A 288,358-nucleotide genomic window follows, 5' to 3' on the forward strand; every position below is an offset into this window, starting at 1 on the left:
GAGTCATTGCGCAATAATTTCATTTTGAGACCAATCAGAGTGAATTAGCCACATACTGTGGTGGAAGACACTGCTGGCATAACAGGGAGCAGCTAACCCAGGCTGTTTTCTCCACCGACATGCTTCTGGTATGTGAATGGGCACCATCACCTATTTCTGTTTCTATCAAGAAGGACTCATCATATGATGCTTTGAATCTGCTGAAACCATTGCTGTACCAGACTGGAAGAGATTCCTGGGTCACCACATCCAGTCTCCAGCTGCCTTAGGCAATCCCAGCATATTTTCAGCCTTTAATAAATTGTATCTCAGAATTAGGCTTCCTGCCCTCTTGCCTATTCTTTACTTGAGAAATAAGGAAATAAATACTGGCTGAGGGAACTTTAAGTGGTGGAGAGTCACTTTTTGATTAGAATTCAGCACAGCTGTGATCTCAGTGTCACCAGTTACTTGCAGTGACCCCGATGCATGTAATTTACAGCAATAAATGAGATATAACAGCAGGTATGTGTGGACTGGAAATAGAAATCAAATCTGAAATGAGAAAGGTATGATGGCTTTGGTGTATTTTATGCTTAAATAATGCTTATAATTGTCTTTTTAGAATCATACAGACAAATAAATAAGAATAATGTAAGAGACTAGCTATGTAGCATTCAATTTTGCTTGTTTAAGGAAAAGACATTACAATGAGAAGTATATTTGTGCTGATGATAGCTTGTTTGCTTCAGTATTTGATGTTTGCCCTCCTCTTCTTTGTTCTTTTTCAAACACAAACACACCTAAGCTTAGAATATGGTATTTGTAGGTATATTTTTACCTTTGGGTAGGCGGAAGTCATCATTTTTACACTTGATTGGTTCCAATTCATTATTATTTTCTTCATAACTTATTGGGTGATTTGCATGCAGTCATCTGGCACCAAAGCGCAAAGGAGACATTCAGAAAAGCTTAATTATGCACATCATTTTTGACACCACCCCCCCTTCAATTTTCCTCCAACTCATTTGTAAATGAATGATGACATGTCAGAGTCACAAGGCAGGGCACCCAGTACATGTGCCTTTCTGCATTTTACTTTAAAATCTTGGTGGAGAGGAAAAGACATGCAGTTGCACAGTAGAACTAGGAACCACAGAGCCAGTTCGCACCCAGTCATGTTGCTCCTGTAACTCCAATCAGCAAGAAAAACCTTGGCAACAGCCAACGAAGGCAACAGCCTTCAGTCATCGCAGAGTTTCCAAGGTTAAATATAAGCCCTCAATCCAATGCTCCTCATTGACCTCCCAGCGCAATGTGGTTTTCTAGCGGCTGCTGCTATTCTTCTAGAAAGACAGAGACCTCCTGCAGATAGTGATGGCCACAAATGGGTGCCTGAAGCCCTGACGTGTGGCTCTACTAGTTTTTTCCCTAACACGCTGTTGATAAACAAACACAGTTAATGAACCTGTTCCATCAGCAGAAGGGCTCTGTTGTGGGGCTAGGTTCCGCCACTTCTCTTAAAGGCTTTAAGATGCTCTGATTGCAATATAGGCAATAATTTTTCAGCTTAGCAAACTACAAGCCTGCTACATGTCAGAGCATTGTACTTTGGCGTTTCAGATGCCTATGTTGATGTACAGTGGAATTCAATCTTATTTAATGCTTGAAAGCAGTTGATAAGGCACAGTGATGTTAGTGGATGTCAAGAGTACACAGTGCACTCGGTGATGGAGTAACTAGCGTTTCGAGGAGAACTTCCATTTAAGCCACTCACTCCGTGTGCTTCAGTGCAATGATTCAGTTAGTTAAATCACCGGGTAAGAGCGTTTATAAATACTGTAGGGGAAAAAAAAAAAGCTGTCAGAGTTGATGGCTCAGGATACAACCCCGGCAGCTCAGCTCTCACACTGCAGCGCAGTCCTGTGCTCTTCTTGTGCCACCTACTGACCAGTTCCTCCTAACTTTCAAGTCATCGTTTCCCTAAACGGAACATTTTTCAGTTTATTTCAAAACGCAAATACTTGCTGTTGGATTTTGCCCAAGCAATTAATAGCTAGTGAATACAGTCAGTCTTCATGCCTTCATAATAAGCTCTACTTTAGAGCTGAACCACCCTATTCTGCACTAGTTGGCTCAGTACAAGACGGATGGGATGGGATGGGATGGGATGAGATGGGAAGGGACGGGATGGGAAGGGATGGGATGAGATGGGATGGGATGGAATGGTATGTGTTGTCCAGCATGTCAGATCTGACAGTGCTTTCTGTCATTAAATATGTAATTCCCTGCTGAAATCATAATGATTTCACAGATGTTCAAAAGCAGAAGCTACCTGGAGAGTTTGCTTTCTGTCCATAGGTGCTTTTCCTGACACGGCTGAGCTACGGCAAGGGGCTGACCTCTCATTCCCTTGTCAGGGAGAGGTACTGAAATGCAGGCTGCAGGTCCTCACCCCCTGGGTGTGCTGACGAAGTGCTTTTCTTTTGGCTTTCCAACCCCCAGAAATCAAGAACTGCCCCTCACAACTAAGAAAATACTTTCAACTTTGTTATCAAAAGTCAAGACAATCACTTGGATGTGTGTTCCCTAGCTGGGACATTCCTGAAGTGCTTACAGGGTGGAAAACACGTACCTATTTTAGCTGTAAAGCTATGTGCTTGCACCTACCTTGGGTAGATAAACCACAGATTGGCCTAACACTGTGAGTTGCTCCGCCAGCTGGTGAAATGGTGGCTTTAACAATTGTTGGTAGGCTGGATATTGCTATTGCTCTGCAAATGTTTCTGATAGCCGCTGTGGCAGTTAACCTTCTGACGGGTTCGAGTTAAAAAGAGTTATTCTAGCCCCCATCCAAGAACCGACTGAAACCTGCAAAGAGTGGTATATGGCTGTGACAAGCCTGGGATTGATGGTCTTTGATGATTGTGGCATCAATAAATAATTTCTCCAGAATAACAGCATCAGTGGAGTATCCAGGCTGCTGTTAGAACAGGTAGTCCTTCCAGAGCTTTTTGTAAGGAAAAGGGGGATCGGAAAGGCACTTTTTTCTACACATGGCCTTCAACTATCACTTTGCTCTGGGGCCAAAGCAGCCTTGGCCAGGCCAGGGCTGGAGAAGTTGCTTCCAGCTGCAGTTTCTACCTCCCACTCATGCTCTCCTCCAGCTGCACATTTCACTGGGGCCACAACCTCACTGTGTATTTTTAAAAATATGTGGAAAATAAACTTTCTTCGTTGCTAAACGGGCAACTTTTTATTCAGTAGAAAGGTAAAAATTGGAAGATGGGATGATAGGCTTCTTCACCCTAGTTTAAAGCATGGTGCAAATTTAATGTACTCTTTAAAAAAGATGACAAAGGGGTCATGCGTAAATTTTGTGTTTGGGGACACAATATTTTCTTTTTAATTATTTAAAGTTCAGTATATGATCTTAATTTTTTTTTTTCTTTGCATTTTACTTATTGGCCTGTGGTCAATTTCATCTAAAATTAACTGGATTAATCATTCCAGAAATCTCAACTGGATAATCATGTATTTACTAAATATTTTTAGAAACAATTTCAGAGATTGGCAAGCATTTGGATTATGCTACCAATAAACTTGGCACACCATTGTACAGGAAGAAGGGTTTTTTTTAGGTAACTATAATAGCTTCCTTGTTCTATGCTCAACTATCCTACAGGACCTGCCACAAAGCATCAAGCATTTAAGATTTAGAAATAACCCAATGCTTTCCACTTGCATACATAGATTTGAGTCAGAAACACTGCAGGAAGCTCACCTCTGACAAAAAAGCTTTCAGAATAGATTGCTTGCTGGGAATAACAGCAGGAGAGATAGCAGTCATACCTCTTGCAATATTTATCTTAGCATTTTCCCATCAAACATTGAAAATACAGCTGTACCACTTATGGGTCAATAAATAAATATTGTACTCAAGGCACAATTCTGGTGTTTCCTTAATCTTTTCCTAAACTTCCTTGTTTTCACTTGCAGACAGCTACCTGGTCCAGTAAAGCCAGCTCATTAAGCCACGCTTTCAGGCGTGAGAGCTAAACCAACTGCTAAACCCTTTCAGATGCATAAACTCAGGGTGGGTAGGATTGTGTTTCTGCAAAAGATGATGCCTAAAATGGGAGCTGCTGTGAGAGTGGAGCTCATACGAAAGCTCCCAGCATGACTTTACTGTAGTCTTCCTCCTTGAAAAGGTGCACCCAAACAAAATACCAAAAAGTATGCAGCAGATTCGTGACTGTTAAGAACCTTTGGAACACTTTATTACAATTATATTGTACCTATGTTTTAATTAGATAAGTAGGTTTCACTATAAAAGCCTCTTAATCAAGAATAAGTATGCTTTTTAAGTGATATCCATTCTGAAATTTACTGAGCTGCTTTCTGTTTTTTCCTTTGAAGCCTGCTCCCTTACTTACTCATTTAAAGTGTCATTTCTGATAGCCCTTTTAATCATCTTTTCTATCAATTTCATCTCCTATATCCTGGTTTTAGCTCTACTCAGTATTCTCCTAAATATTTTTTCTCTTCTTAATCTTTTTAAATATGCATCAATTGTTAACACATCGCTGTTTTCCATAGCCCTGACTATATTTTTATTACCCTGCATCTTTCTCTTTGAAGTTACTTTTTGGCAATTGTGACTTCAGCACCAAACACAGCACTCAGGGAGCTTCCCAAGGACTATGTGGGCCAGGACTTTATGTCCTTCTTTTCTATAGTTATGCTTTTGCAAGCACTGTGGTATATAGTCCCATATCACAAAGGAAGCTCACACCCTGTTTGTTTTTCAGTCTTCACAATTGACTTTCTGTAAGTAAATTTATTTCTTAGGATTCTGATTTCATATTTATATAAAAGTGATTATTGCTATGCTTCAATAATTTTTAATAATATCCTATAGAATAAGGAATGGTTAGGTTTCTCATATAACTATAACATATCTGGTTACCTTAAACCAGAAAAAGAGGTAGCACTTAGACTACTAATAAGATTTTTAAAGATGAGTTATTATTGACCTTCCACTACCCCTTAAGATAAAATATCTCTTTTAATAATCCTGTCACAAGGTGCGGCTCACCTCTTGGAACAGATGTAAACAAAGAATCCACAGCTATTGCAGCTAATATTACATGGAGTCCCAGCGCATTCATTTGCCTTCATGATTTCTGACTTAGTAAAGCTGACAGAGACCCCAATGACATGACTCAAAGCCAAAGAAAAGTGTAAACCTACATTCTGACCTATTGTGTTCTCAAACTGAGGTTGCACAAGAGATCTGGTAGGAGAGAAATAGGTTCAAATCGCTCTACAGTCTGATGCAAAATTTCCCTTCCTCTTGCTCATGACTCAGATGCTTTTACTCACTGACTGCCTTAGAAAAGCATGCCTAATGAAACATTTCTGGGCATTGTTTCTCCCCCCTTCTGAAACAAATGACTGTATAAAAAGAATCTTTTAGGCTTATTGCCGGGACTATTGCAGAGAATCAAAGACTTTAACCCAGTACACCGCTGTAAAGGCACATCAGTGGTCATCCAGAAAATATAAAAAAATCATTAAGTCTGCAAAGTCATGTTTCAAAAATAGTTTGCCTCAATCCCACAGGCACATTCATTTTCTCCTGAAATTCTGAAACTTCCAGGCTTCAAAAGCTGAAACTTGAAAATTACATCCCAAATATTTGTAATAAAACTACAAAAGGAGGCATCCTGCATCTCCAGTGGAGCGGTAGCATTTACATCACGATGTAAATAAACTGTGAGTTAGGCCTGAGCTTCTCTTCAAAGTGAAGACCCTGATCATGACCTTATTGAAAGCTTTCTGCTCTGAGGCTTGCTTTGATGTGTCACACAGCTTGCTGGGATAACTATAACTCAGAGAATGATAGAAAAACTGAGGTTGGAAGGGGCTTCTGGAGGTCACCTGGTCCGACTCCATACTCGAATCAGGGTCAGCTTCAGAATCAAATGAGGTTTCCCAGGGCCCTCTCCAGCTGAGCTTTGAAAGGTTTCCAAGGATTAAGCTAAGAAAGCAGTGCCAAGTACCTAAGGTCCTCTACCTGCATTAAATAAAGACAGGACCCCAGATTTTGAGTCCTGAAAACTAACAATTCCTGGTTCTTGTCCTAGACCCATTTTCTGAAATGCTAGGGCTCCTGCCCTCCAGGTTTGGCCATAACCAAAACTGTACCCAAACCCCACGTCAGTACATTTTCCCTGGGCGGGTCATGAAGAGGTGTCTCATCCTTCGTCCTACTTTTGGAGCATAACCACAGGTGACTCCTCTCCTACGGTGCACGGTGGCAGAGCCTCGAGTGCCTTCTGCTGCTGCCAGCTACTTCGGCGCTGAATCAATCCATCTGACACCCTCTGGACAGACGGACAGAAATACGGCTGCGCGTGCAAGCCCCACAACTTTATATTGACATGGGATTCAGTGTATGTGAAAGCATGACCCCTCTCACACAGCATTGGACACAGCCAGTTCGTTACAGCTGAATAGCTCAGTGCTGGAATTAGCCTTTATCAGAGGCTCCAAAATGTTAAATGGCTCCTGAGCAAAGATAGCTCCAGCCAGGAGGACTGACTTGGTTGATGCGATAGGTGAGTGGAGAAAGAGCTGTCGTCACCTAACAGAGAGAAAATAAAGAGAACGACATGCAAAGTAACGCACACAAGACCTGCAAACAGAGTTATTGCTGCTACTGACCCCAAACATGGTTGGTATATCTTGGGAGAACGTGTGATGTCCAGGAGGGCTCCTGCACGAGCTAAATGTTCACACAAAGCACGTTCTCCCAAACCGGGAAGTTCAGAACAGGCATTGCTCTTTGCTTAGGAAAGAGGTTTGGACGGGTCTTTCAGCTTTTAAGTTCATAAAGGTTCACACACAAGTGATCTTAAAGCCCATATAGCAACAGAGCTGGGAAATCTGTATCACTCTGACTTCATTTGTTGTACAGGTTAAAGCGTCTTTGGCATTGTCACTGTGGGCAGATGGTCATTTGCATCATTATTACCCATGAAAAAGTCAGTGATATTTTTTTTTTTCCCCTGGGCTTCTTCAGGACATGACTGTCGTACTTTGGGAGAAGTTGTGCACTCTGCACAAGCAAAACAGACTGGCCTTGAGTCAGGCAACACTTTCATTGCCAGCCTCTGAACTAGCTCAGTGAACTCTTCAAGAGCAGGAAGATGCTCTGCATTTTCTTCCTCACTATCCTTTTTTCTTGGGAAAAGCTTTCAGTCAAAATCCAAAGAAGTTAGACATACCCTCTCTGGCATCTCTGCTCAAAATTCACCTTTCCCATGCTGATGTACAGATCATTCTCATCTGACATGACCTAAACTCAGTGGATGAGCAGGAATGTCTGGTTTTTTCCCCCTTTCACTCTATTGTCTTGTCTCCCCAGCTCACATCCCTGACTTTAATCTGTTTTGCCTAGCTGACACTTTTTGTCCACTCTGTAGACTCTGAGGATGTGAGGCGATGTCTAACTACCCTTTGAGTATTTTGTTAGTACAAACCCCAGCACACTCTGTTCCTAGGAGCTAGTGCAATTTAAACAATAAAAATAAATCTCCACATAGCAGGAAATGCTGGGTTGGAGTGAGGGGTGTTTCAAGCCCCTTACACTTTCACTTCCTTGAGCTAAAAAGATTTTCAGAGTCCTGTTTTTTGCTAATACAACAATTAAGAAACCAGAGATTTTAAGAGACTGTTGAAGTTTATATGTAAGTTTTATGGCAGAAGCAGAAACAACACCCTGAAGCAGCCAAAACTCATCCTGTCCCCGGATTGTGGTGGCCTTTTCACACATTTCTTCTGCTCCCTAGGCTGAGGTTTGTCCTGAAATGGTCTGATGAGGGGTTGGGGACCCACGGCTAACAGTCTCAGCAATTTCCACTGCGAGATCGTACTATTCGTGCTCGCCCAGGTCTTGCAAATGCTTCCAGTGGAGAAAAATTATTCCTCAAATTCCGGCAAAGGACTGGGAGTGAAGTCTCCCAGTGAGATGAGCCTTGAGCTATCTTCTCCTTAAAGGATAGGCTGGCTGGAGCAGAAAACCCCTATCTGGCTGCTAGAGGAGCAAAGCATCCAAAGGTATTTTCTCTCCCTGGAAGACAGGAAGTTTAATCATTCTTAACCATATAAAAACATAAGAGAAAGAGCACAAACCATACTTATGCTGGTATTTCTGTGGCTCTTTAAAGAGCTAAATAAATGACAGTTGAAGAAAACTTTGTCCTATAGGGAATGGACAGATGATTCAAAATCAAATAGGCTTATTTTTTCTTTAGCACTTTCTGGCCACAAGGTGTCAATCCTTACTCACAAGAAGAAACTAATGGCTGATTTATTCTCAAGCAGAGCTGCCGCAAAGTTTATGGCTCTTCCAGGAGCAATGGCAGTTAGGGAAATAGAAAATGAAAAGCCAGTAAATGCAAAGGACGAGCATAAACCTCAACTGCAAAGTGTTCTCCTTCCATCTTGTAAGGAGATTCCATACACGCTGCACCTGCATAGCTAATGGATTAAATGAAAACTCAATTCCATCATTATTTTTCTGCAATATTTCAGTTTTGATAAGATATATTAAAAAGTTGTACTTTCCTCAACATGTTTCTATTTAAGGAAGATGTGAAAAAGGTCAGCAAAAAAGAGGAAACTCTAGAGACACATCCAGGAACACTAAACGCTTCTGAATAACAAGTGACAGAAGAAAAAAAAAGTGAGAAAAAAGAAAAGGGAAAGCTAGGCTTTCACAAAGCTCAGCACTATTTAAATGTCTGATAAATAGCCAGATTTTTCAACAGTGCTTTAATAATGAAATACTTTCTTGCCAACTGATGCTGTATAAACAGCATTTTTGCTTTCAGAAAACCTAACAGAGTAGTAATAATCCAGCTGAAATATAGTAAAGACATTTTTCCCTTTTACCACAGCTAATGGACATTGAATTCCCTCTGGGTTCCCCGGGTGAACTTCATTTGCTCCGAATGGCAGTTCTGCATTCAAGTACTCACTCCCAGTGCTAGCGGGAGAGAATAGCGCTGATTTGCAGAGGAGGAAAAATACAAATTACACTGCACGTGTAATTTAGTGGCATTCTGAACTGTGTTTTTCAGTGCGGCTGTATTTTTTTCCCTGTGAGCAAGATCCTGTGTGAATGTGCATGAATTGATGCTCCGTGATGTCATATTGGGGAGGGAGGGAGGCATTTTGGTCTCCCTTTAGGGATTTTTTCTAGATTTGGAAAAAGCTGGAAAGGGGAGAAAACTCCTTCTGCCCAGTCCACAGCAAAATAATTTCTTAGTGCATCCACACTCTGAAAATTGACAAAGACAGTGTGTTTTTACCCGGGTAGGTATCTCCTGACCTTAGTCAGTTAGTCCTTAGTGCTTCTCGTGCCTCTCAGCACCCCTCAGCAGCACGCCCAGCCCCAGCTCTGCTAACTTCATTGCAGTGGGTTCCCCCATGTGACTGTACCAGAGCCACCAGATCCAGCAAGCTGTCACCGATAGCGTCAACTGATGGCCACACGGTCACGCAGGTACAGCCTGGGGTCTGGAGCTTGTCGGCAGGACCCTTGATTGCTAACGATGATGCCTAAGATGGAAGAAAGCCAGCTCGACTGCTGGAGACTTGACTGAGTTGGCAGCTCAAGAAAACACTTTCTCTTTCAAACCAAGCCTATTTCACGTGGAAATAATCGTTAGCCAGTAAAGATTGCAAGCTCTGTGAAGGGTCTCTGGGGAGAGCAGAGCTGCACTTCAGCAAGGGAATTAGTAAAAACTAGGTGGGTCTTCCAAGGGAATGAGAAGCAAATGATAGTTTAATGCCCTTGGAAAAAGGCAAGGAGGATCCTAAGTCTGGTGAAGCAGGGAGTTGCTTCAGGAGAGATTGCTTTGTGTAAACGTTACAGGGAACTCAAAAGACTTCACTGGGCAGCTTCCACCCCCTGCCATTTCCCTCTGCCCCTCTCTGGCCGCAGCATCCATGCTTGGGGGGATGAGCATCTCCTGCTGCCTCGCAGCTCAGCAGCTTTGGCACATACTGCATCTAATGCTTTGGTGCATGCATTAAATATATTGGCATGTATTGCATCTCCCTGAGCTAACTGGGGTACGTTGTGCGCTAGCGCCTGGGCTGGTCTCCTTTCTGTGTGCAGTGAGGACGTCTGGCACGTTTTCCCCAACACAGAGGCAAAGGTTTTGTGGCTGAATATCCTTGTTTTGGAAATATGGCATCACAGGGACCTAATTCCTTTGCTGAGAAAGGAAATGAGTCGATCGGGTGTGTGCAACTGGGAAGACTGAGGAGGAGTGAAGTCTCTGTGTTTGCGGCATTTTTTCCCCTCTTTTTGTTGAATCACGGCTAAATAAATAAATCAAACAATCCAGGACAGCCATGGGACAGAATCTGAAGAGTACTCAGGAGCACGTAAAGCATAAATAAGCTCTACCAAAGGTCTAATTGTATCTGTGTTCACCCTCAGATGCTGACACACACATTTTGCTGCTTATTAAAGAACACTAATTTCAGATGCCACCTGATCTAAAACTGGAAGTAGGTACGGCTACTCCCAGGGCAGCAGCAATAAACTAAAGGTTCACAGAGCTCCTAGCTTGCTGGGAAACGTGCCCACAACCCTGCTCTTGGAAAGGGGCAGCCAGTCCGATTTGTGTCAGGCTGTTCCTGCTCAGCCAAGGGCAGGAGGTGCCCGAACCCCCCCCCCCCGGAGAGCCCCCCGCCTGCTCCCTGGGGTGGGATGAAGCCGCGATAGCAATTGTGGCTGCTCTGTTTGCAGCTGGGGTAGAAGCAAGCTGGATGTCCTCAACATTTTCAAAATATTGGGCTTTTTCTGATGTGCATCTCTTCCCCCAAACAAACAGGTTTCTCTTCTCCAAATCCTGTCCTTGGGGTGTCCTGCTATCGCTGCTGCAGAGCCCAGGAGTCCTGCTGGTTTCCCTGCCAGGGCCCTGACTGCTGAGGTGGATGCTGAATTCGCTGTTCAACTTCTATTTTCACCCCAAACCACAGTTTGCCACCTCTGCTTCCTCCCAGCCCTATCTGCAAATATTGCAGCATGTGTACTGTACTGTATACTTACTGTCTGAGATATTTTGGGTTTGAGTTATTGCAAGTTTTACCCTTCGTATTTAAACGTGGTGCAGTTGAAAGAGAGGTAGGAAAAACCCAGGACCATCTGTCTGCTTGCAGCACGAGGAGCGGCACTGCCAGCTTCATGCTGCCCCGAATTGAGCTGGTCAGCCCGGCTCTGCTCCAACGCCTGGGCGCTTTGGTGGGACCAGCGAAGCCCCTCGCTCTCTACACGACCCCTCTGTCTGCTGCCAGGCATATTTAAGGTCATATTTGTAATCTGCCTGCACACCCATCAGAAACACAGCTGTGCTGACCGAACAATTTAATGCAAGTTGTCTGACAAAGATTTTAGGCTTCTGTTAGGCTGAATGTAAATGAGCGTGTGTAACACTGACCAAGGTTTCCTGTTATGAAGCTACCTGGGGATAAGGGAACTCACTTGTCTACCCAGACAAGCTCATCTGTACAGAAAACTGAATAAAGCCATGCCCTATATGCAGAAACAGTGCAGGTACCTATTTTTTCCTATTGAGGTACATAATATGTTATAATTTTTTACTGGCCACGTGATGGTGTATCAAGTCAGTGTGAACACCTTGTGGAAGTTACAGAGGTGACCTTTACTATTTGCATCAAATTAGGTAGGTCTTGTCTCTGCTAGGATTTGGGTGGTAACGTGTAAAACCTTTTGCACTTCAGAAAAGCCTACAGCAACGTTTAGCTATCACTTTTTTAAAGCCAGCAAAACGATGCCAGGAGCCTCTGTGTGCACACTGAAACAAAGAGGCTTTCTTAAGAGTATGCAAAAAAAAAAGCAAGTGATCAACCAGGCAAGGCCAGTGGTAGACCACGGTCCTCTCTAGGAAAGACTCTTGGCTGCCTGCGTGCGTCCCTTGGTATCTCACAGCAAACCCTCTTTTCCCCTGTGTGCCAGCTGAGGCAACGGCCTAGGTATTTGACACTGGAGAGCGATGGAATTTTCCAAAGCACAAAATTTAATGGGTTGTTACAAAACAAAAATCGTTTTTGACCTCTTGCTGAAGAATGGAGAGCTAATGCTTTCTATCAGCAGAGAGCTGTTAACGCGTTGAAAAGACGATGCTGACTCCTTGATGGCGGCGCAAATGAATTAGAATGAGGGAAGGAAAATTGTCATCTTGTACTGAGCACCTCATAATTTTGCTGTCAGTTGAAGAGCTAAGATTACTGCCAGCAGCAGATAATACACAGTGAAAGGAGCCAAAAGCATCAAGTTGCAGGAAAAAAAAAAAAGACGAGCACGTGTGCAGTGGGGCAGGGAAGGAAGAAAGGGTAATAAAAACCTGTTCTGAACAGTAAATTAACCACTTAGGGGCAGATTGAAGACCGCTAAATGCTACTGGATCCTTTCTGTTAAAATGAAGATGAAAAAAATTAAATACAATCTCATCCCTGACACTGCTTTGTTTTACTGCACATAATCATAATAAACTGATATATTTGTGCTTTGAGAAATTGTGTTACAGAAAATGACAGCCAAGGTTGACGACTGGGGAAAATGCTTCCAAAAATCTCTAATCAAATTCATGAGTAGATTTTGAGTCCACCAAGGGAGTAACCATTTCATAATTGTTTTCAGAGATCATTTTGAGCACTTGAACTTGATGAGAACTGGCGCTCATATGCTAAAAGCAAACTTCAGGCTGATTGTGAAAAACGCTGTTCTTGTTGTGCTAGTTTATTATGTAAATCATCCAGAGAGGGAACAGAAATAATACCATTTGACCTATATCGCTGACTGAAAAGCGCAGCTTGCAAATTGTGAACGTTACAGGCAGCCATACAGTTCATTATTTGCCATCTTTATGTCCCGGCCTAAATAATGCAGTCTTGTTTCTGCTCCCTTAGCTGGGAGGCACCTGTAACTGAGATCCAAATGTGAGCTGGAGATTAGAAACTGCAAATAGTTATTCATAAAATTGTGCTTTGCAGATCGCTGATTATTTTCTGAAGAAGTATGTGGGTAATTCTTTTCCAATAACAAATACATTCGGTAAGTGTGTGGTCTTTTCAATGGTGATTTGAGATTAGAGAAATGGAAGAGCGGTCTAAAGCATTCACAGCAAGTTAAAAGATCAGTTGTGATTTTTCTGCAGCATCTGCTCTTTATGAGTATGACCTCAATATCGTGGTATACTGACCTTTTTTTCACTTGGATCTTCTCACCTGGTTTACAGTACAGCCCTGCAAAGAGCTGTAACCGCCCGGTGTTGTGGGTTAACCCCGGCACGCAGCTCAGCCCCACACAGCTGCTTGCTCACTCCCCCCATGGGATGGGGGAGAGAATAGGAGGGGCAAAAGTGAGAACACTTGTGGGTTGAGATAAATACAGTTTAATAAGTAAAGAAAGGAAGGAAACAAACAACAAAAACCAACCAAAAAAGAAAAAACCAAACCCAAGAAAAACAAGCGGTGCAAAATCCCTCCATTGCTCTCCACCAGCTGACCGATGCCTGGCCAGTCCCCGAGCAGCAGCGGTCCCTGGAATCTCCCCCCCAGGTTTTATTGCTTAGCACAACCTCGTATGGTACGGAATGTCCCTTTGGTCGTTGGGATCGACTGCCCCAGCTCTGTCCCCTCCGAACCTCTTGCCCACCCCCAGCCCACTCGCTGGTGGGGCAGCATAAGAAGCAGACAAGGCCTTGACGATGTGTAAGGGCTGCTCGCAACAGCTAACACATCCCTGTGTTATTATGAACACGGTTTTCATCAAAACCCCAAAACATAGCAGCATACAGGCTGCTGTGAAGAAAATTAACTCTGTCCCAGCCAAAACCAGTACACGCAGTCAAGTGACTACGAAATGTGGCAATAGGGTGAGCAGAAACATCTTAGGCTGTTTTTGCTGATGGCATACCATGGAACTGCAAGGCAGGCTTTCCTTCGGCGACCTCCTCATATTTGTGGCTTATCTCAGGAATTTTACAAGTGTTTTTCCTTCTACAGTTCTCAAAGTGCTCCTTTGGCACTGCTGGCTTGAGGTCATTGCCTCTGCAGCAAAACGCCCAGTGATTTCATTGTGTTGGAGAGCACTCTGAGCACCCTTCACCATGCAGGAGAGGAGAGGAGAGACAGAGCATGCTTAGGCTAAGGCTTTACTTCAGAAATAAACTGTGCCAGGAACCATACTCAGCCCCTGGAAAGCAAACATCCGCACTAAAAAGCCGTTCCCTGGTGTCAGCCTGCCAAGTGCCACCTAGCAAACAACTCTCCATCACTGCATGGTGACTGAGGTGCTCCACGAACCCCTTTGAAGGCTAAGGGGGCTCATTAGAACAGATACAAGCCACCACATGCTCATCATCCTCAACACCCAGCAACTCACTGGGCTATTCAGTTTAGTAATAGAAATACAGGCATTCTCTTCACGTACGTGGTGTGGTGGTGTTTCTCCTGCTTTTTTTAAATCCACTGACGTGAATTTTACCTCTCCTTTGCTGGGGAGCAGAACACCTAACTGGATTGTGAAGAGAGGCTGGTCGGTTGTTGGTGGGCTTCCCTGTGGTACCCTGAGGGCCATGATGAATGGCAAGCACTGGTCCTTGCCCCTTCAGTAAACCAGAACCTCCCACCACATTTGGTTCAGTGGTGGCATTTGCCCCCAGATACCAGCCACTTTAGGAATTAGAAACAGGGCTTGGAATTAACAGCCTAAAGATACTATTTTTCAGTAAGACTGAGTATAAATGGCCATCCATGGAGGCAAATCTGCTCAGAGGAACATATGCATGTACATGAATGAGAGGAGGTTGTGTGTGTTGGTGATAATCCTATTGCATAGGATTTTTTTTTTCAGATTTGAAAAGAGATGATTTGAACCTGAAAAGTAGCACTTTTTAAAATAATTTGCTCCAAATCATTGGTGACATATATGCATCCAGAAAAACTGGTGTGACCTCAACTTTGCTGTGTTAGTCAACCCTTACATTAACATCCTGTTATGGCCAGCCCCGGAAATGGCAATCTCATTTTGCCAGTAAATTCCTACTACATTGCAATATCACATCTGATGCTGTTTTACATTAGGGACATGCAGCTAGGATGTTCTTGTTGTTTGCTCACGTTGCTTTCCCCGCTTGCTAATTCCTCTATATGTTATTTGTAAAACTTTCATAAATTGTTCAGGCATGACTGATGTTCCTTTATTTTACAAAACATCTAGGACAACTCTGGACACTACAGAAATGGCAAGGACATCCTCCTGAAGGATCTCATCCTCACATGGAACTCTCTTGAAACCAGAGGCAACTGTGGATTTCACAAGGTGGGTGCAAGCCTAAGTACAAAAAAGTGAGTCCCCCAAAATAGTACTGAACCAAGCCTAACAGTACCCCGATCTGTGAAAAAAAGACCAACACGTTGTTGATCTTGAAAACCATTCAGCCAAAGCTCTGTAACTGTTGTATCAACTTAAATAGGCGCAGGCTCTCTGACTGTATTATGCACGAGAAAGCTTGTGCTGAGGGAGCAGAAGTACCATACAAAATATTACTGCTACAGATCATATCAGAGTTCACATCTTCTGTGTGAAAGGAGGAGACTCCTGCAGTTATATGTTCTAGCCATATCCCAGTCTTTTCCTAAAGGTGGCTGAAATTCAAAAGGCTGGTAGCAAAATGTAGCTAGAAAGCTATTTGGTATTTAAAATTCACCTGTAATTGCTGCCAGTCTTCTCTTTATTCACCACATATTCATCTTGTTCTGCTCCCAAGGCAGTGTAGTCCAAGACAACCTTTCCTCTACACTTCTTATCCTCTCTTCCCTGTCTCTTGGGCTGGAGGGTTATGTTTCTCGCCATTTAGGCTTAGCACGCTCTCTTAAAGGTTCTTGTTGACACACCACATGGTCAATGACCTCCCCAGAATGTGCTGCTTCTGAGAAACCTTTCTGAGATCTAAAGAACATGCTTTTTTGCAGCAGAGGTTGCTAGGTTGAATGAAAGGTATTGGTATTGATGGAAGGACTGTTGGTAGTTTCTGGCTTGGAAGGAGTAAGAATACTAAAGGCTGAGAGAGAAGCTCAAACTTTTAAAAAGGAGAGAACCACATTCAGTTTGAAATTTAGGTCAGAACTACTCCAGATTTATTTTTGTACAGGTTCATTTCATCAGCTTCAGTGGCCACGAAGAAAATCTGTCTTCTTTTTCGGTTATTTCAGACAGTACAAATAACGTCTATGGAGGATGTTTCACTCCCTCGATTCCAGGGGATAGTCAGTCTCACATGGCTGACGGAAACCCAATCAAGGCATGTCGTTTGATTAAGTTGGAGTCAATGGTAAGAAAAAGAGGCTTGCTGAGACATCGGACATAGTGAAAGCCTCTAGTGGAGGAGAAATGGGGTTTCACAGACCCTAAAAATTGTGCAGCTTGACTTAGTGACAGGTGAGCCGAGGAGCTGCAACACTCACATACCTGTTTCAAATGCTTTAAAATGTTACATTTCCATTCAGTATCTTGCTAAGTGTATTCCACATGTCGCTAGTAATGCCTGGTACAGAACAGAGAAAACTAGGACACCAGTTTAGGCTGCGTGTTTAGGAATTGTTCGCTTTTGCTCTCTATTCCACATCTGGAGTCATAAAAATTATAACAGTGTCTAACTAAATGTGATGGGATATGCAGAGGATTATGCTTTCACATGAGAGCTAAGTAGCAGAAGCAGATGAGCTCTTAAGAAACAATGATCCTGGTTTTATGCAAATCTGCCTGCTAAAACGAATGAGGGAAGAGGAATATGGAAATAGATGATATAATAATACAGTACAGTAACCAGAATTATTCTGAATAGATTTCTCTTATTAAGATTTTCATGAGGCATCAGCTGCAATTTGTAATTCTCTTCTTAACACTACCATCAAAGTATGCCTTATCAAAATATACATCTTTGCTGCTGCATTTATATTCACCCTATTTAAAATCGAGACAAAATACTTTTTTTTGTGTGTGTGTGCAGGGTACCGAAATAATCGTAAGAGCATACAGCAACCCAGAGTAAAGGGTTTGAAAAGACACAGAGAACAACAGACTACTTACAAGTGTCCCATTTCCTTTGCCAAACTAGCGATTGATGGAGGACATGCATTTTTCCCTATCAATTTTGTCTCAACTGCTGAAATCCAAAGCAGGCATCCAATCATCCAGCAATATAAGACAAATCTATTATTGTGCAATTAGCTAGCTACTTGTTTTCTGCTCTTTTTCTAATTAGTGTTTCATGTCAAAACACCCCTAAGTCCTGGAACATCTACAGGTTTCTGAACAGATGTGATCAATGTGAGGGTCCCAAATATCGCATTTAACGGTATCACCACATATAGACAATGAACACAAAGATATTTACTGGGTAAAAATTATAACAAACAAACAAAAAACTGGAGAGATTCCAAACCTGGAAGTTTTAGCCTGAGTGGAAATAAAGCTGGCATGGATCAGTAGACTTCATGAACTTCTGAGCTCAGGCATTATTGGAAGTATGTGTGTTAATTGTGCTTCACAGACCTTGATAGAGTGGCAGATTAGCTGCCTCTTGGTCTTTAAAACACCCATAATAATTGCAGTGATTGAAAAGAAACACTTCCTTAAATGATACCGCTCTTGGGAATGCCTGACAGTCTAGTATTGTGGTATATGGGACAGTATGGCTCCATTTTGTCTGTTTGTCTGCATTCAACCAGGGCAGTAAACAGTTATCTATGGGGTTGCAAAGGCATAGCTGGAGAAGAATTCACCCCTTTGAATTTATTCTTAGAAATGTGGCTGGCAAGGCTGGGTCATTTATCTCTAAAGCTGTCTTTCATGAGCAGTTCTGTCTTTCATGAGACATTCTGAGCTTTTGCTGTATGCCGCAAGGCAGCTTTGCAAATCAGATTGGATCATCTGATTCCTCCCACCACGATGCTGCTCTGCAGCAGGATGACTCCAGGGTGTGACTTGAATGTCCGTCTGACACCTGCTGTTGGCAACTGAAATCTTTCCACTCGCTTCAGCAGGAGTAGGATCGTGCTACTGATCACATCATAACATCGATGACATCATACTATTGCTTCTCAGGAAAAAAAGACTGAGATTCTTCAGTGCTAAAGCCGTAATCCAAGTGGCAGAGAAGTTGGCAGGACACGCAGCAGTTGAGACTACGAATACCCTACGTTATGATGGTGCACGTGACTTGGCACCAACTCATATTGACACCTGCCTTATCTGCAGGAGAAGACAGGATTTAGGCTGAGAAGGAGGACAAGGGCAACAGACAAGCTGGAAAACAGGAATACGTTATACCGTATGTCAGTACAAGGTGTGAGGTGACATGATAATACAGACCTGCGAGAGGTGGAGTCAGAAGTTTCTCAAAAGTTACTTTGTGCAATTAATGGTTAATCTGATGCATGAAGGCTGCAGTTTTGAGGACATTTCCCCCCCCCCCCCATCTCTTTCTGTGTCAAATGTCTCCCTGATCAATGTCTTCTGAAGCTCCTAGTTCTCCCCTGCTCTGTCACTGTGGGTTAAATATAAGCTGTGGATGCTGCAACGTTCCCTGCAGCCATCTAACTCACACATGATCCAGCCCACTACTCTCATCAGTATTTCTGTCATGCCAGAAACTACAAGAACTTGAACAATCTTTAGAGAAAAAATATCTCCAACAAAACCACACAGATCCCATCCCTGTGGCAGGCAAATGGGTTACCCTTTGAATGACTTTTAAAACGACTTCATAGATCTTCTGCTCTGGCAGAAGACAATGTAACCTCTTTCCATTCTCCACGTGCCTGCTGCACGTGTGATATGCGATGCCGCACTACTACTGGAGCGTGATCCTAGCTAGGACACCCAGGTTGTGATCATTTGTACCAATGCAGGTAACGTGAGGTTAGGAGGCCCTGCTAACACAGCAAAGACTGCTCGGGAGCAGCTCAGGGCATGACCTGCACCTGAGAGTTATGGAAATGCCACTGAGATCAGGCAGGAAACCCAGCTGAGTCTGCCCCAGTTGTCCCAGTTTAAATTGGGTATCTCTGTTCTCCTCGGCTCTGCCGATGTGCCTCTATCAGTGGGCGAGGAGGGATAAAAGATGATTAAAATTCAATTACTGAAATGACAAAAATCCCCTTTCTGACCTCCTTCACTGATTCAGGTTACAGTACAGTCTCACGATTTCTCACGCTGGCACAACGTGGAAAGTGGTAAACAGCCGCAAGCGGGTGTGGATGACTTGCTGTAGGGGGCTGAACTTCTTCAAGTCTCCTTGCCACCGGGGAAGATGTCTGTGACAACTGCATCCCTGCTGAACTGACTAGTGGAGAGTAAGGGTCACCAGGAAAGGACAAAAATCACACCTCCTTACAAAGCCAGCAAAGTCTTCACGGTACGGCTTTGCCTGTAAACTGTGGAGAAGAGTCTCCGTCCGGGAGGCTCTGGGAGTTGACTGTTTGAGATCCCTGGGAAGGTGGTCCAGTCCTCTCTGTGCTGGGAGGTGAACCCTTGGGATTGGAAACATCCTTTTCTTCCCAGGCCAGACTGATGTTGTGATAGCGCCAATATCTAGGCATTGCTGTAGTTCGAGGAGCAGGAAGCAGCAGCCTTCCTGGGCAATCATGTTCTGCCTCCTGTCCAGGGAATAAGGAATGGGAAATTATGCATTTTGGTGATTGAACCTGGCTTTGGGAGCACTAATCCACCTGGGTTTAGTCTGTACCTCCCCTACCTTGAACCAGGTCCAGTCTCCTAGGAGCCAAAGCAGGAATTATACAGCAGCCTTGGCAGTGCTACTTCATTAGCCTATAGTGCTAGTGATTAAAAACCAAAACAAAACAAAACAGCCCTTCCTGCTGCCATCGTTCTTTTTTTTTTTCCTTTACACATCCTGGGCTCGCCGGGCTGGCCAGCTCGTGTGGTAGGAAGCTGCGAAGGAGGAGGTGCTAGCAGCATCCCAGCAGAATGCTGCAGGCAGGCAGGCAGGCCTGGAAGGAACACATCATTTTTGCAGCTGATGCATGCTGAGAGGCCTGCGGTTGTCTGGCAGCAGCCAAGGAAGCAAGGTCCATGCTTCAAATACTGTTTCAGACAGAAAAGAGGCAGTGGCTTAGTGCGGCTTGAGAAACTGTCATGCTTTGTGTATAAGCGGTCATAGATCCAAAATGTACATGTTTTGCAGAGCGGGTGAGTAGTGATGGAAGAGAAGGTGTCTTTCTGGAAGTTTTAGCTGAACACAGGGCATTACACTCAGTGCAGAAGTAACTGCATGAAATCACACAGCCTCTTATGCAGACATAATGATCTGATTTTTCCCTCCTGGGTATTAGAAAAGATGTGAACTTCTCAATTCTTTTTTCATTTCCTGTCAAAAGATGCCCGTGTTTCTTGTGGAAGTAAGCTTGTGTGTATACAGCAAGCAAGAAACACAGTTTTCTGCTGAGCTGCGAGGAAAGATTGGCAGGAAGGCAAGGAAGAGGTCAGCAGGTATTCTGCATACCTCAGAAAAGGATGCAGATACAGTGAGGAAGAGGGAGCAGAAGACAGTCAATGGAAAAGGAATACAGTGCATTCTATATATATACACAGACATATCCAGGTAAGATTTGATTGACATTGCTATATATTAAAAGCACACAGCTTCTTTACTCTACTCTTTTACTAGTATATTCACTTTTTGTTTATTTTCTTTAAAGGACAACCTTATTTGTTACATGTAAACAGCAAACTGGAAAGAGAGCGAATTGTAGCCATTTCTGTAGTAACCCTGTCTGTATTTCTGTATTGGTAAAACCATCACTGACATTATTTAGAGAGCTGGTTGGTGCCATGGGGTATCATTATAAAATTGCTTGACGGGTCCCACCAATTTCAAACTGCTACTCATGTTTCTTCTGAAGACCAAGGTATGCAGTAGGCCCCGAGACACAGAGCGCAGCAGTATGGTACTGCACCAGCAAAACAACTCTTCTTGGATTTATGCTGTTGCTCTCACTGAACGCATTTCAGGTTTTTTAATTAGACAAAAATGACTTTGATCTCCCAGATCCGTCACTCACTTGTAGAGTACTTGAGATGTGAGGTTTATGCAGTAATCCACCCCTTTAGGATGGAGGGCGACCAATCACAGTCCTGCTGCAGTGAAAATGATCCTTTCATTGAAACTAGGCATCGCTACCAGAAGCAAGCCGAAGGATTTCCAGAGCTGCCGAGCCTCCTCCTTCGCTCTCCTCCAATAAGCCTCTTTCTGTCTTTATTTTTACAGGCGCAATTAGGCAGCTCACGTGCTGCGTTTCTATAATGTGGCTGTTACGCACGACAAAAATTCTCAGCAGTAAAGTGCAACAAGCAAAACGCTGCGATTTGTGGATTTTTCTTGGGTCCTGGGAAAGAAGGCACGTTCGGTGCCCTTCAACCTAGCACAAGCTCAGAGACGTGCCTCTCCTCGCACGAGGAGTTTGCTAAGCAATCTCCAGCGAGGGCGTTATCTCAGAACAGGTGCTGAAGCGGCTGCCTTCCCTATGGAGATAAGGTGGGGGAGTGAGGGAGAGGCAGATGAGTTCTGGATCGAAGGTTACCCTCTTCCAGGGCTTGAAGCGATCCAGCCTGGGCAATCCCTTTCCCAGGCGGCGAGGACTGACGTGACGATGACAACCACCCCCTTCGCACCACACACCTTTTCTAACGACACGAACCCAGAGGAGAGAGAATTCCCGCGGTGCAAAAGCCTGAAGGTGCATCTGCGAAGGGCAGCAGTGTCTGTCGAGGAGGGCCGGTGCTGCTACCAGAGACCTCGCCGGCGGCCGAGGCCTGCGGGGGCCGGGGCCGGGGCCGGGGCCGGGGCCGGGCCAGCCGCGCCGCTCGCGGCCGCCGGCAGATGGCCCCCGCCGCCGCCGCCCTCCCGGGCCCGCCGCAGCGCCGGGGGCTGATCGGGCGAAGGAGGGGCCGGCCTCCCCGCGCTCAATTTCCCAGCCCGCTGCCCTCCTCCTCCTCCTCCTCCCTCTCCGTCTCCGCGGCGGGGCGGGCGCGATGGCTTCCTGAGGGCGATGCTCCCGGCCGACGCCGCCACCTCCTCCTCCTCCTCTGCCGCCGGGTGCTCGGTGGGCGCGGGCGGGCGGGCGGCTCTCGCGAGGTGAGGAGGCCGGGCCGGGGTGAGGGCGCCGGCCCTCCCGGGGCGGGGGCAGCAGCAGCCGCCGCCGCCTCCTCGTCCTCCTCGTCCTCCTCCTCCCGCCCGCGCCTGAGCCGCCGGTGCCGGGCGGGGGGAGCCGGGCGGCGCGGAGGGGCCGGCCGTGTGAGGAGGGGGAAGGAGGGATCCGGCGCGGGGGCCGCCGTCAGCCCCGGCCCCCAGCGCCTGACGGCTGCCTGCGGGCCGTTCCTCCCCTGGAAATGCCGCTCCTGGCCGCGCCGGCTGCCGGGGGCGTCATGTAAGCGCGGAGGGAGCGGGCTCCGCCGGGCGGGGAGAAGCCCCCTTCCCTCCGTCCGCCCTCCCCGCCGCACACCCGCACCACAGAGAGGCGGCACGGCCGGCCCTCCTCCCCCGCCCCGCTGGTTGCATGCCCGCCTCGCCTGGCGGAGGGACGGCGCGCCGCTGAAGCAGCCCCGCCGCCGGGCACCCCCGGGCGCCGGGCAGCGCCACCATGGCCGAGGAGAGCTCCGACGTCCCCAAAGAGTTGATCGGTAAGGGACGGGGTACGGCAGCGGCGTTGGGGGGGGGGGGGGGGTGTCCCGGGGGAAGGTGTTGCGGGGGCGGGGGGCAAGTTTAGAGGCTGCCGGGCGCGACCCCGGGCTGCGGCGCTGCCTGTGGAGGGGGGAGCGGAGGGAACACCCGGAGGGGACCGCGGCGACGAGGGGCCGGGGGGGGGTGTCTGTGGAGCCGGGGGGAGCTCCGTGGGGGCCGGCTGGGGGAGCCGAGGGGGCTCGGCGGGGTGTCGGGGAGACTCTTGAGGGGGCGGTGACGCCGCGCCGCCGGCGCTTGGCCCCGCTGCTGCGGGCGGGGAACGGGCGGGCGGGGGCTGCGGGCCTGGGGCGGCGGGCGCGGGCAGGGGCTGTACCCGTCTCACCGTCCCCGGGCAGCCCGGGGCTCCTCCGCGGTCGTGTCCCCCCCGCCCCGGTCCCGGCCCCGGCCCCGCGGCGGGCGGTGACAGGCGGCCCCGGCCCGGCGCCCGCTGTGCCAGCCGTCCGGAGGGGTCTGCCGGCGGGCAGGGCCGGGGGGTGGGGGGGGATTTTTCGGGGGCCTGCGGGGGCTGGCGGACCCGCGGTGAAACTGCCCCGGGACACCCGCACCGCCGCCCGGCCGGGGCAGGTCCTCCGAGCGGCTCAGCCGTGACGGCGCGGGCTGAGGTCCCGAGCTGCGGCTCAGGTCGTTATTTATTATTTCCCCCCCCCGGGCTTTGCGTAGTTTAAGACTCATTTTCCTATGTACGTACGAGGGAGCGAGGGTATTTGTAATTAAAGTTTTATGGCCGCATGCAGGCAAGCCCCCGTGTTGCGTGGTATACGCTTAGGAAATCGTAGGTGATGGTAAGGACCCTGAAGATGCTGCCATCGGTATTGGGGAGCTGTCGATAAATGGATCATTAAGGCGGTGCGTTGGTAACCCGTGTCATTTGGGGGTAACAGGTCTGATGCTCTAGGCCTGGTCCTCAGCCACCTTGCTCAGGCCAGACTTCCTTTGGTTTTACTTGCAGTTTTGCCTGTTGAAGAGAGGTCTAAGGATCTCGCCGACATTAGAATAATTTAAAGTGTTGCCTTAACGACAGATGGAAATAGAAATTTGTCAGGCAACAAGGTACATGTTGCGTTAAATACAGAGCTTCAAACCTTACTTAGTTCATTTACACTGTTGCATTTCCTTCAATTTCGTCAGTCAGTGCTATCGGTGGTAACTGCTTTTAGCATTCATAAAATATTGGTAAAAATCTGGATGGATGGTTGCAGCTGTCACAGAATTTTCTTCTGTATAGACAAAATAGCTCTTTTGCAGTCCCTTTAGTGTGCAAACCATGTGGTTTGCTTTAGTCTATATCTTACTACTAAGAAGTGATCGGCTGGGAAGTGTGCTAGGAGTAGCAACGGTCAAAGCCATAAACTTTTTTCTTTTTTAAAATGGCCAGGCATGCTTGAGGTGCTCTAATACATGGTACTTCTTACTCACTGTGGATCTGCGCTGTACTCTGTGTCGTAGATGAGGTGTCGTGCATATTACGGGGAAGAACAAAGTGAGCATCTTCACACATCCCCTCCTCTGGTGGCTTTGGGCAATTTTAAGAATTACCCCCGAGTCTTGGTGCCCTGCACCCACCCAACTTGCCTTGTCAAGGGCTCTTCTGAGACGTGTGGATCTGTTTGTGTAGATTGGTTTGATTTCTGGCAGTGTTTTGGCGTTTGTTAAAATTTAACCTTTTAAATGGCTTTTTGTGGTAACCCTGTGTTTTGAGAATAGGATGAAAGGATGTGCCTTAATCCTTAGTGATTGGAGCGTGGAGATTAAACTGGGGGTAGGAGTGTTTGAGCTGTGGTTTTTGTTCTGTTACTCACTTCCTGTGTGACCTTTGTTGGGTCTCATAGGTCATAGTCTTCAAAAAACCCTCTCTTGCTGTTGGCTTACCTGGGTCCGCTCCACGAGGCGCGGGTGTCTGAAGTCGCCAGCATTAGAGGTGGATGAGCGCTTTAAAATATGAGCCTTAACATTACGTTTCCATCTCCGAGTCCGAAAAACTACTTCGCGAGTCCACTTGCTACCCAATGTGTAAGGAAGTGTCCTGAGTCACATGGGGAATATATGAAATCTGTATCTTACCTCTTTGAAGAAGCGTTTCTAAGCCCTTTCTGGAAGATGGAGCCTTGGAGGGAGCTGGCATCCCGACGCTCTGCGGAGGAGTCTTGGGTCCCAAGCCCTTTCTCTCCCTAAGTCTTGTTGAAGTAAGAGCGCTGGAGCTGAGGGCTTGCAGTCGCGCCCACTGCTGCCGTGTGGGACCCGTGGGACAGCAAAGGGAAGCGGGTCTCGCCACGCTGGCGCCTCGGGAGGAAATCCCTTGCTAGATGTGGGCACTCGGCGTTGCTTGTGGGAGAGGAGAAACCAAAAGGCAGAGGCTGTGGGTGGAGGTAAAGTAGCAGAGACAGCAGCAATACCTTTCCTTCTGCGAGGTGGTAGGACTTTATGAAAAAGACTGTGTGGTCAGCTTGCTTCTGGATTCCCAAGCAGGGATAGAAAGACCAGAATTAGGCATTACGGCATGGAGAGGAAGCCTTGGGAAGACAGTTCCGATCAGGAGGACGGGGCTGAACTTTCCCCCAGGCTTTGCTTACCTGACTTGCAGCCTGGCTCCTGACCAAGCGGTTGCCCGGGAAGCTGGCCGCGCTGGCCGTCTGCCACGGGGCTGCCGCGGCTTGGGGCAGGCTTCTCGCCGGGCAAGCCACTGCTACCGAGGATCTTTTGTTTCCTGATAGGAAAATTAAAATTCCTGGGGAAAACATGCCGATTCTGCAGAAAGAGCTCTTTCTGGTGGAGAGTTGCTCCGACCAGGCGCGTTTCTGACTCGCGCACCCTCCTGCCCTGCAGGCAGAACGCTGTGGCCTGGGCTAAACGTCCAGGCTTGATAAATGGTGTGTTGTTTGCACTAATGCATTCTGACTACCGGATGAAAATTGTGCAGAAAAGTGCTATACAGAGCACTATAATTAAAAGCTTTAGGAAGAGCCCCTTACCTTCAATTTTAGCCTTTAAACTTGAGTGTGCATGAGGGCAAAGTGTGTGTGTCTGGGGAGGGCGGAGACTTACCTTTTACAGATGCCAGTTGTAGTGCTGGAAATATGCTAATGTGTTTAAAAGATTTCTTTCTTGTTCCTTTTCTGTGGGGGCTAGGGAGTGAAACTTACGGAAGGTGCCAAATTGGCTCTTCTAGATAAACTCCTCTGTTATCTCCCAATTACATCAGTGTCAGTAGTTGTGTAAGCTTTCTGACAGTTCCCTGTGTATACGTTCCCTTCAGGCTAGGGTGCAAACGTTTAGGGGAAAGGCTGGTTCATTTGGTACTTGGCAGAGACCGTGTAGACATGTGTATGCACATACGTATTAAAACATGGCAATTAATGTAACTTTGTGTTGGCACTGTGAGGTGGCTACGTTGTCGTTGGGACTTGGACTGAGACCAGTGTTGCCTTCCATAGCATCCGCTGCATGGCTGTCAGGTGTTAGTATCTGGAAGTCTGCTTGGTTTGCTTTGCAACTTAAATGCGCAGGGTGCAAAATGTGCAAATGTTTGCTTTTCCATTATCTGACCCATACAGCCTCCTTGATATTGACGACAGCGGGCTAAAATTTTTGCAATGCAAGAAGCTAATTTGCTTCAGCAAGCTTTTCAGCTACAATTAATAGCAAGTGAGGAATTTGTTGTATTTTCCCAGAGTAGAGCTAAGCAGTGCTGGGGCTTGTCTTGGGAATGCTTTTGATGTGTAAGTAGTGCTGGAAAGAAATAGCAAATTATGTTTAGAATCCTGGTGTATGAAATTGATAATTTATGTCTACTATGATAGGATTATTGTGTAGATTACATACTTACAAAAGTTGTACTTGTGTTAGGTTGTGTTTAGTACTGGTGCATGTGCATGAGACTTACATGAGTGCAAGCGGTTGAACAGCACAGCTCTGAGTCTTCCTGAAAACTTGACAGTGGTGTCTGTTTCCTTCTCATGTTGACACTGAAGGTATTTAATTAAGGTATTTTCTTTTATTTCAGAAAGTGTCAGGGATGTTATTGGAAGGAAAATCAAAATTTCGGTCAAGAAGAAAGTAAAGCTGGAAACCAAGGGAGATAAAGTGGATAACAAAATATTGGTAAGTACGATAGAATGACTCTGATTACATACGTGAAGGAAGAGCCAGTATCTTTTGAGAAGGCATTCATTCTCCTCTGGAAGGATTCTTTGAACTTTGTGGGTGCCGTAAGATACACGTATCACTTGTTTTCCTACTTTCTTGCTAGCCTGCACAGCAAGTTGATGTGCAGGCGTGCACATGTACACACGTGTTTATCACTGCGTTATTCTTCAGACTTTACGGTATTGTGTTGCGGACTGATGCTAAACCAAGCTATTATCAGAACCTGTTCTAAAATAATTTGCTGCCTTTGCTGGTTAGGTTTCCAGTTTAAATCCGTAGGAATTTTGAGTGGACAAGAAATGCAAAATGAAGCATGTAGAATTACTTACCTTTTTTTGGATTCTTCTGAAGCTGTTATGCAGTGAAGAGTAACAGTAAAACTGTTGTGCTTTTTGAACTCAAATAACTATTTGTACTTCTTAGTATTCTCTGTTAAGTCATACATCTGCATTTTAAAAGAAATGCTTAATGTGTGGGATCCTCCATTGTCATTCCTAAAACTGTAGTGGAGGAAAGTGTCAAATTAATCTTACTTAAGTATGCTTTCCTGTTTTCTCAAGAATAGTTTTGCTGGCCTCTCTTGATAAGAAGGCGGCTGTGGTAATGAGCTGGCATGCTTGTGTACTATCTTGAATACTTGGATATTCGAAAAGAGATGGAACTGTATTTCTTTGTTCTTTTGATGCATCTCTATCAGGAGAACTAGAGTCACAAACACAAATAAGTACAGTGCTGCTGTAGTATTTTGCAAGATATTTGGTGCTTTGTGTCAGTAAAAATGCTGTTGCATTTTTGAAAGTTTCATTGCCAAAACTGTTGTAGAGATTTTGGGTACATTCCCCATGCAGATATTCTATTTTGTCTTTAAAAACCGCAACTTATTAATCAGTTCTGAATTATCTTCATAAAGTACATGTTGCTTATCCCTGGGCAGTAAGACTGTGTATAATGGTCTACTTTTCAGTGAGAGCAGCTGCTTAAGGAATTTGAAATATTTTCTGCATAATATCTACCCATGTTATATGTAGCTCCTGGGTTTACAGCTTCTGTTTCTGTACTGGAAATAGGTTGAGTATGTGAATGTTGATTGATCGTCTCTATTTATTTGAAAGCCATGTTTATAGGGAAGTCTGACAGTTTCACTGAAGCAGTAACACTTGATTGACTTTTTGACTTACAAAGAATCATTACTCTTATCAATAGTGAAATACATTGTGCAAATACTGAAATACTTTTCCAATTTGATGGGACCAAAAGTATGTCAAGCTTTGAATTGTCAGTGAAGTTTCTGAGGGATGTACTACTAGGCAGTAAAATGCCTAAATGTGATGACTCAGATGTTTTTCTCTCTTTAATCTCCTAAACTCTCAGGTGGGGGGCGTTAACCTTTTATGTCTGAAGAGGTACTGAAAGGGAGGGAACCTGTTTAAGGGGTTCACAAGGTATTCAGCGCTTCTTGTGTGTGTGCATGTTGTCTTCAGTGCACAGGGTAAGTCTTTCAAGGGGATGAATTGCTGAAGGGAGTGTTGTCTGGTAGAGCCATTTGTTCTTTGATGCAAAAATGCCGGGAACTTATATTGGAAAAAAAAAAAAAAGAGAATGTTTTCATGGTTAGAGAAATTCACTGTTGACTGCTGGTGTTGGATTTTGTGTTTTCTTCCGCCACAGAAAACTGCCCTGTGTGAAGCTGTACAAATCACCAATGGCAGTTTTTTACAATGTTTCTCTAACTGCATGTGTGTATCTTTACCTGAGGTCTTTTTGCAGAAGTGCTGAATGTTGTCTGCTCTGGCAGAGGCCAGTGGAGACTGTGGTTCCTTTTGAGGATGCAGAGTTCTCTGAAATGCAGAGTGCTCTGAAAAAAAAAAAAAAAAAATTACACCAGTGACACCTTAAGTTGGGTACCTCAAATTAGTGGAGACTTTCTAGCCTTACTGTGTCTACACAGTCTCACTTCTTACCTGTGAAGTAAAGGACATACACCCTCCTCTCCTCAAAAGAGTGATGCTGAAAATAAATAACCTTGCTTCAGAAATATGTAGGTGCTTAATACTAAATGCCACAGGAAAGCTGCCAACAAAATTAACAATCTTTGTATTCCAAGCTGGGACTTAACAGTATTCAGAAAATAATGCACATGGCCGCATTCTGACCAGGGCGGGTAAAACTGAATGCTGAATTGCTATGCCTTGGGTGAGCATGTCAAACTGAATGCTGAATGAAGTGTTGGCGGCAAAAGCAATTCAGTAATTAAAGACTATATCCTTAAGTGTATGCACCAGAGGCCTCAAATGTGATTGCGTGGGCAACCTTCGTGCCAGCCCTCCTCTACTCCTGAGAGTTTAGTTTTGAAATGTTAATCTGCTGAGCATGGTCTCTTGAGCTCACGTGTGGCAATGAATTGTTTTGTGATTTTGGTTTAAATTTTTAGTCGTTGGGTATTTACAGGCAAACTAGGTAGCATGCATTGGGTCCAGCACTTAGTAAGGAGAAAATACCAGTTGCTTTCAGTCTAGCTAACCCCAGAGCCATGGTGGAATGTGCTCAAGGTTTTAGAGAAGGTTGATCGTAGAGGTTGGCACTGAGCCCTGGCACCCACACCTGTGTGTTAATTAAATGATCTCTCATCCTTCCTTCCTAGGAAAATCCAGCAAAATCAGTACCACTTCGAGAAAGGGAGATTATTTAAAAATGACTGCACTTGGCAGGTAACTATAAAAACAGTTGACCTCTGGCCCTGTTGTTCACAGTGTATTCAAGGTGCAGAGTACTCGAATATGGATGTAACCATCGACTGAAGTCACTCTGCTATAGGAAATTCCTCTGATAATTAAGATGGAAATTGGAATCTGAGATGAAAGAAAAAACAGTGCAAAAACCCTGGTGTTGCTTGAAATAAGGTCCCGATGTTAAACTGGTGAAATTGGTGGATAAAGTCCATGATTGCCTTAAGGTGCTTTAGGATCTCAGCTTTGGGTGCCAAAGTTTTGCTCAGGCCGGGGCCCAGTGCCGGAGCTCCAGAGCAATATGGGGAGCCCTGGTCAAGGCTTCTCCCAGCTTTTTGGGTCACATACCTGTGCCATGTCGGGTGCAGGCAGCCAAACTCTGGCAGAGCCCTTGGGCAGGCAGCCCTAGCTGGCTCCACATGGCCTTCTGCCAGAGGCAGAGTGCTGCTGCAGGAGCAGACCCCACTTTGTTTGGCTTCAGCGTGGTTCTCGCAGCAATAGTCTTACTGCGTTAAAATAGATAAAGACATCACTGTTTTGTAATCGGTCGAGGATTGCTTTGGTTTTGTGGGTTTGTTTTGTTTAAACCTGGTTTCTTATGAGGACAAGGCTTAAGACATCATGCCGAGTGGCTGCTGTGTTCCTCCTCTAGCTGACAATTTCTGACCTTCTCTCAAGTTTCAGCCCAAGCTGATGGGTATGTCGAGGTCTCAGTTGTAATGATAATAGAGTCGGTTTTGGGGGGAGGGAGGAAAGGCAGTCAGAAAAAGAAGAGAAACTTTACACCTACTCCCTCCCCTGAGGGCCCTACCTTTTGGCACCATAAGGGATCAGGCAGAATGCCCTCACCATGAGAAAGATTTCAGTGTTTTGTCTTGTTTTTTTTAACTCAGAGGCCTCAGTGATTATCAGATTATCACCTGCGGACAAACCCCGGTAGGAGACAGGGCTTCTTAGTTTCCGTGTTTGTGGTGCTGCTTTTTTCCCCTCAAAATAGCCAAGGTATCTGTACAGCATTTTGCTGAATATTTCCCGTTGCTGTTTCTTCCTATCAGATTTATTGTAATTAGTAGCAATCATTGAGAAATTGAAATTGTAAGATAAAGGCAATATGTTAAATACATCTGACCAACTCCTTATACAATACTGATGTTTTCAGGAGCCGTTCATGACAGGCCAGATTTCAGGATTCTTCTTTTTGTTTTTTTACTACTAATAAAAGAGAATACTCCTAGTCTAGTTGCATTTGAGATTAGTTTTCCCTTCCAAAATAATATTATTTTAGACATTAAAGATGAGGAAATATTGCAAATGACTGTGTTCTCTATATGGCTGGTCTGGGTTTTTTTTGCTTTGTTGTTGTCTTTTTTTTTTTTTTTTTTTTTTTTTTTCTTGTGTGGTTTTCTTTAAATGTTTTCCTAACCTTAAGGCCATAGAATAGTGTCCTGTGATGTAGTGACCAACAGCACTTTATTAGGAAATCCCATTGAGGAATCTCTGTTACGCTGCTGCCCCAGCTCATTTATGTTCTCTTTGTTAAAGTATCACAATGCTGCTTTGGCAGGTGGCTCTCCTTAAAATGTACTGTATGCCCAACATGGATTCACTGGGAGTAGTTTGTAGGTGCTTGTCGCTTTCTTTGGGACATATGTTTCCATGGGCTTTTAAAACAAAATTTTCAGTTGACTCCTGTCAAATAGGTTTCTATTTGTTCTGTCTACATGGTCTGAGATTTCTGAGGTTCTGCTTCTAAAGACTCACTTACAAAGACTGAAATTCTATTTAAAGAAATCTATCTGTATTTACTTTTAAAGGAGCGATTATGGCCATCTTGTGCACTGTCCATGTGGCTTCTGAATACTGCTTCAACAACCTGGCTGACTGTACTGAAGCAGCTGAGAAAAGCTTCTATGAGCTGCTGTGCCTGTTCAGCTATAAGGGTGGCAGTCTCCGGGTGGAGGCAGTAATATTTTGCACTGCCAAAACTATTTTGGGATTGAAAGCTCTGGCGCTTGTTTTCCATTGCTCATCTTTTGTCTCGATCCATCCATGATATTCTGTTCAAATAGAGATGAATTTTTCTATCTGCCTAGGTGCAAATGTCTTGCCTTAAAAAATACACGCTTGTATTAAATCACTAAGAGCATGAAGCTCACAGGGTTGTCCAAGGTTAGTTTTACATAAAATGTGTGCAATCTCGCACATTATATCATGACAGCTGGCGTGTGATAATGATGTTATATATGGACATTCTTTTAAAATAACGGTGTTTCCTCTTCCCTGCCCAGAACATTGACTGTTATGACATATATCTTAAGTGTGTGTTTATGAAGATGAAAGGAAGTAGGTGTTGGTACATCCCTCATGTCAGGAAATCTAAATGGAGTAATCAAAAAAAAATTATATATGAAAATGTATTTTAATACATTTACAGGGCGCTTCTTAGAAAACAATTGAATTGTGGCCAATAAGATTGCTACAGAAAACTGAAATAATAAGAGTACAGCTGGAAAGAGAATTTATTAATCCAGTCATGCAGTTGTATATAGTCCCAAAACAGGAACTGTTTAAAAAAAAAAAATTTATGTGCAAGTTTTACTGAAATCTACGTTTACATTAAACACTGATCTCTATAAGGTTGCTTTTAACTGGTGGGAAGATTTACAAACTTTGCATTCTGGTGCTGTGATTGTGCATGCGAATGTTGAAATCCTCTTTGTTGAGATGTTTCCACTTCTAGGAGGGGAAACTGGCCATCCATGGAATTAACCAGGCTGAGAGGAATGCTTCCCTCTTCTTTGGGTTGGTGGGGTTGGGAATTAGGTTTTTTTCTTCAATTTCCTCTTCAAATTCCTACTTCCAGTTTTTCTTTTCCTCTTCCCCTTCCTTATTTCCCACACTCAAAGCATCAGTTGCAGACGGAACCTTGTCTTGTGTTTAAATTGGTGTTGACACACTTTTTAGCATAATAATAATAATACAAATAAACTCTGAGGCTCCTTTCCCTCAGGTTTGTCTGCATTAAGGGCAAGATCTAATCTGCTTGCTTAATTAAATTGGCCTTTGACCAAACTGAAACAGTCCTCTCTTTCCCTGGCTACCCAGGCAAAATGTAGATTTTCTACAGTCCTGGCACTTTTGTGTCCTTTTGAGTGCAGCTCTGCCCAGAGCTATATGTTTTCTTGACACTCGGTTGAAGCATAGAAGATTTCTTGCACGTTGAGAATATAGTGTATTCTTTGCATGCTTTGGGAGCATGGTATAACCATTACATCAGAAGAGCAGCTTGCTTGCTCTCCCTTTCTTTGCTTTTGGGCAACTGGTACACGTAGGGAAAGGTAAGAAAAGGTAACGAAAGGTAAGAAAAGGTAGCTCGTCTTTCCGTGCCCTGAAAGTACCTGCCTTTGTTCTGTTTCGTACTTTGCATGTGCACACCCACCTGCGGGCCCATATATCCTTATCTGTGTTCTGGAAGGAGGAAGTGTAAACATTACCTCACTCTTAGTGGCTTCTGGTTTTCTGTTCGCAGCTCTAACAGCTATCAGGAAAAAAGGAGTGATGGGAGGCAGGAGTCCACTATGGCTCTGAATTGTTCATGGGATCTTTCCTTCTGTCAGTTTTTCATAACCCAATTAAAAATCTTTTTTTTAAACTGTCACACTCTTCTTTTGCTGAATATATAATGTACCAAAGTGGTTTGCTAATGTACTTTTGTTTCTAGAGGGCCTGACTCCCTGCCACCATTATTTGTGAATGGAGGTTTCCTAAGCAAAGATTTGCATTGAAATCTGTGCATAAAAGTGGCAGAAGACTGACTAGTACATATAATTTCCCCAAAGTTGGAAATAAAAAATAGAAAATGAGCATTAGGGTCAACTTTGTGTCTCAGTCACTCTTCTCCACTGACGCCTTTTTTTTTTTCCGAGGAAGAGAAGGCTTGGAAGGGAACAGAATATGTGTTATTTGGTAGACAATATAAATGCAAAAACCTTGTCCATGTTTGTTTTTTTTCTTTTCTTTTTTTCTCTCACAGCTTGTTTTGTCTGCCTGAAGACACTTATTCTAAGAAAAGACTTCTCACATGGGGAATGTGGTTCACTTCACTGTAGGTGATGTGGAGGAGGACACAGTAAGCTTGAGAAAGGCTGCAAGGGCTGCTAATTGAAAAGTTCGTGCAGCGTACTGTGAAAAATGCTTCTTGTTGCTCAGAGCCCCTCTCCAACCATTGTTGTGGTGGAAAAATTGGTGAACGTCACTGATTTGTCTGATTCTTAAAATACTTAATTTGGATCACCTACGATTCTGCTTCATTTTTTTTCTCGTGGTGGTGGTAATTTAGTTCTGTGTAAAGTAATTACAGGCGCAGGATTTAAAATTATTCTTTAAATATAACTACCACTAACTGTGCTTCGTACTGCTACCAGAGTCCCCAAGCTGATTTCTGCCCTTGTTCCTGTCTAATCTCTCCCTGTTTCTGGAACACCCACTCTGTGGCAACTCACGAGTGATATCTTTTTGTTAATTATAGCTTCCCTAATTTGATCATTTAAGATGACAAACTATTATGATGAAAATTGAATTACAAGAGCCAGAGTCTGATAACCCAACACTCCTGAAACAGACCCAACCAAATTAATTGGCCTGCTGGGTGAGGGAAGAGCTACCCTGGCTTAGGGAGTCGGCATAGCAGAATAAGGTCCAAATAGCTGCGGGATGCGATTTTAACATTAGCAAACAGAAACAAGTTTCTGCTGGTTGGTACGAAGTTGGGAGAAGAAGTCGCATCGCTGGTGGTGAGCGTGGGAGAGGTGGTTGCCTGGCCCCATGGGGACCAGGACAGTGGCTTCTGGGAGAGCGATGGATAGGAGGTGGGGTTTTAGCAAAGGGGAAGGCTTCCCTGCCTCAGTCGAACAGTATTTGCTCATTGTTATATTACTGTCACTCTTCAGGGGGCTTCGCAAGTGAATCCTGGCAGCACTTGCCCCTCTGAACACATACAAATGAAAAGGGGCCATGTGTCCTGGTGAGGCTAATGCAAAGGTGTCTGCAGGATAGAAACTGGGCAGGTTATATTTCTGGATCTTCTTTGCAAAGTGACCTTTATAAAAAAAATAAAAAATAATTGTGGGCTGGGCTTGTGGATACTGGACGTTGTGCAGCTTATTCCCTTGGCTGTATCCCTGCGTGCAGTAGAAGGTCTGTGTGACAGGAGGATGGGCTTCAGAAAGTGTGTACGTGGAGATGGAATACAGAAGGGGAGAGGCTGGGTCTATTTTCCCCTTAGGATTTCTGTCCTGCATTGCTTTTTTAAGTGGTGTTTGTCTGTGCTTTTTAGATAGCTCGATAACTAGATTTAATTTTTTTCTCCCTTTCTGCAGTTAAAGTGGCAGTTAGCAGCGTGAGGTGGGCAGCGGTGTGGTTGGGATGTCGGGAAGCAGTCTAATAGCCGGGGCTTAGGAGGCTGAGGTCACTCGGAGCAAGCCATTTCCATTTCGTGCTCCTGAGTGCTTGAAAGATGCTTGCCGGAGGCATGTCTTTATGGAATAAGCACTTCAGGTACATGTCTCTCTTCTCTGAGCGCGTCCTCAGTTCTCCGATGGAACAGCAATCCTTCCCTTGTACCTAAAACTTTGACAAACCACTGCTTTTGTAGAGCTTCGTGAAATTTTGAGGATTTGAGCTAAGTTATGCATATCTACTTATTCTTGGGGCCTGGGAGGAAAACAAGAAGGTGACATAGCTGCTGCAGAGCAGTTTCTACTCAGATCTGATTAGGGGAAGTGAATGGCTGTTAACCCTGATCTGAATTGGGAGACAGGGCACTGCTGTGTTTGTTCAGGGTCGACCGTTGAATGAAAAGGCTTCTCCCTCTCTGCCTTCAAGGCCATTAGCAAGACCGAAACTATTCATACAAAACTATTGATAAAGGGGAAGCCTTTCAGAGTCTGATCTCTTAACAAACACTTGAGCCTGGTGCTTAAGAACGATACCTCTTACAGCCCTGCATCTGAGCTTCTACTCCAATTTAGAGCTTGAGGAGCCTTAGGTCAGGAGCAGTGAAGGTAGGTCAGTACAGATGCTTGGATTTTTAGTGCAGCAGGCTTTAGCTGATGATCTTCTCTTCTGGTGTTTACAATGTTTCCAGTAAATATCTGAAGAAATGCTAGCTTTGTTAGGTACTAATGCATTGGTGAGTGTAATTTCTGCCATCTTGGTAAGTTTATTCATATCTCAAATCTAAAATATGTATTTTATGTTGTTATTATTTTAAGAAGTGTAACATGAAAAATGGATTTTACATGTAACGAGCAGTTTTCTTGACTGTGGTACTGTTCACATCTGCACCTTGGAAGTCTCAGAAAAGCACAGTGTTTGGGCTTTGGGCTTTCTGTTCTCTCATCTCAAGAAGATGCTGAAATGCCTGCATTTTTTGTGAAGCATGTTGGTGTATGCTGTGTACAATTGTTGCATACCTGCATACACTATGGGTATCTTTATGCTCCCTTTCCTACCTTTCCATCTCCCTCTTTGCTGTCCTTCCAACTTCTCTGCTTCAGCAAGTCTCTGGAAACCTCCTTGCGTGTAGATTACTGTCAGGACTTGGGTTTGCTTTTTAGTCTACCCCTTCTTACACTAGTGTCCCCATTTTCCCAACAAATGTATGTTTTGTTTCAGTTGTAAACTGTTGCTGGTTTTTTGCCTGCACTGAATACTACTAAAAATGGTAAGATGTGCAGGTCTCAACTCTTAAAAGTTGCACATTCAAATTGGGAAGATTTTAGGTGGTTGCAGGATTAATGCCAACGCTGAAAACACATTGCCTTTTTGCCCTCTCATTATTAAACTGTGATCTTTGTCAGCTGGCAAAGATTTCTTAAACTTAGTAAATGCTTATTGTAAGCCTTGGAAATATATTTTTCCCTGTTAAATATTTTGAAAACATGTAGCAAAAAATACAAAACCTAAAGATGAGTTAGTTTCATGTGATATTTCCAGTGTAATGCTATCCTTTTAAAGTATTTCCGGTAACACCATTAGATGGATCTGCTGTTGTTTGTATGTGCGTGAAATTGTATGAAATTAAAATCCTGCAGGTTTTTGTATGGTATTAATTTATCACAATGTAGCCTTAATGCAATTTTAGTAGGTCTTTGTTCAGCCTGAGTGGTTAAGTCCGCCCCAAATACATTATTCTTCTATTTTATTTTTTCTATTTTTTCTGTTTTATTTTTCTATTTTTATCTCCATTGTTTATTTTAGAATATTCCTTATGTTGTTTTTGCTTTATGGAGGGTCTGTTTACTGTCACCATAAAGAAAATATTGCAGACAATTGTTTGAAATCAAGGCTGGCCGTAAAGGACGTATGCATAATTGAAGGCAACATTGGCAAGTCAGCTTCTCGGGCTCCCCTTTCACCTCTCTAACTGCTCCAGTTTTCCACACTGCTCTCTGGGACGTGATTCGTGATTCGTATGGTGCTGATGATGCCTCTCCTTTCAGCCAGGAGCAGCATTAACCTTGTGTGGAAGGGGTTAGTGAATTGTGCTTGACAGAGAGCACTAGGGACCTCCTTTCCTCTGCCTTCCCAGGTGCTGCCTGCTCGGGAGCCAGAGCTGCCGGGTGCTAACGCTCTCTGCCTCTGAGTAAATGCAGTGTAGTGTCGGGGTAGCTTAGATCCTAACGAGAGGAGGAATGCTATCATGCTTGTACCTTGAGATGTGCTGCAAGGAAAGCTTTGCTGCGGAGTAGCCTGTGTGTTGCGAGTTCACAGCGTGGCTGTTCCTTGTGTAACCTTGTTCAGGTGCCAGAGCCCCGGGGAGCTGGAAGAGCCTGGGCTGTGCTGGATGAGGAGGTGTTTCTGCTTGCACAATTCCTTCTGTAATGCTAGACCTCTCTCTTGCCGGATGCACAGATCTGCACGGCACTGCTCGACTTCAGAACATGTTGGGAGGAAGGGATTCAGTAGCTGTACTGCTTCTTTCAGTGCACCGAAGAATGAGAGTAAGGAGTTGTATCAGAGGGACTGCTTGCTCTCACCAGCCGTTTCACCATACGCATTCTGTGAGGGCCAGCCTCAGAAATATTTTCCCAAGTCATCTTGAACTGCTAATTTTTTAGCTTTTTTGATAATACTTCTAAAAAAAACCTCAGCTTGTGCAAAAGCGGATATGCAGCCTGACAGAACTGGCAAAAAGAGGAGGAATAACTTTCTCCACCTCCCTGTGTCACTGTTTCTGAAGTGGTAATAGCAGCTTTTCCTGGAACATAAAGAGGAAGAGCTGGCAAAGACATGAGACTCTCAGTCAGAAGCCTGGCAGGAATTAAGCAAGCTGCCTTAGTTATTCTTCTGTTTTTGTGTTCTCTTGAAGTATATTTTCCATGGACCAGGCAAAGGGACTGGTTATAAATACTGCACCAGTCTCACTGGGCTTTAGTTCTTGGTAAAGTAATTTGAGATCCTTTGGTAAAAGGTGTTATTTTCATACATTTATTTATTTATGCCACTGCAGTTACCTTTGAAAGAAAAGTTGTTGTAGTATCACAGATTGCATACGTTTTGTTTCTGTAGGAATACCCTTGTGGTGAATGTAGCAAATTGACGGAGAATTGCAGAAGTGTTTTAAAATACATGAGAGACTTGTTACAGTGTATGGACATTGCTTCTCACTGCCCCAAAACTGTTTCAAGCTGTGCATTAGCCTTGAGGTCGAGGTCTCTGAATTAAGATTTACTACAATAAAATATGCTGAGAAAATCCTTAAATCTGTAGGGTCCAGATGCATCTTTGGGAAGCCATGTGAGCTGTTTGGTACAGTGTGGTTCTTAACCACCTAGTATCTTGAAGGACACTGAGTAAGTCGGGTAAGTAAGACTTTACGTTCATGGGTATCGGATGGCCCTACCTTGGAGAGCAGAGAGGTTTTCACAATTGACCTTTGGATAATCTGATGGCATTGTCTGAGAGAACAAACAAAAAATATGTGGTCAGGTAGAATTTGTCTTGCCATGTTATTTAAATTTGGGTGGTGGAAATCCATTAAACACTGATCTGTTACATTTTTAGGCTTCCTGAATAACCCATCTGTTCAGTTATGTTGAACTGTATCTATTTAAGATGTGACCAAAGCCTGATTTTGGTTTCTTAGCTGTAATCTCTTGTGGTCCAAGTATAGAGCACTCCCAGGTGGCTTTTGGACCCCACACTTGGCAGGGTGAAGAGTGGCTTGGATTGCCCTGTTGGAAGTTTCTTGCAAAGCCTGAGGATTAGTGGATCTGTTGGTGGGTAGTGAAGGCAGGCCAGTTGGACTAGGCATTAGGTTAATGCTTAGGGCATTGTGGATGCATTGACATGAGGAAATTTAGTATCTGGGTTACAGCAGCCTCCGGCAGTAGCGTTAAGCTGCTACGGTAAGAAAAATACTCCTTTTCTAATTTTTTTTTTTTCTTTTTTAAATACCCCTGTAATGGAAAATCTGTCCTGAGCTGATTTTAGCATTACACGGAGGTAAAAATTCGTAGTGGTTTGCAGTTATCACTATCCCCTGTGTGGTGAGGTTGCTTTCAAGCATCTGTAATGGGGATATTGATGTTTTTCCATTCCTGTAGGCAGAGTTCATGCGTAAAATAAATGTTGAGCTTTTAAGTGTGTTTAATAATTACCCCTCCCATGAATGTATACCAGTGCATATAATGTTGCACAAACTGATGCTTTAGATAGGTCTGTGACTTAAAGAGCCAGTTTGTTACATATTGCCTAATATTTTACACATAGATTATACACATTTCAAAGATTATTATGTTATGCTCTTATTTTAAGGTCAGTAGAGTAACTGAAACAAGAGGCAATAAAATCAAATCTTCTGAGCCTAGTATGCTGCCTCTTGCATCAAGATGTTGTTCAGTTGCTAAATGTGTTTTTCCCCAGACAGTGAGGGCATCTGCGGATTCTGCAGTGCCCATTTGTTTCAGCCTGGGCACACTCTGTCGACACTTGCTGTGAAATACTGTAGCCTGGTTCACCTTCTGTGCTGCTGAGTTCTTGTAGCTTTATCTGCTTAGTTTATTCATTATTAAACGCATGCTTTCTGCTTGACAAGTGCTATAAAATCCCTTTCACTGTGGCTGAACCCAAGAACCTCCACTGAGAGCCTAAAAGGGTTATTAATTTTTTTTTAAATGCAAATACTATGCATTTCTACTTTCCACTGAAGTGCTCTTCAGACCAGACCTGTCCTGTTCTTTAAGCCGTGTAGTCATGTAAAAATGAAGTACTAGATTTTTCCAGATTTCTACTGAAAACAGAAACAAGAATATCTCATGTGTTTGAAAGTGTTTCTAGAGGTCTGATAATATTAAGTCTACATAAAAATGACTGTTCGTACTATGTAGTCTGTGTGTTATTATATGTACTTCTGTATTAATGTAGCTGGTATGCAGTCCCCATTAAGAACACACACACAGCATGAAACGGAAAGGTATGCTTTTCTAACATAAGTTACAAGGGTTCAAGCTTTCTGAAGTTTTAATTTTAAAGTAACTCAGTTTAGACATCCAGTGTTAGTTTTTTTGATTGATTTTCAATTTTATGATCATTTGAGAACAACAAACAAATCAAGGCTTTGGGCTTCCTTTTTAAGCTCTAGCTTGTATAAGCACTGGCTTGTCTTTCAGTTCTTACTAAGCATGTTCTGACTCATTTTTGTTACATTATATTTTATTTATCCTTTCTTAGATGAGCATTCCAGTACTTGGGAGCTATAAACATATCTGATACTAATCCAGGACACCAGTTTTTCCTCTAAGGGGGAAGAACAGAGTTAACCACTAGATGTTGGTTTGATAAAGGGGTATCTTCCCAAATATAGGCTTTTTGTTTCTGATTCTTCTTAGAAAATATGGCCATTGTAGATTTTAGCTCAGTCTTCACCTGTGTGTATTTATTTGTTTGCTTTGAAAATAACTAATTTGGGACTGTAAGGTTCTTTTTCTGTAAGATTCACCTCTTGGGCCAAGAGAGGTAGCCTCAGGACTTCTCATGCAGTTGTGTGTAATACCAGCAGTGACCTGGGACAGCAGTTTTGCTGTCAAGATAGCTAACAGTGGAAGAGCTGGCTCTTCCCCTAGAAAAGAACAAAGCAGCAGATGGGAGGCTGTCTGAAGAATATTTCAAAGAAAGGCCAGGGAGAGTGAGATCAAGGCCAGAGGAATTACTCAGACTGTTGAGTGAGCCTCCCTCTTGCTTTCTGTGCTTGACAGACTGCAGCTGTGAACCTTGTCCTCCTCCACACAACAGAAGGCCTGGAAGGAAAGGCGTAATTTTTTCTCAGAGTAGGGGGTCAACTAGTGTTTCTCTAATTGGGTGAACAGAAGCTGAAAAGAAAGCGATGGAACTCAAGTGGCTTTGAGGAACTTGACCAATCTACAGGCTAAATGTTTTTATGGCCATTATTAGTAAAGAAGTCCAAGGAATTGAGCCTTCCCATGCCTCAAACTTGTAGGTTTTAAACTGGTCTCAACTGTGATCATCTTGGTTGTTGCATAGCTTCGCTCTTACTGGGCCAAAGGGCAGCTGTACGTCAGTCCCAAGTCCTGTAGCTCATGAAATAGCCGTAGGGTAGGCTATGGGCATGGCAGGTGGTGTGCAGGTCTCCTCAAAATGCTGTAAACCAAGCTGGGCACCAGAAACCAGTTTCTTCTGGCTGGTAGGCTCTTGGTCCCCCACTACGTGTTGAAATGCTGGGATAGTTCCTTCTGGGTCATAGTATCTCCTCAGAAGAGAGATGCTGGATTCCAGGATAAGTGTGCAGCTGAGGACCCTGACCCTTGGTAGATGTGTAGTCAGTACTGGTTTAGCACCAAATGTACCACTGCCCCTTTCTACTAAGGAATGCTGTTTCAGTGCCATAGGTGCGATTATCAGGTGAAAGCTCTTCCTTTTCAGTAACACTGGATCTGCTAAAATGCTTCATTTCCAAGGCATAGAATCAAACTTTCCTTTTTGTTTTAGTGCTGCAAAATCCATGGAAGTTGTGGGAGCGCTAATTGGAACCAAGTGTGTCATCTGCAATAAATAAATAATTGGATAAATTTGTATCCTTACCTCCTCTGTCTGGTTATGTGTCTACAAAAATGCCATGATGTTTGTTTTCTAGGTGGGTTTGACACCATTCCTTGGAAATCTCAAGCAGATGTGCAGAGCTCACTGTTCAGAGGCTTGAGTCTGGCTTATTGGATATTTGTTTGAATGTTGTTTCCACACCCAAACTTGCGGATGCTGGAAGCATTTCTGGTGTGAATATTAATGTTTGTCTCCTGTGAAGACTCATAGGGATGAAGCCCTGCTATAATTTCTATGGCTGCTTTTTCAGTAAACTTTTTTTCTCAAACCTTTCTGGAAGGAGTGAGCACTTGTGTGAGAACGCTAGCCTACGGCTGTTGGTGCTTGCTGAGAACGGTGTGTGGTTGTTGGCTTAGCTCTGCTCTCTAAAAACTGTGCTTTACTGAGGTTCTACTGCTTTTCTTCTTTCTGCCTTTTGTTGTTTTTGCGGAATGATTGTGAACAAATCTAAACTTGAAAATAAAATGTCTTTTTTTTGTTTGTTTGTTTTTGGATTGTTTTTTGGTGCTTCTGATGTCTGACCACGTAATGTTATATCAGAGTACATGAGGATAACATTAACTCTAAATTACACTGCATTTTAGCTGTTGTGTTTATGGGTGAAGAATCAGAAAGTTAGGACCTATCATGCAAGCATTTATAATGGCAGCTTCTAGTGACAGAAAGCCAGAAGGAAAAACCTGTTACCTCAGGTCATATTGACAGTGGTGTCTGCTGTCATGCTTATTTCTTTGGATTTAATGGTAATAAAAATTCCTGAACATAAGCTCTGAGCAGTATATTGATAACTGAGTGAACGATAAGTATGATTACTTCATAGAATTAATCACTTAGGTACAGATGTATAAAAACCTCTAGCTGTCAGCATCCGATAATCAAGTGGGGTTGTCAATTTACTGTAGCCATCACATAAAACATCTTACACCCATTCATGCTAAGTGTGTACCTTGGGTTTTCCCCTGCATACCCAAACCAAGACAAATCAAATCAATGTGTTTTGTTTTTCCCACCAGATTCAAAAGGTGATTATTTGTATGGGCTGAGGGGGATGGTTTAATGACAGGAGAATAAGATCTTGAATCGTGGAGTCGTAAATGGTATTGGGAGCTTTCAGCAACTGTCTGTTTTCATAAGAAGGCAGACTCTTTTGGAAAGTCTCCACTTTCCAGCTGGGAAGACACATATCAAGCAAAAATGCAGTTTGAGTTGGGCTTGACAAACCAACTCTTTCTTAAAAAATATTTTTCTTCCAACAGCATCTCTGTGCTCTGATTGTGTAAGTGGCTGCAGTGTAGTTTTGGTGCTTCCCAGTGAATTCCATGCAATGAGCTCTCCTGGACAAGTGTTTGCAGGGCAACTTAGTGTTCTTGAACTGTATGATGAGCTGTGATATCCTGGAAAGTTTGAGGCAGACATAGCCACCGACTTGGACAAATAAATAACAATCTATAGTTAAAAAATTTCTCTCCTATGCTAATGTAGGCTATTCTTCTGTTTTGCAAATGCTAATATTTTTTGATATCTGTTAATTTGCTTGCACATTATAGCATACTAAGTATATTGCAATGTATTTGTTATTAAAGGGAAAATCAATCAGAAGGGAATTGTCTCAGCCTCTGACTCTAGGGAGTATCACCTGTAACTGGGATCTAAAGCTCTTCACTGAAGTGAAACTCCATGCAGGCAGATTTATTGTTATTAAGTAGGGAAAAAACATATTGCGAGGCAACACAAGCATTTAACAGATTTTAATAAATACACAGTGTGCAAGGACCAGAAAAAATATTTATAGTATTACAGGTCTGCTAATTTTTCAAATGACCTTGAAAATATGCAAGTGCAGCTGTTCTTGTTAAATTAATGTGAAAGAATGCTTCTTAGGAAAAACGTGAGTCTGGTGGGGGCTACGTCAGATCCTTGAAAGTAAAAATCTTGAAGATAGTGACTGGTGACATTAGCATCTGGTTTGACTGAGTTGGAAAGATCTACGGATTTAAAGCAGACTTTAGGACGGTGTGTTAGGATTTGGGAACTATCCCTCAGTATTTATCTGGTTTTGACTGATCAGACTGGGAAGGGGATATCTTTGCCAAGAAACTAGCTTGAAAGCAATGCTGCAGCTTTTTACGGAAGAGCAATAGCTCTTTTGTAGTTAAGTAGTGGATATGAGCTACTTAAATTGCTGGACAAACTGGAGGTTTTCTAACTTCTTAGGCCCAGTTTCGTTTTGGGATTGATTCCTGAAATGCAAGATGTCTGGGATGGAGACTACCAACTTGATTTGCATAATTCAGTAGAAGGAAAAGACAATAGTCACATGGCCAGGATGGCCTTTGCCATGGGGTGAGAATGGAGAAGGGCCATGTTGAACAGTCTTCAAGTGTTTAATTTCTTTGCACTTCTCAGTTGTCTGTGTGTGTACTGAATAAACTGACTGACCTTGAATCTTCATGATCTTGTAAGAAAAGATTGTTTACTTAGGACTTGTTGAATGCTGGGCAGGATTAAAGTTTGACTCAGTCTGGAAACTCTTCCCTTATACAGAGGAATATGTAGTATAATCCTTTCTCTAGAAGTTAACTAGTTTCCATTTAAAAGGTCAGTAGTTTTTAAAAATGTATTTGGAAAGTTGTTTGCTACTAACTTTGAGAAGTCATACACTGTCAGAATTTTTCTGCTGAGCTACGTGAGTGATTAAACCAAATTCCCTGGGCTCTGTGACAGTTTTATCTTTACACTGAAGAAGCCGCTTCACTTGGTTTGTTTTCCTCTGTAGGGAAGTCCATTGATCCCTTGAAAACTTGATACAATGGTTGTTATGTTTCTTTCGGTGAAGAACTATTCACTTTCTGCTTTTCACTTTCTGAATGCTCTGTCCCTTCAAGCAAGGTATGGCACTCAGGTTTATAATTCACAGGATGCTGTATCAAGGGAAAGATGCTTACGGAATTGGTGGTAATGTGCATAGTTGTATGACTGCGAAGGAGCGACCTAATGTCAAAGCCATGCTTGGCTTTTGTGGCTTTTCTCTTGCCTGTGTTTAAAAAAACCAAAAGTGCCGATTTCTTTGTAATCCCCCCCCCCCCCCCCCCCCCCCCCGCCCCTAATGAGAGAGAGGGAGCAGCAACCTATGGATGTTTTGAACGAATAAACCCACAGCGATAACTTTGAACCCTCTCTCTACCCTGGAATTTCCTTTGTTATTTGTTACACTAGCCATTGAGACACCAAGCTCTTTGTGGTGGGTTTTCATGTTTTATTGGAGGCTGGAGAAGAGCAGGGGGAAAGACTTTCTAGCTAGAGAGCAACTGCCCATTGCTGTGTTTTCCTGAGTGAGCTGCTGTGATGAGCATAGTGACAGACAGCGAGTAAGCTGGGCAGACTCAGGCTGCTGCAAGGCAGTTTTACCTGTTAGTCTAGACAGAAGCCAGGTATCAAATCAAAGTGCAGTGGAATAGCTCTTGTGAGCTGTAGCTAGCGGGCTTCGTGGTGCCGAGAAGGAAAAAGCAGATGGAAATGTTCAAATGCATTTCCTCCCTCCCCTTCCCCGTCTCTTGGATCTTTTATTTCAGTCAGTAATGGAAATCTGTGCTCTGAGTTTTGAATGAATGGCTTATACTGGGCTAGTGTTAAGTACTTAATGAGCCTCATTTCTCAAAGATCGTGCAGTCTGCCTCAGTTAACCCAGCTGCTTTTTTTAGGAGTACTTGTTTTGGCAGAGGCTTTTATATGTGTATGAAGAATGCACAAATAAACCGTTGTGCAATTCGCAATTAAAAAGGAGGTTGTAGGGAATGGGAAGTTTTTAAACTAGATCAGAGGCTGCAGAGCCAAGTAAAACAATTGCTCAGTGTCACTTTGTAGACCCCTGTCTCAACAAGACTTGTGTGTCTGCATTGCCTGCTGAAGAGAATGGAAGCGTGAGCCCATGCTTGGGGGAGTTTTGCAGTGCTTGTCAGGATCAGGTCCCAGCAAAGGGTTGTGGAAGTAACCAAGTAACCTGTGAGGGTCAGGAACTGAATTGTCGTGGGGTTTTTTTTTTGTTTGTTTTTGTTTTGTTTTGGTGCCCTTCTAAGGGATAATTGCAGTGTGGCAAAATTCTGCAGAGTGTGTGCCATGATAGTAGTCAGGACTATTGTGGTTAAAATGAGTGAAACTAGCAACTCAGGAAGTGTGTACTTTTAAGGAGTGTTTGAAAGGATACAAATACATAAATCTAGAGCTCATCCACAGCTGTGGAGTTGTTTCAATTCATAGACATCAGCGGTTAGCCATAAGAGTAACTGTGCTAAGGTTTATCCTTATGCTAAACTCAGATTTCTGCACTGATTAGGTTAGCTTTAAGCAGTTTGGTCTGATGTAAATTTTATTTGGGATGGAAAGGGAGGAGGGCTGTTGCCTTGGTAATTGCATCACATCAGCAGTTCCAGTGACTGCTTTTTGTTGGCTAAAATTCCAATTATGAATGAGGTTTTAAAGATGGACCCGTGTTTTTTTTCTTCCTTTCATATAGGAGTCTTGAACAGCTATCTCCTGGGTGTGCTGCTTTAAAAATCTTTTACCTTTCAGAAGTATCCAGAATATTGAAGCAGGCGTAACTACACGAGTTAAAAATGTCCGCTGTGGGTTACACAAACAATTGCCTAAATTGCTGGAGTTCAGATGTCTGGCATATTTGCTACAGCTGGTATTTGTCGGTGTGCCTGCTCTTACTCTGTGAGAAGTCCTGGGTAACCTACCTGCTCTTGTGCAGCAGTCAGCTTGCCACGCATACTGCCATGCTGCTGAGATGTGCTGCCGAGTAAGGAACGTGCTCTGCATCCAGGTTCTTGTGATGTTGTTTTAACCTTATGTCTCCATCTCACTTAAGAGACCACAGCTCAATTCTTTGCTAGTCATCTGGGCAAGATAGAACCTGCTGCACTTTTAGCTGGCTAAAAGCAAAGGGTTTGTTATTTGAGCTAGTTAAGTCATTGGAGAACAACTCTGGAACAGGTGGGGTGAATCACCCTCTGTGAGTAGAGAGGGACTAAAGGGGGCACCTAGACTTCAGCTCAGGCTAAATGCCTGTCTTTTAGATGGCTCAAGTTAAACAAAATGATTTTGCACCTTGTTTTTCTGCGCTTTGCTTTCATGTTTGTGAAATGGAAGAGTGGCTTGGTGCTGCCTCGCAGAATAACCATCTTTTTGTCTGAACGGTGTATCCCACTGACACGCAGGGTGTTTTTATTGTGACAAGCTTCCACGAACGCGTGGTACTTGGTTGTGCTGTTGATCTGTCCATTTGTCTTGCTGTGGCATGCTATAATTGAGGTTTTTGGTCTTCTGCTGGAGTCTGTAGTGGTGTATGGGGACGCCTGCTGTGGGCTGTGGCAATGCGCTTAGATGTTTTGTGGAGTCTGCTAGACACCCTTTCTACCTCCTTGTGATCTTTAAAGTGTGTCCAGCGCTGCTTTCCTCTCTCCATTGCTTAGAGGGAAACAGGACTGGAACATGTTGGTCATACAGAAGTTAAACATGTTCAGAAGTGTAATATAGTACTGGAGTACTATCGTTCAAACAGTGTTATGGATAAAACTAATAATATGTCACATACTGGCTGTGAGGAGAAAAAAGCTGTTGGGAAGTATGTTCAGAGATGTTGTAGAGCAACAACTGTGGATTTGATCAAGAACAGTTTGCTTAGGTTGCAGGTGAAGAGGCTGTCTTTCACCATCTCGATGGAGACCTTTGATGCTATCCTGCTCTGGTATATGTGGGAAATGCAGCGAGTGCTTTGGCAGTCCCCGTCCTGTAGCCAGGGTGGGCATCTCTTCGGTGGTCCAGGCATGGCTGGTGTCCCACCAGGTGCTGGAGGAGGGAGGTATGCCTTTCCCTTTGAGACATGCACTTCTCATCAGGTGTCTCCCAATGCCTTTGCTCTAACCATGGTACCGGAAGTTTTCCCTTTGTTTCCGAGATCAAATTTTTCCCAAAGAGCCAAAGATCAGACTTACTTTAAATAAACTAAATCATTTAGAAGAGCTGAGGCAAATGCTCTTAAATCAAACATGAACAGAATAAACTGTTGTCTAATCTGTCACCAAAAAACCAATTGAACTAGATAGCAACAGTCTTGAGGGGACAGTCTCACAGGAGCAGTGAAATGGGTTCAGGGAATAACGTAAGCTTGTCTTCCTCTCCTCACGCAGGAGTTTCTTGTTACAGTGCTGGTAACAGGCTTCTCAAAATGCAGCCTCTGAACTGGTGACTTGCATCGCTCTGATTTAATATTATCTTGGCAGTTTTTGAAAGTCCAGCTGCGAGTCTACTTTATTATATTAACCATGGGATCCTATTTTGTATTCACAGAATGTTTGCTTAAACGCAATATCCTGGGAAGGGTAATAATCCATTGTAAATATGATATAGCCACTGAATGCCTTATTTCATGGAGCTCTTAGTCTTTCTCCCTTCCCCCAAGAACTCTTAATTATTTTTCTAGGCTCTTCATGCAGTTACTCTCTGTAAACATGTGGATTTATTTCTGTGTTCCCTCCCTCCTTTCCTCCTGCTGTTTGTTGCACTGCAATGTCCGGTCTTAAATGTTGAAATCTTTGGGGGGAGCGATCTCTGTATTCAAGCAGGACAGCGGACTCTCAGTTCTAAAAGGGTTTGTAGGTGCTGCTTGAGCGGAGATAATAATGAAATGTGCAGTGTTTGTGGTGATATGTTTAGCTTGGGATATAAAAAAAGAGAGAAATTTAATGACTAGCTATTAAAAAGTCCCAACCTACTCTTGCAAAAACTCAAAATGTCAGGAATCCAGAGCATTTGTATGCAACATTTCTGGCTTATGTTTTATCAACACCAAAAAATGGGCCTTGAGCTTTACTGTTGTCCAAGGTGGTTGGCAGATGTGACTGTAACACGCAGAATGTCACAGTCCTCTGGTGCATGGGGCAACTGTGGTTGTTCTTCAGATGATCAGAGAGTCCAGATGACCTGGGTGACTGGATGCCTCTGCTAAGCTAAGTGAGCCAGGCTGTTATGAATATGCATGGTGTCAGGATGCTTAGGGTGATCAGGGTGATGGGGAAGAAATGGAGAGAACCTGGTGTCTAGGGTGCTGCGTACAGGGTGTGAGAGGCACCTGAACAAAGATGCTTCTTTCTGTGGATGAATGTGATCTGCAAGGGTGCCACATACATAGGCCATTTACATAGCTAATCAACTCTTCCTAGCGCTTCAAATAGGTGTCTGTTCCTATGGAAGTCCTAATAAACAGCTTGCAAAAGTTTTCTTGTATATATGCCCTGGTCACAGAAAAAATTATCACTGTATTAATAGGCTGCTAAGACTTTTTTTTTTTCTTTTTCTTTACACCTAAGTGGCAGACGTCTTTTTCTTTCTCAGCAATTTTAATTCTGTCTCAAATACGACATCTCAGCAAATGACGGTCCAATACTTACTTCATCTCACTTTCCAGAGGACTTGGATTAGAATCAGCAGGTATCAAAAAACCCCCCAAATCCTACAACCCCCCGCCTGAGCACTCTAACCGTTGCAGAAGAAAGAGCACGCAGCAGTTTGCATGAAGGATTCTTGACTGCTTCTGCCTGGCCTCTGCCCTAACAGGACTGCAGTCCAATGGAGAAGCTGTTGCTTGTTTGCCTTCCTTTCAGTTGGAGAATGACTTCCCAAGGGTAGGTTTGTAATGGCCTGTGTAATCCCTCTCTTGAAGCTGCTTAGGGTGATTTGATCTTTAGATGCCATTCTTACTGCGAGAAAAAAGCATTTTTCTTCTTTTTCAGTATTTCTTGTCTGTCTTGCATCGGTTTGAAGAGATACAAGCTACAAGTGGTGCTTGATGCAGTTTAGTAGAAATTGTAGCCAGTTCCAAACTGAAATAATAGCAAACTTTTTTCATCCTCCAAGTATGAAGTGTGAACGCACCTGAGGTAATTAACTCCACAGAAATGAGCCATGAGGTATGTCCCTTCAGCGTGACTGCAAGCGTACCTGCCTCTTAGGGGGTATGACACGTAGGATGATTTCTAATCCAGTGTTTGTGCTCCTGTTACATGTTAACGTAGTCCTAACAGGACAGGTGTGGAATAAGTGCCTGGGCATGGCAGGGTGCGGGACAGTGGCTTTTATTTTAACCTCTTAGATTCCATGAATGACGTGGAAGGTAAAGATGAAATCAGGGAACTTGCTCCTTCTGTCCTCGAGTCCTCCTGCGTGGCTCCTGTCTCCTGCCCCTGCTCTGCAGTGACGCTCTCCGAAGGGGCACGCTGGAGCTGCAGGGTGTGCGCTGCAGCCCCGGGCAGCGTCCCCGGGAAAAGATCTACCGGGTGAGTCTCGACACGCAAGCCTGCCTTGTGCAGTCACACACCAGGACTGCAAATTAACATGGGGGCAAGAGGCCGGCCTGGCAGGCATGTGGGAAACAGAAGTGTTGCTCGCCGCAGCAAACTGGGGACGATAACAGGGGGGTTGCTAAAAATTCTGCCAGAAACATTGAGTGTCCAGCGGCTCTGTTACAGCTAGGCCTGACGTGGTCTAAGCAAGCTGGGATTTATTGGCACAGGAATGGAATTGAGAACGAGGACTGAGGCTGTTACACAATGCTAAGTTAAAAAAAAAAAAAATTAATAAAAATAGAGAGCATACATGCAGTGTTAGTAGGCCTCGTGTCCGCTCTGGTGTGTGGCACTATATAGTCCCACTAAAATTAGTGGCCACCTCCTCTTGGTTTCTGTGATGGCAAATATAATCTTTCAAAGTTGTATACAAAGGTGCTGTTTTTAAACCTGAGTTAGAAATGTAGTACACATCTCCTATTTTGTTTAAAATCTGGAATATCTCAAAGGAGGAAAACTGTCAGGAAGAGAATGCATCCATGTCCTCAAAAAAGACATAGTTAGGAATGAATAATAGACAAATCGTTTAATGCTCCGTCTTCCATTAATTTGTCAATATTCACCCCATGGGAAGACCTTAAAGCGTTTTCTTGTCTGTCACCTTACCTCTCTGAGTGCTGGTTAAATCCTGCTTTTCTAATTCATTGACATATTATTTTCAAGAGATAGATACATTATATTTACTGCATACCCTAGTGGAGCAAACAAAGAGGATCACTTTCTTTTCTGTAGAAGTGTTTCCTGTAGAAAACAAAGGGCTACTAGCTAGGAATTGATATTAACTAGGTGTGGCAACATGTGTGGATAGAACTTTGATAGCAATTCCACATGTTTCTTGCTGCTTTAATTATTTTTTAATATAAAGGTAGACCTTTCAGACTCTTAAAGTAAAGGGCATTCTGGACCTAACTTGTCTAGACTTTTTGAAAATCCAGTGATGGTTTTGTAGCCAATACAGTGGAATCAAATCTTGCAAAACAACACTTTCTATTACTAGCTACTTGTTTGTTGTTTCTTTGACTTCTGAGGTATCTTAGAAATCTTGTACCTCTTTCTGAAAATATTCATATGATTGCAGTAATCAAAAACTGGGAAAGAAAATGAATGTGTTTGTGCTAGAAGGTTAGAGCAGGAGGGGTAAACGAGGGTGCTCAACTTTGTTCTGGTGAGGCTCCCTCTGTTATCAGTGTACAGATAACAGTGATTGGGAGAATCCAGATTAAGCTCTTCTTCTGAACCTCTTCGTGGAGACTGCTGTATCTTTCTGTTAATTACGGTTTACCTCTGAATTCATATATTTACTTACCTGGCTGCACCTAAGCAATATGAAGAATATCCTCTACTGCCATGAACCTGAAGAACATGATTTGGGAGGGGTGAGGTTGTTTGGGAGGGAACAAAAAAGGGAGCACTACTCTCCACTACATAGGTTCAGAATGTCAGTATACGGTAAGTGTGAGGAATAGGTGTAAAAAAATTTCTTGCGGTGTCAAGTGCAGGGGCTTTAAACTTTCCTTGGAATGTTTTGCCTTGACAGTTCATTAGTTTTATTGCTCCAGTTTTGGCAGGAGCCCAGACACGGCAGTATTATGTCTGCATGGATAATGAAGACTCCATTTATAACTGTTAGAATAAAAAGCTATCAGTGTAATTTAAACGGGCTGTATTGGTAAGTGTGGTTCTCCATCTCTGAAACTGCTCAGTGGATCTATGTTAACCCGCCCATCAAGTCCTACTAGTAGGAAGTGTGTCTTTTGCATATCACTCCATGTTGTTTCCAGTAGGTATCTAGTCTTCTAAATTTGTGCTACAGTGTAGGTCCTCTATAGAAAATGTTGTGAGGGGCCATACGTGTTTGGTTTTGGCACTCGTTGCACTCACAGTTGACGAAACAGTCGAAACAGTCGCTTGTCAGTATATTGCTGGATGACTGCATCGGAGAGGAATGCCACCGCAGGGGTGGGGGAAGGATGTTCACTAACCAGCAGTGGCAGAAGTGTGGGAATTTCAGAACTGAAGAGAAATAGGCGTGTCCAGTGTCTCCTTTTCATGTTTATCGTATTAAGAATTGAAGTACTAGTCCCTAAACACTGTTGAGTATATGAAATATCTTCCCAGCATATTAAATATTGTTTATTCCCCCTCCTCCTTTCTTCTTCTTTTTTTTATTTTTTAACAATTAAAAAAAAGTAAATTGCATTGACTGGCTCAGTGGATTTATAATGAAAAAAATTAATAGCTAGATAGGCCCTTGTTTAGTATTCATAGTATGGTGTTTTCTAGGAAATGAGATTAAGCTGTTAAAGCATCCAAAGAGGCACTATTTTTTTTTCCTGGGACTTGTGCTTACATTTAATTATTTAATTATGTATTTTTTTTCTTACCACTAAGCATGTCATGCATCTCCGGCCTCAAACTGTATCACATGAAAGATTAGTTACTACTTCATGGCTGATGAAATCTGAGGCAGATTCTCTCTGGCTGTAGAAAACTGGTGATGCTCCCTGCCCTGTGTAAGCGAAGGAGACTGACCTAATGATGACCCATCAAGCAGTATAACGATAAGGTGTTGTGTATCCCAAAATCTGAAGTTTGCAGCTGGACTGGGTGACTCGTGGAAGGTGCTGCGGGGTTCCACTACTGTCCCAGGCTTTGTCCAGGAAAGCATCACGCTGAGTTGCTACAGGGGACGTGGTGGAGAAATGTTACCTTGTTTTGCAGTTGAGATGCTTGTTTTTCTTCAGGTGTGGTAGCTGTCATTTACATCTGATAAAGGCTGTCTGGAATTGAAGGCTTTGCAGCTTGTTGAGCATGATGCTTCTAGTTACTTTTTCTTTCCACATTTAATTAGTTATAGGTAGGTCTTGAAATGGTGCATGCTTCTAGAGTAGAAAAAATAAAGACGGGGGAAAAAAACCCTTAATAAAAAGGAACAACAACAGAAAAATTTGCTTTTAGAAGGTGGAGTAGGTTCTCTGTGATGGCTGGGAGATAGCAGTGGGTTACTGCCTTGTAGGCACGGTTGAAAATAGGAAGGATGATTGCAGTTATCCACAAGGATGGGGTGTTGGCAGATGCTTAGGAATCGTCTCATTGGGTCCCAGGGAGGGACAGCAGCATGCTAGGAAGGGGACCAGCTGTGCCATGTATAGGAACAGGCAAAATAGAATTTTGCAGGAGAGCACCTTGTGTGGTCTATGCCCACAGCTGTTTTATCTGCATAGGGAGAAGAAACAGTGCTTGTTTAAATTTTTTTTACCATTGAGATGTATGTTGATCTGACTGGAGAAAGGTTGGATGATGCTCTCTGAAAGGAATATGATGCAGTTGCCACTGGTTCCTAAGGCTTTGCCTTTTCTAACTCTTACGAATGTCTGTTTAACCAGCCAGCTTCCTGGCACACCTTCAGTTCTATATCTCTTGCTTTTAATAGCAGATTTCTCAGTTTACTGCAGCGAAATAATAAAGATTTTAAGGCTTTGCTTTCCACAGGTTTGCAAAAAACGTGTCATGCTACAAGGGCAATTTCTTATCCTGATGATTAGTTAGAAGGTTAAGTTATACTATCCAGGAATTGTAGGGGTTTTCCCTTGATTCTAGGCCCAATGCTGGTGCTGAATACCAGAGGCTTGCGCATGACTGCCATCCCACGAAATGGGAGCGTTTCATGTGACTCTTCTCCTGTAAGACTGTGCCTTGCATTTTGTAGGGTTGCTGCCTTGTGTTTGGTGTCTTTGGGGGTGTTTTTGCACTGTATCGGTGCTATAAAACTTCTGGATAAAGATGTTTGTTCAAAAGTTTGCATGGGCTGTGTTAGTACCTGTGATTTTGGGTCCCAGAGACCAGCTGGCATCAGGTATCATATGGTTACATGTATGCCAACATGTAAGAGGAAATAATCCCCCAAATCGTATCTGGTCTTGTTTTGTTCCATCTTTCCCAGCAGCTGGGTGCAGAAATGCTGCCCATGCCGTGGTGGCGGGCAAACGACCAGGAAGTGATGCATGCCGGTGATTAATACCGGGCGGCCAGAACAGGACGTTCAGATTGCGAAGGAACACGAACTTTCCTTTTTGTTTTGTTTTTTTCATCTGCTATTGTTTAAAACTGACCTGTTGCTTTCTTAGCTGGTGTCATTCTTGTAGAGGAATGTGAATTCTGTGGTTGTAACTTTGCAGCAAAGAAACGAGTAATTACAAGAATTTCATAATGATGAAGAATCAAAACACATTTCTTAAGATGAGGAATTTTGCCCCAACCGGGGGGCAAAATGTGTCGGTAAGGTGGACAGTAATAACATATTCACTGTCAGGTAACTGAGCTGAAGGCAAGTCTCTGTTTATGCTTTGTTTTCATATTGCTAAATTGGCTCCTGATTTTCTACCTTTCACTCATTAGCATGCTAAGCCAAAGGAGTATACTCTTTGTCTGGCAGTTAACTCCCCGTTTTCCATCACTTTGAAATATGGATGTTCATACTGCTCTTACAAAAAGCCCATTTCAGGGAAGGATTTCCCCATTTTTAATTAACTTTGTAGTGAAAATCACTACAGTTTATTTGCAATTCCTGTTCATCAGTAGGCACTACTTTCCTCTTTAAAAAGAATGCATATTTATATGGGTTTTCACTTTGTACCTTTGCAAGTGCCTCACTGTTAAATGTTTCTGTAGGAATGCATGTAAAAACCAGCGAGTGAGAAGAAACTTGTATTTGTTGTAGAGTGATCTCTGGCTTCACATTTAAAATGTGGCTCATGCTGAGCAGTTTGGTTTTTACTTCATTTTGTCAGTAACAGGAACATTTTTATGTAACATTAATACAGCAGGACTGTGATAACATGATAGCAGTGCTCTAGTTCTGAGACATTGCAGTCATTTGACAATGAATTTGTAAAGCGAAAGCCACATGTGTAGGAGCTTCATAGTTTCAGCTCTAAGTTGTGGTTTAATGGCATTATCTAAAGTAGTGTGACCTACCCCTTTGGTGTAGGTAGCTTTGTGTGGTAGGTGACTTCCCTGCCCCTTTTCAGGTAGCAGGGGAATCTCACCCCTGCAGTGAGTGATACGGCTGCTGCTGCTTCACTATCAGATCAGTCAGTGTAACTGCTTGGTGGGCAGGCAGATACTGTTGGGAGGTAAAGAAAACTTGAAAGGTTGAATGACTTGCCCAGGAATGGGCTGGCAGGGGAGAATTTGGGCATCAAGGCCAGGTCGACAGTAGAATCATAGAACATCTCAAGTTGGAAGGGACCCATAAGGATCATCGAATCCAACTCCCCGCTCCTCGCAGGACTACCTAAAATTACACCATATGACTAACAGAGTCATTCAGATGCTCCTTGAACTCTGACAGGCTTGGTGCCGTGACCACTTCCCTGGGGAACCTGTTCCAGTGACTGACAACCCTCTCAGTGAAGAACCTTTTCCTAATGTCCAACCTGAACATCCCCTGACGCAGCTTTGTTCCATTTCCTCGTGTCCTATCGCTGGTCATCAGAGAGAAGATCAGCACTTCCCCCTCTGCTGCTCCCCGCGAGGAGGTTGTAGGCTGCGATGAGAAGAAGGTGAGACTGGATTGGTTGTGCCTTGGGACAGAATAAACTCTTTTGAGATGAGCAGGGATGTGCATCTCTCCCAGAGGCGAGACTTGTGGCATAGACTAAGTGGCTTGTCAGGAGTTACAAAGGAGGAAGTCTGAGACAATTCCGTACTTTGAACTAATGTCTTAGCCCCTGGTATCTGGGACTCCTGACCTGGATCCATAAAATAAGCAGTATTTTACCTTTTTGTTTTGTTTGGCAAGATATTTCCCCTCTTTTCCTCTGGCAGAATATTATTTATTGGCAAGTGTTGCAGGCATAGAAACCAGTATCATAACTGCTTGTCAGCGCTGGCTACTGTTGCAGGAAGAGAGTGGTACTGGTAGTGATCGGAGGAAGGAGAGCAGAGTAGCAACCAGTGTCTGAAATGGGCTGACTGAAGGCTCTCCTGGTTCCGGGGATCTGATGAGCGTGGCTTGCCAGAGCAAGGCGCTCTCAGGTGTTGACAGCCAGCGCTACCTGTCAGCTTTGCAACCGCTGTGCCTGTCCTGAGGAGGGGGCTCAGCCGGCCCCTGCCACCGGGGTCTGGGTTGCTGCTCCCCGACTGCCTCAAGTGACAGCGCTGGCCTCTTTGTGCCCTGTGGCCGACTGCAGCCACCTTGCCGGGGTCCTCCTGCCTCCTCCCAGCCGTGTGTTCTCCCGCACTCTGTGCTCGGCTAAAACTCACCTCGTAACCGTGCAGGAACTCTTTAGGGAAAGGCTTCCCAAGGAGGACAGCACTTTCTCATTATTAACATAATCAACTCGTATTTATTCAGCTGAGAGGCTGGATTGTGATAAATGCTTAGAGGACTTCAGCAGAAATGCTGTCGACTCAAAAGCAATACGAAGAGATGATTGCTTATGGGCAATAACTATCTATGGCATAAATTATTTACAGGGTGCTTAAATTGTCAGAGCTCTTGAAAGAGAATGGGAACTTAGTTGTGTGCTATGACAGGGCTGGCTTGTTCAGCCTTGCAGGGAGAGGGGTAAAGACGAACACAGCAGATGATTCGTTTGAACAAAATGAGCATGGGTACTCACTCCTAATACATACAGAGTTTCTGCTGTCGCACCCTGGCTGTTCACAGCCATCCCAACTTCTCAGGTTGGTTGGTAGTTTTTGCTGGAGCAGCAGTGCTCACTTCTCATCCTTTACAGGTGGTGAGCTGCTGTGAAAAGTGCTGTGTTTTCAGAGGAGACTGCATGTTCATGAAAAAGCACAATTTTACATATTTGGGTCCCAAACGTGCACACATGGCTGCCTAGACTAATAATATATTGAGCTCAGTGGAACTATGTGTGCGTGTGGTGTTTATTTGTATGTGCTATATGTAAAATAAAACCTATGCTTAAATGCCTTCTAGGATTTGGTCCGTAAGTAGTTAATCAGTTTGTAAAGCGCTCTGTAAATGTAGAAGGTATTGTGGTTTTGCAGAACACTAATGTGACTATACAGTGAGACAGGGTAATGACGAGGTCATTCTTTGAAAATCAAGGTGCTTAGCATCCTGCCTGTGCGCTTTGTAACTGATTGGGGTGAAGAGCTTAGAAAACTGTTCGTAGGTCTGTGAGATGGTTTGAGAAGCTACAATATTGGAGAGTTTTAAATCTGTACAGTAGAGAAAGCACTTTTGTGAACATGCTTCAAATGGTTGTGAGGTATTTGGGGAAAATACGGTGATTCTTGTTGTGTCGTGTGCCCCCCAACAAGATATAGCTGTATAACAATGTTGTACACAAAGGTTTTCAAGTTTTTTTTTTTTAGGTGCTGGTATACTGGACATTAGTGTATGGAAAGCGTAACTAAGCAGTTACATTATATGTTCTGACATGACTAGTACTGTACTGGTAACTACAACATCCCATTAAATGTTTAGCTAACCTAGAGAGGAAAGGGTTACGCACGTAAATATTTTCCTTAACTGTGCAAAACACAGAGGCATCTATAAAGAAAACAAATGCCATGAACACATAGCCAAAAACTGAAAGTGCAGGCAAGTGACTTTAAGGTTAAGGCAGCCAAGTGCTGTCCAGGAATAGGGCTCACATGGGAACATTACAAAGCCGCTCCCGCTTAAATTGCTTCAGCCTTCACAGAGTGCTGCTGCTTCTCTCTGGAGGGTCTGGAAATGTGCCACCTTTCCCCTCCTTTTTGAGAACATAACCTCTTCTGGATGAAATAATGAGATATGTTCTTTGGAGGCCCATTCAGTGAAGGGTTTGAAGATTTGATCTAGAGCACAGAAGGCTGTATACTATAGGAGCAGGGGCAGTGTCAAGGGATCCAGGGCTTTGGTGGATTACGTGACTGGTAGTATCACTCACTGAAACTTTAATCTCCTGTTTTGAAGCTGGAATAAAGCAATGGAACAAAAAGCTTCCATTAATGACTTATTTTTAATTCTCTTTTTTTGGCATTGAGAGGGTGCTGTGCAAAATTATACGCAGCACTGCAGTTTGGATGTTTTTGAACAGAAGAATACATACACCAAGGTTAAATAAAGCTTGCTATTGAAACAAGACAGTTGTAATATTACAACTTTGGGGAAGAATTTGTGCTGTGATGGGCTATGACAAATGTCTTTTGTTCCTTACATTAATCTTATTCTTGTGTGACAAAACCAAACATAGTTATTAAAATTATGAAGTTGCTTTTGCAACAGTAATGCCTCAGACAAGGCGAAAAGAGGTGAAGTATTGCTGCAGAAGGCAAGGATGTGAGAGGGAGCTTCCCGAAAGTTGGGAAGAGTGGTTATAGGACATCATGGCTGCATGTGCTTAATACGAGCTAAAACATAGGTTAGGGTAGTCTACCCAGTTCCATTCTTACAGTAACAAGCCTGATGTCTCAATGTTGCTTCCTCTTTATCCACTGAGAGTCTAAAGATTGGCTGGAGGAAATGACCTCCAGGAGCCTGGGCTAAGAAGGACAAAAGAGGAAAATTGGGCCCACGTGCTCCAGCTGACATGGAGAAATTGGCTCAAGAGTTTCCAACGAGCTTACTATTTGAGCTTGTGTGTACGGCGGTGCCGATTCAGCAAACACGGGTGGCTGCCTGTGAAAGTCTGCTCAACTGCAGGAGCGCGTTGGGACTGGCTGTGAGGAGCAGGGTGCAGGCACCGGCTTTTGCTATCCCTCTGGATCAGAGGTAACTGGACAGCAAGGACCAGGCAGCACATGCAGGCCTGCTGGACTCGCTGCCATGTTGTTCCTTGTCCCTTCCCTGCTGCCTGGGAACTGGAGATTTCCTTTAACCCAGTTTAAATGCATTGCCCTTTCTGTTTGGCTGAGCTCTCATGCATCAGCTGAACAAACACCATCGTGCAGCTCGGTGGGGAAAGCCTGGCCTCTGAGGTGGCAATTAGGCATTTTACTGGCTTCAGCAAAGTCTTTGAATATCTCTCTGAACAAACCCAAGATAAGCATTCCCGTAATAAAGTGAGCTGAAATTCACTTAGGTACCTCCTCCACTCATGTTTTCTGAAAGTGTAAAATAAAAACCTTGTAAAGATGCGCAATTTAATAAACCCCAAACTCTTATTGCCCACTATCTCTCCGGCAAATTCTCTGGTGTCTGTAATATTCGATGGTATGTGTTGAAGGCTGGGAATAGCAGAGAAATGAGCTTTTTGTGGTTTGCTGTGAATGTTCCTCATCATGAGGTTTACTAGTCACAGTTACTGCCATTCGTCAGCTACTTTTTCTTTTCTTTTAACAGTTCATTCACAAATCTGACATCAAATTGTTAGTTTTGAGAACCAGCCTCTTCTAATTTGTACATAATACATCCTGTGATACTTAGCATTGCTTAAAAAGCCAAACTTATTTTAATGACGTATTTCTAAGCTATATGGGAAAGACAGCTATGTAACTTGTTTAAAAAGTGTCTTAAATAATTTTGTGCTTGGAGTTATGTGCTATGACCTTTTCGTAGTTATTGCTACATTATTATCCATTGCTAGAAAGTCTTTTAAATATCACATTAATATTTTTTTCATAATAGAAAGCTTTTCTCAAAGAGTTTCGATGAATTTATGCCTTACAGAGGACACAGAATGAGATTTGCAAACTTTGTAGAGCATTAGTGTAGCGTAAAAGATTTCAAGTTTTAATTGCAGTAAAGAATTAGTTTCTATAAACCACAGTTAAAGAATTTCTTAGAGTTCAAATTAGGATTCACATTGATTTGATAAAATTAAAATAAAATAGACATGTCAGCAATAAAAAAAAAGAACACCGTGATCAAATGATTTGTCAGATACAAAAGAAGACGTTATTCCAAGTTCGTCAACTACTCAGTGACCTTGAAAATTGTCCTATAACATGTTGAGTGATATATTAGGGGGTCAACAAGTAATGCTGCATTAAATACTGGGTTTTTTTAGTTGTGGGTTTGTGGTTGGTTTTTGTTTGTTTGTTTTGGGTTTGTTTTGGTGTTTTTTGTTTGTGTGGATTTTTTTTTTTCCCTTTCCTGAAATGAACTGAGTATGTGCCATTTGCTGAGAAAATAAAGTGATTTTGTTGTTTAAATTTTCTGAATCTATCCAAGGCTTTTCTTGACGGGGAATTTTTTAGGAAGTGTCAGGCTTGTGCAGTGTTTGAGGTCCCTTTGTGGTAGATAGCTCCTGTCCCTTGGCTGTGAAATAGCATTCATTCCTGCTCTGTGGCTGCCCTGGAGTCCTTTCTTCCTTTTGTAGTTGACTAGACTGGTATTTTTTTTTTTCTCCTGCCCTTTGGGATTAAGGTATAAACCTTTCTATTAATTTCCATTTTATGGGAAGTTCCTCATAAACATTATTTGATCCCTTTGACTTCATTGCAAAGAAAGAATATTTTGCAACTGGGCAAGTCACTTTTTTTTTTCTACAGCAAAGAACAAGGGTCCTCTTAAACCCAGCGAGTTGGTCACAGTACCATCCAGCCTTCCTTGGCAAACAGTCTCTTATCATCAGCAGGAGCAGGGAAGTGATTGTCCCCCTGTAGTCAGCACTGGTGAGGCCGCACCTCGAATCCCGTGTTCAGTTTTGGGCCCCTCACTCCAAGACAGACATTGAGGTGCTGGAGCGTGTCTGAAGAAGGGCAGCCAAGCTGGTGAGGGGCCTGGAGCACAAGTCTTACGAGGAGCGGCTGAGGGAACTGGGGCTGTTTAGCCTGGAGAAAAGGAGGTCGAGGGGAGACCTTATTGCTCTCTACAACTACCTGAGAGGAGGTTGTGGCGAGGTGGGTGCTGGTCTTTTTTTTTCAGGTGGCTGGAGATAGGATGAGAGGAAATGGCCTCAAACTGCGCCAGGGGAGGTTTAGATTGGATATTAGGAAAAATTTCATCACTGAAAGGTTTGTCAAGCATTGGAACAGGCTGCCCAGGGAAGTGGTTGAGTCACCATCCCTGGAGGTATTTTAAAGACGCGTAGACGTGGTGCTTAGGGACACAGTCTAGTGGTGGACTTGGCAGTGTTAGGTTAATGGTTGGACTTGATGATCTTAAAGGTCTTTTCCAACCTAAATGATTCTATGATTCTATGATTATAATGCTTAGTAATTAAATTAATTTAAATTAAATTAATTACCTTCAGTAATTAAAAACAGAGAAAGGAATCCACAATGATTCTGGGTGTTCCCCCTTCTGTCTTTTTAAATATAGCCTTTATGATGTACCTATGCTGAACACGTTTAATCTGCAGTAGAGGTTTCTATGTGAAGTTGTCCAAGCCACCCAGCTTGTAGGTGTCAATCTGCAGCAGATCCCAGACTTGTGCTGCCCTCCAGCAGTCTTGCCTTCCGCCTAAAGCTGATGTGTCAGCAGTGGTATGCTTGATTTTTGAATTAATTAGGTGTTCTGCTACTGGGCTTGTGGGCTTAGTTGAATTCATGAATTAATCATTTTGTGATTTCTGTGGAGGAAGGAAGGTGATACATTGGCCGTCCAGCAGGTTTTTAAATTTTTATTTCTTGCAAACTTCAGTGAATGGGGTTGTGATAAAAGCACTGTTGTTGGGTAAGTATTGTATAATTATGATTATTTTCTCGATTAAATTGTTCCTTCCAGCTCTTTTCTCTTTCCATAGTAGTATTTATTTTAGAGAGAGGTTTTTGGTGGCTGTTTTAGTGGAGATTTGATTTACGTGTTTTAATTCAGTTGGAAAAACTTCAATACTAAGAAAAAGCCTTTTTTTTTTTTTTTCTGTCCTTCTTCCTGTTAGTCTTTTACTCTCTTCACAGTAGCACCTAGTGTCTGCTTCTTGAAAGCTGTAAGAACAGAGTGAAACAAGTAGGGCTTAGGGCATTTTCAGCCTGGCAGGCTTCAGGGTGGCAGGGGAGAGACGGAGGGGCAGCAGGGAAGGGCTGGCTGTTGGGACAGCAGGTTTCTCGCTACGGCTGGTGGGTGTTGCAGTGGGGAGGCTGGACATGGGCCTTCTACTCTGGGACCCCGTTTTCCTGTTGTTTTCAGAAGGGAGAAATCGGTGCAGACATAGGATAACAAAGACTAGATCCTACTGCACACCTGAAGACCTAGTTGGTATACGTATATGCCTCTACAGAATACATAGAACGAAGCTAAGGAAAATAGGGAGCAACTGTGAAGTGCTATGATGTACATTTGTTACAGTTTATTTTGGAAAGCGTACATCTCCTGCATGTTCCTGTACAGCCATCCCAGACTCCTAAGTTTTTCTTAACTGTTACACATGCTGTGTTGTTTAGGTCTTTCATTTTCACAACCAAGTGGCAAGAGGGCTGCAAGAAACATACCAAATAGGCTTTTAGTTAAGTTCATCTCACTGTAAATTTCTTCCATACTTCCAGTTCCTAGCAGATTTCCCACTGTAAGAATAAGAGCAAATAACTTGCATTTGAATCCCTCACAGTAAAATCAGCTCTTTTAAGTGCATCTAGACGGCAGCTGCATTTGCTGGGGATGGCTGCACCTCCAGTAAGGCTGCATGTCAAATCCCAAAGAGTAAACGATGATTGATCTTTATTTGTTCAAGTTTGGATAGTGTATCTTTTTTCCTGCCACTCAGCTGACCTGGGGTGAACTGCCTGACTTTGTATGGACGTATTTTGTGGAGAGACCATAGTTTTCTACATTGGACCTTTATTACAGAGATCTTGCAAGGGGATGTAAAACCAGGAGGAAGCCCTTGGGGATGCAGTGAAAGAGGATGATCAAAAAGGAGGTTTCTTCTGAAAGAAGGTGGTGAGTAGCAAGAAGTGCATAATCTCCCTGGCTGGACAGACTGGGATGGAAATCACCTTGCTTGTCTTCCTGTATCACAGTTTTGTACACTGAGTGGCAAGCTGTTAGAGCTTATGAAGTAACCATGCTGGCAGGTTAAAAATAATCAGGAATATGTTACTAAATACATCGGGAGTTTATTGAAATGGTAGTTTATTTAAATAGAAATCATTCATGAAATCAGCAATTCTTAAATTTGTTTTGCTGCTCTTCAAGTGCCGTTTTGAGGCAGGAGTCCTGCTTTGTCAGGCTCAGCATTCGAGGCATAAGTCTGCCAAGCGTTGTGGCTTTTTCTTGGGAATAGTGGCATTGGATCGAAGTGTTTTTTCACTGACTGATGGTACATTTTCCCATATGGCCTTAAGTTATCTTTTCATTTCTGTTTCTTAAGTAAGCGGTAGTGTTGAGGAATGATTTAGGGAAGCTTGAAAACCAGGTGAACTGGCTGAATAGAAAATTGGACTGGACCTTTAAGGTATTTCTTTAGTTTTCATGCCTGGTGCCTATTATTGCCAGCAATGGTTACATGGCCTTTAGTTGACCGCCTCCATTTCTTTGAAGGTTGTTTTTGACTGTTTTCTGTACTGATGTAAGGGGAAGTTCCTGAACAAGTTTACATGATTTACGTTGTGCTACATATCCCTCCTTGTTTCTTTTCCTTAAACCTCTGACTAAAAGTATGTGACCTCCTGGGGTGCAAATAACTTGCAGACCTTGTAAATCAGTGGCAAGTTAAATGTATCCTAGTGTTTCTTAAATAGATGCAGATATCTCTTTTAGGTCTAAACATAGGAAGCCTGTGTGTCTAATGAAGTACATGACTTTTATGCCAGACAGTTGTTTATATAATACAGTATAAAAATTTTATAAGTTATCTGGGCAGTATTTCAGCAAAGTCGGTTAGCACATGCCAAAATCCAGCTATTCAAGTAGTACCTATACTTCAGCATAGGGTTATGTGTTCAAGGGACTTCTCAGTCAAGAGCTAAAGAATATTGAGTTGTTTTGGGGGGGGGGCGTGTTTTTGGGTGGTTTTTTTTTTTTTAATTGAAAAGAATCTGTGTGACTAGAGATTTAATTGGGCTGTATGAATTGTTTTAGGTTTATTCTTGATGTCTTTGTAAGTAATATTTGTTTGGGGTCATTTTTGTTTTCTGTGCAGTTAATATCTGAACATTACCAGTCTTAAGTCCTAGTTAATAATTTGTCAGAGCAAACTTTTTCCTGGGCAAGAAAGAAGGTTGGAAAGAAACCATTTGTTCTCTGAAGCGATAGAAGCCATTTGGACTTGTCTGTTTAATTACTTCTGCATGGACAGGAAAGGTGTTTTGGGTGATCCTGCAGTGGGGTTCCTCCATGGAGTGCTTGACACTAGGAAACATCAAATACTGTCTAAAATCTGCTGAAGCGTGTTGCCCTCTACTCTGGGCTTTTGATGGTGATGAAAAACAGTATATAGCCAGAGGTTTTCTTTCTGGCTGTATATCAGAGGATATTGGTGGTTTTCAGAGCTGTGAATTTACACAAAGCTGCTTTGTCTCAGTGGAACTGTTTCTGAGGCACAACGTAAACCCAGAGAAAAGTGGGCATCCTGAGGTTTCTCCAGATAACTTCTAAAGAGACAAACTCCAGAGGACTTTGCCTGTTAGTGTTACAGTCTGGCAGAGGTCAGACAGTTCTGGGTGACTTTTGGCAAGCCTGGAAAAGAAACTCTCGGGAAGGGAAGAACTGTCCCAGCCTGGGCTATGCTGATGGATGTTTTGTAGTCAAATGGTTTCTTTTGAACATTTGTGTCTGGAGCAGTTTCACAGGGGCACTGAAGCTGTTCACAAACTTACAGCATCTGTGACATTCATCCTTATCCCATGTGCTGGATGTGTGCAACATTAGGCCTGATAGAGCTCTGTTACACCCTAAATGCCTGTGTGTCATGTAGCTGCTTTGATAGCATGAAGTTTTTCTTGTTTGCTGCATGTGTGTAGTCATTGGCTTTGCACTGTTTTTTCCCTGATGTGTTAATATCTCATCGTGTAAACACGCTGTACGAAGAAGGAAAGTTGTGCTCTGCTGTCAGAAACCTTGATGGGAGCTACTGTCTTACGGAGAGGCGCGCAGCAGGAATGACAGCTTGCCAGAGAACTGCTGCAGGGCAGGAAAGGTGAAGGTAGTCCATAACGGCTTTATCCTGGCCGTGACACGTGCCGTGAGGCACTGGATCTTGCATCCTTCAGTAGAGCAGCTGTTCATGAGGTACATGGCCATGTTCACCCAAATCTTAGCTGGCCAAGGATTAAGGCTGTAAACAGCTGTTTTATTAACCTCTTCACATTCAAAAGCAGTTGCCTTTAATTGTCAGTGAATTGGCTAAGAACTCTTGCGCAGGTGTGTCTCCTGCATGTGTCTTTTCCAGTGACCGAGCCTTTTGAAGTGTTATGTGAATTCTGACAAGAAAAGTTGTAGGCCTTTTTGTTTGCAAATATGTTAGGTACCGAGTATGATTTCAGTATTGTCCAGTTTCTTAACTGGGGAATTCTTTTCTGTACTGCTAGTTTTTCAGCAAACAGAAGACCTTCAGGATTTATTAAATAATCCTTAACAAAGATTAATGTCTGCAATTGTATTTTGAGTATTTCAGGTTGAAGTCTCATCTCTGTACATGGAAGTACTCTTTTTACATGACAGGAGAGAATCTTGTCTTATAACCTGCTTGTTCAAAATTTCTCATTGAAACAATCAGTGTGATAAAATATGAAGTAAATGACTGTTATAAAAAGAATGTAAACCAGTATCTAAACGAGATCTGTATCAAGAACTTTCCAAGATAAAATTTTGGATGTTGACTTTGTCTTTGGGAAAAGTTTCTTTTAAAGACCTTAGGAGAAGACACTCTTTTTTGTTAGAAATTTTAATGGTAGATGCTTGTGGGAAGCCACGCTGTCACCCCCCCCAAACATGTTGCAAAGTGATCTAATAACAGGTGAAGAGCTTTTAAGTTTTATCTCTTTCTTAGCAATGCTGAAGTTTAGCGGAGTATGGAGAAAAGCCATCAGAGGATAAAATGAATAATATCTGCCATGAGTAATAATTTTCATTTTGCTTCATCAAACAAGGCACTAATTAGATACGTTCTAAAAAAGTCATGCTTCTTTTATTCTCATGGTAGCTTTTTGTTTCTTGTAACACCAACTATGTACTTGAGTTGATTACAGTAGAGCAAGAACAGCTATGGTAATGCTAATCATATCTTATTACTCTTAAATCCAGTAGTACTCATGTGACAGAAATCCTGCATTTATTCAGTCTGCTTCCTGGAGATTTAATTCACGTAACAATTTGTAATATGTTTACCCAGTGAAGTATGCCAGCTTGAAATACACAGTTCCAAAATAAAATTATCCCCCCCAATCTCTCTCTGGTTATTCTGTTCCTGTTTACTGATTCACTACTACAGAATTAAATAAGAAAGAAATTGTTTCAAACAGCCATCTTGCAAAATCTTCAGTGAATGAAGGAGAGAAGTGGGCTCAGTACAGGTTGTGTAAAATTAATCACGTCCATAATGTGTGGATTTAGAATGTTGTAGGTTCAAGACATTCTGAGTTGCAAAAAATAATGTGTGAAAACAAAAAGTAAAAAAGCAATTCTTTTGTATTAAAAAACATGAATAAAGAGTACTTTTAACTTTATTCCTAGTTCTTACTGCAGGAAAACTTGGCCGACGTGTCCAGAGAAATTAGTGACTGCATTGTCCTAAATAGAAGACATTTTCCTCTACTATCTTGTCTTTCCAGAAAGTAAGCAATATTCTTGAAATTGTAAAGTCATTGCTTTAGCGGGGAAAAGGGAAGAGTTAAGAGAGACATACAGTTTTAAAATACAATAAAAGATGGAGACTTTGAAACAGGGAGAAGGGTGGTTTGACAATTTTGAACTTTATTGAATCCTTTGATTGGGGGTTCCTTTGGTGTTTGAAGTTAGCAATAGCATCTCCGGGATGAGCAGGTTGGTTTTAAAGGGATTAACTTATGTGACAAGTGCTAATATTGAAGATTGATTCTGTGCTGGATTTATGGATTTGTTGACGTATTAATTCTGACAACTCTTAAACAAAACCACTAACCAGCTAAAAGGCTTTTCATCCTTATTTAAACTCACAAAGACTTTGTGACGTGGCTTTTTCAGTGAGTGGCTACACAATATGGAGAGGGAAGAACAGTGTGCTAAGAAAGGAGGTATTTTTAATGCTAACGGAAGAGTCAAAAAACCCCTCACCAAACCCAAACTACACAGCGTTATTAAATTGTCCAAATGTAGGCCTGACCGCCCACAGTCAAGTTTTAAATTCCTTGAGTTAGAAAATGTTTATGATGAGAGTGCTGATGTACAACAAACTCAACAGCTCTTCTCTAGTGAGTGATAGATGGTAAAGCCAACACTATAGGGCTTTCTTTGAGTAGAGCTGAATTAGCTAAAAAATATTCCTTCCCTCCTCTGCAGGATAGGACTGCACAGATCCTGCCCTCTTACATTTTTCAAACTGTGCTATTTTAATTTCAGCACGCATGCTGATATTCAGCTGGTTACAAGTGTCTAATTATTGTGATTATATGCATGCAGACTTCATCACTTTTTTTTTTTTTTTTTTTTTTCAAATGGAGCTGGCAGTGCAAGAGACGCTTGGCATTTTATCTACTGTATAATTTGCTTGTTTTTATGCTTAGTGTAACAGCTTGCTGAATGAGTGCCGGAGTGAGACGTAGATAAACAACAAGGGGAGGGTGGGCACCCAGGCACGCCGGTCCCGAGTAGTCATTGCGTGTATCCAAAAAGACCTATCAGACAGGCGTTGGGAAGGCCGAAAAAGCGAGAGAAAATTCAGAAGTAAGTTCTGCTGCTTGCTCCCGTACACCCGTTGACACCTGTGTCTGCAGTCCCCCCCCCCGGGAGGTAATTTCTCTGTGGGTGAATGACATCCGTTGCTTGAAGAGGGCCCTGCGGCGGCCGGCCGTGGTTCCTGGCAGCGGCCCCTCGGGGTGTGCAGGGGTGGGTGGGGAGGGCAGCCATTACCCGAGCTCACGCGCCCCATCGTTTCTGGGGGGACGGTGGCATTGCTTCGTGAGCAGGACATGGCCTCTGGCCTGCCACCGGGGCCGCTGCGGGCTGGTCTGCCGAGGGGCGGTAATCACCAGCTTTCTGAAAAATCGAGCATGGCTTCAGTCAAAAAGAAACACGTAAAGTCCTGCCCGCCCCGCTGGGGCGGAGTGGGAGGCAGAAGCGCCCAAGGGTAATCTGCCGCCAGGACATAGCGGTAGGCCCTTGCCCCCTCCTCCGGGGCAGCCCCAGGACGAGCTGCCCGGGTGCCTGGCCTGGCCCAGCTGAGCGAAGGGCAGGGGCCTCAGCAGCCCTCACTGCCTCGCTTCTTCCACAGCCTGCAGTTACGCAGCAGCCCCCACGCCTCTACAGCCTCACCGCCCGTCACGGCCTGCGTGCTTGGCCTGAGTTTTGCGTTTACTTCCTTGGGTAGCTGCACGTGGTTTACGGTTTGCATGGAGTAATGGGAGGCCGCCGCCATGTTCCTTCTCCCACAGGTGCCAGCTGACGGATAAGCACTAGATGCCAGAGGTTCTCGTTTCGTTTCCTAGCCCCGCTGACAGTTTGTGACCCATCAGCGTTGATAGATGGGGCCGTGCTACAAGCAACTCGTGTCAGACCAGATGTTAATCCCAGCCAGTGCCTGAAATGGGTGTGAAGGCTCTCCACGGCCATGCTTGCTGCCGCCGCCCTTGCTCTCGCTTCAAGGAGCCTCCCTGCCGCTTCTCCACTGATTGGACTCCTTGTCCACCTTCCCCCTGCTTTACATGCACCAAGGCTGCGGGCTGGTGCAGTGACATCTGGGTTATCTCAAGACTTGAATCCTGACAGGGAAGAATTCTGTGTGGATCGACCTACTCCTTGAGAAGCCACCTTAGTTGCCAGGCATGGGGTCTGCGGCAGGCCAGGAGGCAACTGCCACGACCTGCGCTAAATGCTTTTGTGCGCCACTTGGGTGGTTCTGTACTGGACTGTGCTCTAAAACAGCCTGCCAAGGGCTGGTTGTTACTATCAAGTGATGGTAGAGGACGTTGCGAAAACGGCACGTTTTCGCCGCTCTTTTCGCCGTGTCCCTTGGCAGAGTAGATGGAGCTGTGCTAGGAGCCTTTTTTCTCCCACTAAAGAAAAGTAAACATTTCAAACCTGTGCAGCAGGACCTCCTGAATTCTGTTCTTTCACTTGACTTTTTTCTGGGTTTTGAGTTGAAAAGTTTGTGATGCTTGTGGTTTTTCTTAAAGCAGTGGCTTGGTTTTATTTGTTCTGATTTTGTAGCTTTTAGTGTGAACTTTGGTAGCATATCTAAGTTTTTCTTTGCAAGCCCGAGGTCCGTGCTCAGGTGGTTTTGGAGAATAAAATGGGCTCTGATATTACTCCAATACTGACATCGGGATGTGGGATTTACAAAAAACATTAGATATTATGAGACTTGGCAGTAAAATGGTGAAAGGTAGGTTAACATCCCTTCACAACTCTGCCTGAAGTGAGCTCATGGAAATTCTCAGTTGCCTATAAAAGGTCGCTAGGTTGCAGTAGGAACTATTGTCTTGTGATAATATTGCATTTTATTCATACTTTGTTCTTTTGGAAGTTCTAGCATTGCAACAGGAAATTAATGTTTTCTTATCTGAAATAAAAAAAAAAACCAAAACAAACCAGCAATATTTTGGGAAGTATTCCTAAAATGAGAATTCTGAAATACTATTTCGGGGGGGGGGGGGGGGTGCGACGACGACACATTGAAATGTTGAATATCAATAATAGTGTGAAACTTTTTTTTTCAAATTAATAGTTTAAGGTACTAAATAGAACTAAGGCACATGTCTACTCTTGTGAATAAAGAGATAGAGGGCAAAACAATTGACAGAGAAATGTCAATGTTGTCTTAGTTTAAAATGCCTATATGCCTCTACATGTTTCCATGAAATGCTGAGCTCATGAGAAAGTGTTTTGGTGTGGGGGTTTTTTGTGGCCCCCCCCCTTTTTTTTTTCTTTTCCGGTAAGGTATTCATTTGAAGTATTTTTAACAGTCAGTCTTCTTCTCTGTCCTTCCCCCTCCCCCTTTTTTGTTTTTCCATCTGCCATATGCTGCATGTCTTCTTGCAAGATCACTGGGGATAGATGATATCTAAATATACTTTTTCTCAGTTTTAGCACAATGTGGCTCTGATCCTGATTGGGACTTCAATGTTCTTCAGGATAAAGATGTTAAGGAATAGGATGCCATTTGTGAAATGGAGCCTTTATGAATATGACAGGTGCTTTGAGCCTTCAGCAGAATCAGCATTTCTCCAAAATGTCCCAATGTTTCAGCTGAATAAGGTATCGGCCAAACCCACGAGATATTGAGTAATATGGATGTAAACCAAGTGTTTCTGCTTTTTAATTAGATTTCATATATATGGTATATTCTCATGTTCTGCTATGAGTTGTATGCTCTTTAAATAACGATTTCAAGACGGACATATGTTTGGACTGCATTTAAAAATCTAAAGTTGAAATAAGGCAAAGAAAACTTAAAGAAATATAATAAACACATCCAAACTGCCTTTTAAACTTTCTTCCATACCAATAAAAGCAGTTCCTCCCAGTATGTGTGGTCTCAAAGTATCTCTGCCATGTTTTAACGCTGGCACATTGAAGGAGCCCTGTCTGTGGGAAGTGTCTGGTTTAATGGAGACTGCCCCATGTGTTTGTGCTGTGCTGTGTTTTGATCTCGAGTAGGACCTGTGGCTGCTGTGGGTCCCTGAAAGCAGATGAGCAGGAGTCATGAACTGAGGCAGCAGTCAGGATTGCTGAATGGAATAAGAAGAGCACACGTACACTGCCTGGGTATTTCCTGGGTAGGTAAGAGTAAGTAGGATGTTTGACTGAGCTCCATTCTGTCCTGGTCCGAAAACCCCAAGATTCTTCAATATGAACTGTTCTTCTGTTATTTTTTAATTATAATGGGGTCTAGAAATCCAAAAGCAATTATCCACAGTATTCAATGTAATGGGTAGGGATTCTTGGGCAAGCCTAGACCACGCTAGCTTGGATACTAGAAGCTGTATAGTACAGAAAGGATGAGGTGATAGCAGCAAATAGTGGCTTCATAGTACTGTAGCTGGGCTGCTCCCTGACCTAGTTCGGGTTCTTCTATATGCTGTTGTTCAAGCCATCTAGACATAACTACATATTGCCCAAGGCACTATCCCTTTCAAAAGCTTTAAAATAGGGAAAGTAAGGAAAGATTATGAGAAGAAGATACTCTGAAGTAAGGGGACTTGCTTGGATTTACTGGCAAGGTCTTGAACCGACTGAGGTCTTGTACGTCTGCATGAGGCTCCGATCTGTTAGACAACACAGCCCCTTTGTAGCTTGTTCCCTAATCATTCAGTAGATGAAGGACATGGGCGTAAATATAGTAATGTAGAAAACTATAAGCCTCTTGACAGTGGTGTAGATAGTAGTTGGGGAATGGCGAGTAAGTTTCCTTTGTCCTCTTAGTTTTTGGGGTGTGCTGCAAATCATAGACTATGGAAAAGAGAGCTTTCTCTGTGAGATCCCAAATGCAGCCAAAAATGGTTTAAAGTCTAGACTACAATTATTGCAGCAGGATGGGGGGAAGTGCAGTACATACCTAGCCTTATGGCTAATTTTGTAGTATTTCTACATATGCAGAAGTACTTACATCTGGCAATTGTGTGCTATTTGAGAATGCACAGTAAACTTTCTTTAGCAGGACTAATAAGAGATGGACTAATAAGAAATAGAAATCTACTTGCACTTATGAAATGAGCATGATTTTCCCGTTCTTTACCATCTTGCCTTTTTACTTCCTCTGTTAGTGAATGCGAACTATTTTGGATCTGTAGGTATTAATTTCATTATGCTAAGTTTCCTGGCAGCAGTTTTTTCTGCAGCAGAGGACTCTAGCAGTGTAGTGGGTTTTTGTTTTAAGTATTAGTAATGAACAAATAAATACACATTATTCATTTCTTTTTAAAGTACACATTATTTCAATGTAGGGTTCTAGGCTTAGTATTTATATAAAGTAAACAATAACTTCCAGTTTGGGCATGTTATTGTTCATGTTACTGCAACTTGCTAGAAGAAATAAGATCAGATTTACTGACTTATTTTAAGGATATTTTGATTCTTTTTTCTAAGTTGAGCAACTGTTGTGGGTTTTTTTTGTGTTGTTGATTATCTTCTGTTTCTGCTCACATCAAACTTGGCAGCTAATTCTGTCCCCCTTACATACCATGCTGTTCTGGATCCGTTGCTTGTGGGTGGGTGTTTTTTGCTAGCCGTTTTTTCATGGCTTGTATTAAATATTTTTCCCATCGTTACATCTACCTTTCTCCATCTTCCCAATGAGATGCGTTAGTGGGAACACTCTTGTATGAATTGGGATGTAGAAGTTTGCTTTTTATATGCATCTGACACGAATTCTGTAGATTCAGGAGGTAGTCTGTGAGAACTGAATGCACTGCTGGATCTACCTGCGTCGAGCTGCGGCTAGCTACACCTACAGACCTGCAGAGTCCCAGGTGTCTAGTAGGATTGCACAAGAATTTAACAACCAACGATTTAAAACAAACAAAGCAACTCGCCTTCCCCTCCCAAAAAGTGGAGCTCATCTGGTATTGTTAAAATGTAGGAATATTTAACTGAAAAGTTAGTGCAACTGCAATCTTAAAGTCCTCTGGCAAGCTTTACTCTATGACTGCCTATTTGAATAAGCTCTTGTGGAAGCAGAAGGAGGCACCTGTATCAAAATCTGTTAAAATATTGATGAATGAAAGAAACCCTTGCAAGAGAAGACTGGTTCATTGAGTCCAGTTCCTGCTGTTACAGGCATCCCATATCATAGTGCTCATATATTAACCAAGCTCTATCTTTACGGTTCTTGCCTCTGCTGCACCCATCTGATATCTTGCTTTCCTGGTGGTGAGGAACCTTCCAATTTCTGACTGAGATGTTGTCACAAGTTTAGCCATACTCGGTTCTTGTGCCAGTTAAAAATCATTGTAAGTTTAAGTAGTTCTTGTCTTTTTCAAGGTTTACTGAATCAATAAGAGGGACACTTACAGTCTCCTCAGAATGCAAATACACCGAGCTCTTTCTGTGTCCTGTCATGCAAGTAGTTGCCTCTCCTCTTGACCGTTTATTGGTGAGGCCTTTAGACTTAATGCTGAGGATTTTTGTCTTGGTGTCCTAGGTGAAATGTTGACTTGTGTCTGGTCTTTGTATAACTCTTGTTCTGTCCCTTGTAGCGAGTTTCCTACCCACCTTAAAGTTCTTAACTCCCAGCTCCAGTGACCTAAGCAATACTGGTGCATGCTGTAGGGTACTCAGCTGTGTTAGAGCTAACATACTTCCTTCATCTAGAAAATGAGATACCACATTGAGGAAGAATGTCACGTTGGTCTCATGAGATTTTTCTTTTTGGTGCTGGCAAACTGATGTTGTGTTTTATTCTGTTTTCCTTTAGCCTCTTTCTTTAATTATGCCTCCATTTACAATGTGTTCCAATGCCATATGTTTCTACTGAGGTGATTTTTATGAGCAGTAGTTGCCTAGATGACTTGTTTTTGTTTGCCACTTCCTCTGCCTTTTAAAAAAAAAACTAGTTACTGCATTTATTGAATGTTTTCAGATCATATACCACCCTATACTTAATAGTTTTACTACAGTCCTTGCACCTAGCCCTGCAATTTCATTTGCCAGTTCTTTAAGAATCCACAGATGGCAATTATTGAGGTTTTTCTAGTTTCAAGTGGATTAAGCTCTTTGAGTTTTGCTGCTGTTTTCATGCTCTCTGCCTCATAGGCATCTTGAATTTCCCAGGCTGTAAAATAAGAAAGTTAATTCCATTTCGAGACTGTTGAAAGTCACCTGGAGGGCATGTTGATGTCGGATGCTCTGCACAAGTGTTGTGGGATGCCTAAGTGAAATTTTCATTTCATTGTTTAAAAGTAAGGATAGTGATGCCATGGAAAAGTCTAAAACTGTTTCCTGATTTCTTTTTTCACCCCAATGGAGTATTTCTCCTGCTCCTCCTCTACACTGCTCTCTGTGCTTGTTCACGCTGAATGGGAGCAGCAGTAATTCCTCTTCCCAGTGCTTGCCCCATCATTCAGCGATGTACCATCCACAGGCAACCCTTCCAGGCACCTCGTCCTTTTGCCCAGGAGGAGGGTTGTGCTTGTGCTGAACTCTGTCAATAAAAAAAGAAGCAATTTCTCTGCTACCTCTCAGGCTTTTGCAAGGACGAAAGAGGCAGAAACACATGGCTGGGTAATGAAATGTGGTATTTCCCAACAGATGATAGACCCCAAAAGATGCTCTCTGAATGTGTGTAGTAAAGCTAGGAGTGGGTTAGATGTGAATGAATGATGGAAAGAGCCAGACTGATTCACTTTGGTAAGTTTAAATGGCTTATGGCGTGTTAATAAGTTCATTCAGATTCATAAACAGCATTTCCCCATCTAGTGAGGTGAGTGAACCCAGCTCATCTCTGGTTTCACTGGGGAACTACAGAGCGGGCAAGAACAGTTAAGAAGATAAAGCCACCACAGAAAAAGTGTATTTGAGGATGGGTTGTGACTCTGCGTGGTGGTTCTTTCACTGACGACTTCTCTTAAAATAAAAACATTAAAAAAAATTGAAGCTCAGCAGATGGCCATGTAATCTGTTGTTGAGACTGTAAAGATGGAGGCTGAGGAGACTTTGGGAAGAACTTGACACACCCTGACAGAGAAGCAGTACAGCGCGTTTCTCCTTTCCTCCAGTCGCACCTTGCCTTCCATCTGCCCTCCCCAAACCCTACAGAACAGATACAAACCCCATCAGATTCAGGCTGCTGTTTACAGAGGGAGGCTGGAAGGCTTCAAGCAAGTAGATTTTTGAAGCTCAGGAAGCATCAACTCTAGTAATGGTGTTTTCCTTTTTCCTCCTGAATTCCTCTGGGGGCTAGGACTGAATCTTAAACTTTACAATTTTAGAATTTAAGATTTTAAAATGTAGAGTTTTAGAATCAGCAGAAGTGAGGAGGCAAGGGCTGTCCTTCTGAACAGGAGAATTTGTGCGGTGGGGATGATGCTATTGCTTAAACAACTGCCTGCCCCTAGACCCTTCTGTTTAGATTGCTGTTGGAGAGGCTTGTTTGACTCTAATGTTTTTTGTCATTGCCAAGCCAACTTCTTTTAGCCTTTCACAGAGCAGAAAAGGAAAGCCTTGCTCGTATTTCGAGTATTTGAAACCTACCATAGCCTCAAGCTTTAGCTTCCTGTGCTGTGCGGTACAGTGTCTGATAATGAAAGATGAAAGCTTTCTATTTTTGTCTTGTGAATGTAGCTCATGTTTCATGGGCCAGATTGGTTGATTTTTTGTGTGTTCCTTTTCAGTGCTGCCTTTATCTTGGGGAAGGGGGAAGAAGGGAATAGCGACTTCACTAAGATGCTAAATTTAGAGTGGTTAGAAAAAGTGAGGATATGTATCTAGGGTCTTTCCAGCTTTTCATACTCAAAGCACCTGAAGAGGCTGATATGTTACCAAGCATGTCAAGTTGAAAGGGTGGTGCCTGGGCACCAGAAACCCCCTTGCTCTTCACCCCAGTGAATATCACAAGTGGCAAATCTGTGCACCATGACATATAAAGACGATCTTTCTCTCTTTGTCATTTGAAGTATGCTGCAGAGATAGCTGTTGATGGTGTGTTCTGATCTAGACAAGCTTAAAATGCACATTTAAAAAAGTTGTGATTGATTCTGGGTGTGTTTTAATTCTGTGTGCCTAGTACACTGAAGAGCTTGATAGAATAATTTTATTTGCATAAAAGTACTCTTAAAGATGAGGGACAGCAGATTTGTGTTTTTTTTTCTAGTTATGCAAAGTACAGAGATGATATTAAAGGGAAAGGGGAGAGTACAAAAAGAGGATATAGAAGAGAGGCCATGATGTTCTGTGCCTTGGGTGTCACATTTTCTGCCTTAGATTTATTGGGGAAACGTGCTTATCTGAACTGTAGTTAAACAAGTGCTTTTAGTATATAAGTATAAAAGCAAAATATGATTTATATTTTCTTTCTCTAAGACCTATAAGCTAGCTGTAGAGTTAATATTTTTTCATTATAGTTGTGTGTATTGGGTTGTTCTCCCACCTTACTTTGTTCTCAGATGTTGGTATTTCCATATTCTTTTTTTAGGATGATGGATACCTTCATTAAAAACATGTCTGCACAAGTATTGCAGAATGAAATACCATGTCTATTCACAGTGTGTTCCTGCTGTAAGAGTTTTTCTGTGCAGACAGAAGCCCGCATACTTGTGTCTAGTCTGAAGTGCTCCAGAGCAGATGCCACCCATGTTCTGCAGGAGGTCATAGTCCAGGATGCGGTTCTGTCCGCAAACCCCAGCCAAGAAGTTCTATGGCTCAGCCTTCCCTCTCTTTCTCCCTCAGCTGTTCACTGCTATCCCTTTCCAACCTGCCAGCATTAACTCCTCAGCAAGTGTGATCCACGGGAGAAAATAACTGTCTAGGCTGTTCTGGCAGAACTCAAGTTAGGTGAATGCTACTGGATTTCACCTCCTTCTGAACACTGGCATACCTGGACAGCATTCCACACTGAGGATGGCTAAGATCCCCTGCAAAATAGTGCTGTTTTCATTACAAAATAGTTAGAGTTGTTAACATTTATAGTAGGTGCTGCTTTTTGTGATGGTACGCCCAAACTACAGCTTCAGAGTCTGAATGGCTAAGATGTTCTGTACCATGCTGCCCTGTTCATTATGAATTGGCTAGTGTTGTTAGCGTATTTACAGTAGGTCCTACTTTTTGTGATGGCGTTATCCAAACTACCATCTTGTGGAGCCAGGTGTCAAGTTTTCTTTTTTTAAAAATCACCGTGGCGCTGCTGACAGACGGAAGCAGCTTCCAGGTAAATCTGCTGGGTTGCAGGCACGTGTGAGAAGAGTTCAGCTTGCGTATGCTTTCATATAGCATCAGCAGCTCCTTGTCAGACCCTGTGTGTGTAGTACAGAAAGAAGCAGTCAGCTTCTTGGGCAGCCTTTCTTGCTGAGAGAGGTGGTGTTCTGTGGAAAAAGCTGTGTCTCACATGAAAGCATCTGGGAAGGCTTTATTCAGCTTCCTAAGTGTACCATATTTTCTAGAAAGCAAGAGCTGCGCTAGCGCTCACGCAGTTGTCAGAGGTTTCCTTGCTTTGAGTAAGCAGGAAGATCCACAGTGATTTTTTTGAGTTTTTCTATGACAAACTCCCAGACTAGGAAGACGAGAGTAGACTATGAATGATGAACAGTGAAGCTTTGTACAAGAGCTAACTTCATGTTTGTTCTGCAATAGAAGCTCAGTGCTTGTTTTTACCTGGTTATGAAAATACGAATATTCTTACATTTTGCTATTTCATACTTATTACATAGCATAAAGGGCATCTTAACGGGGTATCCTTTTGATCCTGCTTGTTATAATTCGAAGTACTGTATTCAGAAGACATAAAAGTACATTTTAATCCAAATCAAAATGACAAAAAGGAGTATATGCTGGAGAGGGGCATTTGGAGTATACTTGAAGTGTGTTGCCGCTTTGTTCTCCAAGTGCTCTGAGACAGAACAGGCTGTTGCAGTTATACGAGACCTTTGTACGCTGATTCCCCGCCTCTCCCCAGCAGTTCAGGAAGCTCATGTACGCTGGTATGGTATACGCTTGAACTGGCATCTTGGAAAGCGAAACAGGTTACGTTGAAGTCATTGACGGGAGCCAGAGAGGGAGCATGCAGCGCGCGCTGTGGCTTGCGTGGAGGCTACAAATAAGGAGGCCCTGTGCCCTGCTCTGGAGGTACCATGTTCGTGAGTAACTGTGTGTGTGCATGAGTGTGCACACATGCATACGTGTTCATGAGTAATTGTCTCTGTGAAAGGAATTGCAGAAGGCTGACTAGGTGTCTGGCTGAACGGTTACTGAATCTGGTTAAGCTATTGCAGGTGGATCATTCACAGAAATAATCTGTTGTTTTCACAGAGCCGATTATGTTTGCCCTGCTTGATTAGCATGAGATGGGGAGTTGTTTTGCAGTGCATTGCAGGCTGGTTTTGTTCAGCTTCATACCTGCAGCTGTTACTTTTCCACATGTGCAATTTTTTTCAACGTTGCTGGAACTAAATGTTTTTCCTTTTAAATGAAATATGTCAACAATTAAAAAAAAAAAAAATGCCGCGGTGAGCCAGGTTCCTGGTGGCTGCGGGATTGCTGGAGGATGGCCAGTGGTGCTCGCTGACTGAAGATAAGAAGTAGAAAGTGGCAGTATGTAAGTCTAGAAATGGGAAATGTTGGTATTTGGCTACATGCAGCTAGAACTGCTTTGTGAGCATAGTCTGAGCACTGTAAAACAGCTGGTGACATGTCTCTATTTGAAAGATGGTTTTGGCTTACAATCCACAGCCATGCTCCATGAGATACAGAGCAAACTTCAATTACTGTTTGCATTTCGTTTGGTAGGTGGCTCTTTTGTAACGTTGCTCAGGATAATTTGTGCTCTTCCCTTTTTCCTGTCTCCCCTCTTACAGTATGTGGTGAAGTTACTTCTCTGCAGTCTTACTGTTTTCTGTCGGCTTTCTTCTCATTCCTGCTTGCTGCTTAGGGCCATAGTGAAGGGAGTTCAGGTCCTCCACCTGTATGCTGTGTCAGTAACTGAAGCTGCCTTTTCAGAGCAGAGCAAGGAAGGGAAATGCTGGTATCCATAATGGTATCTGTAAACTCAGAAGTCAGCAAGGTCCCACACTGCATAAGTGTGACATTTCCATTGTTAAAATGGGTTTCCCAGAGTGGGCAAGAGCTCTGTTGGAGTCAGGTTTAGAAGTAAAAAGGGCTGTGTAAAATCATGGGCAAGTTCTTAGCAGTCAATATGTGTTTGTTAATGGTTCCACCTTTATGACATGTTAGATTTGTGGAGAGAGAAATGACTATAGGAATCAAGTGGGAATTACTTTAAGTGGAAACACCCACAATCATTAATGAATTTTCAGTGTAACATGTCTTTATTAAAGCAAGCATTGTGCCCCCCCCCCCCCCCCCCCAGGTGCAACAACAATGAGCAGCAATAGTTCTAATACTGGATGAAGAGCCTAAACAAGGGCAAAAACCATGTCCAGCAGTAAATTACTGCTTTGGGTTTTTTTTGTTTTGTTTTGGTTTTTTTTTTTTTTTTGTGTTCTTTTTAGTGACACCCCTGATCCTCTTTGGTATTGCAAATCTCATTTGCTGTTTAAAAGTTTTCCCACAGAACTGAGAGAGAAATCATGACAGTTTGGCAAAAATGAATGCATGAAAAAATTGAAATGTGTATTTAATGTAGGACCATTGGAAGCACATCCAGATGGAGCGATAGTGCTGCCTGGAATACTGGTGCTCTCTTTGTAGGAAGGAGATTTTATTGCTGCCCTATTGAGGAGTGAGTTTTTCTAAAAGTTATCAAGTTTTTGAGATAAGTTTTGCATTCCGTAATGCACAGTGGCAAAAAGTGAAGAGCCAAAACATTCTGACGATAACATTTTATAGTTCGGAGAGGCACTTTGTTTAATATCCTTGCTTAGCAAATGTAATTGTTGCTGTTGAAAATTGGAAGTTAATACTTACATGACCCAAGGCAAACAATTTTGAAACAAGCCCATTCCTGTTTTCAGTTTTAGCAGATGCCTCGTTTCAGACAAAACTTCAAATAGCCATGACTCATGGCCACCAACTAGAAGTGTTTTGTTGTTCCTGAGGGTACAAAGCAATTTCTTTTATGTTTTGGGCAGTGAGTCATGGCTGAAAAGCATGTTGTTAGTGCTTCTGAAGGTAAATTGGATACAGTGATTCTGTGGACAGCACGTGGAGTTCATGCACCGTTAGTTATTTGTGGGGACGGACTCTGGTTTGCTGTCGTGGATTACTCATAAAAGATGACCAAGTGGTTCACAAGATTTATTCTGCTGGTGTGTTTGACCTCCTCTGGAGTCATTGGTGACAAAGAACTGTGAGCTCTCACAGTTTGATGCTGGTTACAGACAGATAAGACTGTTGATAGTTGTGATTTCATTAGAGATGAGACATGGGATTGTGCAATGAGCTGGTGAGGCCTGGCCTGATTCAGCATGCTCTCCCGTTGCGCATGTACTAGGATTTGCAAAACACGCAGGCCACCGTTGCTTCCACTTGACTCCTCAGCTGGGTCAACAGCGCTCTCCGTTGTACGGTCTTGTGGGGCGTCCGGCCTCTCCGTCAGACTAGCTCAGCATCTGTGCCATGAGTTAGCCTGTGCGAAGTTGGCAGTGGCAGTCACTGATTCGAGCTGCCTTGCCGGCCTGCAGGTCTGAAGTTGTTTCTTCCTATGCTGGAGGGAGTCTTATGCTCTGGGATAGGTATTCTGGCCGCACATGTGCGACTGCCTCTCTTCGCTACCCTCAAGACCAAAGGTGCGTAGGGCATTTCAGCTTCCCAAGCTGCCACGTGTGGGGGTTTCTCTGATTTTTGATAGCATCTAGATGCAAAGGTGTGGGGATTCACACATCTGATTCAAAGTCAGGGGTGGAAGAGTGTAGCTGATAGGTGGCATGTCTTTGTAACTTCTCCCTGGGGGGGGCAGCTCTACTTTGCTTGGGACAGCAGGCATCAAACAAGCAAAAGGATGGAAGTTACCTGGCCTCTGGAGTGCAACTATTTCACGGTTCATGGGCCAGCTGGGCAAATGACTAAGTTCCCTGGTGTCTGCTTCCTCGGAGGCATAGATTTGATATTGTGAAGGGTGTGGACTGCAGCTGACTTTCCCAGGGACTCCGCTTGTCTGCTGACAGTGTTGCAGATGGAAGATAAATTGCTCATCATTGCAGTCTGACAGCTGCCTAGAGAGCAGAGTAGGATTAATTCCTGAAGTTCTTCCTTAACTATTTCATTTACCTGGGTGGATGTTCACTACTGAATTTCTAACTCCTTTGAGTTAGAATGAGTAGTAATATAATTACCTGTCTTGTTCATTTCATGTATTTCATGTACGCTTAGCATCCTAGATAACACAGCTAGTATGTTGTTATTTATCTCTCTCAGGAAAAAATCTAGATTGTTAAAATAAGCTGGTAATGTGGTCTTACTCTGTTTAGTAGAGGCTGTTGCCTTGGGCTATGGCTTATCTCATTAACCAGCCATGAAGACTGTGCAGTTTTCCATCTTTGCTCTTCATCAGGTATATTACCGTTCATATTATGTGTCTATAGTTTGTTCAGGGCAATAGTGGGTAGGGTATTTCTGTATTTCTGGCGTATTTACACAAGGCTGCTCTCTGATGATTGCACGCTCTGGAGTTGGGTCTTTTAATGCACGTCTTGATGGGCAGCTGCTCTGTAATTAAGAAAATGCCCTATTCATTCGGCTGGGAGGTTTGCTTACCTTGTATTGTGCCATTCAGTTACCTATTGAGGTATTACCCTGTGAATGTGCTGTAATAACGACAGGCTGTTGGAAAAGCAGGTAGCAAAACAATAGCCTGAAATAAAATACTTTCTGGAAGCCTCTCAAGGGTCGTTAATAGACAATTCCTGAGCTTTTAGCCGTTAAGTCTGCTCTGAGCTCCAGCGGGGTTACAAAACCTGTCTGGCAGTAGTATGGATCAGTGAGCCAAAGGGTTATGAACAGTTAAAAAAATCCTTTCTGACAGAGTTCGGGCCCTTGTTTCGGAAAAGCTGTTGAGAGAGTATGAAGGAGATTGGGTTTCTCCTGGGTCTCTGGCACAGGAGTTTGATAGTCACTTAGGTAAGCGAAGTTTGCAGTATGTGTTTGCCCATATTCCTCTAGTTCTTTTTTTCTACTGATAAGATTCAGTATTGGTTGGAGAAGGCTGCTTAGCCACTCCATTTAGTACGGCCACAGCCTTCCAGGAGGAAGAAGACTCGGGTACAGGGTCCTGGGAGAGGGGCTGGGGAGCTGCGAGCACCCCGGGCCGGGGCCGGGGCCGGGGCCGGGGCCGGGGCCGAGCGGGAGCCGGCAAGGACCCAGCGCTAAGCGTGGGAGCTCAGAGGGGTGTGCTGGAGTGCAGCCCAGATGTGCAGGCTCCAAACAGTGACGCTGTAGCCACCTTTGCTGTTTTTATTAAAATTGTAAGCGGTGCTTTGTGAATGTATAAAAAAGAGACCCTGGAGAATGTTGTGTATTAAAATGTCTAGTTTTAGGTTGTGATTTATTCGAGTGTTTTTCTGAAGATAAGAGTCAGTTGGTTTGTTGGGGTGTCTTTCGTTTATTTGGGACCTCGAAAGGGAAAATTGTTTTATAAAATGAAACTTTATAACTGCGTACAGTTCTGGGACAGGTACTGTATGTTGTCATGTTGCTCTCATTGGAAAGCAAACATAAATATAGCTGCAGCAGTGTTAAATGCTTTGACTAACCTAAGATACCCTATTACATACTGTTTTAAGATTTTATGCAGCCAAGCATGTTATCTTCCACTGAAAGAACGTTTGCTGCAATTTTATTTTGGTGATCTGCGAGGGGTTGCTAAGTATACATGACAAATGGATTGCTACCTGCAGTACTGTGAAGAATATTGTAAGAAAATCTTGATAATGTTTTCTGCTCCTTTAGTATCAAAGAAGTCCTGAGGAAAAATGTCCCTGTACCCTTTTTGTGTATTTTCTCCCTCCCCTGTATACCTGTACACATGTATCTCTATCAGGAAAAAAAAAAAAACCCAACCCCCCAAAAACCCAAAACCTGAAAAATATCTTTATTTGAGTTTCTTCTATTTAATTGCTGATTACTTTAGAAGTAAGAGGACTATGAGGTCTTACGGTTTCATGTTTTTTTCCTTTCTATTTAACCAGCTGACTAGCTAATCTATACTTCTCTTTGTATTAGATAGAGTAAAAGAGGAAAAAGCCTCTAAGTAGACAAAATGTCTTCTTCCGTGGTGCTGTGGAGGTTACTGTGTAGGTGACCCCTGCTTTTTAATATGTAAGCAAAACAAACTTTGTGTGAGCACAGCCAAGCGTAAGTTTTTGTTCTGATTACAGTTTATTTTTTTAAAAACTAGCATGAACCTTTCAGAAGGTTACTTCTACTTACTGCCTTAAGTATGAATGTGCTTATCTTGGCTGATGTGATAGCTACATGGAAGCTGAAAGGGCTCTTTGGAAACCACTTGTGTATCTGTGGATAGCAGGAGTGCCAGAATTACAGCCAACTTGACCAAAATGACATGCTTTATATATGTTAGGGCATTGAACGAAGCATGCTACCAGGTTAATTTGCCCAAACTGGGAGCTGATTTTACAGTCAATTCATTTCTTTGCTTCAGTCTGCTTGAGTTTGCTTTTAATTCTGTGAATTAGCATCAACACATGTGGGAGGACATTTTCTTTGGATCCCCCACTAAATTCTGAACTGTGTAGAAGCCCTGACAGTGAGAGGAGTTGAATGTCTGTCTCCTCATTTACCCTCTTAATGGGCTTTTCACTGTGTATTTTTGCACCTATTTGAAGCAGTGATATTAGTCTTCCAATTACTGTTCAAGCTCTTTGACTGTGCTGAAGAGCAGTTATGCAACATGTCTGGTCTGAGTTGCTTCCTTTTTCCCAAGGGCAGGCAAGGACTGACAGGACAAGTATTCGATTCTACGTGCAAGTTAACTCTTGAACTGAAATTCAGAGCTCAGGCTACGGATAGTCTGAAGAGGTCCCTGGTAAGTGAGGAGGAGAGGTGGCTAGCTGTTAAAGAATGGATGCTGCATGCTCGCACAGTGTCAGGAGAGATGGATTTTGGTCTGGTGCTTCCGATACGTTGAGTGCAAATGCATGTATCATTTTCATCTTTAGTACCTTGTAGGAAGAGGTGACTTTCTTTTGTTTAAATTTATTTAAGGTTAATCAGCCCAAATGGCACTGATTGTTTAGTGGTTAAACAAATACATGAACCCTCGTGCGTGGGCTTGTTACTGTGCTACTTGGTGCCCCAGTGATCTGCCCTACCAGCTTCCAGTGTCTGTTTCTCCTTCAGGGACCTCCGCTATGCCTGTGCTGCTGCCCTTTTGAGTGTGGAGCAGCTTTGCCATGTTTATCAGTAGAGGCATCTCCAAATGAGGCGTCTGTGTCTGGTAGGATGCTTGGGAGTAAACTGCCAGGTGGTAATTACCAGAGCAGAGGGCTGCCAGGGCTGTCTGTATACCTAAATCACAGAATGACTCAAAGTCATCCAGCTGTGGTGCATCACTGGCTTGTTTAGATGCTTAATTACATTGCCTTCCCTTCTTCCTCTCTTTCCTAGAATCATAATACCCATCTTATGTCTGGTCCTTTTTAAAGAAAAAGTTAGGCTTGGATTCTCTTCTCTCTTGGAGAGTTTCTCCTGCTGCTGAAAAGCAAAAGGGTGACAATTAAAATCGTGGAACTTGTCCAGCTTTGAGGGAAGGCCCTCCTTCCTATATGAGATGGCCAGCAAGCTCTGGCTGAGCCAGCTGTGGCAATTTTAGGAAGTTTGCATTTCCTTTTGCCACCTGCCCCTTTGGCAGAGGTTACCGCTCCCCTGGCCGGGTCGGCGGTGTGGCCGTGGCCGTGCCCACCTGCATCGGGTGCTGGAGAACTGATTGAGCGCGCAGGCATGTGCTAGCTCCCTGCCTGGATGAGCGACCTGAGCAGCTGCGTGGTATCGCAAGTGCCACGCAGCGCGATGGAATCGGGGTGGGAGAGTGAGTTCAGCCTCTTGGGGATAGCCCTGTGGTTACGCTGGATTAGCTGCGGTACGCAGCTGCATCCTAAGACTGCATTTTGGCGCGTGCATGGAGGCTTTGCACTTGTAATTGATTTCCCTCACTTTTTCTGGCTTTGTGTGACCTAGAACATGGGAGTGCCACGGCTGATGCAGTGCTCCTTGTGCTGTAAACAGTTTTACGTATTATTAGAGGGTATGCATTTAATTCCCTTTCTTTAATTAGGAGATTTTTATCTTGGGTTGAGTGATTTAGATTTCCTGCTGCTTATCAATGGTTTAGTGGATGTAGTCAGATCTTGGAAGAGAGCAGTTCATACGCATAAACAAGGAAGAAGGTAGGGGTGGATCCTGCTTCTAGTGCTGGTGGATCACCTTCAAATATTTCTGCATGACTATGTGGTTAGAAAAAAAGGCACCATGTATTTGTGTGACTTGTAAAGCTTGCTGTCTTCTTGGGATACTAAAGAAATTGTGTGTAGCTATTGCCCCCGGGCCCCCCGCCCCCGTCGTCTTTACTTAATAACTAGGGTAAGACAGAGATGACTTTTCAATTCCAGACTTTTTTGTGTGTGTGTTATATAGATTTGCTGACTGTATTTGGATAAGAAAATTGATTTTTGACACTATACCAGAAATGTACCAGGTCTATGGACTGGTGAGATAGCATTAACTGTCTTTTTTATTTTTAAATTTTTTTCTTTTTTAAAAGACGTTAGCTTTTACGTCTTACCCTTTCCTTCATAGTTTTCAGAAAGCCTCATTTGTTTGTAGTTCAAAAAAATTTCTCTCTTCTCTAGGAATTAGCAAATTAAACACAAAAGAAAACAGTATGGTTTTGTTGTTTCCTTGAAACTGTTGTTTACCTTGTATTTGTAGTCTCTCTGCATTTGTTTATTACAATGAAACAAAGTAATGCTTGAATTAATGCTCCATTACAAAAGCAGTGTACTAAGTTAAGCATATAAATCACAGGAGTATATGCATTGTGCAAGAGATGGTATTTTGAGCTAATAATCTGGAATAGAACAGCACTGTCTTTTTTAAAGGAAGCGTGGTTCTACAGCCCTCTATACATTTGCTGCTGAAAAGGGGTATGTTATAAAGAGTGGATTTAGGGAAACATGTTCCATGGTGAAAGTGACCTGGAAAGAAACATTTTCATAGTTTCATGTCATCACTGTTTTTCATTCCTTACACACACGTATATCCCTGGCTGAGATGTTCTTTTGTCTTGTTTGTTGGTTTCAGAAGCTTCCTGTCTTTTCTGTAAGAATTATTTAGTGTCCCAGATCTGCCAATTACGAGCTTCTCAAGCTATGGGCACAGGAGCAGAGGGGCGAACCTCCAGGCAGAAACCTGGTGCAAATAGCACTGAAGCAGCTGCAGACAAAAGGGCAGGCTGTGCATTTGATAAAGTAAGAATTGAGTGCACTGGGATTGAAATGTAGGCATATGAAAGGTGACAAATTTAGCCCAGGGTAAACTTGCCTTTGGGAGAGAGCTCAGTCCCTAGTAAGTGTAAGGTGTTCACAGCTTTTAAATCAGGACAGCTTGACTTTGCACAGATTAACCCTTTTGTGAACCCCTATCCTTGGTCTCTGCAACCCATATACATTTGGGTTTCTCTGGTCATGTTATCCGTTTCTGCTTGGGGGGAAAAAAACCAAACTGGGTGAAATGTTGAAGGTATGGTGCATGGTGCATTTCTCCTGGATTTCCAGGCCTGTGGTGGTCCAGATCAAACCATGGCTGTGAAGAGGATGCTGGCCACCTGGAGGTCATGGACACATCTACTTTAGGTATGAATGAACTCCACAGGCAGAGTCAAACATGGCTTGCATGAGTTGCATGTCAGGAAGCACAGCATGTCTCAAGCATGTTGGCTTACTGAGCACAAGCAGAGCAGCTATCATTTGCAGGCAGTAGAGCAGCCCAGGCTTTCCAGAAGCATTCAACTTGCTATGTATAAGTGCAATCTTTCTTGTTTCTACATAGAACAAATCTTCTAAAGCCACAATTGAAGGGGTTGGTCAGCCTCAGCCCAATTTTTCTTCTTCCAAGTTCTTGAGTATATGCATGTTGCCAGCAAGTAGGAACTTCAGACAGTATAAATAAAAATCACTGTCCTTACCGATGCAGGTTTGTGTGGGATGTTGTAGTCTTTGGGCTGGTAATGCATTCTTCCAGAAGCAAAAATGTGGCAAAGGCTGGAAATTGAGTGAAGAGGAAAAATTCATGTGTTAGACCTCAAAACTGAATTACCTTGACGTTTGTCACTTCTGTAGTGTTTTTGCTTTGCATTAAAATCTCTTTCCAGTTTGACTGCAGGGAAGTATCCGTTTCATGTTCCCCTCCCCAGGAACGATACCCAGATTATGAAAGCCAAGGCTTGGCCCTGACTGGTTGTGTCTTACATCACATCTCCATTTGGTGACCTCATTTTTTCAGGGTTGCTATGCTTGTTCATTTGTGGTGGCCCCACCAGGCTGTTGCAGTACTGGCCCTGTGCAGGGCTCCTGGAAGCCTGTGGTCTACAGCCTTTAACCACTTTGGAGGGAGCATTATTGAGTACCAGTGTTTCCAGACAGCTGTGGTTCATTCAGCATGTGTTTATAGTGACATGATCATTACAACCAGGATCAGAGCATAAATTGTGAACCTTGAGGAAGAGGAGAAAGTTGTGCTTCCCTAGCTAATTTACTGGGATTCAGAAACTTCATAGAATTAATTGATTTGTGCCACAAGTGGGTCAATGATGTACTTTGAAAGCTCTTACAGATTTTCATGTGGCTCCAGGAAAAGTGAAACTGCCTCCCCGTGCCCCTGTTGCATATTCTAAAGCAAAATTCTTCAGACTTTTTATTAGCAACCGCAACACACACTCAGCTTCTGAAGCTGCTCTGAGGTGTCAGGCTGAGGAGCCGAAGTTACAGGCCCCATGCCGATATTGTTGGATGAAGCATTGTGGTCTTTGTCATGCAGAGTGGGCGTAAGGATATATTGATATTAATTTCAAACCCTGGTATTTGGCATCTTTTCTTGAAGGGGTTATTCCTACTGGCTTTTGTCATCTGCATTTTTAAATTAGGGCCTTAAGCACATGTCTGTTTATGGTCATAGCTTCTAGGGTGGGAGTGGCCTCATTAAAAACATACTTTATGAGACTGAGGTGAAAAGCCAGTTTTTATTTTTTCTTTTAAATGCATTGGGTAGTGGGTGACCTTGTTGTTTTAGCTTGAGCAAAGTAATGTCTCCTGGAGCTTCTTTACTCAGCCTGGAGTAGCTATCAGTAGAGTGTCCTGTTGTTTCCATCTCCCTTGACCACTACTTTAGGAGAAATCTATACCTGAGGACAGAAGATATCTTAATTTCTCATCTAGTTTATGACCAAGGGGGAAGTAGTGGCCCTTTCAAAATTGGTGGGAACTCTGCAATGCAACTGAATTTGAAAAGTCAAAATTTCACCACAGACACATTGATGTGGATGCTTTCTTTTCCTTGTCTTCATCTCTTGGTGCGCTTGCTGTGTGAGAAATGCTGGGGTTTAGGAAAGGGAAAGAGGAGACATCTGTACACACTCTGCAAGAAAATAACAAATGGTGGTGTGGACAAATTGAGTGATCGCAGGAGCCTCTTATAGAAGAAATGGAAGATAAAACAAGGCTGGGGGGGTGTTTCAGTGTTGCAGTTGTGGTGGGAGGTTTTGAGTTTTGATGGCTGTGCTTTACTGACATCATTAACATGCTCATCTGAATAATGAAGTTAATAGTCCAATAACGTGAGTGTGTGTGGGCAGAGTTCAAATCTTCAATGTATCTGATGTTCTGTCGGGTGCAATTTTCTGCAAACCTGCTAACAAGACTGTGATCATTCATTTATGGTGTGTTTGGGAGCTTATCTGTGTAACTCAGAAACTTTACAGTGATTTTTTTTAAAGTTCTAATTTTACTTGTACAAAATTTCTGTGTTGATATAAGTATCAATGCTCAACAAAAGGAAAAGAAAACATATTTAGAACTTTCAGCAATGAAAAATCTTGGGAAGAGATGATAAATGAGTTGAAAAATCATGATTACATACATTGATCAGCCATTTAGGCAGCACAATTGAATGGTATTTTCCTTTCTGGCTTGTGTGAGAAGACCAGCAAAATTGACTGAATCCAGGTGAGTTTAAGTAGTTGATGGATGATGTAACTCCAGCAATAGTTAATCAGTGTTATTGTGAACTTAATTAGGCTAGGGATGACAGTCACATTAGAAGCAAATTTAGCTAAACTGGTGTGTATATATTAATACCATAGTTTATAACTGGCAGAAACTTAAAATTGCACTTGCAAGCCTTGCTTTTACAAACTAAACTTAGATGGACTGTCATTTAACCAAACTAAAACTTCATACTTGTGAGATCTTGCACTACCTAAAATAAGTATTAAAATCCCACCTGAAGTTAATAGGTGACAAGGAAAGATAACAGTAGCAACTGGATGGAGTCTACCCTGGAAACTGAACATTTGTAATAGTTTTTTGAAGGATAAGCACTTGTACATTATTGTGAAATATAGTTACCAACATTTGGTTTTGGTTTTGGTTTTGCAGTAAAAAAAATTCCATTTGCCAACATGAAGAATAAAAGAAACCACAACTTTAAAAAAAAAAAAAAAAAAAAAAGGAAATAACAGCAATACTTCTGTGAGATGGTTCAAGACGATTTCAGTATGGGCTTTGTCTCACATTGGCTTTGAAGCTGTGATGATTAACATTTTAGGTTTAAAGTTGTGTTTAAGGGTTTCACTGTAGTAGGCTGAAGGCCTTTGGGGTTTTGTTTCTTTTTAGGAACTGCCCACCTTAAGAACATAATAAAGACACAAACTGTGTGTGTAAACACCCTGTGTCAGAGTCCAAAAGGTAAAGCATTGAAAAGATACAGCATGAAAAATTCTGTCTATGATGTGCTGAATTTCAGCTGAAGGCTTCCCAGCTTTATTAAAAGCAGTACATCTCCACTGGTAGGAGAATGAGTGGGTTTTCAGCCATGCTACTGAACAGCTAGGGGTAATAGACCCGGGGATCCTGTGCTTAAAGGCATCCTGGCTTCTTAAAGTTTTGTCTGTATTAATTTTTCTCTCTGTTTTCATCACTAGTGGAGCTGTCTTGATGGCAAGAGCATGGTGGTGCTTGGAAAAATGGAAGCCTAGAAAGCGCGTGCTGTAAACTGCTTCCATGCTGCAGTCAGGATACCTTCTGACTTGTCTTATTCAAGGAAGCCTTAAATTTCCATAAAACCAGGATAACTTACAGTAGCGTGGAGCTCAGTCTAGCCTGAAAGACCTGCCTGTGGGATGGGGAAGTTGTTAGGCAGTTAGGTCACCTAGAGGACCGGGTTCCTGTGCTGCTGCTGTTGGTATCTGGGCCATATTGCTGCTAAGCTGACCTAGGTTTGTTGCGGTCATGCATTTGCCTGCAGAAGAGGCTGCCTTCGGCTGTGCTGGGCCCATCTGGTGGTTCAGCGCTGGTGGCACATGGGGCTCAGGCTGTGGGGGGAGCTGGTCTTACCACAGTGCAAGCTCTGCTGCTGAGCCAAGTGGGTGCTCACCTTCTCTTCTTATTTGGCGCCCTATACCAGCTTTTCCTCTGTTGGCAATTCCTTTGATGTCTCAATTACAGTTTGTGAATCTGTGGTCTGTCTGCAGGGTGATTTTTAGGGGTGTGTGCAAGAGTGACCGCTTGAGATTGCAGCCTGGCTTGCGAGAAAGCGGGTCTGTCAGTTCCCGACGCTGGGGGATTGTGCTGCCAGCTCCCAGGGGCTGCTCCGGCTGCTCAGCCTGGCCCAGCGCTGCTGCTCCTCACACTGCTCCATGAGCCCCCTGTGCCTCACGTACCCCAGCAAAAAGCTCTGGAGAGCAGGTTGGCTTGGTCAGCAGAAGAGCTTAAGCAGTTCCAGAATGGATGGGGGAAAGGCTTGGCTAAGAGGAACCAAAGGCTTGGCTGGCTGGGGAACGGGGCAGAGTGTTGCCTGCAAACCTACCATCTAAATAGAGTGAAGGCTGTTCTCAGGTTTACTTTCCTTTTTGGCAGACTGTACCTCCACAGCAAAAATTAAGAGAGTCTGCAAATTGAGGAGCTTGTAAATCATAATTCTAGATAAAATGATAAAGCCCGGAAGGATCTAGTTAGCTTTACATTTTTGTAGGTTGCACTGACAAGCTGAGCAAGTTGTTCAAGTTCACAGTAGTGATGTAACCTTTTAAAAAGCTTTCTTCTTCTCTGAGACTCGGGTTCTGAAATGAACAATGATTAAGCAGCATCAAGCATGTGGCTCAGTGCTTACAAACCCGAATTTCACCCACAAAATTGTTCTGAGAAACAGTTTGACTTAGAAGACCTTTGCATCAGAATCTTGTGAAGGCTTTTGGGGGAAGCAAGCTGAATTTTTTCCAATTTTTCAGAGGCAATGGTAGTTTACAAACCACTGGAGTCTTCTGTATAGCTAGGAGCTGAGTCTTTACTGAGTGTTGGGTAGCAAGTGTTACAGTTGTTACACTTAACTCCTAAGTTTGAAGAGCAGAATTATTTGTTGGTTTGGCATTCAGTGGATTGTAATTTCCGTTTTTTAGCATGGTTTCTGCCATTTTTTGGAAGTTTAATTTCCATTTGGCTGTTAGAAATTGATGATCTTCTCAGATAAATAAGGATATTTAATTATTACATGCATTTTGTCAGGTTAATATACTGTATAAGAAGCTGTACAAGTAAAACACAGGCAATATTAGTGTGATACATTTAAATAAGAATCTTCACAAAACCAGAAAGTATTAAACCAGCTTTTATATTGGACAGGAGCATATTCATTTTTAATAATGAACAGCATTAGATAATTGACATTATATGACTTCTAAAAATCAGCACAAAGAATAATGATCCTCCATCAAAAATTACTTAGATGTTTTTGCCCAGTGCATGCATTTTGTACTTCTCAGGCAGACAAGACGGCGTGTGTGTTGGGGGTGGGGTGAAACTGCAAGTATTTTTTTGCAGGATGTCAGAGGCAAAATTGCTTTCCTGGAATGTGGCAATTCCTGAATTTCTGTCTAAGGGCAAGCCAGACGCAATCAGCTGTGTCACTGCCCAAAGCTGGCCTGGCCTCTGGGTTTCCTGCCTGCTAGATACAGAGTGGGAGCAGGGGAAAGGACTTCGAGCTGGGATTTGTCATCTGGTGCAGAATTCCGTTAAGAAAGAAATCCATCCAACATCATGCACCTGCATGATGGGAGTGGGGATGTTGTTCACACCTCGGTTATTTAGCTCCCCTGGCTGTAAGAGTATAAAGTGCCTGACAGAGAAGCTTTTGTGTGTTTTCCCCAGATGCTAGCTACTCATCAGCTAAGCTGGTGGGTGGGTGGTCGGCACTGCGTAAGCCAACAGAGGATGCCTCAGCCATCTTCACCTCCCAGTGCTTAAATAATAAAGTATGGGAGCTATGGGAAAGGAGTTGCATGGGGGGATGGCAATGGGCAGTGAAAGGGAGGTCCCTTCCAGCCCTGCCTTCTTGTGCAGGAACAGGGGAGTAATTTGTTCTCTTCTTCCCATTTCTGGGAGGTGTTTTAAAGCTCTGAAAGAAAAGGTTTCTTTCACAGAGGGGGAATGTGATACACTAGAAATAAAATAACTGTAAAAGAGACCACCGTATAAAACGTAAAACAGTATAATAAAAAAATCTGAGTTTGGGGGCTGGGAGTATAGTGGTGGCTTTTGAGGATTTTAAATGACCAGGTGGCTAGTTCCAGCACTTAAGCACCATTCCTTTTTTGAAAGATTGATGGTCTTAAGATATCAAAGTATAAAAAGATGAAGACTTGCAGCATACCTCAGGTGATTAAGGATGGAGTGGCTGTAACAGTCGTGTTAGTTCCAGTGGGTACTTTGTATTTTACAGGTGATAGAGATAGAAAAAGGGTTCTGTGGGGAAGCAAAAGGAAGAAGAGGAAATCAGAGTGCACCTGAGGTCTGCAGTGAGGCTCCTGAAGTGATGTAGAGGAACAGATCTTGAGTAATCCCCTCTGGACCTAATGGGGAAGAGGGTTTTGTACCTGTAACAGTGGTTTCTGTGGGAGAGACCTGCCTCGGCTTGGATGTTTTCATAACTTTCCACCCATTGATTTGGTTCTGTGTTTCAATTTGTATATGCCATGGAGAAGACAAAAAAGACTTAATTCTACAGATTTATTAAGCTGACACATTTCTCTGGCCCTTAGCTCTCGGGGCTGTCCAAGGTCAATGTTATTGAGACTGTGGTTTTTGGCACTGTGTATTGAGGAAAATTGTTTTACACTGCTTATTTATTTTATTTTAATATTAAGTGGAGCTAAGTGCATTGCACTTTACTAACTGAATCTTCATTTAATTGTTGATAACTAAAAGCAAATATGAATGGTTGTTAGAAGAGTTTCTTACAAAACGCTTGCATTATGGATCAAATGGCATTTCCTCTGCCCCTGAAGTTTTTGTTTTGTTTCCTGGTCTTTAAAATTCTGTATTATGTTTGCATGTGACATACTTACAAAGAGAGCAACCTCGTCACCTGCAAAACGTTTAATCTGCAAAACGTTTAATCTGGCATTTCTAAGTGATAAAATTAAAGGGAAGAATAAAAGCTCTGCAATAGCAAAATCTATTTCCAGCTGCTTCTGCATAGAAACAGCATCATACGCAGCACACCAAAATGCTTCCAGTCTCTTACCTGCTGTCTGTAAACCCAGAAAGGGGGTCTGTGTAGGAAGAGGGAAGGTGTACGGATGTTTCTTACTATTAACACCAGGGATAGGTAGTGGGAGGGTTTTTCTAAAGGGTGCCTGTACGCTCTTTTTATGATGGAGAGAAGTAATGCGAGAACATAAAAAATTGTTGCACAGAAAATGCTGGAGCCCAGGGCCTTTTGAATTACACGTAAGCAGCGTGTTTTCAACCTGTTATTTAACCAAGTATTGGGGGCTAGAACATCGTAAAAGGCTGGTATGTGGGGAATGTATCCTGCTGTGGCACTTCATACCCCGAATCGAGGCAGTGAATCTGTGTAATGGCTGTATGCAGAGGAGAGCAAAAGTGGGAAAAAAAATTGGAATAAAGGTGTATTAGCACCAATGTGCTAGTGACCTATTTAGGTGTAACGTAGGTACAGAGAAGGAAAAACCCCTTTGGGGTTGTATGCCTCATTGATGAGTTACAAATGAATGTATGTCGTTGAGCCTGCTCCCCTCCTCTACCCCCAGCTGCGGTCAGCCCAGACTGGGTCCAGTGCCATGGAGAGGACTTTGTATCCGTGAAATGCTGCTGCTCTGTGTCGCCTATTTTCATGACTCAGAGCAGGCTTAAATAATAGGGTAGTAGTTAGGTCTTCTGGTATTTAGTGCTTTACAGCACTATGGTTTTTTGTTCTTGGGAATTGTGTGGCGGTGAGAAGAACACAGCAAGGAGGTTTTGCAGTCTGCAGGGGGTCACCTCGGCTTAACTGCTCTGTGTTGGACATCTCTCAGGAGGCCATGAAAATCTGTTCCATGTCTGACTGGTTGAAAGAACAACGGAGCCCTGCGCACACATGCAATAGATGGCCGCCCCTCCACAGGCAGCCTTGCAGTTAATGGAAACGATAGGATACGATACAAAATTCGTGACTGCAGAGTCTCTGAATCAGGGGAGTCCCAGTCTGCACCACTGGTGACCACATCACAAGCTACCTCAAGTGACAGGGGCTGGCAGTTGGGGTGCCCATGGCTCCTGTTGCTGCCATTGGTGGTGTCCAGCCAAAGCTGAACCCCTGTCAGTATCTTCTGAAATTCAACCTTTATTGGAATAGCCGAGTCCTTTGCGTATTGCAGACAGGGTTATAGCAAGTGTTTGTATTTACTTGTGCTCCAGGTGTTAAAGAAGCCAAATTTGATTCATGCATCCTTTACAAACAGTTCACAGGGCTAGGACACTGCCTGAAGGTGATAGTAGTAGTCTTGTTATAGTTGTTGGAGGAGCTACCGAGCAAATTTGGTTTAGGCAAGAGATTTTGTTTTAATTTGCTGATAAACCTCCAAGCTATGTTGTTTCCTCTCATACTCCAGAATTAGGAACCATTTACTCGAAGCTTCTCTTCCAAGCTTTGCCACTTCATTTTGCCCTTTTGTTTTAGGCAAACCTCTTGGCATGTCCATGCCTCGTTTTTTGTCAATTTAAAAATGAGAATACTTTTTTCTTAAGTATCTTCTAGGCAGGACTTGTTCATTGTTGCCTCTGAAGTAGAAACTGGTCTGCATATTGGAACAGCTCTCCAACAGCTAAATAAGCATTTCTGTTGAAAGAGTTCTCCCTAACTTAGAGTGAAAGGGAAACTTGAATGAAACACTCCGTTATGCCATCTTGTGGTGTCCCCTGTCTTGTTCACTAAATGAATTTGAAAGGTGCCTCTTCTCTCTTTAAACACAGAAGATTTATTGCCAGCAGTTCTGATATCTGACCCTACTTTTCTGTAAAAACCCATTTCAACTAAAAACTGTTCCCCATATCATTCTTTGCCATCCAGAAAATATGGAGATTGGTGGCCCATAACAGATGAGGCTTGAGGATTTTAATGCAGCACAGCAGCAGTAAGGACCAGTGAAAACCTGCGCTCCGCACGGTGTGCTGGTGGCAGGGCAGATGGCAGGCAGGCAGGCTCTCCGTCCGTGGTTCCAGCAAGGGGAACTTGTTGAGAAAGCTGTGGTTGACTTCAGGAATGATCGTAGAGAAACACGCAGCAGAGCAGTCCTTCGTGGGGATGGCCGAGGTCATTAGTTGTGCTGCAGAGCTTGCCCCCGTCTTGAGCAGGAGAGAATTGTACTGATGCAAATAACAGCTTCCCTTACTGCTGAGGGTCTGCTCTGGGGTGTGTTTTGCGTAGGTCTTTGGTTGGTCACGTAGGCACCGGCGACTTAGGCAAGCCTGGGAATGTGTTCAACTTGGCTAAGGTCAGCTCATGGAGGGAGAAATTCTGGTTTTTGGTGTGAATGCCAAGAACTGAATTGCACTAACCCTTTCCCCAAGGATCTTCCCCAGCTACAAAAGACTGCTTTAGTGTTGGTGGATAAATAAGTAGGCATTTGGAAAAGGAATGAATGAGGTTTGTCATTGTTTTTATCATAGGTGACACTAAAAGTAGCAGAGACCAAATGATCAGAGTCAAATTCAACCTCAGACAACTGAGAGGGCTGTGGGTGAAGGTGGTGGGGCTCTGAGCCCTTAGATTGGGGCTGAACTGGGCTGCTTTGCTGGTGTTGCTGCTCTGCAGAGAAACCCACCATATGCCAAGTGACACCACCATTTCAGAAGCAGCATACACGTTCGTGTTGTGCCAGAGCTAATTAGGCTTCCAGAAGGACCTCCAGGATGTCAGCTAGCTGCTTTGTGTAGGGAGGCTCAGTGCTTTTAACAGAGACTACCTTGCTTGAAACCAGCTCTATCTCTAACATGGTGCTGAAAGGCGCCTTTTATCTAATCGAACTCCAGTTGCTTCAAGATGGAGCATTTACAACATCAGGCATGCAACCCGGGAAATGAATGGTCGATCCTATAGGGACTGCGAGAGACCGGATGCTCTAACGTGTATTGATTCATCCATACGTTAACAAAACAAAAACTGTATTAGTGCTGCTGCTTTACCTCATGTTATTATGTGTACATTAGATATTGAATTGGTAGTAGTAATGGAAAACTTATGATAGAAACCATAAAGCAACTAATAAGTGTGGAAACTTAAAAAATAATGATGATATTTGGGATAATAATGGTAATGAATAATAATAAAAATGGGGATGTTGCTACTAAGAGGTATATAAACAAAAGCAACTGTCTTCTGGACTTCAAGGAATTCTCAAAATGAGGGATATCTAAATAAGAAAATGCATCACAGTTTCTTTCCTCAAGTAAATTATAATGGAAGAGACAGAAGCAGTTTTGAGGCTGACAAAATGGCAGTTGCTGGGGGAGAAAGAAACTACGGTGGAAGAAAAGGATCAGAGAGTGTATTTTAAGATGTAAAACTGCAACAGTTGATCAAAAAAATACTAAGTTTTTGTTTGTTTGTTTTTTAATATCTATGTCAATCAGTTTCCAGCAAGAGAAAAACATTTGGCTAATCCATCTTTTTTTTGAGATTTCAGTAGAGGGAAATTTTAAAACATCTGTGCTAGTGAGTGGAACGAGCTTCATGCGACTTCCTGGGGCCCATGAAGTGCTGAGGTGGTTTCATTTTGTTTTATATTTAATCACGAAGCTGTGTACACTCACTGTGTTTTCCAGAACTCTTTATTCCTGGGCATTTTAAAAAGGGTAGTAGTGATTTTTTAAAAAAATATTTCATTTGCTTGTGAATTTGAAACTGCTTTGAGTTGCTGTGATCTGTCTGGCAAAATAGATGCAATTAGCACAGAGCTGTGTTGCTCTAATGATCTTCCCAAGACTGACTGCCAGGTAGGGTGGCTGGGTTAACCCAGTGCAGCCCTGTTAATTTAACTTACAGTGCTAAAATGGGTAATAAGGCTGGGATTTGATAATAAATCAAGAAATGCATCTGTATGTTTATGTTTCATTGATATACTTGCTGAGGATCTGTGTTCAAATTAATTTTATTTACTGAAACAAATTATTCTGGTAAATAGAAGATGACCTTGTAGGCCATGAGTCTCCGGAGAAATAATTTGCAGGGTATGTTTTTGGTGAACGTTTCCAAATTAATTTCCAAATTTTGACTTTTTATGTACATTGTGAGCAGTGTAGGGAGTATTAAGGAATTTGGAGTGATAAAAACATTAAGAAATCTTCAACTTGGGTATCTGTGTGTGAGTACGAGTCATTTAACATTCAAATGATAATCCTATTTTGTGCTTGAAAAAAGGCAGAGTAGGAAGACAGACCAAAGCTACTGTAGACTAAATGTAATTCTCTTTTATTGTCCCTTCCATGGAGCAGCAGCCAAGTTATGTACCCTGTATATAATTCGCCTGGATGTGCTTGCTGCCTTCACATCCGTCACTTGTAAGCCAAAGGGTTTGCAAGTGTGTTAAAGCATGAATCCACTCCTGAGTCTCTTTACCCTGCATGTGTTTATCTTTTGATGGGATCTTTTAACTTTATTGATGATTGAATACTACTTGTGGCCAAACAAAATGGTTATGGAGGAATGGGGCTGTGTCTCCTTCAGCTGAACAAGTGATCATTTTCTTATCAGAAGATAAGGTAGGTTATACACTGTGCCCAGCTGACATTCCTGACGGGTTGTGAAGGGAGGGAGCACTTTGTTTAGAGTTGTCCCTGGTCTGCTCCTCCGAGTCTCTGGTTTTCAAAGTGATTTTCATCATGACACTCCTCCTGTACTCAAGGTTCCCTGGGTACAAAATAAGTATAACAGTGGCAGAATCTTTTCCGTAAAATGTTTGAGAACTGCTAGAGAGTAACTGGTGGCTACTTTTGCTTTTTGGTTTCTTTGTATGAAGAAATTAAAAACTCCAGGAGATCTAGAATTTGCCTATTCATAAAACGCAGCACTCCTGGATACTTCTGAAAGCCCTAGACAATTGTGCAATTAAGCACATACTCGTTATTCATGTCAGAGGAATGCAGAGAGACCTAGGATTTCCTTCACAAAAAATAGCTCTGTGCTTAAAAGGGGCCTTGGAACTGTCAGTGTGAAAACACCTCCGGATGCCACTGCCTTTGGCGCCAGCATGGTATTTCACAAGGGAAGGAATAGAGTGATACGTTGGTTTAAGTAGTCTATAATATATGTTCTGTTGCCCTTGCAAGTACTAACAACCGTGCAGAATCCTATTGACATGGGAGAGCCAGTGTCTTAATAGCCATTATTTATTTATGCACTGAAGCCTTATTGAGGAGAAAGAGGTCACTGAAAACTGTTCATGTTTTGCAGCTTATCCAACAAGTCTCAAGTTGATTTGGAGTAGAGGCTACTGTGTTGCTAAATGTGAAGAAAAACGGTGATGTTAAAATGCAGATGTCTTTAATTTTGCAATAATAGTTGACCTTGGCTTCAATTGACTTTATGTAAAAATCAAATTCTTACTTGTTTGTGACAGTCTCAACTGTGAGAACTGTAGAAACCTCAGTGTTACTGGATTAGAGGGCTCGGGCTTTTTTGTACCATTGTATTTGCTCAGGAGTCATTTCTTTACCGGCTGAATGGGGACTATCATCTTACAGTAGTCCTCTCCTTTGTATGTAACTACATCTTCTTAAGGTAAGTGGGTACTTCAGCTTTGTTGGTTTTAGCAAGATCATTTTGGGAGCATTGCTACATCTACCATGAGAATATACACTGACGTGCTCTGTTGGAACATCCTTTTCCAACATATTTGTGTTACAGCCTTCTGGTTACCTGGTTTGCATTTAACTTTGTTATTTGGACGGCTCGTGTACTGTAATCACATTAAAGGGACCTTGTCAATGCTCATGAAGTAGCTTGAACCCATATATGCAGGCAAATGTTTTATAACAGGATTGTGACATGATTTTCCCGTAACCAGCTGTCCCACTGTGGTGGCATACACACGAACACTGATCCCTCTAATGTTGTAGGTCACTACCTAGAAGGTATATACAGAAAGCAGCTCTTCAAAAGCTGTCCTTTCCCCTGACTATCTCACTTCTGCACCTGAGACGTGGCGAGCAGAAGCAGATCAGGAGAAGCTGTTGCAGCTCCTCTGCCTACTGGTCTGAAGGCATTTTGCTGGTGATGGTGGTGCAGGGAGGGTGCCTGATCACCTACCCCTCTTCAGAGCTGGGCAGCTTGTTTGTGGGTGTGATGATGGGCAAGAGGGGCAGTCTTACTGATAGGGAAACTTTTCTTGTGAGCACACAGGGGTGTGACTGAGGGTGTGATTCTCCCCAGGGGCTCCCAGGAGAGTGAGGTGCACCTACTGTGGGCGGCTGCCCTGAGGAGCTGGGTGGGGAAGGGGAAAGAATCAAGGTTTTATCACTGTGAGAGAGAGATGCTGTCTGGCTGGGGAAACTGCGGTTGTGGTAAAACCCCTCTGACTCGCCCATCCCCTTTCTCTGCATGCTGTACTGCAGAAGGCGTACTTGCGATAGGCACAGCTGGGAGGAGAGCAGGAGAGACTGTTTCTCCCCCATGCGTGAGCGCAAGGGGACGAGGCAGGTCTGTCTGACGGCCTGGGTATGCCAGCCAGCATAACAGGCCTTCAGTGAAGGGGTGAGCCTTACCGGAGGCAGTGGTTACTATTCCACAAAGGTTTGGGTCTATCTACATCAGTGATAACCAGAGCACTAGGTCTAATCACATCAACCCTGAAACAGTCTGCTAAAATCCAACACTAGCATATAGCAACATTCATGCTCTTAGGTTTTAGCAAGATGTGTTTCAGCTGAGATGCTGAAGCTGAAATTCAATCTCTGAAGCATCTGAATGGCATTTGGAGCTGGGTGCTGGGTTGCCTTCTCAGGCTGGTTCTTGCTCTCCAAGCAAGGAACATGTTTTGTGTCAACCTGCTCACCTGGAGATGGATGCTTACCAAGCAGAACTGGGTTCAGGAGGTCCCAGCTGTGTGAAGAGCTCCACATGTCCTGCGGGATTTGGATCCGGATGTTTGAATTAAGTTCGTTTCAGTTTTTTGTCTGGAAAAAGATGGAGCCAACAGTAGCTAATTCTGTAGGCAGATAAATAAAAAAGCAATACTCTAGTTTTGCAAAATGAGTCATTCCTTTTGCAAAGCGTAAAATCTGTGAGTGGGATGTGCTACTGGAGATTGGAGTGGTATTTTTATAGATCATTATATTTTGATTGGCAATAACTTCCGAAATATTTGTTTTGTTGTGTTTTCTCCCCAGAGTCACTGGTCTCACTAATCAAACCACGTTTTTCCATTGTCCTTGCTGGAGAAGAAATGCAGGTGGTGTCAATGAGACGTCTTTGCATTGTTACTCTATAAATACACTGAGTGTGTCTAAAAACAAATGTTTGCTTATGGTCTCTTGTATTACTAATAATATCATGTTTATTTTGCATATTTTTGTTATATTTGAGTACATCATATGTTCCTGGTAGGACTTCTTAATCTTGCTTCTTTTTAAAATGTCACTAAGATTGCTATTAGATGTTCTTGAGAGATTGATTAAATAAATTTCTTGCAGCTCGATGCTGTACTAACTAGCTTATAGCTGATCAGATTGCAGCAGTCTCTTCACTATGCTCTACTGGATCTGAGCCCAGTTTTCCTTCCTTCGGTGTATGACAGCAAAGGGAATCAACACTCACTACTAGAGGCTTTTTCCCTCTGGTTTCAGGATTTTCCTGGAAAAGAATCTTTAATAACATTCCTGATAAATATTTCTTACAAATTCTGTTCTTCTTTTTACAATAGGTGTTGGCATCATGTCGGGCATTTCTTTTAACATCTCGGATTCCCACCAAGGTAAAGCCACTGTGTTTCTGTAAATACTCTGGTTTTTTAGATACAAATGTAAGTTGCAGGAACTTAGCATATTTTAGTTATACATGTGCATCTGTTTAAAAAAAAATTGAGGAATGGTGTGTCGCATGGTGTTGAGTTAGAATGGTGCTTCCATTAGTGTCTGTCTTAAATGGATTTGTCAATTTATATACACTGTTTCAGAGGATTTTTAATTTCTAGAAATGCAGGTGGATGAAGAATTATGTTGGAAACACCGACCTGAAGAACTGTGAGATGAGCCTGATAACCTTTGTAGTGGAACAGTTTATGTCCAAACAAGCTGATGGCATTATTCCCTTTAGTGTTTGTAGTGTCAAATAGAAATGTATTTGATTTGGAGACAGAAATTCTGTTGAGTTTTATTAAATTCTGCTGTTTTCTGATGATTTCTGGGGTTCATTTTGAAAAGCATCTTGCCAACCTGCCTTGTTAATGCCAGTGAATTATTTTTTCTAATCCTGTGACAATTCGTAGTGATTGTTGTAGCAGAGAGAGATAATTTCCACATGAACGAAAATGACTGATGTGGAAGAAATCTCTTGTCCAGCTTGGAATCAGTGAATGGGAATTTGGCATATGTTCTATTTTGTTGTGTTTTACACATACATATGTGTGTCTGTGTGGGTGTGTAAGTGTGTGTGTGTGTTTATGCTTTATAGAACGGGATCAATAAATGGAACAACCGATACCAGGTTTTCAGTTATGGTCACTCGTAAATATGACTGTGCCTTACCTATAATTTGAAGATGCTGACTGACAGGTAGGATGACTAGTTTGAATTTCTGCTGAAATTTATTTCCCTCAGTTGGTCACCCTGTCCCTGTGGCACAGATATCTTTGGTTGGTTGTCTGTTGGCTTTTGGATCACTGCAGTTTGCAGCCTGTTTTAAGACAGGGTTTGGTGACTGGTTGCATGGAAACATCGAGACAATTGATGAACACCTCAGACATCAGTGCAGTGGCAGTATGATGGACAGGTGGTGATGGTGATCTTGTTAGATAATAGCAAAGCCATTGTAATTCATTAAAAAGCTCTTGAAGGCTAGGGCTCGGTGTACTAAGGAATAGCTGTACTTCTAGTTTAGCATTACAGATTATTTTCAAAACTCCTTTCATTAAATGGATTTACTTAATTGGAAAACTTGTTTCTGTTTTCATGGAAATCTAGACTACAACAAAATTGTTACTTTAGTGATAAATGGAAGAAACGTGATCAGAAAAAACGGTGTCTGCTCATGGTTTTTGTCAAATTTAAACTTTTATATCTGAACAACTATTAGGATGGTTGCAAATGCATTTCTTTTCTAGCAGGATTAGTGAAAGTCACTGGATTTTCTAAAGTCTGTAATATTTTCAAAAGCTGCTCAGAAGCTTTCTGAGCCCGAGAACTTCCATATAACTGGCATGCAGTAACTGCTAGCAAGACAGCTGAGAACATGCAGCAAAGACACTTTATGCCTCCAGGGACCTCTCACACAATTGAGTATGCTGAGATGGCCAGTTCTGAGTGACTGTTATTACTACATCTGATGCCAAGCTTCACTTTTCCTTAAACAATGCTGTTGAGATGTATCTACTAAACAACGATCAAAGTTAAAAGGAATAAAGGTTGATTAACTGTAATACCAACTCACACAAATATCTTTAGAGCAAGGACATTACAATTGCCACCTCATAACTTTATACTCGGGTCCAATTGTTGTCCCCCAAACGGGGTTCATTTACCCGGTGTGCAGGCCAATAACACACAGAGTCGAGGTATTTTCAAATTAATTTGATTGATGTGCATGAATGGGTGCCTGTCTCAAGACAGCACACCTTTGTCTCAAAAATTCCCACATCTATATACTTAAGTAATACACATTCATTATTATTTCCCTTAATGATTGGTTCTTTCTTCTTCACCTCTCATGTAAATTAGCATGCAGACTTTGTCTTCTTCCTTCGTTGTCGTCTTTTGAGTAGGTGGTATCATTTGAGTAGGTGGTCAGTGAGTTGGTGGTCACGATCTCCCCCTGTAGGAATTACCTTTTACCTACTTCAAGTTTTGTTGATCAGACCACAATCCATTACCTCTTCTGACATAAACATAAAGCCCCATTGTCTAATAGAATCATAGAATCGTTTAGGTTGGAAAAGACCTTTAAGATCATCAAGTCCAACCATCAACCCACCACCACCAATGCCCACTAAACCATGTCCTGAAATGCCACGTCTACACGGTTTTTGAACAGCTCCAGGGATGGTGACTCCACCACTTCCCTGGGCAGCCTGTTCCAATGCCTGACAACCCTTTTAGTAAAGAAATTTTTCATAATATCCAATCTAAACCTCACCTGCCGCAACTTGAGGCCATTTCCTCTCATCCTATCTCCAGCCACCTGACAGAAGAGACCAGCACCCACCTCACTACAACCCCCTTCAGGTAGTTGTAGAGAGCGATAAGGTCTCCCCTCAGCCTCCTTTTCTCCAGGCTAAACAACCCCAGTGCCCTCAGCCGCTCCTCGTAAGACTTGTGCCCCAGGCCCCTCACCAGCTTGGTTGCCCTTCTCTGGACACGCTCCAGCACCTCCATGTCTGTCTTGGAGTGAGGGGCCCAAAACTGAACACAGGACTCGAGGTGCGGCCTCACCAGTGCCGAGTACAGGGGGACGATCACTTCCCCGCTCCCACTGGCCACACTATTTCTTTTACAAGCCAGGATGCCGTTGGCCTTCTTGGCCACCCGGGCACACTGCTGGCTCATATTCATCCGGCTGTGGACCAGCACCCCCAGGTCCTTTTCTGCCGGGCAGCTTTCCAGCCCCTCTTCCCCAAGGCTGTCGCGCTGCATGGGGTTGTTGTGACCCAAGTGCAGGACCTGGTGGCACTGAACCTTGTTGAACCTCATACAGTTGGCCTCGGCCCATCGATCCAGCCTGTCCAGATCCCTCTGTAGAGCCTTCCTACCCTCGAGCAGATCGACCCTCCCTCCCAACTTGGTGTCATCTGCAAACTTACTGAGGGTGCACTCGATCCCCTCGTTAGTTAGCTCCTAAACCCTAAATCATGTCTAGTTATTGTTTCCCTATTTTAAATATTAACTGATAGGGGCTGTGTACAGGAGTTTAGCAGTTCCCTGGTTATTACAATCATATTATACATATTAATTGATAACACAGTCAGTTCATTTCCACTAATCTAGATGGATTGATAGGACAGAAGTGCCATACTTAAAACCTACTAATTCTTGCTACAGTCTATATAAAATGTAATTGCAACGTTAGTAAATGTTGGATGTGTCATCAAGCCCACAGATAAGTGTATGAAGTATTTGTGGGAGTGTAATTCAGGTCTGTGAACATATTTCTAGTGCCAGCTTTCATTAAGTTTTGATTGAAAAAAAATGGAAACTGTGAAATTAGCTGTCTTGGTAACTGAAGGGTCCCCGAATGAGAGGCAGTCATAGCCTTTTAAGAGGATTTTTAAAAAATATAATTTTAGGTAATAAATGAGATTATGCTTTTTAAAACCTTGTAAAAATTATTTCATAGTTTGAGGTAGATGATGTTTAGAATGTGTTCTATATTTTTGCTGCAAAGCAAGGACTGTAAATCCATGTTTTTAATTAGAAAAATGAACAAAAGATGTTGCCATACTTCCTGGTATTTGTTAATTCTAGTCAAGAGGATTTTTGCAGATTGAATTCTTGAGTCTCAATCTGTGTAAACTTTTTTCTCAGGAGTAGAAAAGTGTTTTTGATCCTGTGTACACATATATATGTTTGCACATACCCAGTACATTAGCAAAAGCAGAACCTTCAATCTGGTAGGTAAACAATTTGCTAAATAGGACGGATTTCAATCATAGAAACTTTTCCCTAAAATTTCATTGTGATTTGGGTAAACAAATGTTAGATAGTCTCATATGTTTGTTTAATTTGACTAGCACTGGAGAAAGAGCCTTTAACTTCTAGTGTGTAGTCTAGCTTACTCCAGTAGCCAACAAGAGCTGCTATGGAATTTTTTTTCCTTTTTTTTTTTTTTTCCTCTTTTTTTTTTTTTTGTGGCCTGAATGAACTGTATGGGGCCATGTCCTGTCATCACAGAAGATTGCCAGCTTTATCTTAGAAATAAGGTACTGAAGAGGACTGACGAGAAGTGAATGTCTTACCCTTGCAAAAATGCAAGGTGTCGGTGTGAGCACTGGGAAGACGCTTGCGCTGTTTCTGCCTCTCCTGCCTTGGTTCCCTGCGTACCCTCGCTTTGTAAGCAGCCGTAACAGCACCCCTGTCTGAAACTGCCTGTTTGCTGTGGATGCTGCCCCTGCAGCAGAATAAGTGAAATACATCACGTGAAGACTTCTCAAAAACTTGAGAGTTAAGTTTGGTCACAAAGTTAGGCCTTCGGTGGAAGGTGAACTTTGCACAGAAATGGCTGAGGGGTGCATATATCTTCTGATGCTGTCAAATCATGAGGGCAACTGAAGGGAAAAGGATTGCCAATAATACGGAAATGGAATAATATGGTGTTTGCCAGTTAGCCTGGGAGCACCCTGACTGTGAACCTAGGATAAGATAAAGTACAGGAAACTGTGCGATTCAGACAGACTGCTCAGTTACAATGGTTTTAATGATAAATAAAAGGAAATGACCATGCTAATGTCTAGCCCTGTAGTTATGATTCAGTCCAAGAGGTTTGTTTCTTTCTGCTTATCTCAGCTGTCAAGATGTTTGTCTACGTAGTTGTGAATTTAGATCTTAGCACATTCCCTGTAGCCCTAGATTTGTCCTTGGAGAAGAGGACTTTCCTGCCTTCTTCTAAGCTTCCATTTGGGTTCAGGATGTTCACCCTTCTGCCCTGCCTACCCTGACTGTTGTCCAGATAACCCACTCAGGCAAAGCTAATGCATTATTTCCTCTCATACTTTTAGACATGCTAAAGCAATCTTGAGCATTTATATATCCATATCTGTATGTATGTATCTATCTATCTATCTACCTATGGTATTTTTATTTACATACGTATACTAAAAAAATTGTGTGTGCATGTCCCTTCAGCTTCTGTGCAGTAAAATTTTTCACATCTATGATCAGTTTAACTAATGAAGGAGTAATATGTGATGTTGTAAGTATTGTAATTAATGATTATTCAGTCGCAAGGGTACACATCAGTAGGGTGTTGTATAAGCGATGCTTTTTACTATAAAATTTTGTCATAAATTTTATTATAAGCTTATGTCCTTATAGTTTCCAATAAAAGCTCCAATGTGGTATTCCTATAACGTCTAATAACCATCTGAATCTGTAACAAGCAAAGGTAACTGCTCTTTTAGTGTAAAATGCAATCAGATAAGATATTAACAAATACTTAGTGTCAGTTACAGAAATTGATGCAAAATAACAGTAGCCTGGTTCAAGGTTTTCTTAACCTCATTGAAAAGTATAAGTGCTCTTTAGAATAAGATGATGTTTGCATTAACGTGGCATTTTCTTTTTTAACTACAGCTAGAACTAACTTTCAGCTACTTGGAAATCCAAGGAGTAACTTCCAGTAAACCGGGTCAGGTGAGTGTATTCTAGATAAAAGATACTTGTTTACTCATTGCTAAATCTGTTCCAGTCAAGGAGGTAATGCTCCAACATGCAGGTGTCCCCATCCGGTGAGTACGCTGTATGTTTGCACTCCTACATTCATGATGCTTTAAAGTCTTAACAATAATGATAAGAATTTAGAGAGTCAATTTTAGGAATGTGTTGTGCAGGTGGGATGATGATAAATACATTCTCTTCCCCCCCCCCCCAGTTCAATATGGTACAAGATTTATTTGTCTCTTAAGTGAATGTTTTTCTCAGAGATGATAAAACAATGGTGGCTGGTATATAACCATCACCATGCAAGCTTGAATGGCTTCTGTGGTGTGTACCTTTATGGTGAAGCCAAAAGCTACTGCTTACGTTGCAGGCAGAAATGGTTTGCTTCCAACTATTTTTGATACCATTACTATATACAACACAAAATATATTTGACAGCAAGTTACGTGTCCAAAAAAGTGAATGTCAAAGAGAAGGTGCTGAAAAGAAGAATGCCTTTAATACGTTTTTCGTTCATAAGATGAACATGTTGACAAGATTTGACAGTTCAATTGTATCAAAGTCTTCAATGTGTTTTATGTGTGTTTGGCTTTTAAAGAGCTTTTTAAAAATAGGAGCATCTGACACTTTATTTGAACTCTGAAAAGCTCTCATTGTGTTTAATATGTCATCTTTTTAACCTGGCTTTTGACGCTTTCCTTGAAGGAGGAGAAAAAAAAAAAGTCCAGATGTTTATCTCTTTAATGGGAAGACATTTAGTAAATACTGTGTATGTTTTTGTGGCTTTATTTATTTAAGGTACTAAAATGCCATCGTAGCTAATGCTAATTATTCCTGGGGGCATAGACAATCACTGCCGTAGCAGGGTTTACAAGGGATTTTCAGCAGCCTCACTTAGCATACTGTTTTCCTGAAATATTTTTTAAGGTTTTGCATGTTTACATTCATTTGTGTTTTGAATGTGTGAGGCTTAAAGCTGAAGGCAGGCAGAATCCTAGATTATTGCTTGCAGGGCAAATTGTACTGTTGCAGTTTTCCTACAAACGGCATGTTATATCTGTGATACCTGAAGGATGTAGTCTTCTACTAGGCATCTCACAGAAAGCCATGAAGAGCTTCCCCCTGTAAGATAAGTGAACAAATGGACAGAGTAATGTAGGGTAATGTTGTGCTAATATTGGTGACTGTGAAAAACAGTAGTAACTTGCCCACTCATTCATCTTCAGGGAGTGAGAGCAACAGGTTCAGAAAGGAGTTGAGTTGGTGGGAAAGGGTGTGAAGATTTTTGGTGTGCTTTTGGGATAATACCACCTCTTCAAGGGTTATCCTGGTGATGACCCTAGGCATGGACTGGGAACCAAAAGAGCTCTGGTAACCAGTTTCAATAAAAAACCCCAATCTTCTGTAGCATAGTGCACAGTGTCCCCTCTCGTACTGTCTATCTACACTTCTTATTTATTCCTAATGTTAGCTTCTTACTGTGTCTGCACGGCTCCTCATCTAAAAGAGTTTATGACTTGGGCTGTGCTGAATATTCACATTGGAGAATACAGAAACATTACATTGCTTCCTGTGATGCAGCTGAAAGCAGCAACAGACCTGATGTCTCAGTCATACAGTAATCTGATTTGGTTATGAACACTCAATATATAACAGAGATGGGTTGCAAAAGGCTTTATGTTTCCCCCTCATTGAAGCACGTATCCCCTAGACAGCAGGACAGTAATGTTAGCTGAGTTACTGCTTCATCTGAGCCAAGACAATATATTACCGTAACATTTTCTTAAACGGCATAGATCAAAGCATTAGAGCTTTTCCAGGGGATCACAGCCATTAAAAACTTTTACTTTTTGCTGTAGGAAGCAGGCCCTGCTCGTTCAATAGTTTCCTGTCAGGCTGCGCTTGTTTCTCCTGGTGTTCTGGGATGTGTTTCAAAAGAGGACAATGCTGTGAAAAGTTCTTGGGTTTCAGAGTGTCAGCTGAGGTCAAGATCCTTTGAAACTTTTATTCCCGTGGGAAGCAGGGCACTGTTAGGAAAAGCAAAGTTTGAGTACAGGGGTCTTGTACATTCAAGAACAACTTTCAGAAACTTTACCTGGAGCGTTGTCGTGTCATGTCTTAAAGAATAACAGATTCCTACCAGCATGCAAAGCATTCAGCTGGCGTTCAAAATGCTCTCCTTTTTAAATGGACATGGATTATATGATACCCAGTTCCTGCTGTCATTCCCTCTTATTTGCAGTTGATTATGGAAACTGAGAAATGCAGCATCTCCATGAAGATGGCATCCTCGGAGGATGTGAACGAGGTGCTGGCGCACATTGGGACCTGCCTCAGGAAGATATTCCCTGGCCTCTCACCAGTGTAAGTGTTTTTTAGGGCACCTCTATTTTAGGTTTAGGGCAACAGATTGTGTGGAAAGGGTGACAAGCCACCGCTTTTTGTCCGTGGGTCTCCCCACCCTGACCTCAGAAGTGCACCGAGGGTATGAGAAAACCTTGAGGCAAGCAGTAAGCTTTTATGCAGGTATATGACAGAACCAGGAGGCAGTGCAGAGCATCGGTAGGCTATCCATGCTCTGTAGGGTCAAAAGAGCCTTTGTTTTGAAGGGGTGATGCAGGTATTTGGAGTCTTAAGTTTTCGTTTTAACTTATTGCCTCTTCAACCTCAGGTATAGCTTAGGTTCTGGCTTGTTGTTGTAATTTACTCGTTTCCCCCAAACCAGCTGTGATACTCAGTGGGGTTTTTTTTCTAGAAGTAAAATCTGAGTTGGGAGAGAAGGGAAAAGTTCTGTTTGCTTTCAGTGTTTGTGAAATGATGCACATGATTGGGAGCCTTGCTCTTCAAAACTGAGCCCTGGGCAGTCTTGTTATATACTTTCCATGGTGTAACTGGCTCCTTGGATCATACATATCCTTCTCTACCTTTTTTTGCTCTGCTGCTTTTTTTTGTTTTGTTCTTGCCTTTGGTCGTTTTTTTTTTCTTGTATCTGTGCCTCTGAATTTTATCATCTTGCAGCAATTCTCAGTAGTTTTTCTTAATTTAATTTTATTTCTTCTCTCTGTCCTTGCCTCATCTTCATCACTCTCTGCCAGATCATGCAGTTCTTCTATTACTTTCTTCAGCTCCTGGTTTTCAGCAATATTAGAGAAAGTGGACTGTGCAAAAGAATTTTCTGGGATACATTGATCTTTCTAAGTGAGCTTTTGTAACAGACATTAGATGTAAACGGTCAGGCTAAATTTACATGTTTTATTTTGGGTGCATGTCTTTATTATTCACCTTTCCTGTAGGTGGAGTAGGAAATCAAGTTCATAAACTCTGGCTGACAGTTTCTTTTTTTACTTCCCGTTTCTCTGGCAGTGTTATTAACTGCCTTAATGGAGATCAAGCTCTTCCTTCAAAAAGCACACATACAAGTGAATATTTGTGAACAGGTTTGCCATAAAACCTCAGTAACGATGTGAGAAATGTAGGCAAAAAGAGTAAAGAGGGCTGCAGGCTGTGTGTGTTTGAGTGTCTGTGAAGGCCTTGAGACCTATACATGTTTTCTCTGGGCTTTCTTGAGAACATTGCTGGAGCATTTGGTGTAGCTGTATGGAGAACTTGGTTCCTGGAAAAGAAATCAAATTTCTTACTCTCCTCTCAGATGGCATTACTTTCCAAAATGAAGGCACTGGAGTTATGCCGATCATGTAAGACCAGAACAAGCAAAAAGGGGGAAAGAGGTTTCTCCCATTAATATCTCTTATTAATTCTTCCCCTCTGTTTTATGGAATTCTGGAGTTTATGAGGCAGTCCTGTCATTCAGAAAAACAGATAGTTTCATTTCTGAAAAGGTAGGAAGGGATTGTGTTTTTGTTTAGGGGAGGAAGAACACAACCAGATTGCAAAGAATGAAGCTGGGTACCCAGAGTGCAGCCTAGAGGCCACAGGCAGCTACTCAGCATGCTCTGTGGCTCTTTGCACCATAGTGCCTTTACTTATAAAAGCACTGTATAAACAGCAGCGGTTTCAGCGTAACCAGTAATGCCATGTCTCCCCTATTTTGGTCATTCTTGTATTAGCTGAGGGCCACAAGTCTGCTTAGCTTGAGTCATCCTGTCACAGAAGTGGACTCAGTTGCTCCAGTAGTCACAGGGTTAATCATTAGAAAGAAAGAAGAGACAAATAAATGTTACTCCTGCTGGGAGGCATCATGAGGTGTATGACTTTTAGGCAGAGAAGTCAGTTGTATTAAAGATGGTAATTCTTCCTATACGCTCATTTAAAATTGTACTTGAAATAAAGAAGATTTATGAATTTAAAAGTACTTTCAAAGTCATGAATGATTTTTTTTTTTTCCCTTCCCCTTTTGCATCTAGGAGGATTCTGAAAAAAGTAACTATGGAGCCTTCAGAAAGACTGGCTAATCTCCAGGCCCTGTGGGACAGTCAGACAGTGGCAGAACTTGGACCTTGTGGTGAGAATAAATTCAAAGGCTCAAATATAAAAAGGCTGGAATTGCAGTGTTAGGAAGTTTAATTCTATTTCTGGCAGAAGCTTGTAAAGGTATAATTAGTTCTAAGGTGTAATTAGTACGGAGCAGACTTCTGATTGGTAGGTGAAGGAACTATTTTAAGCTTTCTTGCAACCTGCCAGGCAAAGATAGGATAGTCTGAGTTTCTTTCAGCAGCACAATGGACAGCCTTCTGAGAGAAAAAGAGAGTGAGTTTTGAAAGACTGGATCTTTAAGTATTAAAGTATCCTTTTAGATGCTTGTTTGTTTGTTTGCTTGTTTTACTATTATGTTAAATACTCTCTTGGGTTGTTTTTAGGAGGCTTTTCGCAGATGTATGCCTGTGTTTGCGATTGGCTTGGATTTCCCTATAGAGAAGAAGTACAGTGGGTAAGTACATGTCGTGTTCTGGAGCTCTTTTCAGCTAACTGTACAAATGATGAAAGAGCAGGTAAATCATAGTACTTGGAAAAAACAACAGTTCTGTAAATATGTATTTGGTTATGTATTTTTAACAGGATGTTGATACGATTTATCTGACACAAGACACCAGAGAGTTGAATTTGCAAGACTTCAGCCACCTTGACCACAGGTAAACAATATGCAGTAATCATGCTAATATTTTGCAAACTTTCCTTGTTCCCCCTTGCAATAGGGTTCGCCTGCCTGTGCTAAAGTGGGATGGTCCCATAGCTGTTACTTGAATGTGTAGACCTCTGAAATGACCATCTCTAGCATTTTTAGTTTTCAGCACAAAGCTGCTGTTTTTGCACGAAAGCCCCACGGAGAGCACATTTCATTGAGGAGTCTTGAGAAGATAAATGTATTTTGCTATTGGAAGCACTCCAGAAAGTTAACAGATAGAAGCTTTTCCTGTGATGGTGGATATAAGAGCTCAAATTCAGCAGAGAAAACATGCAACTACATCTGGTGGGCAAAGTAAAAAAAAAGGAAATTATGCAGTCTGTATTTATGCAGAATCTTTTTTCTCATGGTGTACACACTAAAGGAAATTATTTTTGTCAGCAAGTCAGTAGAAGGTTTAAATTGTTCAACTGAATTCCAGCCAGTAGTTTCTCCACTTACAATAGATGCTATCAAAACTGTGTACTTCCAGAAAGGAACTAATTGAGGGTAATTTTACTATGAGATGCTGAAACTTAGCTAAGTGTTGTATTTGGTTTACTGAATTTAGCTGGCTGAGAAAATTGGATTCTAAGAAAGTTGAATCTGAAGATACTTAAGTAGGAGGAAATGAGAGGAAGTCTTAACTAAAATCCATCATTATACAAGGAAAATGACAACTTTAAGAAACTGTAAATAAGATAGAAAAAGCATTTGTTTCTTTGGGAAAGCCCAGTGGAAGAATTAAGAATCTGTCAGGGGTACAATGTTAAAATATTGTAACAGGAAGGCTGAACTTGGAGGTAGGTAAATAAGAGTATTTTGCCACAGCATTCTTTGCAGCTTTAAGCTATCTGGTATGTCAACTTGCAAAAAAACCCACTGATATACTTACTTAGCTTCTGTGACGGGTTTTCACAGTCTGCACTGAATCCCATGGCAAAGTTGCTAAGCTGTACCTGTGTTGGCTAATTCAGAAAAAACTTGAACAAGACTACAGGGCTGCAACTAGTGCATGACGGATGTAGCCAAAGACTGTTTGGTTGGTTAAACCTTGTTGAGAGAAGGGAAGGAATACTATTCAGCACAAGCAAATGTGGGACAAGAACATAAGAATGCTTTAAACATATTGCAAGTTGGAAGTGCTGTGAAGACCATGGGGTATTCCTGAGAAAGTGACTTACAGATACCCAGCTTCAATAGAAATTAAATGTTTGAACAATTTATTGGGAATGAAAAATATTGCTTATTAGGAAAGAGCAGATAGAAGAAGTGTTTTAAGTATTTAGAGTATCTCAGCTGATTCAAATGAGTTAGCTTTCGGAAAATGGAATAGTGGGTTTGTTGCTTCACAGAAGCTTTTCACTGAAGCATACCATACAAAATTGATGTCACTGAGGAAATGTGTTGTTACTAAAAGTCTTTATTAAATGTCTCATGATTCTGTAAGTCCAAAGCTTCAAAAAAATTTGGAGCCATTTACATGCCATGCAGTCCCTCTTGTGATGAGAGTTTCTATGTGTTGACTGAACTGAGAAAAAGGTTTTGGATTGAAATTTCAAGAAAACTAAATTTTTTAGGAAGACAAAACCTTACTTTATTCATTAAAAATACAAATTAGGATCTGAGATCCCAGTCAATTCAAGAACGTATGTGAGTGTTTTGTGATATACTTAGCACAGTGAGAATGCTATAAATTAATAATATGCCATCATGCTTTGGAGTTTGAGAGACTGTTGTACATCTTGCCCACCTAATTTTTGGGATTGCTGAAACTTCATGTTGTGCAGTAGCTCTGAAGTGAGGTAGGATGGGTACACCAGTTCTCCAGATACAGTGGCTATGCATTGCAAAAATAAACAATTTGTGTTTTTCCTAGTAAAGCGTTTCTGTTAGAGGTCAACATGAGATGGCATGAATTATAGATGAATTTAAGTTCCCAGAGTGTCTGACACTTAGAGTGCATAGCATGGCTTGCCGCATGGGAACATGACTTCTGAGGTTTTGTCTGAAGTTACACTGTGCTGCGAACCGTATAATTGTTTAACAACAACAGCAAAAAAAAGACTCAAAGTGAACAGGGCTTATTTAACTCAGTAGCATAATTTTCATCTGTGTAGCATATATTTTAGCATATTTGGACATTCAAAAAATTGTCAGAAAAGTGTGATTGGTTAATTTTTTTTCTTTGCACTATTTAGATTTCTTGCCATCTTAAATACACTGGGGTACAGAGATGTTGAAAAAATGTGAAGGCGTTAGTGAAGCTTGAATGTTGTTAAAGCTTGGAGAGATTTTCTGCATTCCAGGAGAATAGAATCTGTTTTCATTTTAAGATGGGACAGGTTTACATTTTGTAAATCTTACTTTATTCTGGATGGTAGTTTAGTGAACAAACTAATAAATTTAAGCAACTCAATATAACTCAGTGAGGGAAAGTTATGAGAAGGCCCAGCTTTTGGAAATGGTGGTTAGCATTCTTTCATAGAGTATTGCAAAAGAATTCAGATCGTTGTTAGTACCACATCGAGAATTTAATAGAATAAAGGGAATAAAGCAGTATATAATTTTGAAAACTCAGTAACAAGTGCTATGAGGTTAGGCGAGCTCAAAGCGAGAGGAGTAGAAGTAAATTTCTAAAGGTCCCTCATTGGTCAGAAGCACCTTCAACAATTTGAACAAAATGAAAAAAGGACTGAACTACATAGTTTCTCCTTAAAATCAGGTGGTAGAATCTGATAAAGTGAAGTTTCTAGACAGTAAGGCTACTGCAGAACACGCAGAGGTTCCACTGTCTTCAGGCGCGTGGGGAGGAAGCGGTGGGGTGGCGTGTGGGGGGGTTAGCAGCTGGTCTTACTGAAGAGTGCCAGTATCTGTGCTTGTCTAGGGTTTGAACAAACAGGCCTTGAGTACTGCGGAAGACTAAACTATTTAAAGATGAGAATTTGCAAATCAGATGGGTCGATTTGTTTTAAAATATTCCTGTCCTGCTGCAGCAATGTTTCTTTAACTTCTTGAAATGGTTTTCCCACTAACTCTGAGCACCACGTGTCCTTCGGCCATTTCCCTCCGCGGCCTGGGGAGGAGAGGGGAGAAGGGGACGGCCTCAGGCAAGTTCTGCCCACAGCCAGTCTCCTGCCCAGAAGGTACTGAGCTCTTGCCAGCCCTCCAAGCCAGCTTACCAGCTCCCTGGTAGTGTAAACACTTGCAGTCAGTGATCCCCGATTGTTGTCTCTCTGTTCCTTTGGAGGAACGGGTGCTGCTGGCTGAAATACATCTGCTGGTGGTGCCTTCTGCCTCTTTTTTGGGGGTGGTGGTCCACAGCGTGAACAGCTCTGCTCCACCAGTGCGATGGTGGTACCGTCAGCCTGTCCAGCGTTTGCCCTGCAGCAAACCACCAGCTGTGGCTGGCTGGTTACCACTGGGTGAATAAACCAAAATTACACCTGAAAAATAACTCTTATGTTCATTCTACTTCCAAGGCAAAGGCACTGGCAAGAGGCACATCAAAGCTGCTAATTCATTACCTTCTTACCGATTGCTCCAGGGGAAGGCAAAGGAGGAACAAAACTCGATGTGGACATTCCTTACTCCATAGCAAGGTTCCCACCTGCCCAGCCTAAGGGCAAAATACCTCTGGGTTGGTTTCCCCCCCCACCCCCTAACATTTCACTAGTCAGTTACTGCTTTATATGGAGATAAAGTATGTGTGTGTAGGACCAAAACCAACGTGGTGGATGGAAATAAATCTATACACTTCATGAAGCTGGTAAGGCTCTACTGTGCCAGTGGAAATGACTTCACACAAGACTTGATGTGTGCTGTGAACAAGATGGAAAACAAGCTTAATCCTTGAAGGGCACCACACACTAGTTCCTCTGCAGGAGTGTGAAAATGGTCTATTTGCATGAGCTTCACAGTTGGTGGGCTACAGTCTTTTGCTGCAAAATGCCACACCTTCATACTGTTACCTTAGTGATGGGCTTGTACTTCCAAATCTAGCAACTGCAGTTCCCAATATAGCCTGCTGAAGGCTTGTCCATATGATGTTGCCTTGTCTCCTGGCTTTCCTACGTGTTTTAACAACCACCCTGAAGTGTCTGAATGTTCGTAGAGGAAAAGCGAAGGGGAGGAAGAAGGAAAAGAAGATGGGAGAAGAGTGCTGCATGTTTAGTGCAGATCTGTGCCTACCTGCATATGTCCTGAATGAGAAGCTGGGAGGGTGGGACTAGCTTATAAAAGCCAGTACTTTTAAATTTCTCCCTGCAAAAACAGAGGCTTGGATGGCATTGTTTTGCTGGTCTGATAAGTTCATGTATATTACAGCTCTTTGTTTCATTATAAAGACAAGGGTTTTCCAAGTAGCTCTTAAGTCCCAGTGTAGGCGTATATATGTATTTAATATGTTGCATCAAAATGATCCAAGTGCTGCACTGCTAAATGATGTGCTGGTGCTTGATGAATGATTCTGCTGGGGGGTAGTGTACGTACATGACATTTATCAACATCTGTTACTGGAGAAACTTAACAGAGGGAGAGCAGATCACATTAAGAGGCTTGGAATGAAGAAAACGGGAATAATTTAGAATTTCATTTGTGAAATCCCTTTTACAGTTAAGGAGGGTTTGTGCTAAAAGTCGCATTATCCTTTTGCAGGTCTCCTGCTTCCTGGGGGAATTTAACTATAGAGATGAGACAAGGAGGTGTTCTCTAGAAGCATTCAGTCATGGAATTATATTAAATAATCAGACTGCCAAAAAGCTTTTTAGCGTCATGCTAAATTATAATTAGAGGTGATTAAGAAGCTTAAATATGTCACAGGCTGAAGAAAAAGTAATGCTAAAAGTAGGAATGACAGCCCAGACAAATTCCTGATTTAAAAATTCATGCTAGAATGGATGTCAGTTGGCCAGTCAAAAATTTGTATTAAAATATGAGAAAGACACACAGCTACTGGTGGTGCTCGTCTTTTAGAATGCAGAGCTTTCTGTAAGGGGGATCATAGGCAATTAGCATTGCAAAAGCATGGGGAATTAAATATGGCAGAACATCTAAGGGATTGTTTCAAATGACCAAAGAAAACAATTATATGAAATGTGTGTAAAAGTGTTTTTCTTTTTCTAGAGACTTAATACCTATAGTTGCTGCTCTGGAGTATAATCAGTGGTTTACAAAGCTGTCCTCCAAGGATCTGAAATTAGTAAGTAATAAATTGAAACAGTATACCTGCTCCTACCAGGCTGTGCTGTGTTTTAGAGGATGCTATTATATTTTTCAAGGTGAACTTTTTCAGGCAAGTACAACTGGGCAATGTATTGAAAATTTTTTTTCCTTTAATCATATCAGGAAAATCATATCAGGATAGTTAATTCATGCCATAGGAACAATACTGAAAGTCAGGCCTTGTGAAAATTTCAGGTGAATAAAGTTTGAAAACTTTGTTGGGCAATAACAGTAGCACATAAAACTATTTCATTAGGTGTTGCTAGCTCCCCCAAACAGTATTGGGTGACTAAATAGGAAAGTAACTTTAAAGCAGCCAGAGATCTCAGTTGCTTTTTGGAGGTGGAAAGAAATTACCAGGATTCTGATTTTTTTCTCACGTATAAGGCAGGTTTTCCTAATAATTTTCATTGCAATTTGCTGATTTTTTTTTTTTCTCCCACTTGTCTCAAGCTAACCCTGTGTAATAATAAGTATGTAGCGATGTGTGACATTGATATTCTTCCATATCAGTTTTCTTTCTGAACAGCAAAAAGGGGGCAAATCTAAACAAGTTGGACTACTGAAGAAAGGGCCAAGAAAATCAGTAATTAGGTGACATTTTAAATATATCAAAATATACTACTTCTTCTAAACTTGGAAGTTTATAGTCAGAGGTAGAGTTAGTGGTTTGATAAATTGCTTTCACGCTTGCATCAAGAAGGTTTTGTCCTTAAAAGTAAAGGTTGAGTCTCATCTTGTTTAAATTGATGCAGTTTTATTGATCTGAAAATGCTCTCATTGCATTCCTAAGCTATCATTTTCCATGAAAATTCTGTAGAAACTAGCTTGTGTCACTCTTGTCAGAAGAGTAGGCAAAAAACTTTTCTTTCTTGCTGGGACATCTTACTTGAACTTATGCATGGAATGAACTGGGGGTATTTTTAATCCTGTTGTAGTTTGCTGTTAAAATCAGTGTTGTTAAAAGGTACAATGCAATTAATCAGTTTCTGCTTCAGTGAAATGAGATAGTTTGCTTAGTTAGAAGACTGGCCAGTGTAGTTTGCTTAGAACAAGAACTGGCCATATTATCTTATCTGAGATATTTTTGCGTGTAAGTTTTTTTTCGTTCATAGCAACTTTTCTGTGGAAAACAAATAAACTTTGTCAATCTTGAAAATGCATCAATTCCTTAAAAAAAAAAAAAAACCCAAACAAGATCTTTCACACATTCCATTTTCAGTCAAAATGGAAGATGTAAATTGTTGGACAGTAAATCCATGCCATAGGAACGCTGCTGAGGGTCAGTATGAGGTCAGACATATCCGGAGGCCATTGAATGCATTGAGCTTCATGAGTCCAGCTCTGACATTGTGCTTGATAGACAGTATCCGTAGTGTTTTTATAGTACATGCATGAAACTTTCCATTTGCAGTCATGCTGCTGTAGAAGCATTGTGATAATATTCTGAATTATTAAAAAATGGAGGGCAAAGATAGAATTGGGAAGATGGCTGAATTGACAGTCTTCAGAAAAAATGGTCACCTTTACTGTGTAAAGGATTAATAAGATTTTATGTGTGTGGTAGAGCAAGTCTTTTTCTTATTAGGAAATTCAATTAGTTTAAAAGTAAAACAAATGAACAAACAAACAAAAAACCTAGAAAATGTCAGACTGTCATTAGAGACACAGATATCCCAGGTATGAAAGTCACGTTGCTTTTAAAGGCAGATAACAAAATAGTTTCAGCACTTCATGATCACAACTGAAATTCAGCTTTGGACATCACATGAACGTTGGTTAGTGTGTGCTGTGGAAATAAAAGGCAAATCCAGAAACGAAATAAAAGATTATAATAAAGGTGATGAGGTACAGAGTTTACTGTACGGCTTTTGAATCATTAAGGTTTTATCTCTCTATTTGAATGAGCACAGCAAACAAACTCTTTTGTTATGTTTCGTTCATGGCACTTGCAAATGTCGTGCAGATTCTAGAATGCAACAACAGTGAGATCATGAGATGGGATTTACTTCTATGTAGGTTGGAAGAATTCATACTGAAGTACACTGGCCCTTAAGCACTAGTCCTTAGCAGTCTTTGGAGGACCTGTAGCTAGAGTGCTTTTGCTCTTGAGGTGGTTTTTTTGGTGGGGTTTTTTGTTTGTTTGTTTTGGGTTTTGTTTTCTTTGTATGCCTTATAGCATCTTTCTTTGTGTTTAATTGTCAGTCCTGGTCAGGCTTTATTCCCTTTGGCGCTAGTTGCCACTTTCTTCTGAAGAATTAGTGTGCATATGAACAAGAGTTCTTTAAAAATAAGTGAGCGTTTTTTCTGAATCATGGGGTTTGGGTTTTTTACTATCGTTGTAAAAATTCTGCCCCCTATAATTAGGTGGCCTGATTTATAAATGACTTGCTTTTACTCTGCCTCTTGCTTCACTGAGTCTTTTCCAGAAGTCCTCTGTTGCCACCTGGGTGTTTCTGGTATTTTTACTATTTATGTATGACAAGAAGATGATTGTGGCCTGGATCCCATTACAAAGTACAGCTTATAACTCAATAACCATCTGTTCCACGTTTGTGTTTAACGCTGTTCTGTCTTTTCTGTGGCAGTCCACTGATGTCTGTGAGCAGATACTGCGGGTGGTGAGCAGGTCCAATCGATTGGAAGAACTGGTACTAGAGAATGCCGGGCTTAGAACGTAAGTAATTCCTTTGAAATGTCCCATTAGTTACTGCTTACTCCCAGTAAAAGGGATGGGATGTGTGTTAGCCAGAATAAGCATTAAAAAAGCTTGTGCTCAATGTCTGCCTTGTTCTGAAGAGCCTGTAGTCGCAAGCTTTTGTCAGTTTTTCCCGAGGTTCCTTATGTCCAAGAAATCCCTTTAAACTGACGTTTTTTAAGATTCTGCCTGGAGAGTTGGGTTAAGTGGAGCAAAATGGCTTGGTAAGGGCATAAACCCTAAATCAACTCACACTGTTCCTCTCCAAATATGGTTGCCAATAGAAGTATGAACACCTTTTTATCATTTAAAAAACAGTGTTTGAGGTTTGTTAAAAAAGCATATTATTCCATCTTGCATAATGGATTATTGTTTCATTCCCAAGAGAGCTGTTTTTATCTTACTGTGGATTGCAGTCTGCTCAAATATAACAGGACTTCTACATTAGCAACTTTTTTAAAGAAGCAAGAAAGTAGGTAATTAAGTTTAATGCCTTGCCGTAGCCTTGAAAGAAAGGTACATAGAGGTAAGCCATGCAATTTAATCCTTGCATATGTTTTAAATACAGTAAGTTGTAGTTACTAGGTATTCACTTTTTTTCCCTTCACAGGAAATCGAAGCAAAGTTCAAGTTACAAATTTGCCCGGCTGGAAGCATTTGTAGCTTCTTTTAGTGTTAGAGTAGCATCCAAGACGACATAGACAAGATAAACTCTAGCACTAATGAATTTTTATGTTAATAAAAAAAGCAGTGCAAAGGTCGGAGAAGAACACCACTATACTGAATTGCAAATAAAGAAGGGAAGCAAGCACAGGGAAAATATTTGGTGTGCTTTACATTGTCTCCTTTTCCATTGTTTGGGTCTTTTTCACCTTTTTAAAATGGGTATTGCTTTGAAATACCTTTAAGAAAATTGCCTAAATGACACAGGAAACTTGAGGTGGAGTTTGGAATTACACCCAAACTTTCTGATCACTAGTGCACTGCCTTTAATAACTGTCATTCAAACATAAGCACCTGATTTTTAATCTTGTTTTTCTTGCAGTATGTGCCATGAAATCCAGTGATAATCATTAATATTAAGAGATATATTGACTACTTCTGCACATTGCCTACCTTAACTTACCACAGTTGGATTAACTGGTTTCAGTTTTAACAGGACTTGACAGATAATCAACCTGTGACTTTGGTTTTCGTGTTTCCATCTACATGCACAGTGTTTGGCATTTTGCCTTGATGTGTATCTGCTCTGATCAGCATTGTCTATCTGTTTTTGTCAAGGACGCATTTGTCAGTTTTGCCATTTATCATATCTGCTTGCTTGGAGGAAGTCCTGTTGTTACGGGGTATCTTCCTTCACATAGCTTACAGACCAGTCATTTTTAATGAGCAGTAACAGAATGCCAAACCAGGGTTAAGAAAGAGCTACCAAGAGCAATGCTTTGAGAAGTAATCTGAGCAGCCGGAAGAGCATATTTCTTCTTGCAGCAGAGTCAGTTTAAGATGATTCAATTCTTTTCTACCTCCAGCCACTCATTTTTGTGATTTGGTTTGGGCCATGGCCCCATAAAACGCTTGTCATCCTCCCCGCTGATGAGACAGCAAACTATTGTACAGTAGCAGTTGTAAGGACCCAGGACTAGGGAAGTGAGGACTTGCTGTTGGGGAAAACAGGATGCCAAGTGAAACCCCCTGTCTGATAAGATTTGTGCCAGTTTAGATGCTCTTGAAAATTTTATCCCCATTGCTATTTCTTTAGCAGATGTAAAGGGTGCAGTCTAGATTGCATTGGATGGCTTTAATGCATATAGCAAACACTAACGTTTTGGTAAGTGTGTTAACTGAGATAGGTTTTAGCCAGATTTCAGAGAAAGGAGAATCGTTCAGAATGACCTGAACAAATGAGCTTGAAAAGAGAGTTACATCCCTGAGGTGTTTTAGAGGGATGGGACAATATGTGATAACCAGAATATTAGTTTCCATGAAACTGCAAGAGAGATTCTTCAGTCTGCAAAGGCCTGTTTGCAGGAGCTGGTGAAAATGATCTATTTGTTGTGCTTATGTACTCTCTGAAAGTGGGCAGCCAGAATGTCCCTACTGCCTTCCACACCATCCTCTGCAGCCCTGTTCCAAAGCGAGTGGCTAGCTACGACAGAGGGGGAATATCAGAGGTGCCGCCTGCTGGTACCCAAAGGGCCTTTAACAGTGATGTTGCATTTCATCTTCCCGTGCTGGATGGGCTCTGAATGTCCTGAGACCTAACAGTGTTAGTTCCTCCCACGCATGTCCTCTTTTTTTTCTGTTACAGGGATGTTGTCTAGACAGATCTTGAGGAATTGTTTTGTTTGTCTGAGATTTCCAGATATGCGGTATTCTTACCCTTGGTGAAATATCCTTAATCTCCTATATGCATAGTTAAATTGAGTCTTTTTTGGGCTTTACCTCCAAGCCTGAATGTCCTCAGTTCAGGCAAGCGTGGCTGTGCAGTGCATACAGAGCGGGTTTGATGCTTTATAGAAAGTGTCAGGCTTACATTGCATGCTCTGTTCATGAAGTGTGCAGCCAAAAAAAAGTAATAATTTTTAGGACTTGAAACAAAGAATGGACAAAGGAGGGTAAGGGATGTTGCCCAGGTGCCTCTGTTTATGGTAGAGGCTGCACGGGGAGTGGAGAAGTATTAGTTTTTTGCAAAACGAGCCTTGGAGCCCCATGTGCCCTATATAGGTAATCCACTGCTTTCTAGTGGCAGTCGATTTACTGTGTCATTGCTAAGTAATTCACACACACCCCCCCCAACTTGTCCAAAAAGTTCTGGTAATTCTGCCTATATTGGTGGCAAAAGCTGGAGCAGAGTTTGTAAACAAGCCTGGAGGTGTAGGCAGAATACTGTAATGACAAGAATCTGTTAGGGATAAAGGAAGAGGAGGAAACTCCCCATGAAGAAAGGGGGTTTTGTTTGTTTTTTAACTCAAAATCTCATTTTTTTCTTGGCTGGACATAAGGAGCTTGATTCATTTGCCTAAGCACAGGCATCTAGTGCCATTTGAAACGCTGAAGGGTATCCACAGAGTGTTGGCACATGTAACTGAGGACTTACAGGAGGTATGTAGTCGTCTGCAGCAGCAGCTGGTAGCAAAGCAGGATACCCTGAGGCCTGTCAGGTGGCAGAGATTCAAGCCCAGAATTTCTTTTTGTTGAGTGTTTGTATTCACATGCTGCTTTTATTTTGGGAAAAGAATACGATCTTCCTAAAGGCAGCTGATTATCATGCATTTGCAGTGCTGGAACCTGTTCTAGCCCCAGGATTCTGTTTAAGGACATGGGGTTTCAAAGGGAAACTAAACTTCCCTGGCACATCTCTCTACTCAAGTACACCTTGCAACAGCAGATAACCAAAAGCTATTGGGGCTATTGCTGTCCAGTCTCCACTCTTTTCCAGATACTGGAAGAGGATGCTACCTCCACTGCAGTTCTCAGCACACAGACTGATCTACTAGTTTTACGGTAGGCAGGATCTGTCCTGAGGAAAGAGGGCAGTGTTCATTACCGCTCTTCTAGCAATGTAGCGGGTAGTTCTCCACATGGGCCTGCAGGAGGTAAGATAATGTACTTCAGGGCAGAGAGAGAAGGAAGCTCAAGGCATATTTTTGAGTTCTACCTCAGTATCTAACTTAGATGAAGTAAGAACATTGAAATTATAGTCTCAGTTTAACAAAAGCACACAGTAGGGCTAGTCCCTTAATACATGAAAGCTTCCCAGTAGATACAAGGACAGGTTTGTCTTAGAGCTGGTAACAGCCAACAGCCTTCTGACTTAATGCAAGGAACATGTCTCCACCAGAGTCTGGCAGTGTGGTCACGGAGGAAAACCCAAGCTAGCTTTGAACTTAGTGCTGTGGGTGGTGGTAGGTCCAGCTGCAGGGAAATGCTCTCAGATGGGGCAGTGTTCCCTTGCCTCTCAAGTGGATTTGGAACAGAGGTAGGGCATGCTACTACAGCTACCTACTGTAGTAGGTTAAAACTAGTTCAAAGCTACCTGTGCTACCTGGCCTGGCTGTGGTGAGCATTATAGAACTGATACACCGTTGTCTCTCTTGGGACATGTTGGTAGGACTGTGGTCAGCCAGTTATGTACCTTGATGCTTCTCGCTGTAAAAAGAAGCAAGCAAAGACCAGTTCATCAGTGTGCCGCTGTTCTTTGCAAGAGCTATACCTGCTGTTTCACAAGGTCAGAAATACTTCTGGTTTGTTGACCATCTGAATATGCTGCAAAACCCATCTGTTTGAGTGACTGTTGGTAGAGAGCTGCTGCAAGTGAGGGGGTTGGCTTGTGAGTGAAGGAGGTAGTGGTACGCAAGTTGATGTATATATACCATGTGTGCATGGCATGGAGGAGATGGAAGATGTGCTCGAGTTTTCAGTCATTCTGTGTAACTCCTATTTTATATCTTCAGATCTTTATCAAAAGCAGTTTGAGCTTTTATTGAGTGCCCTTCAGTCTCTTAGGTCACAGAATAAATAAATAAATAATAAAATAACCCGCTTTGAAAGCAAATTAGCCAGATAAGCATTGTTTAGAACTGTGAACAATCAGTTACTGCTTTGCAGTAGGATAGGCCACTTCTGGCTAGTAATCCCTTGACGCTTCTAAGCTTCTGAATATGCTGTTGATAGAGGAGATAACAGGATTTTTTCTCCCTCTCTTTTCTTTTCTTGCAGAGATTTTGCTCAGAAACTAGCCAGTGCCCTAGCCCATAATCCCAACTCAGGACTCCATACGATCAACCTTGCTAGCAATCCGCTTGAAGATAGAGGTACTGTAACATTTATATTTTTCTCTTTCTACAAATGTAATAGGAGGATTACTGCTGCTCTGTTCAGCTTTGCCTGAATAATAGGTTATTGTTCTGTGAGTAATGCTATTGTGAATATCTGTTGTTCACAAATGACTGAGAATCGCTATTCTCTTTTGATTTATACATATCCATTAGCTTGTTGAAAAATATTTAAATGTCTTCAACCAACCATGGATTTCGTTAGATTTCATTACATTTTTGTAGAGGTGTCTTTTAAAGGAAGGTGGAACATAGTGACTATTTAGGAGTAGAGAGTAAAGAAAGTGGTGTGCATTTTTAAAGGCAGTGTAATCAGTTGAAAGATGAAGCATGAGGCAACTTTGTTGCTTGGATTATATTTTCCTGATGGTTTTGTGTTTTTATTTCAGCCATAATTCCATATTTTCAGTATTGAAACTATTCCTTTTTTTAGCTTTGTGCTAGTCCGTTGTGTTGCCAGTACTTGGCGATGTTCAGTAATACTGGCATAACTGGCATCCTTATGGAGCAAAGTGCTGTTGACTCCACAAGATATAAAATCAAGCTGAACAGCTCAGCTTTTCTCAGACTAGGCACTGTTAGGCACGATTTCAGTACGTATCAAGTCATTCCCCTCCCTTGTCTACTCTCTTTTCACGCAAGAGGCATTTATTTTTAAAATAAGGTTACATTCTTTCAGTCTGGAGTTGACCCTTCAGCGCTGCCCATGTGAGATTTCCATTTGCTTCACTTAACGCATTCCAGGCACACAGTGTTCTGGGATCAGACTATCTTGTGCTCCTGTTGGGCCAGAAGAAAAATAAGAATTTTATACAGTGAACCTTTTCTTGTTTTGTTTGGTTTGTTTTGGGGAAATTTTCCAGTCTCTTTGCTGTCATGATTCAAAATGGAAAAACTGTTCATTTTGATTACAACCTGACTGACTCAGAATGTTGTTAACACAGTTTTGTAGGTGTGTCTCCTTTCTTGCTGGTTCAGTGAGGGAAAAAAAGATGGGAAGGGTTTTTTCCTTTCCTCTTTTGTGTATCTTTTCTTTTTGACTAGAAACAATTATGAAAATATTTTTGTTTTTAACCTATTCAGAGTAGGTTTTTATTTAAAATTGTTCACATGAATTGCTTTAACTCTTCTGATTACCTCTTGCCTGCTAATTACTGATTGCCCTCCTTAAGAATCCATATGATGTGAAAGCCAATGTTTTGCTGAAGAACATTATTATTACAATGTGCCGTAGGCCTAACTGCATTGTACAAAAATTTCTGTTGTAAGCTGGAAAAGAGGCTGCTACATTGTTGCTTCTGCTTTTGAAGAAGCGTATTTAGATTGTGTTATATGAAAGGTTTTTTTAAAAGGAACTCATTTTTATCTTGAAAGCGAAACAAATGACCAAACATTTGGTAGATATTCTACAGTGCAGGGAATTTTATTTTTTTTTTTTAAAAACATATTGGTGTGCATACTTTCTTTGCAACAAACCTATAGATTCAAATTATTCTGCAGTATCCACGTGCAAGATACAAATGAAATGCAGAAACTACAACTTGGAGAAACTAGTACGTTTTTTTTCATTATCTCAGTCTCTCCTATCACATATGCAATTAAGATTTGACCTTTTCATTAGAGAATTAGATAAGTTATATGAGTACTTAAGGAGAAATTGACTATAATTGCAATGTGCAAATACTGCAGCTTTTCAGTTTAAGAAAGATTTACATGTCCTGTGATCTGATATTCACTGAGTGCAAGGTAGGTTTGACTTTATTAAACTGAAGGGGCACTAAGCATTTCACAAGTAAAAGCTGGCATAATGGCAATCCATGTAAACATATGGATTTTCGAAGATATCTCTTGAAAAATCAGCTGCAGGAACTGGAAGTTCAACCAGATTATTTTGCAATTATAAGGGAAATAACACAGTTGTGTGAATTATGGGGAAGAACATATTGCTGTGCCTTGTTTGAACAAAAAACCACCCTAAGCTATTATATATTATTGGTACTCAATAAGTAAAGACATTATATTATTACATTAATGCAACCATCTATTCCAATAACATGGGAAGTGTGTTTAGTTTAACTAAGGCATAGGACCTGGCTTCAGTTCAAATACAAAGTAGTGTTTATATGGAGTGATTTACACTGAGACCAGTCTCTTAATTTGTGATTGGCTTCCCTTTATGGTACTGTCAATATTTGTGAGACTAACACCTGGAGAGTTTATTATCAATCTTGGCTTTAAAATCTAGCCATGCTAAAGCGATGAGAGTTTTGCTTTTGGCTGTACTAGGATCAGAATTTAATCTCATGTATTGTTAAAAATAATGCAAAACAAACATACCGAAGCCTAGAAATACTTAAATTCAGAACTGTGTGCCTGGATGCAGTTAACTGTCTGCCATTAGAGCTCTCATCTCTGTTACGAGGTTGGCAAAAATGGGTGGCTTAAAGAGTGTTCAGGGGCCTGAGTGACCAGAAGCACTTTTTCTTTTCTGCACCTGATTCCTGTATCTTATAACTGGGTGGATTCTTAACCTCCAGTGCTGGTGAGAGGTTAAAATTGTTCAGCTTGGCTAGAGTGATAATTGGTCTGGAGGTTGTTGGCTAAATACAAAGATGGAGAGGTAAAATGATTTGCTGCACGTCTTACTCAAAATGCTTCACAACAAAAATTACATTTGTGATATCTTTAATGATTCTGATTGTACTCCTTTTTCTCCTCTTCCACGAGCATAACTCTAACTTGATTTTGAAAGTATATATTGTGACTAAACCAGCTTAACAAATGTGGACAGTCAGCTACAGAATATAAATTCTGAGGCCAGCTCAAGACAGATTGAGCCTCCTACTTCAGAGGAGCTAAAAAGTTTTGGGTTTTTTTTTTTTTTTTTTAGTAGTAGAGCTATGAAAGAAAATTCTATTTATAGGACTTGATTCATTCTTGCTGAAAGTTGTTGAAGACATTCAGTTACCATTGTGCTTTACAATAAAAAATGCCAAGGCACCATGGGTCTACTATTTTGGCAGTATAAATAAAATACAGTATGTTGTTTTGAGCTGCGTGCACATTGCACCTATCACTAGCGTACACAACGTGCTTTGTACAGAGAGCATTAAAAAAACCCCCTACAACAATATCTGCAATGTAGCTGCTCTTTTATTATCAATGATAGGTAAAACATGATAAAAGCAGAGTAAACATATGTATGTGACATACTAGCAGACTGTTTCATGTCTGCATATGTGGAGAATGGTATCAGCTTTTTCATTTACTGTGTTATGAATCAAGTAAAAGGCTTTACCCCCTTTCTCTTCGCCCTTTTCTCTCCGAGCAAGTTGCTGTAGAGGACTGTATTTCACACCTCAGGTTAAGCCTGGACTTTCTGTGTTGATTTATTCCTCTAATAAATATTTTATGGATTGGTTCCATTGTTATTTAGGATGTGCCCTCTTAATCAAATTTCAATATTTTGCTTAAATGGGGGGATTAAATTTATGGAGTGTGGAACTTGGATACACTGAGAAAGGGCTTTGATGAAAAGTGCCTTTTTTTTCCCCTTTTTTTTTTTTCTTTTGTTGTGTTTGTACTGAAGTAGTCCGGTCTCTGTCATCATCTTAATAGGTTTTTACTGTTTGTGATCGCAAGCAGTTGTAGCATTTCCAAGCCTGTGTCCTGGCTGGTAACCTGCAGGCTACTGTAAGGGAATTAAGTAGCCATTACGACTTGGTGGAGGTTTCAGGCTCTTGGGGTTTATCTCAGAAAAAAAGAGTAGCATTAGCTAACGTGGGTGTCTCTCTTGCCTTGACAGCCCTTCGTTTTAAAAGAAAATAAAAATAGTTTGAAGTTTCATGTGAAGTACCATTGTTGGGTTTTATTTTGTGGTTCATTTTTTTTATGGGTGTGTTTTTTGGGGGATTTTGGGGTTTGGTTTTTTTTTTTTGGCTGAAGCATAAAGCTTCCAGATTTCCAAAATGCTGACTGTTTGACATGTTTAATATCTTCCTTTGACTCCTCAAAAGTATGTGTGTATTACATAGTTTTTGAACTAATTAAGGTGGCTCGCTGATTGTTAACAGCAAAATTCCCTATCTGTTCAGTGGTTAGCAAAGAAGGGATCTCAACTACTTCAGTCATTTCAAAGATTTATGGTCCTAAAAAGACACGGTCATTTTGGGCCCACCCCCACAGTGAGTGCAGTTCTTCCTGTAATTCCACCAGCGCAGTTTGCCCTGGTGTGATTGTTGGGAAAACCTGAGATCACTCAGTTAACCTGAAAACATCCCTTTTCTCTTTGCTCCCTCAACAGGTGTGTCATCTTTGAGCATCCAGTTCGCCAAACTTCCAAAGGGACTGAAACATTTAAATTTATCTAAAACCTCTTTGTCACCTAAAGGTATGTTTTATACGTATGCCTCTATTTCTGTTCTAAAGTTTCAGGCTTCCATCCTAGTAATACTTTTTGTTACCAGATTCTAAAGTAATTAATTCTGTAAATTATTTACATGTGTATTTTCAACAGCGCAGCTGCTTTTTTGCAGTCCTAGGTTGCTGAACTGTGGGCGGGGTTCTGTGTCCCCTTCAGCACTTTGAAAAACTTACTTGCTTCTGTAAGTTTTGGGCTTGACCCTTATAAAGAAAGATTGAATTTGGAATTGGTATAAATTTTATGCTTTAAAAGGGTGTCTGAAGCAAAAATGCGTAGGGAATTTTCTAAATGTTTTGCACGCAATTATTTCACGAAACCAAGTGTTGTGGCAATGGCTGTTAAGTGGTTCGCTCTGAGTTGTTTTATAATTTACAAATTTCCAGTTTGATATTGTAATTAGAAGTGTTTGTATATTTTAAAAGCAATAACATTACTGAAACACAAGTCAGAAACTTTCAGGATATTTTGCATTACTGTTCTACAAATAATAGATGCAGTGACCTCTTAAACACACTGCACAAACCCAGGGTCTCCTGTATAGAACGTGAGTGTTAAAAGTATAAAAAAATGCACTGACATTAGTGCAGCTTTTTTGCAGATGTTGATGACCTGGAAAAGATAAGCGAGTTACAGTCTATGAAGGACATTAGTTGATAACAGATAGGAGCCGTGCTCTTTTATCCTTTTAATTATTGCTCTGTGAAGTGCAGATTCTGTGTTCTCCTAAGCTTTAAGGGTTGACCTGGGAGAACATGGGGGGGGAGGAGTGGTTTTTGTTGTTTTTTATGATTGTCTGTAGCTCTTGTTATGCTTAAGTAAATAGTAAATCCTAAACTGAGTTTATTCAATCATGATTTTCATTGAAAAGACTTTATTAAACTCTGGGGTTGGTTTTTTCCAGTGCTAACTCCATTTTTGGTGACATGATTGATTAAGAATCTTGACTAACCTCACATGTACTCTTGAAATTAGATGTTCATGATTTTGACAGAAATTCCTGCAGTTCTGGTATGTTCATTCATCCTGTGATCTGAATGATTTCAGCAAGCGCTTGTGATCATTGAGTCAAGAGAACACTCTAGCTACGTTTCTGTCTTTGTAAAGAATAAATGCCAGCTTGATGAAGAAGTTCATCCACAAAACTCTTGTCAGTAAAAATGAATTCTGAGGTTATGAAAAGAATTCAGAATGTTTTTACCACACTTTTTTAAGACAATCTTTAAACAAAAGCTAAAAATATTTTCCAGCATGTCTAATACTGGCCTCATGTGAATCCTAGTCCAGACTACATTGCAATAACTATCTGTTCTCCAGAGAGTAACATGTCACCATGAATATTGTCCCATGGCAGCTCCTCAGTATTCCTTAAAAAAGTACATGCGATGCCTTAAAATGGGAATTCTTATAACCCTCTGGACCTGAAGAAACTCAGCTTCACCTCTTCAGTTGTCTGCAAAGCTGTCTGTCTTAGCCAGTTTTCCTTTAACTTAAGAAGACAGTACTGAATTGGTTTTAACTTGGGAGGCTATTTTTAAACTTGTAATGTGGGCAAAGCGTAAAGGAGACCTTGGATCTTGGATTCAGTAGACTCCAAGGTGCATGGATTCCGCCCCCCCCCCCCCCGGCCTTTTTCTTTTTATTTTTTTTTATTTTGAGCTTTTCAGTTTCAGAAATTCTGTACAGTCCCTCACTGGTTTTGACCTTATTTAAAAAGCGCTTTCTATTCAAGATAAGTTTCTAAGACTGAGAAGTAAAGTTCAGGTAGTAACTTCCCAGCTGATCTTTCTTCAAATATTGTATCTCAAAGTTCCTGAGAGCTATTAACACTCTGAGCCTCCTGAGAGTGGTAAAAGAGCATGAAAGATTGTCTGCAAATGAAAGTGAGATTACTGTTAGAGTATAGCATGAGGTAGGTGAAGTTCAAACAGAAATTTATTGATTTGAAGATTCTGGTTAAATGGAAAATTCTAGTATACTCATTCAAGGCTAGGGCTTGCTTTTCTGAGCCCGAGCCAAAGGCTAATTAAAAAAATCCCTCATTCACATTGTTTGCCTTCACCGATGTGGCTGAATTTGACCAGTTGGCCCTTTTTAAACATCAAACAAGCAGCAACATTACGGATTGTTTGATAGTTGTTCTTCTCCCTCAAACTCAGACACTGCTCCTGAATTTCCAGAATTGGTTCTTGATTGTATATGCTCAGTTGTTGACAGTACATTACATTCATTTCTACTTCTTGTTGTTGCTTATAAATGCTGTTGAGAAGACTCACTAAAGTGAATCCACAGCTGTAAGCTCTAGTGGTTAAATAGAGCTTTTAGATCTTTCAAAGTTTCAAAAAAGTATTCGTTTGCAGTTTACCTTTGTAGGTAGGGTGTGGATTCAACAATGCAATGATAAGATAAAATTAAAATTACACCGACCGAAAAGTTTTGAGACTTGGAAAACATGTCACTGTGCTTCGATTCTTTTCAGCATCAAAAGCCTCCTGAAACCAAGAGCCATACCACTAACATGGGAGACTTTCTTAGTATTTGAAAGCTTGGAAAACCAAAGCACTGACATAGGGTATTTTGGTCTCCAGTGGCTTGCTAGCTGCTTCCTCCACACCCTCACTGGTAAATCTATTTTGTAATAGTTTTTAAGTGAAGAATGGACATGTTCCATCCAATGAATGCCAGTCCATTTTCACTGACCAGTAGCTTTGAGAAATTGCCCAATATCGTGTAGAAGATCAAAACATCTGCCTTCTTCATAGCTTTAGCCGGGCACTTACAAAAAAACTACTGCACCTACTAAAGGGCACGGTAATGCTTATGTATGTAAGAAACACACACATGTAGTGCTTGAAAGGCAGCAATAGCCATCTGCAATAAATTAAGAACTTGGTGATAAGCTACAGAGCCCTCAGGTGAAAGTTAGATTTGAAGGAGTCAGAAGTAGCCAGGTCCTAATTTATATTTGGAAAAGCTGAAGAATTTCGGAGGAAGAAAGCTCTGACTGGTTTGTTCCCAATGTGAGCTTTTTAATTTTAATGTGAAAAATATATGTTTGTTCTGATCAGGAACTGAGAGTCTTTATGCATCTCTTGATATTTTAATTAACTAACTATTTTTCTGAAATTACAGGCAAATACATTAATTGAAATGTTCTTAATTTCTAGGTCTCATCAGTTGCTTTTGAAGTTCTGGCAATTATAATTGTTAATGTACTTGCTCTTCCACAGATACTTTCATCTACTTCCACAGATACTTTTATCTAATCATTATTGTTTGCAGGAAGACACTAACTCAACAGTATGGAGTAAACTCTGTTTTAAAAATCTATTTCAAAATGGGATTGCACTGTTAAAGCCTCCGTAGGCTTGGCAAAAAGACTTCTTTGCTGAATCTGGGACCTCTAACATGCTGCGGCTCCATTAGGGCAGCTGGTGGAGCGTGGTCCAGGCGAAACCGGGCATTCTGTGGCAGGGAAGGGTCTCATATCTGCCTGGTGATCTGTATTCCTCTGCTGCAGTACAATGATGGTAACAGGAGGTCATTAAACATTTGTGTATGTCTGTGTTGGCTGAAATTGTGCACTTGCACGGTCTGGGCCGGTTTTGTCTAGGGTTGACTAAGTTGAGTACTGACATTTTTTTTTTTTTTGGCAGGGGTGAATAGCCTTTCCCAGTCACTGAGTGCCAACTCACTGATTGCAAACACGCTCGTCTATCTTGACCTCTCAGGGAACGCACTCCGCGGTGATGATCTCTCAGTAAGCACTTTCTTCTCATTTGGGAGTTAATGAATGGATGTTTTAATTAATTGTTAAGAGAAAAGCAAAGCCATTTTGTTTAGATCCTTCTTTGCATTTATTTCAGCACAGTTCTAGTACTAGGATAGAAAATAACATTTTGATCTCTACTCCTCAGAAAATAGTCAGAGAATTAAATCGCCCCACACAACTAAACAAATCCACATAATTTTAGTTTGTGCTTTTAGTCCTTGGCTTCTACTGATAAATGAGAAAACTGCAAGTGTGCCACTTGTTTCAGTGGACTTACCATGCTCCCTGAGTTCTGTTTGAAAGTGACCAAAACACAATTGAAAAAAATCGTCTTTTTTTTAGGGATAAAGTGTAGTACAAATTTTTCATTGGAAGGCTGGAAACAAATGATTTCTTTTGACTTGGAAAAACTTAATTTCTAGTTTTCAATATTTTTGTTTGTATAAATGAATCTGTGCACCTTCTTGACATGTGCTGTTGAAGGTCATGATTCTTCAAAGAATGTAATTATTTTTTAAATTCCTTTGTTCAGTTTATCAATAGCCATAGAATTGCAGCTCTGTTTTTCCCATAACAAAATCCACTTAGTTCTCAATTTGTATGTGTTCACTTTTTGACTGTTACATCTGTATTTCTCTCTCACATCAGAAGTTGTGTGCATGTGTCAGGTTTTGAATTCTTTAAGTATTGAGCATCTAAAATATGCAACACTAGAGTCACCCGATCTTATAATTTAAAGTGCAGTCAGACATGGCGCTCTGACTTTTTCACAAGTCTGACTAGTTTCACATTTATCAGCATATTCAAAGAACTAGTCTTTGCAGACATAAGAGGTGAAAGTTTCAGTGGGACAACAGGATTTAAAAGGTAGCAAACAAATAGTTAAATGTAAATACACACAGTGAGTTACTCTTAAAGAGAGAATAACATAGCAAATAATGTAAAAACGAAAAGTAAAATAAAATGTACAACTTTGATAGGCAATGCCTAAAGAAATTTGGTGTCTACCTAAGATATTTTAAGGGACATAAATACAAAAAGTTGGGCTTTTCTTAGCCTGTCAGAGAGAGAGATGGTTCAAAGAAAAAGATTACTAATACTGAGATCTCTTAATCTGTGGAACAGTTTTCCAACAGGAGTAAGGAAATCCTGTTATTTAGCAATTAAAATAAACCCTAGCAAAGCACAGGGATTTTTAAAGCAGGGATCTTTCTTGCGCTGTAGGTATAGGGGCTAAATGACCTAATTTTTAGGAGGATGGATCTATTTTAGAAATGTTGAACATGCTCTATTCGGCTGAATTTCATGTGGAGTTGAGCATTCCACGTTTCTGTGAATTAGGTCATACTTTTGTCTTCTGTGTTGTTCTCTGAGACTAAAAAAAGCCCAAAATAAAACAGTGTTATAGTAAGAAGTTTTACATAAGCTAACATTTACATGACATATCCTATGCGGTACTGAAGCCATCAATGTTAAAATCTTGTTACCTGTTCTGTATTCTCCCTTAAACCTTTAATGCACTGCTGATACTGAGAAATAACCATGGGCCTCAGAAGCAAACTAGTTGCTTCCTTCATGCTTAAAGGGGCTGGCTTAAATTTACAAACCAATTAGACTTTTTGAAATGTAACAGCAATCTGAGTGACATTCCGAGGTATTTCTAAATAAATTAATCATCATTTGCTGTGAAAGTGAATTGCAAGGTAATTCAAGAGTTGTACGTGAAGAGTAATGTTTGGTAAATGTAGTCTGAGCACCATTTTTCCCCTGTTACTTTAAAAAATGATAGCCTTGAAAAGTAAACCAGGTTGTATTGATTAGGTGAAAAGAAGTTTCAGACACAACTCTTGCAGTGCAATTTTATAATAAAAGCCTAAAATGCAATGAGAAGTAGCGATCCAGTAATTGATGTCATGATATCAAAATTAACATGGATAATTCTTTTTTTTTCCTCCATTAATTATAGAGCCTGTACAATTTTTTGGCCCAGCCAAATGCCCTTGTTCATCTGGATTTATCCAACACGGAGTGTGCGCTAGATATGGTAAAGATGGTTTTTGTGGAGATTCAAATAACCAAGGAAACATTCCCCACCTTCTATCCCTAGGTACTTTTCTGGGTTAATATAAAGTAAAATCAATCTTCTTTGTTTTAAACCAGGTGTGTGGAGCCCTCCTTCGTGGATGTCTTCAGCATCTGGCTGTCCTTAGCCTCTCTAGGACTCTCTTTTCTCACAGGTACAGTTTAAATGTCAGTACTGTCAACTCCTGCAGTATTTTGTTTTATAATTTCTTGCTCTCGTGTTACACCTTTCTTTTCAAGAAGAAATCTAAGACTTTATAAAAGTCTTGGAGGACTTAGTGCTCTATGAAATAGGTATTATTTACTCCAAGCAAAATATTTTCTTTCCCTTTCTGCTCTTTGCTAGATGGCTGTAAAATAAGCTACCTTGTCTAATACTTTTTTGTGATACTGACGCAGTGGAAAATATATATCCTTAGTCTCTAAGAGGTATAACATTAGGCTTTGAAGTCTGACTGACTTGACTCCTCTTTAAATTTGGTTTTTAAAGTTTGTACTTTTCATGACTTCATGATGGTTACAAATGCTTTTTTTTTCCTTTTTTGTCCTTTTCTGGGAGGAAGTCCCTTTGAAAGTCTTTGAGACTGAACATTGACTTTGTAGAATACTTGCATTGTAGGAAATATTAACATTAGCTTCCATTTTCTTCAAATCAGTGTCTTGGGTCCATATCAGAGATGATACCTAATTGGGGGTAAGCCACTCCATCATCGAGTAATTCCTTCTAGTGGTGAAATGGCAATTTCAGGGTTTTTGTAAAGTCCTGTTTGATCTTCTGCTCATAAGATACAAGTATGTTCACTATTAACCAGAGCTAAATGATCATTCTTTGTAGTTCACCAAACAGAAGCTAGATAGTAATGTCTTCTTTGCAGCAGTGCAATGCTGAGGATTATTTGTTGAATCAATATTTTGATGACATTATATTTCTAAGCTAATTGAGAACTACTGATTACAGAGCTGTTGAAGGTAGAGCAAATTAAACATGTAAAAGATCATTACGGTTCTGATGGCTTGTCTTCACTATTTATTGGAATGAGGAGTGTCTAGATGCTACTTCTTAATGAATTTGTTTACTTACAGAAAAGGAAAAGAAGTCCCTCCCTCCTTCAAACAGTTTTTCAGCAGCTCACTTGCTTTGATGCAGATTAATCTTTCGGGAACTAAACTCCCTCCTGAGCCTCTAAAGTAAGAATTTCATTTCATTTTCTCCTGTTGCCTGAAACCTAGTTTGCATTATTATTATGTGAGTGCCTCATATTAAAAATGAAGGGGAAAGGATTATGCCTTTTTTTTTTGTCCGTTGTACATTATTGATATTGCAAGAGTGTGTTTTATAATGATCACACATTCAAGAAATGTTATTTCCATCTCACAGTTGAGACTATTAATCGTATTTTGTTCCGTGGGAATGTCACAGCTGTTTACCTTCCATCAACATTTTTTTGTGATGTATTTCTTTGTAGCTTATGAACAAAACTGTTTGCTTCACAGTAAAATGGGATTATGTACTTTTGTGAGTGCCATTCCTTTGAGGCTGTGGTATTGCAACAGCCGTTACGAAACAGAACCTGTTGCAATGCTTGGGAGGAGAGACCTATAGCACAGAGCTATGCCCTTCTTTTGCGGGGAGAGACAATGGCAGCAACTTCTAGGAATGCTAAGTGTAATGTGTCTCTTTGCTGTATGTCACCCATCCTGTGGCTAACAGGTTCTGGTGATGTGGATTGGGGACTGGAGAGAAACTCTTCTTACAACCTAATGCAGGCTGAGGGAAATTGTGGTGCACTGTGAAGTGTGCAGTTTCGAACTGTGTTGAACTTTTCAGACATAAAATTTAAAGGTGTGTTTTAAACAAATTTTTAAAGGTGTGTTTAAAAAAATTTAAAGGTGTGTTTTAAAGTCAAGATAGGTCTCGATAGGTAGGTCTAATCTAGATAGGTCATTCTGTGATTATGGCAGAATCCTTGTGTTTATTGGGCTAAATTAAAGAAAGGGCTCTTTCCAGAGTGTCAACTTGCTAGCTAATATGCATTAAAACATATCTAACCCTATCCATAGTAGACATCTAGACTTGTTCACTAACCATTTCAGGGGGCACACCTCCAAAATCCTAATCTGGACACAGATACAGATATATATGCATATGTATGTATACTTGTGTAGTTGGGAGCCTGCCTCCTGAAGGAGAACAGGGAAGCAAAGCGGGCAATACCTCAGCAAGGGACTAGCTCATGAATGGGAGTCAGTGGCGAAAGTCAGAGATGTGGGATATAAAGAGTAGTTAGTGAGTACCAGATGGAAAGCTTTTGATACAATCTGGCGGAAGCTAAGGGAGAGAAAAGTAGCAAATGCCACACAGGAAAGAGTAGTGTACATTGTTTTGGGATATTTTTTTCAATGTATTTTGACATTGGAGAGGACAGTACAATCTGATGCTTAAGTAAGATGCACTGGATTGAAATCAATATTCAACTGCAGGACCCTATCATTTTAGCTCTGAGCTTTCACTCTGTTCTGTGTGATGCCCTTGGTTGCTGTCTTGCTTGCTCAGACTTTGCTAGGATTAGGAAGGTACGGTACTGATGTGTTTTCAAACAGAAGGTGATTATTGAGAAACATGCTGGGTGATTCTGATTAATTTAGAGCTGTTGATTCCGTGGTGGAGGGCAGCAGGGAGCTATGTTTAATGAAGCAAGAACGGAGGATGTATGTGACTAATACACAAGATAATCTTATCAGTGCTACAGGAGAAAAAGAATGCTGTGAGACACCGAATATGTCTACACAGATTAGGAAAGGTGAGAAGCCCCAAACACTAAGGTTCATATTTAGCGCTTCTCCTTGGCATGTCGAGTATCTCCTGGGGTGTGAGGAGTTTTGGCAGATGAGCGCTCTACAATAGTCTGTGCTCATGGAAGATGTTACTGTATTCATTTATCCCAAATACTTGTGACCCCTTGATCTGCCAGCTGTGCAGGAAATGAGAACTTCCTAGTCCTTTTCAGCCAAAATGATTTGTGTTGGCAAAAACCTACTCTGGTAATGTTTAAGCTAATCTGTCTCAATTTAACTGAATTGGGTTGAGCTCGCATGACTTCCATGTTGGTGGAAGTAGAGAGGCAGTGATGGTTAGTGTAGGATGAGCTGAGAGCAGAAACCTGTTTTGCCAGCACAGACAGCTCCAGAAAGGAGCATCTGTCCAAAGTCCAGCCAAACACGGATGGTCTCAAGAGTGTGCATGTCGTTCTCAGCTGGCTGGCATTTTGGCATGGGCTTCTTTTGTTTTGTTCTAATGGCAGTGTCCACCTCTGCCTAGGAGGTAGAACAGAGCTCTTAATACTTTTTGGTAGTTTCCTTGATGTGTTTTTTCTCTGACGTGAGTTTTTTCTTCAGTCTGAGCTGAGTGTATTTCACAACAGTACAGAGAACTATGATCTGCAGTACACCTTGTTTTCCCTCAAACCCTGTATGGCTTGACTAATACACTTCAAAAGCATCCTGTGGAAGTTAATCTGGTGTTAAAAGGACTGAGGATGTGCTATATCCGGAGGCAGCTGCTTAGCCTTTTGGTCTTAACTGTAAGAAATTACAAAACTTCTACAGAACAATCAAGATCATAGGATTTGTTAAAGACAAGAAGATGGAAACACCTTTTTTTCAGACTTGTTTGTCATTGCTAAGATTACAATAGCACATGAGGTATGATTTCTAGAAGGAAAAATAAAAATGACATAGTGTACGATAATATTACTTCTCTGCCACCTTTCATCAATGCATGCCAAAAAGCTTTGGACAACATGGGCCTTGGAACTGTCCTGTGACAAAGGAGGAGTTCCTGGTTTGGGTCCATGAACCCGAGTCACCGAGTTGGCTATGTGTGATTCAAGGTCAAGCGTGCCTACAGAAAAAAATACAGATTAAAATGCAGATACCTGATACCCTGAGTCCTAAAGTCCCCTGATAAATTGTTTGATTTCTTTCTTATCAACTTCCTTTAGATCAACAGTTGTGGTGTGTTTAATCGCATATGCAGACTCAGTGAGTTTAAAGATATTGGTTAATAAGTGCAGTCAGCAAAGGAGATGAACTTGCTTGGACACTGATGGACCTGTTAATATAAGTCAATCCTTTCAGGGAAGAGGGTTGCTAGTAAAGCTGTACTGCAAGGATGCCACGTCGTGGGTGGGGAAAGGGTGCTTTTAGTTCTTGTACATAGTTAATACAGTTAACGTTCCATCGCAGTTTGCTGTGTTTTGTTTTGTTTTTGTTTTTTTTTTTTTTTTTTTAACTGAGTGGAGCAGTTTATACTCTCTGTTCCTTGTTTAAGTGTATGTTGGCGGTTTTGTTCATTTACAGACATTGCCAGAAGTTGTATTTTGATCTGTCAGTGCTATAACAAGACAAGTTTCTGATATGCTTCTCATGCAAATGCTTATTACAAGGCCAATTCTTGCATTCTCCATCTAGCACAGTTGACAGGACCTTTCCATGTATTGCCATGTGTGTGATTTAAACATAGTGGCTAAGTATAGTTATAATATGTCTGCCTTCAGTGCCTTTGAATGCTGGTGATTTTTCATGACAAAGAATTGAGAAATCACGAGATTTCTTAGGATGAGTTTGTAGGAAACAGGTTACGAAAAAAAAACAACAACCCTTTTTTATTCCTGTGAAGAGAGTACATTTGAAGCAGCACTGTGTCTCCTTTTTAATCTGCATTTTTTAATGGTTGCACTGTATTTTTTATGTTACCTCAAAATGTTTAGGAAGTTCCTTGCAAAGTTATCATCAGCCAGACTAACTTTGAATAAAAGCATGTTTGGGAAGGAAATATACATAAGGGTCATCTAAAAATTTGTAAAAACTGTTGCAGAGCTTTCATGTTTTTCAAAGTCTGTATATTAATAGCTTAAGAAGTAAATAAGCACAAGATATTTGCCTTTGTTAACAACAAAGGTCTGATTAACGTTTATACCAGCAGGGCAGATATAAATAGGTTGAAATGAAAAACCTTCCCGGGGTGCACACATTTTAAATATGGCTTTTACACACTACTTGCATAGCAAGTGTGTAAGCAGATGACTCACCAAAATGGATTGGTTTTTATCTTTCTTTATGCATCAGTAGTTTGGATTCTGTTAGCTTGCTTTTGGCTGAAATGAAGTTTGGGAAGGAAGTCCTTCTGTTTCTCTGTTCAATTACTAATTCAAAGCAGCATCTATTCTAAAGATACTAGAAGGTATACACAGATTGTGTTTGCTCCTTCTCTAAGACAGATACTGTTGTGCTTTCTGATTCGACAATACTAATACATGTGTGATATTAACACTAACTCTTATATGTCGAAACAAACTTCTGTAAGGGTTTAAAGGTGTATTTATGAAAATCATGATCAGTTGTTGCTACACTTGTCTGCCATTCTGCCTAAAGACAAAGGATACCATTGTCTGGGAATATAATTTTGAAATCTGAAAATATTTATTGGGTTGCAGAAGTGGAGAATTGTGTGATACTTGAACATGATCCAGCATTTGAGTGCTACAGGCACTGTGCCTGGCTGAAATGGCTGTCTGCACTGCATCTTGCGTATATTAAAAATCCAATTTTTTTCCTGAATTTTTTTGAAAATCGGAGAGTTAGTGCAGTCATACAACAGAATGCTCCTTTTGTAATCATTTGATGCTTTTTGAAAACAAATGTTGAAGAAAATTCATCTCTGATGAATGTTATTGAATGTTGGTGTAGCATTAGCTTTACAGTTTCTTTATTAGGCTTGCATCCCTGCAGTTTTTGAAGCTGCTGGAATGTTCTAAGTATGGCAGGTTTATGCTGCCACTGTCATTTAAGAAATAACTGCTCAGCTGGTGTGGTTTTGGTTTGAAATGGTGTGTGTTATAGGTGTATTAACCTGTGATCACTTAGATGATGATGTAAAGCTGCCTTTTCTTTTTTTTTCTTTTTTTTTTTCTTTTTTTTTTTAATGGTTCTAAAATTGATCTTTTTCAGAGCGCTTTTATTAGGCCTGGCTTGCAATCACAATCTGAAGGAGGTGTCTTTAGATCTCAGTAGCTGTGAGGTAAGGAATATTTACCAGGATGTGTTCAAAAGATGCAATGATGTGGAATTAGAATTCCCCTGAAATCCACTGGGTGAGATATTCTTCCTCTGTAGTCAAAAGTTGTGGGAAAGGTAGAACTCGGAGAAGCAGTTCTGGTAAAAATCAGCTGCTGTGTGTAACAGCATCCTAAATAATCAGCACAGAGGTTGAAAGCACCTGATTGGCAAACCCCTCCTTGCAGTGTAGCTGTTCTAGATACTGAAGCAGTGTGCTGTTTGCTGCTTGGCAGCTTCTGCCCTCTGGGGCTGTGATTACACAGGACCCTGCAGCAGGACTCTCCAAGGTGCCCAAATTCGGATGGGTTGCAGGAAGCTGCATGCCCTGAAGGCATGTCTGTGATTTGATTGTCTTCCTTCAAAACTGGAGACATGCTTCCTCTTCTGCAGGTTTGCTTTTTAACCTTGGGAGAAATTTTGCTTTCCTAATAATTAATCAGTTCAGGCCAATAGGGAACTTTGATCAAAGTTGATTGAAGCATGCCATTAACATAAGAGGCACTGTGCAAATGGCTTTAAATATCTCAAGAATAAATAAAACCAATTGTGGCAGCTTGATTTGCTTTATCTTGTTTCCTCTTGCTTCTCTGTGCTTTGCTGTGCACTTCGTTTCTCAGGATTGTCCGTACTCTTGCAGGATGATACCTGCGTGGTTACAGCTTATGACAAAAGATCAGCCACGGCCCTGGGGAGACAGCGAGGCAGTTACATAGAGGACCATGTGGACTCTTGCCAAAACCATCATGAACCCCCTTAGGCTCAGGCCTTCTCTAGCCGTTAGGCCACCTTTTCTTTTTTAAGCTGCAAAGAAAGCCTCTGACTTGTTAGGCAGATCTTTCCAACTCCATCACCTGAGTATTAACTGTTCTGGAAGTGCCTTTCAAATGCAATGGTTTCCCTTTGAGTAGAAAACATGCAGTTTGATGAACATGTTGAGGTGTAGTAATCCTTGCCTTAGGTTCGTGGTCGGTTGCTTTTGGAATGTGCACAGATTTCCTTATGAAGGACAAACCAAATCACTGTGAATGCATTTCATAGTTCATTTTGATATTTTACGCTTTAAAAAAAATGGTATTACTTTGAAGAGCACTACATGTAAATTCCAAATAGAAAAGCTTTCAAGTCAAGTACACGTGCTTCTGACTTCTGAGTAGAGAGATCAGACGGATGATAATTTTTCTTTCAGAGGGAGAAAGGAAAAGGGAGGAGTAATTAAAATAACAAAAATGAAGTCCTGTAATCATAACCTTAAAAGAATAGATCAATAAAACACAAACATAAGTAATGAGAGTATAAATCAGCATGTAAATCAACGAGGGCTGACAGGAGTGAAAATGTTATCCTTTCATTAAATAACTCCCAGGATGGGATATGGAGGAGCCCTTCGAGGGGCGTTTTAGCTTTATTGCACACCAAAGCATATGTGGTCGTGGCTGACTCTCATGACACAAAGGAAGGAATCGTGCCCAACTCGCAGCGTTGCATTCCCGTAGCTGGTCCCTCCAAACTGACAGCACTTCCTTAGGTCCTTCCCTTAACATTTTTTCACATCACTGAGCTTTATCCATTCTCATGTGCTTTGGAAAGAAGAAGTTATGCTTCCACCAGGAGGGGAGTCGATGTGCCAGGAGCTGGGAGTACTCTCAGTGGGCCCAGCACCGCAGGGTTGTGTTCCACCTCTCCCTGACCCTCTGTGAGCTGGGCAGGGTAATCTGCACCCAGAAACAGAGCCATGGGAAGCTCGGAGCCGATGACCTGCACTACTCCCAGTTACTGCAAGCACATGCTGTTAGGAGGCTAGAAAGCTGATGCTTCAGCTTTGCCCTCCTCGTTCCTACATCAGGCAAACTGTACTCAACTATGGAAGGATAAATCTCTCTGTTCCTTCCCTCTCCCACCATTTTTCATTTGCTCCCATAATTTTCTGGTATATTGACTCCAAGCTTAATCATTTTATATTGCTTGTTTGGTTTTTTTATTATTTTTACTATGAAAATTACATTTTTATTTCTACCTGCTCAGCACTGATGTATTTCACTCTTTTCCCTTCTGCTTCCCTTAGCTTGGTCACTGTGTAAGTACCCTCCATGCTTTACCTTAATTGTTAAATCAGTAAGCAGCTTTGTCTGCCCTTCCCATATTGGTACCTCATAGCTTTGAACACGCTTGGCATTTTTGATTGTTGAAGGGTTGTTCTTCATTTTCTGAATAAGAGCTTGTATTTGTAGTCTCAGAAGTATGTCATATAGGAGATGATGCAGAGGGTTGAGGGTTTTTTTTTTCAGTATCACGGTCCACATTGACAAATAGTTCTTCAATTAATCTCTGCTTATGTATAAATATAAAATTTTAATACAGTTGCAATAAATTTTGATCCTAAAAGTCAACTTGTTTTCATCACCCTTGGATTAAATACAGATCACCATTTGTGCACATGAAATGTTTGTGTATTGAAGATTTTCAATATAGAGTTATTGGTACAAGATTGAAAGGTGCTTCTGAAAAATTGTCCACTTCAACCCTCAAAGTATATATATCATAAGCATTTGGATTCTACTGTGAGTAAAATTTTAGTGTATAGAACTTCTACCATACCAACAACCAATCCAAGACTGCATATAATCTGCCAGTTCCATAGATTGTGCAGTAATAGATGTGGCACTGTGTAAAATGGTTGTCTTGTGGTAGGCCTTGCTGAGAGAGCAGCACAAAGCAAAACTGAATGATTTTGGCGTTCATAAGCGGATACTACAAATGCTCTTACAAAAATAAAATTGAGTTAAAGTTGCACCCCTTCTGGCCCAAATACAGACTTTAATCTGACCACTTCTTGAGAGGATAGGGTGAAGGATAGGTAGGCTTTGTTTTATGCAGAAGAGGAAAGGTGCCTTACATTCTGTATCTGTCACACTTCCAGATATAACTTATGATTTAGACGTTGCCTTTGACCACCACTGTTCTTTAAATGCTCAGGCCAAGTTGTTGAGCTGCTTGTTAACCAATCGCATATCTCAAACTTTTGAAAGTGCCAAATCAAGTCTTTATTGAAAAATACTTCTGAAGGCATTTGTGGTTCCTTAATTATAGCATGGATAAAAGAGAGTATTCACAGAAATATCAGCAGGTTGATTCAGGATATTTAGCCAAGTAAGTCAACTAAGTAAAATATTACTCATTTATTTATGCACAGGAGGTGAGAAGGCTATTTCATGTTTGAAAAAGCTTTCTGTTTTTTTGACGCAAGGAAAATGAAAACGGAAAATCCAGAAAGAGAATTTTTGTAGAACTTTTCCCCTCTTTTGCTTAAGTCTTTTTCTGGGGGATGTTCATAAAGTGAGATACACTTTACATAGTTTGCCTAGCTGCAAGAAACAAGAAAATGCTTTTGCTTCTTTGGAAAAAAAAAAGTTGCGTTTTTAATTCAGTAGTGTTAGTAAATAAGTGTGTAAGTTTTAACAACTTTGATTCTTAATGTTGATGTTTTTCCCCTAGGCCATTTCATTGTGTTTTCATTAAATCCTGACATTTCTTTTATATTAATTTAATATTTCAGATTAATAATACCATAATTGATACTTTCCAGTCAGGCATTTTTGTTATTGTTGCTGTTTTTCTCTTTTATGCCTATTTATAAATTAAGAATAAGGTAAATTACTGACTTCTCTTGTTTATGGCCCTTTTATAATTGGATTATTTAAATTTTCTGTTCAGTGACAGGGGAACAAAATTATTTTTTTTTTTTTAAATTTGCTACTCATCTTTGATCTGGGAACCCTAGCGTTGTGCTAAGAGCTGAAAGAAAGAAGATGCTAACTATAAGCCTTGATTGTAGTGGAATTCAAGGGTGACAGTGTTGCACACTTATAGGCTGGGCTAAGTTTATTTTTGTTCTCACTAGATGTTGGAAATGTCCTGGCCTCTTCATGTAGAGAACCCGCACCAAAGTCCTGCCATCACTGCCTGGCACAAGCGCTAAAGGATTCATTGTGTCTGCACCATTTAGATCTTTCCCTGATTTAACTGCTGAGCAGTAGTTTTAAAAGAAAGGAAAGAGTCCCTTTTCTCATTTATATGCAAATAGTGAGAGAGAAGGATGAGAATAGTAGGAAAGTGTGCATAGGCTGTCATGTTGATGTGCGTAACTTCTGTTGCTGTTTTTGCCGCTGGTAGTGCCTTCTGTATTCACAACGCTTCTACCACTGTTTTCTGTGTGATCTTGAAACCATAACTAGTTTGCAAAATGGATCATGTTTTGTCTCTAGTTAAGATCGGGAGGTGCACAAGTCTTGGAAGGATGCATAGCAGAAATACACAATATCACCAGCCTAGATATTTCAGACAATGGTAAGTACACAGAACAGGAATGGAGGGTCATGCAAGTCCAGAATCTGAGAAATGCTTTTTCTTTCAGCTCATGATGTAATCAAGGATGGTCACTCTTGCTTTATGATTGTTGGCCATATTGGCTATCAAAATCTCTCAGACCAAGAACTCTTATTGCTATAAAGTATATAAGAAATGTTCATAGACTAACTGTACCCTCAGAAGTTTATGTTTGAGATAAACATAACACAGCAGAATAAATTGACAGCAGCAAGCATCATCTTAGATCTAGAGGAAAGTGGGTTTGAGTACAAGAGGATGAGAAGCTAAATGAGAAATGAAAGTGTAGTGAAAGAAGAAGGGGAAAGACAGATACAGAATGAAGCTGAGGTTGTGATACTGAAGAAGCGAGAGAGGGAAATTTGGAGCAAACAGTCAACCAGCTTCAGGTCAGAGAAGGCCTGTTTGAGTCTTTGGAAAAGTCTTGGGGTATTCCTGCTTTGGAGGCTCTGTGCATCCTAGCTGGGAATACCAGCTGGCTTCTTATCTTGCAAACTCAAGTTGTAGATGTATGGGATGGAAGAATTCACCTGCTGTGTTTGCCCCTCTGACAGCCAGATGTGGAAATATTTCAGAAGGAGATTCCCAGTACAGTTGAATGCCCAAGAAGGCTGGCATGGATTGGCAAGTGGAAAGCTTTGGGAGCTACTGACTCAGCCCAATTATGTAAACAGATTGGTTGTTATAAGTAAAGATATTTGACATCTAAATTATCCCGCAGATCTGGATCCTAAGTCATTGTAATCTAACTGGTGGACTCTTCAAATACACCGCTAGTTTGGGAATACAATACTACAGCAAGTTATTTTTCGTACTCAGGAGTAGAATAAAATCTGGCTTGTTTTCAGGTCATTTTATTCATAGCCTGTTATGTTAGCCTTTTGCATTTGAAGGCTTTGAGACCTTGTTGTTACACAGCTCTGCTAAGACTAAATAGCAACTAGCATGGTCTCAGAATTCTCAAAGGAACTTTAAACTCTGCCTGACAATGCGAGGAACTACCCTTGGGTGGTTGGGCTATGGAGAAGGGACTACATTTCTCTTCTGTGTTTCTGAGAGGTGCCTTCAATGGCTGATAAGGATAGAGATTTAAAGGGCTGATTAAGATGGAGATTTAAAGGGTTTTAGAGAAAGCATTTATTCTCATAGAAAAACAGAGGCAAAAAAAGAGGAAAAAGATTTTGTAATAGAAGATGGGAAATTTTTCTAGAGGTCTTGGAAATTTGTACACCGATACGGTTAGTTGAATGAATATAGCGTTAATAATTGGACCCTGCCTGGGTCTTTTGTGAAAACGTGTTTTAATTCTTAATCTAATCTGATTCTTTACAGGCCTAGAATCTGACCTCTCAACCCTTGTAGTCTGGCTTAGTAAAAACCGATCGATAAGACACTTGGCGTTAGGCAAAAACTTTAACAACATGAAATCCAAGTAAGGTTTTTCTTTCTTTTAAATAACAAGAGAATGGGTGAGGAGAAGCTGCTGATCTCATCATCTTCCTAACTTTTCTTCCCTCAGAAATCTCACTCCAGTACTTGATAATTTAGTTCAGATGATTCAAGACGAGGATTCAGTGAGTATCTTTCTGCTTATTATCATCATGTGTATTTGTACCCGCACAGCCTATTTCTGATGATTTTCTTCACTGTGTTAATTTGCTGCATAAGATTTGATCATGATTCTGCACAGACACATCCAACATTTTGGGTTTTATTTTTTCAAATAGTAATTTGGATTATGTGTAGCATGTAGGTAAACATTTCTTAGGATAGTCTTAGGATCTGTGCTTGTTGAAAAATATTCATTCTAAATAGTTGGATGTGCTTAACCTAGTTGCTTTAGGTCTAAATTATAAAGCCCTGTAGACACAAGTTTTCAAAACTTTTGTGTCCTGTTAGGAGATTACAATGGTAGTGTTCTCTGGGTGGTGATACTCCTTCAATAACAGAATTTCTATTTTTCATTTTTTTAATTAATAGAAAGCACTATTTCCTGAGAGCTGTTCTTGAGTATTAGCTTTTTTTTTCTTTACAAAATGCAAAGTCACTGCAGTGATTTCCTAGAACTCCTTTCTCCTTCAAAAGATGCAAATAAACTGTTCACAGTGCTGTTCTTTACTTCTCCTAGTACATTCATCATAGGAGCAATTTCATAAAACCCTTTCAGAGTGCCTTGCTGGGATCCTTGCCCACTTTCTTCATTTCTACCCTCTCTCCTGATTCTGAAAGACTTTTGTGGCTGGATTTGTGTTCTTGCTTTATTGGCATCCTGGTTTTGGCTATAAGGGAATCTTAAGATGCTCTGTTACTCTCATGCTTGTCAATCTTTATTCATTTCTTCTTAGTCCTTTCTTTCTCCTTCATTCCCCATACAAGTAACAAGCAAGCTCTGCTTTTCCCATTCTCCAGAAATCGCTGACTGTAGACTTCCGTTGTCTAAACACCTGCTATTCCTATTGTCTTTATTGTCTCACCTCCAAGTTCATGGTCTCCGCACTAACTGCTTTTTTTATTTTCTCCTCCCATCTGTGTCTGCACCCTGCAATTCAGTGGACCAGTTTTTACCAGGGTTTCCGATGTCTCCTTCCATACAAGGTCATTAGACCCATATTCTGTGTTCATCTTTTCTTACTGCTCAGTTGTACTTGAAGTGATTTGTTAAACTAGTCCTCTCTCCTCTCTGTGTCATCTTGATTGGGATTAGTGGTACTGGTTTTTTTCTTGATTCTTTGCCTACCTCCTCACCTTATTCTTTAAAACATGGGATGTCAGTGTGACACAATGCAGTGCTGCATATGGATACCAGAGCTGATTCTAATTGAGTTAACACCTGTAATGAAAGCAGTAAGTCCTTGTTTGCACAAGTTAGATGGAGCATCGTGCTAAGAAGCGTATTGGTCGATGTCTGTGTTACTTCTTGTACCAAACTAGCCTTTTTATTTTGTGGTGTGTGACCACCTCCTTCTACCCTGTCTCTAAAGGGAATGGTGCAGGGCTGTTTGCCCCTTCTCTCCTTTTCCTGTTGATACCGTACTGAGGGGTGCTGTCACTTCATCAGGTAGCACCTGCTTCTTCCCTTTGGACATTTGTCTCTGTCCCGCATCTCATGCTTAATCTTTCACAGCTATCCTGAAGACTGTTATGTCAAACCAGATTAATCACAAGCAAATGTAATTTAGTATGTTTTTCTTAATTGCCTTCATCCCTTTGCTCCGTTGCAGATGAACATTTCGTCCCACTCAGGCCATATCCTAAAACACCTTTTCAACACACTCTATGCATCTTTTCAGTATCCAGACCGTCTTCTCAAACATGCTGTTGGTTTTTTTTTTTTTTTTTTTTTTTTTTCTATTTATATGACTATCCTGCTCATATTATCTGTTCGCAAGGATAAAAATTCCAACTTTCACCTTCTTGTTTGTATTAAGTGTTACAACCTTCCGTTTATCTTTCCTGGCTTCTGTTTTTTAAGCTTCCAGGACAGAGAAAATGTAGCTGCTAAATTTTGGATGTATCATTCTCACAGCTCTCCCTCCCTTGCATCATCAGCTTTAACTTCTTGTACTCCTTTTCAGCCCATAGACAATGTCAGCTGTCGTTCCGCTTTCTGCCTTTGCCATAATCCAGTGGTCAGATGTGCTCCGGTAATTGTTACTCACTGTGTCTTTCCCGAGCTAACCTACAGAACATGCTCTGTAGTCTCTGTTTTCAGTGTTACAATGAAATAATCCAGCAAAAAGTTATTTTATTTAGGTACTTGTAATAACTGTCTCTCCTTCATGTCATGCATTAACCTTTGGGATACAGCATGTGATCCTGTTGGTGTTAACCTGTCTCTTCTCTCCCCGTGTTCTTTTTTCTTGTTAATCCTATTCAGCAAAGGAATCTTGTTTGTTTCTGTTTCATCAGGTGCTAAAATCAATCTGAAGCATTTCCTAGCAGCTAAAAAGTTGAGGATGTAGAGCCTGTAGCACCATGGGAAAAGCATGTGTTGCAGATAGCTGGATGGTCCTCACTCTACCTTGAGATAGTACAACGCTTAGAAAATTATTTTAAGTTTCTAGTTATTTTCGTTTGGTTTTGAATCCTAAAGGAGGTGGTCCTTGTTCTGCTGTTACTATGCATTTACTGCCACAGGACGTTAAAAAGTAAGGGTGGAATTGAAGAGACCAGGGTATGATGTTGCCCAGAGCATACTGCCTGATCAGTATCGCCTGCAGGCTGCTGCAGTTTGGGCACCATGCATTATATGCATCGAAAGCTGAAGCAAGAGGCTTTAATCTAACATAGTCATCTGCCAAATGCTTCTTCATGTATTTATACACACTTTAAATACATCCGTTGTTGTGTTAATATGAGTCATGAGTAAAATGATTTAAACAATCAATAGCTTGGTTTTATGACTGTAAAAATACAGCTAGATGCAAATGTAATTCTACACAATTTAAAAGCAGTAGTAACCTAAACAGTAAAATTTCCTAAGTGTTTAATATCGACAAGAATGTAATATTTAGATTTGCTTTTTGGTTTTGTTTTGGTTTGTTTTTTTCTCTTTTTAAGTAGATGCTGTACTGTGCAGGCTAGAATAATGTATTCTTATTAGTGTTGCTGGAAGTGTCTGAAGCTGTGTGCTTACTGTGCCATTTCTTTTCTTGCAAAAATAGATGTTACACTGCAGGTACAGTGTACCATTACTCAGAGTGATAGTCAGTCCTGCATAGGTGCAGAGAATTACTACAGCGCTGAATATCTTTAGTTATTAGTTCAGTGTTTGTTGCAGAATTGGCCTTTTGAGGGTTTTTACAGCATTTTTGTTTGCAGGAGGACAAATTTACCTTGATTTAATTCTTAAATGTTTTCCAGCAGTATGAGAAAATCACTGAATACAATCATACAATTTCTAATTCTGTTCTTTACTTTAATAATTCTTCTTCCTTAATAAGATTGTGTTAAGACATCTTCACTGTATTGGCAAAGTATCTGTTTTCTGCAGCAGGGGCACTGAAGTGTTTGTCAGACTTCGGTTTTCTCAATATCCAGCTAAAACTATTAAGTTGTTAAAAGTAGTAAATGTTTGTAGGCTATGTAGGGTATTGCCCCTGTTTATGGGGGATTTGGTTTTCATGGGTTTTTCTGTTTGTTGTCATTTGGTTGTGTTTTTTAATGTAACGGTCAGATAATTTGATGAATATTTAGCAGCCTGTACGTTTAATCCTACAGAGTTACGTTCCGATTTTAGTTTGCATTCAGGGCACCAAGTGAGTCCAGAGGTTTTTGCTCCTTGCTCATTGAGTAAATGGTAAGGGTAGCTGTGCAAGAAAACTAGTAGTTCATCCACTTCAGAGACACTGCTAATACAGCAGGCGCTTTACTGTGCTATATGCATATTCTGTATGTGGTAGTAATGATGTATAGGTGTCAATCCTTGCAGAACACAGTGCAGAAGTGTTTTCAGTCATATACTGTTTTGTCAGAGCATTGGAATGCAAGAGGTGAGAAATCCTTTCCTGGGAGGATATTTGAGGTTCAGAAAAATTGGTATGCAGGAGGGAGCACCTCCAGCTAAGTTTCTCAAATGCCCCTTTTTAAAGCGACACATGAGAAACAGAATAAACTTCACTTTCACAAGCTTATTGGTGATTTCTGTCCACATGCTGCGTGGTGCTGCTTTTCTGTGAATCTGTCACAGGAGGTCCTCTCGAATGTGTGCCAAGAGCTCTAAGTGTCATTCTAATGTGATGCTAATATTCTTTAGGGTACGTAATGTAATAAAACGGGGAAACATAGACAAATTAAGGGCATTAACATAGTAATTTAATAACTTCCATTTAAAATAAAACCAGTATGTGGCTTGTGTTACTGTTAGACTTTTTAATTATAAACCTGCTGTGCCTCCAAATTTTTATGCATTTCCTCATTTATAAGTGCATTTCTTATTGTTGCAAGCTTTTTGGTTATCACTGTAATCCAGTGGTGTCTGGAGGCTGGAGTCCCATTGTATGGCAGGTACCATGCAAGCATCTTGGACCCTGGAAGGTGTGCACAGTTCAGTTGGTTTACTTATATTAATCTAAGCTTTAGGCATCTAATGTGTGTGCCATGGTTCATCCTTATGAGATGTTGATTTTCCCATACTGGCAATTTGGAGATTTTGGGCTCCTAAAATTTATCCTCCAATACATGCCTAAGTGGGTGTATAATGACAGTACGTTCCTCTGTATGAACTCACACTTGAGCAAGGGAAATGTTTTGTGGAGTTCTCATACATCAGCAAAGACAAATTACAATTTTAGCAGCAAGGCGTGGTGATGGATAGACTGTAGTTCTTGAGCTCCTGCCATTGAGTGCTGGGACACTGAGAATGGAGGAAATACAGGCATTTTTAAAAGAGGTTTTCTTAAAGCTTTGAGTGTGACTTATCAGAGCCCAATAAAGTAGTTTCAGCTTAACATAGTGTGTGTGTGTGTATAAAAGTTACATAAAGATATTGCAGTCACAGGTGTCAGAACACCACTGTGAATAATATCCATTGACTTACTCATTTTAATAGATACTCTTCTTACTGTTTTTAATTTCAGAACTGCTGCAGTTTTCTGTCTCTTTCCTCCAAAATGTCCATGCCCTTAGTTGAAGGAACAGATATGCAAGATCACTGCTAAAGTTGAAGTAGCAATAATAAAACAGTTTCAAGGAATTTTTTGTTGTTTTAAAAATGTCTCAGCTCCTAATTTGTCCTTGGATAAAGCTCTCAGTCTGAGGGAGGGGAGGGGAATGCTAGATATTTTTTATTTCTCACTGACAGGGAAGCATCCTGGTTAAGCAAAAACCATTGGACACTAGAGGTTGTCTTGCAAAGCTGGTTGTTGCTATCTTGCCTCTTCAAGTTCCCACTGTGTTCTGTACTTAATAAGACCCAGGAAATTAGAGGCACTGTCACTTAAAAATCTTTTTTTCAGGGTGTTGCAGCTTAATCTGTGCGTGTGTATGTTTGACATCTGTGCTCTTAAGTTGTTGACTCCCAATTCATCATGTGTTGTAGGATCTGCAGCAAACACAGAAAAAACTTTGATGCTTACTGCTGTCTCCAAAAGTTTGGGGAACTTGTAACTTCTTTTGGTTGATCTTTGAGGAATGAGTGCACTATCAGTTGCTGTTATCAGTGCCTTTTCTATGCTCCACAGCCTCTGCAGTCATTGTCCCTCGCAGATTCCAAGCTGAAGACGGAGGTTACCATCATTATTAATGCCTTGGGCAGCAATACTTCTCTTACGAAAGTGGATATTAGTGGAAATGCCATGGGAGATATGGGAGCAAAGATGCTGGCAAAAGCCCTGCAGATAAACACCAAGCTCAGGTAAGGGAAATGTATTTGCAGTAAAAGATAGAATGGCTTAATAATACTGAAATTGTTGGCTTATTCTTAAGCTGTTTCTCTTCAGAACCCTTCTAGGTACAGCCACTTTATAGTGCCTCCATTTGGAAAGATTCTTATCCTTTTTTCTTAAAAAAACCCACAAAACAAAACAAAAACAAACAAGAGAAGCAAATTGATTCTGCAAAAACATTCCATAACTGGAACTGGAGAACATTACATTTTCTAAATTTAAACAGAAAAACCTCTTGTTGGAACAAGAGAGCTCTAAATGTCTAGAATCCTTGAAGAAAAATTACCTTGTTCTAGAGCTCTGGATGTCATCTGATTCAATGTCCTTCTCAAAGCAGGGCCAACTTTACAGCTATATGAGGTTGCTCAGGGCCTTGTCAAGTCAGGTTTTGAAGATCTCCAAGTACAGGGATTCCACAGTGTCTGTGGGAACCCTGTTCCAGTGCTTAGCCACTCTTCTGTTCTGCTCTCTCTTTTCTACTGGAGACCTTCCGTGCAGAGAAAATTCTAATACTGGGGTGGGAAACTAAAGTAAATTATTCTTTGTCTTCTGGAGTAGCAGTCTGTAGGAGAACTAAGAGCATGTGGAATTCAGAATGGGTAGCAGCATGGACCATCCCTCCTTCCCCTCTTCCCTGCCTACAATGCTGATGGACCTTGGCATCTCTTCTCTGCAACTTTATCCGCCCGACAACTTCACTGCTTTTTAGCACATGTCTGGCACTGATGGCTTGAAAGTATCACTTTTTTTCTATCCAGCATGTGATTAGCAAACAGTAAAACCTTCAATCAGCATGAATCTGGATGGGGACCTCTAAATGTGTTGCCATCATCAGGAAAGCTAATCCTCATTCCTCCTCTTGTCAGACTGTGCAGATGAACCTTCCTCAGTGTATTGTCTCTGTGAAGAGACTAGTTTGTGCTTGGTCTCGAAGCATTTGTTCCCTGGAGGATAAGAAATTCCCCAGAACAGTCCTGGCTATTTTGTTCAGAAGCAGGGATCCTGGTCTTTGAATTCCTATGCCCAAACTGAATATTGAAAATGTCAAGAAAACACTGGAGAGGTGGCTTAGGTTTATTGAATGTATTAACATGAAATGACCACAGTACCTGAAGAAATAAAACCTTGATGGATTTCAGGATGGCAAACTGAAATGTTTCACAGTACACTGAATGTCACAGTTGACATGATGTCACCACAGTCTGTGGTGTGATTACAGACTGAATAATGCAATGGTAACTGGCTCTGCTTGAAATGTTATAAAATCACATCCAGGTAGAAATATAAACACACATTCCAATGACAAAAATATCCAAGATTTGACCCTAAGCATATCTGGTCTTTGCAGAGCGAGTGTAGAATCTCTCTCCCTTACCTCCATCTTTCCATCTAAAAAACAAAGCAATAATTCTGCAACAGCACAAGGGTGTCAATACCTGTGAAACCCTGCCATCTGTCCTTTTTCTTTTTTTTTAAACACCAGAAATCTTTGTTTGTTTTTTTGCCTTTTTCTTAAGAAGAGCTACAACTAGTGCTCTTGCACAAGCAAGATTTATCTGCTTGACTGTCTCTTCTGACTACTAATGAGATCTTTGAACATGTGTTCGCAAATTGCCAGGCAGTTTGCTTGAGTGGTCTAAATTGGGGGAGGAGGGGGAAGGCTTGATCACTCTTACCACTATTGTATATTCAAAACAGCTACAATTTATGCACCTAACCTAAAGGCTTCTATTGGCACCTAGTTATGTTGCATGTGGGATCATAGGAACTGTGTGATGAGCTAGTACAGGATTGAATATACAATAGCCTGCAAATTTTTACCACCAATCAGCATGGAATTTTAAACACCTTTTTTTATAACTGTAGCCATATAGCCTATGTAGAACAGAGATTGATCACTTACTGCAGTTTTCTTGTTTTTCAGTGTGGGCTTGCAAAGCAGACATTTGAACTTTATTTTTTTAGACTATTCCTGGAAAAAGCTGGAATTTTATCTCCAAATCTTTCTATTAACTTGTATTTTAGAAAAGTTATGTTTTTATGTTAATCATGGAAAATATAGTAGAGAGTCCCCTTTAAAGAAAGGGAAACTGAAATTTGTAGTATCTTTGTCCCTAACTTCTGTCACTTCAAGGTTTTAGCATATAACTGAAACCAGATTTTTAAAGTGCTGCCTTCCACTGTACAATTTTGAACATACAATGCTGTGTTATTTCAATATAGATTTATTCAGTGGTTCTCGTTTAACTTTTTTTTCTTTCCTTTTCCCTCCACCTCTCAGAACTGTAATATGGGACAAGAATAACATCACTGCGCAGGGCTTCCAGGATATAGCTGTGGCACTGGAAAAGTAAGTTCTCAAGCAACTGAATGACTGATGAAGAGGCCAAAGACCTACATCCTGAATGATCTGAGCAGCTGCAGTTCTCACTGCAGTCAATATGATCTGAAGATGCTGAGTGTTGTCAATTTTAAGCGTTGGGGTGCTTCATCTAAAGGAAAATTTATGATTTCACTTACTTCAAAAGGATGGGAAAAGGCTCTGTGGCTCTTTCATCCATACTCTGCTATCAGCATTAAGGCCATTGAGTTCTGCTGTTAGCATTAAAATTCTGAATTTGGGAATATTTTCCCTTTTCTTTATTCTCTTGTGTTGACAGCATGCAGAAATTCTATTCTAGTCAGTGAATGAAGCTGTATATAATGACAGAAAATTACTGAAGCATGCCTTTGTGGTCTGACTTTTTTTTCTTTACCCCAGCAAGTTGAAACTAATAGTGATGATCTCAGGAGCTGCAGTTGTTCATTGTAATCGGTGTGGTCTGGGTCATTTTGCTTGCCTGAGCTTATTCACAGTTGCAGCTAATACCAGTGATAGATGCTAAATGACTTTCATCTCTCTCCATCTCCATCTCGTTTCTTTATATGTTATTATTACTTTTCTTAAGAGGGAAAAATTACAGATTTAAATTAAGCAGCAGTTGCAGTTGTTTCATGTCATTAAATCCCTCAGACAGGAGCAAAGGCTCTCTTTAGAAGGTGAAGGTAATGTACAATTGCTAGTTTCTAGACAAGATGTCTTGCAAAACTGTGTAACTACTTAGGGGAGCATCTTAACCTTGGGAGGGGTCATGAGGCTAGACCTTATGAAGTTACTTGTTTTATGAAACTGTTGTAGTTTATATACTTGGTTTCAAAATGAATTCAGTTGCACTGATGGGGAAAATTATATAAATGATGCATAATTAAGCAAATCATCTTGGAGTGATTCCACTGATAGTAGTGAATAATAATTCGCAAAGGTTATTTGTCAACTTGCAGACATTTCTCTTTTAGAGAGCAATAGGATGTACATTTATGAGAAAGTCTGGTAGAAAAGAAAGTATGCTTATTTTCTGGTTAGCATCAACTTTACTTTTCTGTTCTGAAGTGCTTGGATAAGTAAATAGACAGGAGGGGGAAATCCAAAGGCAAAAGCAAATCATCTAAGCAGAAAAAGAAGAAATGCTGCAGATAATTCTGTGACACTGCACTTTGTTGAGGTGACATCTCATTTATTTAGCTTGGAAGCTGAGGTCATTTTGTGTCTACTCTAACACTTTAAAATTGTTAAAACCATTGATAATATCAGAAACTAAGCCACAAGCAACAAAGGTTTAAACTTGCAGGAGAGGGACTGTCAATACTGGCTGAAAACAACTAGCCTTTAAACAATCCATCTTGAAGACACATTGAGAACATCCTCCACCATATGTTTCCTAAAAATACATGAAACAGTCAATATTCTGTAGGAAGGAATTGTTGTTCAAAACGGAATGAAATATACTGAAGATGCTTGGGGGTATGTGCGTTGTGTGTGTTGTTTTGATTTTGTTCTTAAGAAAAATAGTCATATACAAAAACCACAAAAAAGAAGAAAGCTAGGCTTTTGTAGTATGATGAGGAGGCTGAGGAGAATTGTGAGGGATTGTAACAGATTTTAAAACAGGGTGGAATAATCTGAAGATTGTTTTTTCCCTTCCTCCCAGCTTTTCTTCATCTGTTTATAGTTGTGTGAAAATGTTCCTGCAAGGGAATTCCAGGAGCATGGCTGTTGGCAGAGTTGCCCCAAGGGTGTCCCAGCCAGCTGATGTGAGATGCTGAGAGGATCTTCTATAGAGTCTGGTACAAGTGTCAGTTCAGGAGAGCGTTTGAGAACAGTGGGCATTCTGTTCAGCCTGGCCATTAAATAGGGACTTGAATCTCTGTAATTTTAATATGAAAATAATAATGCGCTTGTGTGCTTTGCAGCTTGGAGCCCACTCTGTCATAGAACTGTACGGTATTGCCCCATATTAATTTCTAAAAGACGTTTTTTCTGTATAGATTGGCTGAAGAAATAGCTCAAGTTCTAAAATCTGATGGGAAATGTTGGGATTTGTTAGAGGGCTATGAATTTTTCCCTTAGCAGTGGCATGATATTCACATGCCCAAGCCTGCAAAACAGATGATCTTACTCCCTTTTTAAAAAAACATAGGCAGTAAAATCATCACTCTGCAGCAGAGGGTGTATGTCATGAATGGAGCAGAAGTTACTACAAGGGAAATAACGTGTGATGAAATGTAGGACCGTTGTCACATATGCTGTATGTAGAGGGAGAGACAGGAGGTTTTCTGAGACATCCTTTCCAGTCTCTGAGCATGTCTCTGAAATTTAACATCTTTTAAATATAGGTATTTTGCTGAGAGTATTAATGCGTTATGAAATAACTAGATTATTGAGTTGGTAGAGAAATGTACTCCATTACAAGAGACAAGTGGAGTGTTAATAAAAAGAAGAATGAAGGAATATTTTAGACTTCAAAGGAGGCAGAGAAAAATGAAGTGTGAAGATAAATATTGCTCTGATGATCAAAGTTGAACAGCGAGCTTTAAATTCTTGATTTTTTACCCCTAAGAGCTGGTTAATTCTTAGGTGAAAATAAAGTAGCATTCCAATACAATGCTGCCTGTCTGGAAGGAAACTAAGTACAGAGCCTTCCTCAGGGTAGTGGTCTTCTAAAGTTCTGCCTTTGTGATTATGTGTCCATGAAATCTCCTTGCCTTTCATTCCCCCCGCTTCCTCTGTGTGTGCAAGAGAGGGTGCACTAAGTCTTTGACTAAATTGAATTTAGCATATAATTACTAGCATGAGAGCTGGCAATTACAGATTTCAATGAATGGCATGTATTAAATGTCAAACAGCTGCAGAGATCCTTGGAAATCTACCTTTGTTTCCTTTTAACTAAATAAATACCCCACCTGCCAGGTAGTACTCAGGCAATTGGCAAATTCTGTAATTATTATCTGTGTTTGAGCTTGGTATCTTTGACATTTCAAAATTTTCCCCATGCTGGTGAACAGCCAGTTATTTGCTGTTTAGTATTACATGAGGACACATAACAGGGTCTGTATAGTTTGCGTACTTCTTTTGAAGGACAAGACAACTAGAAAGAAAAGTTAATTTTCTGGCTGTGATGCAGTGGGCAATTGGACACCGTGGAAGGACAGGGACCTTGCTGACTCCACGTGCGTAACTGCCTGCTACTGACAGCTACACGTCACCATGTTTACGTTGGGGAAGAAACGTAGTAGTCTTCCATTATCATTTAAGGTAAAATGTTGGGTGGTATCAATGAGGAATCAGTGTGTTTGGCAGTTCAAAAGACCGCTGTCCTTCAGAGAGTGGTGTTTCATGTGGTTAAGCAACTGGTGAGAGAAGAAGTGAAAGAACCTTGCAGTTTCACGGTAGTTAAGGTGTCTGCTGTTGGAGTTAATGCATTCAGTGAGGGATGGGTCCATTGAAGTCAATGGAGTTGACTCAATTGAAATTGTCATCTTTAAAGTGCTCAAAAATAGAGGGTTCCAACCATGTTTATGTAGCTCTGGATAGAATAGGAACAGTTAGTGGGATGTTTGCAGACACCCGAAGAAGGACAAGGAGGTGTTTGCAGGAAATTAAGGCTAATTGAAAATAGGAAGAATAATTTCCTTTCCAGGTTTTAAGAACTTCCTGCTCTTTTTGTTTTCATTTATCCAAATCTGAAGGTGTGTGGATGTACCACTGCGTGTAGCATTTTAGGTTTAACTATGTCATGCTAGCCAATTTATGCTGTCAGAGTTTAAATACAGTTTTGACTCAAGACCAAAACCCTATCTTTATTCTCATATCACAGCAGATGGACAAAGATACGGAAATATTTTGCAAACAAATAAAATACAGGGAGCAATTGTTTGCATAAAAGAATATGGAGATGCTACGCTTGTTTTGTCAGCTTTTATTAAAAATTCAGCAAGTGTTTTCAAATTGTTATAAACACAAGACGTTATTAAATAGTAAATTTTAAAAACTTGGTCTCTTAGTCGCTATCTATCTGTTACTGAATATTTCTATTTAGACTTAGATCTGTTAGAATTGCCGGAAGGCACTGACACTCCCTGTTCTGTTTTGATATAGGAAAAAGTAATCCAACCTTGTGCGCAAAGGTGTAGAAGACAGCTAGGCCTTTAATTGACAGCCACTGGGCATTGGCCACTTAACTGCATTTTTTGCTTTTCAAAATCTCCACGTCTGTCTAGTAGCAAAGAAGAATTAGCAGCAAAAAGGAGCATGCATGCCTCCAGTTAGTCCACTTACAAATGTGAAAAATACATTCTTAGGACCCTCCATGGACAAGCTAGATGCATTTTATTTCTCCCTTCCAGTTTATTCTTCATAAAGAGATAGAGTAATTAGGTTAACTTTTACTCTTAAAAAAATCTTCTATTTTTCTTTAGGAATTATACTTTGAGATTCATGCCTATACCGATGAATGATGCTTCCCAAGCACTGAAAACAAACCCTGAGAAAACAGAAGAGGCACTACAAAAGGTATAGCATATACCACTGACATACAGAAATAAAACCACTAAAAATAAAGTAATAATTTTAAGATTTCATGCTTGGCTGAGTAAGACTTCTAGGCTAGTTTCATTGATTGTTTGATTTGCATGGATATATATGTGGTAATCAAGTTCTGCAAGAGCGTGTAATGCTTTTTATTGCAAAGAGTGGTTGGAGTGAAGGCTGATGGAATGCGATGGTGTAGTATCAGAAAGTCATAACTAAGTAAGTGCAAGCTAGACCTTGTATTGCTGTATGCATAACTATGAAAGGGAGAGTTAGCAACTGGCATGTTTGTTACATATGTTCTTGTGTGTATTTCCATGTGTGTAGAATTACTGGTATGTGTTTTTCATTTTGGCATAAAAAGTGCAGTCAGCACTGTAGAAGACAAAGGATGCTCTTTAATTCGGAGGAGGATAAAAACGTTTACTGCCTGCATTTTATATTGTACATATAAAATTCACACACTATATTGCCCTAAATAAACAACTGTACCAACATGTTCTTTTGGATGAAGAGGTGTTGACAGTATCTGTAGCTGTTCCACTTGCATGAGTTATAAAACCCCCAGCTGAGCTTAAATACAGTAAATCCTGCGAGCTCCAAATGAGCCTCCTGCTCAATCAGAAAGCACGCAGTTCACATCTCTTTAATCAGTAGTTTTCCTTCAGCCAGGGTAAGGTCATAAAAACCTTATAAATAGTTCTTACAGATAACTGTGATTAAAAAGCAAATCTCTTATGATCCTTATTAGTAAAGAAATTTTTGGTAAAGTGATTCTCACAGGGAAACTTGCTGGTAGTTAGCGCCTTTTTCTTTGATGCATGAAAATGATCTAAATTCTGCTTTAAAAAAAATCTGAGTCATGGGGGATGGACATATTTCTTACATCTCGTTTAATATAATTGTGGATAGGTTCATATCTAGAATCATAGATGCATCTCTGAGAAAAATATCATGAAGCTTCTGGCCATGGGGATTTAAATTCTATGTGTTAATTAGGCATTATGTACAAAGAACATTTTCTTTTATTCATTTCAAAGTTGTTACAACTGTTTGGCCCTGAGTTTGTTTTAATATGCGTGGTTCAGGCTTTCTTTACACAACACGAGGAAGTTCTCTCCAAAAAAAGGTCATAGTCTCGCGAGTGGTGCTGTGAGCGCAGCTAATTCCACGCACATAGGAACGCCTGCCCACACGGGCTGAGCTGTCGTGGCCGGTGCAGGGACACCTGAACTGACTGACTGACATCTCGGGAGAGTCCGTAAGCTTCAGCACACCACAGCTTGAGTACAATGAGAGTGCTCCTGGCCTTGGTCCGGCACCAGATGGACGTAACAGCTAACCTCCTGAGCTCCGGTATCTCTGCAGCACGCTTTACTTACAGTGTGGGCAAACTGGATAAAGCCTGCATTGCTGTGGGGCATGGTCAGACTGTTCCAGCTCTTGCTGCTGATGCAAATTTAGAGGTGACCATCCCTATTAGCCTCTGCCTCACAACCTGCTGGCCACTCCACCCATCCTTTTCCACTCTTTTCCTTTCGGACCAGATCCACCACCTTTGATGAACCTTAAACAGTGTACTAGTAGGGTTTTTTGATGTGACTAAATTTGACAGAGCCAGGTTAGGGGGTTATTCTATGTGCCATTAAGCTGGCTGATGGTAGGTGTTTACTGCTGGTGACAGTTGTGGTAGGCTGTGACCAGCAGCTGTGAGTAGGAATCACTTGTCTTTGAAGCGTACTTATGTACTGCTTAGCCTTAAGTAGCTTTTGAACTGAGGCTCCTGTGTCAGTTACACACTTTTAGATATTTTATCTTCTCTCTAGACCGTACTGCTATTTAAATCCGTGTCTTTGCAGTGAGCCAAATGCATCTAAAAGAAATGAATCTACTATCTTGTGTCATTATGGTCTCTACACCAACGCTTTATGGACAGAGTCCCTTTAAATATTTCTCAAACCTGGTTCTACTCCCTTGTCAGCGTAACTTACTAAATTGTTCAAAATAGAAGACTAATTCAGAAAACAGTGGCAAAAGCACAGTGTTTAATGATGTCTCACGAGTCAGTGAGTGAATGAATATTGTCCACTGTGGTTATTAAGCATTGAGACGCACAGAATAAGGTTTGCAGATAACAAACAAATACTTAGGCGGTTTTTCCTGTCACTCCCTATTTCTGATATGGCAGCAAAGTTGAAAGCAGATTACAATGTGGAGAGTCGAATCAATTTCCTAAACTGGCTTTGTTTTTTAGATAGAAAACTACTTGCTTCGTAATCACGAGACCAGAAAGTACCTACAGGAGCAAGCGTACCGGCTGCAGCAAGGCATTGTCACTAGTACCACTCAGCAGGTGAGAACTTGTTCCTTACTGGTACTTCTTTGTGTCTAAAATCTGCTTGGGGACAGAGTTCCCTCACGTTCTGTCAGAGTAGCTTAAAGCAGGATGTGCCTCTTGGATGATACTTCATTTCCCAAGAAATAATGATTGTGAATGATAATATTTTTGGAAGGAAAAAAAGCTTTTGTGAGAGGGAGGTCTTGTGTACAGTAGTACTGGGTACAGAAAGACCCGAGCTATTTCTGAGTGGACTGCTGTTGGAACCAGGAACGGTATAGTTCATCCGTGCTCAGGAGTCTGACTTTTCAGCAGGCTCTCATCAGCGTGACAAGCATCATCATAAGGCTGTGCCAATTCTGGTGTCTTGAGTCAGTTCCAGTCTCTCTGGCTAGTACTGAGCAACCATGTAAACGTGCCCTTAGGTACCACCAGAGCAAATAGCCTTAGAGAGTAAGTCATCATCTACCTTACACCTTCAGAACTGTGGGTATCGTGAGATGCTTTATTTAGAGGAAGGGAGCAAAGGAAGGTAGAAGTCTTTTGTGCTCTTTGTAGTCTGGACAGCTGAAAAGGCTTCCTGTCTAACACAGCCCAAAATGTTGCTTGAAGCTGGGAAGCTTTTGTGTTTTGTCAACCACTGCCAGGTTTCCTAAATGCCACGTGTAGTTCTGTTTTGTTTTCCTTTCTCTTGAGAGGACTACAAGCATTTTCTGTGGTAGCTTACCATTCTCTCTGTTCTAGTGCGCTTCTTGCCAGTACGCCTCAGGGCTGTTTTCCGCTCCAGTACACCACTGAAGCAAGGTGGTGTAAGCAGAATAAAACTTGTCACAGCCTTTGTTCTAAATTTGCTTCCATGTTTGTTGGCACCAGTTGTGTTCCCATGCAAATGGGAGACTCCAGCAAACAGGAGAGGAATATCTGTTTTGCTCTTCAGCTGAGTCAATGAAATTTCTCTCTGTTCTCTGCATATTTTTTTGGTGAATCTTAATTCAAAGTGGCCTTTTTCTACCTGTGTTACTAACATTTAATGGGACAGAGTTTTATTACTAGAACCTGAAATTATCCTCTAACCTCTCGACAGAGAAAATGGTACGTGGAGATGTACTGGCACTAAAAACTGCAAGAGCAGCGTCACTTTATTTTATTTTAGTAATTTATCTGTTCCAGTGCCACCTTTTTTACTCAAGTTAATAATCTCCATATGAATTAAGTTTAGATCTTTTTATAGCTTGGTGGTTTTAGTTGTGCTTTCCTCCAACAATCACACACACATCAGGTTTCAGTAAATGCAATTTATTGTTATTTTGAAAGTAGAGCAAAATTACTCATTTCTGTATTAAATTGTGTGCAATAGGAATGGATTTTAAAAACAGTTTTGAGAGAGAGCTGGAAAAGATTCTCTAGTTAGTACGGTGGAGTTGCATTATTATTCCCAGAGTGTATTTTTTTTTTTTTAGTCCAGATGTCCCGATGAGACTTTCCACTGTCTAATAATTAATTAGCTTTTTGTACTTATACAAAAAAAAAAAAACCAAAACCCTTTGAAGAGGAAGAGTCATGTGGAGCAGAAAAGGAGCATGCTGTGAAATTATTTCAGTTCTCATTGCTAATGATATAAGATGTTAGAACTCTAGACTTTCTATGATGATGACACATGCACTCAGATGTTGCTTCAAAACGTCAAATAGCCTGTTCTAATGAATGCTATGTGGGCTGATAAAAACTTTTAGCTATTATATCTCCCTGCCCTGTATATCTTAATCAAAACTGACTATATGTCAGGCATTCTTCTTGGTTTGTCTTGTAAGGATACAGATATACCACTTGCCTCGTATTTGCAGCATACTGAATGAATTGTGTTGCAGATACAGATTAAGCTCAATTTATCCTACTGTGAAAGATCTGGTGGAAACTTCTCGTTTGGTAGTTAGAATTCACGTGCAACTAGGAATATTTACATTTTGAAATAACACCTCAGAAGCCTGTGCAATTGCATTTTGCTTAGACAGGAGAAATCTCTGTTGGTATTTGAATGGATAGTGACAGAGCTTTCTTTGACTGTCTGAACTTCTTAATAATTCAGGGACCTTCAGAGCTAAGCGTTAGGTATATTGACAACATCTTCAGCATTGAACTTGCTCGAAAAAACAGAACAACACTTGAACTGGATAACTTTTTGGTTATTTGCGTTATCCTGGAGGTAACTGTGAGGGAAATATGCCAAAGCATTTATTTTTTTTTAATGGGTAAAGTTTTATTTATTTTTCCAATGTTTAGGTATGTCTTTCTGAGATATAATGCTTTCTTTCAGTAGCATTGATACACCTCCAAGCTCTGATCATGCATTTCCAGATTGGTGTATTGTCACTACAGATCTCATCATGCTACTATTCATTTGCTATCTGGACTGAATTCAGTTTGTTTGACCAACATTCTGATGTTTTATGTTTTCTATTTCTTTTGTTCAAGTAGATGATTGACAGAATATGTGTAAAAGTGCAAGATCATCTCAACTCTTTAAGAAACTGTGGTGTAGATGCTGTACAGGAAGATGTCAAATCTGCAGAACGGCTTATGCGGGATGCTAAGAACTCCAAAACAGTAAGCCTTTCCCAGCATACTGGTAATACTGAGAGCAGTTCAGTGTGTGCTTGCTTTTGTCTTTTTGGGGAGTTAAAATAGCAGTGTGTCACAAAAGAGTATATGTTCAGATGATCAGCTGTAGGTAGTATTTAAAGTGACAAAATAACTCTAATTTATAAAGACTTTGATTTGGCAGAGGGCTTTCTGCCTATTCGTCCGGATTTGAAGACAGGTAGTGATGAGCCTACTTTCCGAAGATATTTGTTCTGTCTTACAGCTCTTACCAAATCTGTATCACCTTGGTGGAGCTTCTTGGGCAGGAGCGAACGGTTCACTCTCCAATCCAATCCAAGAGACACTTGAATCCATGGCTGGAGAAGTCACAAGGGTTGTGGATGAGCAACTTAAGGTCTGTGGATAGATGTGTTACCATCTCTCACTTGCAGAAAAAACTAAATCTGACATCTGTTGCTAACTACAAATGTGCCACACTTTTTTGTACTTCTCAGTATAATTGTACATAAGCTATCTTTTCATTATTAGTTTCTTATAACTTTGTGCTTTATTATCTGGGTACTTGCCCAGTTGGAATGAAGAAAAATGCGTTAGAGTTTGCAGTGGGCAGAAGGAGCATATACTGTTTATTATCATCTTATTTTATCTTCTAGAAGGGGAAGACTTATCAATTGCTCCTTAGGCCCTTAATAAAGGCATCTCTCAAGCACCCTGAAAAGTCTCATGCCCTGGAGAAAAGTACTCACTAGTTAAGGTATTCCACTGGAGTGAAAGCTGCTTTTCTGTAGACTCCATTGCAGAATTTTTTTCCCAGTAACCACTTTTGAACCTGGTGCAGAATTTCCACTTTAACTGTTTGGTTTGGATAACTTGTATGTATTGAGAACACCCCAAGAATTAGTACAGGCAGCTTTACAGGAAATCTTTCCACAAGTTGCCTGTCAAACCTCAGTTCTTCAAATAGATGTCATTGATCTGTAAATATTCTGACCTGTGTGTTCAGTGAGCTTTTGCTCAGAAACTTCTACCTTCCAGTTGTGTTAGATCTTACTCTATAATAAGCAAGGAAGAGTCATCCATACAGTATGTGCAAAGGTATTAGTCCAGGAAAAAGTCAAGGTGGGGAAACTTTGGCAACTGTTGGGATCTGTATGGAAGCTGATGAATTTAAGAATATGGTTCTGAGGCAGTTCAGATCAACTTAAGTTTATGACTAAGATACCTTGCCTGTGTTTTGCTACATTTAAACTTACCGAAGAATTTGACAGTGAAGGTTGAACTTGGGTTGAAACAACATGAAAATGCTTCAGTCAGTGGGAATATAATGAAGAACAATAATAATACCACATCACTAATTATTTTTTTGAAATTAAAAAGTTAATGAGGAGGAAAATGGTGCTGAATTTTTAGTATTTTTCTCCCTTTCCCCATTATATGAAATAAGGTGAAGATTCTTTATCACTTTTTTAATTTCTGCAGACATGAAAGTGATTTATTCACAAGATTCTTCCCAGTGGAGCTTCTAGGCTATTACTGGGATGGGAATAGTCAGGTCAACCCTTCATGCAGGGGTCATGCACTTAAATAAGTCCTGTGAATTTTGGAGAGTCTTATAGAAGGGAGGAAAAAAAAAAAAAAGCCTCTTCAGCATTTGGAATGTTATTTATAGTTCCTGGCATAAGATTGAGTTAATGGGCCTTCCATTTATGCTTTTACACATTTACAGCAAAAGGCACTTTAGCTCAACCATTCTAACTTTTACATTTACTTTTGATTTGTGTGGTGTTAAAGTTTAAGTGCCTTACAAGAAACCATAAAGTCATAATGCTCTTTGTATATTGTAACACTCATTTTTATTAATTTTACGCTAAAGGCTGAAAGGTTCTCCTTTAAGTTCGATGGTGTTGTACTTTGTGTGGAGGAGAAAATGTTGAACATGGATTAGGATTTTTTTTTTTTCTCAGTTGTTTAGGTCAATTCAAAACATCATATGCAGTTTATTATTTGTAAAGATAAGGGAGCTCACATAATTACAATTGTTTTTGTAATTGTTGGGGGAAAAATGTCATGTGTGTTGTAAGTGGAGTTTTGAATTTTAGCTTCCATAGCAACCAGAGCCTGATTCTAGAAAGAAGTGTTTGGAAATTGGGTGAAGTCAATGAATGCTCCTCAGGCAAATGAGAGAGAGATTTTTGTGGTGGGTTTTTTTGGGGGGGGGGGGTTGTTGTTGTTTTTTTTTTTTTTACCTCAAGGAAGGGAAGGGGGGGAAGAAAGAAGTTAGAATAAGGAAAAGCAATATCTTGGAGTGAGTTGAGTTGGCCAAAGGAGAAATTATAGGAAGGCCGGCCCTTCCTTGCATTTCTGTTCTCCTGCTGGTGTCACTGTGGACACACAGAACCCAGAGATGCTTTGTTTGGTTGGCAAAGGCTCGATGGAGAATCGTAGGCAAGACGAATGGTGCTTAGGCAAGAGAAAATTGTTTTGTAAGGACAGGAGCACTTAACTATTCATCCTAAATTCTGTCCTAGTGCAAAGGATTTGTTGGCTTCATCACCGGTTCCATTTTTTTCCTTAGATATCATCATCCTCCAGTCCTTTTACTCACTGTGTCTTTCTCGTGAATGTTAATAGGCATTAATTGTGGGCAGGACATTGTTCTCTTCTTTCTGTACGCCTGCTGACTGGCACTTGTGGCCTTGTGACTGAAATGTTTGCCCCTCCACAGTCAATATTGGTAGCTGTGAGTTTCTGTCACTGAAAGGTTTTGGGTTGGAAGTAGGGGGTGGGGAAAGGTTTCTGTAGATATGATAATAGTCATGTGAAATCAACAGATGAAGTCCACTACTGAAGAAATTATGTTCAGTTGTGCACTTAAAGAAGAGATCCAAACTCCATTTAACTTTTGAGTTGCACATTCTCTGAGTATTTTGAGTAAAAGTAAATTTTGAAGTTTTCAGGTAGGGTCCCTTATACCTGTAAATCAAAGGATATAAAGATCAGACTTCCCTGGATGTTGTGGCTGCTTCATGCTGCTGTGTTGTCCTTGTGAATCTACACTTAAAAATCAGTCAGTTAAGAGCTACAGACTGAAAGATGCTGCTGTGAATCATTAAAATTATCACGGAGTAATGGCGTTTTTGTTTCTTACTCAGTATCTACATACACCATCAGCAGGGGAGACCTTATTTTAAGAAAAAGAGAGTTGAGGGAGTTGGGGGGTTACACGGTCCTGTTTCTGGAGTGTGTATGCTTTTCTTCTGTCCTGGTTTAGGGTTTTGATCAGTTGTTAAAAAAGAATAGAAATTGTTGACTGCACCTAAGGTTCACTGTGGACTTCCATGTATGTAAATGAGATCCATATATTAAAGGTTTGTATGCCCACTGCAAATCATACTTCTAGCTACTTCTTAATATTTGGCTAGTATATCCCAGCCCTGTACAGCATGCCAAGTTCTCATGAATCTCCTTTCTTCATATACTGATGCCTCTTACAGATTGGCAGGTCTGGAGCATTGATGAAAATTGCTGATTCAGGGCACAGTTTAGAGGAAAGGGAGCTGCAGCAGAGCATCCACTGCTTCTCCAGCATGCAGAGGCAGCGGTGGTGGGTGCACAAGGGAAGCTAATTTATTGTTCTGACAGTTAAACACAGAGATGTAAATGTTTCGTATTTGAAAAGGCAAACAAGTACAGTTGTAGGTCATTTTCAAAACAAGTATGTTGCTCCCCCTTTATTTTGTAAAATGCCTTTTAGATTGCAGCTGAATTGCAAAATGGATTGGATCTTAGGAAGAAAAATTATAAAAAATTAGCAGTCTAAAAGTGTCATAGTGCTATGCACCAGAATAATGCTGCGATCTTCCAGCTAATGAAAATCTCAATACCTGATGTTAGCTTTTGCTTACTGTGCTGCAGACGCTCCTTGAGTCCATGGTGGATGCAGCAGAAAACCTTTGCCCAAATGTAATGAAGAAAGCTCGCATCCGTGAAGACCTGATTGACGCTAGCACTGAGAAGATTTCCATCCCACGCACTTTCGTGAAAAATGTCCTCTTGGAGCAATCTGGAATTGATATCCTCAATAAAATTAGGTACTTTAAAAGACTAAGCAAACAGAATTGGTTATAGAATTTGGATTTTGGGTTGCGTGTCTGTGTGTCTGTGTAGTGGAAGATTTTTTGAATGCTTTTGTGACTCACAAGAAACTATATTAAGGCATTCAAAGAGCAGGAAATTGTCCTACAGGTCTGGTGAACTTAGTTCAGGAGATTCAAATATTTGGAATCTCCAGGGATGTTAACTTGATCATTAAGGCATGTGCTTCTGTTTTATTTAGTAAGAGTTTTGGTTTATGGTACACAAATAACATTTTTATGACTTGATACTTTTTTTAAAACCTATTTATGTTCTCAGGTAACAGTGAATTACTGTAATAGAAGGAAATTGCACTTACTTGCTTTGAGTGTTAACAGTGCTTTGTCTGTTGCTGCATTTGGTCTTGTCCTGTAGCTGCAGCAATCACTTTAAAACTTTTTGTTTGTGTGGGAGTTGTGCACAGCAGACAGACATACTTAAAAAATGGAAACTTGGATATTCAAACCACAGACCTGGAGCAGAAACAGTTACCTTAAACAATTCTTACTTCACCCTTTTAAAAAAGGGGGAAAAAAAAAAAGAGGCTTTTACCTGACCTTTTACTGCCTTTTTTTTTTTTTTTTTTTTTTTTAATTAAATATATACCAGGGAATATATTTATGCAGTATAATGTAGTTGACCTGTACTTAAACCTTTGCAGCTGCCATCATTTGGCTAAGGAATCCTTTCTGCTTGATGGAAAAGCATGTCATTTTGCATTGTGATGTTAATATCTGTGCAGAAGAAGAAAATAGTAAGACTTAGAAATTAGTTTTGCAGAGTGCAGCAAAACTGGCAGAAAAAGGTGTTAAAGACTTTAGCTATGCCTTCGGAGTGTTTAAAATGGTTCAGGGAGTGAGTTTTCTTCACTTCAGTCCGCTCAAACAAATCTTGACACTGAGGCAATAATAGTGTTCCTTCCACCTGTAGAAGCTGCAACTGTCAGTGGGGTGAGGGTGCCACACTGTCACCCTTCCTGCCTTATATTATTTGAAATTAATGTATAGGTAACTGAGGGAAATCCTTCACTCTCACTCTCTTCTCACCGTGGCTTGGCCACCGTTCTGCCTCCCTATGAATTGCATTGCCTTTCCAAGGAGTTTCTTACCTTTTTCCCCAGGCTTTCTGCAACAGTAGTGCTAGCCCCAGATAGAAATAGCTTTGTTAATCCAACGCAACTCAGTCCAGACATAAAAACCTTAAAACAGAATCATGGTACTTGCTGGCAAGCGTCAGGTGAAGCAGTTGGCCTTGAAACTGTAGAGGCAGGAGAGATGGAGCTTTGGGCTGCATCTCGGGCATATGTGCTTGTCAGCTGCAAATCAGCTGCACTCCACAGCCTGGGCCTTTTGTGCTGTGGCCAAAGGCAGGACCCTAAGGGAGCAATTCAAGGTACACATTTCCTTGATAGGAAGTTACCAGCGAAACCTCAATTCAGTGTACAGGGTGTGTTGGTGTCCCACGTACATCTGTGTGATGGGAATGGCTGACGTGGAGTTCTTGAGACAAAGTGGTTACCTAGAGCAAAAAGAGGGAGCAAAGTTGTGATGGCAAAGACTAGAGAACCAGCTTTGGACAGTTGTCTGTCAGCTGGCAGGCAAACACAAAAAGGAGTTGAGGAAGTAAGTGGATTGTAGTTGTTCAGTGTAGTAGTGTTAAACAGGCAGCACTGTCCCAATCCCATTCATCTGAGATTCGTGTTTCTCTGACTTCAGTGGCAGAGTGTTCCTTACTGAGTTTCACATGTGTTTTTTATTCAGCTCTCTTGCCCAGATGTTTTCATTTCAGCTCTTAGAAAAATGTTAGAAGCAGGTTAAATATGGTACAGAGGGCTCTTGTGTTTATTGTGTGATTCATGAGTTTATTTCTGAAACCTGCAGTCATGTATCCTGACACCCTCTAATGTTTTACTTCAAATAAAGTGACAGGACTGTGGATAATTGTCACACTGCTGAACAGTAATAAAGACAAAATTCTCCTGCATGAATTAAAAATTTCTCTGTCTCATTTTTAATCCTCACACAGTGAAGTAAAGCTGACAGTGGCTTCTTTCCTGTCTGACCGAGTTGTAGATGAAATCCTGGACGCACTTTCCCATTGCCATCACAAACTGGTGAGTATTCGCATGGTTGATATCTGAATGTGCTGGGTATCTTAACAATGCCACTTACATTCATAAGTTGTTCAGTTTCTCCTTAGCACAGCTCTATTTTGAAATTGGTCTTACTTTCATTGGCATCACTGACATAATTTGAAATATGATCATGGGACTATTGCCTCTTTGCTTTAAGGAAGATACAACCTTGGAAGAGGCTGCGTTATATATTTGTCCTATTATCTTTTCCACTACTAAAACTAAAAATGCCATCAGGATGCAACAGTGAGTCATTAGTTAAGAACCGTGTCAGTGCTTGTCCTGGTGAGATGATAAGGGTTGGTTGGTCATGAAATGAGAGGTAAAATTTCATTCTTTAGAGGAGGGGCTGCTGAGACCTTGTTCCCAGAATGAGTACCTCTTGAGGCTACCTCAGAAACGTAGGTGTCAAGTTTGAAGAGAAAGGGGTAGAAACGTAGGAAAGGAAACAGTTTGTTATTTGAAGGTGCTGAGCTGTCAGGAGGCACGGTTATTTATTATAAAGGTACTTGGTTCATCAAGAGAAGAAGAAATAAACAACTGTGTATCCAGAGAAAAACATTTTTATTTCTAATGCAGTGGGCCTCTGTAATTCAAATCCAGTACTGTTTTTTCATAGAAGCCAGGGGGTGGTCATTCTCCTGATTGAAATTGCTCTTCATTTCTAGTGGAAATTTCTCTGGCTTCAGCTTGCAGTCATGAATTTTTTCAGATGCTTTTCCCCACAAGATAAGGGAACCATATATATTTTTCTCTATTTCCTCTCCATGATGTCCTCATACACAGAATACAGATCACTGTTTTCCCCTCACCCTTTTTTTTTTTCTTTTTTTTTTTTTTTAAATAAATTAAAAGACTGGGTTATTTGAGGGTACACCTTCATGATAGAGAGCAGCATTGTGTAAAGATACAACCTCTGGTCTCAGGAGCTATGCAGCAGCATTAGTCTGCTGTGTGAGTGGCTACTTTAATTAGCTCCAGTTGGTCTTGGAGCAGGCTCAGCTGGCATGAGCAGTGGGCTGTTTCTCTCCAGTGGTATTGCACAACTTGGACATACCCCGACTCTTGCACAGTAAGTCATTTTCTCCAGCCTTTCAGTCACTTCAGTAACAATTCTCTGCACTTTCTCCAGCTGTTTTAAAAGCCTCTTTCAAAATTATGGTCCCCAGAACCAGACAGACTATTCCAATGTTTTAACCAACAGCATATATAGAAATAAAATTGTTTTTCTCCTCACGTTCTTTACTCCTCGTATTTACATAGCCAAGGAGATAAGAATTCCTTCCTTTTGTCAGAGTTTCAGCGGTAGCTCATTTTCAGGACTGGGTTTGCTAGATCTCCCTCCCAGTAATCACTTCTGGATGCTTGACACTTCGTGCTTTTCAGGATTGTGTCCATAGGTAATTGCCAGTGCTTTTAGTTCCTAGGAATGATTGCCTGTACGTTTTCTTTGAGTTGATTTACTTTGTGATCCATTTTGGCCTGCATTAGTAACATGTCCCTTTCGCTGTTTAACTCTCCTATGTTTCTGTTAGCTGCAGATTATTTCAGATAGTATAGCACTGATGAAAACACTGAAGAGTAGGGATCTCAAAAATGCTGGTAGAGGAACTCCTGTATAATTTGTCAGTGTTATTCTTCAACTGACAGCTGCAATCTGAGAGCTGGCAGCTAGTTCTTAATACAGCAAAGATTAAATGCACTGATAGACTTCTGTGCCAGCTCCTTCAACTGGAGTGTCACGTACTACTAATTCAGCCACCTACAAATGTCTGTGTATGTTGCATTGACATAGCAGTGTTTGAGGCAAATTTGAAAAATAAACATTGTTCGACAAGACCTGAGTTTGCCTAATGTGATGACGATTAGCATTAATTATTATTCTAGCCATTTTAGTGTGATTAAAGATAAATCCATAACAGCTCTCCAGTTGTTTTTCCTGAGTAGACACTATGCTAAGTGAGCTATAATTGACTCAGGTCATCTGTTTACCCTTTTGATGGTTAACAAAACTACAGTCCACTGGTTGTCCAGAGTCATGCTGATGTTAAGCAGTGGACTACAGCTCTCTGTAGCTGCCTCTTTGAAGGCTGCTGTGACTAACTGATTTGGGCCAGCTGATCTTCAAATACTTGCTTTTAGCAGATGTTACTGAATTTTCTCTTCAGTTACCAACAGAACTAGAAAATATTTCATCATTTTCCTGACAACATGAACCCACTCTATTCCAAGTACAATCTAGGGTGGTTTATATAACTTTCTCTGTGTACTTCTTAGTAACCATTTTTGCTATACAGGTCTAAAAATGGATTTTATTATTGTTAGAGTTTTTCCTCTCTGATACTTTAAAAAAAATATATCTTATCCCATAGATCTATCAATGATGAATTTTTTTCTTTTGATGATAACCCATACCTATTTCTTCAGTGAAACAGACTGAGGTATTTAACAAAGCTGTCCTGTTTTTTGAATAGCAGGTGTTAACATTTTTGGCCATCTAATAAATATGAAAATTATGTTAGCTGAAATGGTACATGTCTTTGTGTTATTTAACTTAAAACAAAAGGTGCAGGACAAAGCTTCTCTTCCACCCCTTTATTTTCTTTATAATAAAAGGCAGGACAAATGCTGAGGAAGCCCTGTAATACCATTATAAGTCAAAAGTAGGATGGCTTTTTATCTGACCTTTTTCCTTTTCTTTTTTCCTGTTAGGCTTTCTCCCTTCCTTCTTAGAATGTGTGATGGAAGGGGTTTTCCATCCAAAAAAACTAAAAAACCAAACCCAAAACCAAAACCCTGTGCGAAGATTAACACACACAACTGAGCTTGGTCTTCTAGGATCTGTGATCACTTAAGTTCTGTAAGCTTTCTGGTTGGGTTTGGTTTGCCTTTTTTAACAGTTTGGTTGATGTGCTCCTGTCTTTATCCTTGCCACCAGGCTGACCATTTGACCAGACGTGGCAAACCGCTTCCGCAGCAGGAATCACTGGAAATTGAGTTAGCTGAGGAAAAACCAGCTAAACGCTCTATCATCACAGTTGAGGAGTTGACAGAGATAGAACGTTTGGAGGATCTGGACACTTGTATGGTAAGACACATTCCTCAGCCCATTTGGTTAAGCATGCAAATAACTGGAAGAAAAATGTTTTTCAAAATGTCATTTGGCAATTTCATGGTATCAGGAAACTGAAATTAGGAATTGGCTTCTAGAGAAAATAGAAAAAATAAATGTTAGCTTGTTAACATTTTGTCTGAGTTGCATATTGCTGTTGAGCAAAGGAAAAGCTTTTCCCTTTTCTTCATTTATCCTTTCCTGGTACCTATTCAAGGGCCCTCGCCTTGCATAGATTGCTACAATCAAGCTAATACAATAAACGCCTCTTCCACTGGCCACAGTTTCACAGAGGTTCAGTTGCAGTAATAAATTTGACCATGCTATCCTTTGACAACATGCTGCTTTCTGCCTTTGTCTTCGTTCTACTTGACATGGATTCCTCTAAACAAAAAATGCTTCTGCCTGGAAGTTATATTATTGACCACGAACAGAAGTTGATTTTTTTTTTTTTTTTTTTTTTTTTTTAATTAGCTTTTAAATGTATGGAAGAAGTCTTAAAGCCTTGAGACTGGGCTGCAAGTGATCCTAGAGGGCAAGCTTTTCAAAAGTAATTGAGTTAGGAGTGTGAGATGCAATAAAAATGCTGAACATAAATCACTGAAGCGCCTTATAAAATCCCATGTGTGACTTTTATTGTAAAGATGGTTCTGTGCCATTTCATGATTATTTGAGATGTAAATCCACAGAATTACAAATAAATGGCTTGCTAACTGTTTTCAACCTCAAATTCCCCTCCACCCAGCTCAGTCTGTTGAGGAACTCTCAGTGGACAGGAACTTCAGGGAGCACTTCTCTGTTACAACTTAGTCTAATAGGTGGTCACTGCTGCAAGGGATGGGCTTTCTCCTCTGCCCTCCTACCTGGCTCATTGGCCATGGGCTTTCACAGGAAGCGAAACGGGCAGAAAAATTGATTGCATCTTTTTGTAGAAGAAGTTTTGTTGGTTCAGCACCCTGAACAGACGTACTGCAGAGTCAGCCAAGTACAGCTCAAGAGAAGGAGCAGCAGGGTTGCTGCTTTCTGCAGCAGCTATCTGTTGGTCTCATTTAGCTATGAAACAAAAACACACCTTCATTGGAAATACCATCTTAAAATAGTTCTCTCTCCCTTCCAAATCTCCTTCTTCACCAAGATTTGATTAGATGCAATATTTGTCTGAACATCACAAATTCCTGAGGCATGTGGTTGTTGATGGCATCATCTGGCTCATCGCTGATACTGTCAAGTTCTAGAAGCTTTCTGTAGCCAACATTCAGTAATCATTTTGAGCCCTAAATCCTATGGGAGAGAGACGTGCCAGTAAAATATGTGGCATCTGAACACTGTACCTGGAAGTTAGTTTTTGTATGCTGGCTTCATATATAGAAAAATAAGCTAAGCACTCATTTTGACACCCCACCCCCCCCCCCCTTTAAATTTATTCTTGCAGCCTGTTAAGAATAATAATACTGGAAATATAAAAAATAGCTCCTGTCTTTATCTCATATCACCATGGTTATATGAAAGGATCCTATTGCTGTGCTGTTATCTTTCACTTTGGTCATACTAAAATAATGGAAATGTGATGATGCTTACACTCTTTAAAAGATGCATTAGATGCTAACTGTACTTATCTTCAGAAGTGTTTATATGTCTCTTCATTCTCTTCATTCCTCTCATTCCCTTCATCTTGCACAGAGATTCAAATACCTTTGTGACCCAGATTCTCATGAACATCTAATTTCTGAAAAGAATGAAGCATCAAATAAACACGAGGCAGTAATCGTAGTCAATGCTAAAGAATCCACTTACTAAAAACTGCAATCCATTTTTAAGAACTGCTTTTTGAATCCTGGGTGCAAGTGATATTGGTTGCTGTTGTAAAAATATATAGATAAATAGATAGCCCCAAGAGGCTGAGTAATAGGGGAATTTTTACTGAGCTATTGTTCTTACCGTGTTTTTGCAACTAAAAGCATCTTAAGAATGGATTTCTTGCATCTTCTGGGTGGAGTTAGTAACTTCAAAGATAGTGCTTTCCAAGTGATGTATTTTACCTGTGGAAAATCCTATGGATTTTTTTACATACTGTCTTGGAAAAATTAACCTGATTTGTGGCAGCTTTTGGGTGTCATACAGATATTTATGTGGAAATGAGGAACCTTCTGAAAGGGGCATCAGTGAATGCTTTGTGAGCTGGTCAGTGCAGGAAACGGTTATGTTGCTGAAAGATTTTACTAGATAGAGAAGCATATGGTTTTATGAACTATAGCTATGAACCTAATTTCCTTTGATTATTTTTAATCTTAAATGAGAAATAGCTCTTTAGATCCAACTTCCAAAATGGCATTAGTCCAGAACGATGCCTTGTTTAGCCATTGGAAATCCCTAAGCATTACGAAGCGTGATGATAAAACAGATGTGAGCCTTGTGAGTAGATGACACACCTGGCTGTGTATTCTGCAAACTTCGAACCTGAAGCCTTGAATTGCAGCGTGGTGGTGTGCATGTTTGGGAGCCTAATCTCCTATTGCCAAAAGAATATAGAATGTGGGATGAGGCTGATCATGTTGCTGGGATGCCGGGAAAAACTCGCCTTTTCTAAGTTCTGTCTATCAGTTTGCTCCAGCTAGTTGTCAAGATGGCTGGGGAAGAAGAGATTTTGGTCTTATAGAAGAGGCACTGAGCTTGGACCACTGTTTTGCGGGGAGCTGCTTTTTTTCCATTTGCAAAACTGGATTCATTTTGCAAACCCATTATTTCAGCAAGCCTGTTCTCTTCGCTCTTGTTTTCTCCAGTAAGCCTATCGAGGGTCAATATTCTGGCTGAGGCAATGCATACAACAATGTGTTGTTATTCACCAGCCTCCCTTGAAGCTGTATTTGAACAACGTGGGGAAAAACTGGATCCAGGTTCAGTTTTGACTCTATGCTTACAGATGATTATATAGCACTGGAGCTAGGTGAATGACTATGAGTTGAGGTAAATGTATTTGTAATAAAATGCTTATGAGCTATTTGTTCTTATATGTGGATTGAAAGTGGAAGACAGGAAGGTTTGTTTATAAAAGTTGGACTGGCAGCACAGGGATCTGAAACCTCCAGTGATGGAGCGAACAAACAGGCACTGGTGTGTTCACAGCCTGCCCACCTATTCTCAAGCAGGGCGCAGAGTGGCTGTGTCTGGGAGGATTTTCCTGCCAGAGTAGAGAGTTGCCATCCATCCACTTCAAAGTTTGATATGTATAAACACCACAGACAAGACAGAATGAAATATCATGAATAGGCCCATGAAATGCACCACTGAAAAACAGATTTTTAAATGTTGTTTCTAGTATTTTTTGTTGTCGGAATTAGGACTTACTAAATACCAAACTGTGTAGTTAAAGCTTATTAGCTTCAACTTAGGATATGATTCTCATCCCACCTTTAACGGTGGCCTGAGAGTCCATAATATGAAAAATTTGTCAGTCATACCAGAATTTGCTGTCTGTTATATGAGTTCTAAAGAATGCTAGGAGCGATTGAGTGGTCCAGCATAGGACGTGATAGCTGGAACATTATGGGCCCGAGAGTTTCTGATCTCCCTGAGCTGCAGTACAGTAAATTAATGCTTCCCTAATCTACATCTGTCTTAGTTGTCTACATTTAATTAGAGCTGCATTGATGGTAATAAGTCATTAGATAAAAGTTGCATGCAAGTAAGATGGAAAGAAAAATCTTTATGCAGAAAATTAGTTACTATTCTCAGATTAAAGGAAGAACCATGGCCTGCTTTCCAGGGCTTAGACTCAATCATGAATTAACTTCATAAAATAGTGTGGTTTCTCTAAATTTTTCTGTGCATATATGACGAGACTCACATTTCAAACTAATGCATACATTTTAAAACTACATAAAGCACCCTTTTTTACTGAGATTGAGTATCATGTATCTTGGTATGTGTAATTGTGTAGGTAGATACTAACTGGTTTAATTTTGCGTAATGCTTTTAGTTGTACTTTATTCTTTCATAGCCATTAGTTCTTTGCAGAAGTAAGAGAATTAAATAGTGCTCAACTCCCCACCAAAAGGTAAAGGAGCATCTTTGTGAGATTATGTTTAAGAGTTCTGTTCTAAAGCTTTTTTTTTTTTTTAAATTTATTTGAATGTTAGTTTGGCTTCCAGAATACTAAACGGAGATCACCAGAGTTGAGCCACTATTTAAATAAAAGTTTTGAGAGAAATAGCTTTTTTACTAGAAATATGTGTACTCATCATCTTTAAAATATCCATTTCAGCAATAAAATTTTATTACTATAGGTAGTAACAAGCATACAGCCAGGCTAAGTATTGTTTTTAGAGCACAGAAGAGGTTATTTGCATTATGAAGAGGTATGGTAGGAAATAGTTTGAAACACGTAAAGGAATTGTAGGTTGTAATACACAAGTATGCTTGTAAATCTTCTTTAAAGCATGTCAGAGTAAGATTGAAATGCTTGGATGGTAAATTATGTGTTTGCAAAAATGCTTGTAGCTAATAGAAAAGGACTGCCTGTGATGAATATTGTATCTTAGCCATTTCTCATCTATTTCTAATTTTAACCATAGAGATGGTTCTATGACTTTAATGGAGGAAAGATTAAAAAAAAAAATCCCATGAGCAATATATTAATGTTTTAGTCTTTATTGAACAATAGATTTCACCTGTACAGTAGAGGAGAAGATTCGCAGAAGTAGCAGAACACTTGTGGATTGGTGGTGTATGTTTTTTCCTGGGAGTGTACTAACTAACTATTGTCAAAAAATTAGCAGATTAGTCCAGTATCCAGGTGAAGACTTATGAACCTGTGGGTTCTGAAAGACAGGGAGTGTGTGGACGTTGGTTTTTTTTCAGAGAAAAGGGAGAAATTGCACTCACCACACCAGGATTAAATTTATTTTTTTAAAAAAAGAAAACTCATAAAACACCACCTGAAAGCTTTTCTCTCCCCAGCCCCTCATCCAGAACAAATTAGAATTAAAACAACAGAAACCCCTTCAGTTGCTTTCACTGGAGGAAGGAGAAAATCATGGTACAGACTCATGTACATGTACACTGATACTGTAGGGAGAAAAAATAAAGTAGAGATCCTCTGGTATGCCCTGACATACTACCACCTCTGATTCTTGTTGCTCTCTGTTTACCTGCAGCAGAATTGTCTCAGGCAGAGATAGTCAGCTTTTTGGATGAAAGACTGAACACCTACTGCAATAAAACCCCAGTTCCTGTTGGCCTCTGTGTGTTCTCCTGTGCTATAAATAAAGCTGTAGCTCTGCGACTGGCTTAATCCAGCAAAAATCATTGGTCTTGCTGAAAAGAGCATTTCCACTTTCCCCTGTACACAGCGCATTCTTTCCTGCCCACACCCTCACACTTGTACTGGTGTTCACACAGCCTCACTACAAACTGGGTGTGGGAATTGATTCAGCTGAAAATTAAGCTTTTTACAGAGGATTTCTCTCCCAGGTTAGTTTACAGACTGACTAGTCCTCTGGTTGAGTTCACAAAACAAATCCTGAGCGGCAGGAACAAGCAGGCAGGGATGACAGCAAAGGCAGCAGCCTGGATGAATGCCGGATTAAATTGATTGTGACACTTGAGTTTCTCTCTTGTATGCATTAGCAGAAATAGGCCTTTGATGTGTAGTAAATACAGCACTCTGTGGGAAGCTAGGAATTGGCATTATGGTATGTGAGAGTATTCTTGGCTTCTGAAAAGGCTCCATCACAGGCATGTGAGCAAATCTACTTCAGTGGGAGTCCAGTAATATTTCTGACTCACCCCGAATTAGGACAGTTTATGAAAACATCACCAGGAGGGGCAGAGCACAGTGCCCACATGCTCCCTAAGCCCTTCCCTACACATGCAGTGCTGTGGCTGAGAAAGTAGGAGACAAGGGGAGACGGTGTGATAATTTTGCAGAACCTGTGAATGTATTGTTTATTTGCAAGTTGTGTGTTTATATGTTAGCCTCACCATTAGTATTGTGATTACATTAATTTTAATTGTGAATATTTGTTACCTAACTTTTCCTGGGTTCCTTTATATATAGTTTTGCAGCATTCTCACTGCCCTTAGAGGTCCTTATCTGTGTTTGTTCAATGATTGTTACATGTATAGACTACAGGCTGCAGTCTCTTTCAGGATCATGAGGGGCTATGTGTTCCCAGCTGAAACGCTTTAAAAGAAACCTGGCTTTCAATGTCTTTTTCTTGGTCTCCAAGTGGAAGGAGGTGATGGATAATTGATATGTAGTATGTCTTTCTTAAACCAACTGAGATTTCTTAGTCAGAGTTCAAAGCTGTTTCTCATAATCTAGGGTACATCATTGGCACAATATGAAGTAAACGAAGAATGTGATAAACTGCTTCTAGTAACAGCACTGCATGCTTGGTTAAGAAAAAAAGTAGTGTAAAATTGGAGACTGTTTTCTGCTTAGATTAAAATGAGAATTGTGAAGTGCAGGTGCTGGGTATTCTGTTTGCATGGTGGCACTTCTGTATCAGGAGCTTGTCTTCGCATAATACTGATGATTTGTTTTACCTTGGTAGACCCAGACTTATATTTGGGGTGGAGGGGAGGGTGTGTAGTTACATCCTTTGTGGCAGTAGTTGTCTTACTGATACTGAGTTTCCATCATTTTACTTCACGTGTTGTGAAAAAGCCACATTGAAAGGAGAGTTCAGTAACAAAGCACCCACTGAAACACTGGTCTTGAGAGTTTAACTTCCCTGCAGTGGCTTTAAGAGGGAGTTCACTGCTAAGAAGTTAGTCTGTGGCAGACAGAAAGGTCTTGAATATGTAGCTGTGCGGTCTATAGGTAGCGTCAGCCCTGGCTGCTGAGTCCCACCATTTGCCACTCTGCTAGCAAGAATTGGAATGCCTAGGCTGAAGGCAGAGTCATCTCAGCAGGCACCAGCTGGCCGTTGCAGGCTCTAGCCTGCTGGTGGGCACCCGTCCACCACTTGGTGGGAGAGGTGACTATCTGGGTCACCTGGGTTTGCTTGCCCTGCCAGCCAGCAGCAGGGATCACCCAAGTGCTCGCTTACTTCAGAAAAAGTTAACGGGTTATGAGGACAAAGCCCCTGTGCACGGGCTGGATGAGGGGGCACGTGTGTGATCCCTTTTGCCAGCAGAGCTGTGGAGTCAGTTGAGTTCAGCACAAATAGATACAGAATTCATCTTTCCACAGTCTCCGTTTATAAGAACCTGCTCATTATTTCCCATGGCAAATTAGCAAGAGCGCCTTTGGAGGAGTTCTTGCCAAAATCTAGACTTTGTAACCTTTGGCAGAGGGACAACAGCAAATAGCATGAGAATAACCCCTAACAGTGCTGTTTCTGTAGCACACATCTGTCTGTAGCCATAGTGCTTCTTGATTCAATTAATATCTGGCAAGTTGACCTTCTCAAGTGGTTGAAGAGTTTTCTCTATAGGTTGCGTGGTCCTTTCTGCTGCTTTTGATTCTTCCAGCGTCTCAAATAAATAACCTGGCATGAGTTACTTATCTGTGTTATATGGGGGAGTCTTGTTTATTCTGAAATCTGGAAAGCCTACTGAAAATAGCACATGCAGAAGTCTGTCCCACTAAGAGTGCTTCATGGTTCTCGCTTCACCCAGAAGAACAGGAGGCTTGTGATTTTTTGCTCTGCAAAATTGATACCTCATACTTCAGGGATAAAGAATAGCTGCTCACAGGAAGAGGGGAGAGGAAGTCTGTGCTAGGGCAGGCGGTTAGAGAGTACCATTAGATTTTGCTATATTTTGTAAAGGAAAAGGAGGTTAGGATGAGCTGTGTTACTGGAATAGAAACTTTTAAATAAATAAATAAATGACGTCAAGAGTACCTAGTGCCAAAAGGCTAGAAGACAGCTTTCAAGTCATCAAATGTAATCCCTGCTATCACTGACAACTGCATCACACAATCCTATTCATAAATTTATCAGGCTTCCTTTCAAAACATCTCTCTCTCAGACTAGAGGAGAACTTAGAGGTAAATAGATTCTTCTGATGTTATTCAGGTCAGCTAAAGCCTCATTGCAAAGTGGTGGGTATATCTCTGCAGTGAGATCTTTCTTCATGTGAGTAAAGATCAAATTACTGTGAATTTTCGAGGTCAGTAGTCACAGGATTGGAATACTGATCTGAAACCAAAAGCATTTAAACTGGTGAAAAAAAACTTCAAGTAAGCAGATGTTAAAACTAAAAGGAATGAGCAGGATAGAAAGACAAAGTGATTGAAAAGTCAGGGTAGTTTCATTCAAAGCTTATCAGAACCTCTTTTCATTCGGTACTTTTTAGCTGTGGGTCATTTCCAATATCATGGTATTTAGATACTCCAGGGGAAGTTTGTGTCCATACTCTCTGAGAAATTGCAGAATCCAGTGCCTTCTTGCCAGTCACCACTTAATTCCACGCTTGCAGGTGAGCAGTCCTGCTTTGAGGGGTAGGCATCTTCCTCTTCTGTCATGGTATTTCTGTCCTTCCTAGGCTCGTGTTCTGCCCCATGACAGTATGACCAAGCAGCGTTATTTGACTCATGTATCACACTTAGGTGCTGGCACTCCATAGACCTACCTTTGAGTTTTGCCATCCTTTCTTGGGTAATTATGATTGACCCTTTTGATCAGTTTGTTTGAGGGAAAAAAAAATCAAAGACTCTACTCAAGAATTTCTGTTTCCCATGCAGGGTCTTAGACTATTTGCTAGTTGCCTATCAAGATACCTCCTGGTTTTAATAGGGAGATATCTTGATACAGTAGTTCCTGACAGGACTTAAAATTCAGAAGGTTGGGTTGTTGGTTTTTTTTTTTTAATATTTGAGTTCACAAAGTATATCTCAAAGTGTCTGAGGGGTATAAAGATTTACTGTGTGTGCTGGAAAGATGTCTGAAACAAACTTCAATGAGAAAAGAGCAGCAGCTCAAGTATGCCTGGGTTTTCAAGGTTTTCAAGTTCTAACTTCCCATCATAATTCTGAGCAGGGAGGCTACTAGTCCACTTCCCCATCCAGGGCAAACTGTATCTGATTCACTGTGGTGAGTCTCCCTGTAGCATTTCTCCTTTGAAATGTCACTGCTTCAGAGCAAACGATGCATCATCTGCCCCCAAAGGGTTTAACGATGGTGGGAAGATGACCGGTGGTTTTTGCCTGAATGACTACTTACCCTTTTGGTAGCTGTTCACTTCAGGTTGTCAGAAGAAAGGAGAGATGCAGAAGTTGTGTTGGTTCTCAGTCCTGGGAGGCTGTAGGGCAGGCAGATACAACAGTTCCCGTTCATAAAATCATAGAAGGGTTTGGGTTGGAAGGGACCTTTAAAGATCACCTAGTCCCCCCCCCGCCATGGGCAGGGACGTATTTCAGTAGATCAGGTTGCTCAAAGCCCATCCCACCTGACTCTGCACACTTCCATTCAGGAATACTTTGCCTCAAACTTGCTTTAGTGATGTTATTGCCCAGGGCACCTGATACATATGGTAGCTGTCTTTATAGAACTAAGAATATCTTAAATAGCTGTCCACCGCTCCATATTTGCTGAGGTTAAGAGCTTTTTCTTCTTACTATATGGAAGTTTAGGTCATGAACAAAGTAATGTTTACATCAGTGTTTGCCAGCTGAAAGTAATGAACAACCACAAGCAAGCAGGTTGTGGTGGCTTAAAGGGATAGTTCTGACTGCATCTGCTCTCTGATGACCTGCAGCAGCTCTCTGTTCTACTCTTAGTTTTTAACTAAAATAAATTGGTTGGAACTATCCTCTTTGTTCATCTTAAAGGCCAGCTGCTGTAGAAGATGCTGCTAGCCTCTTCATGAGCAAGTAGAAAACAGAACTGATGATACGGAGAATTGCTTTTTCTCTTGCAGGTGGTAGTTGCAGGCAGAGTTCCTTGGCAGGATACTCATTCAGAACATGAAGTAAAAGATTCAGTTTAATAGTTTTAGGAACTGCTCAGTTTAATTCATGCATCTGTTTGTTTACTCTTCACAATAAAAGCTTTGGATATTTGTATGCAGGAATATTTATCAGCAGGAATTCTACATGACTTGAGAGGCGCAAGTGCAGAATTATTAATTGAAAGAATTTATTGAAATACTTGGGGAAATATCACAGAGTACATGAGCCACATCTCAGCAAGTAGAAAAGCAAAGGTTCCGTGGCTGGTAAAGTGAAACAAGCTCAAGGGCAAATCTATTGAGCTTATCTTAGTGCAGCACTACTCCTTTTCTTTCAGAAGATGTTGCTGTACAAAGTAATTCTAAAGGTCAGGCTGGTTTAGATGAGACTAATTGAATTAATTCGGAACCACAGCTCGTTTTCTAGAAATTCAACTCTTGAGGAAGGGAAGGAAATAAACATACACACCTTAAATTCACATATGGATTATTTGTATGCCATATTTATTTACAGTATCTATATTTATATATAGTATTTCTATATAGAGGGCAGAACTCTGAAATATAAGGTCAGGACTAGATCCTCTGCTCGTGTAAAAACGTGTAGCCGCCACATTCAGGACAGCTGTATCAACAAATAGCAGCCTATCACAGCTTGGCCTTGGTTTCTGAATGATGCGTTAGTGGCTTTGCTCTCCTGTCTCTTGTAAAATACTCCATTAGCTGTCATGGATTTTAGCATTGCATTTAACTTTTCAAGGACAATGGCACTCGAGGGGAAGATTCTAAGGATGGTGATTCAGGTTACCATCGCTGCTAGTGGGAAGTACATAGCTAAATTTCTGCAAGCCCTGCTGAGGGTTTTACCCTGGAAATCATGTTATAAAATCTTCGTAGTTGAAGTAAGCAATAGGAACTTTGTAGTTTCAAAGGCTTTCTGTACAGATGGTGAGACACTTGTGTGTCCAAAGATTCATCTGCAAAAAGGCAAAGTTGGTCAATTTACTGTTCTGATTTATAAAGAATACCTGAAGTTTGGGGGTTTTTTTCTTTTTTTTTTTTTTTTTTTTTTTTAATGAGAAAACAGACATGTGACATCTCTGTCAAAGGTAAGTAGGAGACTAGAAGAAGCATGGGAAATGTCAATTGACTGAAATGGTGTCGTGGCAGCTTTACAGGTCAGGACTCCTTACAGCAAAAGAAAACAGCAGGACTTGTGATAAAATGCCTTGTTTTCTTATGCCTCTTTCTTAAAAGCGTACCCCACAAAATACAGATAGCTGAAACAATTTAGCACTAGCTTAAAATGTTCTGGAAGAATCCTTGAAAATACTTTTTCTACAGCTCCTTCCCAGTTGGCACATTGTTATGATTCCCCTATCCAATTTCTGGCTTTCTTTGGGTTGAATTTGGTTGGGATCTTTGGTTGTGGGTTGGTGTTTTGTCTTTAGCAATGACCTGTGCATGCTGGGAGGCGGACCACTTAATTTTGCAATTATGCTGAGAGCAAACGAAGGGAGGAATTGGGTGGCCTCGTGGTCTGTAGTACTTCAGGGGTCTGAAGACTGGCATTAGGTTCCCTGCAGAGCAGCCAGATTCCTTGGTGACTTCAGGCAAGTCCCTTAGTCTCTGCTTTGCTTAATGGTGCTTCCTCGTCTAACCTGTTGCCTGCTGTGTGCCTTCCTCTCCTCCTCCTCCTTCCTTACTCCCCACCCACAAGCTGTTTAGCAGCTTTTAACTTTTAAGAAGCTCAGTAGTCACACTCACTTAGGTGAGATCACTAAAGCGTGGAAGGTAGGAGTTTCCATAAGCCCTTGCTGGATCAGGACCATAGGCTGTAAACTCCCCCAAATCCTGGGATTGCTTCCTGTTATGTATGTATTGCTTTGCACTTTGGTCCTAATCACGTTTCTAGCTGCTTCTATAATATAAATAATTTTCCTGCGTATGCATTAAATACACGGAACACACTGGAGTACTACCACAAATGCTGTCTGAAAGAGAAACCGTGTTGCAGATTAATTTTTGAAGTGTGCTGGAGATTTAAGATGGTTTCAGTTTTCAAGATGTTTCTCAATGGATTCTGCAGTCTATCCAGCAATCTCAGAGCAGCCCTAGTGAATGGTAGTATAGAAGATGGGCAAGAGAAGAGACAACATGGATTACGGCAGGGAAATGTAGTAAGAGCGTATGTGTGTATGGATACCGTACAAAAATGAGAGTAGTGACGAGGTTTGCCTGAATCACTGTTAGCTGAGAATTCCTGCATAAAGCCAAAGTTTCTGAAGGTAAAAGAAAATTAAAAAACCAAACAAACAGAACCCACCAAACAAACAAAACCCCTGAGGACAGTAGGAAAATAAGGGAGTGGAGCTGTGTGCAAGAACACTTTTCTTGCTATTTAAAGATAGCCCATGATATCCTTAAGACTTTTAGCTACAGTTAAGCTTAGAAGTATGAACCGCGAGAAGTGGATCGTTACTGTTGAAAATGTCAAAGCATTGAAAAACTGACCTTAATATCCTTTCAACAATTAAATAATGAACTTCATGTTATGTGCAGACTGTTTTCACTGCTGGTAATTAAATGGCAGTGCAATATCCATTTAAAAATGCAGCAGTTTCTTGCCAAGAAGTTTAATCCAGACCATGACTATTGACTTCTGCCGCAAACGCTCTGCTGATACCTGCAGTGTTGTTATAGCAGCAGTTCCCATTCAACTTAAAGACAAAACTGCACTTCTAATAATTGTTTGTCCTTACTCTATCTTAAGGAGGAGCGTGATTGGTCATGTGCCACCCAAGAGATGGGATATGGCATTGCTTCATTTCATATGATGGCTGTGCTGCTTCCTTTTTTTCTTTGATTTTTTTGAAAGAGAGAGGAAAGGTAGTGCTTTATTAATGGAATAGCATGCCTCTAATGTGCCAAAAGTGCTTGAAAGCCTGTGCCTCTAAACCTCCTTATGGGAAGGAGAAATACTGTTGCTTTGGATTAGGTTGGTTTAAACATCAGGAGAACAGACTTGCATCCCTTTTCATTCTTTCAAGAGAAGCGTTGTTTTGCTTTCCTTACTCTCTGGCTTTCCACAACAAACTGCTGATTTTTAATTCAGAAGCTTCCTTCAGACTAGGAAATAACAGAATTACATTTTTTTTTTTCTCACTACTGGTGCCAGCAAAATGAAAAAACACAGTACATTGGGACAGCAGGTGGCAAGTTGGCACAATTGGTGAGTGCCATATATTGGAAACAAACACCTGAAAACCTGAATTTGTCCCAACATACATAAAACAAGAGAGATCGCATCCTTCTCTGGTTATCCTCTGGAAACACAAAGTGTATAGCACCTCCAAATGCAAGGGATTTTTACCTCATTCTTGCATGTCACCTTTCCTGCTAAGACTTCTAAGTGTTTTGGCTTTAGTTTTCTTTATTTTGGTGACTTCTGGTTTTGCCTCCTTTCCTGAGAACTGCTATTGCTTTGTCTTCCCCATTCATATTCTTTTTTCTTTCTTTTTTGCTGCATGGAGACTCTCTGCTGTACAAGTGTAAGTATTTTTTTAGCTCTGCTGTTTCTGGCCTAGTTGTTTACGTTTTTGTGCTCCATTTGCCTCTGTACTGCCTTGTGAGTCTCCTGGGAGACTGTAGTGCCATCCATCTGCACCTACAAATGAAATAGGCAGCAGTTCAGGGATGAGATTGGATTTTACAAAAAGGTTCAGCTAGTGTAGCATCTGAATTTAAAGCATCCTTTGGCTTTAAGACCAAACCAAAGCAGAGCGCTGATGTCAGAGGTATAAGCACAAACATTACTGCTCAGAAAGAAAATCTATTGATTTGGTTTTATATTCAAGTGTCATCCAGCTTAATGAAAGAATGGCTTAAAAATGGGTGTAAAATAGGGTTTTCTTGCCACTAGGGTGGACAAGATGTTGGGTTATCTCAGCTTGGTCAGTTGTGTTTTCTCTGTCTAGTTGAATCACCTTGAGCTTTTGACTGCTGTTCTCACCTTTTGGTACTGTCGCCCTTAATGCATTCTCGAAGCTGAAAACCCATACGTTATTTTGCAAGAAGGAGGGTTGAAGGGAGACTGGTTGGGGAGCTGAATTTCAAGAGGGAGGGGGAAGTTGTTCATTAGTTTGTTTGAAATCTTTTGAAAGGGAGGTGACAGGAGGGTCACAAAGCTTCTTTGTATCTAATAGGATTGAATATAAATTACTTTGGAGGAGGAGAAGAAAAACATGGAAATGAGCATATCCCTCAGTACTGAGAGTAATTTCAATTATCTGTATAATCAAGGAATGTAGAGTATCTCAGACCCTGTTGCTAAAAGCACTCAAAACAAAGTGATTTTAGTTGTTGTTTTTAATTCCCAAGATACTAGTGTTCTTCCACAGTTGGTAATATAATTTAAAAAAACTCAAGAGTGCTCAGATAGTTTTGTGAGGAAGGGAGTCAGAAGGGAGGAATCTGGAAAAGTGATCATGGGAAGAGGTCCTGGGAATTTAAAGTTAGCTTGGACACATGAGAGTGTCTAAATAAGCCCTTATTTGGGAGCGTGGTGGAGATTTGCTGGCTCCCATCTACTGCAGAGGGGTACTTTCTCGGAGCCATCTTCGGAGATCTTGGTGGCATAGGTGCACGCAGACTTCCAAGAGGACCTCCCAAGACCCAGAGATGCAATTAATCTTTTTAGCTGTTCTGCCAGGCAGCCTACAGTGTGCTCACAGAAAAGTAGGCAGAACAAGAAAGACGTTCAGGAGGTGGTCTGCTAGAATGGAAGGTCCCTGGAAGATATGGGAGAAGTGAAAGAGGGGAGGTTAATACTAACAGCTATTCCCCTGTAAAAAGGCCATGAGTGAAACGTAAGGCAGGAGAGCTGCATTGTGCTTGTGTGGCCAGAGGCGGTGGGAAGGCAGAAGGTGCACGTCTGCCAAACCTGAACTGCTTCCATGAACGATGGCAAATGGGGCTCAGGCTGGGGAGAGGCAGAGATCTTTCCCTAGGAGTTCAGATATCTCCTCTGGTAATGACATGTGCTCTGCTGCTGTAGCATACTGCATGGTGGCTGAGATATTAAGCTGAGATTAAGTCTAATATTTTGTAAAAAGAGCACACTGGCCTATTTAAATTAATGCTTTGACCCATTTTGTTCTGTGTGAGATGTAGAAAGTTCACTTGGCAAGAAGCCTTTCATCTGTGCACTTCCTAAACAGACTAGAAAACAGAAGGTTTTCAAATAAAAGTGTATGTATAGCTGTTCCTCATGCTGTTAAAGCAAATGGGAGGCATCTCTATCCCTCTGCCTTTATCCCCAGCAACCAAGCTGCTGATGGATCATGCCAAGCTGACAGTAAGTTATAGCAATGATCCAGAGACTGGCTTATGGTCATCAGCACAAGCTCTGCAGGGTCATCCGGGGACACCTTCTTGCCTGGGAAAGAAGATGAAATCATTCTGTTCCTGGCTGTCAGGGATGTCTTGGAGCATTTAAGTCCCTGCACAGGAACCTCAAAACTTGCCCCATACTGTTTTGCATTGGTGCCCTGGGCCGATGCAGCTCTCAGCTTGTCTGTGTTCATCCAGGAGCACTCTGAACACTGGCCGTGGCTGTGAAGTTACTGAGTGGTCGGAGGTCTCCCGTCAGCCTTGTTTTCTGTCCTCCTTTCTGATCTTTAGCGCGTGAGTTGCTGCATTATCCTACCAGCTGTAATTTCCAGTCACACCACCAAAAAAAGTGGCAAGCAGAACAAAATGCATGCAAATGCACGTTAACAAGAGAAATGAGATGCGGCTGGAAATAAAACCAGGGAACTACTGATAGTGACTCCTAATTGCTGAGCTGCTTCAACTCTTCCTTACATGAGGTGCGGATGCCTTTTGGTTGTTTCAGTTTTGGGTGATGGGTTGGCAGCTGTCAAGGTGTGCAGCTCAAAGGCTGCCCAGCTGCCTGCCCGTTGCACAATCCACTGCAATTTTGGCTGAAAAAGTTCAGCACCTCTCCAGCCGCTTGCCATCAAACCCATTGCATTTAATTTATTGGTAACTGAAAGTAACGTCTGACCTTTTGATGCCTGCTCATTAGTTTCAGGGTAAGTCTGCTCAGGTGGCAAGCTATTTCCTGGCTGGTCTTGAAACTATTGTCTCATTTACTGATGCTTGTCAAATGTGGAAGTGTGAACCTGCAACAGCTGAAGGTATCTTTTTTTCCCAGCGATGTGCAGGGCCATAAAAACAGCTCTGTTGCCCAGACAGTGCTATCACTGCCTGCTCTGTAGTCTGGAAGTCCTTTTCTGGTCTTGAGAAGATGGGTAATAACTTTCCTGTTATGAAAATCTGTCATAACCCTAGGCATGTGAATAGTGGCGTAATAATCCCCTGACTACTTTGGATGGGAATATGAACTCAGTGTCAGTCTGTGCACTGAACTTCCCATGCATAAAAACTAGCAAACGTTTACCTTAAACAATTCATGATTTGTCTGAAATGTCAATGCCAACTGTGTCTTTTCTGGCTTATAGAAAATTGATACTACTAAACTTGATTAACAATTCTTTTAACGAGTTGTGAGCCATAACAGCTTCCTGACTGACACTCCAGATTTGACGCCACTAGGCTTCAAAACTAGCAGGTAAATGGAATTATATGGATGTCCCTAAAGCCAGCATGTATGACTCTACCACAGAAGGAGTCCATCCTTGCAGAAGCTGAGTCATTTTAAATTAACTCTTTAGAAAACCTGCAGGTCATCTTTTTGTTTAAAAGTCTTAACAATGCTGAGCTATGTTGAGAGGTTCTGAATTGGTGACACATGCATTTCCTGTAGCAAAACTGTCTTTCTTGCCATGCAAACTTTCAGAAGAATTCAGGCAAGAAAATAAGGGCAACTTTATTCCAAAAATAACAACCTCAGGTCTCAAGTATGGGTATTTGTGCTCTTAAGGCAATGTACTCCTTTTTTCTGGGAATGTGAAGATGAGAGAATAATAGTGCGTAACTTTCACTAACTACGTTGAATGTATGCCAAGGTAACTTTCCACCTACTCTCAGCGTACACAAAGTCCGGGGAAGTCATGTGTTTGCTGGACATACTGCTAACACTGACACGGTATTTTTGCTTTTTGAAGAAAGGCCCTGTGCTCCAAGACTGCATTTTCCTAGGGAAGTTTGGTGAGCTGTGTGGTAGTGTCCAGAGGCATAGATACCTGAATTTTAATCATTCCCAGTAGCGTGTCACTAACAAATGAACTGAGGAAGTGTATTTTGTATCAAAAATAAAAGCTAGAACAAGGGGGAGACTATCCTTGGTATCATCATTAACTCTGCAGTACTGGACGCAGTAATTAAGTTTTTTGTGCCTCATGATCTCAAATGCAGAGGTGAGGGTTTAGTAGTTCCATTGTTTTACAGTTGAGGATCAATGAGTTAATGCTTGGACGATTCAAATAATCATCCTGTGTACAGCCTATAGTTTTAATGGGAAGAATAAACTACCTCCCTGCTTCTGTTCAAAGTCAGTTGAACAAAATGTCAATTTAGAAAAAGTTCTGAATGTTTGAGAAGGGGAAGAAAAAAACCCCATTCCCTTATGGTGTTAAACCCAATGAGATCTTGAAACGATACATAGGCTTGAAGAACTGATCTGTTGGCTAGAAAGGAAAAGGTGTTCTTTGTCATTTCTTCTGTCTGCTAAAGTAATTTTTGTTTTGTTTTATGTTTATAGATGACTCCTAAATCAAAAAGGAAAAGCATCCACAGTAGAATGCTCCGGCCAGTGTCCAGAGCTTTTGGTAAGTGAGAATTTCTTAAAATCTTTTTTTGCTTCTTTGCTTCTTTGCTTGCCTAAGACTCTTCTAGGTAGTTCTTGATCAAAAAGCACAAGTGACTCTCCCTCCCTCTGGATTGCATTTGAGGCCCACACTGATTGCTTTGATTTGTGACGCTTCTAGCATGTTTGGTAGTAAATATTTCGTCACAGTGTTCTGTCTGCTCACAGACATGTTGTGGCTGAGTTCTTGAAATGTGTTTATAAGTATTTACCACAAAAGAGAGGAATGGCATTGACTTTTGTTTTAAATAGCATGTTAAGTCTAATTAGAAAGTTTTGATTTCTCTTAGAAATGGAATTTGATCTAGATAAAGCACTGGAAGAAGTACCTATCCATATAGAAGACCCACCATTTCCTTCCAGCAGGCCGGACAAACGAACTTCTGGATTCATTTCAGAGCTGCCATCAGAAGAAGGGAGAAAACTGGAACACTTTACAAAATTAAGGCCCAAAAGGAATAAAAAGCAGCAGCCCAGCCAAGCAGCAGTGAGTCTACGTTAAAATATTGTTGGCGATGTCATCTGTTGATTGCTTTTTGCCATGAGTCAGGTCTTGCAATGTAGTGAGAACAACTGTTAAAGTTTTAAAAGCCATAAGCAACTACTTAATTTTTCTGCTGGTATTCATGTCTTTCAGTGTGCAATCCCTATTACAAGCTTCTTATCCTCGTTTTAGGCTGTGTCAAACAAGACATGTTTTATGCTTTTTTAATTTGCTTTTGTTTTTTCATGGAAGCAGTTTCTGGAGGTACTTGGTGCTTTCACAGGAAACACAGAAAATATCATGAGACTTGTCAATTATATTGCAAGGGTTTGTTAAGTCTTAATCCTTTTTTCTGCCTGCATTAAGATGTGGTAACTTGGCATGAGTTCTTATTTCTATCAGCTCTTAGAGGAGCTACTCTGTGACACCCAGTTTCCCACAGCTCCTTAACTAAAGATGGTGTTTGGGCCAGCAAATCTGCATAGTCACAGATCTGCTTTTCATGCTGGAGCCTGCCTTAGAAAAGCAAAACAGAAGAGCACTGTCTGTCTACGAAAGGCATTGGTGTGAACCCAAGTACATGTGTGTGGAGTTGTCACAGTTCCGTTTCCTTGGCATACCACATCAATAAAGATGTATTTCTGTGATGGTGTGTCCTTGGGGTATGTAAGGACAGATCTGGAGGAGTTACAGAGCTATCTCAACAGCAACAGTGCACAGCTGATAAAAGTAACGTGTATCAAGGGGCAGCCATTGCTTCTCTGAGTTATGCTGCCTAGTAATGGATGCCTGTGGCCTCTTCTGCTCCCTGAGGACTGTCGGCAGAGAGGACCCTTGAAAATTTCCCTAATGCTGGGAAAGATCATACTGGGCAGTAGAGTGCTTTTTGCACCGCTTGGAAATGGAGAAACCTTCAAGCAGAGGGGATATTCAAGCCAGCTTTCCATTCCCTTGGACTTTACAGGGGAGGAGAAAGGTACCAGAAGGACGGACTGATCTCCACGTTGTAGCGAAAACACATCTGTGTTTACTTCTTCCAATTCCAATTCTGCAGAATGCACATGTTTTCCCAGTTGCTAAACTTGCCTCTCTTGCAAGCTTACTCAGCGCATCCTGTGCCATCTGCACAGGGGTGTGGAAGGAGTGGGGGCATGGGAGGGCAAGTGCTTCGCTACCAGGCATGGAACTAGGCCATACAATATCTTGCTCAACAGATAGAAAAAGCTTACTTCTTGTGGAGGAGAAGTGCTCCTTCCCATGATGGTGCAATGTTGTGGGAATGCTCATCCATATTGAATTAATTAGGAAATCAGGTGTTTATTTAGTTGCAGAAATTGAAAGGAACTTTTTTACTTAAACTCATTTGTCCCTGTCTTGTTTTTATGGATCATTTAATTCCTTACTAGTTCTGACCTCATAACAAGTCTAAACAAATTTTTGAAAGACTTGAGATGTTTGCTTTGATACTTCCAAAATGAAACAGCCAAATTTTGAAGGCCAGAATCATGAGTGGACTGTGGCTTTGTTTGCAGAATTGATTTGCTGCTGGTTTTGCCACTTTGAGAATGCAGAAAGCAGTGGTTAGGAAAAGCACTTGAAATGTGAGAGGCAAATTCTTGACCTTTTCTACCGCTTAAAGCAGGTCTGTTGGGTTGTTTGCTGTTCCCCTTATTTCCATTTAGTAATTTAAGGGATCTCACATGATCATAGCTGTACTTCTCTGGTCTTGCTGGAAAACAGATTTGTTCTTTGTAAGCTGAAAAACATAAGAAACAAGAGAAAAATGGAGAAGAAAGGGAGAAATGTAAACTTTTAACTTGGGGTGGGTGAGCATGCAGAAGAAAGATTTACAGTTTTGTCAGAGTTTCTACTGAAATGAGTGTTCGGGGGCGGGGGGAAGAGAGAGGAGAAAAAATAAAACCTCAGCACCACCCGACACCAAGTAGCTTTGAAGCAATATGATGAAACAGTTGTTTATCATTTAGATTTTTGTGAGATCTTAATCTCATGAGTTCTTCCATCATATGTGAAGATTTAGTACAGCAAAGAAGTGAATCTTATTTATTTCTCCTTCCAAGCCTTTTTTTTTCCCTCAATAAAGAAATATAGAAAGCTCAAAAAAAAAAAAAAATTTGGCAAATGAAAACTTAACACTTTTTTTTTTTTTTTTTTTTTAAGTATTAGGAGTGTAAACCATGAAATAAACCAGGGCTCAGTCTTTTACATTAACGTTGGTCACTAAAAGGCATTACAATAAACATCTATAAGGAAATCCTGTGCCTTGAGGACCTTATTAGGCCCTCAACATTTATGTATGTCTTTAGGACATTTTTAGGAACGTGCTGCTTTTGCAGATGCAAACTGTTCTCTTTTTAGAGGTAGATCTTTGTAGATCATTGGATTCTTGCATTACTTCCCCTTCAGGAGGTGCACTTGCCTTTGATGTTTGTTCCTACTATCTGGAGGGCTCCAGTATCAATATTAAATGGTTTCTCATTTCTGTTGAAACGTGTCAGCCACTTTTGGTTGACACGTTTTGGTTGAAACATCAGCGTCAACTGGTTTTTGACTGAGAAGGTAAATGTTTACATCGAGACAACCAGCACTGGTGTGACCAACCCAGATGTTAGTATATGCATTGCTGCCTAGTGTCAGATGTTCCAGCTAAACAAGTTCTCTACAGAAAACCCCAAAGGTAGCAGAGTTGGAAGTCCGAGAAGTTGTTGTGCTGCTTAGAATAAAACTGTTTTTTATAGAAAATATGCAGTTTGGCTGGCAACAAAGCAGTGGTTACCGGGTGGGCTCTTTTCTGATCAGTATTACATTGCTACAGCAGGTATCAATAAAATATTAACTATTATCTTTGAGAACAGAGTAAATACTAGACTTCTAACATGGTTCAGCCATGGAAAGTAAAAAGTTTCCTGGATGTGTCAAAGCATTAGTTCATATGCAATCTGTTGTCCTGGCTTAATGAGGCTGGGTTTGATGTTAACAGCAGCTTTTAAGAGTATTTATTTTTCTTTTTAGAGGCATAGAAAAGAGGGTGCATTCCAGCTGAAAAGGGAAGCTGGGATTACTCTTGAGTTATCGTGGCATCTAGGAGATTCCTTGATTTAAATTGTTTCAAATTACAAACCCTGCTAATTTGTGGCAGACTGATTCCTGGTCAATAGTACTACCAAGAATACAACTGGGTTGAGTCTTGTGGAGTCCTCTGTAGTCACCTAAAAGGTTTCCAGACAGCATTTAAATTGAAGGAAGTCTGTCTACTGGTAATAAGAGCTTTTCCACATCAAAGCCACATACGGGAGCTAGACCACATGAGAAATCCTCCCAGGATACTGTGTGTTTCATCTTCAGGAGGTTGCAGAGTCACCAGCTAATCTTCACAGGGCCTTTGTGGTTGGCAGGTGTTACTAAGTCAGCCTGGTTTAGATGCCTCCAGTCACCCACATTCAAAATGAGGGCATTGAAACCAAAGAAAGGGAGCAGGTTTTCCATTTTCAGACACTCCGTCAAAATCTGTGTTCGGTTCCTAAAGTCAAACATCTGATTCTGTATTTAGAGGCTCTGCTTTTGGAAGTGCTGGATTGAATGAACTATAAAAGGCTCCGTTCGCCTGCTGGAGCAATGTTTCTAAATCTCTAAATCCAAAATCCAGAACATATGGGTTTTTTCTGAATAGGGAAACAACTAGCTTTTGAAAATACTTTCTCTTCAGGTCACCACCTGATAAGGAATTAATTTTTCCTTAACTGCTTTTTTCCTTTCCAGCTGAACTAATGCTCTATTCTCACAAGCCCAAGGCATTTGATTCCTGGCCTCATGCATTGCAGTATCCAATTTGTCACTGGTGTTTTGGGTTACTTTGCGTTTGATGTAGAGTGTCGTCTGGCCTGTCTAAAGGGGAGATTCCAGTGGTGATTTCATTGTCTGCAGTGGGGTTTGGTTGGCTCATGCAATTTTTATAATGTCTTAACTCTTAATTATTATCATTGAAACAAATACGCTTAGATTACTGCATACCAGAGAGAGCTTTTTCTTCTGTCAGGTGTCTGCTGGAGTGCCTCCAGAAGGGGATCAGAATGGCCTCATGGGGAGAGTGGATGAAGGTGTGGATGAATTTTTCACGAAGAAAGTGACAAAAATGGATTCAAAGTAGGTTCAAATTTAATATTTTTAAAAATTGAATAGAAAAAAAATTCATCCTGATAGCTGGGCAAGTAGCACTTCCAAGTTCTATTTGACTTCTGTTCCCAATATCCAGGGTTGCTCTTGCCAAAGTCAGAAAATACCTTAGTAGTCACGACATTGTGAATTCAATTACCCTCCCTTAAAAATGACTACTTTGAAATAAATTGCTTTAATACATCGTGGTGAGGAGGATTATTGACTAATGTGTATTTTTATAATTCAGTTGACTTCATTTTACCCTTCAGTATTGCTCATTAGAGCTGAAGTAGAGCTGTGTGTTGGTTGAGGATCTCCTCTCCAGTGCTAGTAGTACACACGGGTGTCTCTGTCTAGTAAGGACTGCTGTTGGACATAGTGTTTTGATAGACAACAGTAGATTTATGTTGTTATAGAAATATGTTAAGGACATGTTTGACCAATTTGTCAATTGTGATATATTCATCTGAAAGATATGTCTCCTTCAGCTTTGTATAAGGGTTATACAGCTTATACATTGCTTTGTAGCTGGTTGTATTTTTACAGAACCATGCATCTAGATGTTCTTGTATTCATGCATGTTCATGCACATACACACACAGACACACACACACACACGCAAGTACTTACATAAATAAATGAGAAAGCTAGGGCGATTTCCAGACAACTTGGAATGACCCCTTCTGTGCTGTATGTGACATCCATTAAGGAAAATGGTAGGTGTTAAGCTGTGTCAGGAAAAGCAAATGTTTTAAGTCACTGCAAGTTATAAATATCTATAGTGACGTGTGAAGCCATGTGTGATATACTATGTATAGTGGTAAAATTATGGTAGCTTTGAAAAATGGATTAGCCAGGTTAAGTTCAGGGTGCTCACAGACTACTGCATCCTCCTGTGCTTCCCTTGGGTGCCTGCCAGCCGCTCGTTTCAGATGTCCCCATGAACTGGCACTATCCCTGTATGCCCGTCCCTGGCCATGCCCATAGCTAGGGATCTTTGCTCCGTTTGCTACACTGGTGGCTCTCTCTCAGGTTGGGGTGCTCTTATGCAGATGTCTTATGTGCCCAGCTCTCCCCTAAAGTGTGAATACTCCGTCTGTAAGATGCCTGTAGGAAATCTTACTGCAGGTGGGTTGTTTTGGGGTTGGTTGTTTTTCTGAGGATGACCACTCCACACTATACAGGTGACCTCTCTGTGTTCCTTACTGAGAGAAGGTGGCTGTGCCAACTAGTTCCTATTTCAAGCAGGGTCCTTAAGGGATGAGATCCCCCAAAGCTGTGTGAATCATGTGCCTGGATCAGTTGTTCTCCTTTTGCTAATGGGCAGATGCAAACCAGAGGTAGCACACTCTGGAAACAGAGCAGAGTGGAATTTTATGTTGTGGTGGGTTGACCCTGGCTGGATGCAAGGTGCTCACCAAACCTGCTCTATCATTTCCCTCCTCAGCTGGAAAGGGAAGAGAAAATATAATGAAAGGCTCATGGGTTGAGATAAGGATAGGGAGAGATCACTCACCAACTACCATCACAGGCAAAACAGGCTCAACTTGGGGAAATTAGCTTAAGTTATTACCAGTAGAACCAGAGTAGGGTAATGAGAAATAAAACCAAACCTTAAAACACCTTCCTCCCCACCCCTCCCTCCTTCCCGGCTCAACTCCACTCCTGGTTTTCTCTCCCTCTTCCCCTGCCAGCGGCGCAGGGAGACGGGGAATGGGGTTGGAGTCAGTTCATCACACGTTGACTCTGCTGCTCCTTCCTCCTCAGAGGGAGGACTCCCCACTCGCCCCCTGCTCCAGTGTGGGGTCACTCCCACGGGAGACAGTCCTCCACCAACTTCTCCAATGTGAGTCCTTCCCAGGGGCTGCAGTTCTCCACGAACTGCTCCAGCGTGGGTCCGTTCCCCGGGCTGCAGTCCTTCAGGCACAGACTGCTCCAGCGTGGGTCCCCCGCGGGGTCACAAGTCCTGCCAGCAAACCTGCTCCAGCGTGGGCTCCTCTCTCCACGGGGCCGCAGGTCCTGCCAGGAGCCTGCTCCAGCGCGGGCTTCCCACGGGGTCACAGCCTCCTTCGGGCATCTCCCTGCTCCGGCGTGGGGTCCTCCCTGGGCTGCAGGTGGAGATCTGCTCCACCGTGGACCTCCCTGGGCTGCAGGGGGACAGCCTGCCTCACCGTGGTCTTCCCCACGGGCTGCAGGGGAATCTCTGCTCCGGTGCCTGGAGCATCTCCTCCTCCTCCTCCTTCACTGACCTGGGGGTCTGCAGGGCTACTTCTCTCCCATATTCTCACTCCTCTGTCCGGCTGCCATTGTTGCACAGCAGTTTTTCCCCTTCTTAAATCTGTTCTCCCAGAGGCACTACCACTGTTGCTGATGGGCTCGGCCTTGGCCAGCAGCGGGTCCATCTTGGAGCCAGCTGGCATTGGCTCTGTTGGACATAGCGGGAGCTTCTAGCAGCTTCTCACAGAAGCCACCCCTGTAGCCCCCCGCTACCAAAACCTTGCCATGCAAACCCAATACATATGTGCATAGACAGCTTGGGCAGAGCTGTCTGGTGTTGGAAATAGCTGGGTGCCCGGTGCAGATGAAATGACTGCCTCTCTTCATTATGCCATGCACAAGGCCAGCACAGGAATCCTCAAGACAGTATGATTAATGTTAATTGTCCAGTTTTTAATTTAAAGACACCAGCTAATGACTGAGCCTAGGGCAAACATATGGATCATGCAAAAGATTGACTTTGCCCAGGAGAAGTCACTTGGTACTATTTAAAAGAGAGGGAGCAGGGGAGTGGAGGAGAGTTTAAAATGTCTGTGTCTTTTTTTTCAGGAGACCATCAACTAAAAGTTCAGACAGCAGTGAGCCCAGTGAAGCAGGTGATGAGAAGAAGAAAAGGGACTCAAGGAAGAGTGGCTTCCTTAACTTAATCAAATCAAGAGGCTCCAAATCTGAACGTCCCCAGACTGTGCTGGTGGCAGAGGAGCCCTCCTCGCCCAAGGTTGCTGCAAAAAGTCCAGCTGTGGACACAAGCAAGAAGGAGGTAAAGCTTGCAGAGCAGAACGGTGGTACTGAGCGATCTGAGGAATTAAAGACGCCAGACTCGCTGGAGGAGGCACAGCCAGACGATGCGGCAAAAGCTGAGAGGGGTGACAGCAAAGGAAGCCCACAAGGAGGCCGGAGGTATGGCGTGCAGGTGATGGGCAGTGGACTTCTCGCGGAAATGAAAGCCAAGCAGGAGAAGAGAGCAGCCTCTGCTCAGAAGGTGAAGGCAGTTTGATTTCTTTTGAGTTGTTGAAAAAATGTGCAGGAGCTAGGTGTCTTCAGGGGAGGTGGGTTGGTTCTATAAGGGTTGGTGGCTTAACACAACAGTCCTGCTTTCCACCAGGGATTACGGTGTTCCTGCAAGAGGATTGCTCTGTGCTGTGGTGGTTGAACACGAATACCTGGCCAAGGGTTGAGGCTGCACATGCGGAGCAGGAGATGCACCCTTAAGCCTGCACTGTCTCTCCTCTTGTGGAGGAGGTGACACCAGCTCTTGTGCTCTATGTCAGGCCATCATAAGCACAGAAAAGGACATGTAATTGTTTGCATGTATTACAGAGTAATTTTGGGGTGACTAATAAGCACAGCTTGCATGTCTCCACTCTATATGATGTGTGGTTTGTTCATGTGTGATGGAAGCATGCTTTACGACAGGTAAAGCTAGGACAGACTTCTTACTCTGTGCCCCCTGCACACTGGTACCTCAGGTGTTTGGCAGAGTTAACTACAGTGGTAGCTATCTGTACTCTTCTCTTTTGGAAGGTAGTGTAGAAAGATGGAGAGATGTACTGTATTTTAAATTGTATATTCCATGCAGAGAAGTAAATCTAGCTTCCAGACACCGTTTACAACTATTCAGCTTATACTTTTCTTGTTGCACTTTTTTATGTTCTTTTGTACCACACCTAATTATTTTTATGCCTTTGATTTCTGTATTTCAAATACTAACACTCAAAGAAAATAAGCATACATTACAAAAAATTAATCTATTCCCAATTATCTGTCTGGATTCCCTTCACTCTCTCTAATTTTTTCCTCTGTGAAGTGATGATGCTGGGCAGGAACACTGCTTCACTTCACAAACGTGCAGAGTGGAATATCCTGGTGTTGCTCCAAAGCATTTTGTGCCGACCTATTTTGCCTAATGCCCATTTCACATTAAACTTCCCCATTATCATCCCCTGCTTCCTCCCAGCTGCAGTTGGCATGTTCTAAAATTACCAAAGGATCAGCCTTTTTTCACTCCTCTCTTCCACATGCAGGGTACTCAGATGCTATCCATTCCCTGCCATTATCCCCTGTAATTTGGAAGGTGTAACCTTATGACAAAGCTTATCTGCAAAGCTTTGCTGTGTTTTCCTTCCTTTAAAACATTGCAGAATTGTCTTGCTGTGACCAAGCAAGGCACCAAAAGTGCATTTTTACCTTTCTTCTTAGTCTTAGAGTGCTTGCCCTGATGTCTGAACCATTCCTGTAGACACTGAAGTCTTGTAATGAGCAGATTCAAATTAACACAGTAGTCTGTGGCTCATTAAAGGGATCCTCAGCATAAAACCGATTTTTCTAAAGAAATGACCAATTCCCACCTTTCTCATTGGTGCTGAGTAGTGCCCATGAATAGTCTTATTGATTTCTAAAACACCAAGTTTTCAAATAAAATGCTGTATGATTTTAAATAAGTGTTACACACTGCCTGTAACTTTTAAAATAGCAGGCTACTCCAGGTTATATAAATTCTTATAACTCCATAAATTGTGTATGCTTGGTGCTCTTCAAGTTCTTAACACTTGTCATCTAAAGTTAGTCAGATCTGGAATGATGTGACTGAGGTAGACTATAGCATGTGTAATTTCTTTTTAAGTGGCGACAGTAAAAGTCCTCTTCAACTGATGAGCTTTCGTAGCATTGATTGAAAACTTGAATTTCATCTGTCAAAAGTTGTTGCCTTTTCCCAGGTTTTTTTTTTTCCCCACCCTTTGCTTTTTTACTGGTTGGGAAGGTTACCCCTCTTCTTTCAGGTTTAATTTTCAAGAAAATAATGTTATTGATCTTATTTCTTTGTTAGATTTTGTAAAAATTGATACTTATGGAATGCAAAAGTAGGTTGTCTTTTATTTAAAGAGTGACAAGAAAACTGAATTGAAATAGGAATCTGTACACAGCAGGGCAATGAGTTATCCGTTCTTAATGTTGCCCAGACCACACAAAATTGAACTGCTGTTCAAAAGAATTTTTCACATACTTCATCCTAGATCGCAATGTCGAATAATTTAGGTTTGCGCTTTTATTCATGATATTAATGAAGGTGAAAATCATACAGTATCCTGATGGTTGAGCTACAGAAGACAGCATCCCACTGCTGCTACATTGTTTAGGATGGGTATGACATCAACTTGCCTAACATCTTCAAATTTATCAGAATTCCAGTATGATAGAAAATTGTATTTTCCTTTAAGGTACATATGGCTGCTTATATTCTGAGCTATTTTACGTGAAAACAAAGCCAGAAGGAATTTACTATTTCATTCATACCCTACTGCAGTCTTGTTACAGATACAAGTGTGAGCAGGTGCACAGTAGATGGAAAGATGGTAAATGCTTTTTTGTTTTCTTTTGCTTAGAATACAACGTGCAAATTGGCATTAATGGTAGAGACGAGTATTTGCAGATTAGTGTTGCCTCTAGGCATACATAAAAAGATCTTTTAGCTCCATCTAGTGTTTACAGCCTGAATTTTTAAATATCTTGAGCAGGACCTATGAGCAGACCAAGATCATCTGTAACCTGTTTACTCACTCTCGATGGCACCCAACTCTGCAGTATGTCCCAACCTTGCACAAATTCCTATTAAAAGTAGAGCCTGGTCATTATTTATCTACATGATAAATTCACCTGCAGTTATCTAACATGACTGACAGCTTCTCAGAGTAAACTTTTGCAGCTAGTGTTTAGTGTTCTCTTGGGACCGTAAGCAGTTTGTAACGTGTGTACAGTAGGTAGCCAAATATGCAAACATCCTAATTGCATTTTTAAGTACTACACTAATAGATAGCAGCACTGGCTTTTGTACTTGTCTCTGTACATGGTCATATTTCCCCAGTAGTCCCATAACTAGGGAGGGAGGAAGGAGTTATGGTGAAGTTAGTTTTCATACTGTCATACAGCTCTCTTAAGTCATTTACTGTAGCTAAGTGTTATGCATATATCTTCAATATTTACATAGGAAAACAAGTGTTTTGGTGAAAGTTCATGAGAATTCACATTCCATGAAGAAATTAATGATAATTCAGTTCTCAAAAGTTTTTTTTCCAAGATATGGAAGAAAAATCCAGTAAGTGGAGAGTGGTATTCCCTTCAAAAATATACAGCCAAGACAGTCTTACAAAGAAACATGTGACTTTAGGAGGTGGAGAGGTGAGAATTTAGCCAAAATATCAATGACAGTCAAGAAATGGGAATAAAAACTAAGTTTTCACCCAGTGGTACAAAGCATAATGTTCCTGTTAGCTTTGGAGGGGACTTTGTTTTGTCCATACGGGCACCATAGCTTACCATTCTGGCCCTACAGGTCATGGCATTTCTAGAGTGCTTCTGACCAGAAGACTTGGTTGTTTGGCTTACACGTGGCTTTTAACACGCAGATGGTTTTATACTTAAAATCTGTAGAAATATAATCCCTTAGAGTGGATAGTTACATCTATATCGGGGTAGTTTTACAGTACAGGAAGTTTAATGACAATTCTAATAGCATCCTCCTTAATGCAGTGTGCCATTTTAAGTGCACACCTGTACTTAGTGGAGAGGTTGGGAGGTAGCATTGCCCTGCCAGGTCTTATACAGCAATAGCAGGCACTCAGCATCTCCATCCTTTTCTTTGTTGCATGGAAGAGAGTCTTTGTTTTAGGAGCTGTGAGATTACATGAGCAAAATGGAGGTATCAGTAAATCTGTAAGGCCAATCACACTGTTTTCTGCATCGCTTCCCAAAATCTGCTTCTCTTGAAATGCCAGTGTTGATTTACCACCACAGGGGAAAGATATGTGGCCAGTGTGGATATTTAGAGAACATTCCCTTTATGTTTATTTTTAAAATACTATTTTCATTCTAAATCCATCAATTTTTCTATAATTAGTATGTGCTCCTGCTACTTGTAACCATTCTGTTCCTTCCTGCATTTCCTGTTGTCCAATTTTTATCTACGTGCTATACCTAGCAGTCTTTCGTATTGTAAGCTCCAAAGAGCAGTGACCATATTCGACGTGTGCTGCATGGCATGTGGTGGAGGATTCTGAACGCTATGGGACAGTCAGATCCCAGCATGAGTCATGCAGAGTTGGTGCTGGAGCAGTGACAGCAGTGTCCTGAACGTGTCAACGTGACTTACTTGTGGATATATATCCAAATGCAATAGTCACCAGCACAAACCATTTGCTTTAAGTCATTTGCCACACTGTCTTGAAATAGCAGATCAAGATCAAGATTAAAGCTGCCTGCAAAAGTCTATCCGCACTTCTTTAGTTTCAAAAAAATCTCACTTTTTTGTCTAGGCTTATCTTTATAAGGCTTTCTGTCATACTATATCCTGCACTTATTTCTATGCACTTTTTGTATCCTCTCATTTATCCCTCTGCTTAAGCTTTGGTAGTAGGTAAGACAGTAAAAGGAGGCTGGTTCTTTTTTACGAGCACATCGGCTGTATATCTAAGCTTCTCCTGGTGAATACATAGGTTTCAAGATCACTTTAGCTAGAGCTATGATATGACAAAAGTCTTTGCACGTTTTCTTTTGAGCCCGAGATGTTAGGAAAGCTATTGTTGAGAACAGAAGACTTAGCCAGTGTATCAGCACATAAACAAGAAGCCCCCTTTCTTTAGAGGTGCTGAGCATTCAGCAGTGCTTGTGATGAGTAGCTTTAAACACCTTTCAGTAAGTAAGGTCTGTTTTTTTTTTTAGAGGAATCCTGGAAAATATGTGAGTGCTGCTAGTTCTGTAGTTGCAGGTTTATCTAAAATCAGTTATTCTTGTATGTGGAAGAGCATAAGATCCATTCAGCAGCCATATTAAAAACCTAGATCTTCAGAAAAAGACTTTTTATTTTAAACCTAAACAAGGAATTTTTAAATTCTATCTTTGGAGAGAAGACTGTTTCCAACTAGCACCTTCAGTTTCCAGTCCTGTACATTAGGAGACCTGTTGCTTAGGAGGCAGGGTGTCATTGCAGCTTTGCTTGACGTGTGGCAGTATTAGTTACAAATCAGCAAAGTTTTCTTCCCGCTTAGATCTCCCAAGAACTGAAAGAGAAACAAGGAGAGAGAATCCACCATTTATTACTATCACTGCTTTCTCTGTCTTATGGCTTCCAAATTAGAGCTTTTTTTCCTAACAGAACCACTGAGTTGTATTAATTACAGATATATTATTAATATGAGAGCTTTTCTCACTCTTTCAGAAACTTGGGAATGACACAACTCCCAGAGAGTCTTTTGACACGGCAACGAGCTCAGAACGACTGGATGGAAGTGGTACAGGTACAGTTTGAGTTTCCTGGTATAAACTCTTTCTAGAAAATACAAAATACCTAACCTCAAAATCTCACTTCCCCCTCCAGATTGTGTGCCTACAACTGCTTAGGCAAAATATGAGCTTACGCTACATGAAAAGGATTAGAAACAAAAGCACGCTTTTTGTGTTGTGTTGGACAGCAGTTCTCATGAAGTCAGCTCTAGGGCTGAGTTGACAGGTCGCCTTTTGCGTTCCACGTTGCACAGGAGGGAAAGTACTTGGTGCGTGCGCCTGGGGTGCCTTCGAAAGGGTGCTCGCTTGTAATGGGATCAGCAAAGCTGAAGCTGAACCCAGGAGCCAGCAAAAATGCCTGTGCACAAAGAAGTGAAACTCCTGAAGTTATCTGATGACCTGAATGTGACCAATTTGCAAGGTAGTCTGTGCATGTACCAGCTTGAGTAGTCCTGGTTTTCAGCTGTTAGAACAGACATCTCATATGCAATGGCAGCTGGCTCTTCCCAGGGTTTACCCAGCTTGACTGAAGCTAGGGCTGTCTGCAAAGCTGCGGAGGCCCCTGAACGCCGCATACGTGCGCAAACCAACTCTCCATCATGTACAAAGTGGAGTCCAGCCTTGCAGGGCTTACAGCACAGATTCCATCTGCGCCTAGTCCTGCGGTGCCCTCGTCAAGCTTTAGTCCTGGGCCCTGACGTGGCAGTGCCTACAGTGCAGCCATCTCAGGGCAAGACGAAGTTCTGGTCTCTGTGCATACTTTTGGGACTGGCCAGTGAAGTGTTCAAAAGGGATTCAACTCTGATGGTTTGTGCGTACCCCATTCACTGGACTGAAAGTAGTGGGCTGAACTAGGAAGTCCAGGTCTGATTTCTCAACAGCAGTGGTAGGTATCCTGCAAGCCCAGCACACGGGGTTGCCAAAACATACAGAAGCAAGGCTGAAAAAACAGGCTGAAATCAAAATCCAAATGTGGCCATCTTGGTTGAGCATTTCAGAAATTGAGTTTGAAGTTTTGTACCTTTCTGAAAAAGGACAGCATATTCAGAGCATGCTGAACTCTATAAGTCAGCGCTTTTAAAGCTTATCTTTTGAGGAGGACCTTGTGTAATATATGTGTCTCCTGATATCATCAAACTGAAGTCAGAGGAACAAGAATAGTCTGTGCGTGGGGCATTAGAGTAGCTGGGGGTGTCTGACCCCAATTTTTTTCTGGTCCTTGTGTCTGTATATGACATGTTTCACCCTCACCTCACTGCACTGTGCATGCCCCTTCCTTTTGGCCTCCAGCTGTCAGTTCTTTCTTTACCACTCTTGCTTGAGAGCTCCCTGAGGCTGCTCTTCACTGTTGTGACTACAGTTTGTCTTTGTTTTGGGTTAATTTATTTTAACTTACTGGGCTCTAATAATATTAGGAGGCCTGAGGTTAGAAAGGCAAGAAAGAGAGTTAATGGAAAATTGCTGGACGCTGCTGTAGGAAAAGTATAGATAGTGACGCAGAAGGAGAGTAAAGGGGTTTTTATTCCTTGCTTCATGTCTGGATGTTGCCTGTTTTTTTGTATGCACACACACACAGGTGGAGAAGGTGTCCTGCTGTTTCGCTGGCGGCATGAAAGTCTACTGCATGCATGCAGACACAAACTCTCCCTGTCACGCACTCGCACAAATATATATGCGCCACACAACTCTCTATAGTTTGCCAGAGTTTAACTCCAGCTGGGCTGAAAAACAGCTACATAAGCTGGAAAAACATACTGGAGATTGGCTTGCAACAAACTATATCAACACTCCCCTCCCTCCCACTGCCATTAAAATGTCTGTGCTCAGCACTTTTGTAACAAGTAGGATTTCTGAATGGGAATAGCAGGTAGGTAGGTCAAGTCAGCATCTGTAAGCACATACTTGGCTTTGCCAAGTACCAAGGCTACCAGCGTGCATTTCAGTTAGTCTGTAATTCTCTTCTGAGAATAAAGATGTGACAATTACTGAAAGTCCCAAGCTAACATACAAGTTCCAAGATTATCATTATACCTGCTACATACAAGCCTTCAACCTTCTGAAAGCGGCAGAGTAGGAAAGTAGGGCAGGCATTTTGTTTGTTTGAAGCCTACAGTCCAGCAGGCTTTCTACCAACGTGCACAGCTAGATAGGACTGATTTGTTGCTTGGAAGTCAGTCTAGCTTTATCTGTAAATACCTTGGTCTTTGTTTGGGATGAATAATATGTTGATAAACTTGTTAATGTGTGGAAACCATAATCCATATACAGTGTTATTAGATAAATCAAAATATTATATAAAGAATACTTTGATCTTGGCTAAGTTTCAAAATCTCCTCTAGAGCTTGCTAAAAGCAACAAATAAAAAGATGTAGCCTGCTGATCACACATTTGGGATTTATTTTCTGGGCCAGGATTTCTTTGTTGATCTTGGATACCCAGCCTTTTCTCTGTAGAGGCACAAAACAGCCAAAGGCTGCCTTTTCCACTGATCCATCGCTGTTTTCTCAGCAGGTAGGCTGTGCCATCTGCTCCCAGAAATATGAAGGAACAATAAGGTCCAGCCAGCCATCACCCCAAATATATTAAAAAGGGGGAGATTCTGTCACCTCTGAAGCAATTGAATTATGAAGCTTAGCACGTGTAAGAACTAGCAGTTCTAGATGTTTTTCTTGCAGTGATTTTTGAATGAAATGTTAGGGGTTCTCTTACACACTGACACAGCAGTGCAGCAGTGAAATATGTGAGCTAATGATGGTATTTTCCACACAAGCATACCTGTGCACGAAGCCTTCTGTGTTGCAGGAGACTTTATTTTATGTGTCTGTTTATTTTAGTGCCTAAACTCCAGCAGACCCTTCCAGAGAGTCGGTTTGCCTCAAATAAAGGTGACTCCATCTCAGCATCATCAGAAAAAAATTCAAAAGCTGAACCAAAGGCAGAAGCTGGTGCAAAGGCAAGAAGTTCTTCCAATACACCGACCAGCCCAAAACCCCCACTGCAGTCAACGAAGCCCAGCCTGGCAGGACGACCCACAGTGCCACAGAAACCACGCTCTGCCTCTCGTACTGGTGAGGAGCACTTCTGGGCATTCGTTATCCCCAGCTGGGTACTTCTGAGTGGTGTTTGTGTGGGCTATGGAGGACATGCCCATGGCCACATCCTGAACAGGAGTTAAATGTAGAGGGACAGGTTCTTCAGTCACTTGCTCTTGACTTGCATCCTTCTTTTCCACCTCCCTTTGCCCTGATTCAAATAAACTTATTAAAATGGTTTAATCTGTGATCTGCAATGGTAAAGCCTGAGGAGAAGCAATAGCAGCAGCGACAGAGCTGTTTTGAATTAGCCTGTTTTCACAGAAGAGGTGAGCATAGAAAGCTACTTCAGCAACAAAGCCCTGTTGTAGTAGCATTGACAAAAATGACTGTTATTTTCTCTAAACACCTGGCTTTAAATACTAAAGTCCTTGGGATTTTCTGTCAGGCAGCTCTTAGTCCCTCAAGCAAATGCCTGTTAGTCTTAATAACTTGCACAAACTGATTCTCTCACTCTCTTTTTCCTTGTTTTGCCTTTGTTTCGTTACTTATTGCTTTTGACTGGAAATAATTGTAATTGTGCTTTTATAACCCTGCAAGACTGCCAGTTGAATGACTATTAACTTCTGCTCTGTCCTAACCTCCGGTCCAGATATTATCTCAAGGTTTCCGATAGTGGGAAATATTTCAGCAGATCTCCCATACGTTTGTCTGTCTGCTGTTTAATAGGCCAATGTCACAACCCAGTCTTCTCAAAGCAAGTCACTGCAGTTAAGGGGAATTAAATGCTAGTTACTGACTCCCCCAGTAGCTATGGCAAATACATCTGATTAATTGCTAATGACTGAAAATGTGAGCATAGCCATCTGTAAGAGCTTGCAGACCTCTAGGCTTTTTCCATGCTTGCTGTTGACCTTAGAAAGATGTCATTTCTGGTGAGGATGAGGGGGCAGGGGGATATTACACCCTCCTCCCTGCCCTTGATGTGTAACCTGAGCATTACTTAGTCTCTGCACTCCAGTGGGTAGAATGTTGTTCAAATACAGAATCACCTTCAGGTTTTAGATGGCTTTAAATTTATTTTATTGACCATTTTAGAAACGGTCATAAAAGTGAGTGGTGTCAGGTAAGATGCTGACGAAGATGAATACAATAGGAAGGCATGGCTTATTTGGTGATGCTTAATCTGTAAAATAGGCAGTGTATTACCTCAGAATCTTAGCTGTCAGAAAGACCTGAACTATCTGTTTCTGCCAGCTCCTCTTTCCTGCAGAGAGCACATACTGTGGGTTTAACACAGAGAGTAATTAGTATTTACCTGTAATAGGCCAGCTCCTCAGGTGGCAGTAAAAGCAGCACCATCTCTGTTGCAGTCTAACTTCTGTCCTAGTACTTGTAGCAACTTACTGGCTAAGCACGCCCAGGCAACGCGATGAAGCAGCCAAGCAATAATCCTATTTACACTCTCGCTCCCACTGTTGTTTCCAGCAGTGTGGCCAAACTAATGGTAGCAAATTTTTGCTGAGTAATCTGAGGGCAAAGGAACACAGCTTGGATATCCACAAATCATCAAAGACTGAAAGTGGTTCCTCAATAAAGCACATAACAGCGTTAGTTCAGAAATACATAGCATTGTTTGCCAAGCACTGTGCTCATCCGTATGTTGATATCGAGCTTCCCAAAGCAACTGGCCTCACAGGCACATCAAAAGCATGGAGAAGGTCCAAGAATTGGTGTATCTGTTTAGATCAAGTTACATTTGGAAGGTCATCAGCTTCCTGAAAGTAAGAAGATTGACTCCTTGGTGGTAGCTCCTCAACAGCGAGATAAATTCCTATTAGTTTCCAGTATGCAACTGAATTAACTCAGTGTACAAATATGCAATACAGGTGATACGCTGAGTTCCGTTTTCCTTCTATCAATACTAATGTATCTTCCTAGTTCCTCTGTTGTGTACACATGCCACTGTTTACTCCTCGGGAAGCAAACATACAAGCAGTTTAAGTAATCCATGGTAGCTGTACTTCCCTACTTTCCAAACGAAGGCTGTCTAGTGTAAGACTGACAAGATCTTCCTGAAAGGACTGTAAAGATGGTAGTCAACTTGCCATACATAATGCATATCCAGTCTTTTAGACAAACAAGATATCCAGATGGTTTAAACTATGGATTTGAATTTAAGTTCCAGATTTCCTCACAGTCTAGAAGACAAAGTATTTTTTCTATGTAGAAAATCTTTGCAGATGCTATCCTGTTATGTGCTGGCAATTTATTCCTGGAAGTACAGAGTTCTGTAGGCTATTTATGAAATCTGTTTCCCTCGTTCACTTCTATGCCTTATAACTGTGAAACAGGACATCTAAATTGATCAGTTCATTATGTTTCAGGACAATAAAAATATAAATAGAACAAATATTTCCAAAAATCCATCCAAAATAATTTTCAGCTGTCCTTTACAAATTGCATACTTACATCTTGCAGGAAATTCAGTTGGTCCCATCAGATTTCTATTTGTGCTACAATAGCAGTACACGTTAAAAATGCTAAAATTGAGATCTTTGCTTTAGCTGTTGAAATTCTTTCACCATTCTCTTGACATAATGTAAATTCCTGAATCCTTCTTTTTCTGACACAGATCCTAGCTGTTTCTTGTTTGTGTATTGTGTTGAGGTTTGACCTATCATAACAGCACCGTTTCTGTGAGCTACAGCACAAATACAACTTCTCACCCTTTTGTTCCTGGTACTCCACAGAGGATGCTCCGGAGTCTCCCTCTGGCCCCAGTTCCCCAAAAGTTGCCCTGCTTCCACCTGTGCTGAAGAAAGTTCCTTCTGATAAAGAAAAGGATGGTCAGAGCAGCCCCTCAGTCAGATCGTTTTCTCAAGAAGGTAGGAGTGTTGGTATTGTTGTTCCAGCATGCTTGTCTTCGTTGCCCCCTGATTTGTTTTCATGTAGAAGGAAAGGGGGTTATTTATTTGGTGGAAAAAGAGCAAGGAAAGTGTATCTGGTCACCTATCCCTCATCTCCTCCACACATGGGTTGGTGCTCTGTATTTTCTTCCTTTGATCAAACCAAGTGAAAGATGAATCTCTTGGTATTAATAATGTAGCTGAACAATTAAGGGCCTCTAGTGTTGTGTATATTATGATTTAGTTTGGTCTGAATCGAGATGCTGATTGGTGTTGGTCACACACAATAATGTGAAATGCAGCTCTGTGGTTCAGCACGTTTCTGGGGAGCAGCCATGACTTTGTTCCTTGCAGCCAGCCGATTGCTTCGTTTATACTTCTCCTTTCTGTGCTGCATGTGACTGAGTTCTCCTCCTCCTCGGGCAATGAGTCTCTGTGTGCCAGGGCAGGGCTGGGTACCTTTTATGCACAACAGTAGGCTGCTGCCTTGTCTTTGCTGCTTTTCATGTGTGCGCTGGATTTCTACTTTTGCTGATGTGTTTCCTTGCCCACAGTTGGCTCTTAGAAGAGCTAAGGCTTCCTCTGATAGCATAGGATACGTGGAGAAGTAGTTGCAGATATGTTGCTCAGCGTGGTGTTTGCTGGCACAAATGACAGCGTTTGAAATCTGGGGGTGAGACCTCTTCCTTCCTGGGGGTCTTCTCAAGAAAGACATCCAAGGTGATTCCCATCACTTAAGCTGTGAGACAAAGGGGTGCCCTTTCACACTCTGCCAGCAGTTTTTCATAGCGTAGGATGGGAGCAAGCGAGTCAAGGCAGGTACGTACCGCTGGGCTGTGAAGACTGAGCAGTTGTGCTGCCCGCAGAGCCCACCGTTACCCTCTAGATGAAAGGAGAGGCAAAGCCATCCCCAAAGCGGGATGCTGTATTTTGAGAAGCTTCTCCCTTTCTCTCCCAAAACTACCATTTCCTTTATGAAACAACTTACCTCGCAGTCTGGGTGTTGCTCTGCTTGGAAAGTTGTTGCTGTGCTGGCTACCGTTTGGTGACCGCATGTCAGCACATGTGAAGTATTTGTCTAGAGGTTTTGAGTCTCGCTTCAGCCACCTGTATGATGCCTTTGGGCTGCTCTTGTGCCATAAAGGTAGCCCAGCAGAACCCCCACAATCGGAGTGAATTATGTAGAGCTAGCAGGACACGATGCACCCCAGGACCTCTCCTGTGTCTGGAAAGGGCTGAGGGTTCAGACGGTCCATGTTGGCAAAAGCCACCACAGTCTGTGGCTCAGGGTCCAGAAAAGACAGCAGGGTGTCCGAAGTGCCTCCCGGTGGCTGTGGCATTAAGAGAGCTGCAAGGCAGAATAGAGCCTGTTTATCCTCCTGCCCTTAGTCCCGTCAGAGCTGGTGTTGAGACAGGTGAACTGGGCTACAGCTTAGGGATCAGAGTCGCTACACTGGTGCCATCATGTTGAGAATGGTCGCAGTCAAAGGCTGTTGCCACGACAGACTCTCTCAGCTGCTGTCTGGTAACTGCATAGGCTCGAGTCCTTGTTTTCTCACCAGCTTTTCACCAGACTGTGAGAGAGCTTGTTACTACATAACTAGAGAAACACAATGTAATGGGACTTGTTGCAGCTGCATTTTAAGGTGAGGTTAACCTCACCATTTCTGTGCTGTATGCCTTCTCCATCTCCCTGTCGTGTGAGGGGACATATTGGAGAAGCAGGGAATATGGGATTGTAACTACAATCCTTTTGCGTTACAACAAGTTCTAACACAGCAGAGATTTGACAAGTTTTTGCAGTTTGTGTTGTCACATGAGAAGAGGGACAACTGCTTTATTTTTAAAATGTGTTTGCTGTTTCCAGATCCTTACACAAAAGCGGTCAGACGCGGCGCTTTCCTCACTCCTTGCTCCCTTAGACAGACCTCCACAGGTGACTTGGCCAAACACAGGGTTTTCTAGTTGCCGCTACATTGCACTGTATGAATTTTATCAATAATAGTTCAAAATGGCTAAAATTGGGTTTCCAGGTCCTTACGGAGCTGCTATGCTTTGCATAAAATTGTTCTGGAAAGAGTAAATTCTGTTTCGTTTTTTGGTTTTTTTTTTGTTTTTTTTTTTTCTTTTTTATGTTTTCCTTTTTCTTTATTACTGTTCTACTTCCTCACTCAGTCATTCCTCTGTCCTTGCTTTCTGCCGCCTTTCAGGCTAGCATGCTCGTTTTTTTTCTGCAACTGGTAAATCACTGCAAATCTGCCTAAGTTAGTAAACTAAATTATATCTCCTGCAAAAGCAAGCTGCAAATTAGGTGATACTTGATTTTAAAATTGCTTTATGTTAATGAGTTTAACTGTACTTTGTTAAGTACTTTGTACAAAGTACTTTCGAGATTGTGGGACAATCTCGAAATACACCTCTTTACACAGCACACCTGTAAGATCGGGCTACAGTTACCAACATACTCAAATATCTGGACTAAATTTAAGCAAGCATCTGACATATTGATTACTACTCTTTGAACAATTGATTAAATGGGACGGATAAGTGAAATTATTTGTATTACTTTCCGTATGTGGGTCTACAGAACAGCTTAGGGGTATAAATGAATCCTTTTCCCTGCTAGAGCAAACAGGAGATTGTCAAAAAAGAGATACAGCTCATGACTGTGCCAAGCCATCTGGCAACGTGAAAACCACTTCGGGGCAGTATGCTACCAGTGCAGAAGAGGAAGCTAATGTGCTTGGGCAGAGGAAGGCACAGCCAACTTCTGGTTAGAAGTTTTCATTTTTTATCGAGGCAGTGCTTGATAACTGGCACTAACAATTGTTAAGAAACGATAATAGCAAAGAAACCACAAAAGGGTGTGGGTTTGTCATTGGATTAAGAGAAAGGTAAAAATCTCATGGGATGCTAATCATCTTTCTGTCCCCGTGGGAACTACGTGGCCTGAAAAAATTTCCAGATAAGAAACGTGTGTGCATTTTTCCTTTGTGGCAACGCCAGTGACCAGCACCATATAGCACCTGCAGCCCCTCTGCAGAAGAGGGCTCATTACAAACCGTGACTGCGCATTGCAGTGATGCTGGCACACTGCTGTGTAAGTACGCTGCAGGTAGACTCTCCGCTGCTTTGTGTGCTTACATACCTTTCCTTTTTAAGATGCGTGCACTGAATTCTTTCAAAATACATTTCAGCCTGAATATTGTTAGTGCCAATTTCAGTACGTCACTCACAAAACCATTTGAGAACTAGGTAAATCAGATAATTTTGACATAGTACTTCGATTTTCAGCTGCGTAAACAAACAAAAAACCTCCAAAAGAACCCAAACTCAGCACTGTGCTGCACGCTTAAGCCCCGCTTCCTGAAGGGCAGCTTTGACTTATAGTGAACTCATTCAGTAAGCTATAAAAAGGTTTGGTTGATCTATGTATTTTTAAAATATAAAAGCTCCTGTTCTCAAATGGTACATGTTTACATACTTCTCTTTACCTCTTAACTTCTTTGTTTAAACAATGATTCAAAATTACTTTTTTTCTGAAGTATTTTAATGAGGTATTTGAACATCTTATGCAATTACATTTACCTGCAATTTTTCTATTTATAAGACATCATGTATCCCTTTTCTAACATCCTCAGCCTCAAATGTATAAACTGATAATCCTTTTCATATTGTAGAATCAAACTTAGCCCACCTAAACTTGGAACCTCTCTCCTCCCTGTCATAATCAAACTACTATATTTTAGTTTGCTCTAAGATATCTCTAAGAAAGTAAGTTTCAAAAGCTGAGGTGCTGCCGCAGATCTATGCAGGTCACCTGTGTATGGTTTCATCAGGGCAAGAGTAAGCTCTTGTGGCAGAACCCTGCTTGCAGTATGTGAACTTAAATGCCCGAGATATTTTTCAGGCATTTTTGGGGCAAACTACCTGCCTGTCTTGATTTATCAGGCCATAACCTAAAATGACTGCTGCAGGATGTGTTCTGGGTTTTGTTTGAAGAGTGAGTGGAGGCCAAACAAAAGCGATGCAATTACTAGGAGGTACAAGTATCAAGAATGACTCAAAAATTTCCAGGCTCTGATTTCTTTGAAAAGCAGTGGTGTTTGGTAAGGTGGAAATGCCTAAATTTTTTTTACAAAATTTAGGTATCTTAATCCTTTCCACTTCCATTAAATTGCTTTAAAAACCTTTCTCAAAATCCTTTCCTCTTCTTTCCCAACTTGCAAAGCCGGGATAAGAATGTAGTGAGCACGTAGCTGCTGGATCTCATTTCGTCCCGTATTTTGGCTAGCACAAATAAGGAGAAACAGGTATTTTGGACTCAGGAGAACTACTTGGGTAGCAAATGTGCCGCGTGTGCGGAGGTAGGTCTCCGCAAGATACGCGCTGGTTGTGTCCATTCTGCTTTCATCACGGCAGAGATCCAGGAGCGGACAGTGTCTGTGCCAAACGAAAACGGGCCAGAGCTTTCTGTCCCGTTTCACGGCCTGTTGGCACGTACCAGCGCTGCCTGGGGAGTCGTGCTGGCCCCCCAGGGATACAGGGAGCATCCCTGCTCCCTCGGGATTCCTCCCTCCCGTTTTCCACATTCCTGGCAGACCCTAACGAAGCCTGGCACAATTTGAAAGACCACGGAGATGAGTCAGCGACAACCTGCTGCTTGTCTGCCCCTGCTCCGGGCTGGAGCCGCATGCTGGTGACAGGGCAGGCTGTCCCTCGCGGCGGTGAGGCTATGGGTGAGCGGTACTGTCGTGGTTTAACCCCAGCCGCTCACTCACTCCCCCCCATCCAGTGGGATGGGGGAGAAAATCGGGAAAAGAAGTAAAACTCGTGGGTTGAGATAAGAACGGTTTAACAGAACAGAAAAGAAGAAACCGATAGTGATAACGCTAATAAAACGACAACGGCAATAATAGAAGGATTGGAATGTACAAATGTTGCACAGCGCAATTGCTCGCCACCCGCCGATCAACGCCCAGTTAATCCCTGAGCAGCGATCCCCCTGCCCCCACTCCCCCCAGTTTATATACTGGGCATGACGTCACATGGTATGGAATATCCCTTTGGCCAGTTTGGGTCAGCTGTCCTGGCTGTGTCCTGTGCCAACTTCTTGTTCCCCTCCAGCCTTCTCACTGGCTGAGCATGAGGAGCTGAAAAATCCTTGACTTTAGACTAAACACTACTTAGCAACAACTGAAAACATCAGTGTTATCAACATCCTTCTCATACTGAACTCAAAACATAGCGCCGTACCAGCTACTAGGGAGACAATTAACTCTATCCCAGCTGAAACCAGGACAGGTCCGCAGGGAAGGAGACGTGGTGCTTCGTGGCCCCCGCGGCTGCTGGTGCCTTGTTAAGAGGGACATGCACAAATGTGAACAGGCACAAGGATCCCTGTGAACCAAAGCCTGACATCCTTATCTGAAATGGTGGAGCAAAGAAGGTCTCCTAACTGTAACATTTAATTTTGTGGGGGCGAAGTGTGAGATGACTTGCAACAAAGTCACATTTAAGGGCCACTGTGTGTTTAAAGGTTCATTTTAATTGGAAGTATGAGATTTCTGAAGCTATCAATCCTTGCATAACGTCACCCCCACTGATGTGTATAATAACTCTCGTTACCATAGCAATTGTAGACCACTGTGATTAGATCAGAAACCTTAACAAGGTTTTACAACCCTCTTTCCAATTTATTTCAAACCTTATAGGTTTGAGGAAAACCCTGGCCTTACCGAGATTTTAGAGTGCTGGGCGAACAAAATGGGTACTGTTTGCATTTAGGTGACGGGAAGCGGGTATGTCCTCCTCCTTTCTCGGCTGCTGAGCACAGCAAGGTGCAGAGGCCGAGGTCTCAGCTGGAAGAGATGCACGTTGGGCTCAGAGCCATGGGTGTTCCCTCCATCGGGGAACTGGGAAGGCATCGGGACCTGGCAGTGCTGGTGGGGCAGGGAGCAGCAGTTCGGGTAACTTGGATGCCAAGGTGAATGTCTGTCCTGATTAAGGCTGCTGAGTCAAAAGGGAGAATATAGATGTGCCCTGCTAGGGAGACATGCCTGCCTGGAACGTGTGCCCCCGGTCTGAGGGGTGCCCAGCGAGGATATCCACCTGAGCAGTCGGGAGTGCGTCGTCCGAGATCCAGCCCAGCTGGAAAAAAGAAGGCTGTTCTGGTTTTCACGTGGTGCGACGAGAAGAAAGTCTCCAGGCCGTTTCTAACTGTAATGTTTATCCGTGTCACAGCGAAGTACTGAGTTTCATATTTCAAGTTTGCCTGCTTGCCAACCAACGGTGGCATAAAGTTTGCTCAAGCTCTCTTTTCTCTGACCTTTTTCTGGGTTGAAGAATTAAGGGACCTATGCTACTCCCACTAGTGCAAATGAATCCAGTGGGAGCAGGAGCAGGTCCTTTGTGCATGAATGACTTTTTATTATTATTTTTCTTCCTCTCTCTTCTACAATCATTACTAAGACCCATTTCTGTTTTATACAGCTGCAAAAAGAAGCCCTGGGCAGCAGTCTCATGAGTTCCAGGAACTGAAGCAGAAGTCCTTAAGTAAAGACGGCCATCAGGGAAGCAAGTCCAGTGACTCTGGCGAAGAAGCAGATAAAGATTTTATTTTTGTTTAGCAATCAGTACAAGTGCTTCATAGCGCAAGAGCTTTTTATAACAATCAGGGTACAGCAATCAACAGCCCTTCTAGCCAGCTGCTCTTTCACCGCAGGTACATTTCCATGCAGAAAACCTGATCTTCCAATCGTGATTTACAGTACATTCACGTGGCGTTGATTCGGTCCTTAATTTCTGTTCTGTACAAGGCAGACGTTCCTTTCCATGCCTTTGCTAAAGCCAGCGATTCCTTCATGTATTCTACTTGAATTTCTCTGAAGCAGCTACAAAGAGTGCCCTGCATTAGGGCATTTAGAAAGCAAAGCAAATTAACTGGACACTGTCTTACACTAATACACTGTACAGCAGGTAATGTGTTGTACTGCTGAATGTAAATGTGTCAAATCTGCACGTGACTTACCTATAAATATATTCTTGCGGTATGCAATTGCACATTGTAATTATATTAAAAGAGCACACTAATAAAATAATTTGTATAGATTATATATATTAAATGCTTGGGTATGGTTTTTACATTCTCCCATCGGGAGCTTCTTTCTTCCTGTTCTCGTACTGTACATAAAGCTCCAACGCTTACATTTGTGTACTGTCAAAAAGCACAACAGAGAAGGATTTGGATGACGTATAATCATGGTATGCTTCCACGTTCGTATATTAATGTATATAGTTGATTGGAATGAGGGCAATTGAAATTTTATTAATATTGGTGTTTTCTAGAGGCCTTCCTCAGTTCTGTCTGCATATTAGCTTCCTTTCAATGTGTAATTCTACGAGAAAAATAGCTCAACATCTGTAAAAACATTTCAGCTTTTGAGGGAGGGGGTGCAAATTTCACAGCTACCCACTTACATTACAGGTTGAGGGGATTTTATTCATATGTATATTTGTAACAATAAAAAATGATTTTACAACTGAAACATTAGTCTTTGTTTTTATGGCACTATTTGTGGTCTGGCCGTTTCTGCTCTTTGAATGATGACATTGTGCCAGGTAGAAAAAGGATGTAGTTAAGACAAAACCCATATAATCTTTTTCTGCTTCTAGTACAATGTCTGTTCCTGCTGAAAGGGACGCATACACATCATCTTTGTAAAACTGCTGAAAGAAGGACCTCTTTGCTAATCTCCCTTGGGATCTTCAGCAAAGCAGCCTTCACATGAGCCAGAAACACCTGCTATCTAAATTCTCTATTTTGGTTCCATAGGACAGAACAAAATTGTTTTGATAACTTTCTCCTAAGAGCAATTTCCCTGGCCCTGCCGTGGCTTCTTGCCTGGGTAGAAATGCTCAGATACCTGTCTTGTCAAATGACTTTCTGTCTGATCCTTGTGCATGTGCCTGCTATTGCTGCTTCTCCTGCTGCAGTATGAGGGACTGCTGAGTCAAAACAGTAGCCTTTTATACCAGAACATCTCAGAAGCACTTTGTAGAGGTTCACATCTCAAAAGTAGGCTATGGGGCTGTGGGAAAGAGGTCCTGAAGGCTGGGGCTTCATACCCGGGGTTTACCCTGTCGTGAAATTCTGCACTCATCTAAAATCATTAAGAGAAAGTTCTTCATATTCACATACATACATATATATATATATACACTTGATTTATTGGGTACCAGTGAGAACGAAAGACAAATGGCAAAGGAAAATTTGAGATGCTTGTATGAGAAAAGAAAAATAATCTAGTCATAAATAAACTGCAATTTTTATTCCCATAGGATGTGGAAGAGACAACTGTCTGAGAAGTGTAAGTATACAAGAAGCGTTGCCTGATTTGTTGCTTTTGTGAATTTAAGAAAATGAACAGCAAGGTTTGTGGTATTAATTAAAAAAAAAATATTAGACTCTAACTTCCAACCGCTGAGAATTTCTCTTACTTGTGCTTGATGTTCTTCTCACCAGGCCTGTGAGATACTGTACTGGTCCCATGGTGTGAAGTCATGTGTGTGCCCATCACCCTGGTATCAGTAAACCAGACAGGGATGTCTGAAATGCTGTAGAGAGAGTATGTGTTTGTGCTGATAAGAAGAAAAGCTATGGTGCTGTAATAGTTGTCTGCTGGAGTGTAAAGGTTTCATTAGACAGCAATGTTTTTCCATATTAGTTATGGAAAGCCTTTCCAGTCTTTTTCCAGCCATCAGTGTGTTGTGGGCAGGCTGAGCGGTGGAGAAATGACTTTAGGGGAGTGCTGGTGTGAGCTCTTGGAGACCTGGGGTTGGGTTTTGTGTGCACTTGTGGTTTTGGATGTGGGGAGGAGTGATAATTTTCATTTTTTTAGTATCTTTCTGCCTCGCCAGCCCAGCACTGTCAGCCCAATTGCAGAGAATTCACGTTGCATCCAGAGTACCCCCGTTGTACCTCTTCTCCATTTATGAAACAGTGACTTTTTTATTTTCAGTATCCTGAGAGCCCGTGGAGGCCTCGGGTAAGTGCCAGTGTGTTTTGGGGAAGTAACAACCACTATGCCCTGGTGCAAAGCCAAGCTGGTTGGGAGGTTTGGGGGGGGGGGGTCACGGCTCTGGGGTGCAATGGAGGGGCTTCCTTTCCACGAGCTGTGGACCCTCCGAAGCGGACACGCGGCTGGGGGAACCCTCCTCATTTCTCTTGCTGCCTCCCCGCTGCCTGAGCCGCCCTGCGGACGCTCTGCGGTCGGTCCCCCGTGCTCCCTGCCTGCCCTGGGCCGTACGCTGCCGTGGCAGAAGCCACGTTCAGCTGCTGTGGTGGGATACCAGCAGCAGAGATCCCTGGAGCTCCTGGGAGGCCGAACAGAGAGATCAGCTAGTGGTACCGCTGAAGGAAAGCGCTGATGCTTGTTCTCCCGGGGCATCCATAGCATCTTTGAGTACCGCCGATGCTCCGCGTTCCTCCGTGTCCCGCACCGGGCCCTGCCGCAGCACCGGCAGCGGGAGCAGAGGTTGGTGCGGGAGGAGAGGGCGGCTTGCTCTCCGCAATGCCGTGCTGCATGGTCTGGCCGCTCAGAAAGGGCTCACGGGGTCCAGGTGGGGTTATGTCCGACGCAACGGTTTGGTCCTCGGACCGTGGCTGGTCTCTGGCAAGACGGCAGCTGCGTGTTGCGTTTGCTGTGTTTGGAGGTGACGGCGAAGGGGTGGCAGCATCTGAGGTGACGGCGAGGTCCTCTGCATCCCCCCATCTACCTAAGCACGTGTACTGTACGACTAAATCAGAGTGAAGGACCCACCAGCCCTGATCACCCGGTTAGAAATACCGCCCTGGAAGGGGTCCTAGCACCAGCATCTCTGGTCAGAGCTGCACCTGCCTGATCCAGCCTGGGGGAAAAAGGGGTGAGAAGGTCTCTTGGAGGGAGCTGCCCTGTCCTTTTCTGCTCCTAAATCTGGTTGTCAGGTTTTGCCATTGAAGAATTTCATCTGTGATGTACGTAGCGGGAGCACCTCCCCATCCGAGGCGTGCCGGAGAAGGGCTGTGACTGCCTGCCAGGCTCCAGCGTGAACTCGGACAGCTTGTCGCATCCCAAAGTTGGAGCGACTCAGGTTCGTGGATTTCCTTTGTCAGAATTAAGGTGAAATGACACCAGGGGAGTTCAAACAACAATCAACATTTATTCAACCAAGCTAACCTTGCCCAAGGACAAGTGAACTTATCAATATGAACGTTGCAACATGTCGTTAAGCCGCTGTTTGAGAAGAGAAGGAAGGTGTAGAAAAAGAAATGGAAAAAGGAACATGAAACTGTGTCAGAAGGAGAGCCCTCCCATTGAGTCACACGAGGTTCAGAGCAGACCTCCTTGCTTTCTGGACTCTTCTTCTCAAAGAGGAGCCCAGGGGTGGCTAGATCCACTCCTAGTCTCGGACTTGGTCAACGGTTTATGTTTAAAAGGATGAGGTGTAGGGACTGTGGAAAAGAGAGAAGGAAAAGAGGGAGAGAGAGAAAGAAAGAAAGAAAGAAGAAAAGGGTTTCACCAGTCCTGGGTCCAGCGTTGGTCCAGCCAGCCTAGAGCTCCAGTTCCGGAGAGCACGCGCTGAGAACTTGTTCTCCCTTCTTTTATAGTGTGTTAGTCGGTGGTCTCGACATGCTCAGTCCCATTGCCGGGGTTCTCTGGAATTGGTCAATCGGTCGGTGAGCTTTGGGGAGGGGTTCATTGCGGAGTTGCCTCTCTTTTTCTGCTGGCATGACCGCTTAAGATAGAAGCACAGTCCCATCTTCCGTGGGGGCCTCTCCTCCAGGCACATACGCTGTGCTCCTTCTCCTGGTCACTTAAGATAAGGAATTGCGGCTTTGGAGAAGTGCGGTCCCACCCTCCGTGGGGCCCTCTCCTCCGGCCACATTGTCCTGTTCACAAAACTCCAGCATTTTTACAGAGGCCGTTTTCTCCACCAAAGTTCTTTAACGAACGTTTGAGACATTGACTATAATTTGTCAGACCGTCACACAGCTCTATGCCACATCTGCAGGACCTATGTCCCGCTCCCTACTATAGAAGGTTAAAATCTGGCTGATGGATTTTGAGCGTTTTAAAGTATTCCCCAATGTGCAGTAACAACAGTAAATGGCTGCTTCCTAAGATGGAAACAGCAATTGTCTTAAATCTTCCCCCTCCACCAGAGCCATCCAGCCGGGCTGAGATGATTTGGGAATTAATGTGGCCCATTAGTCACAAATCAGCGCAACCCACCGCACTTAAACTGAGAGCTACCATCGGCGCAAGCTCTTGCTGCCGCTGCTTATTAATTGATCAATATGGAGATGATTTCTCCCTCCTGTTGCACAGAAAAAAAGCTATTGAGAAACATTTTCTAGGAAAATACTAGGAAGCTCTGCTCCCATTTGCAACGCTGCTTTCTTGTGGTCATGAGAGAGCCGTGCTGCTTTCCCCACGCCCAGGGATGCTCATGCTGGGTGGGCTGTGCCTGAATCCCACCTCTGGAGATTATCCTCTGCTTGTGCTGAAACCGAGGGGAGGTTTCAGGTAGCGACACTGTCCTTCGCTTCTCCTGGAGCCCATAACAAATACAGCGCAGGTGAGTACCAGAGATTATCGTTTAATGCCAGACTCTTGCTGATCAGGCCTGGAAAGCAGAGTGGTCCTTCCCTGCGCTAAGAAAGAGTCTGTAAATGGGGAGGATGAGGATTGCTACATCAACACAGTGATGACCTTCTCTTTCCTGCAAATGTAGATGACAAAACCCAGTTGTCCAAATCATTCCCTCAGCACCATCAGCCCTCGCCCCTTCCCTCTGAGCCCTTTCCGTAGCTCCGGGCAGGCAGCTGGTGCCCAGGGCCTCGCTGCCCTGCCCGTGCCCAGCCAAAACCCTCCCAACTCCTTTGGATGTCTCCGTGGCATTGCCAGCGAGTCTCTCAACTGCTCGCTGGATAATTAAAATGCCTTCAGCCTGTCGCATAAACGTTAACTTGCGTCCTGCTTAAGAGAGAAAAGCGCTGCCTTGGGTTGGCCTCCACCTCCCCATCCTGGATATAAGAGACCATAGGAAGGTCTGCCAGGCACCTTCCCAACTTTCCTCCTCATCCCTGTGCCCATCCTCCTGCGGTCCCTCGTGCCTCTTCCCAACGTCAGCGTCTCGCCAGCACCACAGCAGGTGACTTTCCACCTCAGCCTCCACCGGCGTCCGACATTTCCAACGCCACCACGACCACAGGCAGGGCAGGACCCCACGGCGGCCGGGGTGACTTCCCTGGGGGGGCAGAGAAGGGTACGTTCGTTTTTCGTTGAGAGCAACCAGCTTCACCGAACAGCCAGGGCTCCCTGACCCTTGGGCTGCGTCCGCGCCTCACTTCAGCAGGCGCTGCCGGCGGCTCAAAACGCTGCTCCCATCGTTGCACGTGGAAATCTTCTTTTCCCTTCATGAAACTGAGGTTTCCCCAGCTCTGAAGGGTAGTTTTTCAGCCTTGAGGATTTACTGGCAGTGTTGAGGCTTCAATGGATTTTGCTGTGGGACTCCTGCCACCTTGTGCTCCCCTTCCATGCCCCATCCTGATCCCTTGAGACACAGAAATGGGTGGAAAACTCTCCGGAGCACCTCAGCTGGAGGTGCTGGGGCTGCAGGCTTGTCCTCACGGGGCCACTCCTCGTCCTGGCCCTTGGCCGGGCTGTAACAAGGGCAGAAGGGCCGGAGGGTGTTGAAGGCAATACTTCATCTTGGAGACAGTGGCTTGTTTAGTCATTTACTTTGGCTATTTATTTATGTGGGGTTATTCTGAGAACTGCTGAAAAGCTAAACGCTCCTGGATTGTCCAAGGCTCTGAGAAGGGGAGCTAAGCGGTGCCGGCTTCAGCAGGGCTTTCCATGCTGAAACCAGGTGGTACCTGGCAAAGGACATGGAGCCACGTGTGATGTGCCATCGGGAGCTCCCCGGCCGGCGTTGTGTGTTCAGGGCCCCGCGAACTTGCATCTGAACGGGGTGAAGAAATGCAAAAGTGAGGTCTCACGGTGAGCTGCAGGGCAGTGAAACAAGTCAAGAAGTGTAAAAACTGATGGCAAGTCCCTAGAAAGCATCCTGGAGGGGGGCCACATCCAAGTGCTCCTCAGGGATGCGAGACATCCCAGAGGCTCCGGGGTCACGTGCGGTGAGGGGAGGTGAAATCCCAGCTGGTGGAAAGAGGCCGAGGTTTGGAGGAAGAGAAAAGAGGGAAGGGATCAGCTTCTCTGTCTCTGCCAGCTTAAATGAAATCTCTTTAAAACAAGTGACTCTGTCTTCCTCTGCGTCCAGGACAGAGCTGTTGGTTCTCCATCAGCACGCAGCCGGGGACAAGCTGGTCCTTGGCACGAGGCGCTTGCCTGGGTGGGAACCGGGATCGCCGTCCTTTCCCTGCCCTGGGCAGCCCGTGGCAAGTCCCTTTGCCTCGCCATACCTGGGCTGCCAGCTCACCCCCTCCCCGGGACACCCTACCCGTGGTTGCTCCTTCTGCATCAGAGAGACCCCGCAGGGGCAGGGGCTGCCCTGGGGGTGCAAATTCCCCCGGTGCCAAGTACCGAAGAGAAATCGCTGTAAGAGCATCGATGCTCGTCAGCACCAAGAAGTGCAACAGTGAGACCCCATATTTTCAAAAAGAGAGAAAGGGTGAGTCTCTGCACATCAGATGAAGGGGGAAATGCATTTTTTAGAGGTGTCTTGGGCACAGCAAGGGCTGTGCTGTCACAAAACTTAATTTCTTATGCCATATCCCACAGCAAACTGAAGAAGAGGCTTCTGCTGACATGAGGAGTCTCTTCCCGACATGAACGCTACTCTGCCTTTGACACCCCTGCATCAGCTGTCCTCGGGCTTTGTTAGATGTGGGTTTCAAGCACCCGCGTTTGAGAAGCCTGCGTGGGAAAGCAGAGATGCTGCCATGGTCCCTCCCAACCCCATGGGGGGGTGGGTCTCGCTCCGATGCCACTGTGCTGATGCTGCTTTGGCCATTTGCGATGAGCTCTGCCAGCTGACCCCAGCCTTGACCCTTCAGAGCCTGGTTTTTCTGCTTTTCCAGTAAGTTGAATTCAGGAGAAGAAAAGCTGCGTGGGAGAACGAGCATTTTAATTAGATTGATACCGGCCAGAGAAGGCAGGAGAGGGGCTGCTAGCTTGGCAAATCCAATTTAGTTTCACTGAATGGAGGAGTAAAGTTAACTCTGTAATCTCTGCTCAGCATCACCTTGGGGGTGCCTCTTTCCCTTCCCATTTGCTTAGGTGGGTAAGACTCAGGCAGCGGTGGGTAGAGGAGATCCCCGTGGAGGCTGTAAAGCCCCCACTTTATTTGGACAACATTAGATTCTAGCAGAAGACTGAAATAATGAAAGTCGTTAACTGTAACTGAGACGGTAGCCCCTGGCTGGGTAGCATTGAGCAGCATATGGCTGGGGGAAACGTCGGCTTTTCCTTTGGGAAATCTCTTCTTAGATCCCATGAGATGGCCTGAGCCCTGACCCCTGCTTTCCAGCAGCATCCCGGTGGGAAGAGGTTGGCTGCTCCCCCATAGCATTCAAGGGATCCCCATTGCTGGCCCAAAACAGAGAAGAGGACAGAGGATGGGTGCCTCTCAGTTTGGGGAGCTGCACGGGGAAGGCTGGAAAAACCCAGCCTTGGTGGGAATGTGTGGATGGGAACTTCTGTGGGATGGTTGTCCTCACGTCACATCCCATCCGTCGGTACCGGGACCTGAACTGTCTGCGCACATCCGTGCACCCCCGCACCCTGCACCAGCTGAGCCGGGAAGGATGAAGCCAGCATCCAGCAAGGCACAGGGATGTGGGATTTGCTGGGCAGCTTGTACCCCTCTGAGGGTGGGGTTGGAAAAAAGAAGAGCCTGTTTCTTTTCTGCGGCAGACAGCTTTATCTCTGACTTGATTTCCAGGCCAATGGTAGGGGCACTCACTGTTATTTCTACTTTGTTTCCCTTTTAGTTTGCCTTTCATCCGCTTCTCCAGCATTTTCCTTTGCTGGGATGCTCACAGACCCCTCGCCGAGCGGCAGCACGTCATCCCCACCCACCCTCGGCATCCCCAGCTGCGCGCAGCAGCTCGTCTGGCACGCTCGCCTCCCACCACGCTCGGGAAAACGGGTCGCACCGCGGATCCGGGCTTGGGCTTCCTGCAGGATCCGGGCAGGACCCCAACTACCCGCAAAACACACACTCGGTGCAGGAGGAAACGCTGATGGGTGCCGGCGGTGGCTTCCTTGGTGTCTCCGCTCAGTGCTAAGCTGAGGGTAGCTGAACCCATTTGATACGGAAAATTATTTCCATTTATAAATCCATTTCTGCATCTATTGAAATCATCTTCTGAAAAGGTGAGGGACAAAGTCGTGCCACAAATCCAGATGCTGAATTTTTTTTTTTTTGGTTCCCTATTCTGGTCATGGAAACCCAAACGTGTGGCATCAATACTTTGAGTCTGGACAGAAGAAAGAGGCATTTGTTGGCTGCCCCTCTTTCTGTTTCTGAATCAGCAATCTGCACTTTTATGCATGTTTTCCCAATTACAGTTTCTTGATTAAGCCTTTCTACAAAGCTAGCCCAGCCTGGGGTTTGGCCACGTGCTCCTTACTCTGCTCCTTACTTTGGAAAAATTGCCATTTTTTAATTTATTGCTAGCATCAGCTAAATAATATGGCGTTGCTGGTGTCCCCCAGCTGGGGGGCCCCCCGACCCACAGTGGGGCTGCATAATGGCCCTGCAAATGCTTCCAGCATCAAGGCACTTACTGAAAATCTGAAAATAAACCAATAAAAGAAATATCTGAACTAATGATCTGCCATCACAAAGCCTTTATGGAAAAAATCATCCTGTCAAGTATTATTACATTAAAGTCATTTCTGAACTTAAGAAAAAAATAATGGGACAGTGGTGTGGTTTTCAAAATATGTATCTTTAAAAATCTATAATGCTCTGAAGCAGAAGAATTCAATTGCCTTTTTTTTTTTTTCATTTTCAGCTTTTCAAAACATGGATTTGAGATCTTCTACCGCGAGTGTTACTGCACAGTGCAAAGCCAGAGCCAAAGGAGAAGTCCTTAATCAAAAGCTTTCCCTACTTTTTAAAATAATGCCTACCTTTAATTCTTATTTATTCCTTTAAGGAAATAAGCCAAGGCAGAGCAGTTGCTGAGTTTGGTACGTGAGCTGCACACACAGCAGCTGCCTTCAGTATGTTGCTTTAATACTAATGGCAATACAGCCCCAGTTCAATACGCTCCTCAAATTTATGGTACCCTGCAGAAAGCCCTGCCAAAGCAGTAAAAGTTGCTTTGAGCTGCTTTGGGTTTTTTTCATTCATGCTTTACTGAGTCACCTAAAGCAACTGGGGAAGCTGAACCATATTTTTGCCATGCAGTGGGGCAGCCAGATCCTCACCGCAGGCTGGGGTTTCTCTCAGCTTACCTGGTTCCAGTCACTTTAAGCTAAATTTCTGCAATTCCACCCCTAAGACCTCTAAATCCATCTGGTGCGATACATGGGGGGGACAGAGCGGTTAAGCTGTCTGTCTGTGGCGTGGCCCCATACAGGGTATGTTGGTGGAGCATTTTGGGGGGGAGCAAAGGCAGAGCTGGTGCAAACAGAAGAGGAGGCCATCATCTCTGCTCCTTTTTTTCCCCTTTGCAAGCATGCTCTGCTGCTGTGTGAAAGAAAAGCCTCTCTCTGCCGGGGCAGACAGCCGGCACTGAGGGTGCGTGGGAAGGCAGGGATGCTCAGACGGACGGACACGTATCATCCACACCCTCGTGCACAGGTAACGATGAGTTTTTGTGAGAACCCATTAAGCTTTAAGGTCCTTTTCTGTCTCCACCCTGGACCTGGTTTTGCTGAGGTTGTGTGAGATGCTGAATAAATATTGGCAGTTTAAATAAGGTGATGCTTCTTGCCTGCTCTTCCTCCCGTGAGGGCATGGGGGAGAACCAGCTGTGACAAGCTCTTCTCAATGCCCGGAGGTTTGCATCAGTTCCCATAAAACCTCGCTGTCTCTGTCCCTGTCGAACAGCAGAGCACTTCCCCTTTCAAGTATTTCAAAACATGGGTAGTATTTCCTCTTAAGTTAGTTTTGTTAAGAATATTTTTAGTAAGAAACTAGTTGTCATGCTCATACTACCAAGGACCCTTGTTGGTATCGGCCGCGGTGATGCTTTCCAAAGCGAGGTTACAAACCTTGCTAGAAACTGATGGATAGCCCTTTGCTGAAAACCTGGATCGGGATGCTCCCTGGCTGGGCCAGGTGGGCTCTTGGTCCCGGGAGGAGAGCTGGGGCCAAAAAGTGGCCTTTGTGCCCCACCGTGCCGTGGAGCAGCGCCAGGTGACCTCATCCCACGCAGGAGCTCAGGCAGCTCCCACGGGGCACACGAGGCCACCGCTGCCGGCGAGCCGTGGTGGGAATCGCTGGGGAGAAGAGGCTGCGGGAGAGGTTTCGCGGGGGGAGCCGTCAGCCAGGGGCCAGAAATGCCTTTTGGCAGTGAGACAAGGTCAGGTCAAAGGGAAACCTGTGGAGCGGCTGGTCGTGCCAGCGAGGCGCTTGTGCAGGTGTCCCCTAAAAATTTAGACTTGTATCGTTACCTATGGAACTTACGCTCCTCTCCCGTGCTGGGGTCCCCTGTCTGAGCACGCTCATGAAACCCAGGGGTTGCTTTTAGCCTTGCCATTGCGTTAACATCTTGACGATCGTTTTTCTGGAGTCTGAAGGTGACCCCGGGCTGCTGGCTGGGGAACCCCTGTACCGAGCTGCTCACACGCTGCTGCTTAAAGGCATCAGCTCCGCAGCGTCTCCTTTTCCTTTGCACACTGGAAAAGCTGGACATCGCTGTTGTGATCTCTCTGAAAGAATTGAATTTGCAGACCTGATATTTCCTGAGTAAAACACAAGTTTTTGTTCTTCAGGTTTGGTTTGGGTGGGTTTTTTTCAGATCAAATAGGAGCCTGCTCAGGGCAAACATTAAATACTACTTTTTAAAAGCCTTTTCTGCGCCGCTTCTGAGAACCTCTCTAAAGCAATCAGTACTTGTGTAAAATTGAAATACATGTATTGAATCAAAAGCAACCTGAAAAAAAACTATCTGTAAGGGATCTCAAAGGAGATAATAAAGTTGCTAGAAATGATTCCGGGAGCATGCACAAAGAAAGACACAGAGCCCGGTCCCACGTACTGGAAATCACTGCAGATGAATATATGGATGACATTCAAATCACACGTAGTGCCAAGCAGGACCATCGTGAATATAAATATCAGCACTGAGACGTCTGACCCCAGGGGTTCTCCTTTTGATTAGTATTACAGGAGGAAGGTGGTGTAGATTTCCATCCGTCTTCATTCCTGTGAGGGAAACCCTTCTGAGGGCTGGGGGGGATGAGAAGGGGAGACATCCCTGCCTGCTGCTGCTTTGTTTTCATAAACCGAGGAGGAGGGTTACAAGTTGTAGCGAACTTTTTTCTTTAATTTTTTTTTCCTTCCCCCCACCCCCCCAAACACCACTTCTTCTCCGCAGTCTCACGTTTCCCTCCAGCACTTCTGCCTTCCTCCCCGGGGGGAGTTTTAAAACTTTTAAGGCTGCCTGCGAACGGCGCACGGCTCTTTCGAAGAGCCGGTCTGTGGCGGGCGTAGATGAGACGGTCCCCACGGGACCGACCCTCACGCGTGGCCGGGGAGGGTGTGTGTGTGTGTGTGTGTGTGTGTCTTCCCCACCCCTTCCTCTCCGCGCTCCCCCACGGGGCCGCCCCCGGGGCGGAGCCGGCGCCCTCAAAGCCGGGACCGCCGGCGGACCGCGGGCAGAGCCTGCGCGGGGTTTGCGCGGGGTTTGCGCGGGGTTTGCGCGGGGTTTGCGCGGGGTTTGCGCGGGGGTGAGGGTGAGCGGGAGCCGCCGTCAGCACCATGGAGAGCGGCCCCGCCGGCCGCCTCGACGCCGCTGCCTTCCTCGGCGCCTGGCGGCGCTGCGACGCCGACGGCAAGTGGGGTCGGCCGGGGACGGGGGGGGGAAACACGCGTGGGGGGGGGGGGGGGGGGACGGACACCCACGCAGGGGGTGTCTGCTGGGCGGGCGGGTGGGTGCCCGGCTGGGTGGGTGCCGCTTAGAGGGTGCCCAGGCGGGTGGGTGCTGTGCGCGTGGGTGCTGGGGTGGGTGGGTGGGTGACACGCGAGGTGGGGGGGGGGGGGGGGTGTGGGGTGCCTGGGCTGTCGCACACGCGGATGGGTGCCTGCCGACGCATCCGAGCTTCACGCCCACGGGGTGCTGCGGGTGTTTCGGAGCCCCGCTCTTCCTCCCCATCGTGCCCTGATCTCGGGTCTGAAAATCCCCCTTTTCACTCCAAAATTGGTGCCTTTTCATCACCTCCCCGTTCCTTTCTGCCGTTCCCCCTCGCGGTCCCGGTTTGTGGGAATTTTTTCCTGAAAAGTTTTCTGTAAGGAAAACTCCTAAGGTTGCTCTGCAACGCCGTGCCCAGCACCCACGTCGATGTGAACTGATCAAATTGAATAGGAAACCCCCCGAGGGGGCAGGCAGGGCCCCCAGCTGAGACCCCTACCATGCAGCCCACGACATGGTTTCCCAGAGCTCAGGCAGTGCCGCCTGACCATTAATATATTTGACTTTTCTTTAGACAACGGTTACATAGAAGGGAAGGAGCTCGACAGTTTTTTTCATCACCTCCTGGAGAAACTGGGACCAGAAGTAAGTACTGCGCTGCGTTAGTTGTGCATCAAGTCCAAGCAAAAGGGTCGTTATGCTGAGAGGTGATTTGTATTTGTTGTTCTCTGATTGCTAGCCTCCTTAGCAATCCCCGAGGCAAAGAGCTTTTCTCTTGGCAACAAGGTGGCATTTAAGCAGGTATGACAACAAGTGCAATCACCTGAGAAGTTTGATCAGTTGCTTTCAGTCCAACAGCTGCTGTCACGGTGAGATTGCAGTTGGCACCAGCCGAAGGGGCTGGTTGGAAGCATGGAGAGAAAGTCATTTACTGCCATTGAATAGAAACAAATGAAAAAGTACCGGCACACAGTCTGGCAGGGCGAGCGGGAGGACAAGGGTCCTGATGTATTCAAGCAAGTGCTGATTAGTTTTGTTAATATGATAGGTTTCTTTCCAAGGTCAGTTTTTAACAAATATGCTGTCATTTATTTTAAATGGTGCTTAGGAAGAAGACGTATGTCTCTATTGCTGAAAATGGCTAGAAACCAAGCAAGAATCTATTCTGTTGCTCATAAGGTCAAGACCTGGCTCTCGTGTTTCTGGGATTCTCCCCTGGTTTCCTCTCCTATTTTTGCCAGCATTTCCCCTCTCTCACTCTCTGCATCCCAGTTCTACCAGAAGTTGCACAACAACTTACAGGGGCTGGTTTCCTTAGCTCCAGGTCATGCGTTGCCTTTGACTGTTGCCATCAGTGAAGGAGAAATCCTACCACTCAGGTCAGCTGCTCAGAAGTATATTCTGAGAATATCTTCTGATAACGGGCTTAATATTTTTGCTACACAGCATGCGCCCAACTAGGAAGAGAAAATGAGTAAGCATCTTCCAAATGAAAGGGGAGGGTGTGCCAAAAACCAGAGATGAAACAATTCCTTTAAGCAAAAAGTAATTAACAAAAAGGGAAAAGGTAGCTGATAAAAGGCATAAATTCATGAGTATCAAGTGTAAAATCAGAATTATACTGACAAGCTAATTAGGATTCTTGGATCTTTGGGGCTGCAATAAAAAAATAGAAGCTGTGAATAATTTTTCAAGCATGTTTTTGTTTAATTTGCAAGTAGATTTGGATCAAAATATCGACAGTTTCTGCAGAAATGTCTTTCTAGAGCATGGATGGTTAGATGAACAGATAGGCACGTAAAAAGACTTCAAAGCAAATCAAAAAAGATTCAACAATAAGCACTAAGAATCATTAGGGACACAGAAAAACTGACCTGAAGAGAAATTGAAAAGCTCATGATCGTTTACCCAGGAACAAAAGATGAAATTGGGAGCTGCTTGTTTTGGGGTATTGAAACACCAGAGCAACGCATGCTCAAATGAACGCAGTGACAGCAAACGCGAGGTCTTGAAGGGGAGGCTTAAAATGAGGCCGCAGAGCTCGACGCTGCAGCGGGTCGCTGAAGCAAGGGACCTCCAAGGTGGGCTCCCTAGAGTGAGCTGTAGCTGGTGATAAAACCGAGGTTTAGCCAGGGATCTCATGCTGCAGGCAGCTTCCTAATGATGAGAGGTCAAGAGGAAACTCCCAGCCCCGCTCTCGCCCATAGCTGCCCTTACTCATCCCTCCCATGAGATTTTGGAGACAGCATCACACCAGCTGGGTTGCAAACCCGCTGTGTTATAGCAGGTTTTGTGGTCTTGCTGATATCGACGTGAACTCTGTTATACTGTGTTAGGTATCAGCACACAGAACACGCAAAATGAGGGTGTTCTAGCACTGAACGGTTCTGCTTCAAGAAATCGAGAACAGTTTCACTGATTGCCAAAAGTCATTGCTCAGATGGCTCCAGCTTAAACCAGCACCCTCATCTAGCTTGTATCTCCTTTGGTTCTGCTGTCTGGGTTTTGCTATTAAAAGAAAAATCTTAACAAATTGAACAAAGAAAAGAACCAACTCCTCCTCTCCATATTAAACAGAAGAAATAGGCTAATTCTAGAAGACAGCGCTCACTAACTGCCAGCGTGCTCAAACAGGCTCTCAAGTGGTTTCGATCTTCTCCCCTGGTTTTCTTGCCTATTTTTGGCAGTATTTCTGCTCAAGTAGTACTACCCTGATGTGTTGCCTTGTTCCCCTTTGCCAGCAGTCTGATTTTGGTTCTCATGGTTGTGTAGGGACAAAACGGTCTCCTATCCAGCAGGCAGAGCAGACTGCCTCGGTGGCAGAAAACCGAAGGGGAGCTTTGTCCTGGGGGGCTGGGAGCCTAGGTGTGGGGATCGCCTGCAGCGCTGGATTAAAGCAAGCTCTCTACTACCTTTGTACAATATGTTTGTCTAACAGTATTGAGCCATTTTTCTCCCTTTCCCATGATTTGTGTTATACAGGCTTATCGTTATAGTGAGAGGGGTAAAGGATCCCCTTTGCACTGGTTTTCACCATCCTTCAGAAAGAAAGTGTCCTTCATGATACAAGCAGTGAGCTGGGACTGAGCTCGTTTTGACCTTTACTTCTTCTTTGGGCCCTTAACGTCTGTTTCCTTGCACAGTAAAAGAGGGAGACTGTAATACACTGGCATAACTTCCAGATGTGTCACAAGGATTAATTAGTGACTGTGTCTGAAGTGCTATACAAATGATAAACAATGTTATCAGCACTGGAAGTTGTCTCTGCTTGAATAGCGAATGGCTTCATAATTATATTTTTTCAGCCTGCACTCTCTAAGCTGTTATTTTTCTTAATGACCACTGTACTCCTTCAGCTCTGTTTTTCTTCCCAGCTACTCTGCAGCATCCCCAGCTGACACTAAATGCCAGGGGATGGGAGCAGCTGGGAAAACAATGCAAAAGGGAGCCCGTCGGGAAGCTGAGAGGCACAGCTCTTCCTGACAGCTCTGACCGAGGAAGGAAACTTGAAATACCATCCAGGGAGGGAGGCTAATTCATCATCTTTTATTGAACCATCAAGAATTTGGAGGGGGGAAAGGGAAAACTTTGCAATGAAGGTAGACCTACAGTAAACCGACCCAAATTCCAGATGCTGCTTTCTGTCCCTCCTCCTCCAGCAACGGGCAATTGCTGGAGGCATTGGGCAATGTCCTTAATAACATGCTTTAACTCTTGGTCAGCCCTGAAGTGGTCAGGCAGTTGGACTAGATGATTGGTTTAGGTCCCTTCCAACTGAAATATTCTATTCCATTCCATTCCATTCTAAAGAAAATGCCTTCAATTTCCACATGCGTGTTACATATCCATAAGGCTTCAGTGATTTATGACACTAAAGTTTATATAAATTCTCCATCAGCTGGAGGGGCTTCTGTGATTTGGTTTGTTTGGGGGATATGAGGCAGAATCGAGGATAATTCAGCCACGCACCAGCACAGATCTGTGAACTGCTGGCATTACCCTTCTGCTGCCATTATTACTCCTATGACTTCTCTCTAACCATTTGAGCCTCCAGCTTCCAACCTGCTGCTGCATGGCTGCTGTGAGCTGCCTGTGCTCTCTCCCGCTCACTCATAAACCTCTTTCTTCTACATTATGGCCACCTTTCTATGCATTTTCTAAAAGGTTTTATACTGAGGTGAAAACTTAGTGGAAAGGACAGTTTCTTTCAGCACTGAAGAAGTAATTTTATTGGAACAGGAAGTGCAGCCCCTGCCTTTCTCTCTTATAGTGCTGTACATCTTTCTTTATCAGTATAGAGATCATTCAGCATCTTCCTTGCTTGCTCTTTGCTATAGTTTTAATGAAGCTCTATGTATCGTCTCATAATAATTAGGCAAGAAGAGTTTTATAGATGAATGGCTATAAATTTGGGGTTTGGATTACTGAAAGTTTCTATAAAACCAATGATGTCTGGGCAGATACAGAAGGAAATGCACATTGCCCTTATGCTTGCAGGGCTTTCACAGAAAGGTACTTCACTTTGCTTAAATTGTACTAAAATTAGACAGAAGACTTTCAGATAAAAGTCAGTTGCCCTCACCTAACTGTAAGTCTGTAAGTGACCACGTGTAAAAATTTTTGAAGTGTAAGTTTGATCAGGCAAGACAGGTATGAGCCTTGTTATAATGCCCCTGCCCCCAAACCATAGTTTTGATTTGGATAGTTATGACTGAAAGGGACTGAAATTAATCTTCAGGAGCTCACCCTGAATAGCCTTAAAGGATTTGTCTTTGCTTTTTACTTCCAAAGAAGATGAGCAGCCTCCAGCTACTCTTGCACTTCATCCTTGCTTTGCACGATGTATTGTCTATGGAAATTAGGTGTTTAACTTAGTATGGTCAGAAATGCAGCAGCTAGTCATTCAAACAAAGTTTAATGGCCAAAATATCAGCCAGCCTCCAAGCCATCCAAAGCAGACTTCCCCTATGTTTTGCCGCCCTAAGAGACCCAGGATCACAGACCAGGTGTCTGGTGAGCAGCAGGTCAACAGCAAGAAGACCCCTAGCAGAAAGCATTCATCTTGCATCCTCCTTCAGACTAATTCAGAAGTCTAAACCCTGAGTCGATCCTGATTGTTTAGACATGAGGAAGACATTCTTCCCTGTGAGGGTGGTGAGGCAGTGGAACAGGTTGCCCAGAGAGGCTGTGGATGCCCCATCCCTGGCAGTGTTCAAGGCCAGGTTGGATGGGGCTTTGAGCAACCTGGTCTAGTGGAAGGTGTCCCTGCCCATAGCAGGGGGAGTTGGAACTACATGATCTTTAAGGTCTCTTCCAACCCAAACAATTCTATGATTCTGATTATTGCCAAATACAGCTGTTTCTTTAGGTGTGGGTTTTGTCAGCCTTGATTAGTCTGACCAGGTCCTATTCCTGTTCCTGCACATTAAGGCAGGGCACTGCAAGTGCCTGAAAGTATCTCTAAATGCAAACTCAACACGCCTATGAGAAAAAACAGACATGATGTGTTTTCATTGCCCAAAGACATGTCAAAAAACTTTCAGCCTAGCAGAAAGGGCAGAACAAAGAACCTCTCCAAAGCCTAACAACAAAACCGTGATGGCACAGGGAAGGCTGTAATAGCCTTTGTTGGATGCTGATGTCTACTATGTGAAAAAATATTTCCCACATATGTGCTGATGAGAGCTAAAAAAAGAACCAAAACACAACATGGGATGACAGGATAAGCGCTCATCTATTGTAGCATGCAGGATTACAGTAAATCCTAACCAAAATACAGGGCCAAATTCTCAAGTGATAGCACTACAGTTAAGTAAGCAAGATTGGTCCAAATGAGAAGTTGGCCCAGGAGCTGCAGGGTGAAATCCCACGCTAATGCAGGCAATCCAACGTGCAGCTGCATGGATGAAATGAAGTCATTCGTGTGATTCATTTTTTTAATGCTACGGGATTTAAAGAAGAAATGTTTGGCCAAAAAAAAGGTTCTTCTTCTAAGGTCAAAGTGTACGTTACTGATGTCTCATCTGGTCTTTGCTGGCCTCCTGTCTGTACTGTGTGGCTTTTGGCATGGTAATAGTTGTTGAGTTTGTTTTCCAACTAGCCTTCTTGGCAGACATAATTTATTTTCATAGATCTTGTAGGAACTTGATATCGCTGGAATCCTTTGCCCTTCTATCAAATTTGGCTGAAACGTTGTTAGGAGAAACATGTGCTCAAGCCAGCATTTTCAGATAAGCCTCATTTTTTTTTCAAGAAACAGGCTATAATGTTCACTTATATTTAGTTTCTTCTTGCCTTTCGTACCCTTATCAATACTGTGGCTTGCTTCCAAAAATCATGTCAAGGAGGAAAAAAAAAATAATCAATTTATGACAAGACTGTCTTGATCAGCACGAATTAAATGAGACGTCCTCTTTCATCAAGTAGGAAAGGCTCCACACTGCTCCATACATTCACTTTTTACCCCCCAAAACAAATGACTCATAGTTGTGTTTTCATCAAGGCAAGCTGCTGCCAAGCACATGGATCCCTTAAGGAGCAAAAATTTAATTAGACAGCACAAGGCAAAGAGTACAACAATATAAAAGGAATGGGTTAACAAAGAAGACAGATTACAGCCAGGTTTCCAAAGCATCATAACAAACCATGACAAAGAAATTAAATGCTGTGGAGAACAGAAAAAAAAAAATGTGAGCATGCTCTTTCCATTATTACAAACAGTATTAAAACCAAGATTACCTTTGTGATGCTAAATACTTCTAAAGGGTTTTTGCAAAAGGGAAGACGAAGACTGGACATGGAAAGGCGAAAGCAGAAAATTAATTTGTTATGGCAACGTGAAGCATAGAAGCTTTTCTCTGCAAAACTCTGTGGAAGAGCATCCATAGTAAGACATTTACTCCTTAACCCCGAGAAATGTATGAACAAAGCCATAGCAATATTTTAAACTGTGTGCTTTTATGAGGACAAAAAGGACATGGCCTTCTCCTCATGGTACGTAGTAAGGATTTCTTCCTTGACTGCACAGTGAGAATATGCAGCAGCTCTTGGAAACCACGCAGCATCCAACCTGTGAGGGACCAGGGCAGCTGAAGCTTGACAACTCCTATGGAGCAACCTGAAAAGGGGTTAAAGCATCTCTCCATTCCAGGCTAGCTCCCATCATCATTATAGTCCGATGAAGATCGTATTTCATGGAAATTAGCAGAGGGTTGGGGTTTTTTTTCCCTTAAATGAGCATCAGGAAGATATTGCTGGGGGTTTACCTCTGCTGCAGGACCCTTTCTTGCCAAGTACTTGCTCTCCTAGCAACCACACTCTTCCTCAGTCCAACCCTGAGCAAAACTGGAGGCAGGTCCTAGTTCAGGTATGTTTTCCAGACTGTGGCAGGGAATCCTCTTCATTACAATGTTGACTGATGCTAAACATGAGCATCTCTATAGCTGTTTCTGCCTTAAGTAGGCAGCAATTCAGGGGAAATTGTGCTCCTCTGTCAATTAGGGCTATTACTTCTTGATTAACTCAGAGAGGTGCATTGCAGCAGGGAAAACAAGAGATGACAAGAAAGGCCTCCCCATACAGACAGCTACCAGAAAGGATGCAACAAGTCTGCAAAATTCTAGCCCAAGTAGTGAACACTTCAGAAAGCTTTGCAAACCTTTGAAACTGAGGAGGGATCTGCTGCTTGAGACAGGCGACCCAGTCAAGACAGCATTAGCTCTGATAAAAAAAGCTGGGCTCAGCTACAGCCATTACTTGCCACAAAGCCATTTCCCCCTGTCCCAGATGATAGAGACAAGAGGCACGAATTTGTATTGCGCTATTTGTACAGTTGCTTTCCAGAGCAGAAAGGTGGTGTATTTTTTTTTTTTTTTTTTTATTACCCCTCCTGTAATTCGTAGCATTTGAACAAACGAAGCGTGAGCCTGAGGCATTTGCAAGCAGAGCGTGTTTGGCTTCTAGTCTTTCCTGCTTGTTGCAATCTGTAGTTGAACAGCGAGTTAATAATTAAAGGGAAGGAGGGAAAAACAAACTTCCCCAGGAAGCCGGTGGCCGTAGCCCTCGGCGCAGCACCTGTGTTTCCCTGTAAACGCCGTACGTCCCTGCATGCGCCCGCCTGGATGTCCCCCCCTTCTTGCTCTCCTCATCTTTCTGCCTCTATCGCAGGACTTGCCCCCATCTGGGAGGCAAGGAAATATTTGTAGGAGCCCAAAGGCAGAGAATAAAAAAATCAGGCCTCTCGACCAGTGAGCTGCCAAGATTTTACCTTTGGCCTCCCCTCAGCAACCTCATCGCAGGGCGGCCGAGGCAGCGAGGGGGTCCCCGTACCCCCAAACCAGCCCCGGCCCCAGCGTTGGGTGAGAGATGCCCTCTCACACCGCCGGCTGGTTGCTGGTTCCCTGCCCAGGCTGTGCTCGCAGAAACCGCTTCGACTGTAATTTCTTACCTGTGAATAGTTATTTTGTCCCTTTTAGGAATACCTGAATCTTGTCTGTACAAACCACCGATGCTATTGAAAAAAAAAAATCTGCTTAACATGTTTACATGACTGTAATTGGTTGCTATATCTACAAGGCTTTTAAAAAATTTAATAGTCTCCATATTGTCTCTCTTTAATTTCCCCGCTGACTGGCTTTGCTTGCTATTTGTCTCTGTCCGTCTCCTTTCTTTGGAGCAGAGCTTGGAGCCCCAGCAGGGGCGTCCCCTCCTGAAGCCTTCCTAGGGCTGCCAGGACATTGCACCAGTACAAATAATACCAGGGACAACACGTTTGGCTAGTAAAATCCTGCCTCAGCTCCATAAATCCTGGACTATTGCATAGACAGTACTTTTGCCCAAATACTCTTCTCCCTCTGTTTCTGGAGCATGCTCTTGTCTAGGCATGCTGAGCGCTGAACCACACACAAGCTTCCCAGTACCTCTGCCTTGCTGTAGCAATGCTGCAGCCCTGATTTGGAGGCAAAACCATACGCGAACAAGATCTAAGCAAGCCAGAGAATTGAACTTGCTCCCTAAGCCTTCGGGGAAGGATTGGCAACTCCAGCCATCTGCCCCACTGTCCTGGCTCTGCCCTGCAGCCTCCAAAATCGGATTACAGAGTCAGCAAATACAGCAGGAGTCTGCAGTTCATGTCATTGCTTGGACAAAGGGAACAAATCATGCAGATTATGTGCGAGGTTTTTTCCAACTATTTGAATGTTTTTGGAATGGAAAGGCAACCAGAGCAAGCTACTGGTCTGCACCATGAGTAGGTTGATCTTGGAGACCGGGTCTCCCAACCTTGGTTTCTGCTTGGAACTGGCATGGCTTATTTGATTAATTTTTTTTTTTAATCTTCTGGGATTGGGGTTTTTTTTGGTAAACATAAAGGTCACCTTTGAAACCTAATGGTCATAAACCAAGGTGTATCATTCTCAGCGTAAAAATTTGTAATATACAAATAATTTTGCCTTGAGCGCGTATCTTGGGAAAGCCAGTTTGTGCAGTACCTTTTAGTTTGCTTTTATTCTTTGGGACTAAAGGTTGGGTTTTAGTAGATCCATTACCACTTGTGTTTCATAAGTAGAATATTTATGAACAGAGAGAGATTGTCCAATTTAAAAAAATCCACTGCAGTGTAACCCATTGGACTAAAAGCAGTTGGAGCTATGTAAATATTATAAGTATTTCAGGTATTTACTTGATGTATCCCACAGTTTAAATCAGTTAAAAATAAAAAAAAGAGGCAGTCCTATTGTTATGCAGATAACAATGTTCCTGCTACACAAAGCTCCATGAAGTGGTGGTTAATAGCTGACACAAAGTTAAGCAGTAAGCTTTCTTAACAAATGACTAGTCTGAACTCCACAGCGCACTTTTCAAATATCAGCTATGATTATCGTTTCAGAAATAACTTATCCTACTGGGCACGGAGGAGGATAATTTCAGAGTACTTTGCAAGCCTATTGAAGTCGGCAACTGATAGGCTTGCCTAACTCCTGGGAGGTGTCTCAAAGCGTCAAGGTGCCGTCAGAAGGCAATTTAAATAGCACGAAGGCGAGTTATAATGCCCAAGGGAAAGAAAACTCCACGTTTGTGTTCAGTGGTGTGCTGTGCCCCCGATGCCCGCACCTGGGGGCCCCAGCAGTGAGGACCACCCAGGGCAGTGGTGCGGGCACCCAGCCACGAAGCCCGCAGGGCTTGCTGGCAACCACCGCGGGGATGGATCCTCCAGCCATGCCCTGGGACCCAACGGCAGGCCACCTCGGGCACATCCCTGTGGGATCGCTGCTGGGTGATTCATCCCCTAACTGGGAGCTGCCAGCCCTCGGGTTTGCAACCCAAGGATGCGCCCCAGGGGATGCACTCAACCTGCCCTACAAAGATCCATGTGTCTGCCCCTGTCCTCCCATTCCCACTCCCAGATTCCCAAACTTTCCATCATCTGGCACATCCTAGTCCTGTATTACCCTAGATAGTGGAGAGATCAAAGAGTTTCACTTGTTCTAAGCAGAGCTCCCTCTAGGTTGTTTTGACTTGACATTTATAAATCAAAGCCAATTAACTCTTTCTCCCCTGATTCCAGTGTAGGATCCTCTGCACTGACAGTGCTATTAAAGATTTCTCTGTAAGCCCAAAATGACTTTGTGCAGGTAAGTGCTCATGAGCTCTGAGGCTGCTCTGAAATAAGGTTAAGGGAAATTAAATTATGTCATAAATTATCACTCATACTATCTGCCTATCCATCCACCTATAGAGATCTTTTTTCTGTTATTACTGGCAGCAAATTAAAGCTTTTGGGAAATAGCAGTCACGTCTAAACACATGGGGAAAGGTGGTGGCAAAGTGGGTGCAAAGGTAGACCTTAGCTTAATGAGCATAGGCCAAAGAGATCTCATTTTCTTCTTGCTTACCTCATCTGTGACATCCTAGTGTGTTTCTACGCCTCTGACACCGACTGTGGCAGCTGCTGCTGAGCAAAGGCTCTGCAGCAGTACTGCTAGAGAGGAGCTGGAAATTGCTATCGTCAGCTGGCTACTGCTGAATGTGGGTACGGCCAAGGAAGTTTTGGGGTGTGAGGCATGTTCAGTTTCCAGGGTGGTGGTTTCAAATACCCATCCGAAGTGAGAACGTGAGCTGCAGTTGCTGAGACTGCAGCCCGGCCATATTACTCTGCTCAGAGGTGACAAACCTTACAGAAAGATCTCCTTCTACCCCGTGCAACTTTTTGCGGAAGAGCACAATTGCTGTTCCAGTCCATGCTTTGCAGAATCACGGCCTAAAGGAGCACATAAGGCAGCGAATTATCTGAGGCTTGGACACGTAACATCCAGGGCATCACGCAGAGTGTGCACACCCGCTGTTCACTCTGCCTGGACAGGGCAACTGTGTCCTTTCCTAAGAGTGGGGTTTAGATTTGCTTAGCCTCTGAACAGCCAGGTAGGCTGCACTGAGCTACGCACTGAGTAAATTTGAGAAAGTCACTCGTGGTCTTGCGTCACCGTATTAAGAAAGGGATTGTACAACCTGATGGGCCTGCAATAGTAGCTGAAAGGATGAGAAACTGGGTTAGAAGACCCAGAAGACACAGCTGTAGGCCTAAGTCCACCTGGACGTAGAAGTGATAAAACCTTTGAAGGGCTTTTCTTCAGGGGCTGGGAAGAACTTAATTTATTATCTTGTAAAAAATGCTGCAAAGGTATGCCAAGAGCCTGTCTGGGTTATCCTCCTCCCTCCCTCCTCTCCCGGAGAGGGCCACCTCCCACGGGACTGGAAGAGGAGCCAGGACCTGCTCAGTGCAGGTGCAGAGGGTAACGTTGGACTTCATTAATTGCTTGGGTGAGATTAACTCGGTAAGCTTCCCAGCCCAGCCACAAAGCTCATTTGACCAGAAGCTTTTCCCCAGGGTGGGGAAATTGTGCTTTGTGTAGCCCAGTCAGACCAGATACCCTAATGGTTACTGCTAAGAAAAAGAAATCATGCCTGATGAACCTAAGCATTGTATTTCACCTGTCACAGCGATGCCTGTCGAAACGTATAACCTGACAAGTCCTGAAAACTCCTCACTAGGTATAAATTGATTATGGGCTTGAGCAGATGCAAAGGGAATGTGAATTGCTTGGAATTCCATGCTATTAACCCAGAAACACCAACAGGGCTTGGTGCCAAGTCTTGAACCAGTTGACAGGCAATAGTAAGCAACAATCTAACTCCACTGACACCTTTCAAGGCTGATGATCTAATGAACTACAGAGATGTAGTTCAAGGATAAGGACACCTTCCTGAAAAGCACAAGTGGAAAATGAGCTGCGTGGAAGCCGCTGTAAAGCACACTCAAGCAAAACCAAACCCCAGTCATATTGTGGGAGCAGTTGGCTAAAGAAGCAGGTGTCACCGAAATATTTTGGGGTCTCCAAATTCTGGTCTTCCAACCAAAAGCTTAGCTGCTACAAAGCTACGCATAGGACTTATTTCCAAAAATTCAGCCACGGTGGTGTGTTTGTGGGCTTTTAGAAGCACTATCCCCAATTGTAAGGATGCAGTGATCCTGCTGGTTATCTGTGAGTGAGGGGAGATTTCCTCCGGGAGACTCTTCTAGTGCCCTCAGCAATTTTCATGTGTGTGTTGTTTTCCCCATGGCAGAACACCATCACAGAAGAAAAAGTTCAGAGGATGAAGGAGCAATTCGTGTCTGCCTACGATGTCACCACAGATGGACGCTTGCAAATCCAAGAGGTATCTCTTCCCAACCTCAGCCCAGGATTTCTTTTGTAGAAAGACAGAGAATTAGGACAGACTTTTTCTTAGGGCCTGTAGCGATAGGACAAGGAGTAACAGTTTTAAACTAAAGGAGGGTAGATTCAGACTAGATAGAAGAAAGAAATTTTTTACGATGAGGGTGGTGAAACACTGGAACAGGTTGCCTAGAGACGTGGTAGATGCATTCAACATCAGGTTGGACGGGGGTTTGAACAACCTGATCTAGTTGAAGGTGTACCTGCTCATTGCAGGGATGAACTTTAAAGGTCCCTTCCAACCCAAGCCATTCTACGATTCTATGTTTAGGGCCTATAGCAGACTTGGGAGATATGCAAGACAGAGCTTGGGTGGGAAGGAGGTGAGTCATGAAGTACTGTTAGTACTACTACTGTTAGTAGCCGGATCTGTTGGTCTGGGGTCTATTTCCAAGGCAGCAACATGCCCAGCTTATATTTTCCCATACTGGGTCAGCAGCCACCCCAGTGTTATCTTTACTTTCATGGTTTGCATTTGGTTTGGGTTTTTTTTAATGTGTTTTTTTTTTCCAGCTTGCAAATATGATCTTGCCGGATGATGAGAACTTTCTGCTGCTTTTCCGACGGGAAACTCCCTTGGACAACAGTGTGGAATTCATGCGGGTCTGTATTCCTGCATTGCCTCTTCCCCTTGCACACTAACAGTTTCTTCAATACGTACACTTCCACCCTCGGTAGAACATAGCATGGGAAATACATGGGTATTGTGGAAGCAAACCACGTTCTGACCTGTTCAGGTAGAGAAGGTTGAACATTATTTACACCAGCAGAGCAGAGATGTGGTAGCTAGAACTGGACCAAGGGCACCCAGAGAGTTTATTAGAGTTTGCAAGTGCTCTCAGCCACCTATCAGTCGTGCCACCAGAGACAAAACCTTAGGGTAGTACCTACCCACTGATAAATCCAGCCCTGTTGGGAGCTACAGCCAAAGCTGCAGTTCCTCACCTGCAGCATAGCACGGACCAAGAGGGCAGACCAGGCATGTTTTAAGCACCATTTTATCCTGAAGTATTAGCCTGGCAGGGCGTGGAGTGGAAATCTCCATAAGTTGGGCCAACTGAGGAGCACAAGCCCATAATGTTTCCTTAACCTTGCCCAACCTCCCTCCAATGTCTGCCCCTAAGTATCCCAGCACAGAATTTCAATTTTTCCAAGGCTGCTTGCAGGAACTTTTATTTCACATCCAAACTAGGGACTTCTGCAGATCAACAGCCAGTTGTGTACAGCCTTGACTTTTACTCAGGGCCATAAAAGGAGCTGCATGTACAAATTAGGTAAGAAACACAGAGCGGTTTCTTAGTCTTTTCTTCCTTTTATAGACAGTGTGTCTGCATTAAGTATGTGGTAGCAGCATGTCACATGTATAACATCCAAGTAAAAGCTATTGTGTGGAAAGTTTATTTTATTTCATCTACAATTAATTAAATATTGGATAATGCAACAGCTTGCTCATTATGGAAGTCCTGATTTGAATCTTTACGATCTATCACCCGAGCAGATGATTAACTGCAATATTTATGTGATTGTATCAATCTATCCCCATTCAGATCTGGCGCAGTTACGATGCTGATAGCAGTGGATTTATTTCAGCTGGCGAGCTCAAAGTAAGTTACTCTAACGAGTCTCTTTGGGCTTGGTCTACAGCTCACTGATGTCAATGGGAGCCTTTCCATTGGCTTTACCAATTTGCTGCCTTTTTGTGCAGTTGCCAAGTGGCATTTCTAGGTTGTTCACAGTACGTTTAAGGACTGGGGACCCTCCAGCTTTCAGACACGGTTGCAGGGACCCTGCCAGGAGGGAGGATGCTCTGCTGTTGTCCTTGCTGTCGTGCTTCCCTCTTGCCTTGTCGCATGACCTCACTTGTCTCGATGACCCCCAAGCACCCAAGGAGCCCCCCAAACGCTGCCTCACCTTGGCTTTGTGCATGTGCCTCTCTCCCAGCTAAACAGAGCCAAAGCTGTTGTGTTTTATTAATGGGATTTCTTCACAACCTCTTCCTGAGCCTGCAGATTTTCTGAACGCTGATTTCTTTTTAAAGCTCAGGCTGTTGAGGCAGAAGCCTGTTCGGAAACTGTAAGTCAAACGCTTTGAGCCAGCCGGGCATAGAAGTCCATCTGCAGACCCTGCGCTGACGTCTCAGTGTGTGGCTCCAGCCTGTGGCCCAGCGAAAACATAAGAGGATGTTTAAGCGTTTTGCTGAATGGCAAATATTTTGATTTGAGATCAGTTAGCAAATATTGCAGGACTTATGTTATCTTTTGCTTATTTTGTGAGTTAATTATGGCTCATTCCAGTATGCCTGCTCTGGGGAAATCTGGTTATTTTCTAATTTATTTGAAAAAATATGTTTCACCTAAAAAAATGTGAACTTTATGTGAAACTGACAACATTAATACTAATTAGGAATGTGAAATTAGATTCATGTAACCCTGCTGAATTTGGATTTAATTTCATACTCTTATTTCTTGAATTTACTCTAAAAGTAAAATTTGTCTCTTTCCTTACAACAGGATTTCCTGCGAGATCTCTTTTTGCAGCATAACAAGATGGTTGCTGAAGTAAAGCTGGAAGAATATACTGATACCATGGTAAGAAAAGATAGTGTCAAAATTGTTTAGATTATAGTATTGCCTCAAAGTCTCCTTCAGGGTCAATGTCCATAGGGCCATAAATGGCCTCTTAAAAGGTGTATCTTCTCCAGGAGATCCCTGTGGAAATTTAGCACATGCTGCTGCTGTTTCTTTGCTCTGCACATCGGCTGTGAAGAGCATTTCAAATATTGTGTTTTCAGTAGAACTGTTTCCTATGAGAAAACAGCTCGACTTTACACCAAAGCAAACTGAGTTATAAACTCCTTTAAAAAATAGGTGAGGTGCATCCTTCTTCAGGGTATGTTCAGCCTCAGCCGCATCTCCAGTTTCTTCCCTCCCTCCCTCCTAGCAAATCCTTTTGCTCCCAAGACACACAAGTATCCGGCTCTTCTGCTCTGCAAAGCTCATCAAGCCTTGCTGGCTCCCTCCTTCTTCCCTGAAAGACTGGGAGGTTGAAAGCTTCAACTCTTCTCCTGCCTTATCACACTATAGGTTTTGTACTGCAATCAGCAATATAATATTTGGTGTAAGTTTAGCATCAGTCACCTGGATTTCAGAGCAACTTATTATATCTAACTATTTAAAAACAAGAAAAGAAAAGAAAAAAAAGCTCATTTCTGAAGTCATTCTCAAGGGTATTATTTGAGTTCCACTAGCAGACAGCTACCATTGCAATTTTCTAAATGATTTTCAGATGGGACTGCCTTGATTCTTGGCACAAAATCTGTGTTTGTACCTAAAAACCAGCTTGGTATGCAAGCAAACAAGGAGCTCTCCACATATTTTGCAATAGCATGTTATGTATGCATGATGCATCTGTGCCTAGAAATGTGACCCTTTAGAGCAAAGTGAAAAACTGTACCATTACAGAAGAGTGTAGATTCTTTTTCATATTTATAGGACAGTGAAGGGAGAGGAATGCAAGCTACAGAAATTATTTTCCAACTGGCAGAGCTTGAAAACAATAAAACGCCAGAAGCTACAGCTAGAACAAAAATCTTTCTGGTAGTATTTGCAGGTAGCAAATAGCTTTTATGCTGCTCCATTAAGGTTTCCATCCCCAGTGGCTAATCTCTGATCAGGTACTGGGGAACAGGCGATCTGAAGCTTGTAGACATTGGGCGGTTCATTTCTTTCAACTCCTTTCCCTTTCCCATAATGTCCCAAGAAAGATCTGCGATTTCCGCTGCCCCAACACAGCTAGATATCAATGCAGCCCAGGGCAGACAGCCAGGAGGTCTGGTTTCTATTCCCATGGTTTTTTATAGATTGGCTTTGTATCTTTGGAGAGGTAGTTTAGTCTCTACGTTACAGGATAAGATTTGATCTGGGAAAGGGATGCTTTGTATATCTGGGGAAATCTACGATCTGAAATGTAAACCTGGCTCGTGAGCACAAAAGTTTGCAAAGCTGCAATGCCGAAAGAATCAGGGATGTTAATGGTTATTAGAAAATAAGGATATGGCAGATGATTTTTTTTCCTTGCGATTCTTTGCTATAAACTGAAGATCAAGGATGATTACAAACACACCTGATCCCAAGACCTAAGGCAGGGTGGAATTACAACACACATAATCTTACCCTGTGATATGCTGTAGTAAAACAGAGGGTATGAATTCTGTACGTCTCAGCAAAGTATCCACATGAACAGCATCTCTATAGTAGCAGATACGCTGCATGAAGTGATTGCATGGGAACTTATCTGAAGCAGGAGGGCAAAATTATAAGTAGGGAAGAAAGATTCAGTCTTACATTTGCAGGGCTGGATTAAAAAGCGAGAAGTGACTCGAGGAGCCAAGAGCAAAGGTACGATGTCAAGGCCCAGGGCAGTGAGAGCTCTTTGCTTTCTCTCTGGTTTCTGTGTGGAGCGGGGAGCTGCTGAAGTGCAGAATCCTGATGGGACTCTGCCACCATCACCACCATCTGGGAAAACTGGTGGACAGTGGCCCTTACATTTCATTCCTGAGGCTTTCGCAGACTTTCTGGTGTATCTTCAGCAACCAGCAGCACCAATTCCTTTACTGCAGAATGGAAACACTTGTATTTCTCTCCCCTATTACTTTGCTGCCACGCTTTTATCTGTTTAGAGCCCAAGGTCTTTGGGACAAGGACCTGTTTCTGCTGCACACAGCTACAGGGTCTCTCAGGGTGGCCTGTCTACCCAACTCAGGGCTTTCAAGTGCCACTGTAATAACCTTCAGTTGAAATCAGCTGTGTCCTAAGGAGCTATAAACCCATCCGTCTCCAGAGGAATTTACAGATCTCTGCTCTCTTTTCTGTACATCCATAGCCGGCTGCACACATCTTAAGCAGCTACTGATATACTGAGTGGACCCTAGAGCCTTCAGGACATAGGGATAAAGGGAAAAAGAAACTATCATTTTAAAGAAGCTAGCCCAGGCATGAGAAAAAGAAAAGAAAAAAGGCAATTTATGATTCTGTGTTGGGTATTTGCAGCTTTAGCTTGTGGGAGGTGTGAGCAGACATCATACCCACCAGGGCATGCAAAATGCTTGCTACTTACTTTTGCTGCTATGAATGATCTTACACCACATTAAAAAAAAGCTGGGAAGAGGGAGAAAGTATGTCTTTTGGAAGAGATTGGTTGTCTCTAGAAGGTAACATCACTTTATCAGGTTGCTTAGGAGACATTTCTTAAGAGGCTATTCTGTTTCCTTGTGACCTTGACATCCTCTCTTCGGAGAACACTGATACAGATCAGGGATTTGATGAACGAGTGATGAACCCCTGGAAAGAAAACAGGTAGTGAACGCGTTGGCATTGCACAAGCCCTGTGAGTCTGCTAAATCAAATCTTAAAGAGCACTAAAACCACTGGGGAAAGTCACGAAAGAAAAACATCCGAGTTCTCAAGACTCTTCATGGGGGAATTAAAGTAGCAACCCTGTGCTGAGGAAGCCCCTTTGCAGGCACAGTTCTTGTTAGTTTTCATGCCTATGTATATGCGTGTTTGCATTAATAGTCATTAAGTGTGTATTAATATTTATTTACATGCACCCACTTGCATGAGAAGATACAGAGTCACGTGCAGTTCTAAATCCTTGAAAAGATTCTGTAGGTTTGTCGCCTTCCCATGGGCATAGACTGAGCTGCTGGCAGGGAGCAGGTGCTCGGAGACTGAAGCGAAGCCTTGCATTGCTCTGAGCCTCTCGGGGCCATGAGAAGATGCCCCAGCGGTCCTGCAATGTGTGCTCCGGGAGAAAGGGTGGGCATAGCTGAAAATGGAGGTTTTTAAGAGCATGGTGAGAATATTCCGCCTTCCTGAAGTAACACAAGCTGGAGAAATGAAGATTTGCCCCCTTGGTGCTTCATGATGAGAAGGAGGCTGTGGAGGGTGACAGTAGTGCTAACAACCTTTCCCGATCCCTCCTAACCTCCCCTCAGCCCCCAAAGTCAAGATATTATTAGGCTACTGGGTCCTGGTGAAGTTTCAGCCCATGACTACCCAGCTCACACGTGTGTTTGACAACATTTTGTCATGAGTGACAGCTTCCATAACTGTGCATGCACGTAGCTGGGTACTTAAGCAGAATATTGTAAATGCCAGAACATGAACTAGAATTAAGACATAGTTTCAGATGAAATTAAGTATTCATACTGTTTTGTTTGGTAAGAACAAAATTCTCACTCAACTTTTGCATCTTGGCATATGCTATTGCCTTGTTCATAGAAACACTGATAGCTCATAGCTTCCCGGATAGCAGCATGCTACTTCTAGTTTGTAATCCCAACGTCTACTAGCCACATGCAGGGCAAGGTCATTACTGAGGCAAACTTCAGCAAATTAAGTTATATATACTGCTGAAACAGTCACTCCTGCAACACTGGCATTCACTTTTTGCATTGCCTTATGTTGATAATGTCAGACTGAGCGTATAAAAGTCCTTTAGTTTGAGCATTATTATATTTTAGCAAAATGTAAAGGATAAACCCCCTCAAGCCAGCATAACATCTTTGCCCACCACATGCTAAAATTCTAGAGAGGCAATAGTGTAAGTGAACTAATAATTCAACAAGCATTGGTCGTGAACTACAGCATTTGAAAGTTTGTAGATGGAGATGGCTGAGGATGAAATCTTAGCCCCAGAGAAGTCAATATAGAAATCCTCCCAGCTGTAATGATGCCAGGGTTTTGCCGCGCTTATCTGCAAAGGTTCTCCTGAGGACTGAGCTACGTACCCCGAGCACACAAGCCTGCAGCTGACTAGCTGAGGGCTCCTCATCTTCTCCGTGCAACGGGGAACAGGTTGACTTCTCCCTGAAGACAGTCTGCGTCCTTGAGTATGCATTGCGGACTACCTTTACGGTACCTTGGAGGGATTTCTGGTGCTTTTGTGGCTGCTGCCTGTCCCCTCAGCGAGGACAATGCTAGAGGCTCAGTGTGGTCACTTGTTTGGCTGTGAAAGCCTGTCTGTCTGTCTGTCTGTGGTCAGTGCCAAGGCCGGTGTACTTATGTAGGGAAATAGAAGTCAGAGCACAGAAAATCCAGGTGATTTAGCCCCTTAATACCTTACTGGCCAAGCTAGCTTATCTGTGTTAATGAAGTCTCTTATGACCACCAAAGAAATGGTGTAATAAAGGAAAGACAAATATTTATTGTATTGGCAAAAGCCTAAGCAGAGTTCATTATGTTCGTTAACACACGGAGCAAACTTCCCAAAGCTCTAGAAATACGACAGGAGTGGAATATAGCCTAAAAGACTGGTTGCCTTAAGGAGCAGTCTTTGTACATCCCTTCTTCTGGTAGCGGTCCGTGCTGGCCTCCCTCCCAGGTAGCTCCGTAAGGATGCCGTGACCCCCAAGAGGCTGCATCTCTAGTGATGCACTGGCACTGCAACCATCACATCTCCTAACCCCAGCCACCATCTATGGGAGCCCCCCCATCCTTGGAGAGCTTCCTCCTGGCTTTGGGGGGGTGCGATTCCTCTTGTTGCTTTGCTGTGTGTGATAAAGAGAGGACCCACACAGCTGATGAACGCAACGGAGGGAAATCTGCCTCCCGTCTCCCTTCTAGACTTAATCCTGGCAGTGCTGTCATCTCCAGGTTTGCGCCACACTTGCTTCTGCATAAGCCAGGGGAAGCAGAAAATCCCATTAAAGCTGAAACTTCAGTTCTGAAGATCAAAACCAACAGAACTCAGGAGCCTGCAGGCTTTTGAAAACTCCAGCAGATAACGCCTTGGTCTTTTAGGAACGAAAACACTCTTAGAAATCCTGCACTAAACGACTCATCTAGATTCCACAGGCAATCTGGTCGGGCAGAGCACTGAGTTTTTGTCCTGAGGGTAACTTGCTGGCCACAGGGCCCTCCTGTCGCTCTGCAAAAGCCTTTGTGCCCCTGTCCTTCCCTAAGGAAAGAAACCATAGGCAGTCCTGCAGCTCGAGCACGTGCCTGTCTTTATACACCCTCAATAACTTTTGTACTCACTGGCCAGTTTCAGTTACAGCTGTCAGGTATAGGTGCCCCCGACATATATATTTGTGAGAGGAGGAGGTCAGGCAAGAGCCGACTCTTTCCGTGTCCCACCTGAGGGATAAAACACTTTATTACGCACAGAGAACCAGAACCAGAGAAGGTTTAAAAGCAGGTTTTAGTGAGTCCAGTGATGGCAGAACTATTGATTTTAGTTGTTTACTTCCTTCCTTATCTCTGTCACGGAAAATAATTCAGATTTATAATCTTATACTGCTTTTCAAAGCACGCATGTGTTTGTCATATCATGGTGTTTCAGTGGCCTTCTTTACAACACCAGACTGGGAAAGCAGAGGTATTTCCTTTGCTGAATCCAAAGCCAATGGCAGTTTTGATTTTGCTCTTAAAAAACCAAGATGTAACAACTTTTATTTTGCAAACCCGGCTTTTACTTATGCTCTGTCTGCCTCAGAGTGCACGGACTACATTCAAACAAATAGAACTAAGGCTTCCCCAGTGCACTGCCATTAAAATGTCAGTGAATTAATTTGTGCAAACACTTTAAAACACGGGGTAGCTTGACAGTAAAATAAATGCATCATTTTATAAAGTATACTGCTAGATGCAACAAAGCTTTTAGTAAAATGGAGTGCTATTTAAACATGCCAGACCTTATCCTTAACCACATGGAGATGTTTCATATCAGCCTGGCAGCATAAATATACCTTTCAAGAGTGTAAACTGAAAATTCATCAAGTTTAACATATCAAGATGGTGTGTAAAGGCAAAAGTTTAAGTTAGAAACAATCTCATAACGATTTCAAATATCTGCTTCTCCCATGATGTACGCTTTGTCACATGGGGTGGGTACCCTCTGTCATTCTTTGTGTGCTTACATACACAATTAGCAGATCAGATCAAAACACTCGCGTGCTTGAAATTTGAAAGTTTAATTAATAAACATTTCCCCAGGCTTTTCCCGAGTAATGCAGCCCAAGATTGCCATGTAGTGGGCATGCATGAGCTCCAGTTGTCCAGCTAATAGGATTAGGTCTATCTTATTAGCTGTGGTACCTGAACTAATTCAGTGAACACTAGTCCATCTTCCCTACATGTTTTCCATCTTTCATATGGAAGTCACTGGACAAGAATTAGCTCAGCCTAGCTCTTCCAACCAGACTTTTATTTTCTCTCTGTTGACTGGTATGGGTAATCAAAATATTGCATATGTTTGAAAAATTTATTCAGGATACTTGTTGCAGAAAAAGGCCAAACAACTTGAAAACACAAAGATTCTCTCTTGGTATTGCAAAAGCTGAGTGTAGGAGGTCAGAGAGGGGAGCTGGTTAGCTGTCAGTAGACATGGTCAGCCACTGAAAGTTTAATGTTAAGCTCAAACATAGGCTGCAAACTAAGCCAATTGACTGGGGATGTTGCTTTTCATTAAGCATTCCACTAAGGAAAATATTATCTCTGCAGTTAAATGTGTTTTAATGGGGTCTGCACTACTGCTTGAATACTGTAAAGGGTTCAGAAATAGATAGAGTTGAAAACCACCGGCTCAGAAAATTGATAATGAAGCAGAGAGACTTTCACATCTAAATCATCACCTCTGATCTAGCCTAGATCACAAAGCTCTTCAGCCTCCTGGCTATTTGCGACTTCTGAAACTGTGAAAACATGCTGTACCCACAAAGTAGAGCAGATGCAGGGCAGGTGGGACACTCAAAGTCCTAAGACAAGAACAGCTGTGCTAGGGTGCTTATTTATTTATTCTGTGGAAAAGGAGACGAGACTTGACATGTTTCACTGAAAAAGTGACTCGTGGCTTGTCTCCGGCCTGCGTGAAATGAAAAATGGGTCCTAAGTCTTCCTCTTGGATTGGGAACCACCAGGTCTGGCCCGGTCTCAGAAGCTGCCACCACGGTCAGACAATGCAAGAAAATAAAAAACACTTTCAGGAACTCAGAAATGTGTAGGAGAATCTGGGTGAAGTTCGAAGACTGCTAAAGGCAGTAAGTTTTAGTGTGTTTTCGTAAGGACATTGTATCTTTGCATGAAGAAAAGACTAGTGCCTTCGGCCGGAGCTGCCTTGTCCTGGGCAGCAGAGAGCTTCTCCCCGTGCTTCCCACCAAATGCTGTCCTCTCCCGCCGCACCAGGCGCCCCGCTTTATGGTGACTTCCTACAGAACATGTAACTAATGCTCCTCGGTGGCCTCAGTGGAGGGATTTAGAGCGACACTTTCAAAAGCACTTAAGTTACTGTAGAGCTGAGGGACTATGGTATTCCCACCACTCAAATGTTGGTGCTTTCTCTAGCATCAATACTCTATGGAGTATGTTTCAGAGTAATAGTGTAAGCTGGATGTTGCAAAGCCATCTGTGGTGGAAGGTCTGAAAAAGTGAACTAGCAGGGGTATCTCCCTCTCTCCTCACACAACAAAATCAGGTTAGGCAGTGGTGTCCCATTTGGAGAGACACTTTTAAAATCTTATCATCTGGGATGATTTATTTCTAGAAGGAACATTAACCATTTTCTATTGCCTGCAGAATAACTTCGTTGTCAGCCAAGGACTGAAAGCTCAGGTTTGTCTCTCTGACGGCAGCAGGAGGCTGTCGTTGCAAGGACATTTCTCCTCTCAGTGGCACCAGCAAAGGCAGCTCCTGCTCCCATCCCTTCCTCCAGCCTTGCCCCATTGTGGCCCCAGCAGAGAGCAGGGAAAAGTCCCATATTGCAGTGGGATAACTGATGGGGCAGAAGAAAAAGTTATGGATGGAAAAAGTTAGATAAGCTGGAGAGGGACAACTTGGACTGATGCAGCCTGAGAGGAGTGCTTAGGATAGCTCAGCAGCTTTATTCATCTCTCCCGCTCTAGAGCAAAAGAGATTCAGAAGGCTTTCTTCTGTCATTTAGTGGCTCTGCACAGTGTGTGCTCGGCAGAGGCCAGTGAGACAGAAAAGTGTCTTTTCTTGTGCCACTGAACACCCGCATGGCCATCAGGATGTCATTTTTCCAAAGATCTCAATATGGGCCTTCAATCGTTCATAGGAGTTTTATAGTGTCTTTCAATGGGAGGAAAACTGAGCCCACACCGAGTGCTCTTCAAAAATCCCATCCAAACGTCAGTAGTGTAAAGCACTTAGAATAATGAATGGAATAAAATCCTGTCGCAGAATCTTAATCTAAACCCAGTGCAATAAAGGGTTACCAGAGACTCCCTGTCCTCAGCATAGCTGCCTGCCTTTGAGCAAGGGGCAGGGAGGAGGCAGCACTGACAAAATAGGCAAGGTCTCCCTGAGAAACGGCAGCTCTCCAGATACTATCTCTCCTGACGCAAGTCTCAGGCTCTGTCCTGGTTTCACTGCTGGGAAGTGCTTGGGACCTGCTGCCGGCTCCCACGTGTTCGGGCTGTGTCAGAGCGGATGGTCCTCTCCCTCCAAGCCTCCCGAGATGGGGACTGGTATGGGCCTTCTCTAGCACGTGTACAGTTACACCAAAGATTTGTACTGACCTGACTACTTATAACCACTAAATAAGCAAATGAGATTTATCAAGGTAAGATTAATGCATATTCCATTACAGAGTATCTGGCAAAGGATGGCAACCTGTCTTAGTGGAATATTAATCTTCCCCCCCCCAGCTTCAATGTGGAATACATTTTTTTCTAGAACTTTGAGCCATGAGTTATTCAGGTTTGCAACTCATTAAACTTCTCCCCCTCTTTCCCTGTAACAGACTCATTTTTGTGCCTTGCAGAGAAACACAGTACCAAATACAATAAATAAATAAATAATTTCTGGTGGTGACCCATCAAAAAGTCCATATTAAGGAAAAGGTACTATTAAGGAAAGGAGAAGTTTTATATTGGCACAGATTAACCTCTTGACGTTGGCAGCCTGAACCTTCTTCCTAGTCTTAGCACTTTCCGATGGCAGGCTTTGAGCCAAGCAAAGCCCACTGGCTTTAGCAGCGTAAAACCCTGACCTGAGTGTCTATCAGAAGGTGACATTTGCACCTCAGCCGCTCGGTAGCCACAGCAACAGTCAAAGATAAGGATGGAGCCGAGCTGGAAGTGTTCGGAAGTTCCCCCCTTTTTCTGGCATTTTTTTCAGGGGCCATGGCAAGGCCAGTATTTAGTTTCTTAAGGTGTTTGCTGGAGACCTGCCTTTATCCCCGCGTAAGGCGGGAAGGGAGCGGTGCTGGTATTTGATTGCTTGGGTTTTTGCTGTCAGAAAGCAGGAGGGGTTTGCTGTGCTCTTGTGCCACCCTCGCACCTGGTGTTAGCAGAGGATGCCGTGCTGGCCGAGGCTCAGGCAAAGCACCCCGAGCAAGCAGAGGTGAGGGCACAGGGCAGAGCAAAATGTATGTTGGCTTTTTTGTATGTGTGCTTTCCTCATGGCCTATCTATTTTATCTCTGTCTTCTTGATTTTTAGATGAAAATCTTTGACAAAAACAAAGATGGACGGCTGGACCTGAATGACCTGGCAAGGTAGGCTTTAATAATATTGATGGGGTTTTTTAGGTCACAATGGCAGATCCAGGCAAGGTGATAATCTCCCTATGGGCATTTGAATCCTACCTCCTTTCAAATTAAATCGGGTGCTCTGATGTAGGTATCCCAGGTCACTAACGCATGGTCCCCATCACAATACCCTGAGAACCTAGAGCCGGTGACACTGAGCAATGCCAGGACCTGTTTGTGCATCACCAACACACCCTGGCATGACCCGTGCTACCTCTGCGATGCTCCTCAGGACGCGATGAAGCAGCCAGTGACACCTTTTCTCCAAAAGAAGGATGACAATCCCCTTCAGCAGGGTCACAGATGTGCATTTATTTCACATCATTATGCGCAGCAGGGACTGCAAAGAATTTTTCTGCTTGTTTGAGGAATAAAAGTGGCACCACAAAGGAGTTTGCCAATGGCAGTAAGAAAGTATTTGGAAAGACAAGGTGAAGACGCTTGTGAATGAAGCTGGGGACTCAGTCACGGGCCTCTGTCTCTTTTCTGTCCTCGATACCTCAGAGGCTTTTATGTTATTTTCACTGCATACAGATAGAGAGTATGCCTCTGTCTGTAAATGTACATGCAGTGACTGGGTGGGACTTTAAACATGCAGGTACAGTCTTAAAACACTGGTTTGGGGGATGAGAGGAGACAGGTGCTGGTTTGCCACTGTTACCTTCTGCTTGGGATCACAACGAATGCCAGCACAAATAACTGCAGTGCATGTGGCAGTTCCCTTTGACCACTGACTATATGAGAGAGAGAGAGAAATAGAGGCAGAATGGAGAATAAAGGGGTTTGCCCTTGCATTTTCCTCTTAAATATGGTTCCCTACGGGCCCATTACCCAGGGCGACTGAGGCTCCCCTCTGGTCTGAACGCATTTCTCATACCCGAAACTCTTCAGCATGTGAACACAGCTCAGCATGCCCTGTGCCACAGGCTCTAAAACCCTTGGGGTCAGCAGAGCGGCTGGAGAGAAAAAAGATTTTATCGGTGCTATGAGGGGCTTTGGGAGGGAGGAGGGGAAAGGAGAGGAATTTGGCTAGTCTCAGTGCTCAGGCCAGTATTACTTTGTCCTTTACTTTTACAACGACCAATTCTCCCTCCAACAGAGAGTGATAAATTACTCTTTCCTTTCGTGCAGCACAACAATCCAGTTACGAGCAATGATTGTCTGGTAGCTCTTGCTTTGGAGGCTGACCACCTCCGTTGCGCTGGAGCACCAGAAATGCTCTGGGAGAAGCAATGGTGCTAAGAAACACATTTGCAGCCAGCCAAAGGGCGCTGCCATTCCCAGTCAGACAGGGAGGGAAGCATGTGTTCCCGTAACAGCCCTCCATAAATAACCCCGCAGGCGATTTTCATTTTTTAAAGGCCTATAATCTAAATTCCCTTTGCTTTACGAACCAAAAGAGTTCAGAATAGTTTGTGTGCAGATGATAAAGCGGAAAGATTGTAATTTAAATCTCTCCATTCAGGATTCTGGCACTCCAGGAAAATTTCCTTCTTCAATTTAAAATGGATGTAAGTAGCTCAGTTTTATGATGCATTGTTCCCATCTCTCTCAGCTAAGATAACCTGGGCCCAGATTTGAATCTTTTCCTTTTTTCATTTGCTTGTCCTCTCCACATGCAGGCTTGCAGCACGGAAGAAAGGAGGAGAGATTTTGAGAAGATCTTTGCACACTACGATGTTGTGAGTCCCAGAGGCTGTTCCCTCGGGGTCTTTCAATGACACAGATTTAGCATACGCTGCTCAGACTTCTTCCTCCCGCGGGGTGCCGTGGGGTCACTCAGGAGCTGCAGCTGTGCCCGAGCCCATGGACCAGAGGGGCCCGGGCACCAGACTGGGGGATAAGGTGGGGACGGAGGGGAGCGATGGTCAGAGACCTCCTGGCAAAGGACCCGTTTTGACTTTCTCCATTGCCATGGCCGACACCGCTGCATTAGCAGTATCTCTCTGCAGGAGACGCAAGGGCTGTAGAGGGGGTGGTGGCTTTAGCTCTAGCAGTCTCGGGCGGTTTGGGACCTGCATCACCACCACCTTGAGAAATAAAACCCCTTCCAGTACTGAACCAAGGGTTATTTAGGGAGTCTGGCCCAGGACAGACATGACCACCTAGCTGCCTGTTAGAAAGCAGCAATTCGGTGCCGCTTCTGACAGTCGCGTAACTCCCTCAGGGTGGTGGTGATCAGCAAGCCTCACAAAATGGTGGGACGTGTTTCTCCCATTTGAGGGGAAGAGATGGTTGGGGAAAAAGGAAAGGATCTTAGTGCTATAGAGCTCAGTGACCAGGTGGACCTATTGACCGGTAAACGTTGTGATTTTGACTTACTGAAGTGTTTTGATGTTTATTCCATCTTTTAGAGTAAAACAGGAGCACTTGAAGGCCCAGAAGTGGATGGGTTTGTCAAAGACATGATGGAACTGGTCAAGGTAGCTTCATGGCTCTTTCTATTTACTAATACCTTATATTTCAGAGAGGAAGGTACTTGTTTTGGTAAAGTTATGTGAACAGAGAGGCTAGTGAGAACACAGAGTCAAATTTCACTTGGATCAGCAGCAGAAATTAATGTCATGGTCTCAGCATAAACACTATAGAGCATTTCACCATATCACAGAAATTCTGCCTGACAAATTAATACACCTTCACTCAGCAACTGTGTTTAAGAAAGGTCCATTCTAGCTCATGCTGTGAATTAGGCAGATGTTGCAGCATCACAAACTGTGTCGACATGGATCAGTCATCAGAAGTCCTTTCTTCTGTTTTCACTGCGGATATGGTCCTCACCAGCATGACCTCATGGTTTATTAGGTCATCATAGAATCACAGAATCATAGAATCGTTTAGGTTGGAAAAGACCTTTAAGATCATCAAGTCCAACTGTCAACCATGCCCACTAAACCATGTCCTGAAGTGCCTTGTCTACGCGGTTTTTGAACACCTCCAGGGATGGTGATTCAACCACTTCCCTGGGCAGCCTGTTCCAATGCCTGACAAACCTTTTAGTAAAGAAAGGGCTACACTTGAAAATGACTTTAGCTTTACCTCTAATCAAGAGCACCATGCCCTGTGCGTCACCAGTTTCTTAGAGACAGCAGAATCAGTCTGCATTGGATTACCTTGAGTTTCCAGATACAGTCCAAGATAGAGCTTTTGATGCAAACATAGTCTGGTCTTTGGCTCCCCCTGAGCCTGAGCTGGTGCATTTCTACACGATGTGACCCGACGCAGGGATGCCTGCGTTCCCATGTCCATTTAGCGGAGAGCAGAGACTGCAGCTGTGTGCTGATGGCTGCGTGTGTATGTACATTATAGCCATGTGGTGTGTAGGGAAGGGTGTGAGGACAGGCGGGAGGTTGGATTTGTGCTCTATGCATGTGTGTTCAAAGGAGCAAAGGTTGTACTTCCCTTCATTGGCATCGTCCTTGGGCACTGCAAGCTGCGCATGGGAATTTGATCTCCTCCTGAGAAAGTGGGAAACAGAGGAAGTGGTACAGCATTAGGAGCATACAGAGACAATATAGCCTGTAAGGTATGTCTTTAGCATTTGTTTGATCCACTAAAGGTATTTTTAAGTTGCTGGCTAGCCTGTGAAATAGTAGCCTGCTGACAGAAATGCCGCATCACTCCTCATGTAGCAGGTTTGAGAGAGGAAACCAGAGGAAAGCACAGGTCCAGTAGTGCAAGCATCTGTATCGAACAACTTTCTGCAGACCTTTGTTTGATACGGATCAGATACTGATGGCCTTGACTAAGCACAAAAATCACATTGCATTTCCTTTCAGTTACTCACAGTCCCATACCTCTTCTGCTTTTGCAGCCCATTCTCTGGTCACTTCCCCACCTTGTATGAGCTGATGTGGGGTCAGGCTGTTTGGTCACTCCTCCATGGGTGGATTTCCCAGGCGCTGCACAGCCTGCTGCTTTACAGGGCTGGGGAAATCCAGAGCTGTTTTCTCTCTGAGCCATTTTTTTCTCTTTCGCCTGCAGCCCAGCATTAGTGGGGTGGACCTGGACAAGTTCCGCCAGATCCTGCTCAACCACTGTGACGTGAACAAGGATGGGAAAATTCAGAAATCCGAACTGGCTTTGTGTCTCGGGCTTAAAATGAACCCGTAGCCAGGAGGGTGCTCGTGGTTGTGTTTCCCTCGTGAGATTTGCTTGCTGCTCCTCGTAGAAGTGTGTCCGTGCTGCCGTGCGAGCGGTGGGGAGCCGGGGCACCGCGCCGGTGGGCTGGAGAGTGGCTGCACAAAGACATGGCAGAGTGGGATTCGCATGGAGGGTCTCCCCACTCCCCCAGTCCCTTTGTGGTGTTCGCTTGCTGCCGCCCTTAGCAATGTCTCTGCCCACGAGCACACCAGCTGCTCAGGAAAAGGGTTGCTCTTCTTCTCCTGCTCCCCACAAAATGCTGCCCTGCCCATCCCCTAGGATAGGGACAAGCATCTCCTTAAAAATGCCATGTTGGTGCTCTCGGAGTGCAGCTGCTAGGTGTTTCATCTTACGTGTGAAGTCATTCCTTTGGTGAGCATCGCGCTTTGTTTGTGCATTTAAAATATTGGATGGATGACAGTGTATATGTGCAGAAATAAAAAATGGCAATTACAGAAATTCATTAAGATTGGAGTTTATGTGTTATGTACGGAAAGCCATCTGCCGCAGACTGGCACACCACACATTGTAGCCATTTTACGTAAAACACATTAAATGGCAAGAGGTTTTGTGATGCCTATCAGCCTTTCTTCCAACCCAAACTGAAACAATATACAAGTTTTCCATAAACTGAAAAACTGGAAGGACAGAAGCCTAATTAGAGCAAAGCCCTTAAGCACATGCTTAGTTTTTTAAATCTCTAAGAGTTAGTGAAGACTTTTAACCTGTATTGAACTTAAAGCTACCCATCACTCCCGGGCCATGGGTGTGATCCTGGAGCCTAATGGCAGCAGCATCATTTGTGCCACATATTTCCCTATTCCAAAGGCTTTGACTGGATATTTGGAAAGTGCCACACCTACATTAACGTGCCCAAATAATCCTTTCTTCATTTCTAAGAGAAAACTGCAGAGGAAGGGTTGTTGGCAAAACTCCCACACATTTCAGCATTTATGTCTCCGACAGATGAGAGACCCAGATTTGACACTACAAGTGTCTTTCTGGTTATGTTCTTTGCACAAGACGGTACAATGAAACACTCCCTTTATACTCAGTTTTATAAAAATTAATCAGAAATTACCTTCTGTCAACACAAATAGAGATGGAGACGTTGAGTCGATAAAATGCTTAAGAACATACACAACTTTAGGGATGTGCTTATTTTCTATTTACATTGATGATAAGAACAAGTGCTAAGGGCATCACCAACCATCTTTACATCGTACCTCCAATATGATGTGACTTATGGGCCAAAATAATTATGCCTTTAAGTATATTCTTCTGTTTCTCTCTCTTTGTTCAGTCTTTATATCATTCTCATTGTTATTATTATTTTCTTAAACTACAGTTTCTATTACTTTGGACATGGGAGCAATTTCTGTACCATCCCCTACAATATATTTCCACTCATAGATGTATGATCTTTATGCTATTTGTATTTTTCAATTGAGACACATCCATTCTGTTTTACCCCTGTTTAATCCTACTGATATTAGTAGTACTTTTTCTCATTTATTAAAGTATAAATTCAAGAATATCCTGCCTTGCCTCACCAAAAATACAGGAACTTTTAACCTAAAATGAAAATAATCTTTTAAAGACTGTATACAACCACAGCTCTCATTTCAAGAGTTATACAACACTTCATCTTTATTGAAACCTTATGCTTTTCACATCCTCTACAGACAATAGTTTTTATTCAACAGACACTGAGCAGTAATGAATTTGATATGTCGGTGTCACAATGTATTTTGCTTCTTTTGTACAACTCTGGGATTTTTTTTTTTTAATACTGAGTTTGCTGAAGCCTTCCTCTCTTCAAGTTCATGCAAATACTTTTATTAGCTTTAAAAAAGTAAGTGCATAGCCTTCAGTAAGTGAGTTTACAAGAACATTTTACAAAACATTAGCAAAAAGTAATTGGGGGTCATAGATTAAAATTTTATATACAGAACTCAGAAGAGGTTTTTTTAATGATTTTAAAAGACTCAGTTTTGCATTCCCATGAGGATATTTTTTGTGTCCAGGGCAGAAACTAGAGAGCAGGAAAACAGGCATGCACGCTGCCTTGCTTGTGGGGACCATAAGGGAGAGCCATACCCCGGTGGGACTCCAGCCCAAGTGAGCTGCAGGTCCCCTATAAGCAACACAAAATGTCAGGAGATGCAGTGGGATTTAAGCCCACGTTACAAAGGTCAGCAAGGCAATTATCAACGAGCCATGCTCTTATAACCCTCTAGCCTCTAAAAGTCAATGTTATTGCAGGAGATAGGCATTTTGAGACTTCCCGTAGAGAAGATGTGTTCCTTGCTTGCAGAGATTTTTATTTTTTTAAATTGTTATTTTCACTTCAATAATGAATGATCTGCAAGGCCCTTCGGTGTCAGGCTCTGGTGATTTCACCCCTTTAAGCTGCTAGATATATAGATAGGCAATGCAATACATTTTGATAACACATAGCTATTTGCCATTTTGCAAATTTGAAGGGTACTTCTATGTGCAGTGTGGATTATACACATTTGAATGGTTACATGAAAATACCTGTTTTCCATTAATTATATGAAAACTTAGTCTCTACAAAACCAAAAGCATTTACACACTGTGATGCCTTCTGTGCTGTAAATATATTGAAGGTACACAAGGAAGGCTTGTGGCTGTTTGATCAGTGCATCCTCTGCCAACAAAATTTTGTGGATATCACAATATTTAGGAGCCTGCATCTTGGTAACTAGAATTTGAATGCAGAAAGTGAATGAAAATGTTTTCCAAGATATTTTTCCCTTGGTATTATCATGTTTTTCTCTAGAAAACTGGGATTAAGGGATTCACAGTTTCCTATTTCTTCACAGTATGCAAATTTACTGAAATCAATTTTAACTGACTTATATCATCATATTTAACAGGTATATTTTCAAAAGACATTTAGCTACCCCAAGTGTAGTGGTCAATAGGCACAGTGCTCCCAAATGTGTCATTTTAGTGTTGGTTTCTTCCTTTCCTTGTTTAATTGGCAAACTGCTGGATCTGGAAATCAATGTGTGAAATTCCTTGAAGCAAAGCTGTTCCTTTGCCTCCCTTTTCACTGTGAGTTATTGGAGATTATGCCCTGCGCTCCCATCATGCTCCCTGCTCGTCTTGGCCCTTCTCATTTTTGGCACTCGACATATAGTTTTTTTTCTGGATGACTTGTCATGACAACTTTATTCAGGAGATGCTGCCTCTGACAGCTTCAGTTGACTGTGTAGAATCAATACCCATGAAAAATGAACATTTATGGGGCTTTTTAACTCAAATCCATCCCTCGTTTATCTTCATTGGTTTCACTGGAAATGATGTTACAAAGACACAATCTTTTCTCCCATCATTTTGGACCTCAACAAGCTGCTTGCTTATCCTGCACCATCACCATGGAGATCTGCCACTGGAGACCCCCAATTTCCTCAGCCAGCCTCACAATGCCAAATTGCTCACGTGCCATCTTGTCCCTTGGTCTGTGCAATTTTTTCCCCATAATAATGAACCCAAATGCACATGCTCTCACTTCACTCCCCAGTCTGAACACACTCCAGCAGTCTCACATCACTGACACCCAAACTGGAACCAGATGAGATGTTTAGAAATCGTAACATTTGAGTTTCGCCAGTGCTTTATTTTCAGATTTGCAGTAAAATAATTCTCTCCCTTTGTTCTCACAATATTGCTTTAAATAACATGGGTGAAGCTGCCTGCACATCTTACAGAAACTGCTTTTTATTCCTACTGAAAGCTGAGTTGAGCATCAGCCCCAAAGAAGGGCTCAGAGCATAGGAAACCAGCACAATATTTTGATTAATCTGCTTTTCTGTTTGTGTGGCAAGAGAATAGTGTCAATATTAATGAAAACAGTTGTGACTAATGCAGCCAACAAGACTATCAGAGAATCATCTGCCACAATATAATAGGAACCCATCATGAGAAACACCTTAATTACAGCTATTATCTCTTAAAATGGCTGGGTAACTCTTACATTAATCTGATTTGAAACAGAAAGTTGCTGTTACGTAGTGGATGTTAAATGGGGCTTTGCTGTGTAATTACATGGGGTAAAGTAATTGTGAAAGTCATTTTTGTATGAGGGCTACACTGACTGCTAATGAAAAGCTCTCATTTCGTGGCACCTGTATTTTCAGTAATTCCGAGGAGAATTGTGTCTCATTTTAAGCAACATTTGCACATGGGAAAAGGGGGAGAAAAGAGTGCCAGTTTCAACCATTATGAGAGAAACTAAGGGAACCGTTTGCCTAATGCCAAGAGGCATCTACAGGGAGCTCCCACTGGGTCCCAGAGGTAGAACCATTTCCCTGCCCTCTCTCACTTAGCTGGGCAGCACCGATTTTCACGAGTTCATCCCATGGTGACGCGTCCTGCTGCCCACCTGCCCCACGCTCAGCCTCTACGCCAGCTTCAGGCGTTGCCCTTCCTCTTGGGTTTGTTCCTTCCCATTTGCTGTTCTCCAAAAAAAAAAGCTTTTCCCTGCCCTGCTGCTGTGCTGGAAACTTTGCACAGGTGATGGGTGAACTGGAGCGGATGTCCCTGCCCAGGAAAAACAGCTGGCGCGATGGCACGCACAGCGCGGACAAATGCTCAGGCTGCATTTCTGGCATCTCTTTAGATTAGCCGTTTCAGGAAAAAATGAATTCGATAGGATGTGATGGAGTCACCACAGCCCGCTAGAGCTACTGTTATTAGGCAACGTGGCTGGAGAACGGGCATCTGCCCCAGGCTCAAAGACACCCCGGGTTGGGGTCCCTGCTCTGCCCGGCATCACGGCTGTGAGGCTCAAATGATTTCGACATGCTTGGTCTTACTGGGGGAAGGTTTCTGTTATGGATGATGAGAGCACAAAACCGCATGTTGAAAGCCAGACGCCTTGGTTTGGAAGTGTACTTCCGAGGGGTATCTTTACAATAATGGCCACCACGTTCCCAAATAAAGGAGAGCTAAAGGTGTCGGTGACGTGAGGGACAGCATGGGCTGCACTTTAGGGTGAATCTGGTTGCCTCTTTGAGGTCCTCCCTCACCAGACCCTGGTTACAAAGCCCAGGGAAGGACCTCCAGGCGTTATGGGGGAACACAAGGAATCTAAGCCCTAAATTAATTTTAAATGCAGCTGCAGCCCTTATCCCTGTACAGTAAGGTTCGTACCAACTCTTCACAGTTCGGCTTTGTAAAATAATCAACGCCAGAGTGTAAAGAGAGAAATAGGTCTCCACTGCTGATGGGGGTCTGAAGAAATCGTCCTTCCCGCATTTCTCTGTGAGGCAGCAGAAGGGTTTTAACGCTGCTGGGCAGGCAGAAGTTGCACGAGCCCTATAGTCCTCTGTCCCCAGCTGAGCTCCCTTGGCTCTGGTGGAGCCGGGCCAGCTTAGGGCGGACAGAGACGCGGCCATGGCTCCACTGCCAGACGCATTTTAAAGCTGGGGGGGTTCTAAATTAAGGAGTGCCAGCGCTAAAAAGCGGCAGCATCAAGGGTCTCTCAGGTTGACACCACAGTCGAACACCTCTAGATCTGAGAGAAGCCGTTACTAGGCCCGTGTCTGCTTTATACGAATAAAGGGCTGTAACTCAGTTGTCAAGGGGTTTCTTGCGGCCGTTGGAGCTAAGGAGAACATGTCCTCGTCTTTTGATTCCCTGCGAAGTCTCGTGTAAGACATCCCTCCCAGCACCTCATAGAGACAAAGATGGAGAAGAGAGATGCACCCAGAATTCCCGTTTGGGTGGCTGTTTGAACAGATTGTTGTCATCTGTCACTTTGGCTAACATGCCTCTAACTTCGATGGTGTGGCCAAACAGTTTTTATTTACCGTTGTTAATCCTTAGGAAACGGGTTCATTTCTCCGGCACATAAAAACCAGGAGCCAGCAGACTGCCAGGGCTTTCCGTGCCAGCAGGATGTGCCTGGAGAAATCTCATTTTGAGATGAAGATCCAGGCGGGAGCCGGGCGGCAGAGCCTGGAGGATGATAGCACCTGTGGTTTAGGGGAGCCCTGCTTCAGCTGGCAGCCGGAGCGAGGGCAGCTGCTTGCCGCAGCTTAGGGGAAGAGCAACCACTTCAGACACGCTCACCGGATCATTGGGAAACCCATGACCGCACGTGAAGTTCGGGCCAATCCGTTTTTTCAGTTCTTCCTGCAAGCGGCGAGCACGCACGCGACGGCTCAGATGACACGTGGTGCTTGCCAAGGCACCACAATAACTTGATTGTTTGCCTAAGACCTAATTAATGAGATCGTCAAAGGCAACTGCTTCCTCCTTCCTGATGAGTAAATGTGCACAGGAACACGGGCATGAGTCTGGGATGTTTCCTGGTCATTAAGCTGAGAATGATCTGCTTGGGTTTGGGCTATGTAGAAAATCAATAGAGACTTCCATTTTTATCATAAGGCATAAAATGCTAATAAGCACGGCATATTACAAGAACCTTAAGTTTGATTGATACAATGACAGGATGGCATTTACAGTCTCATTCTAGAATTTCTTTAACCATCTCCGTATAGTACAGAGTTGGTATTTTTTCAGCAAGGATTTCTTTTTACATCTGAAGAATGGAAGATCCTATGGGCTTACGATTAACGACGTTCAGATAGCTGTATTTTAATTTTTAAGAGCTAGAAATTGCCTAGTTTTAAAAGTGTCTTGTAGGTGTTATTTTCAGGTTCTAATACATTATAGTGCATGTTCTGCCTCATCCCTCTTGCTGACTATGAAATTTAGCATACGCTTTGCCTGGCCACCATTTCCACTCTCTGGCTGATGGGATCCAGAAGTGCTACTGCCAACACCTGGCATGCAGAGGTTATGAATCAGGCCACACAAGATCAAGCAGCTGGCTTTTAAACCTCTGAAATCTCTCATTTTTCCTTCTCTTCTTGCCTTCCTTCATCTCTGCCTTGCTTTTCCTTTTTAAAGGAACCTGTGGGATTGTTTCTATCATGCCTTCTGGGTCTGAAGCTTCTTGGCCGCCACATCTGCAAGCTTTGCTCTTCCTTAATTCATTGCTCTAGGAGAGACAGAAATCCAGACTGGTAGGTGGAAAGAAGAAAGGAAAGGTAACAGCATGCCAGTCTAAGGCAGAGATATATGCCATGCCATCACCAAACACGCATCCTTGCCTAAATTCACACCTTTAGGCACCTCTGTGGACTCTGCCGGCAGCCCAGCTCTCCTTCCCCTGCACTTGGGAGATGTCTCTTCTTAGAGCTGCCGGAGTGCTGGTTAAAATCCCAGCAGGCCCCCATCAGAGCTCGAGCTCAATGAAGCAAGGAGGTGTACGGGTTTTTGGTCCAACACGGAGAGGGGTGTAAGGGATGGCACAAGCACAGCTCTGAGGGATGCCTGAGGCTTTCCCCTCAACTTCTTCTTTCCACTGCCTGTGAGGTTGCTGGTGCTGGGGTCGTCCTCTGCTGCAACCTTAAATATAGATTTTGTTGGCTACACTCCTAGTTTTTAAGAGTCCTCATGTTCCTGCTGGGTTTTTAGAGGCAGGGGCGGACACTGCTTGGGCTCCAGCAGAGGAAACCACATTGCTGAAGCCGTTCCTGACCACGTGAGACCCTCAAAAGCTGTGTGTGAGGGGCTGCAGCAGAGGAGCTGAGAAAATTCCTTGTACCTCTGGGCATTTCAAAGCAACCCAGGCAAAGTACCCCAAGAGCAGTGAGGACATTGCCTCTCAGCTGGAAAGAGTTTGGAAAGGAAGCTGCAAAATGCCTCTCCCCCAAGCACGGAGCCCCCCCCCAGGGCTGCCTGGAGAGATGCTGTGGCCACAGTGGGAGCAGGTAGCTGAGGAGCCAAAAGTCCCTGGCATCTGCCACACAGCTTTTCCCTAATACATCTTCTGTCAAGTACCTTACAGAGGAGCACCAGCAGTGCGCGACTGATGGCTCAGCACCATAGCCGTCCCAAGGGAGGGGATGGCTCACACCAATGGGGTGATTTTTACGTTCTCTTGAACGTCAAGCTTTTTCCTGCGATTCATTTTTTCCATAAAAAATGCAACAAAAATTCATTCACGATGGACCTATTTGTTGATGCTGATTTTTGCCAGTCCATCATAGAATCATAGAAGCATGGACTCATTTAGGTTGGGAAAGACCTTTAAGATCATCGAGTTTAACTGTAGCTTTTCATCCAAAAAAAAAAAAAATTGGCTCTAATGCCATAATAAACATATAGAAATGTGTATCACTTCAGCATAGGACACTTATCAAATAGATAACAGCAATCTTCCTAAAGTGATAAATTTGGGAAGGAAGCAGCAACCGAGACAAAGGCCCATAACCTTGTAGAGAAGCTTTAGTGACCACAGGCAGCAGCGAGGCAGAGCTGTGATATGTAGTATGTGATAACGTAGTCCATCTCCCCGGATCATCCCACTGTGTTGGTTGGCCATCCCTTGGTCAGGGGCACCTGGCAGGGCTGACGCCTTTGTGTCCAAGCAGTCACAAGCCCCAGAGTGTTTGCAGGTTCACATCTCCTCTGCTCTTGGGACTTGTTATCACTTTACCAGTCCTGTGCCTGCGTCTGGCAATTCCTCCAGTTACCTCTCAGCTGTTGCTCTTCCCATTCTAGCTATATGATGCCTTTCTTCAGCTTTGCAAATAGACTTTCCTCTGCTTTTTGATCTCTTGCTGCTCTGCTTAAGGAGTCTTAAATCACTCTGTGGCAACTACTGCCTCGGGGGGATTTGGGGTTCAGCCACGGGTTATGTGTGCTAACTGCTGCTCGTGCCAACTGCAGCTGGCTGACAGCAGCATCACAGAAAATAGAGATTGGTTCAGAAAACAGCTTGGGAAAAGGACATCTTGCTGTTTCTAGAGATGCTGGGTCTGTACAGGATTTTTCAGAAAGTAGGATATGCTGTATGTATCTGCTCCATATGAAATGCCGTCGACAATCCCTGCCAGGTACAGCAGCTGTCAAGCAGGGACTGTTCCCAGATGTCACAGAAATATCTCAGGTTCATCTATCGCCAATGATGTGAGTAAGCTGGCTGATTTGCCCACACTCGCATTCACCTTTTCAGGCTGCACAGTCGGACTTCCCAGGTCAAATCCTGTCCTCGTGTCAACCCATGCAAGCCCATTAATGTCAATTGAGGAGAAATCCAACCTCGTATCTGTAAGGGGCACCACGGTTTGGTTAAACTTGATGATCTTAAGGGTCTTTTCCAACCTAAGGGATTCTATGAAATGATTCTATGATTCCAAATGCAATAGGCTGGGCTATAAACTCCCCTGCTGAGTTGTTGAAAGCCAACCAGCAGCGCAGGTGCTACACCTGGCTCTGAGGAGCCCAAAGCCTTGGCTGTGCAAGGTGGGAGAGACAGGGGTCCCCACAGGCTGGAGAAGCACTGCGGAGGGATGAGCTCCCTTCCCATAAACCGGGTGGGCACTGCTCTTCCTCAGCAGCAAAGAACTATTTGGCAAAAACACAAGAAAGCAGAAGTCCCCCAAACCATGTCATGTGGGGGTAGAAATGGATGTGAAGATAGTGATGGATTAGTTGGGGACAAAGATGTTTTGCACTTTCCTGGAAGAATAACAAAAAGAAATGGCTTGTGTTAGCATCCCCTGCGTGTGTGCGTGTGTTATCTTCTGCCAGATAATAACATATTAGTATGCTAAAGTACAGTACATGGTCATCTTCTTCAGGAGATTGTCTATTTTTCTTATTTTAAAGGCCAGCTCAGTAAGCAGCAGTTTCCTACCATACTGTTAACTTCTTTTGAGTTTTGGTAGGGAAGGAGCCATGCAGTAGCTGTCAGCTCCAAACTTCAGCAGGCTCCTCCATCTCTGTATTTGAATCATCACCACAGCTAATGTTGTCCACAGAAAAATAATAGGAAACTCAGCTATTTTAACAGACACAGATATGCTTCTCAATCCCCCGCACATAAATGACTTCTCTCAAATAATTGGTGGTGAATAATTGATGCAATTAAAATATCCACTTTTCCTATCCATGGGAGCAGATCATTCATTCTGATTGCTTCAACACTTTCTGGGGGATCTTTGATCAGCTTTGTAAAACACACTGTACATTTCCATTTTCTGCTTCAGATAAGTTTTGTCATTGGGCAAAGGGCTTAAGGAATTAATTTAGCCCATGAACCTGTCAGGCTTAGATTTCAGTCTACGAAGAACTGGAAATTTTTTAAATGTCAAAGCCTTCCCTTTAAGGATCACGTAAGCCTTCCATAGGTACCGCCTTCGAGAAATGAGTGCGCTATAAAACGCAGTGCTTGGGTGCAGAGATAACAAAGCCCATCATGGGTGCAACTGCACCATTCGTCTGTTCTTGGTCCCATTTAATCGTCCTGTTTGAGGCTTTTAGGCCCAGCCACTAAACAAACAGGCATGTGTACATGCATTTTTATGAAGTATTATTACAGTAAAGGGAATTCTTTGAAACAAAGGGAAATCAGTGATTGGTTAGCTTAAATTGCTGCACATTTCATTTAAGAGTTGTGTTAAGGGTACTCAGAGCATCCAGATCTCAATTCTGCTAACGTTCCCGTAAACCGCAATACTACATCCATACACAATCATCACAATGCATGACATCAGCTTTGAAAAATTTAATCTGGCTTTGAAAAATCATCTTTGCCTGGCTTATTTGAGTCCCCAGTGCAATTTTCTAGTGTGTACTATTTCACAGTCTTAAAATTCACTTACCACGAGCAAGTGTGAAAAGCAGACTTCAGCCAGTCATAAGCGTGCAAGAAAAGAACTGAGACCAGTGGCCAAAGCTCTTTTAAATTTCAGCCAGTACTTATGGAAGTATTTCCACTTCTTCATTTCTACAGAAAACTGTGCATGGGTCAATATTAAGATGAATTATAGCTCTGCGTAGCCTCTGTCCTGTGTATGTTGGAGCTGTTTCCTTCCTGTCAGCACAGAATCTATATGTCTCATAGCTGTACATTAAGCAACACAACCAGTGTCCGTCCTGCATAGCTCATTCTGTCCTTGCTTCTTTCCCAGGAGAACAATTAGATGTGTAGCATTACGGTGTGGTGGGATTTTGTAATTTATGTAAAGGAGTGCCAGGAAAACCAGCCAAAGTTCACAGGTTAAATTGGTCCTGTGGATCTCTGCAACAGATGTTGCTAATTAAAATTAACATTAAATGAAATTAAATTTAAATGAACTACATTATATTTGAGAATCAACTCAAAGTAAATGACTCCCCATTTCCTTCCCTTGAAGTTTTCTATTGGTAATCCTGCCACTTAAAGGTCATGTTATTTTTTGAAGCCTTTTCATGAGGTTTGTTATTTTGCTGGTGGTCTTTAAATGCCACAGTCCAGATGCATAGCGGTCTCTGCTTGCATGGTTGAGCCCCCTTGCCCGCAGACATGACTCCTTGTGTGAACAAGCATTTAAAACTACAAATTAGAAAATTAGATGCGATTGCCTTATGGCACTCAAGGAAATGGCCATTTCATGCACAAATTAGAGGTTTTGCAAAGGTGAACACATGGAGCAACACAGAGGGAGATGTGCTGAAAATGCCACCTGAAGAACATACGCCCACAGTGTCCAGGCTTTGGGGGGGCCAGATTTTGGGACATTTGTTCCTGGCTGGAATATATTGCTGTACCTGCAGTGGGCTGCACAGCCATCCCTTTATGATCTGCAATTGCAGTTAAATGCGGGATATTTAAATCATCATGTGCCATAGTCAGGCTTCTATGCTGGCCTGTGGGCTCATTTTGTAGCTTTGCAAGGACTTTTTCTGGATTTCTCTTTGAATACAGAAAAGCAGCATTATCGTGCTGCACTGGGTCAGCTAGAGCCACATCCCTCAGAGTGCAGCTTTTTCCAAGGAGGATATGGCTCATAACACTTTTTAAGTATCAGCTTAAGCTTGTCTTAACCTTTAGTTCACAAGCTATGCACTTGCTTGCTAAAAGCGGCCTAGGAAGATTTCTATCCAACACAGCAAAGCCAGGGGTGATGTTTGTATGATTTTGACTACAGTACAAGCTGCCGCCTGTGCCTCCACCCCACAGCATGCGGCCAAATGTCTCCCGGGTGGATCCAGCGGGAGCGCAAGGGTGGCATCCTGCAGTGCCTAACCTGTGCCAAGCTGAGCTCTTCCCTTCATTTCAAGCCAACATGCCAGTCTCCCACTGGTGCAGGTCCCCCCCCATGCCATTCGCAGCTTCATTTTCCAGGAGGCAACTGGTCCCTTCACATCCCTCTCTGTTTTATTCTGTTGCTTTTCTCCTTTGAGAACAGGCAATTCGGTTCTTTTGTTTCCAATTTATAAATGATGCTGAAGGATAATAAAGCTGCATTTACAGCAGCTGTGCTGAGCAGCCATAGCGAGGGGCTGCTTTTTTCATAACTGGAGATGAAGGAGAAGTGAAAGCCAGGAGACTAGTTCAGGTAATTACAGCGGGTGAGGAATTGGCTCTTAACCATGAGGCTTTCACTGCTCTCATCCCACCTTGTATGAACACTGGGAGCCAGCGTTAAACCAGCAGAAGAGGTCATGCAGAATTAGCAAGGCTTATCCAGGCATTTCACCTGCTTTCCCCGCTCTCCACAAAGCTCTTCTCCAGGGTGCTCCCAAACGACCCTTACCCAGCAGGGAAGGGAGATGCACGGGGGCTCGTGGGGGTTGCAGGTGGGGGGGAAGCAACCAGGCACAGCAGCAGCGTTAGTGCTGCATCCCCAGCTCGGAGGATGCTCAGCTGCTGTTTGGCACAACAGAAGTAAAAAATCTTTTTTTCTTGCTGGCCAGAGATCATAGCTCAGTGGCACGAGCTTTAAGCTCTTTTCTGGGCTGGGGGTAGAGTGTTCGGTTAATGCTACAAATGCCATGTTAACACTTTCCAGTTGCTCACAACTGATCAAACTTGGAGCAAATATTTTACAGAAGGCACTTGAGCATCACTGTAAGCGAGCTCCTAATCTGTAGTCTAGGAGCGTATGAGGAGAAGTCAGGACAGAGGTTCTTAAAGGTTGATCGTTAGCAGTAATGAGATATGCTTTACTCCTACCCTGATGTCAAAACAAATCATGCATTCCAGAATTTTTCCTGGTTTCTTATCTATCTTATTTAGCCTGTTTTGCTAAAACAGGTTAACACTTCTGCTTACATCTGTGTGAGGACAGAGCCACAACCTGCAGGTTTGCCAGACTTTCCTGGCTCAGGAACGCTTTCCAGTGGGTACAGTTTGGACTGAGAGCACCTGCCTCTGACTTTTGAAGTGTGCTTGGTACTCTGCGTACCAAGGAGGCATTAGTGCCAGTGACACCTGGGGTGTGCGACAGGGCCTCGCGGGCAGGAATCCAAGATTCGGTTGTAACTTGAATTAGACAACCCCAAATTTCTGGGGGCAACTTATATCAGTCACACATTGCTACATATAGTGGCTGTGTATATGCAAATATATTAATACATGTGCACAGATTAAATGCCAGAATTTCTGTATAGTATCTAAGCATGTGCATATTTATTTTATTCTGAGGTTGCACGTACTCTTCAATCAAACAAAACCAACAGGGATGTCTTATTAGGACAACCATGACGGAAGCACACTCAGGATGCCAGAGACACAGTAAAATTACCCTCTGAGCAATCCAAGTTTTCTGGAGGTTTGTTTTACACTGTAATTTAGCATTTCTGGTGTAAGCAACTCAGTCAGACCGACATTTAATTTCGATGGTTTGGAACTGTGAAGCCACTGCGGAGCTGGGAATAGCTGGCTGCCTCCGAGTCTGGTCCAGCCCGCTCCAGCAGCCAATTTCTGCTGTTGGCGGGGGATGAAGGCTCTGACATCCCATCTTCCCATCTGCAGGACTAGGCAGGACGCTTCCGATGGCCACGTGGCCAGGGAGCTCTGCAGCGCTGCCGGGTAGAGTCCCTGCGTAAACAGGGTGCCTGGCATTAACAGCACCTTTCAGTCCCACCGATTGTTCAAGCTATCCTACATGATTATTAGCACACAGGTGGTAATTATTATTAGCAAGTAATTATTATATTAGGCTGGAAAACCTTGTTGTGCCAGCTCCTGAATCAATATACCTGAGGAAAGACATCCTTGCCTGGAGTTCTTACAGCCTTGTTTGGTGACTGCTCCCAGGGTGTGGCCAGAAAAACACAAAATATGTTTCGAGCTTTGTAGTTCAGGGGAAATTCTGTAATAAGCACTTACAAATCCCACATGCCCCTCAGCCTCTGGGTACCATGACTCACAAAGGTGAGCTGGTGGAAAGGAAGTTTGCAAAAAGCCTTGCAAACAAATTTTGGGCGAGCATCCCACCTTATAACAGCCTTACAACAACAAGGGGTTCCACAAGCAACCTGACATGAACAATTTCATCCCAGCTCTAGGCTCTTGCTTGGCTCCCTGCAACCAGTAGATTGCTGAGCCAGCCTCCCTTACTGTCTCTCGAGAGGAATAAGCACATCCAACATTTTGCAAGAAAGTGTGTAAAGCATTAAATAACTACAAAATATAGCGAGACTAGGTGATGACATATAGATGAAAAGCATCCTTTGACTGCGTTCGGCCTGATTGGAACTGTTTCTGTGCGGTCGCAGAGTGGATTAAGGACAGGGTTTGGATTACATAGCGTCATGGTCCCAGGGGACTACTTGTTCAAAGTTGTCTTCATATAATCATTGCAGTGTACAGTGTAAAACAAGAAAAGGATTTCAATCCATTTCTGTCTGGTTATGATTTCTCATCACAGAAATCACCACTAAATTTTTTAAGTAAAAAAAGTATCCCACCACCACTGGGATAGACGGCAGCTTTTTCTCGGGCTATCATTACAGACTATTGACAGGCTAAGAGGGGATAAACCATCTTGCATGATGGCTTAGAATGACACATGTGAGGGCTCAGAAAGTCAGCCTGAGGGGAGTAACCCCAGTTAAGATTCATTTTGGGGAGCTGGAGTGGTCCGCACTCTACTTAGGCTCCTGCACTGCTGGCGCTTTGCAGAGCGGGTGGCCCTTTCCTTTGGGGGTCAGGGTCTCCTCCTCTTCCGAGTCCTGCAATTCAAGTGAAGATCATAAAAAGGCAAATCCTTTTGAGGTGTGTGTTTGTTGGCTGGTTGTGAAAACCTGCCTGAGCAGAAGCAAACCAGACACATGGGGTCCCAGTATCAATCCCAGAAAGACGTCGCTGTGAGGTCATTTTGCAGGCCTGCTCGGTCAGAAAATCCATTTACCCTCTGCTCTGAAGAAATGCTTATGTCTGGCTTGTTCCCTTAAAGCTTTGCCTTAGTTTACGAAATCTACTATGTTATTGTGCCTGGGTTCATTTGTCCATTAAACATCAACATCACTGCTGTTGAAGTAATGGCATTTAAAAGGTATTGCCCCAGGGATGCCAAATTAGATGAGGGCCACTGCCATGCTAGGCACTGTACATAAATAGCTGCCTGGCTGGGAGGATTTCAGACTCTTTTTCTCTTAACCTCTTCCTACCAGACCTTCAGACACTTGTTGAAGACTGGTGATGACTATGGTTGGTACTGTCAGCATCTGGCTGACCACAGGGAGGGGAAAATCGCGTGCAGCTGTGAGGAGGTAGAAACTCCCTTGCAGCCACGTACGGCTCATCGCACGTTGCTTTGAACATTCAACCTCAGCCTGACCAGAGCTACGGCCGGGGAGGGCAAGTAAATGTGTTTCAAGGCACAACTAAAGCACTGCGGAGAGCCCTGTCTGCTGGGGTGAGAAGACAGACCCAGAGTGAAGCTCTTAAGCTGTGGCAGTGCCATGCGATAGCTTCAGCCGCAGCGCCTGAAATTCAAGCTGTTACGATGCAACTGCTCTTCATAAAATATAAAGGGGAAATTCACTTGGCCAGTGGAAGTGTCCTCTGTCCCACTAACCAGAGAGCACTTTTCTCCTCTGAGCAAATGTCTTTTTTTACTCTTTTCTTATGCTGCTCTCCTTCACACTAGCAAACACGTGAATGCACTGAGGTCCTTTTTCACAGTAATATGGAAGGCTGTTATTCCTGAATTGACAAGAAGAGATGCTGAGGACATAGACAGGCATAAGTTCTACAGCACCCACAGACTGGTCTATTGTCTGTTACTGGTGATAGGGCTGGTGGAAACAAGTTAACCTGCTTCCTTCACCTCGCACTGTGATGATCTTTCTCTGACATAAAGGCATACCCACTGCAGCACACAAATGCCAAAATATGAAATCTCTCCCACTTCATCTGAACCCTCTATGCACTAAGAGGTTTCCAAAGGCCACAGACTCACCACTAACTTTGAATACCCTTTGAGTGCTATTAATCCTCAGAGGGTAATGGTGGGGGAGAACACCTCACTGATCACACACAGCTGTGAAGTTAAATCCCTGCAGAGACCATCTAGGGGAAGGAGAGAGCTGGGCAGACAAAACTGTTCTGCTTCAAAATGGCCCCCAAAGGATGCCCTGGATCAAGGTACTCCGTGGCAGGTGAGCAAGTGGCCCTGAAGGGCCAAAGTTCAGTTGACAGAATTTGTTTCATCTCTTCAAAAAAGTTGCACTGAGAAGAAAGCTCAGAGGAGGAACATGTGTCAGATGTTAACAGCACTTACCATTTTTCCAGTTAACAGTAGTCACTGCTCCTAAGCCAGACTTCTAGACAGCGGGAGCTAGTCTTTTGTAATATTTGATAATATTAATACCCTATCTTAAATCCCAGGTTGCGGTAGTGCTGTAAAATAATTTATTACTCATTTCCGTTCTGTTACTTTTAATTAATTTGGGGATTCACAAATGTACCTTTTCTACATTCTTAGAGGAGCTGAGGTGCTCTTGCTGCTGTGTGGTGTTAGCTGAGAAGCCAGGATCATCTCAGGTTTCGGTTACTCACATCTCTGAGTTAACCTACACTGTAAAACTGCCCTGCCATCAGTAACATGTACAAGATGTACAAAAGTAGGGGTGAAGGCATATGGGGAAATTCAGGCTCCTTCAAAGTCCTTGGCCATTGCCCTGTATTCAGGCCTTCTGCAAGAAGTGCCTCACCCCGATGTCCCAGCTCTGGCAATTAATGCCAAGGCTGTGATAAGCTGTTCAGACCGCCTGCTCTCAAATTGCCAGGCCAAGGCTACCTACAGTGTTCATAGCAAAAAGTTGGTATCCCAGTAAGATGAAAACTGTAATAGAAGGTCTCCATACTTGCCCATAGCTTCGCTCCTAGGGTGCAGGGCAGGACACCAATTCCCTGGGCCCAGGACATTGGCTTAGCTATGAATTCCCAGAAAAGGCACTGCTTTTCTAACTATAAACTCCAGCTATTCAGGGCAAACATCGCTTAGCTACAGTGTCACGGGCTTACTTAATGTGCTAGTTCAGTTAGCTGAGTCCTCTCAAGGCAGAGCAACGAGAACGGCACTTAAAGGACACAATTTGCCCTCACAGCTATTTAGATGCTTCTCTGCTGGGTAGCCGTCAAGAACAGCATACACGTGGCAAAATTCACTAAGCAAACCAGGAAACCTTATTGCAGCAACTGAGGCAGATGCGTGCGAGGCCTTTGCTTTCCCAAGGCTGTTTGCCCTGGCACCTGAGCAGAGAAACAAACGCATCCTTGCTGATAAGTGTATGCTTGCTGTGTAACCTACTTGTAGAGTAACTTGTAGAGTAACTCTACTCAGGCGCAGTGTGGCTTCTAGACAACTCCTGTCTCTGGTCCATATGAGCTCCCTCTGCTAGCATTAACACATCTTGTATGTAAATGACTGCAACACACTCTTGGAAATAATTATTTGCTTACTTTTAATGAGACATACTGATAAATAAGCAGATGCTTGTGTTGTTAACATAATGCCAATCTGAATGTTTAACTAACTCACCTAAGTGTAATTAACTGGTGACAGCTGGGCGAAGAACCTTCCAGTATCCCTTTTAAAGACAAAGATTTTAAACCAGGTACGAGCAGTAAAGGCAGTAACAATCTAAGCTTGCTGGACTGACTACTCACACTCACGGCCAGGAGAGCTGCTCAGAAAGGCAGCCTGGTCTCAAGGTGCTCCCGGGAAGGAGGGCAGCCAGGAGCGTGCCGCTTCCCAAGGAGCCCCTTGTGAGGCTGCAAAAACCCCATGGGGATATCGGTTGAACATTGCTGGCCTAGAAGTCACTAAACGTCTTCATTTCATTTCTTGCCTGTAACCTAGAGATAAGGTTCTTGCTGTGACAAAAGCGTAGGAGATGCATAATTAGGCTTCCAGTGGCACACGGACGATGCGGTTTTGCTTAGTGTATAAGATTGAGGTTGACTGAACTCAGCCTTTGCCAACCAGTGTCTTAGCCTAGGGGTATCCCTTAATCATGCCTTGGATGCCGTAGTCAACTGCTGACGACATTATATCAGTGCTATTTGATTCTCATGGTGTGTACACTGAAAACAAGGCATTTCAAATCGCAAAGCACACCTGATGTAAATAAGAAAATACAGTTGCTACCAGGAAACAGCTGAACAATATGCAGTGCAATGGGAGCATATGGAGAGCAGAATAAACCCAGACTATAATAAAGGGCTAGCAGGAGCCACGCACAGGGTCCTCTGCACCTGAGGGACAGGAAAAAGATCCATAAAAGGAAAGAACAGTTATAGATAAGGGCTTTTTCTCCAAAATCAAGGCTTCTACTGGCCTACAAGGGATGAAGTTCAAAATGGGTTAACTGGACAACATGGACCTCTCAAGGAGTTTGGAGATTAGCCCTCAGAACAGGTCTAGATGCAGCTGCTGATGATTAAAGGTTGGTGACCTCAAAGTAGCATGAGGCTATCAGGTGTCCTCAGCTATATCACATGAAAAATTTGGGCAGTGATAGCAGCCATCTTTGCCTGAAGGTTTGATGAGATGGCAAAGCTTGCAGGAATACCCCTTCCGATTACTCTTTTCTACTCTTGATTTACTGTCATCAGGAGAGCAACAATTCTCCTAGGTTAAAGCAAAAGCAACCCTGTTCTGCTATCTTGTGAAAAATCTTTTATTTCTTTACAACCCTCTCAAGGCTTGGTGAAGGCACTGAACAGGTGGAAGTCATGTTGTCTGTCTCCCAGGTGTTTTTTTGGCAGAGCTGCTCTTTACTATGTGGTATCATGTCCTTAGTGTTACATGTGTTCATTGCAGGGCTGAGGAAAAGAATTTTGTTGCAGACCTTTTCCCTTTGCTTGGCTTTGTATCTCCTTTACTAACTTGTCTCTCTTTCAGAAAACTAACTGGGGCCATCTAATTCAGTAAACAGTAGGTATTTGAAAGAAAGGAGGTTTGTATCACACATTATGAGCTTCTATCATCTTTTGTACTTCCTCTACACTGTGTAATAAGGTATTTTATGGAAGTATTAGGCCACAGTTCTAGAGCAGGAAAGTTTCTCAAAAAATTCAGTTTGCAAATGGTTGTGGTAGCTTATAGAGACTGTGTTGGCACCAGAGTCTGTGCCAATCTTCAAACTCCAAACAGTGGGAGTATCCCTATGGGAAGTGAATCTGATTATTTATTTATTTATTTATTTTAAATGTATGTAAGTTTTCCCATGGTCCTTCCTTTAGGTTGTTTATATTGGAAAAGCATTTTGATCAACCAGTGCTGGTGGGAATTCTTTCTATCCTTATATACTCTACCCCTTGCAGAGACTGGGAGAGAAGCAACCATTGGAAGAGAAGAATCTGGAGGGCAAAATAAACCTAGATGATAATAAAAGGACTAACAGGACCCATGCACAGGGGCCTCCGCATCTGACAGGCAGGGAAATGATCCAAAAGAGAAAGAATGAATTCCACTTCTTGGATAGAGAATGTCTTCATTTTATCAATATTCTCTTGTTTGTGCAGACATCTTCACGCTAATTAACCTGTCAAAAGGGTTGCTGTGCAGGACGTGTAGAAATGTAGTCAATCCTGAATCTTGAAAAATCACTGTGATCTTTATCACTTTCCCAGTTAATTCTGTGCTGATAATGGCTTGTGTCTCACTGCACAATAACTTTATCTCGTATTGAACCATTGCTCAATTCTGCCTGCTTTCCCTGAAAGACTAACACAAACAATTCCTCCTAGGTGGAACAACCCATTGCTTGCTTAAGGACGAAGTGCTGCAAACATGTAAGCTTGTATTTAACTGTGCTCTGGTTTCCCATTCCATTGACATCAAGAGAGCTGTTCGGACAGGGAAAATGAAGTATTTCTGTGCACTGTAGCAACACAAAGTTTTGCCCTTGCTTTTGCTATCAGTCCTGGCTCTCCAGAGTGCCTGTGAAGGCAGGAGACTGTCCAAACATAGATGAGCCATGAAATAAGCTCTGAACAATTAAGGGGAAGTCCAGCTGTGAATCCATGGCCTCTGCTTTCAAATGCTGCTTTTAACAGCGTAGCTAGAGCTGTTTAAAAAAGCAGAAGTTTTCTTTGCAAGAGGGAGGATTTGTGTCAGAAAGATTAAAATCACTCATCAAAGAGGCAGGAGCAGGCTCGATTACGGGAGGTTTTCATTCCTCCTTTCCTCCTGGTGCACAATTGCTGCAGAGAGACAAACGCTTTAATGCTGGCTGCTGATGGGAGAAGGTCAAAGCCTTTGGCTCCGGAGGGAACGCTCCCAGGCACACTGCCTGCAGCATAACAGGGAGGCAAAGGCTGCTCAAGTGGTTGTTTCTGGCATGATTTATTTGATATAACAGAAACTTAGTTGGAAAACACATGACACAGTCACGGGCCCTGTTAATACAAGTGGGGGGAAATAGAAAGACGTGGAGGCTGTCGACCGTCGGGGTATCACTGCGCATGTCTGAAAGTGGATCATGATGGAACTGACTTTGCTTTGATTAGTCTCAGGCATATCAACAGGCTGCCGGAGGGTGAGGCCTAGGGATAAACTTGGAATCAGCCTTAATTCCTCTAGAGAGACCGGTGTCCCTTAATCTTTGTGGACCTCTTGTTTTTGCCTTATATCAGCTGTTCTGCTAAATCGGGTAACGCAGTGGGCTTCTCTCGCTTGGAGGTTTTACTTATTCGTTCAGCTTAAGTCTCCCTGGAGCAGAAGTCTTCCTCCTTGGGACAAGGGGGGCTGAGCCGCTGCCCTTCTCTCCACCGCAAGCGACCGCGGGCCAAGCGAGTGCACGCAGGGCTTTGTGCCGGGACGGGGAGCGGGTGTGAAGGGCTGGGAGAGGAGCTGAGAGCTGCCTGCCTTTGCTTGGGAGCCGGAGGCAACCTGCGGGCTGCGAGCCCGAAACCCGCGTCCTCCTGGTGAGGGTCGGGGGAAGGCGCAGAGAGGGATCTGGTGACAGAAAGACACGAAACGTTAAAAGCTGGGGAGGGAAAATTGATGTCTGGCTTTGCTCCCCTTGCTCAGTAGGAGGATGTAATGCCAGCTTCATCAGACTGCCTAAAAGAGGGTGTTGGGCTGCTCTCCGGCTGGTGGTCGGGCTAGGGCTGCCCAAAACAAAGGCACCTCATCCCTGGTGTGGGCACACAGTGCCACAGACCGAGCTCCTCCCGGACTGCACCTTTTGCCCACGCAGACAGAGTACCTTCTCGGCATCAGGAGTCTCCTCCCCTGCAAGATTTGGCTTTTGTAAAGCACCAGAAGTATCATTAGCCAACTATGGGCGCAAGTCCTGCAGAGCTTGGTCACCTGTCAGCCTTGTCAGAAATGACTATGCTCAGGACTGGGCAGATGTCAACAGTATCGCCGTGAATATAGTGTGATGGGCATGTCCTGAATGTACCTTTACATGTCAGATGTAAGGATCCTTTGCAAAGCGGTACAGACCTCATCAACAAATTTAGACCCCAGCATAACCTGTCTTAATAAATTTGAAGCCATTAAAAGAGAAGCTGGTCCATGGTCTTAGCTTTTCTTAAAAATAAGTTATAGTTTTGTCATAAAGGCATTTACAAAAAATTTCTTTTGCTTAAAATATTCTACAGAAATGCAAGTTACTTAAACACAGTTCCACGCTGCAAACAGTTTAGAAAGCTCTTCTCCGTCCCCTGCCCCGAACAAAGACTAAATTGGCAGGTGGAGCAACAAATTACATTCTGAGCTTTTGGGACAATATTGCCTGACAGAACCAGGCTCTACATTTTTAATTTCATCGTTTGCAATAGCTGGTCATTCACATCATTATAAGAGAAGCAGTGTGCTACAAAACCACACCTGGAATATCTTGTACTTAACCTGCATCAGTGGAAATGACTCTAAAGTGGACAAAATGGTAGAGAGCTGGACCTGTGAGTGCGAGAAAGAAGTCCTTGGCACAGCCCCTCTCCTCTGTTCATCCCGCCTCCGCAGCTCTGCTGTGCTGCACCTTCCAGCGGTGCAGCTGCACCACGCCGGCGTGCAAGCGCGGTACCAGGAACAAGCCTCACGCCGACTTCGTCGTGATGCTGAAGAGGAAGAGCGAGGTGAAGACGAAGAGCACGGGCTTGGAAACATTGCACGTTGCCTGTACTCCCCTTCCCCTGAGTGGTGCACGCGTGCTCGGGGAGCTCCCCACTGCCAGGGAGGGACCTGTCGCTGAGCTCCAAGGTAGGCCAGTGCATGGTCCATCCTCGGAAACAATTACTCCGGCAGTTCAGCTCGGTTTAATCTCTTTAATCCTTTCCTCAGCTGCCTGTTGGAACCACAGAGAACAAAGTACCTTTTATTTTTGCTAGGGGCTGATGAGGAATCATGTCTTCATTACAAACATCTACCCCAGAGGGAGACAGATTACCTCTCCAGCCCCACTTTGGCATGGCGGAACTAGCTCTGCTCCAACCACATTGATCCCTGTATAGGAACCACATTCAGCTGTCTTGCCTTCTGTTTTCTGCTTGCCTTTTAAGCTGAAGAATACATAGATACTGATGTTCATTTAAAAAAAAAAAACAACCAACCCCAAACCCGCTCAAAACCCCCACAACAAAACTGATTGTGTAAATGTTATTGAAAATCTATATTTGATGTTTTTCCTGTGGCCATATCTTTTCTCTCGTTTCCTTCAATACTCCGTTCAATTATTTACATACTGTGTGTAAGTCTGTCAATCAGTATGATACCTGCTGATATGGATTATGTTTTAAACTGCTCATTCCCGGTGAATGCAGCTTGCTTGAAAAACAGTCCCATTAAATTGCTTTTGGACTGTGGATGTTAAGACAGTACTCTCCAGTACTCAGTTCAGGCTCAAGGACGCCATGAGCAGGGGCACTGTCTCTCAAAAATCATATTTAGGAAGTTGAAGGCCTTCTAGGGCTTTTTTATACGCATTGTTGGGCAATTCAGTTCTTTACGCTGACTGAGTGACTCAAGACACAGTGGAGCACTGTGGTACCCGAGCCTGGGACCCGTTCTGAAGGGCAGGATGTACAGGAGGGCTTGCAGGCATCGGACCCAGATCTCTGCAGTGACCTGTCTGTAACAGTTTAAAGTGCTATGCAGATATCTTTTTTAAGAATTTAAAAAAAAAATTAAAAATATGCAGACTGACCTAACAAGAAAATTCTAATTTTGCAATAAAGTTAAATGATCCCAAATATTCCATGTACTAAATCAGTTAAAAGGGAAATAAGGCTCTAAGTTTACCTTTCTGTTTATTATAAGACCACAGGCAAAGATGAGTGACAGGCAGCGGCCTCATGCTGTCGGTTCAATAAACCAAGGCTTTGTGTGTCTTATCACGTTTAATTAAGGCCTGAAAAACTTGTGGCCAACAACACTTGTCATGGGCTGTGTTCATTTGTAATTAGCATGACAATCCCTTCTGCTTAACCGGCTGCCAGTCTGAAACTCTATAGCAAGCCACCATCCAAACCACAGATTTTTGGGTGCTGTTGGCTGTTAAGTCTTTTATGCCCCTGCTGAAAGAAGAGGTGCCCTCCCCAGCGTTCTTCATAAATATTCCTGACTCTTCTTGCCTCTGCTATTGTGTCTTGCTTGTGCAGGATTTGATTATTCATTTCTGAAGGTAATTTTAAAACATCTGGCAGCAATTACCTTGCTTTCAGGGTTTTTTTTTTTAATACCAGGCTTTTTTTTGCACTTCAGTCAATTTCATTCAGGCACTGGGGACTCCGAAGAACCCCTTTCTGCGTACACCCCAGCACATGCGAAATAAAACATCAGCCCTTGCTTGCCGCCATGGGGCAGGTTTTATTTCAGCTTAAATCTTAACTGATGTTCTCAGGCCTAATCCTGCCTCCCCCGTGGGCTCCTCTACGGGCAGTATTGGCCGGGGCAGGCTGTGAAAGCCTGGTGGGCCTCTGTGCGCTCGTTCAACAAGACTCGTGGGTCCTGAACCAAAAAGGATTGTATTAATTCACCGTTTTCTTCAGACCTCCTGCCGAGTAGGTGGCTCTGGGGCTTCTGTGGGGACCTCTCCCACAGGTCTACCGGGGACATCTCCATTACAGCCCCCTGTCCGAGCGTCACATCTCCCATTGAATCAATAAGGGGGTCTTTTCGGCCGCATCTGTGCAGATTCACCCATCGCTCCTCTCCCGGTTTCCAGGAGCTGGTGGTAATAACAGCTGAGGGAAGAAATGCCACCAGCCGCTCACGCCCTCGGAGAACCAGTTACTCCGAGCCAGTTCTCTGGGGCTTTGGGGTACCACCGCAGTGTAGCCAGTGCAAGGTCCCATGCTTCTTTTCCTGGCTGTAGCCACCATCAGTAGTTTCAGACGAAAGTGCAGGAGACACCACCGCTCCCCATGAGAGGAAGTTTCTGAAGGTGCTGAGCGCTTTGGGTTGTACGCTAATACAGGAGCGCTTGTAGCCCTTCTCGCCCCACTCCCTGTCCTTGGCTGCTTGATTCATCGAACGTCCTCTTGCGTGAGCCCAGCCTGGCTAACAAAGATATCTTGCTTGCAAAACCTCTGGTCCTGCATGACTCCTTGCGCACCAGGGCTGGCATGGAAAGGTAACAGCGTGTTGTGCTGGAGCCCCAAATGCTGTAGGGAGCATTTTTGATATCTGTATGTAGCCTCAGTAACTATTCTCATTCTTATTGTTCTCTTATGTTTTGATTTTTATTTTAACTGTTACTTAACACATCCAATAGAAATGATTAAATCATGCAGAAAATTTACATAAAATTGCTGTATTGCTGGAACATGTAATTTCTTCCTATTGAACTGACTAGGCTAAAGAAAGGGAAGAGTATTTTCATTTAAAAGATTGCAAACACTTCTAACTTCCAACCATATAAATGGCAGAAAAGGGATAATGTATGATACACAACTCATTCTCTGAAAAAGTCACTTCTGTTTGAAAAAAAACCCCTGATGCTGCATAGTTTGGGATTCATTTTTAGTTTTTCTATTCATCTAATTCAATGGCACTTTTTTCCTCTTACTAAAAATTTCTGAAAGTTTTAAAATATACTCATTCTGACTCATGGAAAAAGGCATCTCAAAGCATCGTATCTTTACATATATGTGTATATGTACATATACTCCTATACCAAATAATTGCATGTGTTTTAACACATATATGTATACATTTCAATATACTTCTAGATGCAAAACCGCAAGGAAAATCCTCTCATCTCCTTGTCAGCAATTTGTGTCTTTGACAGATGTTTCTAATAAAGCAGAACCGTGCAAAGGGTTAAACACCAGTTCTGTTGGAGTCAGCGTAGCTTCTGCCATTAATTTCTTGTAAGGTCAGAATCACACTCCAATTTCTGCCCAGACTGAATTAACAGAAAGGTTAACATCACAGGCTTTCCACGTGGGTTTGGATTCAGTGCTGATGATACCAAATAATCTGTGGACATCCCCTCCCCCCATCCCTTTCTGAATACTGTTAACAGCTTGAAAGGATCATCTCTAATGTTATTAGAAGAAGAGAAAATATTTGAACTAATAATGTAATTTGCCATTGCTTATGCCTTTGTCTTTTATTTTCTGCTATTGCAATATATTAAAAAATAGATACATTTCCTTATTTGCATATTATGTCAGTTAAACACTTTTATACAACACATTAAATATGACTTTCTAGCTTTATCGCTAGGAGACAGAGCAAATATCCCCAGATTGAGGGTAACATAGGGCACTTGGCAAAGTGTCTGAATCCAGAAGTAATTTGGAAAAGTGCTGCTGTGTACCCGAGAGTGTAATTCTCTCTCTGCCTGCTTTTTCATCCCCTCCTTCAATGGGAAAAGTTTGGGGGGGGTTATTAGAAATGTTTCTGCTACCCATCCTAGTTTCTGAAACGGTTCTGTGTTAAAGCTAAAGGGAGACAGGAGACATTTCCCTCCTCATTGTTTTCGGAGTGGCCTCGGCATCGGTTTTGCCTGTGGAATGCAGGGGTACATCTGCTCCACATCAAAGTTCATTCCACATTTCTCTGCCCTCTGTCATCCCATATTTGCAGTACATTCCCCTCTCTTCCCTTAATTTTCCTTTCCTTTTTCCCATTCTTGGCAGGCTTCAAGGGCACTGGAAAATTCACCATCGCATGTGTTACAAAAACAAAGAAGAATAAGTCTTTGTTATTTGAGGATCATCAGAACAATTTCTGATTCTCAGCACCCTTGCATGCAGCCTGCTTTGCTAATGCTGTTATTGATATAATTTCCAATATAAACTCTCTCCATCCACTGTTTATTTTATCAGGTTTGGGTGAGCTTTGCTGCAGTTCTCCAGATGGATTGCAGTTTAGATTACAAAGGTACCTTTAACCCTGCAACAGCAAACTTTGCCCCATAAAACGCAAGTTTTTCTTTAGTTTACAGTGCAGAAGGTGCCAAAATCCACAAAAAAGTGTGACAAACCTCAATAAAGGTTGACTCATCAGCATAGCACGTATTTACTAAAATGACATGCTGCTGAGCTCTCCAATGGCATAGTTCGCTCCTCGTAGGAGAGGCATATGGGCAGATCTCTGCAGTATTTACCTCACAAGGATGGAGCCAAAGAGTTATTTGACTCTGGCCTAGCTAACCTATGAACCAGCAAGTGGTCAGAATACATTTAAAATGCCAGATAAATTTGTTGCCTGGCCGGCTGCTGGGTTGTAGTCCTTTAATCATCCGCACTGCACAGGGAATACTGAGTCCCAAGGGTCCCCTTTGGAACAAGCTCTCTGATTTCCCCTAGGACAATGTCTGGAGCTCATCTGCTGAAGGGCTAAAGGATTCATGTTCTAAAGAACAACACTGGGACTGCACTAGGTTTCAGTCCCACTCGCCGCCACAGCATTTTGTACGCTCAGGCTGTTCCTCATGCCACATGTTAGAGCATGCAATGCATTAACTTCAGCATCCTGCTATTAAAACCCCCACTCTGGATGCAATACATCCATTTCAGATGCGCTGAAATGAAAAATAAAGGTATTTTGGAGATGCCACATCGGGCACAATACAGCCAGGCCACGTACTTTGCAGGGCAGGCGTCACCAGGCTGCACTGGGGGTGGCTACCGTGAGTGGCATGGATGAGCCCTTCTTTGTGCCACTTGGCCTGGGCACCGGGGATCATGTCCTGCCATAGATGCTGTTGTGGCTCCAGAGGTGTATCTGAAGACATTGAAAACTGCCCCACCAGTGATGTCAAGCGGCATTATTCCTTCTTATTGCACAGTGAAATATGTAACAGCCCTGAGCATCAATTTTGTTGGGCTAGGAGCGACCTTGGCTTCTGTGGTGGGCACATAGGTAATCAGAAAAGCTCTGAACATCCTCCCTGGGTTAGTTTGTTCCCTGGGTTTCCATGTGAGCCTTTCAGTACCAGAACACAGCACTGATGGTCACAGCAGGCCAATAATTAGGTCTGCTTGTAAAACACTCTGAGAACACAAGATCTTTTTATTCTCTTCACACAAACCAGCCTGCCCATCCATAACTAATTCCCAAATGATTTCTCTATTTGTCCCCAGCTCCCTTACCCTTTGTAGAGATTCTGCATGCATAATTTGTGTGAATTTGAGACGGGAGAGGAAAAATTTTAGTTTCACACAAACTCTTGGATTAGAATTCGGCATAGGAAGCTCAAGACCAAAGGCCCAGAAGGGCCAGCTGAGTCCTACTTTATCTTGCCCATCTTTTATCCTCTTCAGGCTTTTTAACTGCTATCTCTCTGAGAACAGACTTGAGCTCTGGCCCTTTTTCTTTCTGTTCTGTTGCTTTTCTTGCCCGGGAAGGCCACTCACCAGTGTAACACTTGATTGGCCTTCAACAGCTTAGCCAGTGTGACAAGGACTGTTGTAGCACTGAGGCCACTGAAAAGCTAGCATGGAAGAGAGTCTGTGGTCCTTCCAGGATTCATCAGTGTTGTGCTTTTTTGTAATTCCCATCTGCATTACCTTTTGTGCCTCATTTTCCAGTCTGCTTTTGTTTTCAAGAAAACATAAATGTTTTGTGCCATCACATTGCTTTTTTTGTCTATTGTTAGACAAGGGGTAAGTGGTGACAATCCATTGTGGGCATTCACCGAGTCTCCTCCGAGCTCCTCACTTCTCTGCCTTTGAATTTCAGGAAAAAAACCTTCCCATTCCCTTGTGCCTGCGAAGAAACATTTCAGTTTTAGTCTTGCTTTTTAGGTTGTTCTGCTCTCCATCCCACTGCTGGTTTCAAAGAACACAGATAGTTGGAATATGCCATCTATGGGCCTGAGGAAAGCTTGCAAGCTTTAATAATTGGTTATACAGGGCCATTCTGCTATTTAAAGAGGAAGGAAAGCTGTATATT

At 42.6% G+C, this 288,358-nt stretch overlaps 3 protein-coding genes across 13 annotated transcripts; 2 read left to right on the forward strand and 1 right to left on the reverse strand.

Moving 5' to 3' along the window:
- Positions 1–20,720: 20,720 nt before the first annotated feature.
- On the reverse strand, positions 20,721–22,564 carry LOC115340315 (translation initiation factor IF-2-like). The gene is made up of 2 exons (XM_030011771.1): positions 22,463–22,564; positions 20,721–22,431 (listed from the first exon to the last, which is right to left on the reverse strand). Exons 1-2 carry the CDS (start codon positions 22,537–22,539, stop codon positions 21,897–21,899), a joined length of 612 nt encoding a protein of 203 aa, XP_029867631.1. The 5' UTR covers positions 22,540–22,564; the 3' UTR covers positions 20,721–21,896.
- CARMIL1 (capping protein regulator and myosin 1 linker 1) lies at positions 22,389–218,660 on the forward strand. 11 transcript variants are annotated; one of them, XM_030011761.2, is made up of 40 exons: positions 22,393–22,792; positions 26,854–26,951; positions 101,310–101,360; positions 106,885–106,944; positions 109,214–109,335; positions 111,336–111,433; positions 111,789–111,859; positions 111,988–112,061; positions 117,218–117,293; positions 119,905–119,993; positions 124,734–124,828; positions 129,153–129,239; positions 132,926–133,029; positions 135,008–135,085; positions 135,202–135,278; positions 136,207–136,311; positions 141,133–141,202; positions 143,303–143,314; positions 145,503–145,584; positions 146,956–147,055; positions 147,143–147,197; positions 152,805–152,977; positions 155,290–155,358; positions 159,804–159,897; positions 162,170–162,268; positions 164,729–164,857; positions 165,117–165,248; positions 168,770–168,945; positions 171,014–171,101; positions 174,061–174,210; positions 187,665–187,682; positions 191,858–191,924; positions 192,253–192,449; positions 196,501–196,607; positions 199,446–199,878; positions 205,108–205,186; positions 208,007–208,240; positions 210,958–211,092; positions 213,740–213,886; positions 217,606–218,660. In XM_030011761.2, exons 1-40 carry the CDS (start codon positions 22,753–22,755, stop codon positions 217,740–217,742), a joined length of 4,308 nt encoding a protein of 1,435 aa, XP_029867621.1. In that variant the 5' UTR covers positions 22,393–22,752; the 3' UTR covers positions 217,743–218,660. The 11 variants fall into 11 exon arrangements, 10 of the variants coding, with proteins under 10 accessions (XP_029867630.1, XP_029867621.1, XP_029867623.1 ...); XR_003923014.2 differs by lacking the exon at positions 213,740–213,886 and adding an exon at positions 214,120–214,213 and having other exon boundaries at positions 22,394–22,792; positions 217,606–217,701; XM_030011770.2 differs by lacking the exon at positions 208,007–208,240 and having other exon boundaries at positions 22,389–22,792.
- Positions 218,661–229,996: 11,336 nt separating this feature from the next.
- SCGN (secretagogin, EF-hand calcium binding protein) lies at positions 229,997–260,176 on the forward strand. The gene is made up of 11 exons (XM_030011955.1): positions 229,997–230,131; positions 230,784–230,854; positions 242,831–242,923; positions 243,496–243,585; positions 244,530–244,586; positions 245,493–245,570; positions 255,442–255,497; positions 256,996–257,041; positions 257,153–257,212; positions 257,885–257,953; positions 259,512–260,176. Exons 1-11 carry the CDS (start codon positions 230,059–230,061, stop codon positions 259,638–259,640), a joined length of 822 nt encoding a protein of 273 aa, XP_029867815.1. The 5' UTR covers positions 229,997–230,058; the 3' UTR covers positions 259,641–260,176.
- Positions 260,177–288,358: the final 28,182 nt, after the last annotated feature.

The sequence above is a fragment of the Aquila chrysaetos genome, chromosome 4 (genome assembly GCF_900496995.4).
Source record: "Aquila chrysaetos chrysaetos chromosome 4, bAquChr1.4, whole genome shotgun sequence".
NCBI lineage: Eukaryota > Metazoa > Chordata > Aves > Accipitriformes > Accipitridae > Aquila > Aquila chrysaetos.

Coding starts and splice junctions, on each gene's coding strand:
- LOC115340315 (XM_030011771.1), bottom strand. CDS start 22,539: ATGACGCCCCCGGCAGCCGGCGCGGCCAGGAGCGGCATTTCCAGGGGA. Junction 22,432..22,462: donor CGCAGGCAGCCGTCAGGCGC/TGGGGGCCGGGG, acceptor CGGCCCCCGCGC/CGGATCCCTCCTTCCCCCTC.
- CARMIL1 (XM_030011761.2), top strand. CDS start 22,753: ATGGCCGAGGAGAGCTCCGACGTCCCCAAAGAGTTGATCG. Junction 117,294..119,904: donor CCTCCAAGGATCTGAAATTA/GTAAGTAATAAA, acceptor TTTCTGTGGCAG/TCCACTGATGTCTGTGAGCA. Junction 124,829..129,152: donor CAATCCGCTTGAAGATAGAG/GTACTGTAACAT, acceptor CTCCCTCAACAG/GTGTGTCATCTTTGAGCATC.
- SCGN (XM_030011955.1), top strand. CDS start 230,059: ATGGAGAGCGGCCCCGCCGGCCGCCTCGACGCCGCTGCCTTCCTCGGC. Junction 257,042..257,152: donor TTCTTCAATTTAAAATGGAT/GTAAGTAGCTCA, acceptor CTCCACATGCAG/GCTTGCAGCACGGAAGAAAG. Junction 257,213..257,884: donor TCTTTGCACACTACGATGTT/GTGAGTCCCAGA, acceptor TCCATCTTTTAG/AGTAAAACAGGAGCACTTGA.